The sequence below is a fragment of the Hippoglossus stenolepis genome, chromosome 12 (assembly GCF_022539355.2).
Source record: "Hippoglossus stenolepis isolate QCI-W04-F060 chromosome 12, HSTE1.2, whole genome shotgun sequence".
NCBI lineage: Eukaryota > Metazoa > Chordata > Actinopteri > Pleuronectiformes > Pleuronectidae > Hippoglossus > Hippoglossus stenolepis.
Genome location: NC_061494.1, coordinates 13,002,005 through 13,221,847, shown reverse-complemented (window position 1 = coordinate 13,221,847; position 219,843 = coordinate 13,002,005). Strand labels below are relative to the sequence as shown.

At 42.2% G+C, this 219,843-nt stretch overlaps 6 protein-coding genes and 2 long non-coding RNA genes across 12 annotated transcripts; 3 read left to right on the top strand and 5 right to left on the bottom strand.

Moving 5' to 3' along the window:
* Positions 1 to 1,846: 1,846 nt before the first annotated feature.
* Positions 1,847 to 22,103, bottom strand: abcc2 (ATP-binding cassette, sub-family C (CFTR/MRP), member 2). The gene is made up of 32 exons (XM_035173437.1): positions 21,503 to 22,103; positions 19,716 to 19,892; positions 18,807 to 18,953; positions 18,559 to 18,699; positions 16,251 to 16,376; positions 16,089 to 16,144; positions 15,752 to 16,007; positions 15,483 to 15,655; positions 14,610 to 14,787; positions 13,885 to 14,139; positions 12,469 to 12,534; positions 11,459 to 11,596; positions 11,217 to 11,363; positions 11,049 to 11,133; positions 10,870 to 10,936; positions 10,615 to 10,741; positions 10,227 to 10,403; positions 9,923 to 10,090; positions 9,596 to 9,773; positions 8,976 to 9,111; positions 8,681 to 8,783; positions 8,341 to 8,560; positions 7,745 to 7,899; positions 6,998 to 7,153; positions 6,653 to 6,852; positions 6,402 to 6,528; positions 6,147 to 6,248; positions 5,889 to 6,032; positions 5,061 to 5,219; positions 4,794 to 4,960; positions 3,888 to 4,082; positions 1,847 to 2,234 (listed from the first exon to the last, which is right to left on the bottom strand). The coding sequence occupies exons 1-32, from the start codon at positions 21,545 to 21,547 to the stop codon at positions 2,105 to 2,107; spliced, it is 4,701 nt and encodes a 1,566-aa protein (XP_035029328.1). The 5' UTR covers positions 21,548 to 22,103; the 3' UTR covers positions 1,847 to 2,104.
* Positions 22,104 to 24,199: 2,096 nt separating this feature from the next.
* On the bottom strand, positions 24,200 to 28,060 carry cutc (cutC copper transporter homolog (E. coli)). The gene is made up of 9 exons (XM_035172093.1): positions 27,924 to 28,060; positions 27,713 to 27,783; positions 27,445 to 27,504; positions 27,135 to 27,344; positions 26,372 to 26,407; positions 25,159 to 25,292; positions 25,034 to 25,061; positions 24,838 to 24,943; positions 24,200 to 24,740 (listed from the first exon to the last, which is right to left on the bottom strand). Exons 2-9 carry the CDS (start codon positions 27,780 to 27,782, stop codon positions 24,629 to 24,631), a joined length of 756 nt encoding a protein of 251 aa, XP_035027984.1. The 5' UTR covers position 27,783; positions 27,924 to 28,060; the 3' UTR covers positions 24,200 to 24,628.
* Positions 28,061 to 28,319: 259 nt separating this feature from the next.
* LOC118118775 (cytochrome c oxidase assembly protein COX15 homolog) lies at positions 28,320 to 32,507 on the top strand. Its single transcript, XM_035172082.2, has 9 exons — positions 28,320 to 28,543; positions 29,601 to 29,788; positions 29,886 to 30,008; positions 30,232 to 30,418; positions 30,546 to 30,713; positions 31,008 to 31,089; positions 31,205 to 31,359; positions 31,498 to 31,611; positions 31,699 to 32,507. The coding sequence occupies exons 1-9, from the start codon at positions 28,469 to 28,471 to the stop codon at positions 31,828 to 31,830; spliced, it is 1,224 nt and encodes a 407-aa protein (XP_035027973.1). The 5' UTR covers positions 28,320 to 28,468; the 3' UTR covers positions 31,831 to 32,507.
* A 10-nt stretch (positions 32,508 to 32,517) lies between these two features.
* Positions 32,518 to 127,694, bottom strand: LOC118118776 (Kv channel-interacting protein 2). 5 transcript variants are annotated; one of them, XM_035172083.2, is made up of 9 exons: positions 127,374 to 127,693; positions 37,385 to 37,483; positions 36,313 to 36,437; positions 36,053 to 36,122; positions 35,593 to 35,663; positions 35,282 to 35,389; positions 34,894 to 34,998; positions 34,685 to 34,747; positions 32,518 to 34,588 (listed from the first exon to the last, which is right to left on the bottom strand). In XM_035172083.2, the coding sequence occupies exons 1-9, from the start codon at positions 127,444 to 127,446 to the stop codon at positions 34,541 to 34,543; spliced, it is 762 nt and encodes a 253-aa protein (XP_035027974.1). In that variant the 5' UTR covers positions 127,447 to 127,693; the 3' UTR covers positions 32,518 to 34,540. The 5 variants fall into 5 exon arrangements, with proteins under 5 accessions (XP_035027974.1, XP_035027980.1, XP_035027977.1 ...); XM_035172089.2 differs by lacking the exon at positions 37,385 to 37,483 and having other exon boundaries at positions 127,374 to 127,694; XM_035172086.2 differs by lacking the exons at positions 37,385 to 37,483; positions 127,374 to 127,693 and adding an exon at positions 87,330 to 87,959.
* LOC118119115 lies at positions 60,077 to 67,745 on the top strand. Its single transcript, XR_007034760.1, has 3 exons — positions 60,077 to 60,136; positions 67,495 to 67,562; positions 67,670 to 67,745. It is a non-coding gene; the product is annotated as an uncharacterized LOC118119115 (long non-coding RNA).
* A 36,999-nt stretch (positions 127,695 to 164,693) lies between the features above and the next one.
* On the bottom strand, positions 164,694 to 188,265 carry LOC124854590. The gene is made up of 3 exons (XR_007034771.1): positions 188,077 to 188,265; positions 179,735 to 179,856; positions 164,694 to 164,837 (listed from the first exon to the last, which is right to left on the bottom strand). It is a non-coding gene; the product is annotated as an uncharacterized LOC124854590 (long non-coding RNA).
* Positions 188,266 to 196,144: 7,879 nt separating this feature from the next.
* LOC118118773 (Hermansky-Pudlak syndrome 6 protein) lies at positions 196,145 to 201,118 on the top strand. The gene has a single exon (XM_035172079.2). The coding sequence runs from the start codon at positions 196,455 to 196,457 to the stop codon at positions 199,278 to 199,280; it is 2,826 nt and encodes a 941-aa protein (XP_035027970.1). The 5' UTR covers positions 196,145 to 196,454; the 3' UTR covers positions 199,281 to 201,118.
* Positions 201,119 to 203,979: 2,861 nt separating this feature from the next.
* On the bottom strand, positions 203,980 to 218,587 carry prom2 (prominin 2). Its single transcript, XM_047342475.1, has 27 exons — positions 218,459 to 218,587; positions 218,203 to 218,321; positions 217,778 to 217,861; positions 217,496 to 217,650; positions 216,066 to 216,387; positions 213,763 to 213,827; positions 213,240 to 213,445; positions 212,502 to 212,622; positions 211,975 to 212,038; positions 211,782 to 211,871; positions 210,475 to 210,671; positions 209,926 to 210,000; positions 209,595 to 209,658; positions 209,313 to 209,469; positions 209,071 to 209,223; positions 208,862 to 208,985; positions 208,672 to 208,754; positions 208,419 to 208,503; positions 208,095 to 208,238; positions 207,423 to 207,488; positions 207,192 to 207,284; positions 207,023 to 207,076; positions 206,838 to 206,918; positions 205,968 to 206,036; positions 205,756 to 205,845; positions 205,041 to 205,153; positions 203,980 to 204,908 (listed from the first exon to the last, which is right to left on the bottom strand). The coding sequence occupies exons 5-27, from the start codon at positions 216,313 to 216,315 to the stop codon at positions 204,857 to 204,859; spliced, it is 2,496 nt and encodes an 831-aa protein (XP_047198431.1). The 5' UTR covers positions 216,316 to 216,387; positions 217,496 to 217,650; positions 217,778 to 217,861; positions 218,203 to 218,321; positions 218,459 to 218,587; the 3' UTR covers positions 203,980 to 204,856.
* Positions 218,588 to 219,843: the final 1,256 nt, after the last annotated feature.

The following is a 219,843-nucleotide window of genomic DNA, read 5'->3' as shown; positions in this document are numbered from 1 at the left end:
GACTTTTTTAACTGTAACTATTAGATTTCTATGGTAGCAGTTTATTGCTACACTGCAAATGACACATCACAAAACTGGAATTGTTTTAAAAATGTCTCATTTTGTCTTATTTTCCAACAAAGAGATAGCCTTCACGTATTCTTTGCAACACGTGTTTTCCTCGGCTCTGTCACTTGACAATCCTGCTCGGTTGGAGCGAGCCATTCACAAAACTCCTGTTGTGATATTACAAAGAACAGGAAACTGGAGTCCATCGATACTACATGTTCCACTACCATATGCAACTGTGTGTGCAGTTGTTTGTCCCCACATAGAGGATTCAAACCTATTCATCATAAAAAACTGTATGCATTAAAAGTAACTAACATTCAAGATTGGCGATCAAATTGAGAGAAGCTAAATTGCAACATAGGCAGCTTCTGGAAAAAGCACTTAAAGCTAATAACCCCGGCTGCCAATTAATATAACATTCTCTTTACTGAGGCTCTCACCCAGTGTCAGCTGTGACTGGGGAACGGTACAATGGGAATTGAATCTCAATTAGACCCATTAGTCTCCGCGGACCTCTTAAAAATAAACCTTTTCATCTACCATCATGACCAATGTCAGGAATCCTCAGGGCTAAATGACTTCAGCTAAGACAGTAAGCAGTATACACCATGAACAACTCTTCATTCTGTTGCCACGTTAAAGAAAAACAAATTGTAAGACCTCGAGAACATAGCCATAATATTACAAGAAAGAAAACAAAATCAAGAAAAAGACGATGATTTAATTACAAAACTCATAATACAATGAGAAGAAAGTTGTAATTTATCGTAACAAGAAAATTTAGGAAATAAGCAGCAAAGAGAACTTGCCTGAGTTCCATTCCTTCTGGATCCAGTCTCCCAGTTTCTTGAGAAACTGGGAGACCCATCTGAATAACACTGATGTAATCACGAATAGCCTTGCAGTCGACCACTACCAAACAATTTGTTCTCCACAAAAGATGAGATATTTCATTGTTTGTAAAATTTACATGAAAGTGTAATATAACATCATGCTCCAAATTCCTTATTTTAATGCAGGCGACGGGCTGATCTTCTGATATTCCTGTCATGACTCTGAGCCCTGAACTCCGAAAGAGAGTAAACGTTTTGGATTTTCTGTTTATGGGCATTTTAAGATCATTGACACCATCATGTTTTTCCTTGTGTTTTGGATTTGGGTTTGTGTTTGGTTGTTCCATTCGGTTTGGTTGTTCCATTCTGAGTTCTGTTTCCTTTTTCCGTTTTATTTTGAAATTATGCTCCACTTGCATCTCCAGCTTTGTCCTGTTTTCCAGTTTAATCTGCCCAACCCCCCTGACCCTAACCCTCGGCCAGTGCATTGCCTTTAACTGCCCAGTCGACGGATGAAGCAAGGGGGAGTCTTCAAGATAATTTAATACTTCCTAACCCTAACGTCCTGCTCTGTCTCTTCCTGTAGGGGGCCTAAGTGTTGTCTAACAAGTCCAGTTTGTTATTTAGATGGACCCCCAGGAACGTACAGCTGTCCACCATCTCCATCCGGCTGTGGAGTCCAGACGTCTGCGAGGGGGAGCTGGGGAGTTGTTGTTACAGGGATGGGGGTAGCTGAAGTGAAAATTACACAAAATTATAACTTAATGACCTTATTCTCAAGATCTTAAATTTGTTTGGCTTTAAGTGGCCCAAATACTGCGTATCTTACAGATATATATGTGTGTGTGTATGTATGTATGTATAAATATATTATAAGCAATTCAGGTGACCAGAGCAGTGGAGTGATAATAACACTCATCATCACTTTACACAACCACAGAGAAAAACACACTGAAGCATAATTTGAGAAATACAATTTATTCTTCACAAATAAAACTGTTTACATATGATCCCTTTGTGCATAATAGTATATACACAATATATTATGTATATACAGTATGTTTGAATAACATCAATAACATTCTTTCCTATAGATAGAAAAATCCAAAAATTTGATAAATCAAAGCACAAAGTACAATTAAAAAAACAAACACATTTTAAGCGAAAAAGCTATTAAATTATTTAATCATCCTAAAAACAAAACAAAAAGAAGTGTAGAACTAGAGGGCAGTGACATTTCCCCCTGTTATCCCAGCATCCTTGGACATGGCGTAGAACAGACCTCGTTTTTCAAACAGGTTGCTCGGAGAATCAAACTCCACAATCTGACCAGCATCCAGCACCATTACCCTGTGGAGGAGGAAGACAAGCAGACAAGAGTGACATGCTGAGCAGTGTAAATCCATAACTGGCTGGCAGAGGAGGATCCAGCAGAGGCAAATGCTTAAATGATGGATGCATGCATAGATATTGGTGCTCTCCATTAGAAAATTTAAAAAAAGAACATAAGACCAGTTCGGGGGGGCCACAGAGGGCAAGGTGAGAGACACAGTATGCTTCATATTTCAATGCTTTTTTTCCAGGAAGAAGTAGGTGAAGTGGATGGCTAATGTGTTGATGAAAAAAGTGATGGATAGCCCATTTGTTTTCTAACTGCACTCCTACAATGACATCTAATCAAAATAAAGGTCTAATCAAGACTTTGCTGCAGAGAAAATGTCTTTTCAGTGTGAAATCAAATTCAGGTGAGCGTCAACATGTTACAAAACCAGCTCTTCACTTCCATAACGAGCTGGAGAGCTGAATGGCAAATGGTGAATGAACTGTGTTTACTGTATATAGTTTTAAAAAAGTGTTGACATTGCTTTGTGCATGATTTTAGAATTTACCTTTTGTTATTCTCAATTATGATGCTAGTTATAGATCAGTAGAAGGTTCTTGCATGCATTAAAGGAAAAAACATTTATCAATACCAGTTCTCTAAAATGAATTAATTGTATAGAATACAGTGAATGAATTCATGGATCCTCCTTCTGCACCATCTCTCAGCCCTCCTTCAGTTGTCCCTATTGTGCCGCTCGCAGACTTTGAAGTCTGGCAGCGCTTTTCATGTCTGATTCTCATTACGGATGTTCCTATAATACTGGGGCTGACTTGGAGCTTGCACCTGTGGCCATCAAGCCTCTGTCACAACAGAGGATGAACTCTTGCATCTGGAATGCCTGGCCCATGAACCCAGATACTACATTTGACTAGCCTATTGTTTGGGACTGAAATAGAAAAGGACGGCATGAAAAAAAACAGAGACAAAGATACTCTTAATAACAATAATAATTTGGGCAATAACAAGGATAATATTCTATCTCTAGAAGAGCTCAGTGTCTGACAAGATCTGTGACAACTGAGCAATTTTCTGATGAAGATGAGGAAGAAGAAGTGAGTTTTTGTTTGTTTGCTTGTTGTGGGAACCTCTGGCTTTCTCTATGATATTGTACGGTATCGACCTTACTATGTTAACGCCTTGGGATAATATATGTTGTGATTGGCACTATATACAAATAAAATTGAATTTAATATAGACTGTGTGATGTAAGGTTCAAAGTTCTTTAATAAGTTGAAATTGCTTCCTCTGCTGCAAATGTTTACGGAGTCAAGAATGAACTGTTTGGCTCAATGTTGAGAACAAAAAGTACTAGAATACTAAAATACTGAAATGAATTAATTATCAGCCCAAGTAAAGTATTGTGGGAATTACAATTGATGGGGCATTTCTGTTTATTTGCCTCATCATATTTGTTATTATTGTGCACCTTGGTAATAAATAAATTCAAATTGATGGAATTAGCTTTTGTGAAAATAAAAAAATGTGCCACATCACACTTTTAAAACATTGTTTTAAAGGCCGTTTGTGGTTCCCGCACCGTACACAAAGCAGAACAAAACAGAGGCATGGAGGAATAAAGAAGCGAGTGAAGGAGTGAAATGGATATCAGGACAACCTACCTGGAGCTGTCCAAGATGCTGTGCAGGCGGTGGGCAATGGTGAGGATGGTGCACTGCGCAAACTCCTTGCGGATGGTTTTCTGGATCAGGCTGTCCGTCTCCAGGTCGACAGCAGCTGTGGCCTCATCCAGGATTAAGATACGAGACTTTCTCAGCAGCGCTCGAGCCAGACACAGCAGCTGTCTCTGCCCAACACTGGGAAGAGAGGGACATATTAATTTCATAAAAGACAGAGATGAATATAAACCATAAATGGACACTCATTCTATCTCAGACAGATTAAAGTCCAACTGAAGTTTAAATACTTTTATTTCAATTCAGTTTACGGACAGTACTGGAAAGGTACACCTGTACACATTTACACCTAAATATGTTTATTTTCATTGCAATATTATCCCACTAGATACAGGTAACATTTGGTTACACTGAAAATGTCAATTGCGTCTGAGTGTACTTTCGTCACAGACTAAACTAAAAAAATACTGCATCAGTTAAAGCTCACCTTTGGGAAGAAAAGAGATACAGGTCAAGATTGGAAGATGGAGAGAAAAAGAAAGAGAGAATGTAAAGAAGATGAAAGGGGAAGAGCAGTTACAACCCAGTTTTATAAGTTTTTTGAAGAAGCAATCTTTTACCACCTTTATTCTTCCCCTTCCCTCTTCTATCCACCTCCACCTTTCCCAACCATGTCTTTTGTCTCTGCCCCGTGTGGGTGTCTCTCTCACTGACTTGATATGCAATGATTGGCTTCATCATATTAGTGGATTTACAACAAATACAATTGGTCTGTGAGTTTCCTAAACAACTGAACTTTTACCATAAAGGCTAATGTTTTTAGATGTCCTCCTTTGCTTTAGCTTTAATCTTTAGTAATATAGAAGAGTGATGATTATTTCTATGGCCTACCTGAGGTTCTCTCCTCCCTCTGTGACTTCATATTGTAATTTTTCAGACAGCCCCCCTACAAAGTCCGTCAGATGGGAGAGCTCCAGCACTCTCCAGATGTTCTCATCACTGAATCTGTCAAATGGGTCCAGGTTCATCCTCAAGCTCCCGGAAAACAACACTGGATCCTGCGTCCAGAGGGTTGGGATCGATCAATCTACCATTTAACACTGAATGCTGTGTGTGGGCTGAGTGGGTTTGTGTTTGTGTGTGTGTGTGTGTGTGTACCTGTGGTATGATCGTGAGCCTGCTTCTCAGGTCGTGCAGGCCGATGGTGGAGATATCTATACCGTCAATGATGATGCGACCTCCAGCAGATTCAATAGTTCGGAACAGGCAGTTTGTTAGGCTCGATTTCCCAGCTCCTGTCCGGCCCACTATACCAATCTGGATGCAGCAAGAAAGATCACACAAAATACATAACGTAACAACGGCTGACACGTTTGTATTTTTCACACAGGGGTTATAAACTGTGTCTGAATCTGTTTCTGAATGTAGACAGAGTGAATTTGTGTTTTCTGATGCATACATCTTAAGCACTAATTCGTGTCCAACTGTAGCTGGCAGAGTGCCTAATGAAGAATCAGTCCCAGATATAAGCCATCTGGGGGATTAGTATCTTATAGCGTTCATAGTCCTCTCAGCTTTGTTGCAGATGTTCCAATAACATAAGAAGCTAACCAGCACACGGACACAATTCTATTGGTCGACAGATAAAGCCCTGGTCACACCTGGTATTAAAAAGCATTCCGAGTGAGTCTCCTGTGACCACTTCTGATCATATCTCCCTCCACTGCTCTATATGAAAGTAATCCAAACGCTATTTGTGTTCGCAAAGATCAAATGACGTTGTTGAAGGCACTCTAGGTTTCCAGAATTGTCGCTGTGTGTCTGTGCAATTCCGGAGGGGCTGAATGAATCAATGAGCTGAGCTACGATGAAGCGCTGAGATGCATACAAATATGTTTGATCCATTGTGAAACTGAAGCAGGTAATACACACACACACACACACACACACACACACACACACACACACACACACACAGTAACAGACCTTCTCAGTGCCCTTGATGTCACAGGAGATTCCATGCAGCACTAGGTCTAATCCAGGTCTATAACGGACCATGTAGTTGTCAAACTCCAGCTTTCCTTCCTCGGGCCAGTTCTCTGGAGGTCGGTTATCATTTACCCACTCAGCCTATTGAAAACAAAAACCAAGAGAAGACAAGAGAAAATGGTGGGAATGGTCTGCTGCAACATGTGGAAATTAGATCATGTTTGTGAATATTGGGAAAAACTCAATTTGTCGTACCTCGTTTTCTATCTCAGAGTATTCGCTCACTCTCTCCACAGCTACAATGTTGGTCTCCAGCTCTGTGTTCATTCTCACCAGCCAGTTGAGGCTCTGCGTTATCTGCAAAGTCCAAAGAGGAGAGGCCTCTGTTTACATGGTTAGCACTATTATACCTTATCATCACCAGAATTATGAAACTGTAATAATCATTTCCATTTACATAGGTATCATTATCTGCAATGTGTGTGATGCGAGTGTGTATCAGTGACTGACATTAAGGGCGGAGGATATCGACAGGCCGACCAAGCTGCTGTCCAGGGTATTTCTGTATATTACAGCTAACAGAGCCGAAAAAAACACCACCAGGTTTCCTATGAACTCAAGACGGATCGCCAGCCATCTGTACAGTAAACAAACATGCACAGAAATACACACACACATACACACATTAAAAGTGTCATCATTTGCTAACAAACTCCAAAATTGAAAATGAACGTATTTGGATTTGGTGGTGAATATCTGACCTGTTTGACATTATCCATGGGTAGACGCTCCTGAGGTTTTCATCCAAAATGGTTTCATTCTTTTCGAGAAACCTCTCTTGATGTCCGTAGGCTCTTATCACTGACAGACCCGACACTGTCTCACCAAAGTGAGAGTATATAGGAGAGCGAGACACCGAGTCCAGCCGACGTAGCTGTCTTGAAGACCTTAAATAGAAGCGCTAGGTGAAGAGAGAGGAAAAGACAAATTAGCTAGACTGTCGATAGAGCCTTTCTCTCTCCAACATTCATTGTTTGCAGTACATTCTGTTCGGTTTTTAAAAAACGAGTTTTCAATCCTCATTTTTCCTGCTCTATCTTGCTTACCTGTACGATGTAGTAGACCACAGCCAGAGGAACGGTGATGGCGATGAAGATAGGAGTGGTGATCCAGATGAGCATCAGTGTCGACAGTACACTCAGCAGGCACTGGATCCAGGAGCGAACAGACATAGGAATGGCTTCGTCTATCGTGTAAATGTCCTTTAGGAGTGTGAAAAAAGTTGGTCTTCATTAGAGGTTTCTCATTACTTTCAAGTGGCCCAAAGCAAATTAAAACACCACTACCTAAATGCAATTTTTTTAAAACTTGTTGAAGAGCCATAGCTCCTGGAGATTTACTTTAATTCAAGGTAATCTGAGGGGACGCCAGGGAGAATTGAATTTGGGAATTGATTGAGAAATCTGCTGTCTGTTTTAAAATCCTTAAATTGGTTGCCTGTCAGTTTCCATATTGATTTTATACCTTTTAAATACTTGTTTTTGAAGCACTTTCTTCGTGGTCTTTCACCTACTTAGTTGTCTAGAAGTTTTAAGTTACTGAACGAGTTGGGTCATGAGGCAGTTTTTATGTTTCTAGCCACTGGAACATTATGCCCGAGGATTTGAGAGCAGCTGAAAGTGCTGAGACAACCTGAGGCAGACTTGGTCAATCGGCCCTCTTACAATTACATTTTTAAGAATATATTGGTACTAACACCTCAAAAGGCAGCAAAGCAAGAACAGACAAGTAACGAAAGAAGAAAATGTGAAAAATTATTAAACACATATGAAAGAACACCAAAAAAATTCTACCTTTGCAAAGCGGTTGACCACTCTTCCGAGTGGCGTAGTGTCAAAGAACACCATTGGAACTCGCAGTATGTTGTTGAGGAGTCTTGAGTGCAGAATACGAGAGGCAGTGATTGAACCACTGGCTAAGAGCAGTGTTGCAAGGAACGCAAAAATAGCTGTCGTAAAAGGAGAGATTTAAGAGTGTATAATTATGCCCCACACATTGAAATCAATTTTGCAAAAAAACATGAATAAGTGTTCGAAAAAATAACCAAAGTTAAGATTCAAGCGCATATTTCTCTAGATTAAAAAATAGTGGCTTCTGTTTTGTACATTTGAGTTTTGCTCCTCACCATAGATGTTAGAGTTAAAGGGAGACAAGATTAAAGATGTAAAATCACTTATCACTTTGCTTGTACTGTCTAAATAGGACAAATGTGAAAAGCCTGGCATAAAATCACAGTTTGGTCAGTTACCCTGATCTGACCTGATCTACCGCAACATTTTAACATCAATATGGGAAAATTAACATTAACTGTAGAAACCAGAATTGCAAAACAAGGGTGTAAAATAGGCATAAAAAGCAATGGATACAGTGTGATTAACATTCCATTTACCCTGCAGAAATCCAAGAGCTGCATACACTCCTATCCTGGTATCCCTCTTAGAGTCAGGGTATGTCCTGTTGTAGTAGACCACTGCATCATTGGTCCATTCACTCAGCCATATATTCTGACCCACAACAGTGCTGCTAAAGGCAGTGAAGAACCCCACAGCGCCGATGGAATACACCCAGCCGATGGCTCGCATGTACTGAAGATACACTGAGAACTTCACCTGGATATCAAAGAGCAGAAAACATGTGAAGGAAACATGTTTTACTTTTCAAGTTCTAACTTTGTGTCATTTGTGTGGTTAAAAAAGTATTTAGGCAGACCGGGAACATTTTCATATTACCTGTCCTGTTTCCATAGTTTCCTTCTCTATTATCCTCTCGCCTTCCTTTGATTTACCAGCAGACTCTGGTTCTTTTAAACCACTGTTTTTTCTTTTTCTGATACTAGAAAAAATTGAAATAAAATGAAATAAAGTTGGAGAATAATATACAACAAAACTCCTCTATGACACAATATTTAGGAAACATACACACACACACTCACACACACACAAGCACAGTGACTTAAACCGAGAGCAAAAGCGAGATGATTCCAACTCACTCACTCCCTCCCTCCCTCGCTCACTCAGCTCTAACCTTCCATATCTCTTGCTGCGGCGGAGGCTGTTTTCTCTCTTCAGTGTCACAGTAACCGTGTCCTCCAAAGCCGAGTCAACCTGGGTGTCCTCGCTTTCAGAGACGAGAGGCAAGTCTGTTGTGTCTTGGGAACTGTCTGAATAAACATGGTCACACATTATACATCGGGTCTGAAAGGTCTTTTAGAAACGGTGTACTTGATCAACTTGACGATGCGTCAGGTGCAGCAAGGCAAGTGTATAAAGCACAGTTAAGACTCAATGCAAATCAACAGAGAGAGCACGGACAGGGTGCGCGCAGTCAGACAGGTCGGTTAGTGACAGACAGGTACGCCAGCCAAACAAAATGATTGGTCGCTTTAATTATTGATGGCTATCAGGATGTGATTTCAGGCAGTAAGGGAATTGAGTGAATCGCATTAATATAAAGTGTTAACACAAATACAAAGAAAAGGCCAGAATGTTTCTTACAACATATTGAAATAATGCCAACTCATAATCATATAGTAAAGCATAAATGGTGACAGATATGAGTTTTATCGGTTGCGTCACTTAAAAACAGAACATTGTGCAGCTTATGTTGAGTGATGATGCTGTGAGAAAAAAAAAAAGCAAAACTACCTGAATAGGTCCGTTTTCTTTCTTCTTGGGCATATGTGTCGAGAAACTCAGAAAAAGCCCCTTTGCTGGCGCGCAGGCTCTTGTAGGATCCAACCTCAGAAATCACTCCATCCAGCAACACCACTACTTCATCAACGTAAGGCAGGAAGCTCATGCCATGAGTCACCAGGACACGAGTCTGTGCAGATAGACACATTGAGCCTTGGCGGTGAAACCATAATTTACTTTAAAAATGTTAAAACATTCACTGCAGCAGACGTTCTAGAAGGCCAGTAAATCAACATTCACATTTTTTATCAAAAATAAATGCAGGTTCAGTTCACAAACCTTATCTTTGAGAAGTCCATTAGGTCCAATCACTTTATCAAAGATGTGTTTTCCCACATGAGAGTCCACTGCAGACAAGGGGTCATCCAACAGATAAACATCAGCCTGACTATAAACTGCTCTCGCCAAGCTAATACGCTGCTTCTGACCTCCGGAGAGATTGATGCCCTGAGGGGATGAAGAAAATATTAGGTTATTATTAGGATATTTTACCAATAAGAAATATATTAATCAATAAAATATCACAGTATCATATTAAGATCCATGAGGTCTCAAACCCTTGAAACCCTTTTAAGATTCTTACCTTCTCTCCAATCTCAGTCATGTCTCCAGCAGGCAGCAGTTCCAGGTCAGGGCACAGGGCAGTAGCCTCAATCACCTCCTGCAGCCTCCTCTCCTCAGTGGGAGAGCCGAACATGATATTATCCCTTAGAGTGGCATTTTGGATCCAGGCTTGCTGTGGCACATATGCAAGGGAACCCTGGAAAGGAAGAAATGTAAGAGCCTTTGTATTGCTTCTAATCACAAGGTGGACCAGCCTCCTGCCATATGGAACAATTTATTATGAAAAGGTTAAAAAGACTAACTTTACTCAGGGAGTGATTTTCTTTGAGTTGTGTGCACATTGCATGTCCTTGGCTAAACACACGTATTATTATTTGACAGATATAATGTCAGAAATAAGATTTCACCTGAATGTTGACAGAACCCTTGACCTTGTGCATCTCTCCCAGGAGGGCTGATATGAGAGACGACTTTCCGCAGCCCACTGCTCCCACTACTGCTACCAACCGACCAGGCTTAATGTCTAAGGACATGCTGGTAACATACACGGAGCACATATATATGTCAATATTGTGAAAAACACAAAAAGACATTAAAAGACGTTTTTGTAGCCATATAACTGAATCATCAAATGTGCAAAGTGTTTAACAAAACAGACATACTCTTTAAGCAGAGGTTCAGCATCTCTTTCCCAAGCAAAGGAACAGTCACATACACTGACAGCAGAGTCTAACAAATGGAAACAGAAGCATAGATAAGCCAGAGGAAGTTTACAGGTATAAACAAATAGGTAAATATGCTTTGCTGCTCTGATGAGGAACACAACTGAAAGCTGACATACCGCAACTGGGGTCATGCCCCACAAGGTCACTTTCAAGGTCTTCACCTCCCAGAAACTTTTCCAGGCGATCCTTAGACACTTCTGTCTGAAGTGACAAAGAGCAGGTTAGTGTGGTTCTGCGATAGTTTTTTTGTATGTGGGCTCATGAATGAATCGTGCTTCCCTTACTTGAACTATCATAGCGATGACCATGGGCATCATAGAGAGGGGAAATCGTAGGAGGTTAAAAATCGTGATGGAAGTAAAAGCCTTCTCAGGAGTCAAAATATTGTCTGGGCTCAACAAAACGTACACCGCGAATGAGAGCACAGAAACCTGCAGAAAGGACAGTGTGAGGAAAAACAATTATTTGCAAAGACCATCCTTGACCAGCCTCTTGTCTTTCTGTGATGCTCTTTCCCAGGACTCACCATAACTGGAGTACATGTGAAAATGAGGCTAGAGACACTAGACAAATAGGCAAACTTTTTCATGACTTTAAGTTCTTCCTCCCTGATGCTTTCGACCTGCGTCTGGAAGGATGGCTCCCATGCATACAGCTTCAAAATCTGGTGGAAGGCCAAAGACAAAGAGGGGGACGAGGGAGTAGGGGGCATTGTAGAGGGAAAAGGAAAAGGAAGGGTGGGGGAACAGAGAAATAACTTTCAAATCTTATGCAGTCAATGTTAATAAACCACAGGAGGTTATTTCAGTACAATAGAAAACACTGCAGCGTATTTTTAGCTTTTTCCCTTTTGAGCATAAAGCCTTTCATATGAGGATGGTCTCACTTGGAGTCGCCCACCTCCATTGATGTGGCTGAAATATTTTTACCCGGAAAAAAGGAGTAGAGGTGGTAATCTTACACCAGTTAACAATGATGGGAGATATTAACTAGGAATTAAAGGAAACATATTATACTTTTTCACTTTTCTCTTTCCTCTAGTGTGTTGTATAGGTTTTTTGTGTATGTAAAAGGCCTGCAAGGTAAAAAGTACAAAGTCTATGGTAAAGGGAGCTCCAGTCCCCCACAGAAAACACTGAAGCTCCTGAAACAGCTCGTCAGTAGTCCAACCAATACTTCCGCATATTTCTGATGTCACATTTGTATAATGCACGCCTAGTGGATATATAGTCACGCCTCCACACGAAGCCAGGTGAAGTGGGAGCGGAGATTTCCTACATGTACTGGAAGTGGTGGACCAGTCACGACAGAGTGGGCCAACTGGCCAATCAGAGCAGACTGGCCTTTATTGGGGCGGGGGGGGGGCTTAAATAGAAAGGAGCTAAAACCAAGCGTTTGGCTGAAAAGAGGAGCTGCAGCAGTCGACAGTTTGAGGAAAGTGATGTGTTCTCTGAACATTAGAGCATGTAAACCTTTTCAAGTAATGACCCAAATATGAGTATAATATGTCTCCTTTGACTAAATAAGGAAACTCACCTTGATCCCATTGAGTATTTCATTCATAATCTTCAGTCTCTTGTCTTTACACGTCATGTTGTCTATCTGAAAATAGATCAGTCAGAGAGAGAGGTTTAATTAATCAAAAAGCAACCTTTGAATCACCTATTCTCAAAGCCGTTTCACATTTTTGGGAAAATGTCTTTTGACAAAAATTTGGAATTTCTCCTGTCTCCAAGACAAACACTTTATTAATGTGGTGAAACAAATGCTTGGCCCATTATTAACAATTATTTTAAATGACCCGGAAGAAAACTGATAGCGAAGAAATGAGTTTTGAACACACAGCAAAACAAATGATGGCATTAACTATGAAGGCAATCACTTGACAGAGGATTTAAATTGATGTGGATGGACTTGATGGAATTCTGAGAAAGGATGATTATGGATAGGAAGGACTGCACAGGTGTTTTAAACATATGTACAGTATGAAAACAATGTTTGGTCTTTTTCTCCATGTATTTAGTTTGTCAGCATGAGCACAAATGGTGTCATTGTCCCATGAACAAAAGACAAGTAAACTGCATGATTTGAAAATCATTCCTAATGAGGAATGCTTCATTGTTTGCTTATGTGTTGGTAATTAATGCACTGAGGCTCAGGTGTCTGTTTGCTTCTGTCAACCACCCTGATTAGTGACAGGTTCCTCATGTTTGTCCAGGAGTTGGAGGGGTGGGTGTAGTGTTTGAGTCCACAAAACATTTTAAGAGTGCTCAGGGGTGTTAGAGCAGAATCCAATACAATTAAGGTAAGTGGTGACCAAATCTTCAGACGTAATAAAACAACAGAAAATATCATAACACGCCTCCATACTGCTCGTGTGATGTCATCCAAGTGTGCGCAAGCCCAGACATCCATATTCGACTTGAAACGGCATCATTTACATCGTGTTTTAACCCTAAAAGTCCACCAGAAGTGGCTAAGCTAGCGGACGTTAGCATGGCCGACTGTCCTTGAATGCACCTTGTTGGAACGAATCATCGACATTTAGGCTTAAAACAAAGTGTAAATGACCTCGTCTCTAGTCAGATATGAATGTTGGGGCTTGCGGACACTTGGATGACACCACACGAGCAGTATGTTGGCGTGTTGTGTTCTTTCTGTTGTTTTATTACGTCTGAAGATTCGGTCACCATTTACTTCAGTTGTATTGGTTTCTGCTCGAACACTGTTTACCCCTGAGACTCCTAAAGTGTTTTGTGGACTCAAACACTTCCCCCACCCCTCCATCGGCATAATGGTGAGTAGATAATGAGTGAATTTTCATTTCAGCGTGAACTATCCCTTTAAATTCCGTTACCAGTGTGCAAAGACTGGAGCCACAGCTCTTTAAAAAAAGTTCATTATTCTCTCAAGCTTCGAGAACTATCCTGTCTAAAATGCAATTCTGCTGACCTGGAAAAGTCTGGCCTTTGTGGTGAGCAGCACATTCATCGGCGCCACCAACAACATGACTGCCAGTCCTATTAATGCAGAAGGTCCGATTTCCATCCACAGGAAAGCAACGGACAAGATGATCTGCAGAGGGCAGGACCAAATCAGGTGGAAGAAAGATGTCACATCGTGGAAGCGCTGGGCATCAGCTGATATCATGTTCATCGTTTCTCCGACCGTCGACTCTTTGCGGTTGTCATTAGACATCACCAGTGCCTTGGAAAAAGGGATAAAGAGGGATATGCTGGGTGAGATGCAACCGCAGGGGAGTAGGAAAGGAAGCAAGAGGACGACAATGTTTTGGGAATTTGCGATTGCTAATAAAAGTGAAACAAATTATTTGACTGATGGTGTGTGGTTATTATAACACACAGTAATACACAGTAGGAGACAATGCCGAGCTAAGGGAGTTTATCTAGAAGGAAAAAAGGCTGACTGTGACACCCAACATGTTGCTCTTTTTGGCAGCGATTATGTGTTCATCATCTACCTATTATTTCCGCCACTGTTTGGGGAAAAACATATGTACCGTTCATCGCCATCCAATGATAAACTAAGGCTTATTTTTATTTTGCCATATTGGACTGACACAGCCATTCACAGGTCTCCGTCATGGCAAACACCGAATGGAAGCTCACAGTCTGAAATAAAGTAAGACAATGTCATTGCACTGTCACTCCTCTCACCTTTTTGTACACAGCATCCATGATGGCGGTGCGGACCTGTATCCCCAGCAAAAAGCAGTGTTGGAAGTACTGCTGCAGGCACAGGGACTGCAGAATGGCCACCAGCAGGAGCAACAGTGAATAGATGTATCCCTCCCAGACATAGTTGGATTTGTCCTGAGTGAAGGAGATCATCGCTCTGGCAAAAGAAAATAGCTAAAAGTGATGACACAACACAAGGTACTGTGGTATTTCAATCATCTAGCTGCAGTTATCTAACGCCTAATCATATTAAGTATTATATTTTCCTTCATTTTGTTTTCTGTTTGCTTTCCTTACAATGTCCCCTCCCCCTGTGGGGCATGGTGAGATGTGTTGATGTTTGACCTAATCACTGACTCACTGAGTGATGAATGATTCAAAGGTTGGATTATTCACAAAAATACAGCACAGCAGCTCTATTTTTACAGCTTTGAAGGACGTCGACTGAATTGTACGTGACAGAGTCTGTTCATAGGTTTTGGGGAGGGGGGCAATTTTTTATGCTCCCTGGTTGAGGGGAGATTCCTCCCCCTCTCCCCCCCCAATTATTGTTCCCACTTCAGCAATCCACTGTATGTATACTGACTCCCTGTGGTACACAGTGAGGATATAGCTAACCCTAACCTTTGAGTTAATGATTGCATGAGTGCTGACAGGGGTGAGGCAGCAATGAGCAGTAAACACTAAATTCTGCTTTATTGTCAGTTAGGTTCAAGGTTAACATCTAGTTGTGTAAGGAACAATTAAATAATCTCAATCAATCACAATCAATGAAAAACACACGTCAATCTGAACAAAATCTGCAACATATTCGGACCATGATGAGGCGAGATTATTTGAAACTTGACTCACTTCAGAATTAGAGGGCTGACAAAAACCAGTATGTCCTGCACAACTTTGAAGAGGGCAGATATAAGGAAATCCTTTTTACAGCTCTTGAAAATTGTTGGATACAGCCACGATTTCGGATAGTCAGCTTTCTCCCCGTTTTTCTTTTTTTTATCTGCTTTCTCTCCCTTTTTCTCCTGAAGAAAAATGTTTGAAAAACAATGAATCTGGCACAACAGGCAAATAAATGTGTGTGTGTGTGTGTGTGTGTGTGTTTCTCTGCACACCCTCACCATCATCAACACATCCTGACTGACGCCTGCACTCAGGCCGTTGCTGAAGCCATTTTCGAAGGCCTCTCCCTTGGCTTTGGCACTGCGCTTTTCCCGTTTCTTCTTCAGTCGGGCTTGGAGGCGAACGCGAGCTGCAGCCACATCCAACTGCATGAAAGAGTGAAATACTTTGCTGATGGAACCAGTGCTGTCAGCCTCTTTCAGGTCCCACAGGTCCTCCTGAGTCAGCGTCTGCTTGTGGCCCTTTGCCACCATACTGCAGAGACAAAGAGAAGCGTTTGGTTACTAGAAATCATGGTGTATGTTTGTATTCTTACTGTAGCAAACTCTAGTTTACCTGTTAAACCAGTTGAAGGTGATTCTGCTCAGAAATGCAGCACCAGCCTCAGGATTCTGCAAATAGAAACAATGATAAAACAAACAGCTCATAGATGGATTATTAGCAATGCAAATTCTGTGTATTATGATAGAAAATGCTTCTATTTGGGTTTCCAGCTACCTTTTTTACTGACTCCTCCATTTCTGGGGGGACATCAGCCACAGCAGAGAGAATAAGTGCAATCACTTGGAGCCCAAAGGAAATGAAGAAAAGGCAAAACCGAGGGACATCACTGATCACTCCCTCCTGAGTGAAAGAAATATGTTTAGAGTGACTGCCATTGATTAAACAGAATAAACAATTCCAAGATACTCAGCCATGGCAATAAACTCCTTATTTTGCTCATAGACTGTATATAAAGGTGTCCGACTTGACAGATCCCCAAAAGTGAAGCCAAATTAGATTGATCACTTGCCCGCCTGACACATCAGCGGCAGTATAGGTCATAAACCCCTGCCCCCTCCATGTCAGTAAACGGGACATGGACCAAAATAAAGTGTCAAAGTACACACTAAATACATTTTTCTCAATGATAGTTTTCTGGCATTTTAGGTTATGTTGGGCCATGGTTTTGTGTGAAACCACACTTCGGCCTACATGTGCCATCAAAGCCTGAAGCAGCATGTCCCTCCAGGACTCCGTCTCCCAGGGGCCATTAAAAACCAGAGCAAGGAACTCAATGTCCCAGAGGGCATCAACTTCACACAGAGGGGTGGAAACCCCCCCCAGGGACACAGGTTTCAACTCCCATTGGTCACTCTGGACCCCATGACCTGTGAGGTCACCGGGCCAATATAAGCTAGGTTCTCCAGCTTCTCGAGCTCTCTTTCTAAACTCCCTCAACGGAGAGAAGGCTGTCGAGCCTCGCCCTGCCTCTTCCTACGATCCTTCCACAGGAGGGAAGGCTGTGGAGCCTCTTCTCCAGCTCACATCTTCTCTTCCCATCCAACTCTTCGAGAGGAGCACAAAGGTGCAGCTTCCAGCTCATCTCACCAAGGAAACCTCCTCGCCCTCCAAGCTCTACCAACGTCCTAGCAGCGACTCAATGTCCTGCTTGCAAACTTCAGCCGGCAACTGAACTGAACTCAACCGAAACCAGCAAGACGACACAAAACTGCGAACTGCACAGCAACTTCCTTTTTCCCCTTTCCACGGACTGGTAACACAACTGGGCTTAATAATTATACTAGGCTAAGCAAGACTGTTTATTCGATTCTGTGTGAGGTTTATAAGTTTGATTTGTGGTGTTGTGATATTTTGGGTACAAGTTATTGAGAAAGTAATGTTAGTCTGTTATGCTCTTCACAGTCTTTCGTTGCATCCAATCTAGTAACTTCCTCTAATTTGGCACACACACAGACACACGCATAACTCTTCACCTCATTATCGCTACAGGTCGTAAACATTCCAATAGGTGGGGGACGGGTGTTATCTCTTTGGCCAGCCACCATCTTGAAAGCACGCTGACTCACACAGACACACACACATGTATACACACATACCTATCTTTGTTTAGCAATTAGACTGTTAGTAATTTGTGTTTTTATACTTTATTATATTCATAATAAATGTTTTTCTTTCACAAATGTTTTTTCATTAATGTTGCATAAGTGAATTTCGCCAACCTCTACACTGTCAAGAACCCCATATCTTTCAACTTAGCTAACTATCTATATGGTAATTTTGGTTATAGTTATTAATTTAATTGTTAATCAGAGTTCCAAAATTTGTAGTTAGAACCTTAATCTATGAGACTTAATCAATAAATTGGCTATCTTTTCCCTTCCTTTGAAGGGTGGTGCCCCGAGGTAACTTTAATCAATTAAAGTTATTATTTAATATTAATAATAAAATATTAATATCTAATAATAAATTTTGATAACCAAATTTATTGAATGCCGAAAGGCACACCATTTTATGGTATCACGTTTGATGCATTATGGCACAACAGTTGTTCTTACACTAACGTATGTTCAAGTGTCCATTCTTCTGGTACATTTTTAATTAGTTATTTGATGCAATAAAAAAAGGATGAAACACCATGATTGACAACTGAGTCGCGATTGGTCGAGCATTGATATTGGACTCGATTTCGCAACTTCCTCCTCAGAACGCTATTACTGCAAAGACTCTGGCTCCAGATGACGTCAAAAGATGGCGGCACCCGTATCCAGGATAATTTAGTACAATGGGACAAAGTGGAGACATGTCGTACGTCTATTATTTTGCTGATACGTTTTGTCTCATATAAAAAACACCAGATGGTTATAAACTTGATTTTCATTGGAGGGGGTCTTTCAGTGTGAAGTAGGTGCAACAGTGAGTTGTGCATTGCTGATACAGTACATCTGGTGAGATGAGATGCATCACATCTGCTGATTGCATTACATCTGAGTAATGAATTGTTCTGAACTTTTTTGCTTCATACCGGCTTGATTGCCTCTCGTGTCAAGGACTGGAAAGGGAAGATGTTGCACACACAGAGCAGCAACCAGAAGAGGAAGAGAGTGGTGGAGTCAATTGCTCCTTCCATTCGTCTCACTGCTTCCTGGCACAACAACAGAAGGATCTAACGAAGGAGATTACGTCAGAACATAAAACAAACATGCCATCTTTCCATCTAGGGTACCAAAGCATATCAAAAATGAAATATAAAAAAAGACAAAATATATCTACCCATGTGACAGCATACAGGCCGGGGTTTACGTAGTATACAGCAGGGTATTTCTCCGTTGAAGGGTTGCCTTCGTGTGGACCATAGTTCTCTCCTATTGTGACTGCAAGGTCCGCAATGGCCGTCAGGAACAATAGAGACACCAAAAGCTGAGGAGAGAACACACAGGTAAGGCTGGAGGCACGGAGGTCCAGTGGTTAGCACTGTCACCTGTGGTTCTGGGATCTGCCTTTCTATGTGAAGTTATGTTCTCCCTGTGCCTTTGTGGGTTTTCTCCCACAATCCAAAGACATATAGCTTTGGTTAAATGGAGACTCTATATTGCTCTTAAGTGTGAATAGTTGTTTGTCTTTGGATTTGCGGCCGACTTGGTGTACCCCCCCTCTCGCCCAAAGTCAGTGAGAGCCAAAGGAAAAGCGATACAGATGATGGATGGATGGATGAAACCTCCCTTTATTCAAAAGACTCTTTGGCTTTTTGTTTCTCCATTTGGATGTTTGAGCTTCGTTGTGCAGATTGATGCACGACCAGTATTCAACACTGTAAGTTATCACATTCATCTACTTTTCCCTTCGCTCACCTTGAATCTCAGCTTGCAAGTACAAGTATTGTTTAGGGACACCACAACTAGCAATAAGAGGCAGTTTTAGTCCAATAATCATCTTACACAAAAGTCATATGGTAAGTCCAAATGTCTAGTGTTAGGAGATACTCATAGTTTTAACTTTCAAATCTAAAAACAATTGAACTTTATTTGATTCTGAATATTTTGATGAGGGAGAAGAAGTACATGTGATTTTAAGAATTTTTAAAGACATAACGGGATGTTTTTGTGGACAACATATTTAATATATAATATTTTTCATACAAAATAATGTTTTTCTGTTTCTTTTCCTTTATGAATGCCTTACCTGTTTGTAGAGGTAGAGCTTGGACAAGTGTCCTCTCTCCACTTTCGTCCTCCTGCAGAGAGACACCAGGTGATACGGGGCACAGAGCCACAGGAAGCCCAGGGGGATCCACACCAGCACCGTCTGCTGCATACATACTGGCAGGTCTGGGTCTTCTCTGTTCACATATGAGTCATTCTGAAGTGCAAAAACACATACATACACGTGACTCATCCATGAACCTCTGGAGCCACAGGCACCACAGGGACACCTCGTATGTCTCTGATTAGAAATTTAATCAACGATGGTTTAGGAGATTAAAGCCAATAAGTCGCCGCTCCCTATGTGCAGTGGCATGTTCAATGTGCACTGTTGGTGCTAATGGACCGAGAAGAACAGGGTGTGAAAGGGGCTGGAAGCTGTGGAGTTTATTGCGTTATATGAGTCAGAGACCCCGGCAGAGATCAGAAAATTGTGCAAATCAAATCCTTAAAAACAAATTATATTCATTAGCGTTTTAAGCAACTCAGTTTGACAAGATACATGACGAAGAAAAGCAGCAAATCCTCTCATCTAATCTAGTTTAAAGAAGCGGAAACCAGAGGAAAAAATGACTAAAATGATGAATAATTTATAAAAATTTAAAAAAAGTAATTGAAAAGTCAAGAATGTATTTAATTATATAATGGTTATTTTTAAATTGAATGAATCACATATTCTTTAGACAGAGTAATGGTTGAATAGTGTGTGCTTGATGCGTGCTTGACTGTAGTTACGGTACATGCCAAGTCATGTCCTACTCAATGGTCACATGTTCACTGAGCTCACTGTGTACAAGGGTTGAAAACATAACACGCTCATGAACGCATTATCGAAGATATGGTCACCTTTTACATAACAATATTTTTCACACATTTCTGCCTTTTTTCTCAAAATCAACCATCATTTGGATCTAGGTTCTTATGTCTCCTTAATCTGCCTGGAATTAAAAAATAAATCAGGTAATGGTGCATTTAGTAACTTTAGTCACTTTTCTCTGGAACAAACTGCCTGAGATCGGCAGCATCTGCATCTTCTTTACGAGCAAATTCCACACATTTCTTTTCTCTCTGGCTTTTGGCAGTTAGTAGTGTGTGTTTGTGTTTTGTGTGTGTGTGTTTGTGTGTGTTTGTGTGTGTGTGTGTGTGTGTGTGTGTGTGTGTGTGTGTGTGTGTGTGTGTGTGTGTGTGTGTGTGTGTGTGTGTGTGTGTGTGTGTGTTTGCGAGTGCATACCTTAGAGGGCATATTGTATTTCATTGCTGCATGGGTGAACGTTACCGAGTGTCAATATGTATTTTCTATCTCATCTGTTTAATGTATTCTATGTTTTACTATATAGCACATTAAATCTACCACTGTTTGAAACTGACAGATTGATTGGCCTCACACATGGTGCAGGGGACTGACAATAATATGACCACATGTACAAAATAACACAATCACATACAGACGTCCCGCAACACTGCTACTTTTGAGAAGTTGAAAAAGTCTGTTTCAATGAGGTTATAACTGTTATGTCAGGTCTCAAGGGGACAAAAGGAAAGTTTGGTTTTATATGACATATGTGTTGTATTACAGGTCTTAGCGTTCATCCTCTCCTTCATTACATTTAAGTACATTTACTGTCTTAGCAAGTGATCATATATATGTGTGTGTGGCAGGTTATTCAAACTCCCATTCTAAAGAAAGTGTCAAGTGAGCTCATCTTCAATTTTCCTCAACTACTAATGTCTATTTTTATCGGCATTTTCTCCGGTTGTTGAACTCACCCAGAAAACGGAGCCACAGTACTCCTCCAACGCTGCGGCACACATGGCCCACACGTGTGGCTTCGGTTGCCCTCAGGAGACTAGACAACCAAGTTGCCTTTTGCCCTCTGCTGAAACGCCACTGAGAGTGACTCAAACGCTCCGTCACTCTCCCCTGTCCACCCCCACTCCAGAGACAATTGCAGGACGTGACTCCGAGGAACTTAAAGCCATGAGGCTTTTAAGCCAAAAGAAAGCTTTGAGACTTCCTCGTGCAGAGAAAAAACACGAGTGTGCCAAAACAGTTGAGGATTTACGTGAAGAGCAGGAGCAAGTGAGTTATTGCTTCACTTGAGTCTCTCTTTCTTTTTAAGGCTGAAGGTGGAGGTTCATCCTCAGGCAGTCCTCACGGCTCGTCTGTCATCTGCAAGAAGCACAAACACACAAGAGGAGTCCTCCTAATACAAATAATCCAGATGCAAATGAGAGAACTCGGAGTCTTTGAGAAAATCCAGCTTTTGCCCCACCTCTCAGACAGTCCTCTGTGCTCGAATGTGTCCAGAGTTCAAAAACTTCATGCATGGAAGAGGACAAAGTGGAGATATACATAACATTGCATACGCTGTCCTGGAATGGTTTTCCTCTGTTAGGGGGATGGACAACCAAAAACATGTGAATGGGGGTGCTCATTACATCCCATGTGTTTCCACTTTGCATGCTTTCACTCACTCTGAACCATTTTCAGCACAAGTCACATTAGATTCATTTCTGCTTTGCTGAAAAAAATGCTGCTTTCTAGTGGTAGTTTTGGGAGAAGGGATATTTGTTGTTCTCCCTCTCTTTCCGTTTCCCATTCTGCTCGGGCAGGGCTTGACTAATATACAGTACATGTTGTTTACAGGATAATAAAGTCAAGAGGCACACATTAACTTCCCTGGTGAGTCCTCTCTCCAGATTCAGACCAAGGGTAGTTTACTGTGATGATCCCAAATACAGATAACCCACTGATTGTGTGAAGGCTTAATCATTACATGTTTGATAACAAAAAAATTGTGACCGATTGGCTGACTCATTGTGTGTACAGCCCCAAGGACAGCCACGTGACAAGTGAAGCAAAGGTGAGCATGACCAGTGGCCTTAGAGAGAGAAAAAGAAGAAGGTTATCATATACATTTGACTACAATGTATGCTGTTGCCTGCATGAGGTAAGTGTGTATACATGGAGCCAGTCTTTCTCCCAAAGGCTCCTTGAACAAAACATGTTGCGAAGTAAACTTGTGGTGAAAAGGTCCAGAGCAAAGAAACATCCAATATATATCCATACAATAAGTGGGACATGATCCAAGCAAAAACCCAATACATTTTGGTTCAGATCCGGATCAGGGAGCGGATCCAGGATTCTATTACATTTTTTCTACATTTTTGTTGATTTCTCAGAGAATAATTTATGGAACTTGATCAAAAGAATTAGGCATGTTTATATTTTATATAACTGATATGTATGAGTATGTGCTGTGTTAGGATCTAGTGAAGTTAAATGTGGTCTTATAAGGGGACTGTTGGGACGTGGTACAGGTACAGCATGTGCTCTACTAAGTGCCATTCTAGTTATCTCTGCTAAGGTGGATGTTTTTGTCTGTTTGTTATTTAGCAGGGTTACACAAACATTACTAAAACACTTACAACGAAAAACGGCATTGGAGGAGGTATGCCCTCTCTGAATGCCCTTAACATAATAATGATACATATTATACTCACTATTAACGTTTTTTTATACACTATTACACTATATACACTATACTCACTATTAACGTTTTTTTTGCATAATTTTACCTAACATGTTCTATCCCTCACCTTTCATTTGAAAGATTTGTCAGTGCTCGGGGGGTCATTGTAACAGCAGTTGTCACCTGAGGATTAAAGGTGAAAGGTCTGAAATCCTGTTTTATCTCTCTTGTATACACCGAATATCTTTCTTTAGTGTAATCAACAGGTCATGTCATTTGACATGCAGAGTGTGAATGCATCGCACATTGAACACCATTTATTGCAGTTCAAGCAGTTGCGATACATATATCGGGCATGTTGATATCGTGATGACGATACATTTTCATTATATCGTGCAGTTATAAATCATACTGAATTACAGCTTCAATATTGAAGTAACAATAAGAAACAGGTGTTGCAGATTTAACTGCTTTCAGGCTTTAGTAAATTCTGCGCCATGGGACAACCCCAGGATATTTGCCTTTCTGTAATCGCTTTTTAAGTGACACTTTATAGCTTCAATGACCCATGATGATTCAGTCAGTAATGCTACCTGAAGGAGAGCTCATTTTATGATGAGATCTTGAGTTCTTCTGAGAAAGTTGTTTTTTTGGGTCAGTTCTTTTACAAAAACAAGGTTTAAAGCTGTGGTATAAAACCTTTTATTTCTGACTTCCTTTTGGTCAGCTCATCTACTTAATGACATCACAGGTTCATTGACCCTATGATGTAAAATGTATGACTTATATTGCTACTTATAAAGTCACTTCTTACTGCGAGATACTGAGACTTAAATTAACAGCCCCAGCTCTACACCCCCACCACCTCAGAATTACAGCTACAGCAGCTAGTGTAAACTAAGCATTAGTATATTCAGTTCCTTCTTTGTAGCATGTCGGTACTGAGGGATATTTGATGGACAATGAACTAATGAAAACAAAGTGCACTCAATTGTTGAAATCTTCTCACTTTTATTACATTCTTCTCAGAAAACTCAATCAAGTCATTATGTTTATGTAGTTGTTACAGTACAGGAGGTCACAGCTTTGCATTATCTCCTATACAGGTCAATTACACTGCTAATAAAAAACACACTGCTTAGAAAACAGCTGGTGCAACGATTAGTGCTTTTCTTTAGTTTTTACGTGCACATTTTTTATTCAACTTACAATTTACAGAGATACTTTAATGGACTGCGTATCCCAACAGGCAGTGAGGCCGTCCCTGAGCTCTGACTTTACAGGAACTGTTTCAGTGATTACAAAAAAAGGGGAGAAAAAGCACTCTGTGGCAATTCTGAAATGATTCAATGACAAAATTACTCGTGATCACTTTTGAGGTATCTTGTCTTGTTGTCCGTCATGATTGTGCAGTACCCATTCACAAGGTGTTTCTGGCGATTGCATTTAGAGTGCGGACTTTGCTCACATCTGCCACCTTCAGGCCATACTCGGGTGCTGAGAAAGCAGCTCCCATCGTCACACAGGTGTTCCTGCGCATGAAAACATTGCTGCTCAGTAACAAAACTTTTCATTTCCTATCCCACCTTTAAGTTTTTTTGTATTAATTGAGGCTGACTGTAAACAAACCTGAACTTCATGGCAGAATCCCTACTGGAACGGGCTGAGCAGTGAAACTCTTGAGCTCCTGATCCCTCCAAAATCCTCTGTAGATTCCTCTCTGTGATACCTCCTCCTGTTGCAAAAAACGTATAAACAAAGGGCTGAAAACAACAAAACATACATATGTAAATGACGTGCCTTCCAAAATAATAAAGGCACTGACCTGGCATTATGACAATTCTCCCTTTAGCCTGTTGAATGGAGATTATGATGTTAAATTAAAAGCTGACCTTCACAGTTTAACGGCCACTTATATGTTTGCACACATACTGTCTGGTTTATACGCACTTGATCGGTGATCCGTTTAATGAGAGGGAGTCCCTCCAAAGCCGAGCTGTCACAGCCACTTGTCAACAAGCGCTGGAACCCTAATGATACCAGACTCTCCAGAGCAACCGCCGGGTCATGAACCAGATCAAAAGCTGCAGCAGGATCAAAATTACAGTACAGAACAAAACTGAGTACTTCCCTGTGCAATATCCCCAACATGCTGATTCAAAATTAGACGATAATTTTAGGATTTTTAATTTTAAGTGTAGAGAATTGTATCTATTGTATGATTAAGCGTAAACAGGTTAGTTATATTATAATGAAAATACAGGGCCCAAATCAAAACCTCCATGCAACAAAAGTACCTGTCGTCATGACAACAAAAGTGTTTACATTTACATCTGTGATTTCTAATCAGAGTGAGTTGCATGAAGAAACCTGACTGAGAGACTTGAAAAAGATGGCTAGAGATGGAGAGAGGATAGAAGATCCTCAGTAAGATACTTAACATTAGGTTTAACACAGCTGCAGTAGCAGCTAGGTGGCACCGAAGAGCCACACTTCTGTTAACAGAGTCCTCTAAAAATGAGGATACTCAATTCACTGTTTATGCAATCTTGTCCTGAAAAACCGACGGGTCCGTGCTTCTGACTTGGCACAAGCATTATCTGTGGAAAATGGAGTTTTAGCGATGGATCACACACGGTGGATTTTCTTACGAATTACAAGATGAAACTTTGCACAAGTACAAGAAAAGAGGCCCAATTGAGTCTTTGGTCAGATGAACAGAAGCAAAAGTTTACAAAACTTGCTTCATCCAGGCCGACAACAGTTGTATCTGTCATCTACAATTTAGATGGACATACAAAATATATAAAAAATAAATGAATGGATTCTCACTAATACAAATTTAAGTGACTTGTTGCAGTTGGTTAATAAATATGGAATTTTCATTGTGGCTTGATTAGTCAAACATTTATTTTTTCAAACATTTTCAAAAGAATCTGATTCATTCTTCCTTGGTATTAAATAGACAGGATCTGTAACAACTTTACATTTTACTTATATTGTCCAGGTGTATATTGAATTTTGTAAAAAATCTGTAGTTTAAGTACATGAGCTGAAACTCAATATTATAGATTATTAATAACACTTGGAATAGATAGCTTTTATTCCAGTGAGGGGTTGCCATGTATTTGTTCAGGTCTATTTGCTGGCAGCTTTTGGTTACCTCGGTGGAAGGTGACAGGCAAAGGACGAGCAGCAGCTGGAGAGAAAACAGTGATAATCAGAAAAAGAAATGGATAAATATTCGAAGAATGAAACTTTTACTGTATTTTATGGTGTGAATTATGAGTTACTGCCAACACAAAGCTAAGAAACAGATGTGAGCATACTTAGGGGTACACATACATACATCACACTGCAAGATTCATGAAGTTGAACTAAAAGTATGACTTTTCATTACCTGTTACAATTACCAGTAAGGTTGAAAATAATAATTTATTTATTTATAAATGATTTTTCTCTCTGTTTTTGACCTTTAAGATTTCCATGACGAGGTTATTTTCTCAGCAGAAACATTGCAGCAAGACTCCTGGCAAATAATTAATGATATTAAATGCTGCACATACTGAGATGCTTATAAAGAAGGGAAAGATGTTTGTGTACCTTGCCCCTAGCTATGATTTTAAAAAGAACAGAAGGTTGTCACTGCTGTCATTTTAACTTGTCCTCTCAGTGATGTTAAGGACAAATGCCGTTTTGAATTGCTTTGGCACATGAAAAAAAACAAAGGATTGTTGATTTCCTTTGGGTGTCTGAAGGTAATATTCAAAATTACATTTTAGTGAGGCGGGATTCGTTTTGGCGAGATTTAAAGTCTTAAATTCAAATCTTACATGACCTTTCTGTTGTGTTTAAATTGTTTTCTTTATCATGGTTTTAGTTGAGGGCTTTGTAAGCCTACACAGCTCCAGGCAGGCAGACAATACCTAGCAACTCCATGCAGAGCTCCGCATCCACCCGTCCATCCTCCGTCAGGGCTCCCAGCACCAGTCCATCGGCCCTGTGGCTCTTCATCAGCTCAATGTCCTTCCTCATCACCTCCACCTCCTGGTCTGAGTACAAGAAGTCCCCTCCACGAGGCCTTATCATCGCATAGACCGGAATTTTGACGTGCTGCTTCACCACCTGCAGCAGACCTGTGGCAAAACAAAAGACGGTGACACGTGTAACAGCGTGTGCTCGCCTGGCTTCAGATTCTCAGTGAATGTCTGCAGAGGAATGATGAACAACGCTCACCGAGACTGGGAGTGAGGCCTCCCTCCATGAGACTGGAGCACAGTTCAAGTCGACCTGCACCTGAGCAGAGGGACAAACACACTTAGTAAACAATACACCTGTGTGAGCATGACCTTTGAGAAATGAAATGACCAGTATGCACTCACTATACACTCAAGTCAGGCTCTTTACAGCACTTAAACTGAGTCCGATTATTTATACTGTATTTGAAACAGAGTAAGTGGGTTTAATAAAAGAAGCTCCGCAGTGTTTACTACACATTACTGACCTCCTCGTTCAGCATTGATGGCAGACTCCACAGAGTCCACACACACCTCCATCAAAAAGCCCTCTGCCATGCTGAGAGAGAGAGAGAGGGAGAGAGAGAGAGAGAGAGAGAGAGAGAGAGAGAGAGAGAGAGAGAGAGAGAATAGGGAATCTGTAAGATAGAACGTGTACAAGTTGCTAAGCTAACAACTTTAGCTATCTGTCAAACTCACTTCCTATCGATACATGGACCCGAGCCTGGAGGCGGACTGAGGTCAGTGTGTTGTTTTGGTGACTGACTCACTTTTCCAGCGGTTTCCTGGTTGTTACATTTTAACGCACCACGTACAGCGGGTGGGCGGTGCTACTCTAGCTACGCATTACTACGGAGCTACAGGAGCGTGACCGCCCGTGCGGGACACGCTGTAGCACAAAACACGTAAGAACCCCTCTGACCGCCCCGTCCATCCCATAGACTGTAAATAAAGGTCCATCCCGATTAAAATGCATATGTAAAATCAATAAATAATACAATATATTTTTTTATTTAATTTGTGCTTGGTATCGTGTTTGCATTTGCAAAAAAAATATAAGAAAAAAAAGAATACCCCGCCAATATTAAATATCCTCGTCGCGCAGTTATGACGTCAGGAGGTGAGCCCTGCGTTAGGAAACCTGCTTGTGTAAGTCATAATAAATCCATGGTAACAGCTCGTGGCTTTCACCAAAGCTTCGTCTTTCACCGCAGCCCGACAGGACGAGAGAGGACGACCCGAACATGTTGCTGTCTTCAGTACGGACCGCCATGTTCTGCGGCTGTAGGGGCGCCAGCAGAGGATTTCAACCCAGCAGTGTGAGTATACAGCTAGCCGGCTATGTTAGCTAGCCAGCTGGAGCAGCATTTAAAAAGGTCAGAGAGTTTGCAAGTTATCTAAACATATCGGACATCTTCGACAAATCCAAGCTGCTTAGTGTCCAGCGTTTCACCTTCGTGTTGGAGTTGGCTGAGTGTTGTACTGCTCATCAGTCACGTCCGCATGTATCAGATAACATGACCTCAGCATCAGTGTTTGTAGCTGTAACTGTCACAATTACTCACCTGCACGGAAATCACAATGATAAACTCTATGGGCTTTCTAACTGTGTGAATGCGCTGATAATGAACTTGTGCATTCATTAGCATTTTATAAAAAATTACTAGAACGATCATCAAACACACGGAAACATCAAGAGCCATGAATTGTGTTCCTGTGAATTCAGTGAAAAGGTCAATAATATATCCGATCTCGCAATTTTCAAGGAAGTGAACAAAAATAAAATCCTGGATCCATCCCCTGATTCAGATCTGCGTCAAAATGTACATCAAATAAATCTACATTTTCATTCCATAGGGTAATTACACAATATTTAATACAAAACTGACCACAGGATGTTTCATACCAAGAGCCTGTCTCATTTGATAATTACAGCATTGTGAATTGCTGCCAAAAATAAAATCTAAAAACAACGAGGTCAATCGAGTTTTGTATATCTCACCATAAAGAATAAAGTCGGTGAGATGTGTTGCAGCTGATCTTCATATTAATCCCAAATTGGCTACAGATGAGGTCAGGCGTCTGTGAAGGGCAGTCGTTGAAGTTTTTCCTCACCAACCAGGTGTTTTAATGCTGGAACACGAAAGGACCGTCCTTAAACCTCTGCCACAAAGTTGGAACAACACTCTTATCTAGAATGTCATTGTGTGTTGCAGCATTAAGAATTAGGAATTTTAGGACGTAGCACAAACCATAGAAATTATCACATCCTTTTGACCATAGTACCTCACATGTGACCATTGTCGTGGTAATTATGTCAATGACAATTCTTTCGTGTGTTTAAAAATCTTTCTTTCTCCCGTTCCAAAACATCAGCGGAGTCCGCAGCTACGACAATGGCTGGTGAAGAGAAGTCAGAGCACCATCGCAACACAAGCGGAGGGCGCCTCCATCCAGGTGGCAGCTTCAGTCCCCAGCGTCGCCACAAATCGCATCCTAGGTCGCTGGTTACTTGGCTGCAGCGGGCTGGTCGTCGGTGCTGTTGTCTTGGGTGGTGTCACCAGGTATAACTGACTTAAAAGTATCTAAGGAATCATCCATCTTGTTTTTTAAGTGCTGCTGAAAGGTACTCACTGTGTAAGTTTTCTATGTTTCATTCAGGCTCACAGAATCTGGGCTCTCCATGGTCGACTGGCATCTGGTGAGAGAGATGAGGCCGCCTTCGTCACAAACAGAGTGGGAGGCTGAGTTTTCCAAGTACCAGCAGTTTCCTGAATTCAAAATGTAAGACCCCATCATCATCCAGACATACACTTGCACGGGTTTGAAGTCACTAATCATCAAAAATCCACTTTACCTCAATCCTTTTGAAATATTTTGATCATCTGACAACTAAATTTAAGATGCATATACAAGCAGATTTATAATTTAATTGTATATAATACTGCGCTCTGTAAAAAAGTATGTGTTGACTTTTAAATTCCCTGTTTTGATTCTGTTTTCGCAGAATGAACCATGACATGACTCTGCCAGAGTTTAAGTTTATCTTCTACATGGAGTGGGGTCATCGTATGTGGGGCAGACTGGTTGGACTTGCATACGTCCTCCCTACAATCTACTTCTGGCGAAAAGGCTACTTTACTCGCTCCATGAAGGGAAAAGTGCTGGGGCTTTGTGGATTTGTCTTCTTCCAGGTAACAGTGGTGATGGGAGAGTGATCGTCGGAAATGAATCCCTATCTAATTCTTAGTCTTAGGTTTTACTAGAGCTGGTTTTAAAGAAAACACATGAATGACCGTGTCATTGTGCGTCGCCTCTCAGGGCCTTCTGGGATGGTACATGGTAAAAAGCGGTCTGGAGGAGAAGCCAGAGTCTCATGACATCCCGCGGGTCAGCCAATATCGCCTGAGTGCTCACCTTGGTTCTGCTTTGCTACTCTACTGCGCCAGTCTGTGGACAGGGCTCACTCTGCTGCTGCCTGCACACAAGGTACAGACACCGTCTTCAGCTTCCTTGTCAAAGATCTGTTGTCAGTTTTTGCAAGAAATACCATTCTAAATATAGCCCGATTAATATGGGATGCTGATAAAATAATAATAAATTCCATTACCGATAAATTCACCAAATGTTTTCTAGATATTTACACAGTAGTAACATATACAGTGGGGTCCAAAAGTCAGAATACTTATCAATTCAGGGCAATTGGTCTCAGACTTTTATATGTTTTATGGTAAGGTTGTTTTTCTTTTTATTTCATGTCGGCTCTCTGAACCTGTTTCTCAGATAGCAGAAACTAGACGTCTCATGCAGCTCAGGAGGTTCGCCAAGGGCACCGGTGGCCTTGTCTTCCTTACTGCTCTTTCAGGTACTGTTTAATGTTTTGTCAGTTCAGTGTTAAAGTTAAAGACTGATCGGTATCTGCAGTCAACCACGACACATGCAGATCTATATAGAACCGTGTCAAAAATGCTTTGTTTCAGGTGCTTTTGTTGCCGGTTTGGATGCCGGGCTGGTGTATAACTCCTTCCCTAAGATGGGAGAACGATGGATCCCTGATGATCTGCTGGCCTTCTCGCCCACCCTCAAGAACTTCTTTGAAAATCCCACAACTGTGCAGTTTGACCACAGAATTTTGGTGGGTCATTATTTCTAAAAAGAAACATTTTGTGCAACATTTTAATTTAAACATCATTTGTACCTCTCTCCTTTACCATTCAATGGAATGAGACACAGCAGCCACTGACCGTCTTCTCTCTCTTTCTTTTGTCTCTAGGCGATTTCCTCTTTGACTGCAATTACAGGCCTCTACATGTTCTCAAGAAGGATGATGTTGCCCAAGAGGGCAAAGGTCGCCATCAGCCTCCTTGCGGCAATGGCGTATGCACAGGTAAGCTGGTAGTTGACCCAGAACCATTTAAACTCAAGTCTATTAATCTTCAGTGTCATTAAACTCAAATTATATTGTACTCTTCAGGTTGCCCTCGGCATCAGCACCCTGTTACTGTATGTCCCCACCCCACTGGCAGCAACTCACCAGTCTGGCTCCGTGGCTCTCCTTTCGATGGCTATCTGGGTTCTGGCAGAGCTCCGCAAATTACCAAAGTGAAGGCCTGCTCCTTTACCGACGAATCCAATCCCCACGAGCCACAGCTCAAGCCTCTAAGAGTCAGCGTGACATTGTGAACAAGGCGTTTCATAACTAGTGGAAAAAATGATAACTTAAAAACTGAGATGTTTTTGATTTAACACTTGATTTTTATGCATATGCTTAAGCAACTGTCCTGTGTGGTGACAGACAGTGGCTGTTACATCAAAAGATCAGTGTGAGGTGTTTTGTTTTGCAAGGAATTACAATAAGGCACGCTAAAGCAAAAACAAGCAATTTCTTTCAGTTTCTGTTCAGCTTTAATGACACAACAGGGTTTTCCAGTTATAAGATACAAACCGTGTTTGATTTTGCAGACTGAGTTACTGTTTTTGTTCACGTACACAGTTTTAACAGGAAAGAAAAACTTGTTTCAGCGTTATTACTCACCTGTTGCCTTGTGTCTTCTCGTACACTGCCTGTTAGTTGAATAAGATGTGGCTGCTGGGATTATGTAAAATGATGTATATTTAAATTATGAACCATTTCTTGCTGACATTGTATTGACATGACATGAATTGTAAAACAAATATGTGGAAACTTGATTGATGCTTTGTACTGTATATTTAGACACGAAAAGCTGAAAGCACTGTCTTCTTTTAATAAATGACAATTATGTACAGTCTTTAAAATTCAAACTCCAGTCCATTTTGCATAGTAACTGTGATTTTTATTGTCTCTGTACAAAATATACACATTTTTAAATACGTAATGCAACCAGCTGAGGCTAGCTAACTAGACAATTGGTACAACGGGTTAGTAGGTTTCTCATTGTTCTAGACACAGCACATGCGGGTATAGACAGGTTTTACTTGTGGTCGGGAATGGAAGTTAAAAACTGTTTGCAAGGAACAATCAGAGCCAAACCACTTTTTGTCCCTCTCCTTGAAATGAACAATTAAAGGAAGAACATAAAAGAGAAAGGAAATTGCAGGTTTAAAAGTGCATATTTTCATCAGGGCCGTAGTGCACCCTTATACTGTGCTCTGAGACGGATGTAAAGTTGGAGGTTGAAAAGGTGCTGATAACACGGAGGAGAGAATTATTGCTATTCCACGTTATTGTCGGCAATTAAAAGACACTGCAGCCTATTGAAGTACAGCTCGAGTGCCTCTGGTACTTACGCTATCTTAGATTAACAGAGTCCTAGTGTGAAAAGGAGCAAATTAATAAATGGTTGCAAATTCTTCATAAAACTGTTTATTCATTCCACAGTGACACTTTACCAAACTGTTATCTCTGATTGCACCTTGCCCTACTTAGTACACAGCATCTCCCTCTCTCTTCACCCATGGGTGGGCTGCATGTCTTCATATACCTCTTACATCTTCTCTTTGGTGTTACAGAGAGAGGGGGAATAAGGAATGAGAGGGCGGGCATAAATGAAAAAATGATGAAACCATCTCTCTCTCTGTCACTCACTAACTAGTACACACCCACATACTATGACTTGTTTTTAAAGTGAATTAAGCTAATTTTATGGAACAAGGGTTTAGAGATTTTTTTTTTTTTTTTGGAAGTGGTAGAACCTGCTACAACCACATGACATTTCCGATTACAAGAAGTTCACAAATACAATCTGCGATCTAATAAGTTCCCCCTCGGATGTGTATTGATGAGACAAGTGCGACTGTGGCATGTCCCTTTTTTTAGAGAGTCTCAACTACTGTGCAATCCCCACGTTTGTACTGTCTAATACCACACCACTGGGAATACTAGGAAATGTACAACAGGCAATAGACACCTACAGCTAAAACTGTAATAGTTTGGAAGGCCGGGAATTATTCTACCAGAATCATGAATGGAGGCGGGCGTCCCGTCAGAGTCTCACATCGGGTATGAATGGATGACATCTCTTTCTGTTACACATGCACACACACACGTACACAAAGGGTGAGGCACCTGTGAATGACTAGGAACAGCAGACAGACAAGCAGACTTTGGAGTATCTCTGTAAATACATAATTGGATATTAGTGACATCATCATGCGATATTGAAATCAGTTCCTCATGGAAAACGACAGGTTTGAACCAAACGGGATCACTTGGATTTCCAATTCATCAGCTGTTCCCCTCAGGAAGTGTCATTCTCTCTGTCTTGTCCACTAGATGGCGATAGATTCGTTTCTATCATCACAGCCGATGCATGAGCAGTCTGATGTTACCCACGTGCACAAAAGCAGGATTCACTAATCCACAGCTCAGCTGTCACAGGGAAAGAAGGGAAACGTGTTCTTAGGTAACGGTCTGGAGGAAAACTGCTTCCCTATTGAGTTCAGCCGCGACAGGCTGTGAAAGTTCATCAATAATAGTAATAAATAAAAGTTTTTAAAAAAAGATAAAAGAGGTGTGGGGTCTTGGTTGTGCGAGTTACTGTGAGATCCCTGCTTGCCATCTTTCCTTGTATCTCCGGGATAAAACTTAAGTTCTGCATGATGAGGAAGGAGTCGGGGAAACTCCATCGCTGCCACTGGGCGTCCGGGAAGAGAGGCCTCTCCGCGCCCTCGGGACTCACAGCTCTTAAAAGAGACACGCACGAGCGCTTGCAGGTCAGAAAACAGCCACACAGACACACGCATTCACAAACATTTCAATCTGGATTCCGCTTACACACACACACACACACACACAATCCCCTCCCTGGTGCCAGCGTCCTAACTGGTCCAGATGTTTAGATGACATTGTCAAACAGCTGCATGGACTGCATGATGTTCTCATCCTATAGACAGAAGAGGAGAGGTTTAGATGAGGAGGCGTCTCATTATCACTTACCCACACGATTCCCATGAAAAGCAGCTTTCAGTTTTCACTTTACCTTTTTGCAAGACTCGATGAACTCCTCTACAGTGACCACCCCGTCTTTATTCCTGTCCATTTTCTGAAAGAAAAACATGGCAGCCAGAGATTTACTAATTGAAAAGTTGCTGCATGTTCAAACGTTTCGCACATTTTATAGAACAATATGAAAAAGATTTCCGTGTTTTTCAAGAATCATAAAATGAAGGGTTAAAAAAAAGTTCAAACCTGGAAGAAGCTTTCCACATGTTCTCTTGGGGCGTCGTCCTGCATAGTGGGGTATGTGTACTTCCCCATCATGTCATAGATGGACCTCATGATGTCCAACATCTCCTGCAAAGTACAGGACAGAGGGAAGCAAAATTAAACAGAGGATCGGACTGAACTACAATAACCGCCCTGTGGTCGTATGCCTGCAGTGCAGTTTCAATATCCACACATTTTTGTTCCAGATTCATATGAGATGACATTTGACCTTGGACCAATGACATCGAATCAATTAATATATGGTGTCTAAGTGACAACTGGTCAACATTTGGGGGCATTCCCTAAAGGTAGACTTGAGATACAGTGTGTTCAAGAGGACAAAACATATGTGTGTACATGTCTGACTTACCTCTTTGGTGATGCAGCCGTCCTTGTTCAGGTCGTAGAGGTTGAACGCCCAGTTTAGCCGGTCATTAACGGTCCCTCTCAGGATGATAGATAGGCCAAATACAAAGTCCTGAGAGAGCAGGGGGAAACAATTTACTGTATTGTTTTGGTATTACTCAAATCTCGACACAGCAAATTAAGTCAAATCTTTATCACAGCATGAATCTGCGTGGACAGTCGAGCAGAGGGAACACGTACAGTGCAGTAATTTGTGTGGTGACTTTCACCGGACCACACGTTCGCCTAGAAAACGGACATAAGAACAGGGCTCACCTCAAAACTAACCGAGCCGTTCTTGTTGGTGTCGAAGGCTTCAAACAGGAAATGTGCATACATACTTGAATCTGCAACGGTAGAGACGCACAGTCACCTGCGTGCCCTCAGAACACGAAGCCTTTGAAGAGCTGGGATTAGCAGCGAGATAAATATAGCCCAGATATAAAAATAATTTCAAATACAACTGGAGGCGAGTGGTTCAAGCTAAATATCATGGAATGTAAAATTGCCTTGCCTTTTCTCAGTGCACGTACGATAGTTCAGCAGAGCACATTGATATTGAGTTAATTATATTCCACTCTGTTGTAATGATGAAAAGCTGCGCATGCACCCCTGCAGAACCAAATAAATGATGCTGGTCTACCTGTTATTTATGAAAGAATGATGACAGAGTAACATAAATGAAAGTGTTACAGATGGAGCTCCTCAGGTTTAAAGGTAGGAACTGACAACTCACCTCCCTGAGGAAAGAACTGGGAGTAAATGTGCTGAAAGTTCTCCTCATTCACCACACCGCACGGACACTCCTGGGACAAACATGTGTGAATGGAGAAAACTTGTTTATTCTCATCCAGCACAGAATATACAAAAGACATGGTGAAGAGTCCAGCTCTCGCAAGGCCGACTCTGATCTTAATTCCATAAGGACTGTAGCACCACATTTCCTTTTTTTCCCCCGTTTATTCATATGTTTCTTATCACTTCTGCCAGACCTACATTTTTAAAGCCCCTGTAGAGGACCTGCAGCTCCTTCTTGGTGAACTTGGTCTGCTCCTGAAGCTTGTCCATGCTTTCAGGGCGATGGCACACGGTGGATAACTCAAAATCATCTTCCACGCTGTCTGTGTGAGGGAGAGACCAGAGTTAGTTTGCATTCATCCTCACTACATCCAATAATAACCACCCCCAGGGACGGTCAGTGACCCGGGTCCAACATATTTTAATGGGGTCATAAAACTGATACTGAGCTCATCATACAGTACAAGTCCTATATGTCGTACACTGAGCAATTTAACATCCTTTTTCATAACAATGTTAATCATTCTTTTATTATTTCGCTGAATGAAAACAGGAGTGAATGCAATTTTCTATACATAATCATGAGGGAGACCAAGCAACTGCCTCACATCTTTGTTCCAGTAGAAGTCACATTACATCATATCATTTTCAAAGTGTCTGGGGGAGAGTCCTGTGCTGAGGAAGCTATAGGATTTAGTTTTACGTAAATGAAAATGTAAAGAAGACATATTTTAAACGTGGAAACTAACAAATATTCCTGCCCCCATCCAATATACACATATATAAAATAATATTATGTCATGTATTATAAGTTCTCAGACCTCTAGAACCTGCTTTTGACCTCTCTTTCTCATACACACGCACAAACACACACACACAGAGGTTTGTGCAGCTATTCTTTTTACCTCTTTTCCTGTAACCTAAGTTTAACCTAACCCCAACTCACATCTTACCCCTGACCTTAACCAGGACCTCAGAAATGACGTTTTGCCTCATTAGGACCACGCAGACAAAGACACATGTTCCACTGCCTGAGGAAACAGCATGTTTCAATCACAAAAAGTACAAAAACAGGTCTGACCCATTAGCCCCAATAACACCAGGGTTTTAGAGGTAGTGTGTTCCTGTAGGTTTGCCTATGCACTGAATGTTCCGGTAGACGTGTGTCTACTCGGCGGCCAGACAAGGTGTCAGTGTGAAACCTATGTTGCTGATGAGGCTGGACACATGGCAGGAAGAAGACATGTAAAGAGAGTGAAGGAGCACTTGCTTTGACTGACAGAGGGGGTAACCGTGGGCTTGCAGCACGGCAGCAGCTTGAGGAATCGCTGCTTTATGGTTTTTTTGCTTTGGCTGGTGGAAGGATTACCTGCAATCGCCAACCATAGCACAAAGGTTAAACACACACACACACACACTTATGCACATTATGTTTCCACATGCACACATGCCTGAAAAACCAAACACACACACTTCATGCAACCCCGGGTGCAACAACAGACCAAATCATGCCATTTAGGCAAATTGATAACTGCCTGCAGACCTGGTTCAGTAATGGGAGACCACCTCAAACTGTAGATATCACCAGACAACGGCAGCACAGCGCGGCCACTAGAAACACGGTTCCTCTAATCAGACCGTCTCGAGGTATTAGGAAAAAGGACAGACAGCAAACCTTTAAGACAAGACAAACATCAACTGATCAAATTCTCAATCGGCTTGAACGAGGACGTCATCGCACGTCGTTGTAGAACATTATTTGCCAGATACATACAGAACTGCACAACCGCCTCAACTGAGCCCATCACACCACAGCACCAGTTGAACTTCATGGTGCCTATTTACAGAACAATAATGGCAATCATTTGCAAGATGTGAAACAAATACGCACGCAACAGCCCGCATACTTACTCTTGCCTTTTAGTTTCCATGGTAACAGTCCCCTCAACCCTTTCAGCAAGACCCCAGCAGTCTGAGGGATGAAGGCCATGATGGGGTGAAAACTAATACAACCACAGTACCTCCACGGACAACCTCGCCTCTGTGATGTGTCCGCCTGTTCTGTGAGTCTGCACCGCGGAGCCCCGGGGACTCGACCCTCCTGACCTCACAGGCTCTGGCATCATTTGGAGCCAGAACAGGCCGAGCCCATTGTCCGATAGATACCAGATTAATACATCCAGCCGCTTTGCACAGGCCCTGCCCTCTGCCTTAGGGTCCGTGGTGTGTGTTCTTACTTGTACTTATATATTTGTGAGGACCATTTTGAGCATAGACCTTACGGAGAGAGGACATTTTTGGAAAGTGACATTTTGGCCGGTCCTTACTTTTTCAAAAGTTTGTTGGGTTAAGACCTGGTTTCAGGTTTAGGATTACAATCTGGTTAAGGTTAGGATAAGGGTTAGGATTAGGAATTTAGATGTGATGGTTAAGGGGCTGGCAAATGCATTATGCCTTGTAGTGTCCTCACAGAGGCAGAAGTACAAAAATGTGTGCGTGTATGTGTGTGTGAGTGTGTGAGCACATTATCATTCCTTTTTCCATAAGGACCTAACAACTTACCACAACACACAAATGAAAGTCAAATACTGTGACCGACAGTCAAAGGTACAAAAGTTTATCTGAGGCCTTCAGGTAAGACCCAGGAGACTAATTCTGTCACCAGCCATGACACCCTCTGCAGAGGATCAGCTGATCTGATCAAAAGCTCCAGTATAGCTACTAAATGACCCTGAGATGAGATAGTGCTGTTAACTTCAAACGTTTTTGTCACTAATGCTTCAATGAAAGTTTCTGGCGTATAATTACAGATTGCATTTTTGATTTAATTGTGAAATATAATGTTTACCTCTTCCAAAGAGGCCATGTTTTCACTCTAACATAATCTGATTTCAATGGCTCTGAAAGCCTGGATAGTAAAATACAGTTTTTGACTTTTTGTATACCAAGTACATGCTGCCTCCGCTCTGCATCGAACACTGAGCTTGAAATACCTAAATGGACCATTAAAGCAGAATCTACTGAAAACTGGCAATGTTTAAATATGCTTGCTTTAGGACAGAGACACACTTTCTCTGCCCGCCCCTCATGCGTCTGCATCTCCTCTGTATTTTTGTCCCTTTTTGCTGGTAATGACATTTCTGGCTTGATGTGATGCCTCTGAGGAAATGTACTTTGGCTGCCTTGGCCAAGTCTCCCTTGGAAAAGAGATATTTTATCTCAGAGGGAATAACCTGATTTTTAATAAGCATATCTCTTAAAAATCTATCCATCTATCTATTCATGTATCTAAATTAAGCTACTGTTGGTTTCTCTGTCACAGCTGTTTAAAGCTGAATTAGAATTCAGGACACTCAGTACAAGGTGTCTCTAACATTACCTGGTATTGTGGTTGAAAACAGTCCTTTGTTGAAAACAAGTAGGTTACTGTCTCCTCGCGCTATTGAAGTAACATGCGATCAGTTTGTTCTGAAGCCATTTGAAGTTAAAATTGTTTTTTGAAACCCAGCAATTCTTTCATTTTGCCCTGAGTAGATGGAAAAGTGAAAACTGTCTATTGCTCATCAGACACGGGTAAAAAAAAAGCAACTTCCTGTGTTTTAAGTCATTGTGCAGCATTACGACAAGCAACACGTAAGGACTGCACAATTAGACTTCAACAGTTTCAACTCACGAAAACCTGAGAATTTTCTCCAGGCACACGAGGAACCAAGTTATCGCTCAACTGATGTACATGCAGCAAACATGCGTTATCACAGTTCAGAGCCACAGTGCTACAATCTAATGCTGATGCAGGAACAGAATGGATGTGCAGATCCAACACTGACACTTTCAGGCTCAGCTGTTGTCCCTACTGGCATCTAATGATGAGAGAACTTCAGCATCAAATTAAAACTTCCTGCTGGATCGGTTAGTTTCAAATGAGGCCGGGGATTTGCACTTAATGTCATTCATCTCCTCTCATTGTTAACTGTGCTCCAATATTGCATTTCCAAAAAGATGAGGGACTCACAAGAGGCAAAGAAACAAGAAAAGAATGCTCTAAATCCATGCAGCAGGAGCAGCTATATCTTGACTTTTAGCCATTCCTATGGCTCCTACAACACTGCAGCCAACATTTGCCACACAAGACCTAGTGTGGTACAAGTGCACACCTTCCATGTCCCATGTTTGTTAACAAAGGTGTGGCGCTGCAACATGATGGTTTGATTATATTCATGTATCTTGTATCATGTATCAGAGAGCAAGCTGTGAAGGGGGGCAGACAGAGAGATGCATATCACACCCCCTTATCTCCTTCTCATGCTAAGTCAACCCGGATGACACCACCAGGGAATACTCCAGACATTGCAAAGCCACAATCAGAGAAACAGTGGATAGTGAACAACTCAACTCCAGATGAGCAAACTGATCTCGATGTATAAAATGTATCAGATCGGTGGAGTGCACGTGCAAAATCTGGAGTGCACATCCTCATAGTCCATAAGAAGTATATATAAGAAGTGAAATATTGAATGATCTATCCATCCATCTATAGTGCGTATCCTATGGAGATCATCAGGAAGCCATAGCTGTCATTGGGCGAGAGGCAGGGACAGGTCGCCACATACAGAGACAAACAACCATTCACTCTTACATTCACACCTACGGACAATCTTCTGTTAACCTTAACTGTATGTCTGTGTGGGAGGATGCCAGAGAATGTGAAGGCACAACACTCCACAGAGAAAGGGCCTGGTCGGCTGACAGGTTTCAAGTCCAACCTTCTTGCTGTGAGGTGACAGTGCTGACCACTGTACCCCCATGTACAAATATATTTTTCCAAGTATGTGTTTCGGCTACAATTGACAGATACACTCACATGAAGTTAGTTTTTTTATCTCCTTTGTGTCATAAATGCAGCAGTTTGAACATTATGCATACAAATGTGGGTTTGAAACATGGACACATTGTATGTGCTCTAGTATTTCAGTCTCAGACAAAACCATGTCCACACACACACACACACACACACACACACACACACACACACACACACACACACACACACACACACACACACACACACACACAGTATGCAGGACAATAAACACTGTGAGTAACATGAAAGCAATTTAGCCTCAATGACACTCCAGACGCACATGCAGACATCCTGCTTTCCAGCTGAGTGTTCTCCCCCTAATGTCCCCTCACCACAGTCATCATTTTGATTTCTGACTTGCCTCTCCTCTCTTGCTTTCCTACCGTTTCTCTTACCTTCCACTGAAAGGTCGATAAGCCCCAGAAAGTGCATCAGTTTGAGGGAGCTGCAGACCACCAGGAGGATGCCCACAGTCTGCAGCCCCTCCACCTCCCACTTGTCTTTGAAGAACAGATGCATCCTTCCCCGTCCTCCTCTTTCTCTGTTTCTGTCAACAAAAATCCTGTTGCCCCCCGGGGCAACCACGTTACCCCCCTCCTCCTCCCCCCCAGCTCCGACCAGGAATGCAACGTCTTTGTCGCCTCAGTCTCTCCTCTCAGTCTCCCTCTATGTGCCGGCACTCGCCCATCCTAAGTCCTCACGGCACCCCACCCGTTGTCCTCAGCGAAGGTGGATTGTTATTCTCCTCGCTTCTTCATCAAGAGCGGGTGCGTGGCAGCAGGGCTGTCGACTTGCTGCTCCACTCGCTTCGCCCTCGAGGCTGTCAAAGGTTGTTTAAGTTCCAGGTGAAGTTTGGACAATTCACTGTGTACGTCCTGGCAGGTTGGCGGATACTGTTTTCTCACTCTCTCTCTCTCTCTGCTGTTAAAGCTACCGACTCTCAAACTCTCTCCACTCTCCGCCTGTCCTCCCTCTCTTTCTCTCCTTACCTCCGTCACTATACTCCTGCTGTGTCCCTCCCAATGCTTAATTGGGTCAGTGATGGGACTGAGTGAAGGGAGGCAAGAGGAGGGAGGTGAGAAATGGAAGGAGGGAAAAGGATGGAGGAGGGAGGGGGACCATACGAAATACTTTTTTAATTGGGGGATGAGAAAGGAGAGAGACGGTGAAAGGAGGGGCTACATGGAATGAACAAAGAGGCAATAACATCAACCAGGAATGTAGCAAGGACTGAATGAAGGACAAAATTAGGAGAAGAAGAAGAGAAGGACTAACAGGAGGGAGGAGGGACACTTTGACAACAGAGAAGCGAAGCATCTGAACAAGTGGCGACTGTGGACAAACTCACAGATGTGGCAATCGCGCAGACAAACACACAGCCCAGAGGCGCAGTCTGGCTATAACATCTATTGCATATGCAATCCAGTGCTGTGGGGAACATTTCAGCTGGCACTGATGTCACATCTGGCACACTGACATCCTACCACAGATATACACTAGCTCTAAAAAAAAGAGGAATTAATTAATCACGACAATCTATTTTGGTCAAGATGCAATGTGTTTTTTCATATTTCATATAACATATGTATACTTAGGCTTGAGCCTTTAACCCAGAGGTGTTTAATGTGCCATAAAGGCAAAAAAAAAGCTATGCTGGTTAAAAGCTCTGTCAGCATTTTATAAACCGCAGTGATTTATTACACATGTAGGTCCAGGTCAGGACGGGATGGTGTCTGGACTGTGGTCAACCTATTGGTAATGTGTTAAAGAGCAAATGGTGGCTAACATCATGTGACCACTTTGACACAGCCTACGCGGCAATTTATCAATAAAAAATGTAAACTACCCAGAATGCCCAGTTCGCAGAGATGTGCACACAGTGATGAAAAAGACCAATCTTGAGCTTTTTTTACAGCCCAAAATATACAGCTACATTGAATGAGAATGAGTTGCAAGGAAAAAATGTGCCTGAATAAAGTTAGCACCCCTTGGTGGAATTCAAAAGGTGAGCTAATAACTAAAAAGCTGAGAGTTTGTGTAAAAGAACCATCGCTGATATTGTACAGGATATTGAAAAAAACTACAAGTTTTTATCTCTGACCAACAATCAAAGAACAGACATAACCAATACAACCCAAGTCATTTTTTGAATGGGATTACTGCCGCACTTGATGATGCTGTAGCAAGTTCAACTGCGAAGGAGTTAGGCTGCATTTTCTCAGCGAGAACAAAAGCCTGATATGACGTCTGGATATGACGGGGAGTTGGCAAAACAGAGGTTTCAAGACACAAAGATGAAACAAAAGTTAGTGAAGTTATTTGTTAAGCTGCAGCACCTGACACCCTACAACATGAAACCATTGAAAAACAAAGCAGCAATACACCTCAAAAAAGTACAACCACCTCCCCCCTGCTCCTGGTCTATAGACTGTGTGTAGCTGAGGGTTTTCTAACTCTGAGAATGTTGCACTGTAGTTCGAGTCTCAGTTTGGGAGAACCTGTTCCCTCAAGACCAAATGACCCAAACCTGGAAAACCTGCAATGAGTCGAAACATCATCACTCCCATCTGACGTCAGATGCCTCAGTACAAATACAACACTTCCGGCCAACACATTTCAAAGGTTAATGTTATACAGATCGTTAGAATGGCCCTGGAAGGATGTTATGAAAATTCAAATGGCCCTAGACAGGAAAAAGGCAAGGATGGTATTACACTATAAAATATAGGCTTTTACCCTCTGAAGCAAAATGTTGATGTGGAATTTGAAAAAGAAAATGATCAGAAGTAAGATACAATGTTATTCACTGCATCAGTATCAAACTCAGTCTCAACCATAACTCTGTAAACGGATTGTTTATCAGCCACATTAGTTCCTTTGAGAATGTAATTATGCAAATGAGCGTTTCCATTTTCTGTGAGTCATTCACGCTTTAGGTCACAGTGGCTCTAAATTTTTTACTGCCACAGCCAACCCTGACCGTACTGTATATTACCTCACATAAAAATGACTCTGATGAGTGATTACGGTGATGTACACAGAATCTAAATTTGGAGAAAACGCAACTCTGGTATCAGATTGGTAGTGAGCTGAGGTATCAGAACTGTAACAAGCAAGAGTTTTCTAATCTGACAGCCCAAATAGCAGTACATCATCACTTATGTGCATTCTCCACAACAGTTAAATGTCACTGTTTTAAAAAAAACTTTCTGAACTGTTATCTCTATAATAAAGGGTTTTCTAGGTTCAGGTACAACAATAAGATGATTATGGAAAGATTATGGATCTGGGGCAAATACAGTAACTATCTGGTCAAGATGAGATTCAGCTGACAGAAGTCAAGAGGACTTTATCACTTCAAGAATGGATTATGTTGTTTTGGGGCATTTGCTGAAGCAACTGATATTGTCTTCGTCAGAGAACAGTCTCTAGATTTGGTTATGGGGAGAGAACAAAAGTTCAGTCCATCCCTTAAAAACACACTACTAAACTTTCAAACCAGAAAGTGATGCCATTTGGCTTTAAATGTCTCTATCACCTCAATCGTCCCCTTCATGTTCAATATCACCTCCTGTTATCAAAACTGGGAGAAAATGTTCTGCACGACATTGAATGGCCAGAGCATTAAAGGGACAGTTCACCCAAAAAGGACCTCATTATCTACTCTTCTGATGGAAGAACTGCAGATATGTTGCTGAGGTCGTCATGTTCCCCTTGGACGAGAGATCATTTTTGGGTGAGCTATCCTTTTTCTTTTCATAATAATTGTACATTATATATATATATACACGTGGCTATCTCTCTGTGCCAGTGAGTAGGTCGACTCAGCACTAGACAGAAAGAAACCAGGGTATGGAGGGGAGAGTAAAATGGGGAGCTGGGGGAGGCAGAGAGGTCTTCGGAGGGCTCGATGTGTCTGTCGTGTGATTAATGTTCCTCAGAGTCAAAATGAGACCTAGAGCCACAATATAGCTGCGAAGCCTCGGGGAGCACGCGTCTTAGAGCAGCCTTGTGAGACTAAATAACCTGCACTCCCTCAGAAACAGACTTATGTTCTTTGGTACAGAAAATGACAAGCGCAATGATTTTTGCGGTCGCAGAGCGAGTTCACATCTAAAGTCAGAAACTGGCCCAAGTACATTCGAGAATTATAACCGTCAATCATTGTCAAATAACATGAGGTAGTCAGGTTTGGCTGTCAAGGGCTAGAAACACAGTAAAGGAAGCGGATCATTGCTTCGGACCAGACATATTTCCAGAGGTGTGTCTTTATTATCATGAAGATTGAGATAATTAAGGAGCATAAATGAGATTAAAAGGTTATTAGATGTGAATTACTCACAGCTTCCATCTGTAGAGATTTCTAATCTATAAAGTGTCACATTAGCCTATGTTTTGCATACAATTGTGGGTATGAGATAAAACAGGCAACATAAATTCCTGAGTACAGTGACATATTCAGGCCAGTAAATTCTGAAACCCAGTCTGCAGTCAGAATGAAATGGAGGATGAAAGTGTGAGCAATTAAGGCTGGTCGCACCTTTCTGTCATTACCAGTTACATAATGCATCAGATCAGGATATCTGCCACAAACCGAGACAGAAATGTAAGATCAATACATTACAAGTAAACAAAACAAAAAAATCCAAATCATTTCTCTCTTGAAACTTCTCTCAGACGTGATTCCTCTATGATTCAGAAAGGCACCGGCCTCTGAACTTGCTCCTTTTGTCGTTGTTGCTTCTAATAATGGTAACATCAATTTTAAGCTTCCTCTGTTATTGCACCGATTGTAACCCTGTATGCATTGATTTAGACGCTTGCAGGTCAAAAGAGGCCCAGACGTCTAGATTACTGTAAAACCGTGGAGGGCTGAATTTAGCGGAGAACATTTTTTAAAAGTCTCAATTACATATAACCTTTGTTCCGACAGCATCTCAATGACTATATGTCAGTGTGTATTTATAGACTGGATAAGAGTCGTGCTTTTGATGTGACAGTTATGTATCTGACTGCTACAGCTACACGTGACTCTCTGAGAGGCTGTACCTAAACACAGCAGTGTGTGACTATGCTAACAGGCTAATGGTGATATGTCAATAACATGTTTGCTATCACATAAGATCCAATGATGACAAGTATAGGTGCAGGTAAACCCAGTAATTGTTGAGACATTTCAGGTTCAACTATGCCAACCTCATGGTGGCGCTATAAAGAAAAAGCCAGGAGTTTCTCAAAGCCATTAGGATTTTTCTCAGGACCATTAATATTTATAAATTTCATAACAATCCATCCAGCAGCCAATGACTGCCTTCCCCCAGAGCCAGGCCATTACCATGGTTACAAATGTTCAATGTTAAACCTAATTTAGCGTTGACGTCTTTTTAACTACAAATCACCACAGTGGCAACGCTGGGAAGCATCTCTGGAGAAGTTAGGAAAACAACAAACACGCCTCCACAACTGCCTGCACACTTGATCACACATCAACACATGATCACACATCAACACGACAATTTTATGTGCACTACATGCCCTCACACACATGCACACACACATTCACACACACTCTGATTGGGTTAATCAGTTGTACTTAATTAGTCTGCACGAGGCATATTTTGCCTGAAGCCAGACACACCAAGTAATTGAAATATATCCATATTTAGACGTCTACCTGAGCAATTATTCCTCTCCAAACTGATTAAAATGTCTAAGAAGTGAGTGTATGTGTGGGTTTGTGTGTGTGTGTGTGTGTGTGTGTGTGTGTGTGTGTGTGTGTGTGTGTGCGAAGAAGACGCAGAGGAGGTCATTGACAAATGGTGCTCAAAATTGGTTAGTGTGTTTCCAATTAGACGCGTGAAAGAAGAGAACCATTTGCGTACATCATTAGCTTTTGAGGATATTTTTAATACGACGATGTGGGACAAAAACAGATTCATTCTACTGAGGCTGAGTCCTTTCAGCACAAACTACAGAGAGCTGGTAATGAACGGCTTTCTTTGGGAAGAGCTCACAATCAGGAGTGATGGAGGGATCAGAGGGTTTTCTCCTGAGGAAACGAGACATGGTGGATTAATTCTGTTTACATGCACAGCATTTGTACTCAAATTAAGATCAATGGTTTAAGTTAAACATTACTTTTCAGGAATGTATAGGTTGGATAGTATAAGGCAGTTTTTGTTGTATATGACGGTAGCATTTACACGTGAAAGAAGGGTAGATGTGAGAAGTATTGATCAAGGATTTCTCCTTGTAGAATTTTGTTGCGGTGAAAAGCTGAGCCTTAAGGAGTAATGAATAAATTATTCAATCAGTTAATTTAGTGTTATTACTTTAATTCATTTATTTATATAGTATATTTTCAGTAAATGTTTTAGGCATTTTCCCCAAACACAATCAGCTATGGTTTTTAATAAATTATTAAAATATAATTCAAATATTTCTTTCAAAAGTTGGACGGTGTAAATGAATCCTGTTTATTTTCAGTAATTTCTTTGACTAATTTTTTATCTAAAATCAATGTAGTTATTGTTATCTTTCCTAAAACATTATTAAAATATCAGATTTTTTTCAGCAGTCAGTATTAGAAGGTAGTAGTTAGTTAATAATTGAAGAATTCAAATTAAAAAGTAATTGGTGATAGATTTCTGAGTTGAATTTCTGGGAATAAATGTTGAATAATCTCTTTTCCAGTTTTTCAAAAGTGAATATGTTCAGGTATTTTCAGTCTTTCACAATCATATTTGAACCTATTTGTGTTTTGGGAAGCTGCTTGCACAAAACAAGACATTTATTGTGTCAGCTTTAGCTCTGGGAATGTATAATGGGCAGTTTTTAACTATCACAAAGAAAAAAAACAATTAATGAGGAAACTACTCAGTGGATCAATAAGGAGAAGAAAAAAAACATTTGCAGCCATTAAAGAAACACTTGACTGGAGTTGCATATACTGCTGAGTCTAGGAGGCACAAAGGCTGAAAACCTGTGATCCTCTCACCCGCTTATTGCAGCAATTAACCTTAACACCTGAAGAGGGCAGTGCAAGGTAAGACATTCGATTAGCAACATCGTTTTCAACAGTGCTGCTCACCTCTGGCTATTCTCTTTGTTTCTAACCTTCATTTAAATTCAGCTCAGACCAGATAACCAATGGGAGGGTAATGAAAGATCACAAGCCATTAAACAATTTCCAACACACACACACACACATTCACAAAACACCGGGTGAAGTAACACTTGTATTTGTTATTATGACACCAAAACAGATTTAAAACTTTGACCCTTATTTCTGTCGATCCTTAGCCTTCATGCTTTAAAAAAAAAAAAATGCATTTAGTGTTGTTAAGTGGTGTAGATCACTCGTGTTAAATTGGGTTTGCATCACTCAAAACAATCCACTAAACTTGTTTCCATCAAATCATAAACACTCTGCTCTGCTGTTTCCTGCCAGGAGTCAAATCAGGTAAACATCCTGAACAGGTCGATAATAATACAGAAAAAGATAGAAACTTTCTAGCAGCCGACAGGGTTTGAATGTCAGCTGTTCCAAAGGTTTGGTTTCGGTGCCTGAAAGATTTCTTACGAACTAGATCACTACAACAAACTACTGTCGCAACAATTGTATAACAGAATTAACTCACACCAGCCAAACAAATTATTATGTTGGAGTAAAGGACAGTGAGAAAACTCAACCAGCTGGTTGAACACTAGACAATACTCTGTGTGTGTGTATGAGACAGAGATGAGAATATGATAAGAATAAATGGGGAATTAAAAAAAGTGAATCTCTTATTTAAGGTCAGGCTTTGGCTTTAATAACATCGTTTCAGGAAATCAATGTTTTTTCATGTTTATATTTCAATGTTCTACACATGATGCTTTATGTTTTAACTTTATTTGTATCTATCTTTTGTTTTATCTCATGTGTCCACTGTTTAAATAGTTTTGATGTCTGTGTTCAACAGTATTTTGCAGTGCTAAGTGGTATACATTGACATAAAGCAGGAGTGGGAGCCTTTTTCCTATCGAGGGCAATTTCAATTTCTATTACATTCTTAGAGAGCCGTACTAAATTATTGAACACATATATCACACTTGCCTCCTATAATGTGTTGGCTGGAACTGCTTCTCTGATGTCACATGGTAGTGATGCTGATTCTACTCACAGCTGGATCTCCAGATTTGGGTCAGTCGGTGTTGAGCAAACTGAGGCTACACTTATACTAACAAGTTTTCATTTTATAACAGGACATTTCTCCATCCACAGCTGTGTATCAGGAATCCCCATCCATACGAACACACCTGAAATTGCATCACGTAACCATTCAAGTTCATAATGTGTAGGCTTATGTAAACAGGGAGCAGATTGTCTACCCTGCCCTATTAACGAGAATCTACATTGGTGAAAAATAAGACGAGGGATTTCTTACTCTCTTTCTTACTTGGTCCGATGATGAGAAGGAACTCTTACTGAAAATATAACGTGTTGTCTTCACCACTGGTAGTCGTGACTTTTCAGAAACCAAACAGTGGAGAATGTGGGTGACTGCATCATCATTTCCAAAGGTTTCTCAGTTTCTGCCCGTCCACAGTAAAACGCAGCCCCAGTGTGCGCAGCAGCATTTCCAGACATCTCTGTTTTAGACGCTAGTGTGGGTAGCTAAAGGTAAATGTAGTTGTGTGGATGTAGCCTGAGTCTTTGTAAGAGTTTTGAAAAGAAGTCCTTGCACACCGCAGTAGGTTGTCCCAAACAGAGATGCTAACTTAAAGACGTTTCCTCTGAATGACCTACAGTTTATAGAACTGGAGCAAGGAGATTGTTGTTCTTAGTTCGGAGCATGTTGTTGCGTTACACTTCAAACGTCTTAACAAATTTGATCAGCTCCTACATTTAAGAGTTCCATTCATGAACCGTCATATCTAGACGTCTGTCAGGCCTTTGTCCTGTTCTTGCAGCTCCAGAGCAGCAACAGTGTACTGCTTCACAATTTCTCCTGCTGAAGGAGGTTTCAGCTTCTCAGCTCGCTAACAGGAAAACATGCATATCACCATCTCAGTCGGAACGTTGTCGTGTAAAATCTGCTTGTTGGGCAAACAAGTACGAAGTGTGTTTTGTCCTTACAACTCGTGTTTCCAGCTGTTATGAAGCTGGAGATCTTTCATCACTGTGTCTCTACAAACACGCCTTTTCTTTTACTTCTTTACTTGTTGTGCTCCCAGAAAACAGAACGTTCCACATACTTTTACAATCGCCATGATGCTTGTCAGCGATTACACACAGAAGCTTGACAGGCATACAAGCAGCAGGTGCCACCCTGACGGATATGCTAGTCCAGTATTTTATGTTGTTTTCCTTTATGGGAGGAAAATACTGCAGTCATTAGAATTTCCTCCTTGTTTATGAGTTCTCTTTAGTGCTGTAAAATGTCAGATCGATATGTGATGCATTGTTGATGATCCCTAATGAGCAGCAAATAAAGAATTCAGAAAAATATACCATTCTCTTGCACACATGTATTGGCTTAGTGTTTTTAATACATTGCCCTTTTTCACAGTGCTTGCCTAGAGTTTTGCTTGTAGGATTGAATTACATACTGGGGCTCTCAACAGTACGTTATCCTTTCAGATTACTTGTAATTCGCTTGAAAATCATCACACCAAAGAGTATTTTAACCCATTGTGTGCTCTACTTGGGGACGTTGCTGCTTTGATCTATAGGGGGAGATCTAAGGTTGAACATTTCATGAAATATTATTCTGTCTTGTGCTGGTGCACGTTACACAGAAAATCAAGAGATAGAACATTTATGAGTTTAGCTGCATGCAGGGAAACGTCTCCAGACAAAAGGCTAAGCTATGCTCACGCAAATATTTGAAACTCTAATAACTTAGAACGAGACATTTTCAAGGACACGTGTGTGTGAGTGCGTGTGCTTGCGTGTCTGTGTGGGAAAATGAATTTGTTTATTCTCAATGTTATCATCTTTCTGCAGACATGTGTCACAGAAAGAGCAGCAGAACATCAACAACCTCTGCAATATAAATAGTCTCTCTCCCTCTATTTCTCTCTCTCTCACACACACACACACACACACACACACACACACACACACACACACACACACACACTCTCTCTCTCTCTCTCTCTCTCTCTCTCTCTCTCTCTCTCTCTCTCTCTCTCTCAAATTGAGGGAAGGGGAGCCAGAAGATAGACAGCGACAGAAGAGGAGGGGGGTGGCGGAGGATGGAGAAGAGTTGTGTATTAAATATCCCGTCTGATCCTCCTGTGTCCCGGGCTCTCATCTTCTCGCTGGCTAGCCATCAGAGGGGTGAGAGAGAAAGACCCTGAGACAAGGACAACAGGGACAGTCTCCTCTACTCCCGCTGCAGTTTATAAAGTTTGCCTCGTCCACGATACTTGTTGTCCGAGCTGCCGTCAGAGGCGACAGCCCCTGTGTGCCTACCCTCGTTTAAACCTTCCACAACAGTGGAGAGGCTTCTTGGCCACTGAAAACTAAAACCTTAAACAATGATTTCTTACAAAAATCAAAAGCTTCAGGTGAAATATTGTGTTCGGTTAGGAGTCAAGGCACTGGTATGGATGAGTGACACAGAATACCATCAGATCGGACAGTTATAATGTCCTCAAACCACCACAGTGTGTGAGAAGTGATGTGGCTCGCTCTAAATGGACTATACACACACACACACAAACAGACACACACAGACACACACTGCATTCTCCATTAGCCTGCCTATCTATTGAAGGGCAATTACAATGAGGGTAGATGGAGGTGCCTCTGTGTGTGTGTGTGTGTGTGTGTGTGTGTGTGTGTGGGAGAGAGAGAGAGAGAGAGAGAGAGAGAGAGAGAGAGAGAGAGAGAGAGAGAGAGAGAGAGAGCAGAGAGACAGACAGACAGACAGACAGACAGAGAGAAAGTAAGTGTGTGTGTGTGTGTGTGTGTGTGTGTGTGTGTGTGTGTGTGTGTGTGTGTCTCTCTGCTTGGACATAAATGGCTCCTCTGCTGACCGCTAAGCAATTTACTTGCACTTATCCCCTCCGTCATAATGTCTCATTCCAACACGCACACACACACACAGGCACACATGCGCAAACACACACACACACACACACACACACACACACACTGTGCTGATCACAGCCAAATATCATCTTAAGCATGACAAATGATTTGCTGGGTTTTATTGTATATAGCAAAAGGATGTTGTTCCATTATGGAGGTAAAACTAAATTGCTCACCACAGACAGTAATTTTCTATTATGGGCATCACTTTGTCCGGCTCAGACAAGTTGCTGATGAACGGACTCTGGAAGATTTTTCAATTAACCCAAAGTGTCTCCATTTACAAGCAGAATTTTGAAAGGATGACACAATGGTATATGCAGCTGATCAACCACAACCTTAAAACCTGTTACTGGATTTAATGCTGTGGCTGCTATGTGTTAAGAAATGCTTAAAATAATACATGCTAATGTTTAGTATGCATGTTTACAAAGTTTACCCTCTTAGTTTCACACATTAGCATGCTAACATTTGTAGCACAGATGAGGCTTAAACCACAGCTGAGTTTCATGGGAACGTACAGTAGTTAGTTCATATTAAGTTATACTAGTGCAGTGCCTGTTAGGAATGGGCTGTTTGCTTGGTCTGTGGTGATGCTGGTTGCAGCTTTTCTTTCTGAAACTGTAAAAGTGACCTCCAGTAATTGAGAGATGGAAAGTAAAGACCAACCACTGGACTCTGCCCACAGAACCCAGAAGCTGCGTCACCTCTGCTGCACAAAGAGCTGTTCACCGGTTTATTCGAAGTTTGTTAAAACTCCATACAGTACACAGAAACCCCCGAACTGGAGAAGCAGCTGTCATTGGAGTTGTCATGAACATGTTGTCGTCCCTGCTGCTGCTTCAGAGCACTGGTAGCCTGTTAATTCAATGTTTATTGAAATTGAACGTATTCCATGTCCAATTGCACCAACACTGCACTTCTTTGGGTCTTAGCAATACACATGCCAAGTATGAACCCGATAAGATGAATGGTCCTCAAGATATGTGAGCCACAGAAAGACACACAGACAGACATTTCTAGAAATAGTAGATAGATGAAGCTTAAGTGCTTAAATTCTGACCTGATGATGGCAGGGGGTATTTCAGAGGAACACCTAAGTTAATGCAATTCATCCTCTAGGGAACTACAACAAAACTTTGTGCCAATTCATCGTAGATTTTGAAATATTTAAAATAAGTGAAGAAATGACCTGCTGTTGGTGCAAGAGAAAAGTCAGAGGATAACAGAGGTTATAATTTACTGTCTTAGACCAATAAATGTCTTTAGCAAATTTCATATATATATTTTTCAACATATAGAAAAATATTTTGGTCATGAACCAAAGGGGAAATTGACTGACGGACAGAAATGGACATCTCTGCAGAGTTTACAGGTGACACAGCAGAGGTGAGTCCAGGAATAAAAATACTCAACATAATTATAATAAAATAGCACAATTACAAAAGTCATTACTCTGAAGTTATTCATTATTCAATACCCTCTCAGTTGGTCCTGAACACTCAGAGCCATACGAATTTAACATTCTGTCTCGACCGTGTGCCGCCTGAGAATCATACACTCACTTCTACACTGGGATGTATGGGGATCAAACCGAGGGAGCAAAGAAGAAGATCACTGCGAAAAGTGAAGGATTAGATTGTGCAGACTGCTTTGACACACGGTTCACGTTCTGCTGCTGAATCAGTTGTGAGTTAATATAAAGGTACAGAGAGATATTATAGTATCAGAGTCCTCTCAGAAGAGACAGAAGCCGTGCTGGAACATGTCCCTGACACCCAGGACCTCATCCAGCTCAGTGCCAGTTCAATTTATTCTCATATCAAAGGATGAATGAGACAGTGGGACATATGGCAAGATACCACACCTTTCATTAAAGAGGTGAGTGACCAGGGACAGACGGCTGACTGCAGCACATACAGACGATGCTAAGTTTCTAAGTAGCTTCTAGTTAGTTGCAGACATCCACTGACGGAGTAAGATGCAAATCTCAGTGACAGGAGCAGGCAGGAGGAAATCAAGTGGTGTATCTTTAATCAGAGAACACTCAGACAGATAGACATGTCTGTTGTATTTTCAAGAAGTTTAAGTCGACAAATTCTGTCCAGGAAGTGTTTTAAGAAGAAGGAATGGGCAGGAAAACCGCTGTGTTGATAGAAAACGGCCTCGCGAACATCCCATGGTAGAAACTCTTCCATTTCCACCATATAAACTTGTAAAGAGCCCACTCCAGCCATTAGCCAGTAGCTTTATATCTATCAAAGCCTTGTAAACTTCCAGACCAATCAGCGTGTATCTCATACAAAATAGGCATCCTCCATCTGACACTCTCTCGTTGTCTCCCACTTTTACTTTCTCTAGTGAATACGAAGTATGTGCTCGCAGCATGTGTGTGTGTGTGCGTGCCTGTGTGTGTTTAATCATCGCAGGGTCAGCAACACAGCTCATTAAAGTAATGGCAGTCTCACAGTCTCTTTATTGTTGCCTGTCTCCCTCTGTCTCAGCAGAAAATGACTCGGTATTCAGTCTGTCATACTGACGGAGGTAGAAAAGAAGACATTTCAACAATAATGATATTTTATCTGTTCTTTTTTTCTATTCTAAAAATGTGCCTCCCATTGGTAGAAGGTCAGCTATGCACACACACCAAACTAACTTTCCAGAAGTCTTATTTTTGTGTTATTTTTTGCGATGCCACTAAAACCAGTAACTCATGTCAGCAGAACAATGAGAGTAAAGTCAATCACAGACACACAACACAAGACTCCATTGGTCGAATGGAGGCTACACATAAGGAAATCACCTTTGTGAAGTGGAATATGGAAGCATAGGGCTGGCTAATAAAAAATATCAATCATCAACAGCAGTATATTAATATTGACGTATTGCTTATTCATTGTGGAAGCACAGTGAGGAGGTATAACACACATACATGTTTTGCTGTTTGTCAAGTGTTTGTCATTCTGTGCTAATAAAGAAGAGTTTAAAACCACAACCTTCACACTCGGGCAAAACAAATTGTATTAAAAATAATAATGTGACATTTATCAGGATAATTATCAATATCAAAAGATATGAAAGGTTTTCTATTGATATCATTTTGGGCCATATCTCCCTAGTGGACAGGTAATTGATGAGCATCGATGAAGATGTGTTTGTTTTACACAGAAACACGTGCTGGAAATCGATCAAATAACATAATGATATTGTTGATATTGTAAATATGTGGGATATATGTAACTTTTCATGTGAACATTACATTACGTATACACTATAAAGATGGAGGCGCCCATAAAAGCAACACCGTACTTAGAGGAGATGGAAGCAGCGGGGGAGAAAACAGAAGTGTGGCACTGGTGTGGGGGGGGTTAAGGGCTCAGCTAAAGGTTAAAAATGCAGAACAGCGCCTCCAACCATTCTGCTTGCTAATGTGTGAATCTTGATACAAAGACAGTGATGTGTGTATCAGGTGTACATCACATGCCCTTATATGGAGAGTGTATTGGTTCTCCAGTGAGCACATGACTCTCCTGATAGTCTGAGCAGCACAGCCGTTCTGCCATCTCGACTAAGTTCCTCGAATAAAGAGCGAATTCATTAGCGTAAGTACTCACAGGGGAGTTTGGCACACACTCACACACTAATTAAGTTAGCCATTTTTGATAACGTACGGTCAAAATATGCCAAAGGCTGGTGCTCTGAGTGCAAATGAAGCCCCCACTTTGTGAGCTGTATCATAGACCACAGGTTTCCAAGGGGAACTGTGTGTCATAGAGAAGATGACAGAGCTGCTGGCCAACCTTGACAGCTGGGTGCGGTCCAGCAGGCGCATCAGGGACAGAGAGTGTCTCTTATATTGTGGCATCCAGAAGAATCTAACAGTGCAAACTATTAATCTGTGCAGTATTTTTATATTTATCCAACAAATGTCATTTATATTCTTTGCCTAATGACTTAAAATCACAGCAGAAAACTTAAGGTCCTGTCAGAGTCCCTCTGTGAGTAGATTTCCAAGTGTGCAGGGCACTCTGGGCAATGGGCAGGGGGAAAAGGAAACAGAGAATGGAGATAAGAATCCCATCTTTCCTTTTGTCACCAAGACAGAGGAGATAAGCGAGTGTGAACTATAGGTAAAGTGGATTGGACTTGGGAGGGGACAAAACATGGGTCACATGCACAGGATGGGCCAAACCAGGCGTTGGTGCATGATGACAGCACCTGGAGATGAGCCCCGAGCAGGACAAGGACCTTTTCAGTCAACTTTTCAAGTTTTGTAAATACGTCATTTAGAAAATGTTTCACATAGTGTGATTATTACTTTATTTACTGATCCACTACAAATCAGCCGGGGCCTCGATAAAGTTTTGGCCTGACATGACAAAATTAATTTGATAAAACACTTTTAAACTTTTGTTTGTCTGTCAAATCACATCAGGACAACTCAGCCGCAAAGCATGTTGACCCATCATATACAGAGATGAGAAGTAAATGAGGCGTTTTTCCTCTGTTGATACAGCTCCAAACTAAAACTATAGGCAAATTAGAGCAGAGCTGACATTCCCTTAGTGAGACGAGAGCCTGAACAGAGCACTCAGACCCACTCTGTCCATAGTGTTATCGATTAAAGGGTAAAAGCACACACCCCAGGGGCAGAGGAAGGCCTCCCACACAGCTAAAGTTACTTTGTGTGTGTGTGTGTGTGTGTGTGTGTGTGTGTGTGTGTGTGTGTGTGTGTGTGTGTGTGTGTGTGTGTGTGTGTGTGTGTGTGTGTCAGGGGAGAGAGAGTGAGAGCAAGAGAGTGAGCTGCATGGCCCAGTGTTGCACTGGTAACCCAAACCCTGAGGCAGGGCTGCAGCCCACTCAGGACCACAGGGAATGGCCACTGCAGAGGAAAGTATCAGCGCATTCACACACACACACGTTCACCAACTTTTAGAAAAAAAAACGTAGTTTCAGCTGTGCCACGACTACTCCGTTAATAAACCAACAAATCCCAGAGGAAATCCATTACCTTCCCCGCCGACGGGCTCAAACATCCCGAACTGCTCCAGGACTTTAATGAAGAGAGCCATGACCACCAGCACAGCGATCATCTCCAAGCCATCCATACTCAACATGTCGGTAGACCACTGTCTGTCATCGCCCTGCACTGCGCCACTGAGCCAGGCCGGATGGGGCCAAGCTAAGTCTGGCCAGTAACACCAGAAACGTCCAGCGGTACCCTGATCTGGGCAGTTTGTCCAACTTTTGCCTACTTCTAACTTGAGGCTGACGATCACAAAAAAGTCTTTCAGCTATAATGTAAAGGAAAAATAGAGTCCGTCAGCTTGGCGTGAAGTCTGCTTCTCTTCTTTCACCCGAAACCTCATTGAACCTCTCCTATCCCCTGGTGGAGAGCATGCTGCTGGAGCCACAGGCTGCAACACAGAGCTCCAGACTGACACCTGGGCTAAAGTTTCAAGGTTTTTTTCTCTATTTCTGTTTCCTCTCCTCCCTCTTTCTTCTTCTTCTTCCAGGCCCCCGGTGAGAGATGGAATCGGGGGGGGATTTGCTGTGCCTGCTCGTCCTTTGGCAGTGGTTGTCAGGAAGTGAGTGTTGTGAGGGGGAAAGAGGGAGTGAGTGAGGGAGAGGCGGCAGAAAAAGAGAGGGGGAGAGGATGAGTGGGAGATGGCATAGCAAATGAGCGAGAGAGAGAGAAAGAGTAACCGAGAGAGAGAGGGAGGGAGAGAGAGAGAGAATGGGCCAGACACACACACACACACAGTGATATAGAGATTGTTTTTGGGGGAGGTACACCTAACTCCATTGATTTTTCTAATGCGGTTTCCTTGGTAACAGGAAGAGAGTGTTTAAAGCCAAATTTAACTAACGGAAAAAAATATATTTATGTTCATCTGAGTTAAGGTCCCAGCTCAGATGTGTGTGTTTTCACTGCATGGAGATCGGTGCCTTTGTTTTGCAGCCGCTATGCCCGCGATGTCTCATTAACTTCTGAAATGTGTTGCGATCAGAGCTCGATGGAGTTTTGGCGTGGCACAGAAAGAAAGTAAATTCGGGATGAGGATGATAGAAAGAGCTGAATGGAATAATCGTATAACATATGCACAGTAGCTGTTTGATTCTGCCTGAGAAAAATCTGTCTTGAAATTTAAATGTGACCTACAGTAGAGTATGTACTGTAGCAAGTGAGGAAAAACTTCAACAATATTGACTTGGGTCAGTTATATTGAAAGCCAAGTAAAAGAAAGTTCATCAGAAAGCAGTTTTGTGTAACAGTTAGTTGCTTTTGGTCACCATCATGCCATGATTTTTTTTAAATGTATTTAATAATAGTGCATAGCAGTTTGGTGATCAAAACAAAAAGACATAAGAGAGAGAGAGAAGAAAAGAAACAAGGCAATGGTTATTAAAAAAGGAAGATGGGTCATGATGTTTGTCTTACATTATCTTGCAGGTGTATATGTGTGTGCGTAGCCGTGCGTGTGGATGAGCGCAAGGGTTTATGTGCAAGATGTAAAGGGTAGAGAGAGAGAGAGAGAGAGAGCGAATTGAAGTAGTTTCCAGTGGGAGAAAGGAAAGAAAAAAAGAAAGAAAGAGAAGCGAAGAAGAAAAAGAAATGCAATGCTTTTAGAGGGGTGTTCTGGTTGCGGCACTGACGACAGAGGGGAGACATGGCAGATCTGAAAGTGAGCAAGAAGATGGCAGCCTGATTTGTACCGCAGATGTGCAGAAGTTGTCTTTTTGTTGATAGAAAACATATTAAAAACTTAGTTATTTAAATGATTTGCTCTCATAATGGTAACAAAGAATCGCAGGGTGCAGTGTCAAGCCGAGAGCCATCAGTGTGAATCATGAAGACACAACAGACGGTAGTTTCAGAAAACTCTTGGATGAAAGTAGAGGCCTGAGTAGTGTTTATTCTCATTCATTTATTTATTTTGCCATACCAGACATTAGGAAAGCCTTCATATTGAGTAGTAAATAATAAATAAGTGAGTGATTCTGCATGCAGCAAGGGGCTCACGAGGGGAGAAAAAAACACATTGACTGTGCAGTAATGGCAAAATGGCAGATTACTTAGTCATACCCGCCCTTTTTTCCAAACAGCTGAGATCAGTCTCTTATGAAAATGATCATGGCGAGGAGGGAAATTTCAGTGTTATTAATATTCTTTGGACCCTCCAGTGATTTAAGAACAACTGAGACCTCCTCCTTATGGAATAATGTTACTGAACCGATACGATGCTGAACTCACTTCGTATTATTGATTTACATTCACTGTAATTCTGACTTCTGTTATAATGGACAATTAAGTGAACCATTTAAGTCCAATTAGACAGTAAAGACAAGGGCAAGTTGTACACAGTTCTATTTTTTATAGTTCTATTAGAAACTGCTTTTATGTTGATAAAGAAATAGGAGCCTAATACAGGGATTATATTGTGTTTATATTTACTTTATTTCATCATGATTTTCTGCACAACAGGAATAGCACACATCATTGTATTTTGCACGATACAAGGTCTATTCTATTCTATTGACCCTTTATGACCCATTGATTTGATTCTTACTACTGAATTCTATATTTTTATAGAATAGATTTTTCATGTGGAGGTGGAAATAATACAGAAATCTACAATAAGATAAAAATGATTATAATTTCTTGAGTAAAACATCTTCCCCTGCTCTCCCAAAAACATCAAACTTTCTTCCCTATAGCGATTATTATATTATATTATTATATATTATTATAGTGCAGTCTTCAACTTGCAGACAGTCGAATGTAAAGCCCTAGAAGATGACAAAGCTAATTCATTAGAGAGGTTTAAGTTGACTTTCTAAAGGGCAATAACCCTGGGGCTTTCAGCTGGAACATATACATCCCTTACACAAAAAGTCATTACTGACATTCATCTTCACTTCCTGTCATTTACAGCTGAGGTTGGGATACGTGAAGCATCAACAAGAACCGGTGCTGTTACTGTTAGCCACCATCCACCGTCCTGCCCCTCCCTGCACGGCTCCCACTGAGGGTATCACTTCACATTATGCTCCAAAAAGAACAGAATCGGAAACAGGTATGTTCCCTCTTTGTCTTATCCTCCCTCTCTGCATGCCTTCCTGCCTCTTCCTTTGGAGGCAGGAAAGGTTGAGAGAGGCGAGACAGCAGGGGTCTGACAAATGTGCAGCGTCTGCATCCACCTCTGCTGTTTTTTTCTCTTTGTCGGCATACCCTCTCCTACATTTTTAACGGGGCTGCCTCATTACGGAGGGACGCCTGTCACATAAACAGCAACACCATGTGGGTCACTCTGATGTTTACTCGCAGACAAACGCACGAGCGCACTCGAACTTGCACACGCCGGTCAGACAAGGTGACAGGAAACCTGATCTTACGCGACGTCACTTCTCTCCTACGAGGCGTAAAAGTGAACAACCTGCCACAGCAGTTTTTCCCTCTTCAGTCGGTGGCAGTAATGTATACGGGTTGTGTTGAGGCTGAGCTCCGATTGCAGACGTGGCGAATGTAAACAGAGGAACATCGAACCACAGAAGAGAGGGAGAGAGCGAGCGAGGGAAATCTGAGCCTGACTTGTTGGATAAAAATGATTTCCTATTTATTGAGGAGTTGTCGTTTAAAAGGGAGAAACTGAGGAGATGCGAGGAAAGAAGAAGTGAGGCGGGCCGTTGCATGAGATCTGGCGGAAAAGGGAACGTCATGAGAAGTGAGAAAGGTGGATGGACCTAAATGGAACGTGAAGGAAGAGAGGACAAAGGACAAAGTGAAGAGCCCCAGTGACTGAGGTCAGATCCAACTCCGTGTAGCAATCTGCAAAGCACAGAGTGAAGACACAACTTTTCTTTAGATACGTTCACACTGCAAGCACCAAGATCTGACTATTTTATGTAGGTGTTCACATTATCTATTAAAATGTGGCCAGTATCAGACTCCAATGGGAACTGGTCATGGCCCTGATGTGACCCGTATGTGCAGAAGATCAACAACACGTCACACGCAGCAGACTGTGTGTGAAGTAAACAAGGAGAAGAACTCTTGATATGCTATCAAACACAGACCGATTACCATACGACCCCTCAGGTTTTGCTTGTGACATTGCACCCCGAGTACCTAAAACCTCACTGTCCCTACAATGACTACCTCCGTCGCAGTCTTCCATGTTTGTTTTCCCTGGGTGGCCCCCGCCCGCCTGCCCCTTCTTCTGTGGAAAATTATGAGGGAATGTCGATCGAGAGTGACGTAAAAGTCGCATTGAATTCCAATACGGGTCACATGGCTGCTCAGACTGAGGTTGCATTTCACAAAATCTGATCTGTATCTGATTTAGAACCACATTATGAAAGTGGCTCAAATCTGATTTGAAAAGATCCAGCAACTCCATGTGATTTGTGTCACACTGTCACAACAATCACATCTGGGTCACATAATCTTTCACCTCATTCTGGCTGTCATGACAGAAAGTTGGACCTGCAGATTTGTCCTTACATGTCTCTCTCTTCTCCCCTTCTTTCCTCTTCATCACGTTTACCCAAAGATTTAGTGTCTACACTTTGAACGTGAACATGAACGTGAAGGACGGGGCAATTATCCTGAGCTGAAAGTTCAATTAAGTTCAGAAACTCAGTGCAATAGGTGTGTTTGCTGTCTGACATCGACAAATGAGAGCTAATAGCTTTCTGATTTCTCTGAAGGTGCAACTAATGAGCAGACAGCTATCACTTCAACCTTTTCAATCCACGCCGCCAGAGGACATTAAGGGCCAGAAAAGGTGCATTTGAATTTTTACAGTGCGCGAGGCAAGATGTGGCTCGGACGCGTGATAAAAATGAACTGATGCGGTGTTTGAAAACTCAGAGCTCTAAAAACAAAACTCAAATGATCTCACTTCCTCTCCCTCTCTCTCCTTCAGGCTCCTATTGATTTTTTTCAGATTTCTTCTGCTGCTAAATATACAATAAGAGATGGTGCGAGGCGCAAGCACTGAGGGGAAGCTAATTGATACGTGCTAAACTGGAGTGTGTTGTTCACATTTGCACTGATGGGTTCACGGGTTTTATGATGAACTAACATGAATTGCTTTTTTTTTTACTTGTGTGTGAGTGTGGCTCGTTTGTGTTGTTTAACGAATGAGGCCTCAGGGCAAATATCATGAATATTATGAATCTGTGACCTGCCATTTGAGCTCTGACACCTCAGGTTGCGATTTGAAGCGGTAGAGAAGGATTCATGACAGATTTCAGCTCTCTTCTCTTATAATAAGTAAAAATACATTTCCCACAGTGCTCAGTGTTGAAACTACACGATAGTTAAGCTGCTGTTTGACTGAGCCTTGCACTATCGATCCTTGCATGTTGCATTCTCTAATCCACAGAATGTGTTAATTGGTGAAGGTGACTATCGATCTGTGCTCCAATAAGGATTGACCGACCACGCTTCAGAGGGCTCACTAATACACACACACACACACACACAAGTCAACATATGTGTGTAAATACATGTTCAGAATAGAGAGCACCTCAGGAAAATGGTTATGATTACTGAGATCTCACTGGACCAGAGATGTCACATGTCATAATTCCATGGCACTGTGCGAGGACTTGGATGAGCGTGCGGAATGTGTTTGTAATCGATAACGAGATAGACGTCTGGCCAAACATGTTGTCTTCAGTTTATACTAAAGCCGCTGAGACAATCAATACAGATAAATATCAGAACGTGATAGAAGAGATGGTTTGACAGGAAAACGAGAGGAGAGCCGTTTATAAATCAGACAAAGACAGGAAGTAAAACACACATTGCAAATCATGTCAAAGTAAACAACCGAAAAACACGTCTGAAGACTATAATTAAAGATTTGAGTTGAAAAATGTATCAAAAGTCCACAAAAGTCTTGCAAAAGTTCTTAAAATCCTTAAACTGGAGCAGAATAATGTAACAAAGATAAACTATGGAATCAGAAATTACTTTAACCTTTCTTTGAGAAAGTTCCCCTCACCTTCCCTCATAAACAGGAAGTAAGACAGTGGGATGATTGACATGAGGATAAGCGCGTAAAACCCTTGGATGCCTTCCTCTGACCCACTCAGGACGACCACAGACTCAAAACCCCCCATCACCAACACAGGTGAGTGACTAAAACCACTGGATGAATACATGTTAAATTCAGAGTTAGTGGCACAGCCCTCTTTTCCACGTGGACTTCGTGCACCTGTACACATGAAAACACACATGTCATCGCGCAGCACCTGTATTGATAAGGCGTTTGTTATTTTTCCATCATGATCTAGCTACAATTGTGAAGGTTTACAAATAAAAGCTGCCTGCTATCAATAAACTATTTAGCAGGTCTGAATAAGGCCTTTCATGTCATTCACGTAGCGCTGGTGCACTGACATGTGTATAAACTACTGTTGATGTATTAGTTACTGTCACGCCCCCTGGTAAGATACAACACATGTGGAACAGCAACATGGGCGGACAAGTACGGCGAATGAAAAACAAGAGTAGCAACAGACATAGGGATAAGCATATAGGCTATTTTTAACTCTGCAGGTAAACACAATAAAAAATTAAATGCAGGATTTGAAATAGACAATATATTATTTATACCACAAATCCAATGCAGAGCGAGTGCATTTCACAGTGGCAGCAACGAGGGGCTGAATGGCTGTACTCAGAGAGAGGAAAGAGAGAATGGGATAGAAATGAGGGGGAAGAGTGAAACACGAAGTACAGGAGTGAGTCTGAGCTGCAGAAAAAAATACTGAAAGTGAAGTTTCATGAGGAAAACACGAAAACTTTCCTCATGCAGAGACACAAGAGTCACTGGAAGTTGACTAAAACCAGTGCAACTTCAATCAGCCTCCACTAGAGGTCAGTGTAGATTAAAGTATTTGTGTTATAGCGCATATAGGCACTCATGCTCTGTTGCTTGTTTAATCAATGGGAATTTTATGTGCAGGGAATATTCTGCTCAGCTACTTTTATCAGATGTTCTTTGCATGTCCACTGGACAGATAAAAAACATGCAGCACTTTTGTGTTGGTGCCGAGTCTGTAGCACAATCCCATCAGCCAATATGCTGAGTCAAGTAGCCTGGCATTCAGCACGGTGTCCTGGTGTATGTGGCAATAACTGAAGAGTCTTAGTTTCAGTTTACATCACAGATAAAAAAAAAAAAGTCCTTGGCTGACACAGCTGCATGTGCAATACCTGACGTCTAATGCATATAGAAGATGAAACACTCATGTAAAGGATGGAACGTCTTCTCAGCGTGTAAAGAAACACACATTGTTTTCACTGACTCATACCAGTGTAGTTGATGCCAAACACTGTTGCTGGGCTTGTATTGTTCATCTGTTGGTAAATGAGCGTCTCAGTGGGCAACAGGACAACAGCACAATGACAACAAGTATATGTGGAGCTGAATCAGCAGCTAATCAAAAGGAACAAAATGATCCAACCTGAACCAAAGGACAAATCTGCCACAAATAGACACGGGGAAAAAAACTGCAAAGTCAGGGTGGACAACACATCATGCACAAACAAGATGATCAAGGACTTTTGCAAGCACACAGGGGCAATTTTTTATGAGTCAATATGTGCAACCGGTTGATTGAGCTCCATAGTTATCTACAAGAAAATGACGTTTAATTATATTGCAAGGGACATAAGGAGAAAGGAGAGGAGAAAGGAGAGGAGAGGAGAGGAGAGGAGGCTATGATTTTCTCTGACAGCCAGGCCCAAACGCTCTATTGTGTTAAATCTGTCAACTGTCACCAAGAGAGTGGACGAGAGAGAAACAGACTGACAGAGGGAAACAGAGAGAGAGAGAGAGAGAGAGAGAGAGAGAGAGAGAGAGAGAGAGAGAGAGAGAGAGAGAGAGACTGTCGTCATGGACACGACACATAACATCAATTCTCCAGGTTTGGTTGCAAACACATACAAACAGACACACACACACACACACACACACACACACACACACACACACACACACACACACACACACACACACACACACACACACACACACACACACACACACACACACACACACACACACACACACAGATCTCATGGTACAATCACATACACAGAATCCCTTTCTTTAAAAGCACAATGTTCGTTTTGTGGTTCCAATGCTTCATATTGAGTTGACATCCTGACATCTATATATATATATATATATATATATTGTCACAAACAATTAAAAAGTGACAGTATATAGTTTGAGGAGGACTCACTAATGAAAAGGATCCTGCTTTCCCTCCATACTATGTCAATAGTGGTTTAGCACAATGACATTTGCCATTCATCCAATAGAAATTGAAAAGCTTGGATGCTCTGCATTATTTAACGATTCAATCAAAAGCACACTGCTTCAGGATACTAGCAGTGGTCTGTAGGCAACCCTGCCAGAATGCATTGTTAATAGAGGTGAAGTTAAGTTCAGGAACCCCACTGCTATACGCTAGATAAATTAAATGAAGTGCATTGTTTATCAAAGAAAGACATGGAATTAAGTCAAAATACAGGATTATCATGCAATAATAATGTAACATTAGCATGCTAGTGTTAGCTACGTTAGCTGTATTATCTGTCTGTATAAATGTATCTTATGAATCATGTGATTGTATTCATATGCACACTGTATAATGTAAAGTTCAAAGGAAGAAAAACTTACACTTCAATATTGAGTAACTAAGTAGTGAGCAGAGAATTCCTTTGATGTTGTTGCAATTTGTATCTACTTCAAAGGATTTTTAGAATGCTCAAATTAGATTTATTGCACACATTTGAGATATTGGCTCATTTCCTTGCCTGTTCACCTCAGTAAATATGATGAACGAAAACCCAAAGATGTACCTAGGTAGAGAGGAGATGAGAGATTTGAGTTACAGTACTCTGGACTTGGATATGGTATTGGAAGTTTTGGAGTCAGACCTTGCTGACCTCTCTCTTCCTCCCAATGATACCCCTGCTGAGGAAGAGTTTGGCCCCCAGCAGCCTGAGACAGAGTGCTATATGCCTCCGGGAGCTGTACTGCTGTGCCTGCAGCAGCCAGTCCTGCCTGCACCTGAATTCCATGCTGCACAGACCAGCTTTCCTCTTGGCCCTCCTTATTATGCCCCAGATGAGGAAAGGTTTGGCCCCCAGCAGCCTCAGACAGAGTGCTACATGAATCTGGGAGCATATCCGTTCAGCCTGCAGCAGCCAGTCATGCCTGCACTGGCTCCTCCCATGTACGAGCCACCAACTGTCTTGCAACAAAACTACATGTACTGCCAGGGAGATTTCAACCACAGCCAGGTAAAGAAATTCAGTACACACGTGTATCATGACCAGACACACAAAAAAGTCTCAAGGAGCATTATGAAAAAAGCAACAGGAAGTTGGCAATTTTAGATTTAGTTGCCATTGTGGCAATTTTACACGTTTTGTATTTTAACGAATTCCTCCTAGAGCTTTCATCAGATCAACTTTGAATTCGATGAGGGTCATCTCAACAACATTGAGATTCAAACTACCTTGATTTTTGAGTTTTCGTCACACGGTGTGACCATGGCGTGGCGTCAAAGTTTGATTACACGCCATCAAAACACAAGGTTGTTGTATCTGTATAATGTCACTGTCATACGATCTGAAGAGAAACAAGAGTTTTTCTGTATATAGTGATAGCACAACCTACTGGCAACAGGAAAAGCCTTGTTTTACAACTTAAATTTGATTTACATACAATTTTCACCGTGTGGTCTGCACTTGATGGTGTGGACCATAATGTGTGATTAGTGGCCGTTTCGCCCAGTCCACGACCGCTCTCTGGTGTGCTCGGGCCCGCACAGTGCTGCTCGCAGCCCTAGTTAACTAACAATTCATAGATACGAAGAGTAGTGATCCTGACTGAGTTCTGGGATATGCCGCAGAGCAACTATGACAGATTATCAATTTTTGGGTTGTCATTGTTGGGATGACAATATTAGCATCAGGACAGGGATTAATAAAGCCCGATCCCATTTCACCCCTTCTCCCTACCCCTTTGTTTTCGAGGGTTATCTTGCCCTTTGAAAGACATTTTGGAATTATTATTTTAATTTTTAAATCTGTATTAATGGAGAAAATACTACATTTGTGGGTCTCTCTCCCATCTTGCCGGTGATTGGCAAGGCATTCTGGGAAATTCTCATAGCCCTTGGTTTGAAGTGAAAACAAAAAATCTCCATTTCGAGGGCTGTACAGCCCTAACATTTGGCCCTCCCCCTCCATCCCAACAAGAATCGGGACACACTACGCCTACTCGTGGGCTGAGCTGGGATTCGGCCTAAGTCTGGGTTAGGTATAATATGTACAGGCTGTGTTTTTAATCCACTGCAGCTCATTCAAGCAGTTACTGAAACTTTGTGTTTGTGTCTCCAGTTAAACAACGTGACAGTTATGACTCTCCCTCAGAGCCTGGGGATGAACCTGGCTCCTTTTGGATTCATGTATGTATCTCACACATAAATGCAAACAAACACACAACTGTGAGCCTCTGTTCTTCAAACCCACTTCTTCTGTCATCTAATGAGTCTGCCTGATTGTGTCTATATAGGAGTGGAAATTTCGTTTACGGGGTTCCGGCCTATGCAGGCTCTCTTGACACTTTTGATGTCCCTAAAGTTAAGGCCTCCAGTCCACAGTAAGTCCACCTGACTGCTTCATCATCTGTGGCTGACCACAACAAAGCAAGATTTTAAATTAAATCACAGTCACCGCATATGTCTTATACTTATTATCCATTAATTTACCTTGATCCTCGTCAACATTTCTTTCCTCCGAGTTTTGCGCAGCGGAAATTCATGCTCTCCCTCTGTTTTACTGTTTTCCTAAAGAAAGAGAAAGTTCAACAGAAAGCCAGACGATGTGAGCAAGCCGTACGTCAAGAAGCCCCCAAACGCTTTCATGATATTCCGCATGGAACAGAGGCCAACAGTTGTGGCAGAGCTCCAAAACCCAGAGTGTGCGGCTGTCAACAGGATCATCGGACAGAGAGTAGGTGTCTTTGCTCTGTATGTTTGAAAATCTTGGTGTCTACAGAACATAGACCCGTTCATGTGGATCTGTGTACTTATGCTTGTGTTTGTGTTGTTGTGTGTCCACAGTGGCAGTCCCTGCCCAAAGAGGAGCAGGCAAAATACTATAAACATGCAGACACAGAGAGGCAGCTCCACTCTCAGCGCTTCCCTGAGTGGTCAGCTATTGACAACTACGTATGTACTGTGTACTATGCTCACATACAACTCATACATGTTCATATCATTTTACACTCAATGATGCAACACGGTCTGACATGTTCGTCTTTGTGTGCAGGGCATAAAGAAGAAGAGGATACGTAGGAAGGTTCCGGCTATAACTGAAGATTCTTCAGTTTGAACTCTCCAGCGAGTGAGAATCACCTGAAGACTTTCAGCTGTGCTTTCAGTGGACCTTTTTTAATAGATACAAAATTAAAAGATTTCCTCCAGTCTCATTCTTCAAGTCGGGTTATTATTATTATCAAGTACAAAAACAACTTTTGTTTTTGCAAATTTCTCTCTTGACTTTGGCATGTGGATGAAATTGAAGCATCTTGGAACATTCTTAGTTTGTCGTAACTCAAAACTCAGTTATCTTCTTTGTCATCGTTTATGCCTTTCATAAAATCTCCATCAGTCGGTGGCAGAGTGAAAAACAAGTTTCCGTCCTATGGAACAGGAGATTATGAATGAGAAAGGTACCGTGTGTCCGTCTGCACACTGGTGCCACAGGGAAATCAGAAAACACGCTTTTCTTCTCTGCACATTCTGATATCCATCCGTTTTTGTGCCACAGATTCAGTGTTCTTGTGTAAGAGGGGCCAGTGTTGATGTACTGTGGTCAGTTTTACACACACACACACACACACACACCTTCTGTTTTCACTCAGCTCCATGCACTGGTAAAAACAGCACAGACAGGCGTTCCCATTTCATCTATTATACTGTCCGGTGAAAGTATTGATCCAGAATACATGAAACACTGTCAGTTACACACACACACACACATTGCTGTGTCCTCCATCCAGTGCCCGAATATTACCAGACCTCGTGGACAAGACAAACTTCATTGTCATGGTCACGCAGGCTATGGCGCCCATTACTATTCTGCAGAACAGACAGACAAACACAAACACACACACACACACACACACACACACACACACACACACACACACACACATAAATACAAGCACATGGAGTAGGGTTCTTTCATAGAAGAGCTGCACAAGCCTCCCAGAGGATAATTGTTTCTAATCCTCTTCCTGCTACTGTTCCATTTTTGAACATTTGTCTGAAAAGATTTCTATTCCAGGCCTGGATAAATCAATTCTTGCCTGCAGGAATCAAAAAATATGATCAACCATTATTTTTCTACCAGGTCTGAAATTATGGATACTGCTCACTATTGACTATTCAGTTTGTTCCCTCCTGTCACCCACTCACTGTCCTCTCTGTCCTTTACAGTTCCTGTCTTCAACCAATAATGTGTGAAAGTTACATTGAACATATTTTCCTGTAGTAGTTTCTAGCCGTTCGGAAATGTTTTTACCACCATCCCACACACTAGAGGTGAATGAAATAAGTTCGTGCTGCTCAAATCCCTGAAAAATCGGTGTTTTTTAAAAACATTTTACAGGGTGCAGCAGGATTTTCTGTTACACTGAAAAATCCACAGACCCACAGTTATATTTGAATCATTTCTGCAGAAGAAATAATGAAGCTCCTATAAAATCTGTTGACAGCAGCTTTTTGTATTATCCCGACTGATGAGGTACCGTACTCCCTACGGAATTTTAACCTTGGACACTTGTGACTTGTGTCATTCTGCTGTGGAGAGTCACATGCCACACTAATGTGGTTTACATCTTGCAGCGCATTGCATTGGAGGATTGTTTGAATAAAGCAGTGTATACATACCATGAGCATAGGGACATTACACAGTTTTACTAATATTGTTTAGGGTTCTACACAGTATAGAAATGTATACAAAATTCGGACTCAAATTAAATAGTGAATGATAAATAAATTGAAATATAGAAAATAGATTAGATAACCTTTGGCTTAAATCACAGTTTCGCCTCATTTCTCCCCTTTTACATGTATTCTTGTGGATAGTGCACAAGTACTTAATTAATTATTCACTAGTAAACCTTTCTGTCTGTTATGAGGGGCAATTCATTTGACTGTTAGTCTGTACATGTGTGAATCTACTAAATAATTAATTTGTCCACTACCTTTGCTCTGATTTACACCAATGCAAGTAAGTGAAGTAAGAATTAAGTCATTAATTTCATTTTGTAACTTGACTGACCTGTGATCTACTCACTCATCAGTTTAGTGCTTGCTTGTGTGTATTATTGTGAGTGTTTTTTCATAGGGCAGATATACATTACTCACACTAGTGGATATTGCAGAATTAAATGTATTGTATGACCAAATCATTATTACAGAATGTGTGAACCTTTACTAAAAGCCTTAAAACACAAATAAGCAAGAGTTAGATTCCTGGAAAACTGCCATAAAGAGAACACACACACACACACGCACGCACACACACACACGGGCTAAAATTGCTTTAAAGTTCCCTGTGCTCCTCTTTCACAGCGGCAGGCAGGAACACAGGTCATGACGTGTTGCACAGTGTGGAGTGGGCCTCTGCAGCTATAAATAGCTCTGAGAGGAATCAGATTTGGAGAACTGGAGGTGGGAACTGATGAGATCACACATACCCGAGTGTGTGTGTAGATGTGTGTGAGCAAGAGCACACATACACACATGCACGCACACATGCATGCACGCACACACACACACACACACACACACACACACACACACACACACACACACACACACACACACACACACACACACACACACACACACACAAGGCTTGGATCCGAGGAAACGGGGATGGAGTCAGACTGACATCATGCACACTCGCAGACAGACGAGCAGACTGGACAGCGGGGAAGAGGCACAACAGAGAGCGGGGACAGGCTGAACACAGCTGCACGACTGAGAGGAGGCTGTGAAGTGACATCGAGGTGGCCACTCACCTGCCTGGTGGAAAAAAACGGGGAGGGGCTGACTGCGGTGATGATGGCTCGAAAAGGGGATCGTGAAACTGGTGCAAGTGTGAATGATGTTGAGGAACCAAAATAAAACTAAAGATGTAGCGACACACTTCGACATATAGGACATGTCACCGCATGATCTGTGTGTTCTTAGAATGCAGCCTTTCAAGGACGTCACAGTATTAATAACACATGAAAGTGGAACACATCTGTATCATACATCATCTCACGTAGTGTACATTGTGTTTCCCACATGAATATGATTTGAATATGTTTAACTTTCACCAAGGACAATAAGACTGACAAGTGACTGGGCTGTAATACTGTGCCATTACAAAATGAGACTTAAAAAAAACAATGATGTCAGGTGAAGTGCCAAAGCTGGAACATGTTGTTTATCCTTCAAGTAGTGAGGAGGACTATCGCTAATTAAGTTTCAGCCACTACACAAAAGTTCTTCCTGAATGAGACACAAGCACATTGAGTTAAAAGGTGTTGCTTCACTCTGGACACAAAAAAAAACCTCATGATGTAAAATGTTAAAGTCTCTTTCCTGCGATATATTTTACAGTGTGTCTGTCTGTGTGAACTGTATGCGACTAGAAACATTTTCAAATGTGACACAGCCACCCAGAGACATCATTACACACAAACACACATACATGAATGCACAACTGACTGACACGCATCAAACTGACACGGAGGAACAAGTGCCACTCGAGAAAATGACAAACAAGCGACACATTTACAGCGATAGAAAGAGAGGGGGGCTGTTGTCAATCAAAAAAAGTAGTGATGAAATCTCTCAGGATGGCAAAATATATTTAATTCATCTCATTGTTATTTACTTTTTTTTATTTTGTAGCTTTATTTAGAAAAAGTCAAGGGTGCTGCTTATTTATTACTCTATGAAACTCTTTGCAACAGTCCTGTTTTACTGAACATGTTTTAGACCAAATGCAAATGTATCCATGACATAAAACTGATTTTTCTTTTCACTGACACTGAAATACAGATATGATTAAGTCTGAGGACAAAGAGAAATAGAAGCCCATACCTCCACCTTACTAAACCACGTTTCAACACCAAATTGCACACACTCAAAAACATCAGTCTCCTAAACAATGGCGGATTTTTTTCATAAAGATCCATGAATTATTCTCTGAGAAATCTAAGAAAATGTTGGAAAAATCCCCATCTCACAATTTTGCAGAAAGTAAAAAGAAAAGATCTGGGATCTTCCCCCTGATCCACACCAAAAGGTTATGGATTCTTTCCTGCCACATTCCACACCCTTCCACCAAGTTCTAGGTCCGTCCAGTCGTTTTTGCAGACAAAAGATGTAATGCCAAAGAAAACATAAAGAACTTGGCAGAGGGGGAGAATATAAAATATCATTTAGTAACTTTCTGCATGGATACATTAAACCCGTTATAACTTCTGAACTGTCTCTCTGAAGCTCTCATCATCTTTGTCTTTTTCCCTGGTTGGGATTCCCCTCTACTTAGCTTTACTTCCCCCTCTCACCTCACAAGAACAAACTCTTATCCCCCTCCTGTCCTTATTCTTGCTGCCCCTCCCTCCATCTTCCTGACTGTCTGTCCCCTTCCTTCCCCTTTACTTCCTCTCTCGCTCTCACCTTCTTCTTCACCCTTCTCCCGCTCCCTCTCTGCCATATTGACTGGAGGTCAGCGGCACAGTCTCTCAAGGTCGTCCCCGTCCGAGCTCTGGCCCCCTCATGCATGGATGCCTGAGAGGAACGGACAGCTCTGTCCCAGTTGGGGACCGTCAGACTTTTAGTGCCTCTGACCACTGGGCTCCCCGGTGGATTGGCCTGATGTGCATCCTTTCTTTGTTCCCCTTCACTGCCGTCCATTAGAAAGAGTGTGACTCAGAGAGAAAGACAGACGGAGGCAAATAAAGGAGTGGCTGGAAGAGCGGTGGAATAAATCGAATTAAACAACAGACTGAATTAGTTTAAAATATTGATAGGATTAGTCCAGTATAGTCTAATATACTGTACCAACAAATATGTAACGCAGGAGGCTTTTACACTGATCCTGTTTTCTTTGAAACCTGTGAACCTCGCTCCTTTATTTGAAAGGTTTTGAAAAAAGGAACATTTGCACACACACACCAAACATCCACACCGAAGATCGGCTGGAGTTGTTGGTCTGTCATCGTCCAGCTGGACTGAAGTGTGGTTTGTTCGTGGTGAGAAAACAACATGAAGCGACCGTCACAAAACAGCTGATTATTATTCAGATCATGGCAACCATTTTCTAATCTTGCTGAGGTGTCAGATGCTCTGCCCGCTTTCTATTTTCCTGGTGGCACCTCTTTGATGGATGAGGTTATTCACTGATGTTCCTCTTTCTCTTTGTGAGCTTATATTAAAACAGAGTTACAGCATCACAACCACTGCATGAGGGCCAGCTCTCTATTAAGATGATTTATCAAGGTGCCCATAAACTTAAGACTTAACTTTGACTTAACTTTAACACAAAAGGAAACTATTGTCATAACTGATTGATCATTGAAATTGTTTTACAAGCAAGATACGATGAGATAGACTTTAGTGTCTTAAACGTATTTAGTATCTACTGTTTAAAACATGTTTACATACATGCACATACATGCATACATGAATACAAAAGACTAATCGTACAACACATACTGTTACAGCCATGACTCTATATAAAGAATGGGTGACATGACAGCTCCCTAAAAGTGAAGCCAAAGCATCTTGATCATCACCTGGTGGCTGACTGCAGTATAGGTTATAAACCCCCTATACTGCACCCCCTCCATATTATTGGTTGGGACATGGATCAAGCTAAGCAGTCAAAGGTCAGATACATATTTCACAAACATGGTTTCTGTCATTTGAGCTATCACACTGACGTTTGTGTGAAGTAAAGTTTGGTTTTAATAAGTTAATGGTTTAAAAACAGGATGAAATTTGATGATCGACAGCTGCGATTCACTTGCGATTGTTCGAGCACGCATATCAATGGGATTCTGCTACAGCACGGACTTTAGCTCCAAATGCGTAAGATGGCAGCGTTCATATCTGGGCCATTTCTGTCCAACTTTAAATACAGTCAAGGGTAAAACTAGAAGGCCGCTTAGAGAGTGCAAACCTCCACCAAGGCTAACGCCCCTTTCTCACCATGTTAAAGCAAGTTAAGAAAATTCTTAAGATGTTGCATCAGGCTCTGGAGACTTTTGTAATATGATGATGGTTTAATCTATTAAATTCCAGCCTTGTGTATCAATTATCAACATGAACAACAACATCAACATGGCAGTTATTTGGTTGCATGTTTCTCTAATTATTTGTATTTTAGCACAACATAACCAATACCATGTTCTACTTTGTAGCTAAGGCTGCAAAATAAAACTCATGAGTAAACTTTGTATTGAAATTAAAGAATCAAATGTACACGCAGAGGTCACAGTCACATCCATGCAGCAGTGGGAGTGTAACTGTGAGATCTCTCAGGCATTTAATAGCTATAGTTAGCTTAGATTTATTCACTGCTCTGATATCTATAGTTAGCAGTAAATTTATCCACCTGCCGGGGGAACCTGTCAACCAGAGGATCGGAAATACACAGAGTCCATTGAGTCAGTTTCAGCCTTTCATGACGGAGGGGCTGCCTGGAAGGAGCTGATTAGAAAATGAATTATTGATCAAAACACTACTAAAAATTTCCCCCTGAAAACTGAAAAATTGGGAACAAGTCATTAAAGGTGTAAATTGGATGTTCTGAATTTCAAATCGGGGCTATAAGTCTTTATGAATGAGCGCGTGTGTGTGTGTGTGTAGAGTCGAGGCTTCTTAGGTATGATTGTTTGTGTGAGGTCGAATGAGTCAATATTGGTGTTTCTGCATTTGTACACGTGACGGTGGCGTTCCATCAATCGCAAGAAAAGATCAATAGCTTCCTAACTGTTTTCACCTTGTTGTGCTTAATGAGTGACTGAGTGTGTTGAACACCCACAACACACTCAGTTACTTCCCTCATTCCACGTTGCACACACTTCATCCTTGTTTTTCTCTCCATCCTTCTCTCTATCCTCCACTTTGACTGACATCAATCATTCACTTTGATCCGGCATCTTTGGTACATAACTGAATAATACACATGTTATATTTGATCGCACTTTTCACGATCAGATCAGAGCTGCAGGTTTTGAGACGCTTTTGAGGAAATTTCCCCTTGATCTAACAACAGTGAAGGAGAATCAAGAAGTATAACCTGTACATCATGCATCTATTTATGCTTTGTCCATCAGGCTAAGGTTTGGTAATGATGCAACAGTCCTTGGAGCAAGGACATAAATGTGATTATCAAGAACTGACAGGGATGGGTGAATCAAGAACAAAAGGAGAGGAGAGATGGAGGAGAATTGAGAAACTAAAGCTGCCTTTAAGACCGGCAATGAACTCTGGATCTCAAGAACACAAATGACCAAGTCACCGGCTGCAGACATTCTCTGGAGTTTCTCCCCAAAACTCCAGATAATGTCCAAGCCCATGTGAGAAAACAGCAGTAAAATGTCCAAAGGATTCACAGCAAGCAAGAGGGGGCGTTTTGATGACATTTCTCAAATGTGAGCGGCAAAACAAAAATAAAACAAAAGAAGGGACTACAAATAACTCAGGATGAAAAAGAGGTGGCATACACTGAGAAGATGTGCTGTAAACAAAAACATGTGATCGGAGCAGCTGATTTTATACGTCATCTCCTGCCTCCTGCATGTTCCACTTTGACTCCTCTCTGCACCCGAACGCTCTGGAGATTTTCCTGAGGGCAAAGTCCCGAGAATGTCTGGACTTTTTCCAGAGTTCTGAAAATGGCTTGGAAAATGGCTTGGAAACGGAAAAGGGTATGGGAGCATGTAAAATATGTGCGACATGACTAGAAATCTCATGATTTAAGCAGAGATCAAAAAGAGAACTTTTTTACAGGTGACACAGGCATGTGGACATGAAAGTTTGGGCTACTTGGATTGGTTCAGCAAGTAAAGGGACACCTGAAGGACACAGAGATAATGGATACATCTAGGTCGCAGTGTGTAACAAAAATGTTACTCATGTTGTCTTAGTGCAGAGAAAAGTGAAAAAATGTGGATATTCCAGTTGAGCAATCAGAGGTCAAGGAGAGAGACCAGGAGAAAGTGTCACCTCACATATCATAATAGTGTTTAAGCCAAATTTATACTGCGTATTTAATTTATAAATGTGACTTTTACTATGCAAACACGGTCTGTAAGTTAATGTATTCTTGTTTCTGTCAAGTTGCTGTGGGCTTGATACACAATGGATAATTTGAGTAGTAATGGACATTTCAGCCTATTAGGTAGAGAAACCGCATAGTCAGCAAGTTTTGATTGTGAGTGAAAAAAATCTAATCACAGCTGCACAATGTGACTGTTAAATAAAGGAAATGTTTCCGTTTAGACAGAAACTGCTTGATAAGTCGAAGGTTAAAAGGAGAAGACGGAGGAGCTGAGCGTGAGGCTGAATTTCAGCACCATGGACAGAGACACACAGAGGGATTTAACACTGCTGTTAATGAATTCAAACTAACACACGTGGTTTTATAGGTTTTATTTCTTAATCTTTCTCTGCAGACACAATGAAAACAAATAAATAAAAGGGCATCAAATGTTTCATGTCCGTAAAAGTAATTAATGTCTTTGTAACAGGCAAAAGAACTATTTGTTTTCACAATATCAAAACTACTTGTACTTTTCAAACATTGTCTTCTTTCCGACATCTTTCTATTTATCAAAAGGGACATGTTGGCCTCTTCCTTTAATAACTGTGCCAGATGAAAGCAAGAACTCTCTGACTTTACAACACAAACACATGTCTAAAGAACTAAAGAACACACTCGGGTAAAAATTGTGATTCTGGACAAGATAAAATAACATGACAGTCAATTACTACAACTGCCACAAAAGCTATTTTGAATAACATTATGCCGAAACAAATTCAACACTGAGCCAAAAGGTGTATATGTTTGTCTGTTATCAAGTACAAGCTACCTATTGCTACCTATTAAACCTAATGGCTGACTATTGGTGAACTAAAAAGTCAATATGTTTTTTCCTTAATAGCTATTTTCTGTCTTAATTAAATGTGGGTTCCTATCAGTTTTAAAAACGTGTATTACATACATATTAGGATGCTAGAATTCCCAAAGTCAAAAATTATTTTTGCACATTAATTTAAGAAATAATGGTGCTACAGTAAAATAAAGTTTAAAAGACGGAAAATATATCAATACTTTATGACGGTTGTGTCTATGAGATTTGCCAGTGGCTCACCAGCCCTCCAGTAAAGTCATGTTTGTATTTTGCAGATTGAGCCAAGGCCATGCCACCATTTAAGCACTGAGGTCTCATTCAGCCCTCTAAGCGATTCTGTTTCTGCTGTAACTCTAATCAAAGGAAGACAGTTCTCTGCACATTGCAACCAATTTCTCTTTCTCTCCCTCCACCAGTCACACCTAGTTTTGCCCCCCCCCCCCGCCCCACACCCAGACTGCTACTAATAGAGGTTTATTTTTAGCACATGTGAGGTGTGTGTGTGTGTGTGTGTGTGTGTGTGTGTGTGTGTGTGTGTGTGTGTGTGTGTGTGTGTGTGTGTGTGTGTGTATACACATGATGGATGAAGGTGATGTTTCGCACCTTTCTCATGAGGTGGGGGAGAAGAATAAGGGAGGGCTGGACGGATGTGAAGGGAGGGCAAGAGGAAGGCTCGGGAGCGAGGACACACGCTGAGAGGAGAGCTGTTACTATACAGGAAGTGTGGAGGGGAAGGGTGTTCGGGGAGGGAATTGGACGAAGCCTCAACCTGAAGCTAGCACGGCAAACTGACCCGCGAGCATCTGAGGATCAACAGGCCATTCTGCACCAGATGATAATGCTCTTCTTCAGAGAGATGAGGGATGACAGGAGCAGCCTGATGTACTGCACCCTCCAATTAAAACACAGCTCACACTGCAGGCCTTCGCTTTAGGCCAAAACAAAAATTGAATCATGCGCTGTTTCTACCTTGTCTTTTCCTCACTATCTCCTGAGAGGAGGTTGGAGAGGTGACACAGATGTAACCTGCTTTAAATCATGTTGTAAGTGTGTGTAAGCAGCAGAAACTACAGATATCACTCTGGTATAGATGATAAAGTGTCTGACAGCCGGAACAATCTGGAGCCCCGACTCAATCAGCTCGGGACAGAGTGAGATGTGAACAGCATGGAGCAGATTAGGGCTAAAACTGTGGGACACATGCCGGAGAAAACAGAGGACAAGGAAGCAAGCAACAGATATGCAGAGGGATTATTCAGCATACACAGAGTGCACAAATAACTACAAACCAACTGTCGCTTTCCTTTAAATAGCCTGATCTGGAACCAGCATGAAAACGGTGGCACGTGTAAAGCAAAGTGTCATTCGTAAATATAGATCCTTTCTTTCCTGCACAGGCTTTGACCTTGCACTTCCACAAGGAGTTTATTTTTAGGACACCTTTTTTTTCTCAACTGTGAACGTGCAAGTCGGGAGGTGTCAACAACAGACAGAGACAGAGGCGAATAATCAGCACGAGCAAGATAACTTAAGTGAGAATCTTCACGTCTGGTGAAAAAAAGTGTTTTGTGCACTCGACGTGACAGGATGTGGCATTTTGCTTTCTCTAGCTAAGCTTGTGATTCTCCCTCACTTTAATACTTTTTTTGAATCGAGTCACACAACAGATTATCAAATGACAAAGCAGCTGTCACAACTTGGCGCTGCGAGTGGGGCAAAAATAATAATCTCAAATGAAGTGGAACAAAATCTTGAAAAAAATGAATTCAAATCTATCTGCCCTGCGAGTCATGGAACCAGAGGCTTCGGAGCTGCTTCCTGCTGGGTTTTCATATTGCCCATTATGCACTGATATGAGACAACAGCCGGCTCAGTATTTACCCCACGGTATAAAGCAGACAAGATGGGGACTTCAGCTTGAACCTGAGGTATCCTCATGGTAATGAACAATTCCCTTCCCACTGCGAGTGCCATTACCACACACTGTGATATAGCTTAGCACTCTCCACACACACCAACACCAGCGACACACACGCTAACCCCTGCGAGCACTCATCAGAATTTCACATCGCAGGCAGCCCATGTTTTATTCATTTTGCCGAAAATTGATGTTTGATGTCAGTTTTTGTCAAAAGCGGAGGGAAGTGATGGACAGGTGGATAATGACATTTGTCAGAGACAAGAGGGAGGGAGCAGACACTGGAATTTAATAAACTCTACATGTGCTCCGAGGAGATAAGTTCAGAAGAAAGATAAATACATATACGTACATATTCCTCACCTGAGTGACAAAATGCATCATTCCTCCAACTTAAAAGTGGCCAACAGGTATTAAATATAGGCTGACTATCGATTACAATCAATTGACCCCAATCAGGGAAACTATAAACAAACAGAATCAACGACTATCAGTATCAGAACATTTTATAGTGAAACGTTTTTTTCCCAGATTCATATAAGGACACTGTGACGGTTGACAACTGAAACGTGATCACTTCATCTTTGAGTCCAAGCGACAACTGATCAAAAGCTGAAGAAACTCCGTCAAGCAGTCTTGAGATATCAAATTAAAGAGGCCACTGTGACCTTGACCTTTGACCACCAAATTCTAATCAGTTCATCCTTGAGTCCAAGTGAATGTTTAACCCAAATTTGAAGAAATTCCCTCAACAGGTTCTTGAGATATTGCGTTCACGAGAATGGGACGGACGGGAAACAATAAAACCTCATGCCTCCGGCCTCTGGCTATCACCGGCGTGGAGGCATAATAAAATATGTAATGGCAGTACCAGCTCATACACACAGACACATACACAGCTCAGGATCTCTATGCTGGGGCCAAGATTCAGACAGAGTATATTTTATTGATAGATGGAAGGTTGATAACGAAATCTCTTTGGTTATAGCCACAAGTGAACAGCAAAGAGAGTCGGCTTCAAGGTACCAGAGGTGGGAAACAGTCTGTGGAAAGTGTGTGTGTGTGTTTCTGTCAGTCTGTCTGAGCCAACGTGTGTGTATTTTATGTGTAATATAACCTCGCTGGTGTGGAAGTGTCCATGCCCGTACTACAGGAAGGTGACGGGGGAGGTAATCAGGTTATTAATTAGAAAGTACAAAGTTCTAATGGCCTCTGGAAGAAGATTAACACCCAGTTTCATTTCGAAAAATGTCAAAGCCCCTAACAAATGACTCCGACTCAGGAGAAGGAAATGAATGTGACCATTTCTTGGTGATGGTATGTACACTGAAGAAAAGGTTAAAGCTTCCTGTAGTTAAATAGGTGCAGTGGTAGAGAGCCATGTTGGGCAAGATACTGAAAATGTATTTAATAATTTGTTACCGTCAATGGTTACTTTTATCAAAAGTGAGTTATGTTTCCAATTAATACACAATTACCTTCCTTTCTGTATACATTTTTTTTTCCCAGACTCGTATGAAGTCACCATGGTCTCTGACCTTTGACCTTTGAAATCTAATCAGTTCATCTTTGAGTCCAAGTGTCAACTGGTCAACTTGAGATGAGGTCACTGTAAACTTGACCTTCAACCTCTCAAAGTTTATAAGTAAGTTTGTGAGTCCAAGTTAACATTTGTACCAAATCTGAAAGGATTATCTCCAGACGCTCTTAAAATAGCACGTTCACAAGGCAAAAAGGGTTTTGTGAGGTCACAGTGACCTTAACATTTGACCTTCAAAATCGAATTAGGTAATTTTTTAGACCAACTGAATGTTTGTGCCAGATGTAATGAAATTCCCTTGAGGTGTTCCCGATATATCAAGTTCACATGAACACAAAATCCTCATGACCTTGACCATTGATCACTAAACTCGAATCAGTTCATGTATGAGTGCAACTGAACATGTGTACCACTTTTGACAGAGAGTGTATCTTGTGAAATGAACAAGCCAGAGGAAGCTGGTCTCTGCAGGAATGAACACAGCATGTACTGCTGCTCGTTTCACAGCTTCCACACACATTCATCTTCGCGTGAAATATTGATTCAAGGTTATTTATCACAAGCTAAAGTCATTTACAAGGCAAAACAACGTGTTTGTGCTCAGTTACTGTGGAGTTAATTTGTTAGGGCAGAATTATTAATTTTATCAGGAAAAAAGTTTCATGAAATAACTGTCACACTGTAAATATGCTCAAAATACATCACCTTGGACAAACTGGGATGTTTGATAATGTGATGACGGATCCATTGACAGACAAATGAAGTTTCTCCACCATTGTGATGCATTAATCACAATCCAACTGATATTAAACTAATTTCCTCAGGACAGTTTTTAATTGTCATCTGTCTTATTATCCTGTTCATTTTGTTGAACTTTTTACAGTGGAACAACTCACATCTTTATCATTCTTAATTCTTTATCATTATATATTGGAAACATCACGTCCCGAGCAAAACACCTTTAACAATAAGCAACATTGCAGATGCATTTTCCAAAAACAGATCATAAATCCAAGCTTTCATTCATGTCAAACTACAGCTGTTATTATAAGTTAAATCCTCGCTAAGTGAAGTACATTTGCATTGTTTTTTATTGCCGATCAAATTATATGCTAATCTGCTATATTATGTAAACAAGGCCTGCAAACAACCCAATGAATGCTGCCTTCCAGTCTTCTGACGAAATAACGACACACAGTAGAGGTGTGGGACAGTGATGGGGACAGAAGGTACTGGAGGAGGAGGAAGAGGGGGACGAGTACAGAAGGAGACCTGAGCTTTCAGTTAAGACTCCTTATGACAGACTGTGATAACAGATAATGTCATGAACCAGAGTGAAGTGGAACATAGTGTGTCTATGGTAGATGTATGGGAAGTGGTTTACTTACTTTAGTTTAATGAATCTTAATTGCACAAAACAGAGCTGCTCCCACAATTAGGAAAATCAACATAAAGGTTGCAGGTGTCACACACGCGCGCACACACACACACATTCATGAAACAAACTAATTAGTCGGAAAAGTAGGGGCAAGAGGGGGGGTGACTACAAATGACTGCCATCAGTAATGCTCTCTCACACACACACACACACACACACACATACACACACACACACACACACACACACCAACAAGCCATAAGCAAATACAATAAGGTTCCTTACCACCATATACCTTAGGGCTATAGGATAATAACAATTGACACTAATTATAGCTTATCCAGAAAAACACACCTTGTGGTAAGAAGGTGCAGTAGACGGTGCAACATTAAGAAAAGCTGCTCTACCGACTTCACGCAATGAGTTGTAATAAAAACAGCAATTAACCTGGGGACGTTTTTTTAATGTCATTTGTCTTTTTTGAATAGGTTAAAGCACTGTTTGGTTCACACACCGTGACGGCAGTGACGACTTAAATGGCACGTCCTTCAGCAGCCTGGCACAGCCAGAAATGCCACGAAGCTCAAATGCCGAACTCTGAATGGCCTTGATGAAATCCCTATGAAGCAGCGCTGCCATTATACAGTTCAGTCCTCACCGGCTCCTATTGCACTGAACCAGACGTCTCTCTCCTTGTCTCGCTTTCCCATTGGAGCAGACAAGCAGGAGCCTGTAGTCATGGTTACCCCATTCTGGGTAAACTTAAGGATGTGTATGTTTGCACACGCACAACACGATACACACTCATATAGATTTTCATTGGTCATAAAACTCTTAAGTGATACAATGTTTTTACATTTTACTCTCAGGAAACAGTTACCACATTAAAACAGCAAATACACTGTCATTATTGATTTATTTGTATTTATAATGTATCATATATAACATTGTTTACCGTGGTAGCTAGTTATTGCTGTCTGAACTAGTTTCCTCTGCAAACATGATGTCAAACTGCATTATTTACCAGTGTTCCTATTTCCTCATCAGATTATATAATGTATAAGTGTGTGTGTGTGTGTGTGTGTGTGTGTGTGTGTGTGTGTGTGTGTGTGTGTGTGTGTGTGTGTGTGTGTGTGTGTGTGTGTGTGTGTGTGTGTGTGTATTATGCAGGCATGAGGAAGCAAACAGATGTCAGGAACATCTATTAATATAATTAGTTCAGTTCTTTCCTTCATCTTAATGGTCACAAATTAGCAGATTATCACTGTTGCGACCGCTGCCCCCCCTCACAGTGATTCACCTTGCCACTTTGTCCCTGAACCTACTACGTCAACTAGACTCGAGTTAACAATACGTAAACAACATGGTGTTAAAGACAAAATGTGCAAGAATTCGTTGTTCAAATTTCTAATAATGACTAAACCTATGTTCATGTTTATATATTTAGTTGACTTGTGTCCTTACATTATCCAAAACGTTTCCAACAATGTTCAAATCCAGAGAAAATCCCAATTTTACTCAAGGGATGTTTCATTTTGGTCGCCTTTGCATTTCATCAGCTTTACTTGTGGCTTTGCCCGTCTCCCACACGTCTCACACACTGCACCAGTCAGCCAGTCGACAGTTCTGAATAAGTGAGAATCATAAGTTCCAATTGGCTGCTGAGATTGAGGGTTAAGTTTTTCAGAGTTAGCTTATGGCATTTTAGGGGCTAGTTAGCGCCAGTGGTTGTAGTTTACATCACTGTAGGCGAGCGGCTCCTGCTCACTTGTTACATCGGCTTTGGTTTTCTCATGTGTCGCAGTCAAGGTTTGAGGAGCAGTGTTTGGTTTACTTTTCCAAGTAGAGAGCTCTAAGGATTGTACTGGAAAAATTAACTAAGTGTGGTTGAACCCTATTTTATAGTTGAAGAGTAACTTTTGCAGCCCTGTCTAAAGACTTTTATGACCTGAGCTGTTTTATGGTCTGAACTGTTTATGACCTGAAAACTGCCAGACCCTTTTGCCACTTATTTACCCTCCAAAGAACGGAATGTATGTCTGCTTATCTCCTTAGGAAACACATGTAAATCTGTTGTTTGTGTTTAGATTCATCTCTCTCCTGCGCCTACAGAACCAGTCTGAACTGGTTCTGAGAGACAGCCTTAGTCCTCCTATATAAGATGCTTGCATTTGAGTGTCCTGCATCTTCACTCTGAGATCCTTGTGACTCTCTGTGTTGATCCTTTCTGCAGAAAGCCCCTATTAAAATACACGTGGATAACTTTGGTGTTTCCAGCCTCTTGTATTTCCAGATTTCCATCACAGGGTCATTCACAGTCTTTGTTGGAGCAGTGCACTAAAGAGAAGCTTTTGAGGATTACAGAACACTATGAAGTTGTTAAAATAGTCTGAAAACATGCCTTTTCTTTTCACTGAGGCTGAGGATTTTGTGCAGGCGGCCAGCTCGCAGCTCAGAAGAGCAACAGAAGGAGTTGGTGTGGCAGCAATTACTGTCAGAGAGGCTGAAGTATGGAAAAGGTGAATTTGAAACTAAAAAACAGGAAACTGAGCAAAATTGGATGTGCAAAAGTATCAGCTACAGTTGTTAAAAGATGGTAAAGCTTTCAGATGTGTCCAGAGGACAGGAACTATAATCTTTACTTACGACCCAGGTTCAGTGAATCTGATCCAGACACATTCCTCGCTCTGTCTGAGCGAATTGCAAATGATAGAGATTGGTCAGATTCAGCTTTTGAGAGGAGCAGAGAGTTCAGTTCATGAAATATTAATGTCATCGTTCTTAAAAGTGTATGAACTTGTGCCGGAGGCATACCACTAGAACTTTGTTCTCTAAGAAAAAGCTTGAAAAGACCCACAATAAATTTGCCAACAATTTAATATCACAGCTTAACCACCAGTATATTAAGATGACACCTTTAAAAGGTAATAAAAAATTGGTTATACGTTTATTATAATATTCTTATAAAAGTCTCAGAATTGTTGAATCCAAAGTTTGATTTGATTTTTCAATTATGTAGTTTTTTTCTTATTTAAATAGTATATATTATAACACTAGCATTATATAATATAATGTGTAATATAATTCAACATTATTTCAATGGTGTCAACAAATCTACAGAAAACAGCAAAAAACAGCAAATCAATTTGTCAAAACTTCCCAATCGAGTCTGAGTGACTCAACCCAAAGCTCATTGGTTCCGAATGGCCTTCCAAAAATATTTAAAGAAATTACTCAGGAATTCATAGTTTCACTTAAAAAGTAAGTGAACTGAATTTATCAGAAACTATTTTCAGCAGTGGATTTATATACATTTGCAGTGTTTAGAAAAGCAGAAGAGTGAAAGTAGGAAATTGAGTCCCGGCAGCAATAAACAAGAGTTCAGCACAGAGAAGTAAACTATCAGGATTTGACTACACAGCCCAAACAGGATCAATATGTGACCCCCTTTGGATTTTTTTTGAGTTTTGAAGACACTATGAATAAATACAAAACATCACCATTCTATTATTAATCTATGTTAATTAATCAAAATATACTTCCATTACCTCTTCTTCTTCCTATGATAATAATAATAATAATTATTTGTATTGTTAAGTCTAAAAGATTTAACTCTGAGGTCTTGCTTTTTAAAGTGGTAACTGGCCACGCACTGTTATGTCGAAAGAAAATCTCCATTACCCAGTGTGTGTGTGTGTGTATGTATGTGTGTATATATGTATGTATGTATGTATGTATGTATGTGTGTGTGTGTGTGTGTGTGTGTGTGTGTGTGTGTGTGTGTGTGTGTGTGTGTGTGTGTGTGTGTGTGTGTGTGTGTGTGTGTGTGTGTGTGTGTGTGTGTGTGTGCACGTGTGCGCCTGTGTCCAATAGCTGCTTTCAGAGCACGATCACGAAGCTCTGCAGATGTCAAAGTCTGAAAAGATAACGAGGAGAAAAGCAGAGGTGGAGATGAGCAGCGCAGATGTCAAATTAGCATTCAGACACCGCTCTATTGACAAGGTCATCTAAACACTGCTTTATCTCTACCTTATAGGATCAACTGCTGGGATCCAATACAACCACCCTACTCTGTTGTGTCTTCCCCAAGGTAATGTGAGCTGCTGTTCAATATCACTAACTGGAAAGAAAATAAAGAGGAGAAAGGCTTATCAGCGTGTTGTCGATAGGCAACGTTACAGAGGATGTTTCTGTCAGAGCAAGCCAGGGCTAAACTCAGTGGAACAAAGAGTGTGAGGACATGAAATAAATAAGTATCAAGGAAAGATTTTGCCTAAGTTTCCAGAATTTGCATCGAATCTCGGTGCAAGCATTTACATCAGAATGTAGTGTTCAAGGGCTCGGAGGGAGCTGGAGAGTGGAGTGGAGGAGAGGAGGCTGGGGATGGGGATGGGTGAGTTGATGTCATACTGAGAGCTGGCTGAGGGGCTGGATGAAAGGCTGTGTGAGTCTTTCTCCCACTGAGAGTTTCTCAATGGAGGTGGAATGCCACAGGCTTCCAGAGGGCAATCTGTTTGACTGGCGGAGAGGGAGCAGGGAGGGGGGGGAGAAAGACGGAGCTGTGAAGGGAGGAGGGAGGGAGAGAGATGGAGGGATGGAGGAAGGGAGGAAGTCAAAAGGCAGATAGGAAAAAAGGGGAAAGAGTGAGTTCAACCCCATCAGCTCGCTAATTCTCACTGTGCATACTAATCATTGGTTCTATTATTATGCATAAGAATCGAGCAAAGTGAACCAGCATATGCTCACAAGCGTCCACACATACATACATACTGTACATACAGTCCATATGTACAGAGAATAATGACTAAAATCTTTAGACTATTTGATGTCTAGTCTTTGTATCATCTCTCTGACTAGAGATGAAACAAAGTACTCAGATGTCCCGCACACACACTCACAGACACACACACTCTTTTGAAATAATATGCATGTTTGGATCTGTGCAAATGAGGAGTGCATCTGCTCTGCCGGGATCGAGGTAGAAAACTAACTGAGCCACAGACACAGCAGGACACAGAATTTCCTGGACCAACCTCAGAATCATCAGCAAAGATCATAAACCACATCACAAGCCGCACACATGCTGCTGACTGAACAACAAAACTCCTGCTGAGACCATCCCCACTTTTCCTCCGTGCTCACGAAAGACGTGGACCCACCAGCAAAGTTTGGAGGTGCCTACCTTGGGTGAGCGTTCCCATGAGGAAGCGGTAGAAATAGCGAGCCACCTTGGTGAGCTGCCGCTTGCACCTTTTCCTGCACTGGCTCATCTTGGTCCAGCTGTGGTGGAGGTGGTGAGAACAGTGGTGGTGGTGGTGTTACTCAGCTACTCTGCCGGAGGAAGCAAGCTTCCAAGGTAGGAGAGGAGCACTGTGAGTGTGTGTGTGTAGGTGTGTGTGCATGTGTGTGTGTGTGTGTGTGTGTGTGTGTGTGTATGTATATGGATAGTCTAATTGGTGCCGCCTCTCTTCTCCTCCTCACTCACCCCTTCTCTTTCCTCTCTCTGTGGTCCTCCCCCCCTCTCTCTCCTTCTCTCCGTTCTTCTCTCCACCTGTAGGGCGCCTGCTGTCAATCAGCCAGCCGCACTCTGTCTCCTCCCCATCACGCTCCGAGAAGCCCCGCGCTGGTCCTCTGATTGGCTGGGAGCAGAGTGTGGCGGAAAATTACGGACCAGCGCTCATGTGACAGTGCATGTGTGTGTGCTGTGTTCTACAAGGGGAGGCTGGCTTGAGTGGCAGGTGGTGGGTTTGTTTCTCGAGCTGCACACTCCACACATCTTGTTGATGTGTTGTTTCTATTTTTCCTCCAGTCGTGCATGGCTCATAAAGAGGACAGCTTCTGAGAGAAAGTGTGTGTGTGTGGGTGTGTGTCGCTGTGTGTGTGTGTGTGTGTGTGTGTGTGTGTTTGAGCCAGCAGGAGGTTGAGTAAAGTGACAGAGGAAACAAAGCAAAACCCATTAATTAGCATCACACACACCGTCCCTCTCTGTCTGTCGGTCTCTTGCTCGCTCATTAATGGTATTCAGGATACAGAGAAGGAGAGGAGGAGAAAAAGGAGAAGTGAAGGTACACGTACAGACAGATAGGGAGGTGGAGATGGGGCAAAATATGAGAATGCATAATTAATATTGTTCCCCTTCTTTCAACAGAGTGGTGAAAAAAGAGAAAGAGAAAAAAGTAAGCTTGACAGGAGAGAGAGGTTGTTGGACAAATACTGTGTCCTCACCAGCAGCCGATGGACAGATTATTATCAGCTGGCAGAGAAGGAGGAGGAGAAGAAGGGAAGAGAGAGGAGGAGCTTTTAAATCCAGCGGGATTGAGAAAGAAAGGTATTTATTTAAAGCCCGTCTGTCCTCATCCTTATCACCCTGCCTCCGCTCTCAGTGTCAGTCAGTGTCAACACATACAGTCACTAAACAAGGAAACACACTCACCCTGTTTTCCCTATTGACACGTTTTACTGTTTTTCCCTCTACAACAAAGACATTACCCTAGTGAACCGCCGTCGCTCCACCTCCATCCCCTCTCTTTCTCCCTGACGCCGAATCAAAAGTGATTACCGTTGCCACAGCAACACCAGACTCCATGGATTTTTACCGGTAGTCCACACACGCACACACACGCACACGCACACATGCACACGCTTACATACACATGAACACCTGTCCGTTCTCCGGGTCACAAAGAAAATCAATCAAACGTCAGTCAGACGCTTCCTCTAAACACTCGTTCTCATTTAGAAGTCACACAGAGGGGGTCAGAGAACAGGTGAGGGTTTGACAGCGAGCTGTTCTGGACTCTTACCGAGTCGATGCAACGCGGCATAGACGGAGCCCAGAAAGGAAGAAGAAGGAGCCTTGACACAACCAAGAAACACAGGAGGACGTCTGTGTCCATTGATTCTGAGCAAAGGCATGAAGGGATATGTGGGAGAGCAGATGAGAAAGAGTTTGACCAATCTGAAATAATGTTTTAGCTGATTTCAGATATGCAATAGTCCGGACATCTTCCTGAAATTTCCAAATGTTTTTTGCAGAACTTTTGCTGCCAGCCCCCGGGGAAAATGTCTGGAAAATGTCAGACTGATCATATTTGAGAATGCAGCAGAAAAGTGTCAGAGCCAGTGGGCAAGTTGGTGATGTTTGTCACTGGAAATGTATAAAAAGACAAGGAGGACGCCAACGAAGATGTCGATTTAGAAAGACCATAAGATTGGAGAGTTTTTGGTGATTATGGCCGACGCCAGTGTTGATGTGGTTTAAACAAAAACACTGTGATTTCCACAGCAGAATTTATTCTTCATGTCCTGCCTCCTACACGCTCTACACAGGCCCAACTCCTCACCTGTATGTTGCAACACTGTCAGATAGACATTGCCATTGTCACCAGGCAATGTCAAAAAAAAGTCTACACCCAATTTTCCGGAAAAGTTTCCCGAGTTCATGTGTGAAAACAGTTTGTTTGACTCGTGGGTCGAGGATCTCTAATAGTTCAAATCAAGTTTGACTGTTTTTTTCAGTCGGAGAGAGCACGGGCAACTATTTTCTGAAATATAAGCAATAAACTTGGCAGGAAAGTAACACATTATTTTCTTTCAGGTGTTAGACCATAGATTTGACTCAAACTCGAAGTCAAAATTCAGTACACTGTGTTTTCTCTCAGAATGTGAGCTGTTGCCAAGGGATTTGTCTTCCACAGGAGTTTATAGTCCAAACTCTTTTTTACCTGCAGCTCTGACATTGAGGTAGAGCATGTCAGACCCTGTGCAGATATCTGACAGGTTGACAGAGGATGTAGGAAAGCTTGTCTGCAACATTGAGGCAACATCAGGCGTACCGACCAGACAAGACAAAAAGAACGAGTAAAAAGTTAAAGTAAAATTACGCATTGTCAGGATTAGCTGGCTGTTATACGGAGGCTATGGAAGAGATGATTTGAAGACGTGAAAGAAATGGAACGTGAAATGTGCCTTGTTTTAAAGACTTTGACATGTCCAGGGCTGATGCCTGTTCTCTAATTGTGTGTGTGTGTGTGTGTGTGTGTGTGTGTGTGTGTGTGTGTGTGTGTGTGTGTGTGTGTGTGTGTGTGTGTGTGTGTGTGTGTGTGTGTGTGTGTGTGCGTGTGTTCACTATGGGAACTTGTCATCCTTATTGGAATAAAAAGTCGCTATGGCACAAAAATGATTAAATTTCAAGGTGAAGAGGTGTTTAAGGTTAAGTTAAGTTTAGGTAAGGATTTGGGTTCAGGTTAAGGTTGGAGTAAGTCTCCAGAAAATCCATTTAAGTCAATGTAATATGCCCTGAAGTCGTGAAGTGTGTGTGTATGTGTGTGTGTGTGTGTATTTTTTCCAAATATTTCCAACCTAGAGTCTGAGTCACCACCACCAAGATGTCCAGGGTATGAACCTCACAGAGCCAAATCCAGCCTGCACTCCATTTCTGATTATTACCAAGACATACGACACAAACAAAGAACACTACACCTGACATGGCAGCTGCATTCAGAGCAATTATCAGCTGACAAAGCCTTCTGTATTGCACGCAGACACGTTAATTGAGACTTTAATGCAAAGAGTAAATATGGTGTGAGTCTTGAAAAAGACAATGAGGTGAAAAAAATGAATTATGAAAATGGACCGACAAGGTGACAGACACAAAGGAGGAGCGTGCTGGCAAACGAAGAGAGAGGTCAAACAGACAAGAAGAGCGATGAGTAAACGTGGCGGGCAGACTTGCTGCACCACTGACCTGTCAGTGAAGCTGCAGATCCAGAAGCGGTCTGAGTGATCATTAGGAGGAAAACCCAGGTGACCTCAGATCTGCCCTGACCATCAAGAAACCGCCTCAAACATCATCAAACAGCCTGGAAATCTCCGGCTCTTTTCTCAGGTCAACAAGAAGATTAATCTATAAATCTAACCCTTTTTTTTTGCCTGTTCTTTGGTTGTTGTTTTTTTTAGACACAATTCAATCTAAAAATATGTTCTGAAATATAGACATTTAAAGTGTGTGTCCATGTGTTATGAGGAACAACATAATGATTTTCTATAGATAGGGAACGGGTGCAGCAGTTCGTGCAGACTGCCACAGGAGCACAAAGACGCACAGGATTGTTGCAGGGCAGATGTGGCACTCCACTCAAGTATCTGGCAAAGACACACAGACAGACACACACACGCAGATTTGCTTTTAACCCTATTAATGTGGCAGGCAAAGGCACCAGCTGGTGAAGCCCACTCAATGCCCTTTTCACTGAGAACATGTGACTGTGGAGGGAAAGATTAGAGAAAAGGAGGAGAGAGGAGAAAAAAGAAAGAGAGAGAGGGAGGGAGGGAGGAGACAGAGGCCCAGGTGGAAACACTTCTCCTCAGGGATTGCGGTTAAATGCAAAAAAAAAAAAAAGAAGGTACGTTTTCACAGAGCTGACTGAGAGAGACAAACATTCTGACCTCTGCACATTTCCCTATCCACTGCTGCTCTGTTTGCACATTTACTTAAAGGGATTTGCCCTGTTAGGCTGTAACGCAGCAGCTATACAGGACTGAGAAGTCCTGTATAGTCTGCACCCGTGCTGCCTTAAGCCGAATTCATGCCACGATAAAAAATAAATGTTCTTTTATGATTTAAGTGGTGTTTCAAAGGACCTGCGGTGATGTACGTGTATTAAAATTTAAGTTTGCAAACTTTGAGCCCAGCTGCACTGATCTCTATGAGCTCAGCCAAGAGCTGCAGGCCACAGCTTCTGTAACAACACATCATCATCACACTGACAACCACAGAAAGTGCTGCTACTGTTAACACTTTGTAGGCTGTAGGTTTTTGCTAAATTCTTTGTTTCTGGTTAGATTGCCTGAACTTCTCCCTTTCTTAAAAAAAGCACAACATTTGGGACAAATGCAAATCAGATTTAATGGTGCATCATAGTACTGGGTCCTCTCTGCTAACAAATGATTTACTTGTCACCAGACTCTGGAAACCATAAATTCCTGTTGTTGGGCCTTTCTGCTGCCTCTTATACAGCTGACCATCCTGGAGCACCTTAAGGCATCCAGGGAAAGCCTCTTGATATACATCGTATTTACAAAATCAATATAAGTTAGGATGAAGAATTGTTCATCCTCCCTTGCTACTGTCTCCGGTGGTGTACCACAAGGCTCTTAGGTCTTATACTTTTCTCACTGTTTGTAATCCCACGGGGTGTGGTTTTAGGAAACATAACATTCCTTACCACTGCTATGCTGATGATACACAACACTATTTCAACAATTGGAAACTCAACCTTCAGTCTGGAGCGTTTTCCGTTGCCAAGACTAGACCATGATGCAGTTTACATACATGCTATCACATGCTAATTATCTCCAGGAGGTCAAACAACACATAATCTAAGGTAACTGAACTGCTGAATAAGCAGTCATCCGTATCCATGGTGATGGATGTTTTTGCATATGAAGTGAACCCTACAATTTACCTGTTTATTCACCCTACGTTTTTATGTGAAGCGAGAGCTCTCTACAACTGCAGAATAACAGTCCACAGTGAAGTACAAGGACCAATCTACAAACATATATTATGTATAAGCTTTAATCATTGAACGTTTACCTCGGATAAACCAGACTGAGCGAAAGCCAGAATGGAAATGGGATATAACAACACACTGGGTTGTAAGTATTTCTTTCTTTACTTATTAGAAGTAATAGAGCTCCATTGGCAGAAAACATTTCCAGTCCATCAATGAAGTCCTAATGAACCATGTTGAGGCTTGGAAGTTTAAAAATAGTCTTGCAGCAGTTCAGCAGGTATAACACACGTTATGTATTTCAGTGCCACAAATCACGAAACCCAAATTATAAACTTTAGCACTGGATCTAACAGCCTTTCTAGTATTTCACACTGTAACTCATTGACATTTAGTTAAGTAGATTTGAAAATAAAAAGCTGGGGTCACTCCAGCACTTTAGCTGGTGGCTGTCCAGTGGTACAGATACCTCAAACAATAACATTAACTCTATGACAGTGCTGCCATCTGCAGGAAAAACGCTGTAATCTGTGGGCAAACAGATGGACTGAGAGAAGTACAGGGAAGGAGATGTAGCTCAAAAACTGAACAAATATCTGAACATCAGCTCCTAACTGCAATGAGCAAATAAGAAGAAACAAGTGTTTTATTCAACTAAAACAGATAAATGTTTATATGAAAACAGTGTTCTCGATAACATGATCAGGGAGCACAAAAATAACTCTTGAAGCTTCCCTGATGATTCACAATTATACAATAAAATTAATGCATTATTGATTTAAAAGTCCTTCTAATACAAAGCTGTCACATATTATCTTTCATTTTATATATTTGACATGCACCTGACCCTATAACTCATGAATAAATACATACGTGTCATGCATTTGACACTGAAGAGGAAAAACCTGAAACAAAAATCTACAGAGTTGGTCTTTGTAGAACAACTTTCCTCTGAGTTGAGAACGAGTGCACAGATCTGGTAATAGATGTTTTTCATTTACAATATTTACACACACACTTTGGATGACTGAGGGGAAGGAATATAAGGCCAGTGAAAGCATCTGTCTCTTGATATTAAAAAACAATGTGCACCTCTGTGTCCAGTGACTTTAAATAGTTGGATGTACCAAACAGTTTAGACCAGCAGAGGGCAGATACAGACCAGTAAAACCTAAGCTACATGTGAGCCTGACAAAATCTAACATGTGTCCCTCAAAGAAAAAGATCATAAGCATAACTTTCTTTCAACATTTGATCTTTTGTGATTTAAAATGCCCTGCAGGCAAACTAAGGCAGAAAAGTGCATATTACATGCATCAACAATGCATAACCTCAACTCCTTAGCATCCTTTTCAAATTAATATTTAAGTGTTTGGGTAAAACAGTTTTAAATCTTGGTAATTGCTTCATCTTAGCAAAGCATTTATTTGTGCTGACTTTCTTTGGATGGAGGTCTGGCACTATGTTACCGCTGTCCGATTCTATACAAAGTTAATTATCCCACTTAGAAAATATATGGCAACAGTTTAATTGAGCCATTAAAAGTCAGAGTTAGAGGCTGAACGCAGCAATGATGTTTACTGGACTTTAACGCCGAATGCCCAAAGTTACTTGGGGATCAGACTTGGTGCTTAGCCTCTCGCTCTGGTCGTCGGAGCGAGAGGAGGTCATGAGATCAGGTCAGGGATTTGTACATAGAGAAATTAAAAGATAATGAAAATGAGTTTAAAAACTTAATCAACTCACTCAAAATCAACCTTTAGTTTTGCTGTGGTACATTTGAAAACAAAACAATAAATATTAGACTCAAGCAAAGACTCTCCTCCACTCTGTGTTAAAGCTGCATGGCTTTATACCCTGGGGGGGGGGGCTGTGTGTGTATTCCTCTGGGTAAAGCAAGGCATGAGGCTGCTACCGTGTGGATAGATGAAGATGGAAAGGGGAGCCAAGGCTGACAAGTAAACAGTGAGAGATGAGCAGAGGAATAGATCACCGGGGCCACGAGGTCCACAAATATCCGACAGGGAAGAAGCTTTCACGTTGTTTTTTTGTTTTAATTCCCTGGCACTGACTGGTAGCAAAGTCAGCCAAGCCTAACGCTGGGGAAGAGGAGCAGCAAATCACACGCTGCTGCTGCCTGCACCTCCTTGAAGGCATCTAAACGCCTGTGAGTGACAACAGGTCTGTGATATTCCTTAAGCTCCAATGTCAACGTGGATTCTCACTATCTCTATGATCGAATACAGGGGCTTCTCCTCTGAAGCCTCTTCCTCTCGCTGTCACACCCCCCTCCGAGCCCGTCTGACGGCAGGTGTTTTGAGACTTGAAGATCAGAGAGCCTCAGGGAGCCTGAGCCGCTCTGTGCGAGGCTGTCTGTGCAGGACAGAAATCTTTACTCTTCTACTTTCGGAGTCTGGAGAGAGGAGTTCTTATCCCAACCCCACAACCACAGTCACAGCAGTTTTCAGTACCACGGCTTGTGTCTTATCCATGCTCATGTATGTCTCCCACAGGCTGAGGGAGGAACCTTTTTATCGAGAAGCATGTAAGCTACTTGTTGCTGAGTTGAGGTGTCACTAGGGAGAAAGGCAGTGTGGGTGCACGCATGCATGGATTAATACGGCAGACGAGGAGGAGAAGAGCGAGGGAGGGAGGGAGGGTGTGAAAATGTGAAATAAAAGATGTTTTCATGAGGTTCCTTCTGTGCACGACACACTGAAATAGAGTATGACTTTGCACGGATTAAATCAAACCTTTTTTGAGGTAACCCATTTTCACAGCACCCCACTTGCTGACCTAAAACTACTTTTTGCGATGCTGACTCAAAAGCCCCATTGCTGCTCTCCTCTCTCTCTCTCTCTCACCTTGGTCATCAGACTCCATGTAGCTACCATCATTAGTGTAAATGATGCCAGAACCACAACATGTGTGCAACACTTCTTATATGTAATTTATTTCTCTCTCATCTGCTCATCTTTTCAAGGCCTGCAAGAGTACAGTGGAAAACCCATTTAAAGGTACAGTGTGTAAGATTTGGTGAAATTGATTTATTGAAAATAATCCTAGTGATGTTTTCGCTAGTGTTTCATCTAAATTGTACAAATTGTTGTTGTCTTTACCCTAGAATGTCTTTCCCCTTTATATTTAAATACTTTATATTAACATCAGCAGCGGGTCCTCTCTATGGAGGCCGCCATGTTTTTTACAGTAGCCCAGAGTAACTCAAAAGGTGTTTAGTTTGTTTAGTAGAGAGGACCCGCTCCTTGTAAATATAAAGTATTTAAATATAAAAGGCCCATTCTAGGGTAAAGAAAACAACACTTCGTACAGTTAAGATGATCACTAGGATTATTTATATTCAATTTCTGCCAATAGATCACTTTCACCTAAAACTTACACACCGAACCCTTAATGTATAGTTACTGATTTTGCCTGACAATACGTGCTTCAACAATTGATCATACACTTTGTTTAAACAGCCATGTACTTCAACCTACATTAAGCTCAGCAGGCATTTTTATTGATCGTGTACATTGTGTTCGCTCACACTACAAGTTTTATTCTGCAATTTCTGTGCAGCCTAAAAGGGAAACTTCTGTGCTCATGGTGTGGGAATCAATCGAGCTGGTAACACGGTGGGACTTGCCCTGAATGTAGATGTAATATCCCCAATCGTTTGTTTCCTCTGACAGCAGCCGCAAAAACGGTGACAAAAACAAAGAAGTGTTAGTTTGTACAATTGTGAGCAGAGCGCGAGACAAATTGGGAGCTGCAGATGGCTGTAAAATAGACAATATGGCCTGTCTGATATGCTAGAAAGATGATACAAAGTTCCCTGCACAGTCTGGAGCAGCCAAATCATGTTTAATACTTCCTCGAGGATATTTAGATAAGCTCACTGCATTTTACGAGTGAGCTTTTGACAAAAGCCGTGTGTGGATCAAATGGTGGAGCTGCTCAAATTGAGAGTTGACGAAAATGTCTGAAGTCAGAAAACGTCCTCATCGTCTACAACAAACACGTGATTTAACTTTTCATTCAGATGTTGTAAGGTTAACATCTGATGTATATGTAAAGTGCTTGTTTCTAAAGTTAGTTGCAGAGGACCAATTGTGGCTTAAAATTGTGGCTGCTTACACCCCCTGGTGGAGACTCTAGACCGTAACAAAAATGGATGACATCACTGCTTCCCAAAAGTGAAGCCAAAGTGTCCTGATTGCCCCCTGGTGGGTGGCTGCAATATAAGTCATAAATGCTGCCTACCTCCATGTTAGGGGATGGGACATGGACCAAACTAAAGAGTACTTGTCCTAAAACATTTTTTTTTAAATCAAAGATGGTTTCTGTCATTTCAGGTTGTTCTTATTACACCGATGTGTTCAAAGTGCAAATTTTTTCCTTTGGTGAAAAATCATGATCAACAGCTGAAACAGCAAATGGTCAAGCATGTGTATCGGCGAGATGCATCGTTGTTCTTTACATGCAGTTTATGGTGCGGACAGGTTTGTTGTACTGACTTTATTGACGGCTGGAGTGGATTCAGGCTGCTGCTTCAGTTCACATGGACCACACCAGCTTGAGCCCTGTTGCTAACAGGTTCGCTGCTCTATCCACTTCGCCAACCCTGTGCCCATGAATTTAATCTGTGTTTTTCCTCGCCAGCCAGTGTCCCCCTCATGGCTTCGTGTGAGCCATAAACCAGGGGGCTCTGTCTGGTGTGTCTGATGAGGACAGCTGCTGGGTTAAATGACCCGTAAGTCTCCAAATGACATAATCAGTCCTAATAGAACAGGGACAGATCAATCCCCATTGCTGTCAACCATCAGAACACAAGGGGTCACCTTCACCACGATTTAGGCTCTGACCACCTGATTGGGAATCTACAGACACTCTCGAAATCAGAATCAGAAGTATTTATTGCCAAGTAGGTTTACACCTACCTGGAATTTGCCTTGGTTTATAGGTGCATACAAGGAACATAAAACATAAAAAACACAATAATTACTACACACATGAAAAAAACAAATATAAAATAAAAAGATATAAAAAAAATAAAGTAAATGCAAAATGCAAAACAGGAGTGCAATGAGAATGTGCAATGTGCAATGTAATGTGTGTTAATGTAACACAGACTTGAGGCGTGGGGGCGGGATAAGAGTCCAAGTCAGGTGGGGGTCCCGGGCCTTGTTGATAAGGCCAACTGCAGCCGGGAAGAAGCTGGTCTTGTGGCGTGAGGTTTTGGTCCTGATGGACCGCAGCCTCCTGCCGGAGGGAAGTACCTCAAAGAGTTTGTGACCCGGGTGGGAAGGATCGGCCACAATCTTACCTGCACGCCTCTGCAACTGTCTCTTTATGCACAGGATTACGTCTTTATCAAGAGTAGTGGTAGATTGAGTTTCAACAAGCTGGGAACTTTTTTGCTCAGGTCACGGTGCCACAGTGCAGATATTTGGAGGCTGCCACAGGCTCTGCTCAGAAAATGAAATGGCGGATGGGAGATATTGATGGAAAAGTATTTTCTCTGTGCACCCTGAGGGGATAATTCATCAAAAAAAGTGTCTCTGGAAAGGTTATACAGGCATGAGGGCATGCTGAACCTGCAGCTAAGCAGGGTGGCTCGAGTAGCTGCCCTAAGACGGACTGAATCCACATTAATCCCAGAGGAGCCGTCCTGTGTGTCCTGAAACCTTCAAAAGTCACGGACAAAAACAACCAAACACCGCCAACCCCCCAAAAAAAGAACAAAAAATGTCATAGACCTCTTACTCCTATCTTTTACTCATCCTTCTTTTCCACTCCCTCTCCACAGCTCCTGCGTTCTGTTTGCTCATGTTACATGTTTCATGAGACCGATTTGATTTACTCCCTAAGAGGACTAATAGCAGCTTTGATCGTGACAAGTGCAGCACTTACACTACGCTACTATAATCACTAACACTCTTAATGTAATCCCTCACTTCTCTTGACAGCATCTTCAGCGAGCGAGGAGCTCTGTGCGTTTGCTTATCCAGCAGCTGAACTCTCCAACTTGCTCTTCACTCAATTTTCCGAGCTCACTCTCTCGCTCTCTCTCTCTGAGTTCGCTGGGCTTATTAAGTGCCTCCACTCCTGTATATATCTGCTGATTGTGTGTGTACATGTGCGTTCAAGTCACCCATTGACACTGGCATAGAGCTGTACAATGTGGTTCTGGAAGTAACCATGCTGTTATTTTCTAAAGTTAAGATGAATAGAGATTGTGATTATTACCAAAATACTTTAACCATCCAAAGTAGACTTACCACAAGCTATGAGACTGTGAAACAATGTTGTATGATCCTTAAGAAGCCACAACTTTGTATGAGATCAACTGCGATTTAAGAAAAACGTGTTTCATTCATGATGCCAAGGAGAAATACTACACGCGCAAAAATCATGCTGGCTATGACCTGATGGTTTAGCGTTACCTTGACCGCAGAGCGACCATGATTCACCTTCTAATATGCTGCTGTGTTTTTTGCTGTTTTTTCCTTCACAATCAGAGCTGTTCTAGAAGTGTTGATCACTGTGATGGCCTCGTGGAAGGGTCGGAGTTTCACTTCTGAAACAGAGATCCTGAGAACTGACGCAATGGAAAATATCTTTTCTCTGTTTCTCAATCTCTCTTTCTGCTTCTGTCTCTGTGTGGGCAGGAAGCCAGAGGTGAACCCGGGTGAACTACATCCCACTTTAACAACAGAGTGATAAAAGACCAGACACTCGGCAGACTCTGCAACATTTAAACAGACTTGACGATGGAAACATAAATGCACTCTAAACTAAAATTATGTAAGAGTTGTGTTGGTTCCTAGATGACGCCAAACTTGTGGCCTGTGAGTTCTCTCCTAACAAGCAGCTCGTCTATCCTCTATCATTGTAAACACAAATGTTATGCAAGGCGCAGAGCACAGGGAGTGTGTGCGTGTGGGGGAGTGAATGCTAATGTGAGCATTTGTGTACACTATCTGTCCTCGCACAAGTGTGTACTCGCGTGTGCGTTTGTGTGAGCGAACGGTGACTCTGTAGAAAAGGAGCCCGATTTGGCTGGATTCACACAATCACCCAGAGGCTCATGGGAAATCAGTGGGTGGACAGGTATGGATCGGTGACAGCAGGAGGAGGGCGGGTAGGTGTGATTGGCTTCGCTCACGGACACTTTTTTTTCTTTTTATGCTCTCGTTCTCTCTGTGTCTCTCTCGAAGGGATTCTGTCTCTTCTTTTCATCAGAACACCTGTATCTGCTCAGAATGGTGAACGGCTTTTCAGGAGACGCACGTTCACCTGAACTGATCGTTGTCTGTAAAAACATCAGGGATGAAAAACTGCAAAGTAGTGAACAACAACACCAACTTCCTATGTTGGGAAAGTGATTGCAAAGTTTTCAAGAACTTTCTCAAAGTCTCAAAGTGCATGGTCGTGACAAGTTTGGAAAAGAACATGAAATCTTTTGGAAACGTTACAATAATATTTGTATCTGTGTTAAATTACCGGAAAACAAATACTATATGGGTGTTGTTTATAGTGATACTCTGCCACTTTAAGAGTAGGCGGCACCAGGACACCTCAGTATCCACTAAATCAGTATTAATGTCCATTAGATCCAATTAAATTAATCATTTATCCCAGACCTTACACTTCTATGTGATACTGTACATTTTACACGTCACACAAATGCTATGCTTTTTATAATGCGTTCAGTGGAATATGTTTAGTTAAAAAAATATGAACTAGTACAGCACCGTTTGCCAAGGCCAGCAGCAACAATCCTACACATAATTGTCTCGTTCCTATTGAAAAAAATATAGAAGGAAATGGCCTGATTGGATGCATTATTTATTTCTCATAAAATCAAGATCTGTACATTATTATTAAGAAAGTGAAAAAGATGATCTGCTGCTTCATCCGAATCCACCCCGGAATTTAATGGGTTCTTCCCCAGGCCCATTTCTCTACCATCCTCCAAAGTTTTGGGATAAATCTACTAACAAATAAAGCAACAGAAATTGATGACTATAGAAACTCCTTGGCGGCAGTAATACAAATTAACTGTCATATAGAAAAATGTATTTTTTATCAATGCACCCTGGCCTCCTAACAAACAGAGAAGGCATATCCATGAATTTATTCAACAAATATTTTTGAGGTGTTATTACAGTAGACAAAAATATATAATCCAGTGTGTTATCTGAACCTCATTACTCAGAGTCAAACAAAAAACTTAACCAGGGTTTATATATTAGACATAATGAGCCGCCATATTTTTTTGAGTGCATCATTTCACAGGCGATACCCTGAGCTGTATGAAAACATGAAAAGCTCAATTCCCCAAAAATACTACAAAGACAGCAAGCGCAGCTCGTTCTTCTTTCATCCGTCTGTGTGACAGGCCTGTGTGTTCAGTCTCGCCAAAGCTGTGCAGGAGGTAATTCTATGTGCATAGGTTTTATTCAAACTCGACAATAACTACCACTATCGTTTTCATCTGTTTTCTTCTTATGGCCTTATCTGGTGTAAGGGGGTGGACAAAATAACAGAAACCCCACGATACAACCTTTGTGTCTTCTTGTGACTCATGACCACTGATCCATGATATCAGTGATTCAATAACCAATTACCAGTTCTGACAGTTACATTGATAGAATGTCTATAAAAGGTGGAGGACATGACAGCTCTCCAAAAGCGAAAGCCAAACCGTCATGATCACCACCTGGTGGCTGGCTGTGGTGTAGCTCATGAATCCCACCTCCTTCATGTTAGTGGATGGGTCATGAACCAAACTAAAAAGTCAAAGTCAGTGTTTCTCATTAATTATAACCTGAGCTCTGTAGCGCGGTAATTTTGCTCGATTGTATAGCAGTTAGCAGAAATAAATGCAGTGCTGTTTGCGCCATTGTCCATAAAGTTTTTACGGCCCATGCAGGCTGTCAGACCTCATAGTTTCAGCTGCAGTTCATATGGATGCATTTCTCTCTCTGAAGTCTTTCATTCTTTAGTCTGTGTGACATTATGATTGACAGCTAACTCTGTAATTGGTTGAGTGCGTGTATCGACAGGACCTCATCACGGCTATTTTAGACCACTATTAAAATAATTGGTTTTCAATTTAATATGACGTGTGTGGCTAATTGTGATTTGTACTCTCAGTCACAGCAAACTAATATAATCCTGCAAGGGCATGAATTACAAGCTATGAATTGTGGTGGTCATAATTAGATGTTAATGGCTAAGTGGTTAAAAATTAACAGATTAATGGCTGTGATGGTGGCAACAAAATTCTAACATTTATAGTTTCGTAAAATTAACCCTCAATTACGACAAACCTGCAATATCTATATGCACTGTTTTACAGAAGCCTATATTATATTGTAAGGTTTTATCTATAATAATACTCTGTTGACCTTTTCTGTCAGCACTGCCTTATACCTCCTACCTGCTTTACTCTACCAGTGTTTTCTGTGAAATATGAAGCATCTGTTCCCGTCTCCTGCTGCTCACCCTCCTCTTTCATTCTGCACAGGTGAAGGAGAAGAGGAGGCAGCATGAGGTGAGGCAGGCAGGCCATGGAGAACAGAAACTCCCAGGGCTTCACAACTTTCCTTCATCTATAATATATTGTGTGGGTGATATTAAATTCAGAAGTGTCGCCTCTTGTTCCCATTTCACTTAGACTCTTCTGCAGAACCAAAACCATCCAAATGTACTTTTCCCTGTGAAAAATGCTGGACTTTAACCCTGCAGCTCTAAAAGGATGTTTGGGAGTATTTTTTCTCCCTTATGTTCATTTATCCATCCCCCTCTTATCGACCCATCTCTGCCAACCAATTTTGTCTATTACACCCACTTTCTCTGACTCAATCTTTTCTCTCTCGTCCTTTTTCTTTCTGCTGCTCAAGTCTTGATGGATAAGGGGGAGAGGAAGACAGAAACAGGCTGCTGCTCTCTCTCTCTCTCTCTCTTACGCTTACTCTTTCATTCCTAAATTCTTCAGCACATACAAACACAGGGCTTCTGCACGTTTAACAAGTTACATTTTTAAGACCACAATGAATGAAAATGAATGAAATGTACCGATAAATTCCGACCGGCGTGTTTGTCGACTATCAGTTATTAGTCCCATGTTGGTCTTGTTTGTAGTTTTATTACAGCGTGCTAATACCTGTAATGTTTAGGAAGAACTACAACACACTGAGACATTACAAACTGTACATACTGCCAAAACATTTACCCTTAAAAACAACTCAACTCAATTTTAAAGTGTGAGGGAAATAGCATTGAATGGTTTTTTTTGCAAGGCCTAGTCTGTAATATATTCACATTTTTAAGACTTTTTAAAGACTGACAAATTGTTTATACCCTGCAGAAACCCTACAATTTATAAAGGTGGTCAGAATGACAGATCATATTGAAGAAAATCAGACCTCTGATTCATGCACAGAGACCAAGAGCCAAGAGGTGGTAAGACACACACACACACACACGCACACACACAAACACTCACACGCCTCAGGATGTCATCATAGTTTATTTAACCAGACTCCACATTAGCATAAAAGTAGAAGGCAGTTTTCCTGCTTGTATATTGACAGATTGCCTCTGGGAGAAACAAAATATTCTGACAGTCTCCAAACAAGGATGGATAGTGAGAGCTGTCGCTGCAGGAGCAAATGCTATTTCTATAGTGCTGAGGTGACATGTTTTTACTATGAGAGACAACCAAGGGCAGATGACCACAGCACCAATGAAACAAGGTCACTTGTTATTCACAGATACAGGTGTGATGATGAAATGATGTGTCTGTCGCAATCGCTCAGATTTGTTTTATTAATAGTCATTTTAACGGTGTAGCTTTATGAATGGCAATGTCAGTCTGTGGGACAGTTGGTCCACCACTTTGGTCCAGACTGAAATATGTCTACAACTGTTAAATGGATTGTCATGAATTCTGCTACACACATATTCAGGTTCCAACCATCCAACCATCATTTATACTGCTTATCCTTTTGAGGTTGGGGGCTGGAGCCAATCCCAGCTGATGGTGAGCGAGAGGCAGGGTACAGGGCCGACAAATAGAGACAAACAAACATTCACACCTATTGTCATTTTAAAAGCTCCAATTAACCTAACCCCAATGTGCATGTCTTTGGACTGTGGGAGGAAGCCGGAGTACTGGGAGAAAACCAAGGCAGATACAGGGAGAACATGCAAACTCCACACAGAAAAGAACTGAAGAAGCTGAACTTGGATTTGAACCGGGAACCTTCTCGCTGTGATCCCTTAATTTGAGGCAGAGTAATGACACTGAATACTACCAGCCACTTAATACTACCAGCTAAATTCATGATATTCTCATTAGTCTCAGCTCTGGAATGTTTGCACAAATTACGATGTTAAACATGATACCTGTTAAACATCAACATGCTCGTATTGTCAGTGGGAACATGTTTCCTGTTAGTTCAAAGCACCTCTGTGACGAAACACAGAGCAGCCAGCCCTGTCTCTTAGAAACTATCACATAATATACATATACAAATAATGTGCAACTGAAAGTATGTTTTGTCTGAAACCTAATCGCTGGCTGGATTACTTTACCTACATTTCTAAGGGAGCTTAAAACGCCTCAACCCTTCCTTTGCAAGCTTGTGGGAGAACCTATATGTCGACCTTCAGGTAACATCTAAAAGTGAAAGATCCTCTCTAGAGCCAGTGTTTGGTTTGTCCATTCAGGGCTACTGTAGAAGCATGTCAGGTTCTGAATGGGAGGAACACTTCCTATGTAGATATGAAGGGTTTGTTCTAAACTCTGTAGCTTCTTCAAGTGGAGAAAAAACTTTCTGTATGTGGATATTTTAGTGATTTACTAAATTCCGTATCAACGTATTGACAACTTACCAAATATAACAACATATCCCCATTACTTTAAAAGAAAACATCATCTGGTCAAAGTTACATTTCCTAAGAAATGGGTTTGCTGTTAGTGTGTGTGTGTGTGTAAATATAATTTCCAGGAGACAATTATCTAAACAGTTCCCTTACTAATTTTCTGTTGATTAAGCAATTAAATCAAGCAACTGTTCAAAAAACTGCTTTTTCTGAAATGTGCAGAAAGACACTCAATTACTCATATTTGTTTGATATAATTACTATATGTGAACTGTGAATTTACACCATAAGATACAACATTAAAGTCTAATCAGCTAATTAGAGAAGGTTTAAATATATGGGAGGACTTTCATTTTCTCTACGAGTCAGCAGCAGCCTATTAACACAGCTGTTAAGTGTGTGTGTGTGTGTGTGTGTGTGTGTGTGTGTGTGTGTGTGTGTGTGTGTGTGTGTGTGTGTGTGTGTGTGTGTGTGTGTGTGTGTGTTCAATATAAATACAGATCTGTTTAAGTAGACAGTCATACACAGCTATTGCAGTCCTGAATAATGTGACGTGACAAGAAAGGATGCTGACCAGATAGCAGCATCAGACCATGTGTGTGTAAATATGAATGCATCTCTGTGCATAACTCACAAATTGTAAAAGAAACACACACATATGCACCATGTACGTGTGTGGTTCTCTGTTTGGATGTCACAAAGATTATAGTTTGAAACAGAGCAGAAGTGTGACAACTGAGCAGAAAGGCCATTCTGTCAGCTGCTGTACTTTGTGTGTGGGACAGGGTTTCTAGGACCTTGTCGTCTAGTTACTTTGGAAATCAAACCTCCACGGAGCAGCTTCCTGCACACTGACTTATAGAGCAGAGCACAATGTGTGGAAGTGCAGGAATGGAGAGTGAAAAGGGCGTAGAGCTTCTCCATGTGACAAAACACACAAGTTTGCAAGCATGTAAAGAAGGTCTTCTTGTCGCTGAGCTTCGTGTGCTGAACGTCATCATTCTTTTAACTTTTAACTACAAAATAACTATACAATCATTCATTTTACAAATATTCACTTAACAAGCAAGGACTTTCCAAGCTTTCAGCAACTGGAACACACACAAACACACGCACACACACACTTAAACAGTTGTTTGATGTTTTTTTAACGTTTGAAGACTTCGCCTAAACGCTCCGGACGTCTTCCTGTTGTTCTGACCCGCACAATCTCCGGCTGCGTTTATATTCATGTGACAGGTAAACACATTTTCCATTGTCCGTGTCTGAAAATGGCTTTACTGCAATGGTGTAGAATCAGTGACATCAGTCAACATGAAGATTTGTTGTTAGTGAGATGCTAACCTGCAGTCACGCGATGCACCCACTGGCGCCCTCTGTATTTTTTATTAGTGGTTTGTGGTCGGCAGTGAGTTTGGAGTTGGAGAAGAGAATGTTCTCGGAAGTGGAGTCTATTTGTGGCAGTTGAACTAGATATGTGAAAATGGCAGTAAGTAACAGATATAGGGTAACAGTATAGCCTCTAAAAATAAAAGCATTGCAATATATAATATGTACATATACATTTTATATGGGGAAATAAAAGCATGCAGGGCTAATCAATCATCATTAAACACTTCCTGATAGTAAAGAATTATAATTTTAATAATATTAATTTCAATAAAATCACCAGATGTTTTCATTTTCAAATCCCCATTTTTCCCTGAGCTAACCTCGGACAGATTCCAGCTCAGATGCCTCAGAGACGTGGGAGCCAAAGCCCTGTAACGGCCCAGCAGGTGTTCAATAACACAGCTAACTTGCCTCCGAGCTGTTGGCTGCAGCTGTATTGTGCTCGAAGCTTTGCTGTTCAGACGAGCATTAGGGATCTGATGAACTGGGTCACACACCTCAACCCTCACAGCAATCGACCAGCTAAAGGCGAGTGTGTGCCAAGCATATATATACGTCTGTGTTTGTTTAGGCTCAGATTGTCGGCCTGTTACCGAGGGGCTGATGTCCTGTTGTTTATCTTGCTGCCTTAATCGTCACACAAGGTTAATTGTTGTGATGACCTTCATCTGAGCAAACACCTCCAGACGTTATAAGCCTGGCAACACCCTCAGCGTGGGGGGTGCAGAAATATACACACAGTGTGTGTGTTTGTTTAGAGAATGAACATCACCCTAATCCCAGAGTTTGTTGTGAAACCATGACATGGTCCTGGAGATAGAATTAGATTGTGTGATGTGTTAGCAAGTAGGAGCATTAAACGCTGCTGTAGTTCTGCCTGTTAGAACTCTGTGTGTTTTAATATTATGTAATATATATATATAAATTATTATTTAATAAATGTTTCATCATTTATTTACATTTATTTGTCATAAGGGTTTGATAATGACATCTTAGGAATCATTGCTAATATTTGTTAGTCTACATATCTGCCAACATATTAGTATTGGAAAGTTTTTACTCCCTAAGATTGGCATCGGCCTCCAACAATCCTTACTGGTTGGGCTCTAAAATGAACACGTTTGCATGTCACAGAAATAACCTGACATCCAAACATTGGAGGAAAATAAAGCATAAAAATAACACCGTCCTGTTGTCATTACAAGCTGGGACGCTCCAATTTGGCCGTGCGTTCAGCAGCACAGCACAACACAGTCCCCGCCTGTGGCAACGCTGAGAGACAGAGGGGATTCATTGTGTCTATTAAACAGAGGTGCCAGTGGAAAGAAACGGCTGCCTTTGCTGTTGAGGTAATTTGAATTGTCAGCTCCACCTCCACCACCTCCACCAGCAGCTCTTAAGACCTCCGTTTTATTAGAAAAGGCCAGAGTACAGCGCGAGTGATGACAAACTGTCACAGGTATGTGTGGGCTTAATTAGACAGGTCTGGGCAAGCATGTCTGCAAACAGCTTGAGAGACAGTCCAATTACTGAGGGAGAAAGCTTTTTTTAGAGGTAATCTGTTCCATCCTGCCAAACACAAGAAGCTGAAAACTTAAAATGCATGAATACAATGTTGGCCACCAGGGGCCAGTAAAACCCCCTAAAGTCAACTAACGGACAAAAAGCCCTGATACAAAATGTCTTGAAGTCATGGAGCAATACTGAATTTTAGTTTCTGGAAAACATGGCTAATGTTAACTGCTTTTCTACCTGTGTTTGAAGCTCTATGGAGAATTTTTCTTTGTTTTTTCCGTGCACATCTTTATTGTTTCGACAGGTCGACAGTGTATCCCAGGGACAACATATCGAGAAAAACAACTATTCAGACTCACACTCACACCTACGATCAGTTTACAGTAACCAATCAAACAAACCCTGGAGCAGATGGAGAAAACCCACGCAAACACAGGGAGAAGCTGCAAAGTCCAAGTTCAATTAGTGCAACTTCAAATATCTGGGTTTGTAGATTGCAAGATGTTAGACTATCTTCACCATAATGGCTGGGCGGGTTCCATATACTGATTTATCATAGCACTTGTGCAAAACTCAGCTGGTAGCAGCTCCATAGAGCAGCAAAGTTTGGCGAGAATTCTTGTTTTGTCATGATGAGCAACCACTCAGTCATTTGTCTGAAGTCATGTGATTCAATGTTAATATAAAACTACATGCTGGTTCTGAGGAAGCATGCACAAGTCGTGCAAACTCTTTAAAATAAGTCACCAGTCAAGTCCAGACAAACTCTCAATCACTCATTAAAACAAATACTGATGCCTAAAGGAAGATTCACCAGAGACTAGACACAAGTTACTATGGTTACTTCATCTTTCAACAGAGGGCTTCACAACCTGAAAATCTGTTTAATCCTCTATCATTGAAATATATTTAATGCTGTTGCTATTTCATTTTGATTTCACTTTTGCTCACTGTTTTTTTTTTTATTTGAACCATCTTTCCTGTGAATTATTACTGATATTAGAATTAAAATTATGCATGATTTAAACGAAGAAATAATGAACGGATAATAGGGCAAACTGTCTGCTGCAGGGAGCTGTGATCCAAATAATTAAACTATCAAAATTCAGGCTCGTTTTTTTCGCCTGAGTCGTCCCAATCATTGGCTCTGAACTCTGGCCTCTCGCGCGAACACGCCGGCACACACACGCACCTCGTGGCTCCGTTCCGTCTGTGCTCCTTTCAGAGTAGTCGTTAGGAGAGAAGTAAGTAAAGATAATTGGCTCATATGCACAGGGGGAAACCCTTCAGCAGTTAGAAACCAGACTCACACACACTCTACACAGAGCAAGATACACACACACACACACACACACACACACACACACACACACACACACACACACACACACACACACACACACACACACACACACACACTGTACAGGTGGATCATTAGGGTGCTGAAGTGAGTGAGGAGCATGGGGGAGAAGAGAGCGGCTGTGGTCATTAACAGACATGGGCAGGTGGCGCTACATAGACTAGCAGGTAAAGAGGGAAGAGCCACCAGAATGGAGTCGGACAAAATTTCTTCTTCAATATTATTTTTGACTCGAAGGTCCACACAACTTGCAGCCATGAAATCTGGATGAGCTCCGAGAGTGTGTGCATGTGTGTGTGTGTGTGTCTTTGTGTGCCTGCATGCGTGGAATAATTGTTTGCGAGTGTGTGTGAAGCCTGCCAAATCATTGTCCCCCCGTCTTTTAGTGTGGGGAGGGCCGAGGGAAGGAGAGACCCCAAGATCCCAAATCCGAAACGCGGCTGGCCGAGGGCGATAAGACAAACAAGCCCCCGTCAGGACGCAGCTGAATGGGAGCAGAGGAGGAGAAGACGAGTGGAGAAGGGAGAGCGAGGTGTGCTGCAGAGAAATATCACAGTTTTATACGATTTAACCAGGGGGCAGCGTCTGTGAGGGTATATGTCTGTTCACGCTGCCGAGTGCATGTGTGAATGTGTGCATGTGGGTGTGTTTTGAAATCATCCTTTCCTATTGGGCCATTAGCCAGTTCAATTACTGAGTCTGATGTCCCATCTGTCTCTAACTTTTTTTAAAGTGCTACACTCAAAAAAGCCAAATTCCAACAAGGTCAGAATGACACAGACATAAAAAATGGCGAGTCAAAAAAAAAATCACCCAATTGTAAAGTCTGATAATGTGAGTATGACTCACACCTATACAGGGAGCCGATGACAAGAACTGGCCTATTACAGTGTATGTTGTGAACAGCGCATCCTTAGAAAAAAACAGCTTTGGCTGCAAAAGGTAGGAAGAAAGTACAACAGCATGAAGTTCATTTGAAGTTCAGCCTGGCAGTCTGGCAGAAATCTCTGCTAAGTGAAAACTCCACTGTCGTCATAGGTTTTGCACGATTTCCTCCAAGCAGGTGGTTATTAAATCTCTGATGGATGTGCATGTATTACCCCCGTCAAACCATGTTAAAAGTGGCTTCTGTGTGTGTGTGGTGTCTATGGGAGTGTTTCCTGCATGGAGGATACAGAGGAACCCTCTGGCTGGAAGATGATCCTGAAGATCCGGGTATGAAGAAATGTTTTAAAACAACATGCAACTAGAGTCACTTGAGTGCCCCCCTTCCATCTGAGATATGGATGTGTGAAAAGCTCTCCTACTTGACTGAGGCGAGTGGAAACCTACACTTTTGACGCTCTGACACAACAGCTGTCTTCTCGTGGCAGAGAGCAGCCTGTGTCGTGCTGCCTGAGGGCGAGGGGCTGATAAAGGAGGTGAGGAGGAGAACGGAGGCAAAGGGATTATTGTTAAAGCCTCGCTGTCATCACTGCCACAATGCAGGTCGCACATCCACCAGAGAAAGAGAGGGATGTTGGAGGAAGAGGGAGGGAGAGGAGGAGGAGGTGGAGGAGAGGGAGGGAGAGGAGGAGGATTTTCCTGCTCAGCCGAGACGACCTGCACTTCGACTAACAAATGTGAGAGGAACGGAGTCATCAGCATAACCGAGGATCCTCAAATCTGCGAAACACTTCATTTCCGAGCCAAGTTAAAGAGCACTGACCAGCAATTCTCCTCATACACACATCATCATCAGGACAGGGAGAGCAGCTGCCAAAAGCTCTCATCACTTTCCTACTGTATGCACACAGACACACACACACACACACACACACACACACACACACACACACACACACACACACACACACACACACACACACACACACACACACTTACAGAGGCAAATTATTAGATCCTGCCTTTCATTGCCCAGGTGGTTTTTGCTCCTTCCATAAAATTGCTTCATGATAATACCGACTATATTGTCTCGTCAACCATGCTTCAGCTATCCCTCTTCATGCTAACTACCTTATTCTGTCTTGAATACTTTATTACCGAAAAAACTGTCGATGCTGCAAGTCACACGTAAAGATATAATATATGTTATATGCACGACAACTGTTAGCAAATACAGCATCCATGTTGCATTCTACGCTGGTCGAAGAGGCTATTACTGGTTGTCTTCTTCTGGAAGGAGGTCAGGTAACCTGGTGCATAATCAGTAACAGTGCCTCTCAACAGGCTGCGTTCAGGTGCTCTCGTTTCAAAGTTTGAGCCATTCAAAGAAAACATAAAGTACCCGATCATTGCTCGTGAGAGCAGAGCGGTAGAGCGGTCCTCATTGTTCCATTCTATCTTTAGACTGCCTGTCTAACTCAAAGCAAAGTGAGGAGCAGCGCAGGATTGTTTAAGAAGCTGCTATGATACGGAGACACGGAGGCACCAATTCATCTCTGCTGCTGTAACGACACAGCCGAGCAGGAGAGGCAGACTTGGGAAAGTGGAACAAACACCTGACTGTTTTTTCTCGGTCTCTGTTGAAGGCAATCCACACACACACACACACACACACACACACACACACACACACACACACACACACACACACACACACACACACACACACACACACACACACACACACACACACACACATGAACGTGCTCACGCTTACACAATCTGTTGCAGGCTTTCCTCCATGTGTGTGACTCTGTTAAAGGAAAGCAAGAGGTGGAGAACTGATGAACACTTGCACAGTTTCCCCTTGTTGCAAGAGTGAGACAATCTCTGTCACTGACTCAAAGGCAAAACAACACACACACACACACACACACACACACACACACACACACACACACTCACACTCACACTCACACAGTCATTTTAGACTGAAAGTGGCTGCACACTTTGATGTGATTCATATCTAATGTAAGCTCCCCCCCATAAAGATTTTATATGGAACATTCCTCAGAGGAGCGGAGTAGTGGGAGTAAGGTTAGGAATAAGACGCATCCAGCACTGAAAGTATCCTGCACCGTTCTTGCTGTACCCAAATCCCAGAAAGATATTCGCTCCACTACCACACACTTTGGCTGTTTAACTATTCTATTGGCAGCTGCCAGAGTATATTTGACCCTTTAAAACAGTGATAGAGATTCATAAAGATGTCATCCAATTGTCTACAAATCGACACTTCTGCTCATCAAACCACAGCCAAATGTGTTCGGAAACAACTTGGCAGAAAGATGGACAAATAAGAGAAAAAGCAAGTGACAATACGACCAATTAAATTATATTTCCAAAGTGTCCTGCACTTTGGAAATAGTGAAACTGAACCCTGAAGCTGCTCAACCACCACAAAGCGCTGATCTCCTGTTTATTCAAAGTTCAGTGAAGCTCGACTTCACACAGAACCTTAAACTGGAGAATCGGTTGTCGTTGTCATGAAGGTGCTGTTGTGGTGAACGATAACATCACTTAAGTTGAGTCCCAGCAGTCAATGCTACAGAGCGCCGGCCCCCTGTTTATTCAATGTGTATTAACCTTGAACGTATCACATGTCTAAATCGCACCAAATTTGACACTGCACTTGCTTGGGCCCTTAAAGGGATAGTTCACAGAAAAATGAAAATGCACTCATTATCTACTCACTACAATGCCGATGAAGGGGTGGGCGAAGGAAGACTTTTGGAAAACTCAGGGGTAAACAGTGTTGCAGCCAAATCCAAATACAATTGAGTGAATTTTCTATGAACTATGCCTTTAACAATGCCACATGCAAAGTGTGGAGGTGAAAAGATGAAGGGTCATCGAGATACACGATCCACAAAGATTTCTGTAATTAGTAGATATATACAATATGAGATATATAAGATATAAGATACAGCAGACACAATCAGACACATCCTATGGGAAGTGAATCCCGCAGGACAGCGGACTAGACAGGATTAGACCATCAAGTCAAAAAGAGTCTGTGATGAGAAGACACGTTGTGGTTTGTACGTGAACACATCAGACTATGAGCATCTTTTTTGCATTACGTGCGTTGTTACAACAACAACAAAAAAAAGACACATTTTTCTAAGGAAATAATTTCATGCAATAACAAACCCCATTCCCTCCTGCCAGCTTTGGTAATATCGCACTTCATCCACAGACAAAATGAGAGAGATGCTAAAAATATTTCCCATAAGCATTACGCTGACATAAAGCCAGACTCCGAGGCAGGGGAGCGGTGACAGAGGCTCTTTTCTAGCTGCTCGGAGGCGCTGACAGAGAGCAGCTGTGGCATTATAGTTCTGAATCAACAGATCAATGGGCATCGCTCTCACCTGTCTGTGTGTTTGTCCTGTGTGTGTGTGTGTGTGTGTGTGTGTGTGTTTCCTGTGTGTGCCCTCATTAAATGGTGGCTGCATTAGTCCCTAAAAACTTGATTTGGATCTCTGCCTGGAAACCCTTTTAAAAAATACAGGAGATACAGGCTCAGATGATATCAGTACCCTCCCAGTTTGAAGTTATTTCATATTTTTCCCAAAATTGACAGACCTACAGAGTCTCATTTGAGATTATTAAATTGCTGTTGTCCACAGTCTGTGTGTGTTTGTGTAGCCGTGTGTGTGTTTCTGTCTGACTCCCCGCCCTGATGACATTTAACTGCATGTAAGATGTGGTTTGTTTTTGTCTGGAGGTCTTTGATATAAATTGGAGAGGTTCCGAGAGAAAAGGGATCTGAGGCCCGATGACTGGGCTCTGTTTTGAGTTTTATAACACAATCACTATCACAGAGAGGGAACAACTGAGAGGGCCCCACACACACACACACACACACACACACACACACACACACACACACACAAGACTATGAACCTTTGATCGGCTTCACACTAAGCTCACTATGCCTGCGAGTTAGAAATTGAAAAAACATTTAAAAGGGGGGAAACTATACACAAAAAAGTCCCAATGTACTGTAATAGTTCATTTATACGTATTAATGTATTGTGCCAGCACTGCAACGTTCCCACAGCTAAACCAAGATTATTTAGCAGACAATTAGAAAATCATTATCACAGGCAAATTGTATTGGAAACACTGTGCAACCTTTTCTTTGGGGAGATACAGGATCAGACTAGGACTGGGCAATAAAACAATATAAAACAAACTATTGCAACATATTTTGATCAATAGCAACATAATTAAAGTCCAATATATAACAATATAGTGCTAATATGGGCGAGCACAGTGAGACAAATAATAATGTGACATTTATCGTGATAATTGCCAATATCGACTGGTTTTTTTCTTAATATAATTTTTTAGCAAAGAAAGTTTAAGAAAATTTGATTCTGTAATATTCGCTGTGAGTCTTTGTTTTTTACATAAACAAATAATAATTTAATCAGGCTTTACTTAATTAGTGTGCCCCCTAGTGGATATACTGTGTAACGACACACTGTCGCCAACATAAACATGCAGCTTTTTTTGGTAAATCATTGCATTTCTTATTCTTTCAGTTTCTTACATGTTGGCTGATATATAAACGAATACAGGTTTATCTGCAATACAATAAATCAGTTGCTATAAAGACCTAGAAGATTTAAAGTTATAACTCTAATTTTGTTCATATGATTGTAAGATTTTTAAATACACATCATATATGTTCTTTACTTTTCCCAATTTCGCATTGGCCTTTGATCTTTCCCAACACACCTCGGGCGTAGAAGCTTTGCAAAGAAAAAGGTTTTGAAAAGGCTTGCTGCTGCTTTTATAAGAAAGAGCAAAAATGTGTTGCACAAAATGTGCTATGTGTGTGTGCTTGTGTGTCTGTCTCATGACAATCAGCATGTGTGGATGTAAATGAGGCAGCTCCCTCCGTGGGTGGCTGCTGCGAGCCTAATTTTTCAGGCTGAAGAACACCTGCTGTTTCTTAGTCAACTCAAATTTAGCACAATTTACTGAGACTGAAAACAACAAGGAAAAAACATGATGTGTATTACTGCTTCCTGTTTACAGAAAAAAAATATTACCCATCCTGCAGAGTGGTAATTACGAGCATCTGGTCTCCCAACACCAAACTAAAAGCAGGTTGGACTCACAAACAACTTCACAATGCAAATAGCTACAATGATTCACAAAGTTTAGATGGATACAGAGAGGTGGGGAATAATTACAGAAAAATACCCCCAAACTAATTACAATAACAGAATATATGTAACATCATATTAAAATAGAATCTCAGGGATGTTAGCGTGTGATTATTTCTTTCATATTGGCGTGCTGCACTGTTAACACACTGATATGTTAAAAATGTATAACTTTGGAATGACATTAAAGGGCAGCTTGTTGCATTAGATATGATTCTCCCTGGAAGTACACCAGATGGCCTGTCTTTACTGTGCATGTCACTTCATGACACACAGCATGAAGGGTAACATTTTTACTTACATTGTTTATCTGAAGCTGTTTTTTCTCTCTTACGGCATCTTCTTTAAGAGCGAGCCTCCTCTCGCAGATAACGTCTGACAGACAGAGAGATGCCCGAGATGCTGCCCTCGCCGAACTGAAGGAATAAATCTCCCTCAGTGACAAACAGCCTGCACACACATGCACATTATTTTCTATATCTGTGCCCTCCCAGGTCAGGACTTTTGCCCACCCAGGCATGATAGCTGGAGCTGAAGCGATTAACTTTACATCGACCGCCATCACCTTTTCCACCTCTGACGGAGGGGAGGAGAGGAGAGGAGGGATTGTCACTGATACCATCTCTTATTTATAAATGTGTGGCATGTAAAAGAGGAGAACGTTGAAGGAGAGATGAAAGTGGAGGTGAGAGTGGAGGTGAAGAAAGTCTGAAACACACCTCCGTCAGACTCTAATAACTCCTTAATGTCATAATCTACTCAGGAATATCAATGAGATCAAACACACTGATGTTTCCCTGTACTGCTCACAGATTACCCGAGCTGAACCACACACTAAATTAAACAAGTAGTAAACCAAGATAAGTGGATGCTGATTGGGCTTGTGTGATATATCGACAAATGTTTAATATTTCATACTATTTCATTACTCTCTCGGGCAATATCTTATACGTTTGGATGATGGTTGAGTTCGTCCACAGCAAATCATGCCACAGTTCAGTCCCCTCAAGAGACTCATGCACCACTAACCGTTTTTTAACCAGCCATATGACAAACAGTTCGGAGAGACTAAACTAGAGCCACGAAAGTATACTTAAGTGCTCGAAACAAATCTCAGACTCAGCCTGCAGCACATCATACTGCATCAAATCATGAAGATGGCAGGAGATGATGGCTGATGTTGCAACTTAACCAATAGACCAATACGACATTTTGCTCATATCGCAGAGCAGTATCCAGATGATTCAATCATTTCTTATCCAATCAGGAGCTTCTCAAATCCTTTAGTGAATGCACTTGGGATCATGTTTCCACATTCGACACAGTTTTGAGTGGTCTAATGTTCACTCACCCTCCGAGCTACATGGAAAATTAGATGAGCAGATATGATTTTTTTATTATTTATATACAGTAAGTGACACGTGTAGCCTAAATACCTCTCCACAAGCTACTTGCTTCCAATATGGGAGGTCCCAAATCACAACTAGACTGGCACTGGAACTCAGTGGAGTGCAAACCTCCACCAAGGCCCAACAGTTTCTAAATCCAATCAAGATGCACCAAATTTCACACGCTCATAGACATCAGTCCTCTAAATGTGCCTGGTTTTATTGTATCTAGATCCATAAATCATTTCCTGGGAAATTGGTGAAAAAGTGACAAAAACACCCAATCTCGGAATGTTATAGAAAGTTAAAAAAAAAAAGTCCTGTAATGGGTTCTTTCCTGACACATACCATCTTTCCACAAAGTTTCATGGTAATCCGTGTGGGTGTTTTTTTGTAATGCTGCTAGCAAACAAACAAGCACTGATAAAACATTGCCTCCTTGGCGGAGACAGCTTAATAAGCTCAAATGTTTTATGTATGGCTACGGACAAATGTCGTCCCTCGGTCTCATTTTGCCTTTCGACAAGGTATGGAAATTATGTCAGGTACCAGTAGATGATTCAGAATGCTGCCATCAAATTTTAACTGGAAAATCCAACGGCCAGTAAAAGCTAATAATAAATGCTTTATTGCTCAAATATAGATTAGCTCATAAATAAGAAGGCGGAAACATTGAAGTGTTAATGAGAGGTTTGGTGGTCCCTGACTATTCCATCAATCTGGATAGAAGCGGCTATTTAAAATAAATGTATCCCCTGTTATACGAAACTGCTTGAGCCTTGCCATTACTTCTAACAGGAATTTCACCATCACAGCCTTGACATAAATAATGCATTGACGTATCCACCGTGAAGCCGTTAGGATAAATAACAGGAATAAATTAGTAATCTTGGAGTAGGAGACGAAGGAAAGATGAAGTAAAGGAGAGAATGAAGGGACTGACAACCCCGGATTCCCAGCATGCACACAACCACGCACCGCAATAAATAAGAGCATGATTGGCATGTCAAAGCAGTGAGAACGTTACAGGCTTATTAAGAGGCATAAAATGAAACTTTAATTAACTGGTTCAGTCCCCAAACTGCGCTTATCGTGCTCAGAGAGGAGAGCGAGGAGTGTGATTACACAGTAATGTCCCCTTTGATGCCCAAAGCCGGCAGAGCCTTCTCTCGGTCGTGGACACACAGGACGGAAACAACAGGCCCATATTTCAGCCCATGAATTTTATACCGGCCTCATTAATAATCGTTACCCAGTTTAATGACTTTCTCCGAGTGTGCCTCAGTGCGAGAGCACCGTGTCTCCTTAACTCACCCTCATTAGAAGCAAACATCTTGTGGTTGTAAAATACAAGATGGTGACTGAAAGACAACAACCTTGAGACATATGCTATCATAAAAAAAAGTACATTTCCATTATCATTTTATACAAGTAATATCCATTTAAAATTGGATATTGCTGCTGCTGAATTTAAGTCACGCTTCAGTACCATGCTTGGTCATGCCCTGCAAACTGAATTTTACAAGTGCTTGAAATGCAGAGAAAGCATTTTCAGGTAGCTTTTATATTTTTTGTTCCATTCATACAAAACTAATCCGCTCCTATTGTGTGTTTTTTTATTTCTGGCACTCCAGGTAGAGCTTGTCAAAATGTTCTGAAATCCCAGGAAAAAGAAAATATAATTATCTGTACCTGGTTGAATTTTTTTTTTACCTGACCACAGCTTTTCTCCAGGGGAGCGATAAGGACCAGGCTGTCAGGAAATGTCCTTTTCTAACAACCCGGTCCCAGCTGATCGCCAAGGACACACGGCTCTGCGCAGAGCAGTCATTGTGGAAACGGCTGAAACTGCAGGTAAGTTGATGCCCTGCATGGGAAAACAACTATAAAATTTGAAAGCAACACCACGTAACTTTCATGTTTGTTGAGAAACTCTTGAATCTGCGCCTTCCACACGTGGATGTATTGCTAAACAACCACGCCAAGGTAAATGGTTCCATGGAAGTATGACGGCAGTGACAGTTTCATCGTTTGAAATGGATGGATCGCTATTTGTATGTAAAGGCAGCATAAATAAACCTCTGGTCTTTGTTATTGATCTTCAGCTCAGCATAACTTTTGAACCTGCTGGGCCTGTTTGTGTCGAAATTGTTAAGAATAGAAGTTTGGTGCGAGAAGCGGGAATGAAAGCAGCAGCCCTCTCCCTTTTCCAAGTCAGTGCACTATCAAACTCATTTTGAAGCTGCTGCTTTGTTGTAAAAAAGTTGCATAGTATAACTGGAAACTCTTCAGAAAGTATCCCAAAGTACGCACATTCCAGCTGGATAAGCACTTGGAGCTGGATAGAAGCAAACCAGTTGAGGCTCCCTACAAACTTTGTTATGACCTCCCAGTACAGGCCTTTGAAACGTTTCTGGGAGCCTCAACTGGTATGTGAAAATGTCTTGTATTCTAGCTTCAGGCTCTTCCCTTTATTCAAAAAAAAGAAAACCTACTCTATGAACATAGAAGTGATGTATCATTTTTTCTCTCTGTGTCTTTACTGGTCAGCCTCAACACCAGCCTCTCTCTCTTTCTCTCTCTCTCTCTCTCCCTCCCTGTGCCTCCCCTCTCTCCACTCTTTATATGATATTAGTTTTGGTTCCACCTTTGAGGGTAATGTCAGTGGCTGTTGTGCCGATCCAGGTCAGTAACGATCGCACTGCTGTCACGACTGTCACCCCACCACTCAATCAAAACCTGTCTGTGAGTTTGTGCGTGTCCAGTTGTGTGTGTTTATGTGTGTGTGTGTGTGTGTGTGTGTGTGTGTGTGTGTGTGTGTGTGTGTGTGTGTGTGTGTGTGTGTGTGTGTGTGTGTGTGTGTGTGTGTGTGTGTGTGTGTGTGTGTGTGTGTGTGTGTGTGTGTTTTGATTAGTAGACTCCATTAACTCTTATGAAATTCTGATGCCAAGCCGAGGTGCCTGGGGAGAAGCACTTATGGAACGTCAGGTTGCAGTGTGAGTAATCGGTTTACCAGTGCCAGAGGGTGATATTCAGGGGGAAAATGGGATTTTCAGGCCCTGCGGCCAACAAGCAAACACCAAGAGTGTGTGGTGTGCAATGTAGATGATTAAGGCAAATGGATTTCCAAGAACACAAATGTATGTGGTTGGACTCTCAAAGTCTGCATCTTTAGAATTTATAAGTGTGTAGCTTGGCAAGACGGCCTGAGAGGAAGTACAGACAGATTCAACAGTAGACTCAGGACACAGAGACTCAGCTCTGTGAGGCTGAACACAAAGATCCCAGTTCAGCATATCATTTCTCAATAACCTTCTGTCGCACAACTCTAATACCTCGAACCATATTGTAGCCTCCAAAATCCAATTGGTCCCATTTCCCTCTACCTTGTAACACTGTGCATATTTAGCTGGTTGGGGATTTTGCTGACTTCAGCATCTCTCCTGGGAGACATAGAGACCAAGCTGTCCCTCTGACAACCTGGCCTCAGGCTGACAGAGGTGCAATTATAAGGGCAGCCATTTTGGAGCTAGAGCAACGGCAGTCTGGGTAATATCATGTTCCCCGAAAGACATTTTGCATAAATGCTAGTTCAACAACTTCTTCTACCATGGGTCTACAGTGCAAGCATACACATAGATTCTTCAAATTGGAAACTCAATCTACAACATAAAAGACAACAAGACGGAATTTAAAAGCAACATAATCTAATATCAAAAAGAAGAGTTAAATGGAAATGAAAGAAATAAGATGGTAAAAGTTAAACTGCTATGTAAGAAATTTGTAAATGTCTGTATCGTCTGTATTTAATCAGTCATGTAGGGTGTGTTTAGTCTGCAAAGTCTTCAGTAATCTTAATACAATTCAAAGGTTTTAGGAAGGATTTAAAATAAAAAGTAAAGTCTAATACAAGTTGGGTTATGATTAAATCTAAGCCTTTCCCTAAACAATTTTATTTCAGGATATTGCTCCAATAGCTACAGTCCAGGTTGAAGTCTGCTGACTGTTCAAAACCTCACGGCATCGCCACTGACTGGAAAAAGCCGACGACATTCGCCGATAAACTTGGTCTGATTGGCCTGTTAGACACTGTGTGCACTGGGAGACATTGAATTTGTTTGGACTTGTGGGCTAATTGACAGATATTGATCGGGTTTTCCCACTGTGCTTTCTTCTCTGACTGTTTCACAGCTGTGCACGCGCATCGTGTGTGTGGGTGTGTGTTATGCACATGTGTTTGTACGTGTATGTGTGTTGGTGTGAATGTACAAACGGGCTTTGAACTATTGACTAGACATTGTCCAAAGTTCTGTCAAAACTAAATGATTGATCGTAAGAGCGGCTGCAGTTTTCTCCCACACTGCCATCCCTCAGGCAAAACACCAGTGGTTGGTTGTGTGTGTGTGTGTGTGTGTGTGTGTGTGTGTGTGTGTGTGTGTGTGTGTGTGTGTGTGTGTGTGTGTGTGTGTGTGTGTGTGTGGGATTGCCAGTTTTCTCGAGACTAAACCCCACGCTTCCTCCAATCACCTCCATCACACTCTACTGTGCTGTCAATCACACTGAAGTTGTTACTCAAGAACCTTTTGACGATTGGGTTCAGGTGCTCAATGGACCTGTTCACTAAATTACACTCTTTTATTGTCTGTCTAGGTCTTCACTTTTCTTCCACTCAGACAGGAGGGAGGGGAAGACACTGTTTTCTTAACATCTTCTTCAAATCCAACACACAGCAATGTCTATTCAAATAAAACATTTCTCATGTGCCACCTAAATGAGTCAACAACTTGTTTTCTAGTAGAAATAAATAGGTAGCGATAGCAGCACCCCCAGACATCCTTTTCCCCAAAACGCTCAATGCAATGTCAATGGCAGTCACGCTTGCCCTTCAGACATCCTCCACACAATTAACGCACACACGCACACGCACACACACACACACACACACACACACAGCAACCCCCTATCTTCAATCTGAGATGTTCAAGCTAATAACCTCTGATAACGAAGAACAATCTCTTACGCACACACACACCCATACAGAGGGAGTCAGAGAGCACAAAGGAAGGGGAGCGAGGGTTGCAACCTACATTGTACTACACGACGACATTGTTTGGGTATCTGCTGAACTCTCCTCCTCCTCCTCATACTGATGAGCTGCTGTCAGTCTAATAGAGACTGGCTGAGCTAATGGACAGAAAACCATCCCACTAATGCAGATCAGATGTTCGGAATGACAGCGGAGCAAAGCGAGAGAGAGACTCGCTCTGACTGACATGGGGCTCTGTCACATTCCGAGACACTTTCCGTCAGTCAATCACTCGCTTTCTGATAAACACATCTGACAAGGCAGCGGCGTCAAGCGGATGTTGAGCAAATAAAACTCTTGACTTTTTGCACGTTTGTAAACCTAGACTCTTTCAATTTATATTCCTCCCTGCAGCCTCCTAATTCCTTCACCCTCGGTCTTAGACTTACATTGACTTCTCCCAACCAAATTCTGCTCCTCCCTCACGTCTTCTCCTCGCTTTCTTCTCCAGCGTCTCCCCTCCTCTCGTCCCCTCTTCCCCCTCCAGGCTTTAACGAATGAATGTGTTTACAGAGAAGGAGGGGAGGAGAAGGAGATGGGGTGAGGGGGACCTAGGGAGAGGTGAGCAGGGCTTATTTTAATTAACGATTGCCTGTAGATTCAGTCAAAGATTAAAACTCATTAGGATCGATTCTGGCTCCCGGCCCCATTAGGCTACGGGTTCCAGCGCGGCTCAGAAATTGAATTAGGGGGATGGAGGCGGTGGGGCGGGGGTGGGGGATAGTGGATAGTACAAGGATGGACAGTGGGGCAACGCCAAGAGGTGAAGGCTGTGAAGCAGACGCCAACAAAGGAGAGAAGAGGCAGGGAGGGATCAGGACATGGAAAGTGAGACACCAAAGACACTGTAAGAGAAATATATATGATGTTATATAATCTGATTTGTGAGAGTGGAGACAGAGTGAGGGGGAGGAGTTTGATGGAGTTCGGGAAAGAGAGAGCATGAGAGTGCAGCCTAAGTGGGGACTGTCAGTCAGATTATTTAGAAATATAGTGGAGGATATATAGTGGCAAGAAGAGACGCGGGGAGGGGCAGATACGTCAACGTCTTCATTTCTACGTGTGCACTTCACGTCAAGGGGCACATATCTGAATGTCTCAGGGTCTCAGGTGGGCAGATCCTGCATCATTACAACTATACTGATGGATGGGAGCTGAGCATTAACAGGACTGGAGTGACAGGAAGAGGTTCTGTACTAGGACAAACAACACCTCCAGACTACCAAAGCGCATCACCGGGATTTGCCTGGAAAAAATGCAAGCCAGTTCATCATCTTGCACATTGCTCCTGTCCTTCTTTTGCACCTTCCCTGCTTCCCTGTCTTTCATTTTTTCCTACCCTCCTCCTTCCTTTCCCTCTTTCCCTCCATCGGTGATATTACCAATGTGACAGATAAGCCTAAGTGAACCACTCCTGGCACTCCTCCATGCAAGGATCCAGTCATTTCACATCAGCAATTCTGGCACTTCCAGAAGGAACCCGGGCCCCGAAGAACCCAGAGGAGGATCGCTGATGAGGCGCTCTATGTCACACATGTCCCGGCACATCAGATGACACGTTAAATCACGGCTTTTAATTAGTGCCAGAGGCCATTATGATTCTAGATGCGGCAAAAGCTGCAATGCCGGGAAGGTGACTCAAGGCTAAACTCCCTCTGACAGACTCAATTATGAAGGCAATCTTTGTCCCGCAATCGCTTCAGTCTTGGAATTGTAAATTATGATATTTCTTCTCCTCCTCAGTCAGCGGAGGTGTGTGCGTCATGTGACTTCCACACCAGCTAATACCGTCTCCGTTACCTAACCCTGTATGGTGGTCAGGTTTTTCCTGACATTAAGGCTGACATGGTTCTAAATGCCAATGTTTAACATCGCTAATCAAAATCTGTGTGTGAGAAAAGAAACTGCTCGATGAAACGTTACAGCCCAGACAGATTTAACGATTTTAACATTTAACAATGTGTGTGTGTGTGTGTGTGTGTGTGTGTGTGTGTGTGTGTGTGTGTGTGTGTGTGTGTGTGTGTGTGTGTGTGTGTGTGCGTGTGCGTGCGTGCGTGCAAACTTGAAGTTACCAGCCTGAGTGTGTGAGCATTGCATCCATCGTGCTGACTGTTGGGAAGTGGGCGATCAGCTCACTTTGCCAGGAGCAGATACAGTACCCAGTTAAACATGAGGTGGATATCTATGCCTTCTTCCAAACACTTATGCAATAACAACACACTGTTTGTCGTCTATCTGATGGTCTCAGAAATAAACTTTAATTTACTGTTATCTTGAGTAATTTGTATCCATCACAGAGTTATCCATCACAATTATTTGATTTATTATCATAGAGGACAAAGAAAACCTTGAAATATTCATATGAGAGAAGCTGGAACCAGTCAAGCTTTAAAGATGAATTACATTATTAATCAAATTTATAACTGCTGCAGATTATCTTCCTGTCGATTGACTAATCATTCTACCACTAAATACAAAAGAGATTCTCATAAAAGTGGTTTTAGATATCCCTCTACACTGAGATGTTATTACACGAATGGTTTAACTATTGACAATTGATGAAAAATAAGAAATAAGGGGTTGAAAGGAGTTCGGAGGAGTTCGGAATCGGTAGATCATTTGATGTATTAAGTTAAAAAGAACCAACCATCCAAAAATCATATTAATGGAGCAAAGAGGCAGAAAAACAAACTTGTGCACGATGCAAATGTTGATATATCTAAAAATGATTTTGTTGAAATTCTTAATACATTAAATAAATCAGCCTTCTTCATCAATACATGAGATGATGAACACCACGAGTATCACACGGATCAAATGGATCATCGGCAGAACAACTACTGATTTAGCCTTTTATAAAAATATAGACTTGAAGTGGAGAAGAAGGAATAATGACAAGGTTGAGATAATAGCGGCTTATGAATATATGGAGAGAAGCCATTGTGTGTGTGAGTGTGTGTGTGTGTGTGTGTGTGTGTGTGTGTGTGTGTGTGTGTGTGTGTGTGTGTGTGTGTGTGTGTGTAGGTGATATGATTCCTCTTGAGTTTGGCTTGTGAGGTGGAAGAGGAGATTACTGCACCACGCTTCTATAATTACCTCTCATCTCTCAGCCAGTGCTCTTAAACACAACGGGGAATGCCAGGCTACAGCACACACTCCGACACATGCACACACTCCGACACACACACACACACACACACACACACACACACAGTGGGGTGCACTTCAGTACAATGTAGCAGGTTGAGAGGGAGTTATTTCTAGAGGGTTACATTTCACTCAAATGGTGATTGGACATCGCCCACACTAGCTTTAAGCAACACAGGTCAGCTTTGCTTTGAGTGCACACACACGCTTTCGCTCTCTCTCTCGCTCTCTTTCTGTCTCTCTCTCACACACACACACACACACACACACACACACACACACACACACACACACACACACACACACACACACACACACACACACACACACACACACACACACACACACACACAAGTTGCATGTAAGTAAGGAGAATGACTCACCTGTCCTTCCCACACAAAAACCCACTTAAGAATCCATTCTCACAAGTCTTACACTCACATCACACTGTTCACTTGTTCATCTTAGTGGTTTGCACACAAAATCACTGGTTACCTGCTCTCTCGATTTCTATCAATCACACAGACACACCCTCACACACACACACACACACACACACACACACACACACACACACACACACACACACACACACCCTCTCACACACACACACACGGCAATACAACGAATCACTCTACAGTCAGCTGCTTGCCTAATCGGAAAAATACAGTAAACAAATGAGCAGCAGTATTTAGCTGCATCACATCTTCATTACACAGACTCTTATGGGCAGGAGCCAGCCTTAATAAGCATGCAAACTATCAGGGCTAAGTATGTTTTAAAGTTGACAGGGTCTCACAAAGATGAATTAACCATGCGATTCACAGCTTTGAGCAAGTCATTAAAAAGGATGCCAGGAGTAAATTGCTCTGCCACACTGAATGACTTAGTCCCTCTCTCTCTCTCTCTCCCCCCTTATTAAAAAAGCAATATGATTTCATGTGGACAGACACAAGGGGGCATTTCAACATAACTGAAAACAGGGGAGGAGATGAAATGTCAAAGGAGAGGAAACTCCAGATTCTTCTGAAGCGATTACAGGTGAAGCAAGTTTCATCTCATCCACCGTCACATTTGCTAATCGTCCTTCATCCACCTCATATCGGGTGTGTGTCAACTGATTACAGAACCCAAAGGTGAAGTTGCAAAGGACAAAAGAACAGTCAAAGTGCTGAGGTGTGTTGTGGAGAGCTTCTGTCTCTGCGAGCGTGACGCTGAGCACAGTGTGGGTTTGTCAACGTGACCTACACAACCCATATGTAGGGTTGTAAAGCCTGATGGATGCTTATGGACTCAGCGGGGTTCTTTCTATGTTGATTCTTTTTAAACTTTAAAACAGTGGAGGGTAGAAAAGTGAGCTTCTTAACTCACCCACACACACACTGCACATACCCACATGCTATACACACAAAAACATCCAGAGAAATCCAGCCGAAGATACCCACACACTGCATGGCTGTTGCACACGCACACACACACACAGACACACACACACACACAGACAGACACCTTGCAATCATTGCGTAATTTGGGATGTATTAAATATGTGACAGAACCCACTGCTTAGCTGCTAATGCGTGGACCAGTGCAAATGAGATTCCAGTGTCCCCGTGGAGCTGGAGGCACACAGCTGTCTGGCCTGGCACAACTTCCCTCTGCAGGCCTGAGATGTGTTCAGGCATAGAAGCGAGCATTTTATTAAGGCAGCTGGCACTTAACAAGCAAACGGTGCTTTCTCATGAGCAGGGAGAGCTACGGGCTGTAATGTGACAGTGGAAGGATTTGATGTCAGGGAAAACACCTCCGGAGAGTGTTCAGCTCTCAGAGGAGTGCATATAAACCACCAGGTATATTTGTGCCTGTCTGTCAGGCTCAATGAGTGGGTTCATTATAACGCTATAAAAAGTGATGAGTGTCAAGTCTCATCTGTACTGAGTGGAATCAATTACACCCGCACATGAGGAGATATGGGAAGGAAGGACGCACAAAAACCACACTTGCAAACCAAATTACGCACAGAATTTCCCTAGCTTGAAAAATCCACACGGCATCAAGTGTCCCCTCACATGTTTGCTGTGCTGGCAAAGAACATCAGGCCATCGTTGAACCACAGACCAGCACTTCAGGTAAAGCTCAGAGAGATGATGTGAGGGATTTCTGCCTTAATTCATATCCACAGCAGCTCAGTTTGGACACCAGCTGGTGTTCTCTGCCCCAGAAGAGCAAACAGTCAAGACAGCGATGATAAAGGTGGTCTCCCATACATGAGCCAGGTCAGCGCAGGCACACAGGCACACACCCACGCACGCACGTACGCACACACACGCACGCAGACACACACAGTTGTCACCAATTTGCATGATTCACGATCATTACCATTACGCACCACTTACGCATATCGACATGCAACACTGACATTAAAAAAAGATTCAATATGTCTGTCTTTTTTTTATCCCTTTAGAAAAAAGAACTGTGCTCTACTTAAGTGTGGAAACTCAGCAGCTCCAAGAATAAGACGGTGAATGTGTGCTACCATGGAAGCTGAAAATGAAAGTAAAGATGATATAAACTTGAATATAACTTGCGGTGGCGCGCGACAACAAAATGAATCTGCCAATATCCATCGAAGCACGATATAGATCAGTTCTTTTTCCTAAGGGGGTGAACAAGTTGTGCCACTTGTTCAGTTATAGGTTGGACCGAGTTCCTTACAGATCATCAGCCTGACATATTCAATCTTTTTTATATATATATACACTTGCAGGCAAACGCACAACATCCACCGGTGCCTCACTCACCCGTTAGCTGATCATAGGACCCGTCCAGCTCTCTGGAGTCCGACAGGCTTTGGTCACGGTTTTTCGCCTTCATTTTCCAACCCTGCTGCGCGCCGGAATGTGGAACTGTGCGAGGACAGCCGATATGTTACGATGTTTGTGGAAAAGATTTAACAGTGGATCTGTCGTGCGCCCTCGCGGAGGATGGCTACAGGTATTTAACCGTTAACGAGTCATGTTTGGTTTGAGGTAAAGAAAAGAGAGAGAGGGAGAGAGAGAGAAAGAGAGAGAGACGGGGAAAAGAGAGAGAGAGAGAGAGAGAGAGAGAGACTCATTTAAGTCGCAGTTCCCCGTGTCTGAGTCTCCGTGTGCGCTCTCGGCATCCAGGAGCTGAGTGAACCAAGCGCGCTTATGGTGTAGCGACTCTCACTCGGGCTGGCGCGCACGCACACACACGCGCAAACACACACGCACACTTACACACTTACGAGCACACACACACACACACACACGCACACACACACATAGTTGTGTCTCCATGACTTCAGAGGACATAATATTGACTTAAATTGATTTCCAAGAGACTCTATCTCAACTATAGTTACTAAAACCAAACACAGACAAGCCCAGGGAGCGAGAGAGACACATCTTTGAAATAAACATTGATTTGGACACTTTTTGGAGACAAAAATGATCAAAATAAGAATATGATAATAGGGAATTTCCAAACATGTGTCTTAATCATTCATTCATTCATCCATCCATCCATCCTCCCCTGCCATTAATATTACCATCACATCTTCCCTAATGTTCTCCATTGAGTCAGAGCCGTGTCAGATGTGCACAGAGACATCGGCAGGAGCAACAAGGAGCACACTGCTGCTGCCAGGCAGAGGTTCTGACTATATCTGATCTATAAATACTCACATGGCTCTGGGAAGCCTTGTATCTCTTCCTTTTTTCTCCCTTTCTTCCTTCTTCTCTCCCCTCTCAGTCGTCTTTGCCTCACTTCTGCATGCCTAAATCACACTATGACATTCGGTCACAATCTGTTGAGCAATCTGTCTTTGATGCCATGTTTTTCCTCATTATGTCAGGGCTTGCATCAATAACGCTCACCATTCCTTCTGTGCATCCATTCATTCATTTATTTGGAGCATGAAATCTGCAGGAACAGTTGTGTTTGTTGTCTGTAGGCTTTTCTATTTAGATGTTCATGCCCTGTGACCCCTGCTGAAGGAAGGGCATGAACTGTAGTGTCACGGGTATTAGATTCCCTTCTCATTCACGGCTCGGCTCAGTCTTTCCTCCTGCTCTCTCAGGAGTCAGTTGACCTCTGAATCGGACATGTCACTGAAAGGTTGTTTGTCCTCCGATGGGACTGCCTCCAGTGTCATATCTGTCACGGAAATTCCCATTCAAGCACACATGTCTCTCCCAGTCCGATAATGTCTGCATGCAAATGTTCAGGTCATGTAGCCCTTGACCTTCCTGTTACCATGTGGTTATAAGTGTGTTGTGAATGTTTGTGTTCTGTATGAGACAGAGGTCAGCCATGGAGGTCATGTTGTTTACAATAGACTCAACATTGACAAAAGCAGAAACACTTAATGTTGAAATTGTGCAAAAAGTTTGTGTGTCCTTTTCCCCCCGAGTCAGTGCGTTCAGACTCCATTTTCAAAATCCAATAGCTATCCAACTTGAATGGCACTGTTTAGAACATATCTCCACCAAGGCCTAGGTCTGCCCACAAATGCGAATCCAGAGCAAAACTTAATGGGTTATGGGTCATAGAGGGCTGTACACAAACAAACTGTATGCACACTCTGTATCTGTCTTTGTAGGCACATATTACTATCTTGATAATATGTTCTTAACATTTTTAGAGCATCAAATAAATAATCAAAACCAAACTTCACAGAAAAATGAACAGTTGACTAAACATCACTGTTAAAAGAACTACCTAGAATGACAGAAGCCATATTTGAGAAACGTCAATGTGTACTTTTTGGTTTGGTCAGCGTCCCATCTATTAATGTGGAGGAGGCAGGGTTTATGACCTAAACTGCAGCCAGCCATCAGAGGGTGATCGAGATAATTTTTCACTTTTGGGGAGCAGTCATGTCGTCTATCTTTGTCTACACTTCAGACCAGGTTTGGCTTTTTGCCGCCTGCACCTGACCATAACTCACGTTGCCTGTCTTGGCTTCGCTTATTTAGGCTGAAGGAGCAGTGAGTGGACAAACACATTATGTCATCCAGTACCCTGGCTACAAGTCTCATTACCATACAGATGCCTATATGGTTGCTTTATGTGTGATTCTTTACATTTTTCGTGTAAAGTATGACTGGAAAAGAGAGGAGGTGAAGAGCAGAGAGGAGTTCAGGTCACGAGGAGTTGGATGTTCCCCCCGCTAAGCCTCATTTGAACCCTGCATGCTGCCAGTAAGCAGAGGCAGGCTCACAATAATCACAAAGCCTGCTCTTTCTGTCATCTAATACCAACAAAATATTTCACAGATACGGACGATTGGGTAGCGATTGGATTTCAGTGTGTGGTAAATGAAAGGAGACAAGGAGAGGGGGATTCGAAATGAAGGCGAGGAGGAGTGTGCGAGAATGAAGGATAGGGGAAGTGGGGAGATCGATGCACGGTGAGTGAGAGGGGATTTAGTGATTCACCGCCAAAATAGAGTGAATCGGCAAGTCATTGATGAGGGGGCTGTCTGTAACTGCAGGGGTCAGCAGTGGGGTCTTCTAGACAAACCTATGTGGACGTGCGCATGTCGCAGCTTTGCAGTGACCTTGTTGTATTTTAGAACAGAATTGCAGACACATGGCATGATGCCAGCTGGGTAGCAGGGTCTGCTGTTGTTGTCTTCACTACATGTTGTTTGTATCCACGTCGTCAACACCACAGAACATTAAGAACAAGAGTCGTCTTTTCATGCTTCTGCTCCGAGATCATTTCTGACAGTTCACCTACTCTTACAACAATAAAACGACTGTTGTTGACCTGATATCTTTTTTATTGGGATTCAAGTCTGTGATCCAATTCAGCCATAAACCATCACGAATCCTCTCTCTGGAACATGTACCCACACCATATCATCATATACAAAACTCAACATAAAAACTCCTCGTCGGTGTTCATGTGAGGGGTAGCAGCACATTGCAACTTCATTCAAATCAAGCCAGAATTAGCTTTGTAATCCCACTCTACCCATAAACCCTCCACCACCTTGTAACCGGATTATTCACACCTACTCAGAAGCTCAGACACGTGGACACACAGGTTATGTTGTTGGCGTCTGCAAGTGGTTTATCGAAAAATTCTGATGTGAAAGTAGAGGAGGACAAGAATGCAGATGGGAGGAGGGGGAGTAAGACTCATTAAACTACTGAGATGCACCTTCTGGCTCCCACTGCAACCCCAAGGTTAGTCCCCTGTCCTTGGCAAAACTGCTGTGAGAATATTAATAGCACAAAACTCTGGGATCCCCAAACCAAGAGCTGTGTACGTGTGTGTGTGTGTGTGTGTGTGTGTGTGTGTGTGTGTGTGTGTGTGTGTGTGTGTGTGTGTGTGTGTGTGTGATGCCAAACAGAATCATTATGTCACATCCTGCAACAGCCAAACAATACAGGAATGTTCAATGCAAAGCTTTATAAATCTTTTCAAATACAATGTTTCAATATTTTCAGTTTTCTCAGGATCACTGGGGGGGAAAAAAGAGACATAAAGATCATTTGCCAGAACAATTCTGCACCTCAGCAGAAAAGATGGAATAAGAGGGATTAATTTAGAAGCAGCAGTCGCTGATGGTATTTCAAATCACCGAGCATCACCAAGCAGAAAGGAAACCCTCCTTGTTAAGCAGCATTAAAAAGCACTTCAAACGTCTAAATGACACTTGGATTCATTATTCACCGCAGCCAGCGACCTCCAGCACGGAGCTGTCAAAGCGGCCTCAGTCCCACAGCCAATACTGGCTGAGTGACTGATTGATGACGTCCAGTGAGACTCGCGCACACACCCAAACAGAGACCTACACACACGCAGAGCACCCAGACACACACTCAGTCGTTCATTAACAAATAGCGAAGGTCACCAAAAAAAACAATGAATGTTCAACACCCTTGTCAGTTTAAACGAATTTGATTGTTTGTCTTCAGTAACTTTGTGTTGCTCTGCACATGTAGCTTTATAAATGTATATAAACGCGCGAGAATTTTGTATCGCGATTATAACAACAAAGGCACAACTTTGACATTGAAGGTGGAATGCTTAGCTTGCATCTAACACATGCGTCCACTGGCCGGATGCGTGGGCTCGGCTTGGAGAGGTGTCGGCTGCTGGTTGGCTCATCCTTAACATCCTGCCGTTTAAATTCTGTGGGGTTTGCCAGCGCTCCGGGGACAGAGACTTGGCAGCACTATCCCGGTTCTGTACCCGGCCTCTAACCCTTTTTTGTGACTCTTAACCTGAAATTGCGTTTGTGAGTAGTTTGCAGTAGAAGTTGTTGTAAATAGGATTCATCACTTAAGTTGTAGATAGCACAGAGACTGCAGGGGGGTGAACTACTATTTTTTTTTTTATCTTTAAGTCAGGGTTTGGTAAATGTCTTAGGGATTGTTCTGTTTCACTTAGGTCTAGGTAGCAGGAAGGTGTTTTCTCTTCTGATAAGCTGGTTTTCTTTTGTTTATTGTTTTGGCCTTGGTTCACCTTGGTGTGTTTGTTTATGGTCACTGTCACATTCTATAATCACCTAGAAGGCGTTGTGATTTTGGTTTTGGGGAAAGGGGCAGTAAAGTCCTTGTGAGTTTTTATGTTGCGGTCCTACACCCCTAGACGAGAGCGTAACAAGTGTAAAGCTGATAAGATAAAGAGTACTAGAAAGAAAGATATTCATAATGTAACGTCAATTGAGATTAGTATCATATCTTTAACATAGTCCCACTAACCACAGCTGTGGTCTGTCTCCAACCCTCAAATGAACTTTTAAAGGAATTATAGTTCTACATTCCACTCTCGTCTCCTCATCCTCTTCTTCCTTTCAGCACTTTGCTCCCATCTTAACCTACAGCAATCGGTTCAGTCTGTTTTCATCAAGCCTGTACACTGTCCGCTCTCTCCCTCCCTCTCCATCTCCGCCTGTCTTCTGATTTATCTTTCTGACACCTCCATACCTCCCCGAGCGAGATGTACACAATGACCTTCAGAAAACACGGACTGAATCGCTCTCCACGTCTAAATTTCTCCCCCTTTAATCACACTTGTGTGTAATCGGTTTTATTTTGTTCCTTGATGCTGTCTCAGGAAAGAAAGAAAAAAAGTATAACTTAACAGCTGACCCCAGATACGTTTGCTGTCTCAGCAAGCCTTTAAAACCTGTGATAGATTTTGACAGATGTCAGCTGGGCTGCTGCTGCCGACGTCACCTTTCGCCTTAGGGATGACACCCTCTGAGACAGTGACACACAAACACACACACATATACACAAAGTCGTGCCATAACTAGCACATCATCTGGGTGATGAATTTGATGTTATTTGAGAATTATAACATATTTTCTTTTTCAGCCTTTACTCCAATGTATACAGCTTGCGTTTCAGGTCTGGTGCACAACCGAGAGCAGCTGAATAATGTTGCATCTCTTCATGTTTACTGGCCTGGACGGAAGAAAACCAGGCAGAATGAAAACCTGTATGAATTACTCATGAGTGTAAAGTGCATACTTTCTCTGTCTGACTCACTCGCTTCTCATATCCCCTCAATTTTCTTTTTTTTTGCCCCTTTTTGCCATCTTCCTCTCTCTCCTGCCGTGTCCTTGCGCAGTCCGTTCCAGACGTGTCCTCTCCGTCCAGACGGTGGAGTCATTTCTGTGGAGCGGGAGACAAACAGACTCACACGCCCACACACATTCGAACTGGAGCATATTATGTGGAGGTGACCTCTATGATGGTTAATCAGCAGACAATTTGTGTTTGCACAGATCATCCACCTGCTATGTGTCACATTCCTCTTTCAAATACAGTCATGACATGAACAGAGTGGAGTTAGTGGGCTGTTATTATGAGTCCTGGCAGTAAGTTTATACTGAAGAAGCACATTAGCAGGACATCTTCTAAACAAGTCATCGTTCTGTTGAATGTTTTCAGGTCAAGTCCAGGATTTTGACATTGGAGATTTTCAGTGCTGAATTTTCACTGAATGTTTTTGATACGTTCATTTGTGACTTTGCAAATTCATTCATTAAGGATTACCAGCCTGCGTTTGTATGCCTCCGCCAACAAGTGCAGTTTCAGTCAACATATACATTTTTCCAGACTCATTAAAGCTCAACGTGACCTTGGACCCCTGAAGTCTTATCAGTTAACCTTTGAGTACAAATGACAACTAGTCAAAATATGAAGTAATTCCCTAAAGGCAGACTTATCAGGTACAAGAGGCAAAACATGTTTTGTGAGGCCATCGTTATTCGCCACGATCAGTCGTCATTACCTTTGATACCTTTTGAACTTTGACCACACAAATCTAATCAGTTCATCTGTGAGTCCAAGTTAACGGTTGTACCAAATTTAAAAGAATTCCCTAGAAGTGTTCCTGAGATAATGCATTCACAAGTGGAAAAACGTTTGAATAAAATCTGACGAAATTCCGTCAAGGCTTTCTCGAGATATCGTGTTCACAAGATAGGGACCAATGGATGGACGGACGGACGGACGGACAAACTGAAGGACCGACGTACAGCAAAGGCACAACCTTAAAACAGGATAGCTCCATCCACTGGAAGCATAAAAACACTTTTTCATGAAGTAACATTTCTTTCAAAAGACAATTACTGATGAGCCAACATTGAACCCCAGCATTCCCAACCCTTTGTAACATCTAATCTCTCTCTTTCCTTTTCTACTGTCATCTCTACTGTGTTCCTCTAATAAAGTTCAGTGCAGTAAACAGAAGAATGAGAAAAAACAAATATTAATATAGTATAAGATGTTTAAGTAATTTTTGGAAAAAGAGTACATGTGTCCCTAACACTGGGTACTTCAACCTCTATTACTCCTATTTAAGAGTCACATTGTGTGAACACATGTATGCACGTGTTTTGACGTACATACACCTCCTGTGCTTCCCCAGAGTAATGAAAAGTGTTTGCGTGACAAATAGTGTGTTGTTTACACCACAAACCACAAACCTCAAACTGACCGTCCCCCTGGAAACCTGATTGTATCGTTCTAACTTCACTAATCCCAGATGAGAGCGTCATTGAAATCCAAAGCTAATACAGAAGATTGGAAACATATAAACCTCACTTTATTATCACCCAGGGATGTTTCCCAGAGGGAATAACAGTCGATTTTCAAATGGGCACCGTGTGAGCGGTAACACAGCCGCTCGTGTTCTTGTAGCAGTGCTGGTGTGTGTATGCGCGCTTTCATCAAGGCAGTGCAACCTGAGCTTGTGTACTGAAGCAGTGACGGCAACCAAGCGAACAGAATCCAGTTAAAGTCGTCCACGTGCCTGTGAAAGCCGACAATAGAGGGGAAAGAAAAAGGTTGAATTAAAGTGCGGAGACTTTTTTCTATTGGAGACATGTTGCTGAATCCCATTTATTTCAACATCTCATCACAGCCTTAACCTCTATCTATTCAATATTTTCTTTCACGGCAATCTCATTATCACTTCCTATTTCCCTGATGTGTCATTGATCTGTTAGCGCAATAAATTGTCTTTCCATAAACTGCACTCGTTTATCATTGGTGCAGCGTCAGAGCAAACAGTCTGAACACGTCGGACAAACACTTAAAATAACAAATTGTCCTACGTTGGTTGAGGACAGCTAAATAGCCCTCAGTAGGGAGGGAAAAGCCCTCTGATAGATCACTGGGGTGTGCTTAGATGAAGCAGGTGCATGGGTTTTATAGGTGCAGGCAGGGGAGAAAAAAAGCTGCTAAGGGAGATGGATGGAGAGCAGGGACCGGCGGGTAGGTGCGGGATATGATTGAGAGAGCAAACAGAAAAGTACCGATGTACAGAGCAGACAGATGGATGGAGTCTGGCGGGCCGGAAACCGCCCCAGCCCCAGCCCCTAGCGCCGAAATGTGCTGCCCCATTAATGCCTCCCAGAGGGTTGTTTTCACGCCACAGCAAAGGTCGTATCGTTGATACTATTGCAGAGGAGGAGGGAAATTGGGGAGGCTTGAAATGCTGCCGTTTTAGCTCAAGTCCCTCTCCACTGTGAGAGGGTGTATCGGAATTACTGCTGCACGGTGCGATGATTTCCTCTCTCATGATGCTCTTAAGAGGGTCCCTCTTTTTTATCAGGATGCCGTCTGCAGCACGCGCCGGCTCTTCTCTCCTGTAAAACTCATTGTCAATCTAATTACGCCGACCATCTGTAGAGTGGCTGTAAGATCAGTGGGCTATCATACCAGTGGGCAATGAATGAGATGAATGGGGGAGACAGAAATTTGATTTGAGTGTTTAATAAAGCAGATAAGTCGAACCGCAGGAAGCTACATGGAGACTGATACACGTTCCTGTAGGGTTCAACTCAGACGACGCAGATCGTCCTCAGCTCGGTGTTTCTAAAGCACTGTATCCAATCAGTGCTCGGCTTATGGTGTGTGTGTGTGTGTGTGTGTGTGTGTGTGGAGGGGTTATCTGCGTATTTGCCTCCATTTGTACATGTGCATGTGTGTCCTATGGGTGTTGAATAAGTAATGCAGAGGCGCCTAATGAAAGATAATGTCTAGTTAATGATCTGTCAAAATGAAGTGTTTGCTTATTGAAGAAGGGATCATCCCAAGCTTTAATTTCCACTCTGTGACTCATACTGGAGGATATTGCTTCTTCCCATGTACATGTAGTACACACACACGCACGTGCACACACACGCACACGATATATAAACACAGGCGCACGCACACTGACAAAATAAAATAAAAAGCTTTTCAATGCAGAGTGCGTTATGCTCAGGCTGAGCTCGGGTACCAGCGAATGTGCGGTTTTGTTTGTGTATGTACTGAGAAGAGCTGAAGCGTCTCATCAACCACTTCAGCTGCCTGCGGATTAACAGAGGAGATGGAAACAGAACACAACCCGCCAAACCACCCATAAATGGCCATCCAGCCAACAGCTATGGAGGGAGGATTAGCCTCTGCTTTATTCACCACACATCATTGTCAGGAAGAGCTCTTACCGCTAATCTTGGCAACAGCTTTCATTCTCAGTGGGACCGAAGCCCCTGCACAATTCTTTCGAACACTTGAAGTAATGAGTGTTGATGTCGCTGCGACGTACTGAAAAGAAACGCGGCTCCAACCTGAACCAAAACAATGCGCAGTCAGCCGAGAGAGGTGAATGGGCCCGGGAATGAATGACGAGTTAAGGGGAGCAGTCACACATACACATATGTACGTACACACACACACAGAGAAAAGTTGATGCTGAGATGAGGTGGTGGATAAGCACTGATGAGACAAGAGTCACACACACACAAGCAGGGAAACAAATTATAGATAAAGAGGTCGGACATAGGTCAGGGTGCTATTTAATAGCAGAGAAACAGAAATGCAGTGCAGTTTCAGTCAATATTTATTTTTCCAGACTCATATTAGGTCACTGTAACCTTTTACCACTGAAATCGTATCAGTTCCGGTTTGAATCCAAGAGTCAAATTCCCTAAAGGCAGTCTTAAGATATCAGATTCAAGAGGCAAAATCATTATGTGAGGTCACAGCAGCCTTGAACTTTGACCTTTCACCACCATAACATAATCAGTTAATCCTGTAGTCCGACTGAACATTTGTACCAAATTTGACGATATTTTCTTGGGTGTCACCATCACAGAGGCATAAAAAAGACACAAGGCATCAAGTACCATTACAAGGATACTAACACACTGGCAAACTCTGAAACAATGGCGAGGAGAGCAGATGAAAAAGATAATGTCAGTGTGTGTGTGGGTATATGTAGAGTGTCTGACTGAAGGCGCCAACTCACGTTTGGTTAACACAACAGGACGTTTGCTGGACTGATAGGGGTCACATGTCGCTTTTCTGACTATACCGTTCCAACAGGATAAATATCTTGATAAAGTACTGCACAATGATCTGATGACTGAGAAAGTCATGTAGTCTGAATTTGGGATTATGGACACATGGTTATTTTAGTGTAAAAAAAGAAGAAGGATGTTGCCACTGTTTATATTGCCCTGCATGTTTAACCACAAACTTGGGCTTGATGAAGACTGGATGGAGAGGGATGACCACATCCCAATTTCCATACACCCATCCAACAATCCATCCATTGTATCCATCCACATATATCATTTATCCTTTAAGGCTCACGGGGGGGCTGAAGTGATAGGTTGGTCCTAATTTTGTTGCTATTTTCATTCAATTCAAGTCAGTTTAGGAAAAATAAAGTTAAATGAAGTTATCCAGCTGACCAGAAGGCTGATTATGAATTTATAACCAAACAAGAGTAAGTAATCTAATGTTAACGCTATCTTCATCAGGCGTTAATTTGTGTATGTACACGCTTTCTAATGAGTGTGAATCTCATTTATCTATTAGTCTCTGTAGACCACACAGCTCTGACCTTTCATGGATTGAATCACGAGACTGAACTGTAACTAATGTGCCTGGCCATCAGTGAAGCCCCCATCTCTATGTGTCCTCTCATTTGAAATTGGCATTTCACTTTGTGGTCGATACTTTTATCACCTAGCGAAGTTCCATCGCTGTAATTTGTGTTAGTCACATCCCTGATTAACACAAGGGAATGCAAATACTATTGTCTGGATGCAAACTTCTGCCGCAAGGCGTCCATCTGTCCTGGAATCTCGACTGGCATTGTGTATGTGTGTGTGTGTCCAAGCTTATAAGGACCAGACATTAGGATGGACATGGGACATGTTGGATACAATTTGTAAAGGAGAGGGAACATTTTCCATATCCCACTGGCTTACATATCTTTCTCTGGTTGAGCAGTTCCATTGTATTCCAAAGAAAAATGAATTTTTAAACAAACAATGAGTCAAGATCAGTCATTTTAATAACGTGACCTATGATTGATTGAAAAGATCTCCTAAACACATGAGAATTTACCTCTGTGGTTCACTCTGGCAATGTTATTAATATGCACTGTCCCTTTCAAATAAAGTAAAGTAAAGATTTCAGGGTATTTGCTTTCAGTCATATCGAGCCTCACACAGAATCCCACCAGATCATCAGCATTCCACTCACTGTACCTGTTGGGGAAGAACAGTGCCAGGGCCAAGCTTTCTCAGGCGTCCTGCCGGTTCCTCCCACCGGGCAGAGTTATCATCAAACAGGGACGCTTCACTGGAGCTCACCCCATGTCTGTCACCTCGCCACGAGCTCAGAGCCACATGGTCACACAGAGTGAGCAGCAGGAGAGTAACGTTTGGTCCTGGTGTTTGCTGCGGAGTGTCCATCAAAACACCAGCGGATAAGGTGGATCTGATTCTACTGCAGTGTAACAGCTTACAGCACAGAAAATCCCGCACCAAAAAGTTAGATATGAATAGAAGTAGCAAATAAAACCAAGACAGAGCTCAGCAGTTGTGCTGTTGCTGATTCTTGGCTATGAACTTGTAGCAAAGGCAAAGGAAAGGCCTGCAGGTGAGTCGATTTCCCCGATATATAGTTCTGCCAATTGGGCAAAGCTCTCAACAGTGGCATAACTTTAATTGCTTAGCAATAATCATTGCGTTAATGAGATAATCATTATCCATTCTGTAAAGCAGCGGAGAGCACAGTCAGGGTTGCCAAGTCATGGCCAATCAAAACGAGAATACCAGAGACTGCAACAGCATTGCTATCATTTCCAGATGATTGTTCTATAGCAATACCATAACTGTTCAGTGTGCCTGCATTAAAAGCAGTTTTCTTTAATATGTAATTTCACCAAAATCCGTTGCTGAGGAGTTGAGAGCACGCACAATGAGTGTGTGTGTGCATGGTGGTAGGTGCAGATCTGGAGTCAGCTGAGTAGGATTTATGTTAAAAAACAAAACAATGTAATTAATTTAAAAATGCATTTTTTTTTTTATATATATCTGTCATACATCTAATTTGCATGCAACCCAATTAGCAGATGGAAACATTCAAGCTGTTGTATCATCTCAAAAGTGGCCCAGTTCTGTGTGAAAACTGCAGATCTGACAAATTGAAAAAACATTTCAGTGCACCATGAGTGACGGTGACGCTGAGGAAGGGCACTGTGGGTTTCAATCAACGTCGAGTCTGTGGCCAATTAGTGAGGATTTGACTAAATTCTGCATAAAACTTGACACACAAACTAAAAAGAGTGTTGGGAAGCCGTGAGAAAGAAAAGCTTTGTATGTTCCCACCTACATGCAAAGAAGCTGCTGCAATTTGAACACTTGTGTAAGAGGAGACGCTGCACACTGACACGTCCGCACGCTCAGGTTTAAACTGCTGCTGCTGCCGCTATTAATACTCACAAGCAGATGTTTGGATGCATCATAGTAGGAAAGCACAGGTGTTACTATTAACATTGCTTTATTCTGTTTGAGTGCCTCAGTAAGTCATGGCAGAGTGTCGGTGAATAAGTATACACACGATACCAGGACTTAGCCATCATTCATTTTATGATTTACAGCAGTGCAAGTCAAACTGTCTTCTGTGAAAAAAAGCCCATATTCCTGCCCATAAGTTGAGTAGAACTGCTGGACCGGAGCCAGCTGCATGAGACTGCCAGGGTTAGACCCTTAATGAGACACGGGCACTCTCCAGCATGCTCTTTAACTCTAGCCTCAACTTTGCATTAAACAAATCACTGACACGAGCCTCTCTTACACAGACGGGGACATTTTACACCCAGCAGACAAAAAGATGTCACAGAGCATCAGAGGCAGCGTCAGTCACAAAGTCAGACACACAGACAACCGTTAAAGACAGCTCTCTCTTACCACCTGGCATGAGGTCGATCTGCCAGATGGCACAGTCGGAACCCCTCGAACGCACTTAGCAGACGCACACAAACACACGGGTATGCACACACACACAATGCATGCACATGATTTTACCTATGATCCTGCCAAAGTTAATTTAAAACACACACACGAACACACAGACACACACACACTCTTACTTCTACATTACTGAGGAGTGAGGACACTCATTGGCATAATGCATTCCCCAGCATGTTATCCTAACCTTAACCATCACAACTAAATGCCCAACCCTAAACCTTACCCCAACCTTAATCTAGACTAAATCCTAACCCTAACCCTAAAACCAAGTCTTAACCTTCAAACAGGCCTTTGAAAAAGTGAGGACTGTCTAAAATGTCAGCATTTTCCCAAAATGTCCTCACTCCATTGGGTCAATAATCAAAATGCTTATATCACGCATAGACCCAGCAAAGGGATGACCACCAGTGGACCTGCCAACTTCAGCAACAACCTCTGGACTTTGTCGTTACATATTTTGACTTGTTATAAGTGGAAGTTGCAGCCAGGCCCGGCAGGAATTTCATAAACACCAACACTGGTAGTTCTGTGGTTGAATAAGCCCAGAGGGTAAAACAACAAAATGAAACCATGAATAAAATAAACAGATCAAAGAAACCACCAACCTCAGGACCCTGATATCACCTTCTGGCAGGATATACACAGAGGAGAAAATGAGAATCAGAGAGAGAGAGAAAAGACAAAAAGACAGGAAGAGGGGTGAGACAGAAAGATGGAGTGGGAGCGAGCAGTGGGAAAGCAGCAGCAGCAGTGGTGCGATTGGGGGGTGAGCAAGACCTCGAGGCTGGCGATGACAGGTTATCGCTCACACACAATATGATTTGACAGCATGAGGAACGTGTGTCAAAAAAGATGCCCCACGCAAACGAGCACAACAGCACACAGAGCGAAGCATGCACGCCGGCATTCCCACGCTAACACATGACAATCATCGTCGTCGCCAGTTGTGTAACTGAAAAATATCAGGCGATAGAGGAAACAGCAAATCATTCCCTTCAGAAATGATTTGCTAACACTCAGAAGATCCTGAGGGTTTAAAGCCTCTGTTTACGCACAGTATTCTGCTGGATTATGTCTCGCTGCTTCTATATTTAGTAAATATTGATGTGTCAGGTTCAATCTCAGCCACATTGAAAGGTTCGAGGCAAGCCGGGCTGAATAAACACACTGTTGCAGTCAAGAGGGGCTTTAGATTTTTACACACGGGCACTAAACATGCACACTCATTGCGTTTGCATAGCGCGGGGCCGACGTATCAAGAGTGAGCACAGTGCCCGGGGCAGAGAAGCAGATGTGCCATCCAGAAGATGAATCTACTCCACAAATAAATCAGACCTTTGTAGGGTTTCCTCCAGAGGATTGGATTTGCTAGGGCACACCTGCGCACTTACACATTCACACACATACAGTATATACAGTGCAGCGCTTAGCAAACACACACACTGAACGGCCACAGTGTAAAACAGGAACACACAAGCAATTGCAAATGTCCACACACACACACACGCACATGGGTGCTGGCATTACATAATGAAGACTGCCCTCCTAATCCCAGGGTGACTGGAGTTCCTCACCCTCCAGTAATAGGGAGCAGAGGGATAAGGGGAGGAGAGGAGGCAGTGGATGGAAATCTCTAATCCAGTGTGAAATCAGTGTGAGGTGGAGGTGTGTAGATTAATCCTCCCTCTGTGACAGAGGGCAGGGCACAGCTACTTCCCTGCTGAAGGTCAGACTCTAACAGCCGCCACCACAAGATATGCATCATATAGTATATATATATATATATATATACACTGGACACACAGATAGAAGATTAACTCATGGATTGAGTTTAACCTGGAAGAGATTAAGCGTTACAGTTAGGAACAGGATTTTAATTTTCTTTTGTTCATGGACAATACTTATAGGCCCAGAAGATTAAATTTCTAAAAGTAACCAGGCCTAATAGTCTTCACATTTTTAAGCCATTGCACTTTTAAAATGAATTTATTTTAATAATGAAGACTGGATTATACTACTTCCATATGGGTTTTCATGCAGTTGGTATATACTCTTAAACTGTTTACAGACATGCACTGAAGGGGCTGTAATGCAAATATCTGAGTTGCTGAAGACATTTTCCAGAACTTGTCCTACCAGCCCCCCCCCAGCCACCCCTCACCTGAATGTTCCAGACATTTTCCTCTTGTTGTGAACTCTTCTGACTCGGATAATCTCCTCCTGCATTTTTCATATGTAAAAAAGACAAACTCTGCAAAATGTCCCGACCCAATTTTTGGGGGGCTTCATGTCTGAAATTGTCTTGAGTGAAATCTTTATGTAATGTAGGTTTTTATATATTGTTCTTAAAAAGGCCTGTAGTTTGCAGTATTTCCAACTCCTAAATGTGTTTTGACTGGATCCATAACTGGTTTCCTTTTTCTGTCGGCTAGGATTTATCATAGCTTTCAAACACTGAGCCCACTTTCCTGATTCCTGATGTGACAAAAAAAACTGTTTCTTTATTTGTTGCACATGAACAAGCTGAGGTTGTGCTTGAAATGAATTAGAACATACTAAGTGTCATCCAGCCAAGGCTGCCGTGTCAAATGCTTGTACTTGTTCCACATGGAAACACTTGAAGATGCACATGTTGTGATATTTTCTGCTCAATGAAAATCATGGTGAAGAAGAGAGAGAGAAGAGCTTGAGAGAGACGTTCAGATCCTGTCGACTTTCTCTACCTCTGCGCACCTGGCCAAGCTCTGCGTGAAGTGGGCATGCTGTGTGTGCGTGTGTGTGTGTGTGTGTGTGTGTGTGTGTGTGTGTGTGTGTGTGTGTGTGTGTGTGTGTGTGTGCGTGTGTGTGCGTGTGTGTGAGGGAGGGGGAGTTCCTCGAGCATATCTGTAGCTTTAAAGCCACAGTAAATTTTACATTTTTCTCATCTGGCTATAACGTTTAATAAAACAGAGGGATTTTGCACTTGTACTAATGAGAGTTATAAATCTATGAGTGTGTAACATTGGCTGTTTACAGGTAGCATATAGTGTTCAATCATAACTCAGTTAATGAGGCAGAAACAGTGCTTTGCTGTAATTGACATTTCGTTCGCAGGCTGCGGTGAATCAGCGGGCTCATAAATATTCCGGCCGCTATGTGAAATATTTCAGAGACAGACAGGAAAGTAATGGGAAACAAAAGCTATTTGGAGGAAATGTTGAGGTGGCCAGTCACTTCAGATTAGAGGGCGTGGCTACAAAATGAACTTGAACTGCATTGGTAACTTTCTCTTGCACTGCGAATACCAAAGTCTCGAGTCCAGCATCCACGGAGACAAGTTTTAACTTGGGTCCCTCCATTATGAGTCGCTTTATTTATTCTGTGGAAACAGGCCAAACTCCTGCAGGGCCAAGTTTTCTTTCCACAACTGATTTTTAAAAGGGGACCTTTCCCCTGAACTGCAATGCATTAAGAGCAGGACTAAACAAATTAGGCAAGAAAGACACAAAATAAGAGGACATTAGAGCATTATACAGATAGGGCAGTGCTGCAAATACGGAGAGGCAAGACCTCCTAATTGAGTTATTTTCATCTAATACCAGACAGCATTCCCTTTAGTGCTGACCTTGGGACAGACAGAGGAACAGACAGGGGAGAAAAGCAGAATAGGAATGAGCAAATGAAAGAGAATAGTGATGCGGAGCAGGAGCCGGGAGGGTGGAGAGGGAAATTGGAAAGCAGGCGCGAAAGGAGCATGTCAGGAGGCATGAAGAGGTAGAACTCGAGGTTATGAATGAATGACAGACAAAAGGAAAGGAGAGAACACCAAAGAGGAAGGGATGACTCTCTGATTTCACACAAGACAAGCTTAAATGGCAGAGGGGAAGGGAGCTGATATATTTGCCTTGTATCGATGTCAGACGCAGCCTTGGCATCAGGTTGCACTGAATATTATTCTTTACAGTCAGGTTGGTCTCCTCGAATCTACGCTCAGTTTTGTGAAAAATGCTCCAGCACACAAAAGGTGAGAGGAATAAGTTTAAGACAATAAAATGACAGAGAGGCAGAAACAAGACCAGAAACACAGAGTAGCTAAGGTGTTGATTTGGTTTATGGATGGTTGGTATGTTTTCTGTCTGGTATGTGGCTTTTTCAATTCTGAATGGATTCAATCAACATTCACTGTTGGTTCGTGACTCTGCAGTAGACAAAGGTTTTTATCAGCTCCGATCAGCAGTGATGGAAACATGACGCCCGGGTGAGACAGTTTTTGAAAAAACCCTCCTCTACTGGCATTGGGGAATGAGTCAATAGCCCTAATTTTCTGTCCAAACCAAACCAAGTCCCAAGGAAAATTAGCTGAGTCCGACCCGAACTCGTTTTTTGTATAAGAACCCAACCGAAGCCTGATGTTTTCCTCGATTACAGGAATGTGCAAGATAAAAAATATCATGTAGACTAGATAGTTCAGACAACATGACTAAACCTGACCCATCATTTTTGAAATGTTTGTCCAAACCCATTGATTCCAACAGGTTCCTACAGGCTTTGGTCACGTATCCACACTCCAGTCCAGCTAGTTTCTTGCTTCAAACGAATAATGTCTACACTATTAGTTTAGAGGTGACCTCAGTGCCTTTGTTCCCACTAATCTAATATCTGTTGACACTATGACCAACAAATTTACAATTTTGTTCAGACTCACTGCTCACAGCGACCCTGTGTCCAGCAGCTACTGTCAGCAAAAAAGTAAAGTATGATAAACTGTTTAAAATCTGCTCAGCATTGTGGTGGAAATTGGTCAATAAACGAGGTTCTGAGACAAGTTGTCTTTGTAAGTTTATTAGTAAAAGCTTTCTGCAGAAAGGATCACACAGGCAAGGTGGAGGTAGCAAGTGAGATGAAAAGTGTCTGTGCTCATATTTAAGTGTCTCTGTGGGGGTTACCTCCTGACCCCAAAACACGCAGGGGGGGGTGGGGGGGTTGTGTGAACGTAATGTTCTGTGTCTGGAACATGTATTCTGGAAAGGTGTGACTTATAGGCTGCATCCTAAATGTGAGAGGAAATAGTATCATGTATGGTGAGGGTGTTGTGTCAGTCAGCTGAGTTCTTCGAACAAAGGACAAACCCAGTCCAACCACAGAGTCACTATAGAATTCAGGTGACCTCAGGATCAACCTCTGCAAGACATGAATAGACAATGGGCTCACATGCTAGACAGTGGGTGCACCATAAAGTGTATGTCAAGCTGTACCCTAGATGGAAATGCCTGCTGTAAGCATAAACTAAGAAGTAATTAAGTAAATTTCCATTACAGCATCAAAAAGCATGAAGACAAACTTAAGCATTTGAAGGAGATTAAGTCACATCTAAGTTAACGAGCAAGATATTTTTCTAGAGACCATAGACTGTATATAAAGATGCACGACACAGCTCCACTTCCCTCACACAGAAATTAAGCCAAAATATCCTGATAACAAATTCTGCCATCCTGCAGATTCGGAGTTAGTCAACCCCAAGTACGATCGGAGGATGGAGCCGAAGTAAGTCGATATACTCACTCGACCAATCGTGAGTCAGTCACAGCTGTCAATTATGATGTAACTAATTAAAACCAACACTTGGAACAAACATCATCGTGATTAGAACAAACTAAAATGACAGAAACCATCTTTGAGAAAAAATGTACTTGTACTTGACTTATACAGCCCCCAGCCACCAGGAGGCGATCAGGACGCTTTGGCTTCACTTTTGGGAGCAGTCATGTTGTCCATCTTTATAAGCAATCTATGATGGAGACCAAAATGGAGCTAAAGTGGATCTAGTGGATATAGCACTGTCATGATGCCAGACTCCAAATACATGTAAAAAAAAAAAAGGCCTGCAGGTATTGTTACTTGTAAAACAGCTGTCAAAAAGGATAGCAAATAAATATATAAACACAAATAGTACCACCACTAAACTTGTATCTACCAAGTGCTGCTAGGGGTATAGGCGGACATGCAGGTGTCATTCAGAGACGCATACAAGGCTTTTGTACTTGTACACATTTTTTTGTTTAACATGTTTTTGTTTCAAACCTACCCACTGACAGGAGTCTGATTATCCAATCAGCTTGCTTGATACTGTAAGCATTTACAACCTATGGATTTCCATAAAACCCTTTTTCTGAATAAACCCACAGAGACATTTATTTTTGGAGAATCAGTATACAACTTTAAACCATCACCAGTTCTCGTGCCCCCCCTCCCCTGGGAAGCCTGCGGAGCAGAGGCTTCCCCTGCTCTTGATAAACGAGCAGTAGAGGGAAGCTTCATGTCCATGTTGGAGAGGGGGACTATTATACGTGCAGAGAGCGGGGTTGTGGATGAGGAATAGTGGAATGAGGGGACAGATACCAGCTGTTTCCACAGATGAAAGTGGTGGCTGGTCACTGGCCTGTGAAATTCACAGAGAGAGGATGGGCTGTGGTTTCCTGAGACTTGAGCTCTGACAGTTCTCATCGGTTACATGACACAGGACTTTATTATTTATTCTATCAGCTCTATCGACCAGGTAATCCAACAGTCGTGCTTTTACCATCTGTGACAAAGGTGGAAGCAATAGACCCTCCCTTTATCCACAGAATGCATTTACCTTGCTGCTCCACTGATTTAACATTGCATTTATGTCAGATTCATAATGGACAGTTTAACAACATACGTGAGGCTTCAGTTAGGTCAGGTCTTTACAGGCAAGTCTCACCAGTCGGCAGCCATCTTGGTATCACCCCCTGGTAGTTATTTCTTGTCCTAAGAGAACAAGCTCCCATCTATTTGAATGGGAAACGAGCCATAACAGCATTTTTTAATAGTTACCAGAAAGGAAAAACTGTATGTGACACTATCAACTGTCCAATATGATTTAAATTCTGGATTTAGCAATTAGGATCTCTGAAATTTACATTGATTGCTTTTCTCAGGAGAGAGATTAGACATCTATGCTGTGAAGACAGATGTGCCAGTGATGTGCACAGATGTCCAGATGTTTGTGTGTGGGATCTATTGTAATGAAGGCACACATGGTGTGTTAGTGTAAAAAGTGCCTAGAGAAACATGACGTTCTGTTAAATTATAAATCACATCTCTACAGAGCTTCAGCGTTTATAACATTAAATATTTATGATGCAGTTTTATTGGAATGTGGCAGCAGAATTGTGACGGTACTTAAGTTAAATCTGATGAGTCAAGGAAGACATGAAATGTTTTATGAAAACGTCTGTGGATGATGCCACCGGAAAATTGTGGATATTTTAGAGTCGTATTGAAGCCCCTCAGTATCCTGATTACTGCCATATGTCATGTATGCCATCATGAGTCACAGAAAGGTTTACATGTGGTTAGTATTGTGTTTGGAACATCACGCTTTAATAACACTTTATTCTCTGCACCAGTCAACATATGCTATTTCAACATGATAAACACATTTTATTTTGTTTAATCTACTTAACTTTTTAATTTCTAAATTATTAATTACAACACAAGTCTGGACCAAGTCTGCGGTCTCACTGTGGAAGTCGCATTTTCATGATGAAACAGACACAGTCTCTTAGATATCGTAGAGGCTGTCCATCTAAAAGATATTTAAATCATGATTTATTCATGTGTTACTTGTATCAAGGGCCAAGATAGTTCTGTAACATTCAAATTTAAGTGGTTTACAAAATGTTTTTTCAGAACTTGGGTTTGTTTTATAGCAGTTTGATATCATGTCTGTTTTGTTAATGATTTTGTGATACAGAGAAGTTTTCATGTTGGGCTAAAACCACATGAATAATCTTGAATAAGGTTGTTTTACCACACGTCCTAATGTGAGTCCCTTTGCTCGTCTTTGTGAAAAGATGGAAACTGTGCTTTAAATTCATAAATGCAGAACTTTGGACAAATAAATTTTGGATTTAATTAGTCTGATCAAGTTATCTTTTCCTTCTTCCCATTTCAGCCGACAGTAACCTGAGAAACCAACCACTCCAGTTATTCCTGAGACAGAGACAGAAACTAAACTGCATCCGACACATGGAGTTTGATCGCAGGACTGTAACCAGAGTCGTCCCCCCCCCTGTGTGCTGCTCTGAAAGCGCAGAGCTGACAAACCCCTGGAGAGTGAGCGACTGTAGAGCAGACGGACACGTCCCCACGTCAGTCTTCTGTCGAGTCTGCACAGCATGGAACGACACAGAGGAGGAAGAGGAAGGAGCAGCAGTCTCTCTCTCCACCAGAGAAACACCTCAGAGTGCGATGTGAGAGTCGGACAGTTCTCATGGACGAACCAGGACATCCAGCAGGATCTGGAGGACCTTCACACAAGCTCAGCTATATCAACATATGTATATCTGACATTAACAAAACATAAACACCCATGTTATCTCTTATAATTACCCTTCTGAAGTTTTACAGAGCAATACATAATATATTACCATTCAGATTCATTACCATGGAGATGTTGTTGTTCCACAATTCACTCATCTTCTTCAGCTTCAGAGTTGGTTTTCATTCAAACCTGTTTACAATTATGTGTAGTGTACAGAAGCATACTCATTTGCATATTCATAGATCCATGAATACTAAATGAGGCAAAGATGCAGCATTAGATCCAAGTCATTTTCAGGCCAGGATTTATTTCATTTTTCATAATGCCAGCAGAGGAACTTTAAATATGTTTTAATGATGTAAATAACATAGTATGGCTCAATAATTACATTAATGCGTAATAAACAAAGTTCATGTTACTATTTATGTCACCACTGTGGTAAATATACACAGTCTCTGCAACTGTTTTCTTCCTTATGAACTTGGGAGAAGAGAAGAGGCGCAGTGACTTTCATTAAAAAAGATAAATACACAGTAACTTGACGTTATCGGAAATTTTGATTCACAGTTCTTCGATTTATGCCACTGAAGCTATTAAACGTTATTCTCCTTTATCTGCCATTTGTCTTTGAGAGAATGAGAGGAGGAGCCGAGACCAAGAGGAGACAACACTGAATTTATGAGTCATTATCTGAATTATCTTACAATTGGTTGATTTCCATTTTAAAATCATGTCACATGAAACTACCTAAGTATCAAGATTTTATTTGAGAGTCTGCATCAAAAACACAATGTATTCTGTGTATTTTACAATGCAATGCAGACATGTAAGCAGCAAACATTCTGCCCATCCACTTGAGACATTAGAGCCAACGCCTCTCATTCCTCTGGGCAAACCCGCCAAGCTGTCAGTCATGCAGTCACCTGACAAATCTGCCAGCTCCTGGTGGCCTGGAGGGGAATAAGGGCTCGTTTCCTCTCTCTCCTCCATCAGAGCTAAAATGGCATGGCAGGGGTACAGGGTGGCGGAGCCATTTACACATGGCATTTACTCACTAAATGTGCTCGCTGGCCTGTGGATAATGCACACTCGCTGACTTTCTCTGGCCTTTATTCCTGGCAAACACAGGACTACTTAATCAGAATTTGTTGGAGCACCACAGCGGTGGGAGACTCTGCTGTTGCTCTTGAAATAATTGTGAAAAGGCCATTCGGATTACGTCGTTTTCACCTCGATTCCCTCCCTTTACCTCAGTGCCTTCAGTCCGCCCTGTTGTGCCGTGAGCGAGAGTGTAAAGACTCAACTACATGTTCGTATTGATTGCTCACACTCACACACACACAAGGATCTCTCAGGGGTTTAAGGTACGGAGGTACTTTCTCTCTGCACATTCTCAATGTAATCTCCGCTGGTTGGGTTTAACGCCCATATTGCATTGCCCATGTGTGTTTGGACGTAGACTAGCCTATATTTCAACACAGTTAAGGTTCAAATTCCTGAAGAAGAAAGATAATAAAATACAAGAGTTTACATGTAGAGACATCCCTGGTCAAACCCAACCACCCCTGGGACGTGAATGCAGAGCCGAATCAATAACCACTACACAGCAACAGGATGAAGATTAACAATCAATTTCAATCTTCTCCCTCTAAGCCGTGGCTATACCATCCACTATACAGTTCATTGTACCTCTCACTTACTGATTTATGGGCTTTGTGATATTTGTTTTCTTTGCCTTTAGCAGTAGATCAAAACACAGATATCTGGACGATGTTCTTTTTATGACAAGAGGTACGTGGTTAAATAAACAAAATGAGGACCAGAACAGAGAAAGGGTGTTTGATGAGATTGGAGAACAGGGACAGTGGCCAAGAAAAGTTGTAAAAAAGAAGAGCAAAGAAATGGAGGATGGAAGAGATGTTTTGTCACATCTCGTCTCAGCACAAAAACAAAGACAGCAACAACAAGTACGTTATAAGCCGATGATCTTAGGGAAAAGAAAAAACTCAGTGAAGCTTTATCTCACTGTGGTGGAAAGAGGAAACAAAGGAAACAAGCCGTGACTTGAAGTATAGGATGAGACGATGTGACTACACAGTAATCATCGCTAATTATTGTTGCCAAAGCTCAAATCTCTGCAATCACACTGGGGCTTAGCTACACTTGTCGCACTCTGAGCTAATGGGATCTGCTTGATTGAAAATACAGGGTTATCACTGGGATTCATCACACAAGGGTGAGCATCCGTACACATTGATCAGCCAGGGCATTAAAACAGGTAACTGACTTTTATGTTGAGGCTGATCGGATTGTTTTTGTCTTCGTCGAGCCATGAAGCCTCGGTAAATAACTGAAACCATTAAATAGGCTTTAAATCACATCGCTGACAGTTTGGAACGAACTTGAACTGTCAAAACACGCCACAGATTAAAACTGATCAGCCACAATTTTTAAATCATAGACTGTATATAAAGATGGATGACATAAAGTGAAGCCGAATCATCTTGATCGCTCCCTGGTGGCTGACTGCAGTACACATCATTAATCCTGCCTCCTCCATGTAAGTGGATGGGACACAGACTAAACTTAAAAAGTAAAAGTTCACATTAAAATAAAAATATTCTCAAAGTTGGTTTATGTCATTTTAGTTAGTTCTTATCACACTGATTGTTCACATGTTTGTTGATGCTATAAAAACATGGTGAAACATCATGATTGAGCCGGTGTATAGGTGGTACCCCGATACTGTGCTCCACTCCACGATCAATACTGCACCAACTCTGGCTTTTCACAGTACTACAAAGAATAAGTCATACTGGGAACAAACCCAGTCATGGTTCAGTTTGATCTGGACCAAACCACCTATTGTGGTCGAACTAAATATTTTGTCTGCTCGTACGGACCGTGGTCTGAGGCACCTTTCACACCACTGAGTTTGGTTCGGACTAAACTGAAAAGACTGAAATTTTGGAGCCTCACCAGGTAGGTGTGCTATTAGTGCCCTAATTCAAACCAAAGCTTTTTCACACAAATACATACGGGAGAAAGTTTAAAATGTCTCTACTTATAGAGAACAGCTGGCCACTGTGGGTGACTCTGTTACTTGATAATAATGTGTTGCATCACTAAAAACATCGCAGAAGATGTTTACTGCAGGGTTTCACATGCCTGTCCTCAAAGTGTAGGTTTTATACCATACGACTGGAAAGGTGTTGTACCTGCAGACTGTAATGACTGAAAATAGAAACTTGAGGGTCACAGCTAATGTAGAGCAACATAAATATTTCAACCTCCTTCATGCAGGTCATGCAAAGTGAATGACTTAGAAGCGGAGAAAAAAAACACAGGTGTGTACAGCTTTTTCCATCATGCTGCAGGTTTTTTAACTCAGCCTTATACATCCTCAGAAAAAGACGTTAACAAAACGATAAACGTGCTCATTTCATAGAAATCTGGAGTTTAAACGGTTACCCCGAGTGAGACCGGAACACATTAATAAAAAATCATCTACCAGAGTTGTTAACTGAATAAAGCGGGGAAAATGCAGCTAATCAGCTGAACTGACGGACGGCGTTGCAGGCTTCCCTTTTACAATAGCTCCAATTTAACGTAGCCTGACAGGACCTCCTCCCACAGCATTTACTTCGCTTTCCACTCACCCTGTGAGCCCATGAAAGTTTAAAACAGAGTGCTGTTAGTTATGGAGAAAGAGCAAGAAAGAAAAATGCTGCAGCTTAGTTTTTCCGAGAGCATCAAATTATGTAAAGCTGTATTTTTGCATGCTAAGTGCTTTCCACCTAAGGGCTTGACATCGGCATTGCATTTGAGGAGCAACGGAGAGAAGAAAAATCGTTTTTTTCTTAATATCTCCTTTTTGCTTTGCTTGTGTGACAAAAATTGAGCACAAACGTTTCTTTAATGTGTCAAATGAAGCTGCAAATCTTTTTGATCCCTCCTGGTCCTGACCTCTAACAGAGTGATTGATTCTTTTCTCAACACGGGCTTTAGCTTTTCATCTCCGGTGACCTATATGCTCTACATCCTTTGTACATGCAGCATGTAAAGCCGTGCAGGCCCGGTCTGAATACAAATAAACTCTTCAATAACGCAGCCAGCCTCAAGTGCATCAAGTTGGCATCTATCAGAGTTAGGCTTTCTCTCTAAATGCAAAGACGGAACCAATTTGGGCTGAAATGAGGAGCTGGTGTCTGTCGTCACTGCTACAGTATCTCATGAGAATAACAAACAGAGCGACGAGCTCGGGACTGGAGGAACGAAAATGAGACAAAGTGTAAAAAAAAAAGGAAACAAGAATGACTGTGTGTGTGTGTGTGAGAGAGAAAAAAAGAGAGATGACAAGGCAAAACTGAAGGATGCCATGAGCCACCTCCACCAATCTCAGTGGTAGATGGCTAATTAATCTCTCAGCGGGAGCACACATGTCAAAAATAGTGAACCACAGACCCAAGACGCCATCGAGCAGGAAGTGGGGGGAGGGGCGGGCAATGCATCGGCAGGAAATAAGGGAAAACCACTGGATAATGAACGGAAGAAAACTTGGTGAAATAACGAGCGCATGACAAACAAGAACAGAGGTCACAGCGTTTATGGTGGAGGAGTCGAGCTGCTGGTGCTGAGATGACGGGATGTAGGTGAAACTTGAAATTCTTTAGACTGTGTGTCAAGACGGCAGACAGTTGAAGATGGGATGAAGTTAGAGTTCTCATTAATAACAACAGGCCATCAGTTATTATTATACGTTAAGATAGTCTATTTGTCCTAAAATTACAATTTCCAGTCATGGAGAAGTTAATATTTAAAAACTAGAGTGTACACCTTCAGTAACACACATCTGCCTATAGCTCTTATTATAGAAAAATAGGAAAGAAATAAAAAGCCTGATAATCTGAACCAATTGTTATATAAAATACCTTTTATATTGTAGTACAGTATTTTAATGGAATACATCATAAGGTTCTCATATTCCTCTTTTGTTACGTATTATTATTTTATGGCGTTTTAATCCATACTGTTTAATCTTTACTGTTTATAAATATTTTCAAATCTAAATAGTACTTGTTTTCTTGTCATTTCTGTATCGATATGGGCTTTTTGATAATTTTGTACAAATAAAGTGCATATTCAGTTCATATGAGATAATATTTTTTGCATTGCAGCTCACTAATGCTTTGGTTTAAATCTCACCTTCCTCAATCATACATTTTCCTTGTAGCCATCTTTCATTTTATTCTTCACAAACCTGTTAGCCAAACTTTAAACTTTGTTTGTAACAATATTATACTTTGCTGTAACATATGATGTCATGTTCCAAAATGTGTGTTTCCTAAAAAGAAAGTTTCATGGGTTTCTGATTTTAATCTCTAACATTTTAGTTTTGTTAATTGAAAAAAAGTTAATGCTTAAACTTGAAAAGTTCTGTTGAAATACAATTTATTATTTAAAAAATATTGTCTACAGGACATAATATAGTAGGTTTAGAATTCTATTGAGTTTTATCAAATCTGAATCACACATTGACTCCAGAGAGCTTAAATTGTTCTGAGTCACTATAACGACGAAATAGAACGAGAAAGAAAGAAGGAAAAAGTAGAAAATTTGAAAATCTTACAATTCCTCTGCACTTGTCTTGTCTCATGAAGTATGTGAATGATTTCAGCTGCTTCCACTCCCTGTCTAGTTCGCTGTCACTTATGTACTTGTACTTCTTTCTACTCACACAGACACACACACACACGGTGATGGGAGAATGACCCGTCATCTATCTCGAGGGAGCGGGAGTAAAGGAGGCAGGTAAGCAACAAGAGAGTATGAAATCTATTTATTTTTGAGGATGATGGGGACACACACACACACACACACACACACACACACACACACACACACACACACACACACACACACACACACACACACACACACACACACACACACACACACACACACACACACACACACACACACACACGTATCATGCCAGAGAAATACATCAAGTCTTCGGGCTGCCACTGGGAAAAAGCACACCCAGCTGCACCTTTCATTGGACGGCTGACTGGTCCCCAGATAGTCTGTGTTGACATTGTAGTCAGAGGAAATTGTTGGCGTGCGACATGTTTGCACAAATGCACACACAGATTAGGCCCACAGAGATAGTGAAATCAAACATTAAAGTCGGGGTAGAAGATAGATAACACAGAATACTCACAGGCTCAAAGACACAGAGTCAAACACACACAAACCAGTATTGTATATTGGTACAGAACTAGACAGAATACATTCAGGCCTGTTAATGTTAATGCCATACATTTATATGCAAAGAGATTTCCCTTTGATCACAGCAGCAACAATGACAAATTGCCTCTTGTAGGCAAATAGTGTGATAGCATTTTTTCTAATTACCCAAGGCTATCAGATTGTGATCCATGCATAATGCACACACACAAACACACACTCATCAGCCTCGGAAGCTGTGAGCAGGCTATCACTCTGGCCCATCAGCTGTAATAGGTTTTTCGCAAACCCCATCACGATCCGAGCGCACGTACACACACACACACACACACAGTCACACCTGAGGGGATTCATTCTGCTGTTGCTATTTTGGGCCATGAATGAATCCCATCTTTCATAACTTACATTATTCAAACACAATCCCAAAATCCTGATTGAGAGGGTGCAGGAGAATGCCACTGGGTGCAGGGATATGAAAATGGTCCCTCTTCAGAGCCGTCCCTCCACACAGACAGACAGACATTCCCATACCTATACTCACCCACACCCACCCACACACACACACAATCAAAGCCATAGGCAGAGCTGTCCACATGACAAACGAGGCTCTGACCTGGAGCTATTCAAAAAGATCTGCAGCTATAGACTACAGAGAGGGGAACCCCATCACTACCCTTACACCTGCCTCCTCCAACAGACACACACTTTATCTACCGCTCTTTATTCTTGGCTTTCTTTCAGTGTAATTGATCATTGTGTGTGTGTGTGTGTGTGTGTGTGTGTGTGTGTGTGTGTGTGTGTGTGTGTGTGTGTGTGTGTGTGTGTGTGTGTGTGTGTGTGTGTGTGGCAAGTTGCAGGAATTTGGAAAGTTTTGGAAAGCTCCCTGGAGTGTGGGGTTTTGGTGCTGAACCGGGGACACAAGATTTGGCTAACAAATGCAAATGTAGTCATCATATACAATCATCTAAACTGTATATATCCTCTATTGTCTGGACCATCAGCCACTTCAATTCTTTAACTTATTTGTTCAGCTTCTATGTTTTTGTAACTACCAACATCTTTTCACCGTTCGTGTGTGTTTGTGAATGTGTATAAGCCACGACATAAAGTTCTGTGAGGGGAATTGCTATAAAAATATAGGCTTTTAATTGAATCTATATTTATAAGTCTTAGTCGATAAGGACCAAGTTGTGGTCCATGTTCTTGATATACGTGAAATTATTATTTTTACCTGTAAAAAGTATTTTAGTACACAGTCCTTCTCATCCCAGAATCAAACAGAGCAGTGTTAAGTAGAATACGTCCAAAAATGCCCCATGTATATGCACACAGATCTGATTCGACACAGGTATCTTCACACACGACTGTTTGTGCAGGTTTTGGTCACACGTTTTGGGCTGCAGATCATCACACACACCCTTGTAGCCATTAAGGATATTTTCATCTGTATTGGTTGTGTAAACATAATATACAACACTGATTATGTGCTGGGCATCCTACACTGCCCACCTGTAAACATGGTGGTAATGGAAGGTAATTTGCTCTTTTTTCCTTGGGATTTTGCTCTAAATGTTTTGTCACTTGTTTATATAGAAAATGAATACATAATAAGAAGAAGAAAAGTTTTCATTGTCAAAATATCAGAATACGATACACTTCTATGTCGTAGTTTTATAGAAGGCTCTTGGGCTTGACTAATTTCTATCTTGCAGAGGAAATGTCTGTATCTGAGAGACGTCCTGCGATAAAAAAAGTTCTTCAGAGACTCCAGATCAGATGTGACACATCTAATTGAGCTTCTCATTGACATGCTCTTCCATCACACATGTAGCTCTTCTCATTACAGTAATGAGGCTGTGGCTGCAAAGCTGACTCCGACATGTGAAGGATTCAGAAGGGAAGCCAGAAATCAATGGACCTGACAAGACTAAGAGCAGTCCCCCCTCTTCATTCACTGCTTAACAAAAACTTAACATTATCAGCCGCTCCATCATGTTCCATTGTTTTTTTACATGAGCCCGTTTCACATGAGAACAGAGCTGCACTAAACGGCGGGCTTAAATGTCACGTTACTAGATTAACTTTCACCACCGGATTTCTTGAATGGGAAGGGGCGATGGGTGCTAATGGCCCAGAAATGTCACTCATATACAGTCTATCCACGTACGGTGGATTTTCCAGAGGCCCGAGGAAATATGGCGTGGCAGAGACGGCGACTGCTGCATTGAATGGAACCTATAAACACAAAGATCGCATCTCAGCCGCTGCTGCGCTTATCTGCCCCGAGTGCCTACGAGGGACAGAATGGAGAAACGTCTGATTTATATTTATATATGCATGACAGTTTGTTTTGCGTGTGTGTGCGTGTGTGTGTGTGTATCAGCTTTTTACTCACTTATTTCTACAGACACAGTTGAAGGATGCAAATGTAAATTAAGCTGATTATTTTGTTAATAATATAGATAACAATTTTCCAGAGCACTAAGTGAAATCTTCATAATGCTAAACTATCTAAAACACAATATTTTAGTTATTAACATATATGTGCAAACTGCCAAATACTCACAATAAAAAGTCTGATACAAGTTGTTAAATCAACTGGTAAAGTTAACTGCAGTGTATTCATTATTTTAGTTTAAAACAGTCGGTCTATTTACAGTAGAAAATCTAATTGCAACGCTTGCATCCAATCTCGATCCTTCCTGCAACACACACACAGCACCTTTTCCTTTGCCTTCTGAAAAATCCATTCAAGTTTGTAGAATGTCTTCAAATCAAAACATGAAAATAGGTCATGTTTTCATTCTTTGTCTTTTTTGATTGCTTAAGACAGCAGCGTCTCAAATAATAAAAAGAGGCGGCCTGGTTCAGATTGTTTGTGTGTATGGAGAGGGTGGGTGTGTGTGTGTGTGTGTGTGTGTGTGTGTGTGGTGACAGAGGGACATAGAAGAAACCATAATGCAAAATAATACACTTTAGACTTCTGGGATGTAAAAATGATTAAGCACTTTCTAGAGTATCGTCCTACTTTCACTTCATCAATTACATCACAAACAACCATAGACTGACTTTACTTTTTGGGAGCTGTCATGTCGTCCATCTGTACATATACAAAGTGTCATAAATCCTGCCTCACCATGTAAGCGGATGGGACACGGACCAAACTTAAGAGTCACAGTACATGTTCTTTTTTTCTCAAAGGTGTTTCTGACATTTTAGGTAGTTCTCATCACAATGATGTATTTTAAAGTGTTCGTTTATCCAGTATGTTCCATCTGTGGGACCTTGCTAGAACAGTTCCGTCCTCCAATCACTAAACTCTGACTCTGAAGGCGCGAGATGGCAGCATTTGTATCTGGAATATGATTATATGTTATAAATATGATTGACGTTAAATAGCATCAGTAAAAAAGCTACAGTCCTTTAAAGCAAAAAAATATATATATTTACCACCCCGTGAGCTCCATCTGAAAATCTGCATGTGTCTGGATTCATTTCTAACACATAATTAATAAGCAAACTATTAATAGTATTCTCATTGTCGTTCTTTCAATGAGCGAGTCTGACCTGGTAGAAATTGTGTCCTTGTCCAGATTTTGACTCAGAGAGATTACACCAAACAAAGGCCACATCAGCATAATGGATTTCACTCCACTCCTCTTTTACAATAGCCAACATTTGCTCATGTCACTTTTAGGCACGATACAATGACTTATGGCTGTATCTCCTGCAACTTCCACTTAACTGTCCCCAAATAACAGGCTATTGTGCTTTAAAGTCTGAAATTGGTCTCCAAATGCAGACCTACACATTTAAGATACGGAGGGTTACATCTTCCCTTCTGCTTGCATAATAAAGAGCAAAAGAACTGCAGAGACTGCAAATTTACTGCAGCTGGAAGTAAAGTGAAATGAAAGTAGACTGACATTTCTTACTCCATTATTCTCAGCAGTAACACACCAGCCCGCGATGTCTGATCACACATCTCCCATTAAGAGCCATTAATCTGCCATCCCGTAAAATACACCTTGTCTTTTTTGCATAAAACACCCCCCCTCCAGCTTTATGCATTTTTACAGCCACTCACACTTCACTTCCTGAGTAGGCAGCAGGTATGCGAGTGTGTGAGTGCGATGATATGTTATAGACACCTCAGGACCTCTTTCTGCCCATTAAGCCAGATTTACACCTCCTTCTCCACCCCCTGTCCTCAGGCCATCCTGCTGTCGTTTTTTTTTCCTTCTCATCTCATCCACATTGTTCCTCGATGATGCTTTACTTCACCCGTCTGTCCTCCTCATCTGTTCCCTCGCTTCTCCTCTCAACTCACAAAGCAGTTTTTATCCAACACGCACTGTGAAACCTAATAAACCCAATATCTCCTCACCGGCTGCTAATTATACATTCTGTGTGCGCGCTGGAAAGAAATCTGTTTAAGTACAACGTTTTTGGGAAAATGAAGAAAACTTGATGACCCAAACAGAACAGCACTATTCCAGCCAATCAGCAACAAGGGCATCATACTTCGGCGAAGGGGCAGTGGGACCGAGACAGAGGTCTGAACCGAAAACAGCAAATTCCATCGCGATTGTGAAAAACAGTAAATGCTAGAAGTAGGCTAATCCTCTTTCTTGGAGCGATTTATGAATTAAACATGTTGAAGCATCACCCACTATCTAACAGGAAGTTATACCTACAATCATTTTCACAGTAGCGCTCTGAATGCTAAGTGCTGGAGCCCCACAGATGACAGATAACCTGAATAATATAATGAAATAATAAAAGAGCGAAGATCCGTGTGAACATCCTTCGGCGATTCGATGATGGAGAGACCACAGAGAGCTGAAATCATTGCTCACGATGAAGCTGCTTTCAGACCTGCAGTGAACTCCAGATACTTTCCTAACATTGTCCTGTGGGACTGTAAGTGGAAACGCAAATGTCCGAGCGAAAGGCTCCGGACTTTCTCCGGAGTTTCTCCAGCCAGTCCCCTGGTAAAAACTGCTCCGGAAGTCCGGAGGAGCTGATATTAGAAAACAGCAGGTGATTCTGAGAGGGATTTACTGTGACCGGGTGTTTATGACTTTTGTAACACGAGACAGAAAGAATATAACTATCTCAGGGTGAAAAAGAGGAGCCACACACATAGAAGACACTGACGAAGATGTCAAAATAGTTTTTGGTGATAAGGGCCGAGGCTGCTGTTGATGTGCGTTAAACAAAAACACGTGATCTCTGCAGCAGAATTAAGACTTAACATCCTGCCTCTGCCTTCTGCTCCACCCCTCACACACGCTGGCCATTTCTGTGTTGTTGTGAATGCTCCTGCTGCATTGTTCAAGTGTCAAAGTCAAACTCCGGAGAAAGTTCTGACCTAATTCTAGTTCAAGTGTGAAAAAGGCTTCAGTCAGTATAGTGTTGTCCCATTGGCTTATATTTGGCCAATTACAAATTTATGAGATCAGTGGTTCAACTTGGCAATGCACGTGCATGAATGTGGGGGGTGGAGAACATGTAAGACCAGTGAAGGGAAGGGTGTATTCTTTTTCAAATATCAACAGTCCAAACACTTTGCCAAAAATCACTTACCCCATCTTTAATTGCTATTTTTTGTGTGTAATGATCCAGATCTTTATAGTAAAAAAAAAAGTTTGATAAGCTAAACCTGAACCCAACGGTTGTGGTCGTTATATAATTTCCCTTTTAAAACTGCTGACTTCAGAGCAATAAATCACCGTGCAGCCTCTACTGCACAGCAAAAGAGTGAGAGCAGAATAAACAATCACCTTTGTCCGAGTGGAGTTGCGCTGGATCAGGTATGCAAATGGCACGACGCCGAACCTCACCTTCGTTTTCTACTGTCGCTCTCTCGCCGACTCCTTATGCATTAAAACACAGAATCTAACCTCCTCCTACGAGCCCTCACCCACACGCTGCAGGTCCACCCGTGCACTCTCCTGACACGACAGGAGACGAGATAGAAGGTGGGGAGCACTCCTTCAATTTTTTTCAAACATTAAAAATAAAACATGACACAAAACCGCGGGGCACGGCGGAAACCCTCTCAAGATTAGCTCCGGTAGAGTGGCTCTCATTTGCAAAGGAAATCACCTTCTTAAATAAGAGCTGTAGGTGTGTAGCCATGGCAACGTATCACCTTTTCCTGAGCGAGGATACTTTTTGTTTATCTGGCACCGTCATTGGACTGAAAGTGTTATTGCATATGACTCAAATTTTTATTGGTATATTTAGACTTCAGCTGTTTTTTGTTTTATTTTGTCTTACACAAGATAGTATATGAAAAGAATAACCCAGTTATACTCCAACTGATGAGACAGCCTTACTGCTGCTCCCTACAGGTAGATTATACTTAACCTTGTTGCTTTTTTAGCACCACAGCCCATAGAGAATGACCCCTAGTGCAACAGCCTGTGCAATAGTGTAGATGTGTGTAGGTGTCTTCTTTATTAAGTGCCACATCCAGGGCGATAAAAAGAGTGGCTCCAATTTATAGTCCCTCTAATATCACTTGCCCTGGACCTCTAAGTTGACACAGAAAGAGATGAAGGTTTTAATTGGACGCATCGCTCCATCTGCCCGCAACACTGAAAACTTAATTTGCCTTTTAATTGCAATGAATAAAGCGTCATACGTGCATACCTCTCTATCGTTTTTTTAATGGAAGTCATTGCTCTGGAAAGGATATAGAAATAGTCAACACAGATGATGCACCGCTGCTGCGATTCCCATTGTGTTTACATCTCTTACTGGGTAAATGAAAGCAGATTAATCTGGGCTTTTGGAGCACTTACCGTTTTGCACATTTATAATTCATGTGCAACACATTCAAAGCCAGACACTGTTCAAAGGGAGGAAGAGGATGTCTCACAAAGAAAGCATATAGCCTTTAAATCATTTACATAAGATCATCCGACTAATTGTGCTGTACTCATCAAAAGTCTTTTTTACCAATACTCTTGACCCATACGAGCACCTTCTGAAATAGCGCTCCAGCGGTGGTAAGCATACCATGTATACCTTCAGTGCCATGATTACCATAATAAACATGCAGTTACGCTTATGGACTAATCATAGCTTGGTTTGTTTAGGTTTAGACACAAAGACATCTTGGTTAATTTCAGGGGAAAATCGCAATTTGGGTTGAAATAAGTATTTTGTTAAGGTTGAGGATCTTCCCTGTCAGGGGTGTATTTTAACAAGACCAACCAAAAACACTATTCTTTTCTACAAAGAAGATTGAATATTTCTAACTAATGATGCCAAAACAATGACAAACCTATATCCTTGTTCTGTGGTCGTCAAAACAAAGTCGAAGGAGCTTCACACTTCAAACGCTGTAGACTGCCATTGTTAATGCTGTCCTTGAAGTCGGCACTAGTGTTGCTGAGAAATCAGTCACGCATAGAGTGACACATACAGTGGTTTAATGACGTGGCTCTGGCTTGGTTCTTGGGTCCGAACCATGCAGCCAATCGCCCCAGCCCAGCATCAGCACCAGGTTCACAGGGGCAACTGTGAGCATCACCTGTCATCATCTGTTGCTAGTTAGTACACCTTGGAAAGTGGCTTGAATTTGCACATAATAGATGTAATTCATGTGGTCAGAACAACATAGTAAACAGATGAAGTCTGAAGTTGTGCGTTATTACATTTATCCCAGAATCAAGTTGAGAGATTCTGTTTTCCGAGTCAAATGAAAACGAGTGATTGCTGATTCAAAGGCCACTCAGGGTTTACATGGACGGATATAAATAGTTTGTTATTGAAACCGTAAAAGGACATCGACCATCAGGCCATGAGATGAACAGATGCTGTATCTCGCTCTTTTGTCTTTTCGTCTTGAAGCTTTCTTTGGCAAAGAAGAAGTCAAATTCAGTCATTTGTGAATCACGTTGTGTGACTCAGTGGCTTTGCAAACTGAGGCACATGAGGCATTTTGTTCTGTCGGCCATCTGCACCTCCATCAAGCTGGATCAACCCCCACTGATAGCCCGTGGCAGGGAGGAGGCGGCAGCAGGTGCAGCGTGGCATCCAGCTCTGGTGATCGCTCCATGTGGGACATCAGTGTGTCCTACAGGGGTAAGAGGACATTGGTGTGTCCTACAGGGGTGAGAGGACATCGGTGTGTCCTACAGGGGTGAGAGGACTTCGGTGTGTCCTACAGGGGTGAGAGGACTTCGGTGTGTCCTACCAGGATCAAGCCCCACGTCATTAACACTTCAACCCTGCTGAAGCACCCTTGAGCAAGGCACTGAGTCCCTACCAGCTCAGCAGATGTTGTGTGAGGAAAGTTTAACTTTCCCTTCAGAAAATGAAGTATGGCATAATTATCTTCTCTTTAATATGCATCCTTCAGTAGAGACACAGCAGTCCAAACATATTTGGATGTTTCATGCAAAGCACTGGAATTAGAACAGCAGTTCACAGTCCGGTTGAAAATAAAAATATGGAAATGTTACGTAACATCAAAGAGGGAGAAAAAAAACAACAACCTTTGGACACATATGCTCCACTGGAAATAGAGCTCAACGTGGCTCACGACCATATGGGACAGATGCTACTGCACCTCACATACACAGATCAAACGGTAACTCGACTGTGTGTGTGTGTGTGTGTGTGTGTGTGTGTGTGTTTTATATCAGCTCTGGTGATCACCTTTTTTAAATGGAATAATTCAATAACAGAGCCTGCTGACAATTTACATTTTCCACCATCATTATGACGCACCATCATTACATTTAAATGCGAACTTGGTTTGTTTGTTTCACAAAAGAAACCATTCAATTCTGGTGAGATCAGGGGGCTTGATGAAAAGGTCGGGCATGTTGAGGGAAGTGAAATCTATTAGTGTGTGAAATTTGGTTACAGATTCAAATGAAAATCCAGATGTAGAGAATTTAAATGTGGTTTCATAAAGGGGGCTGTTGGGCCTTGTTTGGTTTTTGGACGTGGTTTGGACAGGGTTAGAAGGTGCTCTGAATGTTGACTCTCCTTTGACTGAACTAACATTTGAGAAAAGTAAACCTGGTCTTCAGGAGTATCTCAGATCATCAATCAGGGAAGGTACAAAAAACACACTACAGAGTTATGGGATATGTGGTATTTTGGCGGGTTGAAACATATGAGGGGCAAAATGTCAGTCAAATGATTCTTGTGTGCGGTGAATTAAGTGGAGTGTAAGAGTTTGTGTCATAAAAGTTTTGTTTGTGTTTGTATGCACCTACTCCTGCCTTCATTTGACACAAACTACTCTCTGCTCCACTCTCCTTTAATGTCCCTTCAGAGCAGTAAAGAAGTGTTGTAAAACCTTCGACATCAACTCAACACTTTTTTTATTACATCTACATCTGGACAATTTTCTGAGCCTCTGTTGTCAGCAATGGAGGAATGACAACAGCACTAAGTATCAAAGACTGAATATAAAAATGGTCGTAGACACCGCATCCCGAAGGTGAAGCCAACATGGAAGTGTCTGGAACCTTTATTCTCCTGTATTCAAATCGTATTCACTCCACTAGTTACCAAAAATGTCAGTCTATGAGAAAATGACTACTACTCACTTTATATCGTCAGTACTTTTTTTATTATGGTCTCAAGTTTATCGTCTCAATCGCTAGTTTCAAGTCTTTTTCAACACAGCATGATGTTCATTTTATAAATTATGGTTCAATTTAGAGTAAAAGCACAATATGTATTCAGACCTGGATACAGTGTGATTGACAGCTTGTAGTATCCAATGGGTGCAGGTCACAGGTGTAGGTGGGCGGGCAGTTTCCTGTAACTCCCAGCCAGACATGGGCGAGGAGTTCTTGCTCCCTCGTCCCTCCATCATGTGTCCTCTAGCACACCTGCACACTGTAAGCAGTGATAATTCAGCCATTAAGAGGAAGAACCTTATTCATCATTGTTAAGTCGCGTTCCAAATGAGCGTTAATTGTCATTAAAGCCGCTGCCAAAATAAATGTGTTGACTGATGGGCCATGATTACAGCTCAATTAATCTTCCTCTACAGTCTTTTCCTTTGGTTTAGAATTAAATGTACTTGTTTTGTGGCGAATTTAACTCCGTTCACGCACTAGTCTTTGTTAGTAACTACATATATATTTAAATATACATATATGTGAGTGGCAGTCACTGGACAGAGGCAGATACGAGGACATAGTGAGTCATTCGGCAGCAAAACGCACCCACAGGTTTTCAGTGGTCATTTGTGGGAGATTTGTGGTTTCTCCACCTGGCCGAGCCGACCCCTCGCACCCACCTGCCACCCTGCTTTCACCGTTCACAAGGATTGAAGGAGATTAAGTGTCTCTGTGGTACACCGTGCCAAATTAAGCATCTTCTCTCTATCTGTATCACTTCCCTCTGCCTTTCTCCCAGACTCCTCCAGGTCATTTTTTCCTCTCCTTCCTCCCTCTCCCTCCCTCTTTTGTGTCTGACCAGTGATTGCTTTTTCCTCTCCTCCAGAAATCCCCTCCTGCAGCACAAAACTCTGCTTGTTTTCCTGGGCTGCTACAGGTAAAGTAATGCAGGTCCGTGGTTTAATGGCCAGGGACGAGGCCGTGGGATTTAGCCTCTTGGACATAACAGATGATGTTGAATAGAAAACATCTGCTATGTTGAATAATGCAGTTTACTTTTACTTTGCTTTTGTTCCATCTTTGCTTTTAACTGATAGTAAAGTGATAAAATACTAAAAGATCATGTGAACGAATTCACCTCAACAAAAAACCTACTGTCACTGCTCTCCATCAATGTCACATGGAACATGAACAATTTAATAAACCGGCATCTCTGAGAGAAAAGCACAGCATGGAAGGAATAATCGATCACGTCCTATCTGGGATATCATCACATTTATCAACAGGCCGATCAATGCAATACCATTAATTGAACTGATCGTGTGTGTGCATGCGTGAGTGAGTGAGTGAGTGAGTGAGTGAGTGAGTGCCCCTAATTGTGAACTTGCCCAATAACAAACTGTAAATCTGTCCGCCCATGCACAGCCGCCCCGCGCTCTTGTGTAACATGAACGATCACCAGAGGAGTTCCTGGTTATGATTTTAATACGAGGGAGATTGGGACGATCGATAATCATCCGGCCGGAGAGGAGGAGGAAGATGAGCATGGTCTTTACACAAGTGTCGTAAAACCATCAACGCCCACCATGAGGAGACGTGCACCAACATACTGTTCAGTAGAGCAGCCACAGCAAAAACGTCTCTTATTTGCAATCATTCGAAATTCCAAGTATTATTTTTAAAGCAAATTTAAAAATGCTTAAATTTAGGATTGCAATTATTAAAATTAAACAAAAGAAAAAAAACATTTATATTGAATCTGTCATGGTTCAAAATCTAAATTCACATGAAATCTAAAACAACCGAAAAAACAGCAGGGTTGGTGAAGATGATGAAAATAATTATAATTGGAATCACTGTAACAAATCCAGTAGGAGTTTCCCCTCTCTCCCCCTTTTAATTCAGCACTCGGCAGATTAATTTTCTCTCAGCAGCTTTTAATTACTGGAGGTTCCTCCCAAAGCACCAAACACCAGCTCTCCCTTCCTCCACTGCATCCTCCACGGCCTGGTTTTCAAGTTGTTTCATCAACGTTGTTCATGCTCACCGTCTCAGGTGATGAAAGAAAAACTTGTATTTAGCTGCGCTCACAGCTGTTAATACGCGGGTCAAATTAAAGCTGCAGTTGTTCTTACTTGCATATATGAGTTTATTACAACACCGATCTGTCGACAGAGAAGATCCATGATACAGCTCACATCAAAAAGATTGAAGTGCAATAGAAACATCTCAGTATTAAACCTTATTGGAGGCAGCAGGTGATGAGTCGAGGTCACTGTAAGTCAAGTCATCTTAAATCTGGACATTTTCCTGAGATTTTCCTCAGAAAATGTCGGCGTGAGCCCATTTGAGAATACAGCATTGGAAAATAAACAGTGAGTGGGAGTGTTTGTGACGTATCTAACACGTGACACGGACGCAAAACTGGAAAGAAGAGGTGATATACACGTAGTCAACATGTCAACTAAAGATGAGATTTAAGAGCGGTTAGTGATAAGGGATCACACTGGTGTCGACGTGCAGTAACATGTGATTTCTACAGCAGGATTCATACGTCATCTCCGACCTGAATGTTCCGGACATGTCTGACGGGAACAATCTCCTGCTGCGTTCTTCACATGTGGACAGCAAACAGCTTCCGAGACAGCAGAGACTCTCTTAATGGTCATCTTATCTCCATACGGGTTGGCAACCCCTCACACAGAACATAAAACATCCCAATCCATAAAATTCCTGCTGAGGCCTGATGAGCTCTCGGGTCAGCCACCTGTAAAACAACACTTTCATCAGGCGTAATAAAAGATGCATTAAGACATCAATTCCCTGAAAGAGGACGACGCTACGAGAGAGGCAGCTCCTGGATTCTCTCTCATCAGAGGATGCACAGGAGCACAATCTTTAGGAGGTTGATCTCAATCACATCCGTAGTATGACATGTTTGACAAGAAGAACTTGAAAGGTCTCTTCATCCATAGAAAACACAGATTTTAATGATCAAGTCACACAGATCAAACATCTGGATGTTTCGAGTGGTGTAGTTTACCCTCTGGAAGGAGGAAGAAAAACGACACGACTGTCAGAACAGAACAGCGATGGATAAAATATCACAACACTTACATTATTATATTATCCTTCCTCTCACAACAGCTGCCGCTTACTGTCGACACAATGTTGCCATCATTAAATCGTAAATGGGTTTCAGCATTTAGGGGGAAAAAGAAAGTTCACATTGGTGACAGAGACCATTTGCTGTGATCTAATGGAGGTTAAGTGGGTTGTGAGGCCCTGGACAGTTTCTGATCCCACAAAGGAGCATTTAAAGCTTCACTTCATGTGAAATGATGAAATCACCACAACACAGTTACGTGGAATTCATACAGCAGCAGCAGCAATAAACAAGATGGAGTGCGCTGACTGCTGTGGTACAGTGTGCAGTAATAATGTGAACCTGAGTTTGCCTGAGCAGACAACACAGAGGAATGAACGCAGCCGGTCGCGCCGCAGCCTTGGTTCTGCCAAGAAGACTGAATACGAGACATTACAAGCAAATAAAGTGCCCTGGCAGGACCCCTAATGCATGTGCATGCTGTAATACGCTTTGCTACCCTCAGGGCACATGGGTATTAACAAAGATGTCACATAGGAGTCAGCTCTGCCTCTCAAACACATGCACATTCAGGCAAATGTAGATATTCCTGGAGAGTGATGAGTCAATATCAGCCCACAGGCTTCCCTCCCACAACAAACCCCTAAATGTATTAATCGACAGATGGGAAACAGACAGGCATGCAGACAGACAACCAACTGGATGGATGAGGTGCACATAAATAGATACTGGTCATCTGTTCAGCTATCTACAACATAGAGGTCAAAGTGAAAGGAAACATCAGGGGTCAGATAGAGGTTCAGTATCATTCAAAAGTACATTGACATTTCAAACGATGCAGATGACAATGATTTTTTATGATAATGTAACATTACTGTGAATTTATTACACTATTTGGACACAAACACACCAAAGTCAGAACACAGGAAATAAGACCTTCTTAGGAGCATGTGAACGCACCGGAGTACAAGGCTTAAAGAAGAGGTCTGTTTAATACCCTGTCTCTCAATGTTAAAGAAAGTGAAAAAGAAATCCTGGATCGGCAGCAAACTGTAATGGAATCGGTTGAGTAATTATTTAGCATAATCCTGAAAAATGACAAACAAACAAACAAACGAAAACCTAACCTTGTGAATAAGGAACAGTAGCTCTCTATTACAGTGACTATTCAACTGCACTGACTAAAGCTCTGTAAATTAAAGATATACAGTAGTTATTGATAATCGGAGCACAAACAAACAGTCATATTCAACAAAATATGAATCATGAATTGATTTTTGCTTTAGTCACAACACTCATAGGAGTTCCCAGCTCTTGTATAACAGATATTGGTTTGTTCACATTCATTGAACTGAGGTGTGTGTGTGTGCATGTGTGAGTGTGTATATATGAATGTGTGAGTGCGTGTGTGCGTCTGTCTCCCTTCATGCATGTGTGCCACACAATACAGTTCGTGACTGCACTCTCTGGAAGTTTGCCTAATCTCTGAAACACAAAAGAGGAAAGAGGGACGAGCTGTTGCATTATTAAAACGCACACAAGTCCATTGCCTCTGCTGACACGTGCGCAGCCTTTTGTGCACTTTGTTTGTGTTCGTGACTCGGAAAAACTCACCCAAGAGGCTTAAAGCTCTGGGGTATTAAATGCTGGCTTCCCCTCCTTCCTATCTATAAGTATATTCCCGCTGCACCGCAGACAGCTTCAAATCTGTCCCCTCACTTATCTCCCTCGCTGCTCTGAGCGCGTGCAGACATAACAGTAGACTCATCACACAGACTCACATGAACACACACACACACGCAGGCTCTCTAACACACAAAAGGTCCCTCACAGTGGCAGACTCTCAGACTTATGACATCCCCTGCATTAGTCATGAGTCCAAATAAGAGCACATGAAATAATCATGAACGGGGAACTTATTCACAAAGCCGTCGAAAGTTAAAAGGTGGTCCCTAATTGGCCAACTTCTATTAGTATTGTGCTTTTCAATCATTATCTTAAAAGCCTCTCTAAAAGCGATTCTCCAGGCATTGAAGCAGAAGAAGAAAAGGTTTTTTTCCTGAAGCTGTGGAGGTTTTGATGAGAATAAAACAAGAGAGTAAAACTAAATCACTCACACGGAATATAATGTTGCCCGCACCTGACGAGCGATAATTGTCTGAATCCATCACAATGGCTGTAACTCATCTTAACAATTAAAAGATCCCTTTTTTAAATTATTTTATCAATTTGACAAATGCTGATGGTAAAGGTGACCATTGTTCCTGGAGTATTGTCTGTTGGACAGGCAGTAATTTTCTCCTTCAACAGCCATTACTAACACACACCTTTCTAAAGAGCCTCGAGCTGCGTCGGTGTTCCCTAAAAATACTTCTGTACTGTAAAAGCTGCCATCTGAATAGTTTCTTGAGAGGAAACTCCTCCTGACTCAGAGGAACTTTCCTGCTGCGGTTTCGACAAAGTATTTTTAGATAAAATGCTGAGCGAACGGGGACCTTGAGCACATTAAAAGGTTTTTGTTTGGCTGTGGATCCCGCGAACAGGCTTGCTGTCACAGGGAGGCTCCTTTTCAGGCTGAGATCAGTCATACTCTATGTTAAGACACTGAGAAAGTCATTAAAACACTGGAAAATGTGGCATTTTAATTAGGGAGGTTCTGTCTTTGTGTATCTGAATCAGCCACATCATTAAAATCACATGTCTAAATTGTGTAGGTCCCCCTCTTACTGCCAGACAAGCTCTGATCCAACATGGACTCCACAAGACATCTGAAGTTGCACCTATGGTTTCATGCATCAAGACGCTCCATCTTGGAAATTGCAAGATGGTTCCTTGGTGGATTGGACTTTTTCACACATGTGCTTTAACCAACTGAGGATCAACTCTTTGTCAAGTTCCTAAAACCATCTCTGAACATTTTTTGGCAGGTCACATTATCCAGCTGAGAGAGACCACTGCCATCACAGAATAGTGTTGCCATGAAAGTGCTTCGCTCTTGGTCAGCTATTTGTCAGAGTAAAGTCCACTTGAACACAAGGACCCAAAGTTTACCAGCAGAATATTACCCAGTGCATCACTCTGCCTCTGCTGACTTGTCTTCTTCCCATAATGCATCCTGGTCCCTCCTCTTCCCAAGGTAAATAACTGACCAAGGTGCAAGGACGCACAACATCATAACTCCCCATAAGAGAATCCTGCCTACTCCATGTAACTGGATGGAACCCGGACCAAACTAAAAGGTCAAAGGTCACAACTGCAATTTATCAGATCATATATTATCAGATAAGTTTCTTCAGAATGTTAAATACATAATTGTTTATATAATGTATATATTATTACATTATACACACTTTATTACCCTATTTTTTTAATGTCCAGGTGCAGAATAAACAAAATTATAGAATTTGAATAATGGCTGCCAAAAACAAATCTATTCAAATCTACATGATGCGGTAATTGCTCTCTCACTCAAATCCAAACTGTCCTTTAGGTTGGACATAAACAACGCTCATCAGCAGTGAGGACAGCAGCTCTTTTATTTCTAAATCTACGGCTCATAATTTCCCTCCATGAAAACACTGGGCCTCCTGCACTGGATTCTATCAGTGTTTATTTGCATATCATTTTCTATAGTAATTGATTTTTATTGCTTCATCAAACTCATTAACGCACAGCCACATGCCGCCTCCCCGTGCTGAGGTTCTCCGACTGTTCTCCCATTGTTCTTTGTATATCAAACTCCCTTTATTGGTGCGCATCCGTGCGTGTGTGTGTATCTCTGATTTGATTCTCTGTGAATAAAACTACAATATCACAGTTTCATCCCAATGGTGTTTATCATGGAACATGAAGCATCCACAGGGATTTGATTACAGCAAATTACATTCATAATTACCCCAGACATTTTAATAATGGAGCTGATTAACGAATATTAGAGCGCATTGGGGAATATTGCTGATCACACAGTGAGGAGAGGATGACATGAGCGGGGATGCAGAAAATGGATATGACAGCCAGCCATGTGAACGTATACAAACACCACCTTTAAACTAGAGATGTAACCATTTTTCCCTTCCTGATACCGATTCCAATACCTGGACAGCACATAAAAGAAAAATCAATTTTAACAATCTGTATGAGCGACGGGTTAATAAAACATTTAAATTAAACAACAGCAGATCTGCAGAGTGGCTTCGGTGGAGTTGAACTTTGACCTGTGATATTTCGCTTTACATTCTCGTATGTGTGATCGTGCCCTGACCCTGTATGGAAGTGATGACTCCTATCATTGTCGTATGACCTGGCTCAGCTTGAACCCTTGAAAATCAGCTTGAAAAAAAAAAAACATACAACACAACGCCATGGGATAATAAACAAAAATGGCTGCCACCCCTCAAAACTAAAGTCTTGCAAATGAATGAATCTAGTATACTTTAAAGACGTGGTATCACATCGGTATGTATAGATTCTTGTACTCTCCAATGACTGACCTGGCATTTTCTGCCATATCGGAGGAATTTTCTATGCCGTTATCTGTATCGGAAAACATCTGTACTTCACACACCTACTGTCCACCTTTTCATCAGTTTTGTTTCCCAACAAAAAAAGATTGAATCAAGAAAGTGCACTGAATAGATTGAAATAAAATGAATGAATGAAATTGAGTTCAAACAAATGTAGTATGAATGCAAACAGAGATTCAGAAGAACAACTTCTTTTAGTTTGACCAAAAATCTGGCAGGTTGGACCACCCACTCTCCTTTGAATAATAAAAAGTATTTGCCATCCAGTCAGTGTGGATTTATAATGCCCACCCCAATGCTTTTACTCTGCCCAAATCCTGCAGCACTTTAACCTGCGGCTGAGAAGCCCCTCATCCATTATTCTGTGTCCGTTTTCCAATGCCTGCTCGCTGGAACACTGAACTCTAATAGCAGCCAGGAGCTCGCCGGCTCTCCGCGGTGGCAGCACCACCCCACCCGGCCCACCACGGCCATCGGAAGGGCACAGGCAGCGACCCGAGAGACAAACACAACACGCTTTTCAAAGCACTGAGCAAGCTCGGGGCAGCATGCTAAACAACCTGCAGAACAAGCCTGAAGCCAACGGAAGTTTCCCCGTTTCATTTTGGCACTCGGCTGAAGCTGAATGGATGGGTTCATTTGAAAAATACTCAGCTTTTGTGGGGATATAAATTGTTTCAGGCCTGAGGATAGTCCGCGAAAGCCCATTATTTCTCTTCTTGCAAACATTTCAAGTGAAAGATGTCTTCTTTCCCCTGCATAATTGTGTTGGTATGAATGTGTGTATCGGTGTCGGTGCATCAGCGTATGTTGCATTTTGATTAATCTGTGAGGTGAGTGAAAATAATGGTGGGAAATTGTGAGTTATAGTCGATTATTACAATTCCCTTTCTTTGGCACACACTGAAAAATAACCCAATTATTTTTCCAAGGTTACAACTGGTGCTCTCTCTCTTTTTAATCACAGCCCCGGAGTGAAGGAAGCCCGGCTCGGGAGCAGCAATCCAAACCTAAAGCAGCACAGAGATAAGCTATCAGTGGAAGAGAGGATGGAGTTAAATAATTCAAAGTCCCCTAATGAAAGGCAAATCTTGATTTACAGTTGTCTAGAATATTCATGGGTGCTTTGCATAAACTTCCCTGACATTTGGTTGTAATAATATGCATGTTGTCTTTTTCTCCTGTGTGCAGACACTCCAATAGACTACCCACGTTATGAATTTGTGAGGCTGGTAAAATTGTACCATTAACCCAACGCCCCAATGAGCCCTGACCTCTGAAATAAACCCACTATAAAATGTGCCAGTGTTAGACTCAAAGCCCGATCACACAAGAATTTAAAAAGGTTTTTTAAAAAAATCTGCTGCATCAATAAGGTGTTGTATAAACCCAAGTTGATTTTTCAGATCAACTACAACTTTGGTGAACTTTTACTCAGGACGCAAACCAAGCACACCATGCTCACCATGCACACCCAGACGTCTTCATCTTATTTGAGCTTAGCTCATGGAGGCTAAGTAGGATATTCCAGGTAATCCCCTACCCGACCACACTCCCTTGGGGGATCCTGCAGCATTACCAGGGCAGATGGGATATGTAGTCCCTCCAGCAAGTTCTGGGTCCACCCATGGGTCTCCTCCCAGTTGGGTGTGAAAGGTAAACCTCCAAGAGAAGGTGCTCAGGAGGAATCCTGCCCGAACCTTCTCAACTGAGCAGTCCTGAGTGGCTGTGTCTGAGGAGGTATAAAATGGTCTTCAACAAACCAGAAGGGTCGGCGGTTCTATCCCTAGCTCCTCCAGTCTGCATTCCAAAGTGTCCATGGCCAAGACTTGGAACCCCTAAATAGCCCCTGACAGCTGTATTGACAGTGTAAGGATTATAGAAAGAACGCTATATATAGTATGAAGTATGAACTTGTGCGTGAAAGAGTGAATGTGACTTTTGCTGTAAAGCGCCTTGAGTGGATATCCAAATCCCTCACCCTATCTCTAAGGCTGAGCCCGCTCACCTCACGGAGAAAGATTTCTAGTATTTCCGATCTCATTCTTTTGTAAATAAAGAAAGATGTGGCTCAGCTCTCTAGTACCAGGACAACACCTGCAAAACTACTGACGCCACATCGACCTGCCTGTCCCTCATCCAAACAGAATCATCAACACTGTTGGTACAGGCCTCAATGAATACCCAGTAGAAGTAGAACTGACAATAAACAAACATAAAAATAATCTCTTCCATATACATCCTGGGTTAGGGAGCAGACTTTTTTTCCACTAAAAGTAGCTTGTGCATTATAGGGCAGCCTGACCTCAACACAATGTACAGACTGCAACTTTCAAACCGTGAGGACAGAGCTCATCTGTGACCTACATCGACAGTTTGCTAATGCACCATGTGTCTTGCTGGGTTAGAGGGACAAAAGGTGGAAACTGCTCGAGAAAAAATGTTTCCAGTGAAGGAGAGATTTGTTATAGATAATGTTGGATTGTAAGACATTTTTATTTGGTTAATAAAACAGTTACAAAATTCATCAAGATTGCGGTCGTGTGCACAACACATTTGAGTGAGTGTGTGTGTGTGTGTGTGTGTGTGTTTTGGGAGACGAGCCAAGGACTGCCCGAGAACCTCCTACGCTAACTCGGAGTGACACTAATTAATGGCTGCTCTGATAGCTCCTTCTGCGAAAACACTTTGACAGTAAACAAGCTTTCAAGGTGAAACCATGACACTAATGTAATTTTTTACCAAGCGGGGCGCACGGAGGACCCGTGATGTCCGACCATTAGGAATCACCACACCTCTCATTCCAAATACTGTCGCCCATCTGGTTAAGTATGTTCTCCATTTGCATTTAAGACCCTTTGTCCCCTGAGCATTATAAAATGAGTCTGAAGCACAGTGCATGTTCTGTGGGAACAGATGTGATAATAAGCCGAGCCCTGGTTCCTCATTATACTGAGACAGGTTCCCTGCTGTATTGGGTCAGGCCCAAGTCACTGGTGTCAAGCTCAGTAGAAAAATAAAGCTTAATAAGTCTTAACTGAACCTTGGGGAGCTCATCTCTACGTGCATGAGAGAAACAATGTGACGTGGTGAGAAAAAGAAAGAGCGCGTCCATGTTGCTGTAGCAAGTTTACCCATCATTGCACATTGGAATGTATGGGCGAATAAGGACACATAGGGCCACACTATCACTGAGGCAGTAATGATCATTACTTTATCTCCCACACTGTGCCTCAAACAGCTCCTCCGAGGCTGAGCCCAAATTCAATGTAAACAAGTCTTCACGGAGGTTCAGAGACAAATCTACATTAGAGACGACCGCCGCTACTTCCACCTTGTGCCTCTCAGCAGTGGGGATGCGTGGTGTTCCCAGAACAAGACACACGGGACGTACAAACCCATCACTCCACTTATTTTCAGCTTTTAGAGAGTAATTTGCCACCCACACATGTCCACAAATGCATGTTTTGCATAAGCCCACGTTGAAATGTTAAAACAAAAGCACATTAGAGCTAAAAGGCAGAGATACACACAGGCACCTGTCAGTTATCTGTTACATCAGAGAGAGACGGCTTCACACCAACAATCATCAGACCTTCAAAAACATAAGGTTATTTAAAGTGTAAAGCACTTTCATTCTAGGGATAATGATGCCCTTTAAAGCTATTTGAATGAAAAATAAAATATAAAAACATGTTGAAAGATTATCCCTGTTTCATCCAATCGCAACCTGACAGGCTCATCTTGAGTTCTCTCTCATGACCGCGTTCAGCTGTCAGATCGGTACCGTCCATCAATGAGTCGCCCACCTGCACCCCCTCAACTCCCGGTCATCTCCCTTCAAATGGTCCGACCAGAGGCCCCTCATCAAACATCCCATCTTCATGCTCCAGTCCACATCACCACCACCCGTGTCTAGTCTACAGGGATGAATCTCCTTCAGATTCAAAGCATCAGATTCATAGGAGCGCTTCCATCGTGTTCTACTTCCCGCTGATGGTTTGCCTGCCTGACGCTTAGTGCTGGCACGAACGTCCCAACGGCAGATCACAGTTTCATGCTCGGGACACGCATCATAACCTGCTGTCATGCTAACATGCAATCCTAGCTATGAATACAATGCCAAAGAGAATTACACGGAAAATAAAATCCACAAGCAGATGAACACACACCAGGTTACCCAGCTGCCCCTGCCTCACATTACCATATGATTGGCAAGTGACATGTGCTTGAGTGTTTGTTTAATTGTTTGTTTGTGCGATTGGCTGGTGCCTCCGTTTGCATGAGAAGTTGAGCTTCTGCCGTAACGCAGCAGGACCACAAACACAAACACATGACGCCGTCCCATTCAAAGCAATGTTTCTGTTGATGCCTCCAGTCCAATGTCAGCGCCAAAGTCTATTCATCTGTTCAATAAATTTAATTAATTCCAATTTACTCACTCATTTGCTATAAGTCTAAAACATATTAATTTGGCGTATGGGGGCTGTTATTTAGAGTTACAGATCAATTTGATGGCCGAAACAACAAAAATGTGAAGCAACTAGAAAATGTGTGGCTGTGAACAGATTCGTTACTGCCTGGATTTCTCTTTCTATACAGTAGATAGAAGATGTTTGTATGTCAGCATCTGCCTCCACCTCACACACACAAACACAACAGAGGGGCCCTCCCTCACTGCACTGCTAATCAGAGGCAGTATGAACGCAGCATCTCCCCAGGCTTTTCCCCTCGATTAGCTTCTTATCGCAGCACAGTGACAGGGAAGATACACACATGTGCTGCTCCGCTCGGTGGCAGGATTACTCTTCAGCTGTGGTGGCAGGGGCTGCAGATAAAGAGATAGTGGATAAAGCCGGACAGTCTATACAGGATGATGCACGAGAGCTGCTGTTGATCTCTCCAATGTCCCACGAACAGGCCAGAACTCCTCGGCGAGAGTTTGCAGTCTTCTGATACGTCCGACCATGAGACCCTTTTCTTTCTTTACAGAGGAAAAGCTCAATTCCCTCTTTTTACCTCTCGCTTGCCTCCCTGTTCTGCTGCCGCCGCTCTCCACAGGGATCTGTTACAACTGAGTGGTTCTCTAATGATCTCCAAGTGAGAAGCAGAAAGTCATCCATAAGCATGCACATGGTCACAGTAACACACCCTCTCACACACGCGCGTGCACACACACAGGACACACACACACACACCACACACACACACACACACACACACACACACACACACACACACACACACACACACACACACACACACACACACACACACACACTTATATAAGTATCCTCAGGGATAATTGTTCTCTCACCGAATCCCCATTAAAGCATGGAGCTGTGTGTGTGCAGCTACATTTAGTGAACTGGTGTGCCTGTGAGTGTGTGTGTATGTGTGTATATGAGTGGGGGGGTTGCAGAGTTGACAAGTGTTTTAAGGGGATGAAGTGCAGCAGACAGCTCGTCAGTTGGATTGAAAGTCAGTGTTTTGTGTGCATGTGTGCATGCGTGTGTGCATGTGTGTGACATGGGAAGTGCAGTGTTAACGCTTGACTGAGCGCGTCGAGGGCCTGCACATGAATCTCCTGCAGCCGCAAGGGAGAGACGGAAGCTACAAGCAGATATATGGAGAGAGAGAGAGAGAGAGAGAAATATTGTGGCCTAAAGAAACTATGGTCATTAGTTGACCTGAAAAAGGAAGTGCACAAATGGCCAAGTGCATCAGGCTTCAGTATTTTTAATATAACTCTATATAACTTGTATTATTTTATACTTCAATATAACTCACCAAACAATAATAATGAAAAGAAAATACAAGATGTTCAGTAATTGGCTAAAACACTGTCAACCTTTCCTAACAGGCCCTAAAAATTTAAATATATGGTATATCTATAAGAAGCGAGGACCAAAGCAGAATACATAACAGTGATGTTAGTCACACTAGGGGTCTCTCACTCAACACAACAATAAAAGACAGAGTTTGATGACGTCGACAAGAAGCGTGGGATCATGGGAGTTTTGTCTCCACCATCATTGCTGATTAAATTGTATCTGACGTGACTGAGGGGCAAATCGTGTTCACGGATGAGGTCGTGTGTTCAAGTTATTTCCACGTCACGCAGCAAACGGTTATGAATAATCGGAAACCATTACAAGTGATTACAAGAGACGGGCAAAGTCAGGGGTAAAGCTAGTCATTTAAATGAAGAATTGTCCCATATTATACCTTTGACATCAGTTAGTAAATTATATCTTATATCAGAGGTCTTCAACAGGGGGTCCGCTGAGGTACTGCAGGGGGGTCGCGAAATTTTGGGTTGATTAGACAATTTTTTATATTTTTTTAATTTTTCCACAAATTTAAATGTCTTTAAATACACATTAACACGAATCCCACATATTGTAGCGAACGGATAAATGGAGGCAGAAGACATTATCTTTGTCAGCAATGCACACACTGCAGCTCCTATACCTTGCACATAAAAAACATGAATATATGAACCTGTGTATTATTTGAATAGCTTAGTATTGAATGCACAATAACAGGGTAGCTATGTTTATACATGGCACTAGGCCCAGTTTAATATAAAACACAATTTTATACAATATATATAGTAGGGGGTTCCTGCTCCATCTCTCCATCAGTTTAGGGGTCCTTGGCCTGAAAAACGTTGAAAACCCCTGTCTTATATAATTATTCTACTTTGTCCAAAAGGGCTTTAATCACAACGGCTTGTTAGCTATTAAACACAGCTCCATCTCAAAGTGTAGCTTTGATTAAAGCGATTCATGAAATGCTTCATCTAACCTCCGAGATCTGGTCAAAGGTTTCTGCCTCCACGTCGTTAAAGTTGTAATCATGCGGGCAGAAGGTTATTAGTTATTTTTTAACAAGCGGGTGAGCAATGAGAGAAAATCTCTGCTCCCACACCACCAACACACACAAACACACACACGAGTCAGACTTATATGTTCAACTAAACAAGTAATTAGCTGTATGCTGGGTTTTAGAAATACCAAGTTCCACAAACTGAGCTTTGTCCTGACTTCTCAACAAATTTGATTTCTCTGATTTACAATTTCACATTTTAAGATTTTAATGTCTTTAAAACCATGTCAGTGGGCAGTAGTGTAAATAATCGGTTCTGTAATGTGTTGGAATCCACCTGGACTCTGAATCTGGTACAAACCAATAAAATTGATCCTACAGGTTCCACTGTAATTAACAAAGAACATATATCTCTGTGGTAATACGGCCTACTGTTTAATTGTAGGTAGGTTGTGTTGAACAGCACAGGGACATAATGCTACTCATATCCTGAGCACAGCAGAAACTCTGAAGAAGAAATCAGGGGGAATGAAATAAAATAAGCAAATTCATCTGTCAACAAGACAGAAAAACTCCACTTGCCAAGACTTTTAAAATAAGTTAAGGATTGAAACAAGTGAAATATATTTAATCTTCTAGATAAAATTCCTCTGAGACGAAAACAATGATAAATAGATATTCTATTGATTTAATGCATTTCATGTCACTTACATCTTTTTGCAAGGTGCCTGCTCTTCTTCTCTCATCTTCTTCACCTCCTCATCTTGTCCCGTGTCTTTTTCTTTCCCAAAGCTGAGCTGTGATTGACGCGGTCTTTTCATTTTCCTCGGTGTCTGAAGAAAGTCAAAACAGGCTCAATTGATATTTATATGCAAATGTTAGCAGCCTCAGCAAAGGACGACCTGCAATGAAAATAAAAACAGCCCTTATCTTAACGTGCATTTCAACCCTTTACACAAACTGAACTGAAAGCAAAGTATTAAAACTTTCTTTGCAAGCAGCTCAGTCTGACATTGCTTGACATTAGCTACAGCTATAGCTCGTTCATTCACTCAAGTGAGACTCTCTAGCTGACATCATGACTGAGAGTCACTGTTTAAAGCAGCAGGACAGAGCCTGTTGGTTGGACTTCTGTGGATGAAAAATCCTCATGTTTCCTGTATCTGTCTTTATTGACTGTGTGTGGTGTATGGCATAATATGGAAGAAACGATTCAGTTGCAATAATCTCGCAAATTGAGATTATTTTCATTATGATGGATCGTTATTCTACTACGTTACTGATCTCAAAGAAATTAAAACAAATATTGGACATCAAGTATTTGTTGCTTTCACTTCTTTTAATCAATGCATCATTGAGTGGATGTTAACACGGTTCATCAGCTCAGGTAGTAAGGGGATGCCTGTGCAAATATTTATTGCTTTAATTTGCAGATGCCTCTGTAGAGATATTGATACAAAAAGAAAAATCGGCCTAATTTCCTCTGTACAATACGATTAATACGGAAAGAACTGCTGTTTTAATGAAGCTATAATCACTGGAGGAATAAGATTCATTTGGCTGCTGATGACAGGGGAACAAACATGGACTCAGAGAGTTTTGGAAAACCCCCTCTTCAATTAGTCATACGAGTCTGGACGATAACTTGTTGTCTCCCCACATCTGAGCCGAGTGGGCTATCAAATCCTTCAGGCCCAGTTTCAACAGCTCGTGCCAAGGTATTAGACTGCAGGCCGTGTTTACCCCGCTCTGCCAACGGCGTCATTGGCAGCTCGCGGTCCAATGCGTCCCGGCACACGACAGTTAAAACCCTGAAATGGCGTCGGGGGGGAAGCGGCAACACCTACTTGGGTAAATCCCCTCAAAGCCGCCACATTATCTCCACAGCACGTATAGACTGCTGAGTCATGAAACACTTCAGAGGGAACATAAGCGGGACACCATGACAGTGTGTCTGCGTCTTAGTCGTATCAACACATGATGTTGTGACAGACTTATACTGTCAATCACTGTGGAACCTCTCACCTTCATGAGCTCAAGTGTTTGAATATTCATTGATTATGTATGTACAGAGCGTAATCACATTACTGGCTGCACTGTGACTGGGAGAGGGATTCAATTGGCTCATTTAGTGGAAAAAAGAAAGTTCAACCTAGTCGAACAGTTTGATTTTTCAAGGGGCTTCTACTGATCACGTGAATCATTTAGATCAAGAGAGAGTATTCGTGTAACTCCAGAGCTTTGCCCTGATGTTTCTAATAACTGAACCGGAATAAGCAACTAAAGGCAATCATTTAAACACGTGATATATAACTTTGGCCGCTAGGGGTCTCTCAATCGAAACAAAAGATCTAGGGTGTGTTCGAATAGTCCATTTTGCTTAGGAACCTTCCTGACTGAGTGGAATGACCCAGAAGTATATTTCAGTGGCCGCCATAATAAGAGATGTTCGAATTCTCTAAGGGATAAGGAAAGGAGCTTCAACGCTTCCTAACTTATTTCCTTTAGCATAGCAAACATCGGACCGTCCTTTGTGGAAGGTATAAGTAACACACTACACACGATCCTCTATAGGATGTAAGGGTATTACAGTGATGTCTGATTGGTATACCTTGCTGTTGCAATGGAAATAAAAAGAAAGGCTCCGCCGAGCCCTCCAGGACTCGCAGAGGGAGAACCAGGAGCTGGCGGCTGAAAACGCCCGTCTGAAGGAGCTGGAGGCTGAAAGCGCCCGTCTGGAGGAGCTAGAGGCTGAAAACGCCTGGCTGAAGGAGCTGGAGGTACTAAACGGCCGACTGGAGGCTGAAAATGCCTTGCTGAAGGCTGAAAACGCCCGGGTGAAAGACCTGGAGGCTGAAAACCAACGGCTGGAGAAGCTGAGGGCTGAAAACGCTGCTCTCAAAAAGCAGATCACCATGAAAAATATTTCCTGGGGAGAAGAGAGGAAGAAGATGGTCGAGAAGTTGGAGTCTTCTGCCTCACTTCTGTTGAAGTCCAAAGACGACCTGACCAGCTTGATTCAGCTTGTGGAGTCTGAAAAAGCCAAAGAGAAGGAGCTAGAGAAGGAGCTCAGAAACATGAACATGAGGTTTAAAGTAAAAGAGGAAGAGGTCGTCTCCCTGAATGCAGACCTGAAGCTCCAGCAGGACAAGCTGCAGCAATACATCCTCAAAAATGAGGGCAGGTCCGAGGAAATAGAGGAGTTGCAAAAAAAAATTAGAGACTTAGATGAAAGGTGGTCCACCGAGCACAAGGAGTCCCTAGAAAAGGAAATCAAGCTGGAGGACGACATAAAACTCCTGATCCAGCAGAACATTGTGCTTCAGGTACGTTACACCAACTCATTCTGATTGAATAATATTGGATTGTTGATTTGTTTCCGATTCAGACTTTTAAAAAGAAAAGAGTGAAACTTATGTTGTCTCTGTCTTTTCAGGAACAGGCCTTGAGGACCGACAGCTACAAGGAGAGGGTCAAGAAGGAGAAAGAGGAGAAGAAAGAAAGGAAGAAGAGCGAGAAGGAGGAGGAGAAGAAAGAAAGGAAGAAGAGCGAGAAGGAGGAGAAGATGAAAAAGAAAGAAAGGAAGAAGAGAGAGAAGGAGGAGAATGAGGGGACGACGAGGAGGAGGTTCCCCTGTTTTCTCTTCAACTTCAAACCCTCCTAATCTCCTCTCCCATCCTTTCTCTCCCTCTGCCCTGTCAATCATCCCCTCATCCCAGCTCCCCCCAGTACCTTACACCTTAACCCCCTCCCCACCCTCCATCTACCTGTATGTGTTAGAAAATTAAAAAGAACAATCTATCAATAACAGTGACCTTTCCTCTGTCTAGTGATTCCAGAAAGCTCTGTCAGTATGTGTATATCTCAAGAACTGTTCTTCTTATCAGCTACACACGTTTATTCAAAGGCCGATTGAAGAGCAGTTTTTGTGACTGTTGTGATTTATTTTTTAATAAACTTTGAATAAACAGACAACCAGCGCTGTGGCTGATGTTTGCTCCACAATCAAAATGATGAAAACCAAACATTTATATGTCAAAAAAACTAAATATCTATTTATTATTCCTTTGTATTTTAGCTGGAAAACACACATTCTCCGCAGCACTATCCTTTTATTAGATTTAATTATATTATTTTGAAAGACACTGACAGACTATGTATCTACTTAACTAAGGTATGTTTACTTAGTTTTTCTGCTTATTATTCTGCATCAAAATATACAGAGGCTGTACATCACGTAATAACTCCGCTGCAGAGATCACATGGTTTTGTTGACACCCCATCGACACCGGTGTCGGCTATCCTCACAACAAACTCTCTTTACGTCTTGGTGTACACACGTCTGCTTAATCACAGCGTCTGTTGTTGTCGTCACTCTTGGATATAAACATCATCAATCACCGCAAGAGGTGATGTTATTTATTACGGCCCCTATTTGTTGGATTATTGAAAAGACTTTATCATCCACATCAGGATGTCATGAAAGAAGCCTCTCTGAATAATGATTGCATTAAAAATAATAATAAGACAACTAATTTCAATTAAGTGCGGACCTTTCTGAGGGGAGGGTATGATTCACGGCAGCATGATGAATGTGTCTGTTAGATTAAAGTCCCTTATCGATGTCATAACGTGGCTCTTTGTAGATGCCACGCGGCGCTGCACGTCGTCTTTCTCGCCATCTCTCAGTTATCTAAGATGCTGGCTGAGTCATAGTTACAGCTCGATGGAGATTCATACAATGATGGTTATCAAGTGTACCGGAGGTAAAAATTTTAATCTCAGATCTGTTCCAACACCCACTCGTCTTCTCTCTCACACCTTCATCACCGACTCTGTACTGCTCTGAAGACAGGTTTTCTTTCAGAGAGCAACACGTTTCCGGTGCAGGGGAAAGTATTGGCAAATATATTAACAGTAATCAATGTCTTCTCATTCTAATCACCGAGTCATTTTAATGATTTGTCAATATAGTGGTAACAGTGTTAAATATACCCTGAAAATTGATTCTGTACAGTGGTTAAACATGAGTCCTGCCACACGTCAAATGAGCCAATCAACTATCAACCCTCATAACAGTTAATAGGAAGATGACAGAGTATGACATCCATCTGGAAATCACAAACAAGCTGCAAGTTCCATTCACACTATTTCATCAAAGAATGGATAGAACATGAAAACTCTGATACGATATGAACTGAATCTGGAATCAAACTGAGAACTCTTGCATGTGAGCAAGAACATGATGGAAATTAAGAACGTTTACCTCTAATAACCAACAAGTCAACTGGCAAAATAGCAAAATATTACAAATTATTTGCCTTAAAATAAAGGGGATAAAGGGCAGTGAAGGTGAATTTTGTGTATGAAACTGAGGCATGGAGAAAAAGGGTTCAATTCCCTATACAAAGACATCATTTAATGAGAGCTGGATGTTAAGGCTCTAAGTCGTTTAGTTAAAAGAAACACATTTTTGCAGCTGCCGAACAAGTTGTTCATTTGTTCACTTGGAGTTGCTCTGTCTGCAGCTTCTTGGCATGTAACTAAAAGTGTGTGTGTGTGTGTGTGTGGGGGTTTGCACCTGTCTGTCTGCTGGCCCTCCACGAGTACATGCTGGTTTATTTGCCATATGCCGAGGGCTGTCTGGAACAGAGGCACCATCATCCATTCATCAGGCCTGCAGCATCCGTGTCCGCCTGTTTCCCTGATCTACGCTTTATTTTACACCTCAGACACAGACTCACCTCCCTCTCTAAACCCTTGTTGACATAAAACAGGAGTCACGACTATAAATCCACAAATGCTGCACTGTTGCCGAGTCCCATTGGTCAATATGTTCCTTGTGCTAAATCTGCAGTTTTGTTGCACTAAGCCATTTACAGACAGATGAGAGATGTGTGTTAGAGACTGTAACTGAAGTGAAAGAGTATAATCCACAGATGAGATTAAAAGCCATGTAATATTTCCCCCCTTATCTTAAATCTGATCAATAACAACAGTAGTGACAGTGATGGACAGTTATGAGGGGGAAAAAACAAGGCATCATAAACAACGGCTACATGAAGAGACAACACCATAACTCTGTCAAATCCTTACACTTTCATTTTCTCGTGCCCTTCCTCATTTCCTTCACTGCTTTTATGGGGGCAGAGCAGTGGGCCCGGGTATCGATTATATGTGGAGGACTAATGGGCACGACAAAGGTGGCGTGGGAAGACAAGAGGGAGAGAATAAGAGGAAGAGGGGATAAAGAAGGGCTAAATGAGAAAGACGGATGCAGAGGAGAGGCGACGATGCTGCACAAGGCTGAAAGGGGGTGGGGGGGAGCTTGGGGGCACTTGGGGGAATACTTGAATTTTAATTTAGTTTTTTTATCTTTGCCTTGTGTCTGCAACAATATATTGTAGCATTAGTGTCACAACATGAGGCCAAACAGGAAAACACATTATATTCCACCTGCAGAATGAAAAGGATAACATTTTCATTAAGTTTTGTAAATGTTTCCATTTAGTAATAAAGTAGAAATGCACACATGTACCCGAGTTAGAGGGGTTTTGATTAGTTAAATTACATTGAATTGTTACGAATAACTGGTAATTCACAAATGTGATCAATTAAAGTAAGTTTTCGATTATTATTTCGCTGGTTTTCCTCCAGTTTTCATACACTTCATTAATTAAGATTCAGTTCCACATGGTCTGTCACAGTCAGCCACACCAGTGAAAACATAATATCAGGACCCTGAACGAGCTCACACCAACTAACTGTAGTATTTTTATTCCTCGGCTCAGATGAAAACCAGTCTGTCCGTCCGTCCGTCTCATGCTTGTGAACACGATATCTCAAAAACGCTTTGAGGGAGTTTCTTCAAATTTGGTGTAAATGCCCACTTGGACTCCAGGATGAATTTATTCGATTTTAGTGGTCAAAGGGCAAAGGTCACTTCGACCATAAAAAAACATGTTTTTTGGTCTTGTGAGAACCATCTTATAGACCTATACAGACCTATAGAGTTTCTTCAAATTGGGACTCAAAGATGAACAGATTCGATTTTGTGGTAGAAGGTCTAAGGTCCAAGTCACTGTGACCTCATGCTCTTGTGAACACCTAGAAACACCCATAGGGAATTTCATTATATCTAACCCACTAGCACGCAAAAATGAACTGATTAGAATTTGTAGGACAAAGGTCATTGGGATCTACGAAAACCCATTTTTTGCCTTGTGAAGATGTTATCTTAATTAACACCTAGAGAATCCTTTCAAATTTGGCAAAGGTCAAGGTGCAGGTACTTGAAATGTGTGCAGACTGAGATATAAAGATTGAACTAAACACGTTGGATTTTAAGGAGGAATAAAATCCCAAACCAAAACATCAAGAACGCAAAAAGAGCCAGAGGGTCAGATGAGTCTTCTCCATCAAGAGCTCCACAGGCTGAAACTTCATATGAAGAGGAGGACAAACACACAGAGAGCGAGCCAGGAGGTGAAGTTGTCAGACATTGATCCAGGTCGAAGAGTCAGAGGTATCTCTTTCTCGCGGAGCATAACGCTACACAAATGAGTCTCAAGATAGCTGCCTCCTTCATCCTCTAATCCCTCCTACCGCCTCCTACGACCCCACACCTGATCAGGCCTGCTCCTGGCTCCTCAGCTACCCACAGGAAATCATTAGACCCATCGCGAAGCTCTCCACCAATCTCCTCCGTCCCCTGAGCTCCACCTTCTTCCAATTAGGAGGTGCGCTGAAGCCACTGCATCTCGGATCTCATCCCTCTTCACTCCCGAGCTCTCTAAAATTCGAGGTGAATAATGATAAAAGCCATTTAAGACTACGCAGCCTGTCTACATATGGACTTTACAAAATGTGAATATGAACTGCGGTACTATTGAGGTTTTGTTGCCACGTGAAAAGCTCTTTCTCAAATGCTGGCGGGGACGTTTGTGGCTCACAATGTTTCTGATCATGCTGAGCTAATGTGTGGTGATATAGCACTTTTTCCGCCATGTGGCCTGTGGTTAGCTCATAATGAATGTACAGTGTAACATAGGGTGCCTACCCAGGGACCTAATTTATCAAGCAAAGGCCAACAGTGTCAAAGCCATTTTCTCACGAGGTGCTGCCACACAGCGAATGAGGCTGTATTGTGCAAGGTACAGCCATATGTATTAGTATTCGCCCCAACGTCTAGCGTGGGAGAGCTAAGGTCAAATCAAGGGAGCAGGCATGCACAGGCCTGCAGGGAGGATAATTCACTCTGACAGGTCCGCCATCACCAGAAAATACTGATTTATTTTCATCCAACACTGTGTGAATATTTCAGGGTTTCGTAATGGAGTAATCTCAATACTGTTGCTAAAGGTGCAAAGTGCACTGTATGTGGGTGTGACCAAATGAGCCCAGAAATGTGCTTTTCTTCAGAGTATTTTTTCAGCTCCATTTTGAGGAGGAAACGCTTTTTATCAATAACAGTCACCAGGAATGTGAGGGCTGAGCTGTGGCTTTAATGGCAGAAAAATGTTCCATTAAAAACCATAGAATAATGACCTGAAGAGGTTTAATGTCGGTAAATCACTGACTGTGACATTTGTTTGGAAGCTGAGGGGTTTTCGTTTTTATTCTAGTATTTCAAACATCGAACCTCCACCAAGGCTGAAATGTCCCCTTAAAATTCAATCAAGCAAAAATCATATATATCAGTATAAATATGTCTGATTTTGTTTACTCCAGGATAATGTCAAAAACACCTTATCTCACAATATTAAGGAAAGATTAAAAATACCTGGATCTGCCCCCTGATCCGAGTCCACAACAAAACGCAAAAGGATCTTTTGTGTCCCATCCTTCCAAGTTAAAAACATCAAAAAAACACATGCATAATCCTGTTTACTAACAAACAGGTCGGTTAATAAGAGTTATACCTAACGTTCATGTTGAAAAAGTTCCTTGTGTAACAGAGCTGCTGTGCTGCCCTGGTTTAGATACTGTTAGGTGTCACGTCCAGGATCAGAAGATGTCAAAACCAATAAACACATGACATTCACATGACTTACGAGTAGGTGAGCATGGAGACAGTCTGGGAGGCAGTGGTATCCAAAAAGACAAAGGTGAGGTCAAGAAAACAAATCTTGATCAATTGGGGGGGGAATAAACACGGTGAAGATGCTGGAACATTGTTAGAAAAACAGAAGAGACAAACTGGCACTGAGGGGAAACACATGGCTGACAAGACACAGGTGGAACCAATGGGGGGCGGGGCAAGTATTCAAAAAAGACAGGAAGTGAAGTGAGAAAAACACACAAAGGAAAAGAAACTTCAAATCAAAACAGGAAAGGAAAAACTCAAAGAAACTAAATAAAAGCTGTGTTGCGACAGCATGAACTTTGCCCAGAAACCTTTGCAGCGTGTTTTCACCGTGGCGACCAAGTTCTAAATAAAGTGAAGGTAAATCTCCTTTCCCCCCAAAAAGTCCCTGGTCAGGGGGTACTACTTTATGAAAGTACTGGAACCTTTGGGGTGGGGCTTGCAGCACAATATTAACTTGATTGGTTGAGTTCTCCAGAATTTTAACAGTGGCTGCAGTTTTTTAAATATATACTGTTCTCTTGTATCGACACTAGGGTATTAAATATGAATATCCAAAAACCAAACACAAGGAAAGCAACAAGGTAGAATCACCATAAACAAAATTAGTCCAACAAAAGATCCGAAAAGATAAATCAAAAGTCCCCAACCAAACACATCAGCGGTCCGAAGAGTCTCCTCAAAAGATGTTAGAGGTGGAATCGTGGTACCGACCCCACCTCACCCACAGTACACAGACCCACCTGAAGAATCCCTTTCATAGCTCTGCATTTTCAACCTCTCATGAAATATGAGCAACGTTGTAATTTAAATTCCTTGTCTTCCATTTCTCTGCTTCCACAGGCAGTAAACAGGACAATATACAGCATCAGCACAATCTAAAACCAAGTAGACAACAGATGTTGGAGCGTTTAGACGAAAGTTGCTTAAATGACAATAAGAATCCCTCGGGCAGGATGATAAGGAAGTGGAGTTGAAGTGCTGATCGAAGACAGATATTTGGGGGCTTTCACACACAGTCAGTGGAATGAGCGAAGGAAATTCGAGAAGGAAACTCATGTAGGTGGTAATGCTCGTGGACACATCAGCAGTCGCAGCGCTCTTTGACGTTAGAAGAGTTTAAACCCAGAGCTTCCTCCTTAATAGGCCTCTTCACAGCCGACATCCTGACATGTGATATTAGGAAAAGCACAGGTGTAAATAAAGAAATGTCTTGAATGCAGCAGCTTCAGTTTCAGTATTGATTTTAAGAATCTTTTACTTGTTTTTAAAGCCCTTCATGGTCATGCACCAGCATACATGTCTCATGTGCTTACAGTGAATGACCCGGCTCCTTGTGTCTACTGGTACGAGTCAGACAGCTTTTACAACCACAAAAACTGTTGGTGACAGCTTTTATTGTTTCCAAGCTGCTGGAACAGTCGACCCGAGGACCTGAGAGCAGCCAGAAGTGTTGAAATCTTTAAATGCAAACTTAAATCCTGTATCTTTAGCCCAAATGTGGCTAAAGATTGTTGGTTCACATTCTAAAGTATTTAACAAGCAAATATGTATTATGAAATAGTCACAGGTGTTTGTTAGTGAGCTTCAAAAGAAGAAAATAATTTTCAGCATTGACGGCAGATCAGTTTGAATAATTGCAGGAACTAATGTAACAGTCAGGAGCAGCCACATTAATATGTTAGAGGAAGAAGAACTCCTCAGCAAACACATTTTACTGTGCCCTGCCGTACACAGACTCCTGCCATGGGCTGCATGGAATCAGATCACAAAATGATGAAAAAAGCCAAATTGTTTATTAAAACAACAACAATGTGTTTATCTGCCATCACAATTGAGTGACCTCTGGTACTAAACTGCATTTTCTGTAACCAACAATTACAGTAGGTTTCGCCAAATCAACCAGGACTGACATCTGAGAGGCTGCCACTTTAAAACTTTGTGTTTCTGATGTTGTCATACTTCTTTTTCTCAGTTTATGGAGAAAGGTTGAAAACTATGAAACTATTACCCAGGTTTTATTAAACATGAATCCTTTAACACAGTGGTTTTAATGCGAAATGTCCTGACTCATCCATTAAAATGATCATGATATATGGGGACTCTGTGTTGACACATGTGTAATATCTTAGATAGATAATAATATCCTAATAGACATTTCTCTTGAGTTTTTCTTTCACATAGAGAAGTAGCAGCATAAAGGAAAAACTTTATATATTGTAGTGGGTCCTTGGCAGCTCTGCTTTAACTGATCCTCCGAAAGTTGTAAATTACAACAGGAAGCTTGGAGGGTGTCTGCTTTATTTACATATTAAATCCTGACAGCGGCTGACAGTTTTTGTTTTTACAAAGAACTATCTCCGGTGTAATGTGTGCTTGCTGAATCAGGCAAAAAAAATTGGTGCCATATGCAGGCACTTTAAAGCAGAAGACACTGTACAGTTCAATTAATGAGCACAGCGGCAAGAGAGCGAGAGAGAGGGGGAAGAAGACAGTGCCTGTCTGTACGTGCTCTGCCCGGGAGACAGATGTTGTTGTTAATGCATCTGTTTGAGTGATAATTACCACCTATAAAAGATTACAGGCACATAAAGGCAGTTTTTCTGGAAGCACACAGAGACAATTTCAAATGCCACCGAGTTCTAATGACCTGGCACGACATTATCATTTCACAGCTCATCGCAGCTTCCTCTCTCCGTGCGAGGGGGGCAAACTTCAGAGGGAGCCACCCTCAACACAAATGCACACCCTTCACATGCCAATAAAGCTTGTGTGCCAGCAAAACACGCACGCCAATCCGTGTTTAGAGGGTCTGATCATGGCGAGGTGCTGTCAAATTCACCTCCGGATGCAGCCCCGGTGGAGGAGGCCTTTTAAGTGACAGCATCAAGGATTTGTGGATACTGAGCCAGTTAAATTAGGCCAAGGCTGAGGAGAGGATGCTCAGCGTGATCAAAGCCGACACTGATACCGCTTTGACTCCTGCATGTTGCCGATGCGAGGCAGATGTTTTCAGAGACAAAAAAAGAAGAAATTGCATCCGAGGGGTTTATCTCAACAGCAATTACACCTGATCCTGGGACAGAGAGACGGAGGCAGGAGAACAGACAATCAGAAGCCGAGGCTGTGGAGAGGAAGAGTGAGTATAAATACCCAAGAAAACCTAGATGCAGTTTCCGGGCTGATTAATGAAGAGGCAGCGAGGTGAAATGAACAGGAAATCAAGGAGGCTGAGGATGAATCCTGTTCTCTGATCTCCAGCAGGACTTTGAGCACTGAAAGCTGCAGCGAGCCCGGTGACTCACACCTGTTTTCATCACCATAAAACACAGAGGAGATGGAGTTGGGTCGTTGTCACAATCACAGAGGGAGGGAGGACTCAGCGGCAGAGTTCATACACTCTGCTCCCAACCCTCTAGATACAGTTAAACACTTCAGTCAGCGAGCTGTGTGCAGGGAAAGTGATGGCACCACCTTCCTTTATCCTTACACGACCAAACTCAGCACGTACTGCCAAGCTGTGGTCGCACACAGTACTGCACCACAGTCGCCTCATATGAGGAGAGGACACGAGGACAACAAAAATGCAGAGATATGAGACAAGCCAGAGAGAGAGGGGGCAACATCCCGCAATGATCCAAGGGCCATGAATCCGATTAATAGTGCGAAGTGAGCGCTAATGCTATTTATGCTCAGAGTCAGCGCATGGATCACTGAGATAAGAGCCCTTGCTAAATGCAGAGCCACATTCAATTGTAAATGGCCTGTTATCCAATCAGCCAATGAGGCAGGGGCATGGGTTCTGAGCGACACACACTTCACACTTCAGGTTCATTTGAGGCGAAGCTTCATTTCAAGTTTTTCCACTAATTCTTAGATATTACAACTTTTTTTCCCCCCGTTCTGCCAAGTACCAGCTTTCTCATTATGCCAAAGTCACGGCTGAAGACGTTTCCAAAATGCATCTTGTATTATTGAACTTGTAATTGTTGTAATTGTCGTCTCAGCTGAAGGGAAAGCCAGTCATAGCTCATTTATCTACTGTTCGTCTTCCCTAATGAAACCCGGAGCTCCTCTCTTTGCATCATCTCTCCTCTCTGTTCTCCGAGACCAACAGCCTATCAAGATTTGTGTGCTCGTACAAATTTGTTGGAGATGTTGGAATAATGAAGCTCCGGAAAGAGAAAGATCTAACTTTGAAGCTCCTGTTTAATGAGTTACTGTATTCGGAGTTGTGGAAAAATAAGGACCATTTTTCATATAGATTTCTGAAAATCAGCATGGAGTCTGAAATTGTTCAAATCCATTGAACACATTAATATTTCATCAGGAATACAACAAAATCCAAAGGGTGCTTTATTTATTTGCATTCTGTCTGTTGTGCTTTGTTTTCTGTCCCAAAAAATATATATTCAAACCCTCATACTTTAGGTTTTGAAATTACACCACTCAAACAGGATAAAAAGAACATATTTCCAATTTTAGATTGAAAAAGATGAATTTATTTAATTGAAAATAAAATGTTCCTGATACTGAGCAGAGTTCTCATCTTTCCTCCATTCCTCCGCTTCAGCTCTAATCTTTCCATTCTTGTTTTCCTCTGACGTGTGTATAACAGATATGTGTCAGAGGAAAACAAATGATGGATGACTTCAGAAGATGACTTCGCCTTCAGAGGCAGCCAGAGCTACGGTGACGGGCTGCACACATGACAGCTTTACAGCAGCCGGAGCAAACTGACAGTAATATCTCGCTGTTCTCGCAGGAGACGGGAGGCAGACAGGCAGCTGCAGCTTTCAGTTCACACACAGACACAGAGAAGTAACATCTCACCCAAACTCAAAACCAACAGAGGAACATCTTCTTTTCCTCGTGCACACACACTTCTAACGTGCACACACTTCCCTCGTCTAAATTGTTCTCAAATTAAATAATTGTACCCTGCAGAGCTGACGGCGTGCCCGTCATCTTTCCCCCGAGCAGCAACATTTTGCAGCCACTGTTTTTCTTTCATACATCATATAACTCAAAAAGGAAATCTCCCCAGCCTCCAACCCCCTCTAGTCTCTAGACGAGCACTTTATCTTCCTGTCTACAGGCACAGCAGACTAAACACACTTCCTAATAGAGGGTGTTTTCTGTCCAAGGCAAGCTTGTCTGGAGGCAGCGAGGCTTGAATCTACTGTTTGAATAACATATACTTCATCCATAATGACAAAATAGGACATAAAAAAACAGGGACACACATACACTTGCCTCCATTAAAGTACCTTCTGGTGTAATAATACAAGGAGCCTGAATAAATATGTGCAATCTGAGAGCAAAAGAAAATACCAGGTTTCAAAGATCAACCTCAAGGAAACTCATTCAGGTTAATGTTCAGCTGCTGAGGTCGTACAGAGTTTGAAAGAATGTGCAAAGTTAAACCAAAGTTCACCGCTTCACTCACTTGTTCCCAAGGTAACGTAAGACCTACTTTCAGCCGCTAACAGAAAAGTAGACACAACGTGTGAATCTGAAGGGAAAAGGGGCTAAAGTTGCAGCTTTTCATGACTTGAAATTACTACTACTATTACAAATACTACTCTCACACACCGGATGACTGTGGAGGGTTTTTTGAGGGGGTGCTGGTATCATCACCAGTAGCAGCAAACACCAACAAATGCAGTTTTTGTGCAGAACCAGGAGCAGCGAGTTTGTGTGTGAGAGGTGACGGCTGCCTTGTGATGCTGGATCTGAGTAAACCATGTGATTTTCATTGAAAAACACAGCGAGCGTTGTGTGTGGTGCTTTAGATTCAACGCAGCTATGTATTCTGGGTAAAAAAGGGAAAAGGAGGAAATGGAAGGAAGCAAACATCATCCATATTCAACTCTATTCTAGTGAGAAGATTTCAGGTATTTCTATTTCTTTTAATTTGTACATTGATCTTCACACACATGCAGTGATTGAAGACCAATACTGCCTCCTCCTGGATACAAAGTGTACTTCACTCACAGACACCATTTTTAAAAAATCACATCCAGTAAAGTAAACTTCGTAAAAAAAATTTAAGAAGGTAGAAAGTCAAATCTAATGGAGAAAATATGTGACCAAGACATGTCAATGCATCCTTGTGCCATAGATAGATATGAGACCATAAGAAACAGTCAGTGGAACTTCCATCGTGATTCGATTATGTTATTGGTATCACAAGCTCGTCTGCCAATTGATTTAATATTATCAAACACAGGCAATCTTATCCTTGGCTTCATCGCGGTGGCTTCTCCAATCACAGAGCTTGAAAGCTTCCATTCATGGCTATGTATAACTATCGGTGTGAGAGAAAGTCCTTTTCCTAGAGGGCCGGTGCAGGTAGGAGGACGTAGACAAACTGTATAAAGAAAAGGAAAATAAAAGTGGTTTTATATTTGTTGTTTTAGCCTCAACATGGTGCCACGAATAAATTTGCCATATAATTAAAATATCTTCCACTTAGATAAAGATAACAGATGACTTTGTCTGAATCTGAGGATTTGAAAAGTCAGAATAATGTGAGTGTGTAAGTTGCCATGAAAGTTCATTATAGTGCTAAATGGAGCCTTTATAACAGGCAAACAGTTACATACACTGTGAGTCACAACTGAGCCTTTAATCCTCAAACAAAAACTGTGTTTTTTACCTAAGTGTGATATGATGGTTGGGGCCTGAGACGCCGACCAGGACGTCCTCTGAGCCTGAGTGACATCACCTCTAAACATCCTCCTGCAGACATAGCGCGGCTCTTATTCCTCCAATCGGATCAGACTGAGTCACTTTCTCAGGTTGGTAATAACCCAGCTGATGTTGTCACTGAGCGGCCACTCGAATCACAACCTCGTGCCAGAACCAACACGGATGTACTGAAACATTTTAAGGTTAATTTCCTGCCAGTTGGGATAGATTCCTGCCTCTGGGTGTGTGGTGGTTAAACTGGTTACTGTTATACACTGAATGAGTCACATTTAAAAACACAGTTTGAAGCCAAAGCAGATGAGGAAATGAGCACAGTTCCTCATTTTACCTGGATATTATTTTCTAATCGTGTTCTGCAACTTTCAGCCTGTTTCAGGGGCAGCTGTGGCTCAGGAGGTAGAGAGGGTTGTCCACTTTCTAGAATGTCAGGGGGTCAGTCAAAAATGCACAAATTCATGTAATTAAATTATCATGGTGTTGACATGGTGAGACCATATTAATATAATATGTATCCTGTGTTATCTTGTTTTGTTCTTCCTCCTCCAACAAAATGAGGAACTTATTAAAACACACAGGGACATTTTATTGATTCACAAAGCAACATATAGTCCTTTTGTTTGCACTGTCTGTTGAAAGGTCAAAAGCCGGGGGGGCCTACTGGAGCTAAAACCAGTTCCCTATCCTGCTCGAGATAAATCCAGTTCAGCATTTACTAAACACTGCCAAAAGTCTAACTGAATATTGACAGTTTTCCACTATTTTGACTGCAGGGGAAACACCTGTTTTCAAAGCAGATACAGAAACTGGCACAAAAAAATGTGCACAAGAAGTTTCCAGAAGTGCACATGGCAAAAACTAAACTTGCTTTTAAGAATGGTGCATCATAAAAGGGACTCAATGATACAGGTTTCATAACTGTCATCTTGTTCTTCTGCTTTAAGAGCCAAACCTAAGTGCGTCAGTTAATAGCTGACGCACTAGGCTGCCTAAGCTTTTACAAATATCACAATCACTTTCATTTTTCCTATATTCTAAATTCATAGAATAAAAGGTGACAGAGCACAAGCATTTGGATAAAAGCCCTTTTTTAAATAAACTGGCTGAAGCCTCACATCTGTATAAACTGACTGAAGCCTCACATCTGTACAAACTGACTGAAGACTCACATCTGTACAAACTGACTGAAGCCTCACATCTGTACAAACTGAAGACCAACACGTCGCTAGTGTTGATTTTCTCTTTGCTTGTTTATACTCTTTGTCAGCCCGCTACGTCGTCTCGTAGCCCCGCCCCTTATGCTAAACACGCTCGGTATCCGGAAATGAAGAATCCCGTGATGTCAGGCTGAGTGCTGAGGTGCTCTCACAGCTTTGCGACGACCACACTGTGTTTCTCGACTCCGGGTTTCCACAGTAAAGTTTACACAGAGCTCGTGTCGCCAGTTTACCTCTAATGTCGTCAACCAACATGGGTTTCCCGGTTTCGAAGGCTGTCGCTGGATGTATCCTTCCGCACGGACCCTAACAGCGCGGCGATGAACAGCCTCTCTCCGGGATGCGGCTCAGTTAGCTCCTCCGCAGGTCGGCTCGCTGTAAGCTAGCGGCTAACGCTCACTACTACACGGACGGTGTGATGGCGGGGTTCGTTCTGGAGCAGCTGTCTGATTTCGGGGACTTCATCGGCGGCACGGAGCTGGGCGAGGCTCTTGAAGCGGCTCACCACGGTCTGTCGGACGTCCGCATGAGCCCCGACGGTCGTCACGTCCATGTCATCCTCCGAAAGCCCAAAGCCGGTCTCGTGACTTTTGACAAGTATGTAAGAGCGCAGCCGGTCCACAACCAGAAGAAGCTGGATCTGTGTGCGACCCGAGCTGTGCCCATCGTGGACGTTTTGTATCTGGATCACAATAATAACAACAACAACCACAGCAGCAGCAGCAGTAGAGATGCGGTGGCCGTGGTGTACGAGAACGGAAAAGCGGAGTTCTGGAGGTTCCAGGAGGGCAAAGCAGGCTGGCACCTCCTGCAGACCTCGGACCTGTGCAACAGCCCCCGGGCCAGGGTGGTCTCTGTGTGCGTGTGCGCCAACCTCATCATCTGGTGCGAGGAGCGGCCGCCCTCAGAGAGCTCCCCGGCCCTCGGCTCCACCAGGAATAAGTTCAGATACTGTGTTTGCAGACGGGACTTCGAGGTGGAGGAGGGGGCCGTCAGCTTGGGAGGGGTGAAAATCGCCCTCCACAACAATCCCAAATTCACCTTGGTCAGCTCAGGTGAATATGTGCACCTTCTGCCTGATTTGAAGGTGAAACCGCTGTTGAGCATTTCTAAGTTGTTCCTCTCCTGGTCCCCTCGTCAGGATTCCTTTAGGATCAGCACCACATGCAAAAACACTGCTCTGAAAAAGCTTTCGGCTAAGGAGTCTGACTTCAAGAGGCTGGTGACGGACTCTCTGGGGTTTTTATCGACTCTCGAACCGCCTGAGATCTACGACGTCTCGCCCACGGGCTGCGGCGGCCTGCTGCTGCTGCTCAGCACGGGCTGGCTGTGTCTCCTGCAGAAAGACGGGATGCTGCGGCAGTTGTACAAACAGGCAGACAACTGCCTGGCAAAGTATGGGACTCACACGAGCCTCTGCATGTACCAGGACACGGTGGTGCTGCTGGTGGGACAAAACCTGCATCTTATAGACATGAACTCTGGCAGGGAGCTGGAGAAGATTGTGCTGAAGAGAGAAGGGGTGTTGTATGCAAACCAGGCTGATAGACAGACCCCCCACCTGCTCTCAGAAAATGGACTTTTTGTGGTGGTGAACAAGGAGACAGACTCCAGAGATTGTAACTATAAAGTGAAACCGTCTGATATAAGTAGAGCAGAGTGTATTCATCCTGGAGCCCTCCTGGTGGAGGCTGTTTTTGAGGAGGCCTGTAAATACTACCAGCAGAGGAGCCTGAGCAGCACCCAGCTCACTGTTGACACGCTGAAGAAAGGAGGCAGATTCCAGGCTCCTATCTCTTTAGCCTCCATCCTCGGGAACTACATCAGCACAGGGTCGAAGCAGAAGGGAGCCGAGGTGTCCCAGAACGGAGGAGGTGGGTGTATGGCAGGGCAAGACAAGCTAATGGGCTCTCTGGAGGCCGAGCTGAAGGCCCTGGTCTCTCTGGAGGAGCTGAAGGGGAGTTTAGTGAGGGGAAGTGTTAAAGAGGTGGAGGCAGTGTGTGAAATTCTGGTTGAGAAAGAAGTAGCCAGACTGCTGTCATTGTCCGAGCTGGATAAAGAGCCTCTGCTTTACCTCAACTCCATCTTCAGCATCTTCCCGTGCCAGGCGTGGAGGGCGGCACAGGCTGCCCTGCAGATACACCACAACGGGGAGGGGACTCTGTCCAGCAGCGCTCCGACAGATGTGTGGAAAACTGTCCTGGGTCCTGCTTCAGCCTCCAGGTCCCCCGCCGCCCTCAGGTTATCAAGTGGCGGGCCAAGACAAAACCACAGCCCTAAAGGTGATCGCACAGCAAACTGTAATGTCAAATCTTCAAGCTCCACTTCCCCAGCTTCCCTCCCTGTGTTTGAACTCCTCTGCCAATCAGTTTTTCACTTCCAGCCCAGCTGGCTGCCCAAGTTCCTCGAGCTCGCCCAGCAGCAGCAGGGTTCAGCCGGCCTGGGCCTGAGTCTGGCCTCGTCCTCGTGGAACTTCTCTGGCGGGAGAGGCAGGGAGGGCGGGGAGAACAACGTGCCGCTCTATAAACGAGCCCTGGGCGTCTTGTCCAGCCTGTGCTCGGACGGAGAACAGCAGCAGAACTTGGAGGTGGAGCTGCTGCTAGTCAGCGGGCGGCCCAACGCCATCCTGCAGGCGATGAGGGTCCTCGTTGCCAAGCAGAAGTGGGAGCGGGTCATGCAGGTGGCCCAGACGTTCTGCAAACCGAGTCCGCTGCTCAACAAGGAGATTTTCACTACTCTGTTGTGTGAGGTGGCCCACCACAGAGAACTGGACCCATACCTGGAACTTTTGTGGACTCTGTGCCCTGAGGACCTCACTGTCACCACCATAATCAACTTGGTGCTGAAAAGCCTCCCCTCCCCTAACACCCCTTCCTCATCCACCTCCTCCTCTTCCTTCTCCATGTCCACTACAGCCTCCTCATCCCCGGCTCCCTTTGCGGACTCCCACAGCAACCAGCTGACCATCGGGCTGTTGAAACCTCTCCTGAGAAAAGTCCTTCAGCGGGAGACCAAGCCCAGCCAGCACTACGCTGACATCCTCCAGTCCCCTCTGTTTCCTCCTCCAGCACCTCCTCGTCAGCCCGCGGAGCAGCCAGGGAACATCGCAGATCCCAGCACAGACTTGGGCGGCAACATATCCCCTTCTCTTCTCACAGAATCACCTGAACAGCAGTCGTCCACACACACAACTGTGCAAAGGGCGACTGTGACAATACCTGCTAACCCATTTTGCTTTACATAAATGAACAAATACCCTCAAAAGGCTAAAAAGAAGGTCTTATATGAAAAACCATAAACAATCTGGCCAAACTGTGAAACTGTGTGTTGACAATCGTTTTAAAACCTAATGATATCAGTGTTTTCCAGATATCATCAGTGTAATACAGCTTTTCAACAGATTGGTAATTTCACATGAAGTATGACAACTCAAAACTATGAAATGACTACTGAAGATCTTACCAGTGTAAATACTACAGGGGATTTTTAAGTCTTAATGTGTATATACTGTGTTTGCAATGTTATTTATCTCTTAAGCCTTAACTGCACGTAGATGAGAAAGTTATTGCATCGAACAGGTTTAGCCTTTATCGGAAATATCATCAATACATAGTAATAATCTGTAAAGTGTTAAGCCACTAACTCCCTATTTTTGGGGTTTGATTGAATCTGTGTCGAATATTTGCCACGTAAAGTAGCTCACTTCTGCTAATTGTAGCCAAGTTTAGCTGCCGTATGTCAAAGTGCATTCCTGCAGTGGGTAATCTACTGAGTTTTATCCTGACAAGCTGGCCTTTGTGTTTGAATGTTTGTTTTAAGTGAGGAGTGAGGGGAGGGTGGTCCAAGGTTCCTCTCGTGTTGTATTGAACATGATCTAAGTACTTCAACAGTAACCTGATTTCGATGGACTCAACCAGACAGTCTTTCTATTTGGTTTCCCCCCGTGTCGTCCATTTGTCTCTCTCGACTCCATCTTGTCCGCTCTGCCACGTCTCACAGGACATTCCAGACTGAATACCCAGTAAGACTGACTCACAGTTCGACTTTAAATTCAATTACATTAAATTCAAGTGAGGGTTGGGCACATTGTGACTAACGCGGGCGCCCTGCTGGTTGCATAAGGTCATGGACCCAGTGAGGGTAATGTTATTAGAGATGTCCGGCTCTCCGGCTCTCTTCATGCTATCTTTTTTTTTTCTTCCATTGCTCTGAAACTGATTGCACTTTTGAAATCACCCCAGTCAGTATTGGTTGCACCGTGCTTTTGTATGAATCCATTGAAACGAATGTTTATCTGATTTAAGTGCTGTAAACAAAAGTGTATTTAAGTGCCTGTTGTCTTCGCTGCCTTTAGTGATTTCTTCCTCTGCTCATCGTTGTCACAGAAAGTGTTTTTTTTGTACGTAAACGTGGAGCCCTTCAAAACAAAATGGGTATTTATTTTGTGACAATCTTCGAGCGGCTACTGAAAATGAAACTTGAGGCTCTACGTGAGCGAGGGACTGACAGAGAAACTCCTGTGTGTGTCTCTTAAGTGACAATCAGACTCCAAAATGCTGCAACACAGGCGTGCCTTTCACAGCGCTGCTCTTCATTAACAAGGCAGTGTTACATTTCTGCTGCGTCTCCCCAGTCGCAGCTGAAGAGCTGGAGGTAGATCAGAGGATCCACTCTCTTTAACGCAGAGCACAATGTTTTGTCGTCTCTGATCTGATCGGTGTGTTAATTGTGCCACTTCGAGCTCTGTACACTTAGAAAAGTTGTGACAAAAGCTGTGCTACTGATCTCGGTGGAGTGCCATGAGTTTCACTGACATGTACCAACATTTGTAAGTAGCTGGGAACTCCCTAAATTCCCCAGACAGACCTCACAGCTCAGTATTATGAATCCTCAGATGTTAAATATTAATTTGCCTTAAAGTTTGCTTTTGGTTTTGTTAACGAGTACAAAATTCCTGTTGGATTTGCCTGACAAAGTTTTGTTTACTTTTGGTGATCCTGTGTTTGAAAAAAACAAAAAAAGAATGTGTACCAGTATTTAATGAACGGGTGCTGTATGCTATTAAACTGGAGACAAAACTTCTCTTTGCAGTCCTGAGTTTTACATGTGACGTTACTTTTCCTGCATTTGTACAGTGAGAATCATCCCATCATTACGAACAAAATATTTTACTAGAATTTCATTTAATGAAATTCTTGCTGCTCTTAAAAGCTGTGAAAAACCATTTAACTTGAGCCGATTGTGCCTTTGCTATTCAGATATTAACTTAGTCCCACAAGTAATCATCTTGTCCAAATAAGATATTTATCACGTGGGAGCAAGTTATTATCTTTTGTGTGCAAGATTTATAAAAAAGAATCCCCTGTTATGACTTTCGGGGCTTCATAGGTTTAGATTTCACTTTGGTAGCTTCTGAAAGCTTTAATTTGCTGTCCCTGCTTCTCACAGCACCGGTCGATAATGGTCAGCTAATAATACATTCATACGTCTGTTCCCAAGCATGTGTCAATCATCGCCTACCTGCCAAGTCCGTGTTCTCACAGATGGCAGCAGATCTGGTTTGTTCAGTAAACGTCAGCGTATTCCTCTCAGACTAATGCGCCACGACAGGTCTCACTGACGGATCACACACTATTCAATCTCAAACAATCAAAACGTCAAGACCAATCAACTCTTTTAGGTTTAGGAAAAAGAAACAACTCAGTAGAGCTCATTCCTCCGCCCGGGCCCAACAGTCCCCTTGTGAAACTACATTTAAATTCACTAGATCCAGACACACACTCATAAATATCAGCCCGCTAAACATGCCTGGTTTTTATCCATCAAGATCCATTATTTATTCACAGAGGAATCTCATGATGGTAAAGAGAGTGTGGGGGGGGGGAATCCAGGATCCGCACTAAAATTTAATGGATTTGTTATTGGGTAATTCCCCATCCCTCCACAAAATTTCGTGGAAATGGATTGAGTACATTTTTTCGTAACAAACAAACACAGACCAAAACATAACCTCTTTGGCTGAGTTCAATTTGTGATATTCATTTAATTCCACGATGTCCCCTCCATGTTTAAATCCTCTTACAGCTGCAGACGCTGTGTGCCTGTGTTGTCCCAGGTAGGATTTGAGTGTGTAAATGTACCTGAATGTTTCCACGGTCAGAGCCTTTGTAAGAGGAATGTTCAGTCCTGACCTTTTAATCTTCTGATAACCACAGAGGCAGAGGAGGGACACAGGAGGACGTGGGGTTATAGTCACAGGGATTCGTGTAGAGGTGTAAAACGGTGGGTAGTGAGTCATCTATCTTCAGTGTTAGATGCAGAGGGTAATGAGAGGCTGACCCTTCTCACAGAGCTGCAGAAACTGCCATAACCTGATACCTAAAATCCCCCTGTTCTCCTCCCTCCTCCCTCTCTCCCATGCTCCTGTGTCTCTCCCTTTTTTCTTTCGTCCTCCAGATTGAGTCTCTCTTTTCCCCGGCCTCTCATGTTACGAGGTTTCTGAGTCGTGCAGGTGCTGAAATGCCATTGATTCACTCGTTCTAATTATAGATACAGGCCTCTGGTACATAATAATACACCTAAACAGAAACTGACTGGCCCTGCCTGCTGCTCTGACATCTGCTCGTCCCTGATTGTGTCTTGCAGGAGTTTATGAATCAGGTTTCAATAGCAAGGACTACACCAGAGAATATATGATTAAAACAGTGAATGGTCTGTATTTATATGGCGCTTTTCTATTCTTAATGACCAATCAAAGCGCTTCACATTTCAGTTTTACCATCCACCCATTCACACACATGGATTTATGTGCAGCACTTTCTCACACACATCACTCACACACTGTTGGCACAGCCATCCGGGGTCATTTGGAGTCGAGCATCTTGCCCAAGGACACTTTGGCACACGGATTTAAAGGGTTTGCTAGAAACTGATGTATCGGTTGTTGATGAAAGATGAATGCTGTCTGTTAGGCTGTTGTGGGAGGACATACTGGAGACCATTAGAGGTGGAGGAAGCCCCCAGATGATACATTGAAAGAGACATGGGAGACACATGCACCAAACTGAATATAGGGGGCCGGCACGGTGGCACAGTGGTAAGCAGTCTCTGAGTGGCGTTTCCATGTTCTAGTATGTAAATTGGAGGTGTCATCCTCCTCCTGAACCCAGGGTAACTAGTTAACTTCATTCAACTGAGGGTTTAACCAGGTTACAGGACAATGTCAGAGAGTAAATGGCTTCTCAGGATAGAGGAACCTAACAGAAAAGCAACAACCTTTGTGGATGGTGAGACCTTTTATAGCTTTGAAAATGTAATCTGCTTAAAAACGGTTTACACACGATGAAAGAAATCACAAGATACAGTATGTCAGTAAGTTATAATCTAATCCACTAAGCCAAACAAGGCTCATGTTATTGTACATTTTTCGTTATGCATCTGCTCTGTGTTTCCTCTCTCCGTGTTAATTCATCTACACAGTTTCACATGCGTGAGGTGAACTTTGGCCTTCATGTAATAAGCATGTGGAGATAACAGAGATGAATGACAGTAATAAGGATCACAAAGACACACCATCTTTTTCTATCGTAGTAATACAAAACATGTAATAACTGCATCTCTGTAATCTGTGTAAACGGGATTTACATGTAAAGTAGTAGTTCCTGCTTAGATGTAAGAGACTGAGGCAGCTGATCGACCGTGAGGAGCATCAGATGTGAATTAAATAATATCATCTGAGCCTTTATTTTATTGTTAGACGATAACTACAGGACTTTGTTAAATGTAGTTTCTAACATATTTGTTCTGGGTCCAAAGGGACAAACTGGAGATATTCACTGTGAGAAGCACTTTGATGGAATGCGTGGAAAACAGACAGTGACTGATCTCAGAGATTTCACTCATGTCACAGCCAAAAGGTAGAAAAATGCAGAGCAGACTCAGAGCTGATTTCTTTTTTTAATCACAGTATTTTTCAAAAACAGCTGGCAGGAATTTAACAGTGATAAAAACACAATCTGCTAAAAAGTGCAAAAAATCATCATTTTTAAATCACATCAGTCAAAATCTAAATTTAGAAAAACATATTTGCAAAGACAGGTCAACAAAAACAAAAAGTCGCATTGTGTGGTTTCAAACAGCAACGATATGGTGACTGCTTTCGCTATTAGTCACAGAAATAAGCAAAAAAAAGTAATTCGATGATTCACAAGAGGAATTTGATTCCCAACATTAGTGCAAGTTTAATTATTATTTAGTTAAATAGTGTTTCCCATTGGAATCAGGTCGCCAGACAGCGGTGAGGAACCCGGCACATTGCAGGTACCTGTTGGCACAGTGACACACTGATGCCTTCTTTGAAAGCATGAGACCACTACATGACCATATATAAACACTCAAAATCAGCTTTAAAGTTATAAATCTATCGTCTGAAAATCCAGCAGCAGGCTCGGTACATTCAATACATAAAAAAATATTTATCTAAAACAGTGAAATGAAATATATCTCTTTGAATGTTCATTTAAAATGTCCCTGAAGATTCCCTTTTGCCTTGTGTCCCCCTGAGGTCAATGAACAGATACTGTGTTAGTGTGTGTGTGGTGTGTTGTAAGACCACTGCAGTCATATAACAAGCGGACTTTCTCGTCCACTCTATCGTGGAAATAAGACAATAAAGAAATGAAGGGGAAGAGTAACCGAACACTTGGGACTTCTCGTCCACACGTCACATCTGTGCAGGAGTGATTTTACTCTGTCGAGAGATGCCACATTGGTGCCGGCAGTCTTCTAAAGCTGTACCGCTTTATACAGGAGGCCGTCCTCTCAGGGGATTTTCATCTGGGCCCGTGGAATGTGGTTCATAACTATGTGTTCGCTGGAAACAAAGACATTAGCAGCGTCACACCAAATGAATCAGTTGTGATTTCTGCACATATACAAACATGGATACATGTGTTTCTGTAGATGTGTGTTGTTGTTTTGTTGTGTGTGTGTGTTTGCTTCTTACTCATAGACGTCTGAGCGCTTCATTCTCCTGTAGTACTTGGCTAGTTTGATAGAAAAGATGATGCTGGGGATGAAGAAGATCATGCACCAGCCCAGACTGCACCAGAATGCATTCTACAGAGAGAGAAGAGCACAGGTGATAAAAAAAAAGGATTGAAAAGGGACTTAAAGAAGACATATTAAGCTCTTGTCCAGGTTCATCATTTTAATAAGGGGTTATCACTTGAAGAGTTTACATGGAAAACACATCACTTTCCTCAGACTGTCCATTGCTGCAGTTCCTCTTTTCAGCCTCTGTCTGAAACACTTGGTTTTAGCTCCTGTCTCTTCAAGGCCCCCCCTCCCAATAAAGCCCAGTCACACTCTGTTATGATTGGTCAGCTGCTTCCAGCACACGAGGAAATGTCGGCCTCTGCTGCCGCTTTACCTGGCCTTGTTAGGGGGCGTGTCGGACTAGCCGCTAGGCAAGCATTATGCATATGTATCCTGCATGACATCACAATGATGAGGAAGTATCAGCTGGACTACATGAGGCCTTTCAGGAGCAGTGTTTTGTCCCTTTACTGTGACATTGGTGTATTTAACTTTGAAGATCTTTTACATACCCCCAAAAAAACCTATAACACACTAGACGAGAGAAAAACTGGAAAAGCATCATATGTCTCCTTTTTTTTTTTTTTTACAGGGGTGTATATGTGCAGCTGAAGATGACTCACCAGAGACTGCACCACGTACTCACAGACGATGATCTCCGCCGAGTCCAGAGCTCCGGCTATTGGCTGACAGCGGCCCACCTCCTGTGTGATCTGAGGGAGAGGGCACAGGTCAGCCACTGCACAAAAACTGAACTCATATGTGTCCACGAATACAAAAAAAACAAATGTATTATAGTTCAACAAGTGCAGGCAAATATTTGAGAAGACTTTACCGAGAGTTTGGCCCAGTCAGCGTAATCAGTGAAGTAACCCAGCTGACAGTCTAAAAACTTCTTGCTCTCCTGAGAGAGAGAGAGAGAGAGAGAGAGAGAGAGAGAGAGAGAGAGAGAGAGAGAGAGAGTAAATTCCACACATTTTCCCCGTGCTTTACAGTGGGGAAGTCATGAGGAAGCAGTGGAAGCAATGGGGAATTCTGGGTAAATGCTTTGGAGTGACCCGTAAATAACTAAATAATAGAATTATGACTGGAAAGGTTTATTCTCTACTGAACCATGTTTCATGCCTGTTCAAAAAGTTTAAAGAAACAACTCAATGCAAAAAAAACATTGCATTACACTCTATAATAGGTTGTTGGAAGAAACAGTTAACACACTGGTATGAGATTACCTCAAAGTTCACATGGTAGACGACAATCTGAGAAGTTTTCTTTTCTCAACATTTTCAACATTTTCTCTAAGAATAATTCATTTATCTTGATAGAAGAAATGACTTTGTACAATTTGGTGCAGGGGACTAGTTGGTGTTCAGTTTTAGGATCATACAAGATATCAGAAATAAAACGGTGTCATCCTGGACCCCTCGGTGCATCTCCTTCAAACTCAGGGAAACCAGTAACTAATTACTCAAAAGCATGTATTACTGTAATTGAAGAAAAATATAATTGTGATTCATGCCCTGTGGCTGCAGAGCAAACAAGCACGTTGTTTAAACTCGAAGCATCACACTAAGCTGAGCCACAGCAGCTTCTCCCCCTCCAGCCAAATGACTGACCGACCACAGGCATTAACACACCACATGGAGCACTTTTTTCTTTTTTTCTTTTCTTTTCCTCTAACTCATGTGACCCGTGGCCCTGTACTCACGGCCTTGACGATCTGTGTCGTATTTGTGTTGAGGAAGTCTTGTGCTGCTCCCACGTTCCTCAGCACCTCCCCCACTGTCCCCTGGAAGCACCAGAGAGGAGAACGTATTATAAAGCGCAGAAAGAACGAGAGGAAGAACGAACTTCTGCTCGTTGGCAGCTCCAGGTGTTAGTCGGTGCACTCACGTTGATTTTCTCCGTCATGGATTGAAGACTCTTGACACTCGAGTTCAGGTTTTCCTGAGGGGGGGAAAAGCATGAAGATGTTTATGCTTGAATTAAACGTGGAGAAGAAGGAAAAGCAGAATGAGAATCGTGGGAAAAGATGCGAGCTAAGATAAGGAAACCTGCTCACCAGTTGTGGGATGATGGTTGATTCTATGCTGGCCTGAATCTTCCTCAGGTCACTGGCCTCGTTACGTAACTCTTCTCCAGTTGCCACGTTCACCTGGAGACAAGTAAAATTGTTGGTTAGTAGATCCGATGTGGACATGAGAACAAAATATATTCAGTTAGGATTTGTAATAGAAAAAACAGAGTCAATAAGACGGTTATGTTTTATGCGTGATTATGTCTCGTCACTCACTTTAGTCGCAGCCAAGTCAAGCTTATCTGCTGTTGTGTTCAGATTGATCCTGGAAATGTTGTTAATCTGAGAGAGATGAAAAAAGAAGCATCACAGTTACATGTTGGATATGAAAACATAGAGCACTGGTTTGAAATCATGAGAGCGGTTTAAACTACGGAACAAATTACCTGTGTTTGTGCTTAGAATGAGAGAAAGTGATTTGACTCATAAATGGAAGAAGTTGATGATTTATGAGTGGAAAATGCACTTGGATTAATTTATATCAGGGCCTAAAAATAAAGGACTTGTTTGCCCTTTTTTACCAATGGACACATATAACAATGGCAGTTATGTTTTTAGTAAAAATCAGACCTGTTCTGGGGACTGATATTTATGAGTGTGCGCAGATCCAAATACAAATCTGGATCTAGTGAATATAAATGTGGTTTCATGGGGGGACTGATGGACTGACAATAAAAATAAAAAAATGTATTAAGTTGGCAACAAACAAATTAATTTGTTCAACTCAAAAAGCAGAAACATATGAATTGATTTATCAGTTAATTTGTGACCAATTGAATTACATTTTTTTAAATGAAAAGTTGATTGTGAAGTTTTGAAAAAGGAAAAACATTGAGTGAGAGTGAAGCTGCACATACTGTAGATACATGTCAGCTGAATAACAACTACCTGCTGTGTGATGGCCGAGGAGTCCAGACCATTGGCCTTGGAGGAGAAGCTACTGAGCTGGTTTATAACTTCAGGGCTGAGGAGAGTGATGGTGGACAGAGGGATATCTGTGTTCTCAAACTGCTCCTTGATCTCCTCTGTGTACTGTGTGACGGACAGAGACAAACATCTTAAATGATTACATGCGACTATAAATCCAGAAATCCTTCATTTTTCTCGAGAACAGCTCATCTGCTCGACTTCAGAATCAGCGGGAAGTATTTCTGAAGACCCTGGGAAGCACGTATAAAATAAAGTTATTGTAAGGACGGTAAGGAAACTCACTTTGGATACATTGAGGGTTTCGTCAAGGTTTATGAGTTCATTCAAGTGGAGTGTTGTCCACACAGGCTTGTTTTTCTGACAGTCTCTGCAAACAAAGACATTAGGTGAGATCAAGTCAAACTTATTTGTGCATCACTCGATAACTTGACAGTGCATTATGCATGCCAGTAACTTAAGGGCCCAGGAACGAATCTAACTGGTGTGTATGCCTGCACATTATGTATTATTACTATTATGTTCTAGTATTACATACCTGTAGATTTCAGAGAAACTGAGTTTAGTTTCCAATCCTAAAGTTTGAGTTATCTGTGTACTTAAATTTGACGAATCAATGAGCTGTGGACAGAAGAGGCAATAACATTAACACAAAGATATTCAAGACATAATTTGCAGTATTTTTGTACCTTATGACCAGTGCGTGTGTATGTGATATATCTCGCTACCTTCAGCAGTTGTCCATCGTTCCAGGGCCGACAGACCAGGATGTAAACGTTCCCCCCCACAAGGAACAACAGCACCACCACGATCATGAACAGCCAGGAGAAGAGGAAGCTGAACCCTGCACCCCTGCAGCCACATCCGGGTCAGAGGTCAAACAAGAGCTCAGGAAGTGAAAAAAGCATTTACCATTTAAAACCAACGCAGCACTCACATCACGAGGAAGGTGCCTCCGGAGTCGGCCGTGCAGGATCGCTTCGTGGGATCTGCTGAGGGCGACAGACCCAGAGGGCCCAGGACCAGACCCAGGAGGTTACACACCACTACCAGGAGCACCACGCAGCACAGGGCAACACACACACCCCATCTGGAGACCAAAACACACACACACAATAATTGGATTTGTTGGCGTTTCATCCACTGATCATGTGCGTTTGCAGTTTGCAGGGGTTTTACCTGATGTACTCGACTTTCTTGACCTCTGCTGTGACACTGTTGATTTGTCCATGCACGCGGCTCACATCCTCCGATATTTTCGTCAGACCGGACAGAGGGATCTTAGTGGTAATCTCGGAGATCTGTTTTTCTACGTTACCCAGCAGCTGCTTGCTGTCTAACACATACACACACACACACATAAATATATCTTATTTAAAATTGACCATATGGATAAACTAATACTACTAATCAATGACCAATAGACTAGTATCTGAAATTGAAGTGAATGTGCTCACGTACTTTGAACCATAGCCTCGGTTTCATTGGCCACCGTCTGGGGGATGCTGTCGAAAAAACTCTCCACCTGAAATAAAGACCAGAGTTTATCTGTCTGCAATAAATAAAAAAGAACAAACAGATTCATCTCTTTTTACACAAATTATATGCGCTTACTTTGGGTAAAAATCAATTAGTCATATTTAAACCAATTATGTTTGGTTTTAACTTGTTCAGCCTCCCTCTCACAATCTGTCCACCCACTCTGATGTGTAAAAGATGGCTTTGTGTTATCATAAAAGAGACGTGATTTTATTACAGTGTTTTCATTTTTGGGGGGGGGGAAGCCACAAACCTCCTCGATTCTCGCTGGGAGGTTGATTCGGACGACTTCATCCACTGCAGACTGGAGCTCGCTCGGGATGGGGATCTGTGAACATGTCATGTTATACTTTTATCTAACAGGAGGAGGCAGCAGAATTCAGCAAAACAATGAATGGATGAATGAATGGAATGAGGAATAATGAATAGCATCTATACGAGGAGAGGAGATAAGAGGAGAGGAGAGGAGAGGAGACAACAGGAGAGGAGAGGAGACAGACTGAACTTATCAGAGACAGAAGAGTGTAGGAGAAAATAGAGAAGAACAGATGGGCGGAGGACATATCAGCTGTTCAAACAAAGCCAGAAAATCATGTGTCAGTGTCTCATTCTGCGTCAGAGGATCTCTTATTACATAAATGATTCTTCCTGCTGTTGCTTAATGATACAATCTGTTTCTTTGTCTGTATAGAGTGTTGTTTTTTTTATCTAAAACACTCAGGTTGACAGGAGTGAGTGCCAAGAACAACCTCAATATATATATGTGATTCTACATACTAGGATGCATAAAATCAGGACTTACAGTGGCAGAGATGTCCAGTGGTAGGGTCTGTAGATCTGGCTTCAGGGTTACACAGCCGACACAGAGTGGATTGGATAAAGTCCGATTGATGCGGTCTTTAACATCGGTGATGTTGCCCTGGACTCGGCCCGTGCTGGACTGCAGCCGAGCCAATGACGAGTTCAGCTCTTTGAGTTGAACAGTGATGTTTCCGGTCTCTGATCATGCAATTGAAAAAACACAAATACTAAGTATGCACTAAAGCAATAATCATTCTAAGACATTCATCGCCTACTTAGCTTGGAAATCAAAAAGCAGCGTAAAGAGCTGAATGGAAGCTCCGAATAAAACGGAAGCACGAGAAGAACAAACAATCATTAAGAGCAATCCAGTTGCTTTTAGTAAAGCATTACAAATATGTTCCATGACGCTCTGCTGGGCCTGGCCTGTGTTTGTCAAAGAGTGGACGTGTTAAGACCTTTTCAATTGTTACCTTGAAAAAGTCCGATGTACAAACAATGACGACTTCATGCTGGATTAGGTATTTTGTTATTGCTGAAGATGCCTAACCTTCTCGTAAACTTCCTGGCACAGAAAGTGCACATACAATCAATACTCATCATCTACCACTACACACAATGATCCAGGAAATGATCCAAGTAAGCCTGTATACAGGTTAAAATACTTTACTTTTTGTTAATTGACCATAGGTGTGAGTGGTTGTTTGTTTCTATATGTTAACCCTGTGATGCACTGGACAACTGTCAATGCAGTACCCTGCCCCTCCCCCAATGCCAGCTGTGATTGGCTACAGCTGAACAAGCGGAATAGAAAGATGACTCAAACTGCCCCACACTCTCCATGTGGTGAAACACAGGACATTGGGGAAATGGGGTTTACTGGTCAAGCCCATTCTTAAAAGATGGTGACATTGAATAAAACTCATGGAATTTTGATGGAAAAAAATATGGCACATTCAGACGACTGATATCTATGAGTGTGTGTGTGAAATTTGATGAAGCTCAATTGACTCTAAGTAAACTTTTGGGCCTTGGAGGAAGTATGCGCTTTACTGAGTGCCATAATAATATGATCATCTATTCTCTTCCTTTACTTTTTATTATGCAACAACATATAAGACCAGTTGGTGACCTAAAAGGACAACGATCACTTTATCCAACTTTAGCGTAGGAATTGAAATGTAGTGAAGCTGCATAGTGCATGTATGAGCAAGGACCCCAGCCACTCCTCTGATCTCCTGTCAGATATTCACACATGAGTTGACACGCTCAGACTGAAACGGGACGCAGCATGCAGGCTCACCATACCTTGGTTCAGACTCCTCACAGGGAGCAGCGCCTGGTCCAGAGGTACCGTGAATCGCTTCTGGATCTCTGTTCCCAGCTGAGGCCCGATGGCTGAGTCACACGCAGGTGAAGAGAGGGTTAATATGGTGCGACCAGAGCAGAGTAAACAACAAGTGGTTCCTCTGTTTGTACATTATTACTTCCCCATTCTTACCATCTAGGTTTCTGGTGACCTCTTGTATGGTTTTGTAGCTCTCATTCACCACGTCGTGAATTTGCTGGAGGAAAAACAAACTATGAGATATGGGTTGAAATGCAACATTTCGGACTGATTACATGAGCTAATTGTAAATAGTGGCATAGGATATTAAAAGTAACGAATACAACACAAGCATATCTCTCCCTGCGACCTTTTCTCGCTCTCCTGTGGTGTGAGATAAGTGTATTGACACTGCAGAGAACAGGACTGCTAATTAATCACAGCACCAACTGGAGAGGACTGGAGCTCTGTTTGCATCTCACACAAAAGCTTGTCGATTCGCAGCAGATTGATGATCGGTTGCTGCGGGGAAATAATGTGACCAATCCCGAAACAGACACCCACAGGCTAATTCACAGACCTGGTCGTAAGTGTTTTGAGAGTGAAGGAGTAATAAGTCAGCCAGTATTGATAGCTGCCGACTCACCGAGGTCCCACGCCTACATACGATGCACTTCCATCAACAAGAGGGTTTCTCTTACCTGAGGCACAGCTGTGAGGAAGGTCTGGATGTTGTCTAAAGTTTTGTTGAGCTGCACTGGAGTCTCATCCACACTCATTTTGAGGGCTGCATTGCTTCTGAACATGCAAATGTTCCCAGCGCTAGAAATACACATACACACACAATAACATAATGGAGAAATGAGGAGGTTGCACACAGGCACTGAGACACTCACATTCAAGCTATTTTCCAACACACATTTTTGATAACACATCATTATGGTGATCAAAAACACAAATAAGAGCACACACACACACACACACACACACACACACATGATTTCAGAGGACATTACATCGGCATAACCTTAACCATAGTTACTACTTGCCTAACCCTTACCCTTACTCTATCCTTATCCTTAGCCAAAACCTCAACCTAACCAAAACCAAAACCATATCGCTAACCTTAACCATGACCAATCCATGCCTAGCTCTAATCTTAACCTCACCACAACTCACATCTTAACCCTAACCAGGACCTCAGGCATGTTGTTTTGTCTCAATAAAAACTATTTGTTGTGCTTTCGACATGTTTATGGTTATTTGTTATTTATGGTTTGTTGATGTCCTGTGATTAGTGCTACAAGCCAATTTACCTACGAGGACAAATTAAGAATCTCTCTATATATTTGTGGTCCCCATTAGGTCAGTGTTCATGCTGGAAAGGGCCCTAAAGCTGTATCAAAAATGAGCACACACACACACACATTCACACTCACAGGATAATAAGTGTGGTGACGAGTGTGCTCCAGTAGAGAGTTCTCCTGCGACAGTCAATGGAGGACGTCTGCTTCTGGTACATCATCCCACCGCAGTTGCCACAGCAGCGACAGCACGCCAAGAAGAAGCCCACGATGGGCATCAGAACGATGTACAGGATGCCGATCGCTGTGCATACCAGGAAACCCACTTCATACACCAGGGCCTGAACACACACACACACACAAACGTGTATCACAGCTAAAATGACACAAATATCAATTTCAAGTGACGGCGACATTGTCTCGTTGGTCTGTCTTTAACACAGCGAGACACTGATTAACAGTGGTTTTACTTTTCTCTGGTGTCAGTCCACAATCAGAGCACATGAGGAGGTTTTGGTTACTTCAGTCGGCTGGTTTACGAACACACAAGAATGCGCCAACATAAAAAGGGTCTCAGGTTTCCAGCACAAGGATATGTCTGATTTTTTTCCCACATATATGGGACATGTATGTCAAACTCATGAACACTCTTACTTACTTCTTTAATGAGCTCTTGATCTGACAACACTTGTGGATAACTGTTGATTGTTTTCAAGATTATCTCTGGAAAGAAACAGGAAACACTCTTTTAAAAAACTTCAGAAACACAGATTTTAGAGGCCTGGAAAAGCTCATTGCTAATTACTACTCTCCACCACCAGCCGCTCTCACACTTGTCCCTGTACAAAAAGTCCAGCAATGGGGACAACGTGTCCTGGGCTCCGTCCAAACATTGTAATCTCTCGCTTTGTAAAACTTGAAATCTGACACCTCCATCTTGTGGTTACTAGGAAACAAGGGTTGTCAGGAGGAGAGATTACATTTTTGCGCACACACACGTAAAAGAAGAAACAAACAAAACCTGCCCTCTATGGTCCCAGCGAGCCGCGTTATTGTGTTCGTTATTCACGAGGTGAGCAGGTAACTGAGAAGATTGGTTGTTCAGGTGTTCCTCACACAATCTTTTTGTGTCGTCCTCACCGTTTCTGTGTGTGTGTAACATCAGATGGCAGCGTGACATAAATATCATGGAAATTTGTGTGTTGTGTTTTTGCCTCAACCTGAGGTATTTTATGTTGAAAAGCTTTACTTTAGCTTTATTTCTCATTGTATTAGCTTTTTCTCATTAAGTTTGTTTTTCAGGGACAGTGCATACTAATAACAACACAGTAAATGTGCCAGAGTTAGACAAGAGGCTAATTTCCATCTCTGTGTAAAGTTGGCAGCCTAAAATCAAATAACAAAAAATAAGTTTAATTTAAATGAAATCATGACGTAAACATTATCAATTAGCTAAAAGTAAAATATTGATATTTAATAGATATTTATAAGAGGATCTATCAATTTTTGTATTTTCCGAAAAAAATTGTACATAATGTTACAGGAGTCAAAATATTGGTATCAGGTGTAATTTAGGACCGAGTCCCAATCAGGTGTATGATCTAGAATAAAGGACGACCTCTGATCCTTAAACCAGGAAACAAAGAGCAAATGTATGGTTAGTTTAACCCTTATTAAACCGGTTGGAAATATTTTACGAATCAGAAACAAGCCCCTAAAATATAAATGTATAAATCTCTAGTCATTAGTTGCCAGGTTGTTCAAAAAAAGGTCAACATTTGCATTGAGATATTTGGGCCAAATTTGCTATTTCACGAGTTGGCCACTTTAGGCTCACATCCGTATGCTAACTGGGTTTCATCTTTCTAGCTATTAAATACATTAAATTGGCAGCTTATTGTAATATCCTGTTTAAAGCTGTGGAGTGAAACCCATTTATTTACTTAGTGATATTTATAACCTGAGGGTTACTGTTTTTTTCATTAAGCAGAAGCCACAGTTTAGCATTCGCAGTCAAACAATCTGCCTTATCATGGTGCGATAGCACAAAGTGTTTTAACAGATAAACACACAACAAGCTTTTACAGTGAAACACACGTTTCTGCATGCGACATTAAGCAGCTATCGTATGAATTCATCTCTTTGTCCACCATTACAAATAACTGAACCATTGTTTAGATTCCAATGACTTCAGACAAAGGTTAACCAATCATTTCTGTGTCATTGTGTTAACAATACCAAGCAGGATGTAATGTACGAAACCGAGAAGGGTTTACGGAGCAATTACGACCCATCACAGGGACAGAGGGTGTGAGCAAAGGTGAGTCTCAAGTTTGAGTCACAGGAGACGCTGAACTAAGAGCAGGACACAAAGGTTAATGATTGACAGGGGAAAATACAGGAATTTCCATTAACTTATTGATTTACCAATCCTGTGGGCTTTTTGTATGGGCAGTGTCACTACAGAGCAGGAAAGGTTCAAACTGATGGTTTACACCTTTGCCCCTGTAAGAAAATGATGCCCAGCCCAGACCGGGAAAGCCAAAAGATTTTCATGCAATTTAAATTGCTGCTGGTTGATCTGTAAGCCAGAGCCCGGACAATAATGAATCGGTTTCAATGTGTTTGAAATGAAATTTAAAAAGTAACAAAAACCTAGTTAAAATAAAATGAATGAGTTAAAAATTGTCAGTTTCAATGTTTTGACCTGTGAGTGGGTCTTGTTCAGACTTAGGTACATGCACAGAAAAAGAAAAGGATATGTGAGTCTGAACAGACTTGAGTCTGTGTTGGTCAGAGCAGGAATTAGGGTTAGTTTAGAACGAGGGCACGGGCCCAGGGGGACTGATCGATTAAAAACACTTAAAATGTTCCATATTGAAAGCACAAAAAAACCCTCCTTAAAAGAAAACACATTCTTAAAAGGTTTAAAGCTTAGGGCTAGGTTTAGTGTTGACTTACGTTCAGGGAATGGGTTTGGCTGGACTGTGTGGAGGAAGGACTGGACCAGAGGGGCCATAAACCCCAGGCCGGTGTCCCTCGCTGTCGTGTCCTGGTACTCCGGCTCGGTGAGGTTCAGCGGGGCCACACCCTTTGTACAGGTGGACTGGGACAGGCTGAGCCCCAGCAGCATCGCTCCAATGCAGGCTCTCAGCGCTCCAGCACTGCCCTGCGGCCTCCACACACCCCTCATTCTCTCACACAACCCCATGATTACAGGTGAGGCGGGTGGGGAAAACTGGTTTGTAGAGTGATCACTTCATGGCACAGGTTTTTAAATCATCTGAAAACAAGACCAAAAAAGGAAAAGAGTGAATACAATGACACACTCTGACGGGGCAGGAGAAGACTCATGAAGAAGGCTCCTTTGATGAGATAGAAAACTCATCTTCTATCTCTTCAAAGGAACCTTCTCCTAAATGAAGACGGTCGAATAAGCTATGGAAGAATATATCAAAGAAACATTAGAAGGGTAGTGATACAAAAAAGATATTTGTTCAAAAAGTAACAAAGGAAAAATTAAAATAAGGATTTGTGATGATCAAAAATAAATTAATTTGGGAATACCTGAAAAACTGAATGAGGAAATTCATTCACTGCAAAGATATAGAACTTTTGACCCATGTTGTGTATCAAAGGGTTAAAGCTTGGAGAAGAAACCCACAGACTGAGTCACACAGAGAGAAGTCGCAGTGCTGTTTCTTTACAAAATGGCAATGGACAAAAGAACTGCTGCTATTTTGATCGATGAAACACAGAGAGAGGCATGTTTCATCAGTGCCAGTGGTTAAATCCAAATGTTTAACTAACACCAATTTAATTTCTAAGCCTCCGCTTCAGGTGACAGTTATCCAGAAACTTTTCTCTCATGGAGTACAGGATGTGCTGACATTTAAAGTTAAAATAAAACAATGTGAGACACGGATAAGGCATATAACCTGTCTGGGTTGTGCTGTCAATGCTGTGTTGCATGTAAACACACAGAAAAACTGCATCTGCCTGAGACGCCCACATCACCTCTGTTTATCCCATTCTGCCTGCATGAAATTTAAATAATTCTCAGAGTGCACTGTGTAAACTGAAAGTCCTTTGGGTGTAACTCTTTAAAGCAAATAACCTCACAAGGGTGAAGCTCCACACTAACTGAACACATGTTCTTCCTTCAATGAACAGAAAACAGTCCATTGTGTTTCCCCCCTAATTTCAAAGACACCTTACACTGAGGATATTTACTGGACAAACTGGGACTGTGGGAACCAGCTGTCTGAGCAGCTCCTCTACGTCAAGGCACCAGTGGAGGTATAAGGGTGTGAAGGTGCAAGAGTGAAAAGAGGACACATTAAAAGAAAGAGGAAAGCAGAAGGAGCATTGAGCTGTTTTCTTTAACTCACCTTCCTCGGGGGGGTGGACAGCGAAGGACAGTTACACAGCTCTGATCTCCAGTAATTCAGTGACTCCCACGGACTCTTTACAATCCCGCAGAAAGCTGACACGCTCTGACTGCTGCTGTCAAGTTGAAGTTGACTGCTTGGAAGGCTGGGAAAGACTGGCAGCAAAGGCAGAGAGAGGGAGGGAGATAAGGGAATCAGAGGAGGGAGAGAGGGAGGGTCTTTAAGAGAGGAACAGGGAGAGAGGGAGGGAAAGAGGCGGCGATGAAGAAACTGACAGAGTACCTTTAAAAAAACAAATGAAAATGGAATTTCTCCTGCTTTGTTTCCTGGAGTGTGTCAGGGTGGCTTAATCATACTGCATCAACTCTGAAAAACAAGATAGAGCAGAACAAATTAGAGGAAATCAGGAAGCAGGATATGGTAATAGACCCAGACAAAAAGGGGATTTTCAATCAACAGGTCATCTGTAATGTTGTGGTGTACAAATGAGTAACAACGGTTTAAATATGCAGGTGGGAAGGATACACTCAGGTTAAGGGAGATGTGAGTACGCACATCTACAGTAAATGTAACGTGAGAGCGATAACAGAGAAAACTCGGCTGCTGAAGAAGACACAACAACCACAGACTGAACTACAAATATAGTAAGAAAACACTTTCACCTAAAAAAACAACATCAGGGAGATGGAGATATTATGATAACTTACCTAAAGTGTGATTATTCTCACTAGTCCACCTCATCACTGTTTCTGAGGTTATTGAACTTCCCAATCTGCCGAGCTGTTGTTCCCTGCTCTCAGTGCTATGACGCAGACTTACTGTGCTCCTATTGTTACAGGACAGAAGAAACATTTGCATGAAGAGGAACACCTTCGAATCACACATATGAATCTGATTTCCCTTTCTGATGCACAAAAAGCAGACGGAGTTGTGCACTTGTGTGTGTCCTCTTTTCTTGTTTACCTCATCAGCTGCACAAACACTTGTTGACCGCTCTCTTCACCTCGACATAGTCGTCAATTACAGGCTGATCCCTTAATTAACAGATTAAAGGATCACCAAGTGCAACATGGCGGGCTCTTACCAAACAGCTACGGCACAAGAAGACTGCAGAGGCTTTAGTGATCTCCAGCATTGATTATGAGTTCCTGATGCGACGACACTGGGAGACCGAGTGAAACTTGTCCTGTGAAAAGACACTAGAGAATAAATAGTAGAATACATTTTATATCTCTCTCTCTGTCTCATTTTGCGTGGCTGAGTCCTGCAGTTCTTTTCACTGCCTACACTTGACTGTGTTCCCCAGTGGGAGGCCGGTGAAGGATCCTATCCTCAGGGAGTCCCGCTGGTGATCGCTCACAGGCTCCCCACCTCGGACAGTGAGTGTGATCTGTAGAGCCACCAAGTGTTGAGCGCAGACACAACAACACACAACAAAACTGAGTCCACTCCCTTGCATTGCGTGGTTCTAAATACTAGCACCGTGGCTGCAAAGTCTCCAGAAGCTCGGCAGGAGAGGAATCTTTTCCAGGATGACAATAACAACAAGCAAAGAGTTGGTTAGGAAGAAACAAGTGGAAACTATGACCTTGTGGAGAAGTCAGAGCGTCCGAGCCCCTCCAGCAAAGACCAGCTGAAAAGAAACATCTGGTGTCCTGATGAAGATGGCTTTTGTTGCAGCTGAGTCTTAAATACTTTCCCTGTCACTGTTTTTTTATTTATTGAGTGGCATCATTCCTCTTGGGCCTTGGCTAAAACAAAACAAATAATATTCAACGGACAGGATTTGTCATGACAGGCCAATACAATGATGTATTGTATGTTTCCATGGTGACTGTGAGATTTGGTTAATTTCTCAGGAAGCCGTAGGCGTTGAGATGACTGTGACACAAGGTCAAGAATTAGCTTCCATGCTTAAACACACTAGAAATTAAAAACCTGAAGTCAATCATGAGCCTGGAAAAGCTCAAACTGTTCTTATGTGAATCATCAGTGCTGCTCTCCTGTCTCCATTGGGCCCTTTTGCCTGAGGCGCTTATTCGATTCACCAGCTCGGCAAAGAAACAATATCACATTGCTCTGTTTTATCATCTGTGCCCATCACCATGCAGCTACTGTAACAGTTTCTGTTATCGGTCCTGTTTTCTTGCCAACGAAACGTGGCTTCCATCTTCTAAATGACCTCTGCCCAGCCAATAAAGTATGAATAACTTGCTAAATGAAAAAAGCTGGTCTCACTGAGAAATGCATCCCTGACTATTTGTTGTTAATAAACTTGAGGGCTGCAGGGTCTCGCTCTCATTCCACTTCAAACTTGGTTTCAATAAGAACATTCAATAAAGTGCTCT

Coding starts and splice junctions, on each gene's coding strand:
- abcc2 (XM_035173437.1), bottom strand. CDS start 21,547: ATGTGTGCCGCAGCGTTGGAGGAGTACTGTGGCTCCGTTTTCTGG. Junction 6,529..6,652: donor CCATGGATAATGTCAAACAG/GTCAGATATTCA, acceptor TTTACTGTACAG/ATGGCTGGCGATCCGTCTTG. Junction 6,249..6,401: donor CGATATCCTCCGCCCTTAAT/GTCAGTCACTGA, acceptor TGGACTTTGCAG/ATAACGCAGAGCCTCAACTG.
- LOC118118776 (XM_035172083.2), bottom strand. CDS start 127,446: ATGAAGGCGAAAAACCGTGACCAAAGCCTGTCGGACTCCAGAGAGCTG. Junction 37,484..127,373: donor GTCCTATGATCAGCTAACGG/GTGAGTGAGGCA, acceptor TGGCGATTGCAG/GTAATCCTTCCACCAGCCAA. Junction 34,589..34,684: donor TCATCGAGTCTTGCAAAAAG/GTAAAGTGAAAA, acceptor TTCTGTCTATAG/GATGAGAACATCATGCAGTC.
- LOC118118775 (XM_035172082.2), top strand. CDS start 28,469: ATGTTGCTGTCTTCAGTACGGACCGCCATGTTCTGCGGCTGTAGGGGC. Junction 31,360..31,497: donor AGTTTGACCACAGAATTTTG/GTGGGTCATTAT, acceptor TTTTGTCTCTAG/GCGATTTCCTCTTTGACTGC. Junction 31,612..31,698: donor CGGCAATGGCGTATGCACAG/GTAAGCTGGTAG, acceptor TGTACTCTTCAG/GTTGCCCTCGGCATCAGCAC.
- LOC118118773 (XM_035172079.2), top strand. CDS start 196,455: ATGGCGGGGTTCGTTCTGGAGCAGCTGTCTGATTTCGGGGACTTCATC.
- cutc (XM_035172093.1), bottom strand. CDS start 27,782: ATGGCAGAGGGCTTTTTGATGGAGGTGTGTGTGGACTCTGTGGAGTCT. Junction 27,505..27,712: donor CATCAATGCTGAACGAGGAG/GTCAGTAATGTG, acceptor CCCTCTGCTCAG/GTGCAGGTCGACTTGAACTG. Junction 25,293..26,371: donor GCCTGTCACCTTCCACCGAG/GTAACCAAAAGC, acceptor ATCCTGCTGCAG/CTTTTGATCTGGTTCATGAC.
- prom2 (XM_047342475.1), bottom strand. CDS start 216,315: ATGGGGTTGTGTGAGAGAATGAGGGGTGTGTGGAGGCCGCAGGGCAGT. Junction 208,986..209,070: donor GGAGGCACCTTCCTCGTGAT/GTGAGTGCTGCG, acceptor ATGTGGCTGCAG/GGGTGCAGGGTTCAGCTTCC. Junction 206,037..206,837: donor CGACACAGATCGTCAAGGCC/GTGAGTACAGGG, acceptor TCTCTCTCTCAG/GAGAGCAAGAAGTTTTTAGA.